The sequence below is a fragment of the Bos indicus x Bos taurus genome, chromosome 24 (assembly GCF_003369695.1).
Source record: "Bos indicus x Bos taurus breed Angus x Brahman F1 hybrid chromosome 24, Bos_hybrid_MaternalHap_v2.0, whole genome shotgun sequence".
Taxonomy (NCBI): domain Eukaryota; kingdom Metazoa; phylum Chordata; class Mammalia; order Artiodactyla; family Bovidae; genus Bos; species Bos indicus x Bos taurus.
In genome coordinates, this window is record NC_040099.1 from 46811333 (window position 1) to 47085798 (window position 274466).

The window sequence follows — 274466 nt, forward strand, 5'->3', positions numbered from 1 at the left end:
AAGGACAGCCCTGGCAACACGCTGGCACTGGTTCAAACATCCCCTATTGAGGACACTTGGCACAAGGGACAACCAGAGACATCTGGATAGGCATCAGTGGGAGAGTAGAGGACACTCAGAATCCCATTAAGTAAGAGGGGCATTCAGAGGACACTCTGATCCCCTTTAGACAGAAAGGTCCTAGTAAATGTCTCTGAGCGTCATTTCCAGGAGTGCTCTCGGTTGCAGGTTATTCAGTAACCTCCTCTTCTAAGCCAGAAGAAACACCTCTGGAATGTATTCTTAAAAATTGGAAATTAAAAAAAAATAAATGTGCTAAAAAGGAGAAAACTTAAACTTTGTCATAACACTGCCTGTTAAGTTGGTGGGATGGAGAAAAATGGCCTGTAAATGGGTCTCTGAATTACAGTGCTGTCTTGCAATTGGATCTTTACTGTCACAAGATGGGAAAATGGACTGAAGTTCCATACGGCCAAGTCTTCATGGTCCTTTACCAAAACCCTGCTCCCTGTGGCCTGGGGAATCAGAAAACACTCCCGACATTTTAGATGATTCCCTGTTAACCTGCCTCAATTTTCAGGGTGAAACCAAGTTTCCCCTTCTTCTCCGGAGCCACCTATTTCTTCAGAGGCACCTACTTCTCCAGATACCTCTGACCAATCCCACACTCCACCTCCCTATGTTCATTTATATCCCATTATCCTAGGAAGGAGAGACTAATCCCTCCAGGGTAACCCGTAGTGGAAATTCCTATTACCCCAAATCAGGAAAAGTACATCCCCCATATGCCCCAGGCAAATGGTGAAGGGACAATCAGAGAATATGTGCCCTTCTCTTTAACCAGTTTAGACCAATGCAAACAGAGGGCGTCCCTCATAGCTCAGTTGGTAAAGAATCTGCCTGCAATGTAGTAGACCAGGGTTCGATTCTTGTGTCGGGAAGATCCTCTGGAGAAGGAAATGACAACCCACTCCAGTATTCTTGCCTGGAGAATCCCATGGACAGAGGAGTTTGGCAGGTTACAGTCCATTGGATTGCAAGAGTCAAACACGACTTCAATCAGAGACTGAGATGGTTTTCTTAAGACCCTAATAAGTTGGTTGAAGGGTTTCAGACGTTGACTCTGGCCTCTCATTTAACTTGGAGGGATATCCAAGTAGTCCTATCTACTTGCTGTACCTCTGAGGAAAAGCAGAGAATTTGGGCAGCAGCAGAGGGGTGCTCTGATTTAGGGGGACTCCAAAATCACTGCAGATGGTGACTGCAGCCATGAAATAAAAAGACGCTTGCTCCTTGAAAGGAAAGTTATGACCAACCTAGACAGCATATGAAAAAGCAGAGACATTACTTTGCCAACAAAGGTCCGTCAAGGCTATGGTTTTTCCAGTAGTCATGTATAGATGTGCAAGTTGGACTATAAAGAAAGCTGAGTGCTGAAGAATTGATGCTTTCCAACTGTGGTGTTGGAGGAGACTCTTGAGAGTCCCTTGGACTGCAAGGAGATCCAACCAGTCCATCCTAAAGGAGATCAGTCCTGAGTGTTCATTGGAAGGACTGGTGCTGAAGCTAAAACTCCAATACTTTGGCCACCTGATGCGAAGAACTGACTCATTTGGAAAGACCCTGATGCTGGGAAAGATTGAAGGCAGGAGGAGAAGGGGACAATAGAGGAAGAGATGGTTGGATGGCATCACCGACTCAATAGACATGAATTTGAGTAAACTCAGGGAGTTGGCGATGGACAGGGAGGCCTGGCGTGCTGCAGTCCCTGGGATCGAAAAGAGTTGGACACGACTGAATGACTGAACTGAACTGAACTGAGAGGGGTGCACTGACCACCTTGCCAGGGACCAACCTGAACATTTTGTTATGGGTGGAGATGACTGCCTCTTCCAGATCAGTAGCCCTGCTGGAGTTATAATTCCCAGGGGGGAACAGAAGCCAGGTAGCACACAATCCAATGTGTATTAGAAGGGATGAGGAAGTATATCAAAAAGCCGGTTAACTGGCTTAATGAAAACATTAAAGGAGTGACCCAAGAAGATAAAGAAAATCCACCCCTCTTTCAGGGGGCCGCTTGAGAGGGCTTTTAGAACATTTGCTAATATTGATTCTTCCACTCCTGAGGGCCAATCCCTACTGGGACAACAGTCCGCCCCAAAATTAGAGGCACAATTAGGCCCACAAAGCCTGATCCCCCAGCTCCTAGAGGTGGCCTTTTGGATACTTAATAACTGAGATCAAGCTGAGGAGGAAGAGAGAAACTGACATGAAAATGGGCAGGCCACAGCTCAAGCTAAACTGAGGCCACAGCTGTCAGCCGTGCCTTGCAACCTCAGGACAACCCAAGGGGTCCCGAGGAAGTTTAGCCATCTGCCTGGAGGTAAAACCAGCAAGGGGGAATGCTTCAAATGTAAGTCAACCAGTCACTGAGCCTGAGAATGTCAAAAAGAACCCCCTGGTCCATGTCCAGTCTGCAGACAAACAGGTCATTGGAAGTGGGACTGCCCTCAGTCCTGAAGGGGAGGGGACAGCTCCCACTGTGGAGATGGCCACACTGGATGACTGGGGCGGTCTGGAGATTCTGGCAGCTCTCCCCACAATGAGATTTTTATCTCTATCGAGGAGCCCTGGGTGATCCTTGACATGGCAGGTAAAAAAAATCAACTTTTAAACTGATACAGGAGCTACTTAGCTCTATCCTGATCTCTCACCTCGGCCTATCTCCTCCAAAAGCCGTGCTGTGACTGGTGTTGATGGAGTCTCCCACGCACACCTGTTGCTTGGCTGGGCCTCATTTGCCAACTTGAATAGCATTTGGTCTCACATGCCTTTTCGGGTGTGCCTGAGTGTTCTACCGCGTACTGGGAAGAGACCCTCTGAGCTCCCTCGGAGACATATTATGACTAGGAGACCCTGAGCAGCTTCTTCTCTCGACTCTGATGAAAACAAATCAGCTGGAGGAACAAGGGCCTATTCCCTGCCAGAGTCTACACACAGCAAACCCTGCAGTTTGGGACAAAGGCATCCCCGAGAAGGCTACAAACGTCCAACCTGTAAAAAGTAGCCTTAAGCAGAAGTTGCTCATCCTGACAAGAGACAGTACCCCATAAAGCTGGAAGCAAAAATGGGTTTGCAATCCCTCACAGATTTAAAACATGGCCTCTTGGTGCCCTGTCAGTTTCCAGGCAGTACCCCTATTCTGCCAATTATTAGGCCAAATGGGGAATGTCGAATGATACAAGACACAGAGCAGTAAATGAGGCAGGGGTCCCTATACATCCCAATCCTTAAATGCAAAAAATTTAAATGTAAAAAATTCCCCTGTTAAACATGGGGCTGAACTTAGTCACAATAGTTTGGACATGGAACCAACCAAAGTGTCCATCGATAGACGAATGGATAAATAAGTTGTGGTATGTATATACAATGGAATATTACTCAACCATAAAAGAGATATGTTTGAGTCGGTTCTAGTAAGGTGGATGAACCTAGAGCCTATTGTACAGAGTGAAGTTAGGAAGAGAAAAACAAATTTTGTATATTAACACGTATATATATATGGAGTCTAGAGAAATGGTACTGATGAACCTATTTGCAGGGCAGGAATAGAGACTCAGACGAAGAGAACAGACTTTGGAAACAGCAGGGGAAGGAGAGGGTGGGATGAATTGAGAGAGTAGCACTGAAACATACACATTACCATATATAAAAATAGAGAGCTAATGAGAAGTTCTTGTATAATACAGGGAGTTCAACCTGATGCTCTGGGGCAACCTAGAGGGGTGGGATGAAGTGGGAGGAAGTTGGGGGAGGTTAAAAAATGAGGAGACATATGTATACTTATGGCTGATTCATGCTGTTGTATGGCAGAAACCAACAGAATATTGTAAAGCAACTATCCTCCAATTCAAAATAAGTTAAAAAAAAATACGGGGCTGAGATTTTACATCTCTTAGAAGTGACTCAAAAACCGAAACTAGTAGCAGTCATTCACTGCCATGGGCACCAAAAGGTAATTCTAAAATTACCCACAGGAACACCAGGGCAGATCGGGAGGCAAAGAAAAGCCCTGATGCCCATACCAGGCAGAACCCAATATTGAGAAAATTCGATAACAGGCCACTTGACTTTAGCAAACAGTGAACAACCAATCCTTGCTATTCAATATGGGTGGGGAAATTGAAAATTGACTCTAGTTTGTTCTCTTGGATGCTACAAGGTATAAAAAATTTTCTAACAGGAGGTTTTCATTTTCTTCTAACCCTTTCCTTTCCAGTCATATTGATTGATGCTATATTTAATCTAGGGCTCCATTGTCTTCTTTACTGTTGTAAACCTGTGTCTAAGACCTTTTGGTCCAAGAAGGAGACCTGGCACCAACAGGTTGAGACCTTCTATTCTAAAATTAGAGAAACATGGTAAACTTTAACCTGGAGATTAACAAAAATATACACCCAAGCAGAATGGCTTCTTGGCAGGGGCAATATCGCTCCCTGTCTGGTCAACAGTTAAAGAAGGCCTCCCAAAGTTAACCTGGTTCCTTCTCTTTCTAGACCCTTTAATGGTTATTGTAGTTTACCTCCTTTTTACCCCTTGTTAGCTTAACCTTTTGGTTAAGTTTGTGGTTTTTAGACTCCAATATTTTCAAGTAAGACTCATGATGGCTCAAGGAATTCAGCCCATTCCAACAGAGAGTGGCCCAGGTCCCTACAATTCCTTGAAACAGTCAGCGAAGGACTTTTACACCTCGAGAGTAGGCTAGGGTCTGTGGCCCCTGTCCAGCAGGAAAAAGTTTCAGAAGAGCCTTTGGCCACTTGCCCCTTAAAAATAAGGGCGTGGAGTCTCTCAGAGGGGAACTGGACAGGTGAGGGCCTGGGATCTTTGCTGCACTGCTACAGTGCTTGCACCTGGACACACCTCTCCTTGCGAAAAAATACAAAGAAACTATATGGGACTAAAAATAACTGCAAGTGAGCAACAAAATACAAAGAAACTATACAGGACTAAAAATAACTGCAAGCCAGAAACAAAATACAAAGAAACTATATGGGACTAAAAATAAATGCATGCACAGAGGGTTGGAGCAAATTCTGGACAAAAGATACAGAGAGACCAAAAAACCCAACTGCCACTTTTGAAAAGCCTGGAACAGAAATAGAGTGTTGGGAACAAAAGCAGGGTACTGAGCACGCCCCCCTGAACTCATCACCACCAGAGGGGTGGGCAAACCACCTAAGCCACCTGCCCAGCCAGAACTCTGGACACACAGCTATCTTCACCCCATATAAGAACAAGCTTGACCTGCTTCAGAGAGACGTCAAGTAAGGGAAGCTGTTGCTTGTTCTTGCTCCCCCTGCTGCAGCACGGGCCCCAATAAACCCTTGCTGAAAGAAAAAATGGAGTTTTGACAATATATGTTTAGAGATGAGTTATCTGTTAGGCAAGGATCTTTCTTGTCATTCTTGAAAACTCTCCTGCATCCTTGCATGCCGAGTTAGAAGCTCTGTGGAAGGTAGTTTGATGTAAGTGAGGCTGTGAACACAGGTTTCAAGGTGTTTGTGTGGGGAGGGACTAGTGGAGAGAAGGGGAGAGGCCTTGATGGATTCACACACACTTTGAAGAATATAGTCAATTTAAAAAAAAAGGTTCATGAATAAATACACTCACAATTCGCCCTATAGAACATAAGCTGTAAGAGAAAGAAGAAGTGGAATAACTTTTCTCCGACTGAAGTTGGACCGTGTTTTTCAATATTTTAGAAATAATATGACTTTAAAGAAAAGAAAAGAATTAATGTCCCTTGAGAAATAAGCGGTAAGCCTTGATTCTGTTTCGTATACATGAGAGGACAAAACTTGGAAACGTCACTAATGTGCACACTTCAGTTCAGTTCAGTGATTCAGTCGTGTCCAACTCTTTGCAACCCCATGGACTGCAGCATGCCAGGCCTCCCTGTCCATCACCAGCTCCCAGAGTTTACTCAAACTCATGTGCATTGAGTCGGTGATGCCATCCAACTATCTCATCCTCTGTCATCCCCTTCTCCTCCCATCTTCAATCTTTCCCAGCATCAGGGTCTTTTCAAATGAGTCAACTCTTGGTATCAGGTGGCCAAAGTATTGGAGTTTCAGCTTCAACATCAGACCTACCAATGAACACCCAGGACTGATCTCCTTTAGGATGGACTGGTTGGATCTCCTTGCAGTCCAAGGGACTCTCAAGACTGTTCTCCAACACCACAGTTCTAAAACATCAATCCTTCGGCGCTCAGCTTTCTTTATAGTTCAATTCCCACGTCCATACAGACTATTGGAAAAATAATAGCCTTGATTAGATGGACCTTTGTTGGCAAAGTCAAGTCTCTGCTTTTTAATATGTTGTCTAGATTGGTCATAACTTTTTTTCCAAGGAGCAAGCGTCTTTTAATTTCATGGCTGGAATCAACATCTGCAGTTATTTTGGAGCCCAAAAACTAAAGTCTGCCTCTCTTCCCACTGTTTCCCCATCTATTTGCCATGAAGTGATGGGACTGGATGCTATGATCTTCGTTTTCTGAATGTTGAGCTTTAAGCCAACTTTTTCACTCTCTTCTTTCACTTTCATCAAGAGCCTCTTTAGTTCTTCTTCACTTTCTGCTATAAGGATGGTGTCATCCACATATATGAGGTTATTGATATTTCTCCTGGCAATCTTGATTCCAGCTTGTGCTTCATCCAGCCCAGCGTTTCTCATGATGTACTCTGCATATAAGTTAAATAAGCACAGTGACAATACAGCCTTGACGTACTCCTTTCCCAATTTGGAACCAGTCTGTTGTTCCATGTCCAATTTAACTGTTGCTTCCTGACCTGCATACAGGTTTCTCAAGAGGCAGGTCAGGTGGTCTGGTATTCCCATCTCTTTCAGAATTTTCCACAGTTTATTGTGATCCACATAGTCAAAGGCTTTGACATAGTCAATAAAGCAGAAATAGATGTTTTCCTGGAACTCCTGCTTTTTCCATGATCCAGCGGATGTTGGCAATTTGATCTCTGGTTCCTCTGCCTTTTCTAAAACCAGCTTGAACATCTGGAAGTTCACAGTTCACGTATTGCTGAAGCCTAGCATGGAGAATTTTGAGCATTATTTTGCTAGCATGTGAGATGAGTGCAGTTGTGCGGTAGTTTGAGCATTCTTTGGCATTGCCTTTCTTTGGGATTGGAATGAAAACTGACCTTTTCTTGACCCATGGCTACTGCTGAGTTTTCCAAATTTGCTGACATATTGAGTGCAGCACTTTCACAGCATCATCTTTCAGGATTTGAAATAGCTCCACTGGAATTCCATCACCTCCACTAGATCTGTTTGCAGTGATGCTTCCTAAGGCCCACTTGATTTCACATTCCAGGATGTCTGGCTCTAGGCGAGTGATCACATTTCGTGATAATCTGAGTCATGAAGATTTTCTTTGTACAGTTCTTCTGTGTATCCTTGCTACCTCTTCTTAATATCTTCTGTTTCTATTAGGTCCATACCATTTCGGTCCTTTATTGAGCCCATCTTTGCATGAAATGTTCCCTTGTTATCTCTAATTTTCTTGAAGAGATTTCTAGTTTTTCCCATTCTATTGTCTTCTTCTGATTCTTTGCACTGATCACTGAAGAATACTTGCTTATCTCTCCTTGCTATTCTTTGGAACTCTGCATTCAAATGGGTATATCTTCCTTTTTCTCCTTTGTTTCTCTTCACACTATTTGTAAGGCCACCTCAGACAGTCATTTTGCTTTTTTTGCATTTCTTTATCTTGGGGATGGTCTTGATCCCTGTCTCCTGTACAATGTCACAAACCTCCATCCATAGTTCATCAGGCACTCTGTCTATAAGATCTGGTCCCTTAAATCTATTTGTCACTTCCACTGTATAATCGTTAGGGATTTGATTTAGGTCATATCTGAATGGTCTAGTGGTTTTCCCTACTTTCTTCAATTTAAATCTGAATTTGGCAATAAGGAGTTCATGATCTGAGCCACAGTCAGCTCCTGATCTTGTTTTTGCTGACTGTATAGATCTTCTCTGTCTTTGACTGCAAAGAATATAATCAATCTGATTTCGGTGTTGACCATCTGGTGATGTCCGTGTGTAGTCTCCTCTTGTGTTGTTGGAAGACAGTGTTTGCTATGACCAGTGCGTTCTCTTGGTAAAACTCTATTAGCCTTGGACATGCTTCATTCTGTACTCCAAGGTCAAATTTGCCTGTTACTCCAGGTGTTTCTTGACTTCCCACTTTTGCATCCCAGTCCACTATAATGAAGACGATATCTTTTTTGGGTGTTAGTTCTAGAAGGTCTTGTAGGTCTTCATAGAACTGTTCAACTTCAGCTTCTTCAGCGTTACTGGTCGGGGCTTAGACTTGGATTAATGTGATATTGAATGATTTGCCTTGGAAACGAACAGAGATCATTCCATTGTTTTTGAGACTGCATCCAAGTACTGCATTTCGGACTCTTTAGTTGATTATGAGGGCTACTCCATTTCTTCTAAGGGATTCTTGCCCCAGATAGTAGATATAATGATCATCTGAGTTAAATTCACCCATTCCAGTCCATTTTAATTCACTGATTCCTAAAATGTTGATGTTCACTCTTGCCATCTCCTGTTTGACCACTTCGAATTTGCCTCGATTCATGGACCTAACATTCCAGATTCCTATGCAATATTGCTCTTTACAGCATCGGACCCTTCTTCCATCACATCTCATCCACAACTGGGTGTTGTTTTTGCTTTGTCTCCATCTTTTCATTCTTTCTCTTTATTTCTCCACTGATCTCCAGTAGCATATTGGGCACCTACCAACCTTTGTGAGAGCCCCATGAACTAATGTGCACACCTGATGCAATTTTCATATTTGGATGATTACTGAAGCAATGTTTCAAAACTCAAGGATAAGAAATTTATTGAATGTTTTATAAAAGGAGAGGAAAATAAAATTTCCTTAGAAAGAGGGCAGTTTTTATTTTCTCTGTAGGTATGAACAGTTTAGGAAGCAATTAATGGATATAGTTTTTAAAATGGTTCTGGCAGTGTGGGCGGGTCACCTGATGCCTTTGCAATCCCTGGAGTTGCAAAAGAAAGGGAGGTTGGAGTGTCTCTCTCTTCCTCGAAGATGTCTATTATTGTTCGGGTTCAAGTCCTATACGAGGTTAAGGGTCACTTTTTCAAAGTCACTTTAATTTCTGGAGAATATTTTCACTGGATATAGAATTAAGTTGACAGCATTTTGTTTCCTTTCAGCACTTTAGAGATGTGTTTCTATAATCATCTGGACTCCTAGGTTGTTTCTATGTCTTTGCCATTGTAAATAATGATGCAATGAACATGGATGTGCAGATATCTCTTCACCTAAGTCATTTCATTTCCTTTGGGTATGTATCCAGAAATGGAATTGTCATATCATATGAGAGTTCTATTTTTAATTTTTCTGAAAATCCCCCATACTGTTTTCCATAGTAGTTATACTAGTTTACTTTCTCACTGAGAGTACTGTTGCCTTTTCTCCACAGCCCCATCTCTTGTATTTTTAATAATAGTCATTCTAATAGGTGTGAGATATGATACTGTGGTTTTGATTTGCATTTCCCTTATGATTAATGAGGTTGAAAACCTTTCTATGTACTTATTGGCCATTTGCATATCTTCTTTAGAAAAATATCTATTTCAAGTCCACTGGCAGATTGTTTGGGGTATTTTTTGTTATTGTATTTTATGAGTTCCTTATATGTTTTTGTATATTAACCCCTTATCAGAATTATGGCAAATATTTTCTTTCGTTCTGTAGGTTTGATAATTTCCTTTGTTGTGCAAAAGCTTTTTAGTTTGATGTAACATTGCCGGGAGAAATATCAATAACCTCAGATATGCAGATGACACCACTCTTATGGCAGAAATCGAAGAGGAACTCAAAAACCTCTTAATGAAAGTGAAAGAGGAGAGTGAAAAAGTTAGCTTAAAGCTCAACATTCAGAAAACGAAGATCATGGCATCTGGTCCCATCACTTTCTGGCAAATAGATGGGGAAACAGTGGAAACAGTGTCAGACTTTGTTTTTAGAGGCTCCAAAATCACTGCAGATGGTGACTGCAGCCATGAAATTAAAAGACGCTTACTCCTTGGAAGGAAAGTTGTGACCAACCTGCTGCTGCTGCTGCTGCTGCTAAGTCGCTTCAGTAGTGTCCGACTCTGTGTGACCCCACAGATGGCAGCCCAGCAGGCTCCCCTGTCCCTGGGATTCTCCAGGCAAGAACACTGGAGTGGGTTGCCATTTCCTTCTCCAATGCATGAAAGTGAAAAGTGAAAGTGAAGTCAGTCAGTCGTCTCCGACTCTTCGCGACCCCATGGACTGCAGCCTACCAGGCTCCTCTGTCCATAGGATTTTCCAGGCAAGAGTACTGGAGTGGGGTGCCATTGACTTCTCCCTGATCAACCTAGACAGCATATTAAAAAGCAGAGACATTACTTTGCCAACAAAGGTCCGTCTAGTCTAGACTGTGGTATTTCCAGTAGTCATGTGTGAATGTGAGAGTTGGACTACAAAGAAAGCTGAGTGCTGAAGAATTGATGCTTTTGAATTGTGGTGTTGGAGAAGACTCTTGAGAGTCCCTTGGACTACAAGGAGATCCAACCAGTCCATCCTAAACGAGATCAGTCCTGGGTGTTCATTGGAAGGACTGATGTTGAAGCTGAAACTCCAATAGTTTGGCCACCTGATACCAAGAGCTGACTCATTCAAAAAGACCTTGATGCTAGGAAAGATTGAGGGCAGGAGGAGAAGGGGGCGACAGAGGATGAGGTGGTTGGATGGCATCACTGACTCAGTGGATATGGGTTTGGGTGGACTCCGGGAGTTGGTGATGGACAAGGAGGGCTGGTGTGCTGCGGTTCACGGGGTTGCAAGGAGTTGGACACAACTGAGCAACTGAACTGAAATGAATCCCACATGTTGATTTTTACTTTGGTCATTTGTGCTTTGGGTGTCATATAGAAAAAAAATTCATTGTCAAGACCAATGTTAAGACCAATGTCAAGACCAATGTTCCCCTTATGTTTTCTTCTGAGAGTTTTATGGTTTCGGGTCTTACACCTAAGTCCTTAGTTCAAGTTAGTTTTTGTGATGCAAAAACGGAATGCAAATAACGCAAGATAGAAATCCAATTTCATTTTTTTGCATAAGAATATCGTTTTCCCAACATCATTTATTGAAGAGACTATCCTTTACTCATTGAATATTCTTGGCTTCCTTGTCAAAAATTAGTTGACCAAAGATGTATTTCTTAATGTGGGCCTCAGAAATATTTGAAAACCAGTGGTCATGTGGAGAAAATTCTTTAGAAAAAAATTATATTACCTTTGGAAATAAGGCAAAAGAGAATATGACATGTCCTGTCAATATCATACCAGAGCAATATTTAAGAATCCCAACTGTTTTTCAAAAGGACTTTTTCTGACGATGGAAATGTTCTATATCTATCCAGTCCAATATATTTGTCATTAGTTACGTATGACCATTGAATACTTGAAATGTCACTAGCCTGACTGAGAAACTAAATGTCTAACTTTAATTTTAGTTAAAATACAAATGTAAATAGCCAACACTAGAGGAATGTTTCTATATCCTTTAGAAAAGAAAATGTCAAGATTTTATTGCCCTGTAGACTATTAACTAGTTTTGTATCTAACCTCGAAATCTTATTTTAACTTTTTTCTCAAAATGCCTATAAATACCCAGTTCATCAAAATGCTCTTTAAACCAGCTTCACCATCTTATTGGCTTCCTCAGTTAGTTAGACAAAAATCTTTGACATATGTCCATTCATATCAAAGAGAATCATATTTTTAACTTTTTGAAAATCATGTCAATAAAACAATGTGGTAAGTTGTAGTGTAAAAGGGTGTATAGTGAAATCAAGGCTTCCCTGGTAGCTCAGCTGGTAAAGAATCCTGCAGTGCAGGAGACCTGGGTTTGCATCCTAACTCTATCCTCTTGGATAACATAAAATGAGTTAACTCAGCTCTTTGAGCCCGTTTCCACAACTGTACATTGGGAGTGTTAATAACTTTCCTCAGGGTATTAGGGGTAAATTAGATAACCACATAAGTCACACAGTACATTGCCTGGTGCCCTGCTTTAAATGTTCAATAAATTACAGCTATTATTACTGATGAGAGAGTGGTGAACAACTTCAAATGGTGCCAAGTTTAAATATAGTAAAGTGTAAAATAATCTGTAATTAAATTTTCTAATGAGGAAGTTGGGCTTCCCTGGTGGTTCAATGGTAGAGAATCCGCCTGCCAATACAGGAGACACGGTTTGATCCCTGGGTTGGGAAGTTCTCTTGAAGAAGGAAACGGCAACCTACTCCAGTCTTCTTGCCTGGGAAATCCCATGGACAGCGGAGCCTGGCAGGCTAGAGTCCATAGTGTCGCAAAAGAGTCAAACATGACTTAGCAACTAAACAGCAACAACCATTAGGAAGTTACAGGCAGGAACTCTGACAGGAACAGTTTCAACAGAGCAGGGACAGAAAGTGTTGAGAAATGAATGGGAGGTGAGGAAGTTAAGAAGATAATTAGTCCTTTAAGAAAGCTTGGAGAGAGGGTCAGAGAGGTGATTCAGTTTAACAATTATAAGATGAGAACTTTTTTAGATTGAGGTGGCTTGAATATTTTTGTATCCTGAGGGGAGAAAATGGATGAAGAAAGCCAAGGAATGAAGAGGAGATGATTTAGAATAAGATTCATAGCAAGAGAGACAGAAGGGAAAGACATTGAAGACACAAGAGTAGTTGAGTACATGAAGAAATTAAGCAGAGGAAAATGTAAAGTCCATGTTTGTCCACTTATAAGAAGTAGGTCTCATGCAGTGGACAGTGGAGGAGAATGGAAAATTTAATGCAGTAAGAACCCGCCTACAGTTGGGAAGATCCCCTGGAGAAGGGGGTGGCTACCCACTCCAGTATTCCTACCTGGAGAATTCCTTGGACTGTAGTCCGTGGGGTCACAAAGAGTGGGACAAGACTGAGCGACTTCCACTTTCCACTTTCACTTGAACCCAATAGTCTCTGACAACCAAAGTCCACAGTAGAGTCTATCAGTCTAAATGGACCAAGTACAGACAATTTCAAAGTAAAGTGAAAATTGGAATTTCCAAACTTTTCCTTTAATTGGGAGGGAGGGGGAGCCTAGAGTAGGCAGGATGCCAAAGTACAGTCTTGGGAACATAAGCATCAGCTCACAAATGCCTGAACATCTGCTGAAATAAAGGACAAATACTATGATGCATAAACCTTAGAGACAGAATTAAGAGAAACAGAGAGTTGCTCCCCCCCAAATTCATCAAAAGATCATTTGAATGCTGAGCAACTTCCACAAAACAACTTCTGAACGCTGGCGGAGGACACCAGGCACCCAGAAAGGTAGCCCATTCTCTTAGAAAGGATATAGGACATCATACAAAAGACAAAAAGGGAGACAAAAGAAGTAGGGATGGAGACCTGTCCTGAGAAGGGAGTCGTGAAGGAGAAGAAGTTTCCACACAATAGGAAACCCTCTCACAGGTGGGTCTGTGGGGAGTTTTAGAATCTCAGAAGGCAACATAACCGGAAAAAAAAAAAAAAAAAAACAACCCACAGAATACATGTCTAACCTCAACTGCAGAAAAGAGAACTTTCCCTCCAAAGGTTCTACCCTAACAAGCTAATGTGCAACCTAGGCAAACTCACAGAACAAAGGATTGGACAAATACCAAAGGAGAGCTAGCCGGCTGTGGACCAGCCCCTCCCCGTCCAGAGGGAGAGAGGCTTGTGACAGCCAGAGCCGAAAGGCAAGGGGCTCCTGCAATATCAGCCTCAGAGATGGACTCTCCTACCAAACTGTGAGCAGGCTCCCAGCTGCTAACCACATCTTTCTGAGACCCTGGATGGTTGACAGCTGCTAGGAGGGTTGCAGCCTGAGATTAGCTCTACAGAGGAGACACACGGCACACCTGAGACAGTGCTCTTGTGACACACCCAGGACACCAAGTGGCCAGGAAGGGGAGGTGATTAAGATGCATGGTCCACCTGGGGCAGTGCACTCACCAAGCACTGGTCACCTGAGCTGATCAGACCTGGGAAGGGCACAAAATGCACACCCAACCCACAGAGACTGAGCTAGAACTGTGTCTGAGTGTCTCTTGTGGAGGTATGGGTCAGCAGTGGCCTGCCACAGGGGCAGGGGCTCTGGGTGCAGCAGACCTGGGTATGGCATAAGCCCTCTTGGAGGAGGTCGCCATTAACCCCACCATAAAATCTCCAGAACTTACACAAGACTGGGGAAACAGACTCTTGGAGAGCACAAACAGAAACTTGTGCACACCAAAACCTAGGAGTAAGGAGCAGTGACCCCACAAGAGACTGACCCAGACTAGCCTGTGAGTGTCCAGGAGTCTCTGGTGGAGGCATGGGTTGGTGATGGCCTGCTGCAGGGTCAGGGGCACTGAGTGCAGCAGTGCATGCATAGGACCTTTTGAAGGACCCTTATCTTCATTACCTGCACCATAGTTTGGCCTCAGGTGAAGCAACACGAAGGGAACACAGCCCTGCCCATCAACAGAAAATTGGGTTAAAGATTTACGAACATAGCCCTGCCCATCAGAACTTTGGTCACCTGATGAAGAATTGACTCATTTGAAAAGACCCTGATGCTGGGAAAGACTGAAGGCAGGAGCAGAAAGGGACGACAGAGGATGAGATGATTGAATGACATCACTGACTCAATGGACATAGATTTGAGTAAACTCTGGGAGTTTACTCAAATGGACAGGGAGGCCTGGCGTGCTGCAGTCCATGGGGTCACAAACAGCTGGACACGACTGAGTGACTTAACTGAAGTCATCAGAACAAGACGCAGTTTCCCCCTCAGTCAGCCTCTCCCACCAGGAAGCTTTCATAAGCCTCTTATCCTTATCCATCAGAGTGCAGACAGAATAAAAACCACAATCACCGACAACTAATCAAACTGATCACATGGACCACAGTCTTCTCTAGCTCAATGCAACTATGAGCCATGCTGTATAGGGCCACCCAAGACAGATGGGTCATGGCGGACAGTTCTGACACTGCTGACCCACTGGAGAAGGGAATGGCAAACCACTTCAGTATTCTTGCCCTGAGAACCCCATGAACAGTATGAAAAGGGAAAAAGGTATGACACTGAAAGATGAACTCCCCAGGTCAGTAGGTGCCCAAATATGCTACTGGTAAAGAGTGGGGAAATAACTCCAGAAAGAATGAACAGACAGAGCCAAAACAAAAACAACACCCAGTTGTGGATGTGACGGGTGATGGAAGTAGTCTGATGCTGTAAAGAGCAATATTGCATAGGAACCTGGAATGTTAGGTCCATGAATCAAGGCAAATTGGAAGTGGTCAAACAGGAGATGGCAAGAGTGAACATCGACATTGTTAGGTAGGTAGCATAGGGAAAAGGAGTCCAAAATGGTGGTGGCTAAAAGACAAGGAAGGTCTGAGGACCAGAATGAAGACTTCAGGCAGAACAAACAGAACAAACAGCACTCCTGTGCTGGGGACCAGCCCCGGCTGATCCAGGGTATTCGAAGCGGGGACGGCGTCGGTGACCTATTTATTTAAATATTTTACCAAAGATATAAAGAGTAATAGGATGAGGATAGCTCAGTGAGGAAATTCAGTGGAGAAAAGAGGCTGAGTACCTTGGTTTACGCGGGAGACCAATAAAACTTCAAGACAAGAAGTTTGCACCACTTACGTAGGCCGCAGGCGTCCTTCCGTTCTCCCGAAGGAGAGGAGACACTGAGGCCTCCCCGGTCGGATCTTAGAAGCCCAGGCATAATTAGCAAGCATGGCGGGTTCCGCGCTCCAGATGGAGACTCAGCCAGAATTTGAGAGAGAGAGCGACATGGGAAGACCAAGTTTCGGTGAATAAGGCCCGCACTTTATTTTCCAAAGTAGTTTTTATACCTTAAGTTATGCATAGAGGATAATGGGGGAAGGGGTAGAGTCCTGCAGCAAGCCAGGCTTTCTTCCTGCAAACTTATCATATGCAAAAGCTTAGGTGATTTGCATCATCTTCTGGCCCGGAGGCCTGTTAACCTTTTAAGACCCCTTCTTCAGAAAACTTATTTTTCTCTAAAGGTGATAAGTCAAGCGCCACCCTCCAAAAGCATTAGATAAAGTTGCATTCCTACAGAGCAAAGGTGTGGTGGGCTATAACAAGAAAAAGAATTAACTCAAGGGTCCCAGGTTACAAACATTAAAGCCACTATTTACACCAATTATATTAATCAATACACTGCCAGGGACACAGCAGGTAAGGGATATGGAGACTTAGCAGCAAACATTGGCCCAACAAGTGAAAATCCCTTCACCAATACAATTTCTAATCAATCTTCTAACTGCTCAAAGGAATCTATATTTAGACAGTTTAGAACATCTCATGCCTCTCACAGTTGGGAGGCTCTGAACAATCACATGTGGCCGGAAAAACCTATTCAGGCAGGCTAGAGGATTTCCAAAGGAGTTTGGAGGTTGAAACACTGTCACACTCAGGAATTATTAACTGGAGCTGTAAGCTAACTCTTTTTTCAGAGAGAGGTAGTGGGGGACAGCCCCCTGTAAAGTCAGAGGTGTAGGTGAAAGCACAAAGCAGAAAGTAGGCAACTCTGGTTTTGGGGGTAGATGCTCGAGAATTTCCAGGGGGACTCCTGAGGCTCGATCCCGCCTTTGCGTATGCCGAGCCTCCTTCCTCATGACCTTTGTCATGGGTGGAGCTCCTCACGCTGGCTCCCGGCAGTGATAGAATTCCAGTTGAGCTATTCCAGATCCTGAAAGATGATGCTGTGGAAAGTGCTGCACTCAATATGCAATATGCACTCAGTATGCAATATGCCGGCTCCGGGCACTCCTGGCTAAGCCCAATTTGCATAGGGTAGGCCCAGGTGGAGGAAAAAACATATAAAAGGAGGAGCCAAAGCGCTTTCTCACGGACTCTCTCCCGCGTGCGTGTGCTCTTTTCTTTCTCTCTGTCTCTCACTCTCTCTCTCTCTCCTGCTATCTTCTAAATAAAATAGAGCTGTAACACTGATTTGCCTAAGAGCTGTAGCACGGTTTGTCCAAGACCCGAGAGCTGTGACGTGCCGAGGGCTTTAATATCTGTTGCTCCAAATCTTTGTTGTGACGAGACAAAGAACCGAGGAACATACACTCGTGTAACAGACATTTTAGGAATCAGTGAACTAAAATGGACTGGAATGGGTGAATTTAACTCAGATGACCATTATATCTACTACTGTGGACAAGAATCCCTTAGAAGAGATGGAGTAGCCATCATAATAAACAAAAGAGTCCAAAATGCAGTACTTAGATGAAGTCTCAAAAATGACAGAATGATCTCTGTTCGTTTCCAAGGAAAACCATTCAATATCACAGTAATCCAAGTCTAAGCCCCGACCAGTAATGCTGAAGAAGCTGAAGTTGAATGGTTCTATGAAGACCTACAAGACCTTCTAGAACTAACACCCCAAAAAGATGTCGTCTTCATTATAGGGGACTGGGATGCAAAAGTAGGAAGTCAAAAGATACCTGGAGTAACAGAAAGATTTGGCCTTGGAGTACAGAATGAAGTAGCTCAAAGGCTAATAAGAGTTTTGCCAAGAGAACGCACTGGTCATATCAAACATCCTCTTCCAACAACACAAGAGACGACCATTCACATGGACATCATCAGATGGTCAATATCAAAATCACATTGATTATATTCTTTGCAGCCAAAGATGGAGAAATTCTATACAGTCAGCAAAAACAAGACGAGGAGCTGACTGTGGCTCAGATCATGAACTCCTTATTGCCAAATTCAGACTGAAATTGAAGAAAATAGGGAAAACCACTACACCATTCAGATGTGACCTAAATCAAATCCCTTACAATTATACAGTAGAAGCGAGAAATAGATTCAAGGGACTAGATCTGATAGACAGAGTGCCTGAAGAACTATGGATGGAGGTTTGTGACATTGTACAGGAGGCAGTGACCAAGACTATCCCCAAGAAAAAGAAATGCAAAAAGGCAAAATGCTAGTTTGATGAGGCCTTACAAATAGTTGAGAAAAGAAGAGAAATGAAAGGCAAAGGAGAAAAGGAACCATATACCCATTTGAATGTGGAGTTCCAAAGAATAGCAAAGAGAGATAAGAAAGCCTTCCTCAGCGATCAATGCAAAGAAATAGAGGAAAACAATAGAATGAGAAAGACTAGAGATCTCTTCAAGAAAATTAGAGATACCAAGAGAACATTTCATGCAAAGATGAGCACAATAAAGGACAGAAATGGTATGGACCTAACAGAAACAGAAGATATTAAGAAGAGGTGGCAAGAATATACACAAGAACTATACAAAAAAGATCTTCATGACCCAGATAACTACGATGGTGATAGTTTACAGTGAAATGTCTCGGATTCGTGATCTCCGAAGAAGATTTAGTTTTGGGACCAGAGACTGGCTTGACCACTCAGGGCTCCTGTGTGGCAGAATTTTTATTACAGTGAAAAGGGACAGAGAAAACTTCTGACATAGACTTCAGAAGGGGGTGGAGAGTGCCCTACACTAATCTTCAGCAAGAGAATTATATATTTTTAAATTAGTTATTACAATAAATCAAAAGAATCTCAAGTTTGTGAAAATTTTACCAGATCCACTCCCACAATTTACATTTTAGGATAACAGGATCAGAACTTAAGAATAGAAAGATCTTATTAGACCAACTTCCATAATTTACATTCTAAGATATCAGGATTAGTCAGAAGGTTTTCAGGTAGGAGAAACTGCCCTCAAGCAGGATATATTGTTGTTGTGTAATCCTTAGTACAGAGTTTAAGTTGAGTTGTTTGTTGTGTAATCATCAGTTCCTGTAATCATCAGGGCTTAAAGAAAAAAACGTTTTATGTGACTAAGACTAAGGAATGTAGAAAAAAAAAAAAAAAGTTTGTCCTTTCCTCCTCCTTGAGAATTCCAGACCCCTATATCCTCCTCGAGAACCCCAGATTCCTGTCTCCTCAGAGACTCCCTGACTTCTTTTCAACCTGCCTAGGAATTCATTCTCTCAATGGTTTGATCACTCACCTAAGGCCAGACATCCTGGAATGCAAACTCAAGTGGGCCTTAGGAAGCATCACTACAAACAAAGCTAGTGGAGGTGATGGAATTCCACTTGAGCTCTTTCAAATCCTGGAAGATGATGCTGTGAAAGTGCTACACTCAATATGCCAGCAAATTTGGAAAACTCAGCAGTGGCCACAGGACTGGAACAGGTCAGTTTTCATTCCAATCCCAAAGAAAAGCAATGCCAAAGAATGCTCAAACAACTGCACACTAATTGCACTCATCTCACATGCTAGCAAAGTAATGCTCAAAATTCTCCAAGCCAGGCTTCAGGTATGTGAACTGTGAACTTCCTGATGTTCAAGCTGGATTTAGAAAAGGCAGAGGAACCAGAGATCAAATTCCCAACATCCGTTCAGTTCAGTCGCTCAGTCATGTCTGACTCTTTGCGACCACATGAATCGCAGCACGCCAGGCTTCCCTGTCCACCAACTCCCGGAGTTCACCCAGACTCACGTCCATCAAGTCAGTGATGCCATCCAGCCATCTCATCCTCTGTCGTCCCCTTCTCCTCCTACCCCCAATCCCTCCCAGCATCAGAGTCTTTTCCAATGAGTCAACTCTTCGCATGAGGTGGCCAAAGTCTGGAGTTTCAGCTTTAGCATAATTCCATTTGCATTTCTTTTCCATGGGGATGGTCTTGATTCCTGTCTCCTGTACAACGTCACGAACCTCATTCCATAGTTCATCAGGCACTCTATCTATCAGATCTAGGCCCTTAAATCTATTTCTCACTTCCACTGTATAATCATAAGGGATTTGATTTAGGTCATACCTGTATGGGAAAAAGCAAGAGAGTTCCAGAAAAACATCTACCTCTGCTTTATTGACCACGCCAAAGCTTTTGACTTTGTGGAGCATAAGAAACTGGAAAATTCTTAAAGAGGTGGGCATACCAGACCACTTGACCTGCCTCCTGAGAAATCTGTATGTAGGTCAAGAAGTAACAGTTAGAACTGGACATGGAACAACACACTGGTTCCAAATCGGCAAAGGAGGACGTCAAGGCTGTATATTGTTACCGTGCTTATTTAACTTATATGCAGAGGACATCATGTGAAATGCCTGGCTGGATGAAACAGAAGCTTTAAGTTGGCTTAAAACTCAACATTCCGAAAACTAAGATTATGGCATCTGGTCCCATCAGTTCATGGCAAATATATGGAGAAACAGTGGAAACAGTGCCAGACTTTATTTTTGGGGGCTCCAAAATCACTGCAGATCACTCCAAAATCATTGCAGCCATGAAATTAAAAGACACTTGCTCCTTGGAAGAAAATCTATGACCAACCTAGACAGCATATTAAAAAGCAGAGACATCGCTTTACCAACAAAGGTCCGTCTAGTCAAAGCTATTTTTCCAGTAGTCATGTATGGATGTGTGAGTTGGACCATAAAGAAAGCTGAGCGCCAAAGAATTGATGATTTTGAACTGTGGTGTTGGAGAAGACTCTTGAGAGTCCCTTGGACTGCAAGGAGATCCAACCAGTCCATCTTAAAGGAAATCAGTCCTGAATATTCATTACAAGGACTGATGCTGAAGCTGAAGCTCCAATACTTTGGCCACCAGATGCGAAGAAACGACTCATTTGAAAAGACCCTGAACCTGGCAGAGATTGAAGGCAGAAGAAGGGGACGAGAGAGGATGAGATGGCTGGATGGCATCACCGACTCAACGGATATGAGTTTGAATAAACTCCGGGAGTTGGTGAAGACAGGGAAGCCTGGCGAGCTTCAGTCCACCGGGTCGCAAAGAGTCGGACACTACCGAGCGTCTGAAATGAACTGAACTGCCAATCATCCCCTTTGTGTCTCTTGATTGGCCAGTGCGGTGCAAAAGCTCCGGATTAACAGGATTATTTTAACGTTGATTGGCATGCGGAAAGAATCCATCTTTGTCCAGTGATTGGCCGGCATGTCTAAACTCTGGCCAATCCTGAAGGGGGCGGGCTGGTTAAGCGTCAGATTTCCCTGAACTGCCTTGGTGGCTGTACTGGTAGGCCTAATAACTGGCTCCTTTTCTTCCTACTCTCGGTTCTTAACGCAGCGTCCTGATGGAGCTATCTTACCAGACCCTCAGGTTCACCCATCAGGCTCGGGAAGCGGTAAGGAAAGCATATACTATCAGAAACTCCTCTCCTCTTCCTGCGGGCCGATTCCTGTGTCCAGTTGCTATGGCGACAGAGGCCGCTGCTCTTGTGGCGCAAGCACAAAGTCTGGGGACTAGGGTTGAAGCGGGGTTGCGGAAAGAAAGTCGGATTTGGGCTCGACTACTGTTTGATGAAAGAGACGGCAGAGTTTGTGACTGAGGAGATGAGGTGTTGAGGGGAAGGCATTATTATCAGGCAGGCTGAGTCTTGATGAGTGAGCGGATTTAGAGTATGGTCAAAATGAAATGGTTGAAACGCAGGATAACACTGACTTGGGAGTTGGAATACGGGGTTCTGGTCCTGATTCACTACTACCAAGGTTGAGACTTTAGGAATTTAATTCCTCTTTCAGGCTTCCGTTCCCGCAGTAGAAAGTAAGGTAATTGGACTATAATCCTTTCACACAAAGATTACATGAATTTTACAATACATAGTGTTACCTATTATCTGTGTCCTTAGCTAACTGGCTCAACAATATTTTCCACAACAAAAAACGTAAATTGAAGCAGTATTATATGCCAGGCATCGAGGATATAACAATACTTCAAGGGGAAAATGATTACAAACATTTTTTTTTTAGTTGAAAAATACTGATATTTAAGCTCCACCTCCAGAGATTCTGATTTACTGGTTTTGGTGTATCCTGTTCATTGATAGTTTTTAAAACCTCAGTTGTGATCTCAATCTCGATTGCAATGTGTAGCCAAGATTATGAACCACCACTCTACTGTTTCCCACCTTTAAAAAGAAGCTAATAATACACAATGAAAGGTAACCCTTTGGCCTTACACTCCCTCTACCTAGCAGTGTCTCTCCAACTTCTGCAGTTTCTTTCCAACTCATGGAAAGGATTGGCTACACTAGCTATTGCCACTTTGTCGCCTCTGGGTTGTGCTTAAGCCCTTCCAACCTGAGCCTGAACCACCGGCATCAAAACATTTGGGGACGGCTTTTAATAAAGCAGATTTCTGCACCTCCCTGAGAATTACAGAATCAGAAGCTCTCTGGGATGAGGATATTGAAACGTGCATCTTAAATTCAGACTCCAGGTTGGAAAACCACTGCCCTAGATAGTCTCACACATCTTCATGACTTCCAATGCCATCTGTATGCCAGCAGCTCCCTTAAACTGACTTTAGACTGGACTTCTTTGCTGAGCCATGTGATATCCTAGAATATGGAACACAGAAAGGATGATAAATCAATTGACTACTTGACAAATCCAGTGGAAAATCAAGTATCTGCATGTTAACTTGTTCAACCGCTAACTCTTAACCTTCCCCTCTAAAACTTGTGGCTTTTCCAGTCTTCCTCTATCTGGGAATGTGAAACCACCATCCACCCAGTGGCTCAAATCAGAATTCTGAGAGTCATCCTTAGCTCCTTCTTCCTGCTAATTCCTGCTTAAGGAAGGCATCAGCAAATCTTACAGGTTCTATTTATATAATGGATCTTTAATAATAAATATTTCTACAGCCTTTATCTGGGTACAAGCCACCATAATCTATCACTTGAACCATTTCAATAGCCTCTTAACCATTCCCCCTGTTGGTTTTACCTCCTTTCAGTCAATTTTTCCTCCAACGATCAGAGTGATCTTAAAATTGTGTCACTCCTTGGCTAGGATCCTTTTAATGGCTTTCCATTATACTCGGGATAAAAGTACCACCTTGACATGATCTACAGAGCATGGTAATGTTGTGGCCCAACTTCCTCTTTGCCTCCCACTGCTCTAGGAACATTCTCTCAAATCTGACATGTTTCTGAACTCTATATAGTTTGTGCCATGTAGGTTATTATTTAATTGTGATTAATTTATGGTATTACCTGTTTCCTGCATGTGATATTGCCTCTCAGGCAGAATTCACGTGACTTGAAGACAGAGGCCCAATCTTGTTTTTTTGTTCTATTCCCAAGATGGCACTGCTGCTGCTGCTAAGTCACTTCAGTCGTGTCCGACTCTGTGCGGCCCCATAGACGGCAGCCCACCAGGCTCCACCGTCCTGGGATTCTCCAGGCAAGAACACTGGAGTGGGTTGCCATTTCCTTCTCCAATGCATGAAAGTGAAAAGTGAAAGTGAAGTCGCTCAGTCATGTCCGACTCTTAGCAACCCCATGGACTGCAGCCCACCAGGCTCCTCCGTCCATGGGATTTTCCAGGCAAGAGTACTGGAGTGGGTTGCCATTGCAAGATGGCACTAGGGAGAGCCATATTTAGGTATGCTTATTGATGTCTTAAACTCCTGGGGTCTAAATGCAAGGAATTTTACTGATTAGGGGCCTGTGGAGGGGATAGATTGAGGTGGGGAAGATAATCAGTGAATTTGATGTATGTCCATAGGAACTTGATCATCTGTGTTATCTACTGTATTGGATTTCAAGAATACTTCCTCTTTATTTGGGTGATTTTTATTGTTTCAAATTTTAAATATATATGTTCTCATATATATATATTTCAATTGCATTTTTGTTTTAAATAATGTAATGTCACACTCAGTTTTAAAAGATTTAATAGTTCTACAGAACTTAAGAAAGTTTCCTGCTCCCTTTCACACCCTCAAGTATTGCTCCCCAGAAGCAACTACTTTTGCCCTTCTTCTTCAAAATAACAAGTTAAAATTTCTGAATTTTGATTTTCCATTGTCAGATGCAAATTCTACTTACTTTGATGGAAAGTGAGCATTTGGCTTTTTTTTATCCTACCTCTTTCCTTCCCCATCCTCTCTCTTTCTCTCTGGCCCATACTTCCCTTCCTCCATTCTCCCAAGATCGTTTTATCACAATTTTTGATTAAATACAAATTCAGTATAATTGTGTATATTAATCCGACCATGAAACCATTATTCACAGCTGAGCCATATGGTAAACTGTGGTTGTATTTTATTTTTTATTTAACTGTGGGATAGGACTCAGTCGTAGCTTCAGTTCAGTCGCTCAGTCGTGTCCGACTCTTTGCAACCCCATGAATCCCAGCACGCCAGGCTTCCCCGTCCATCACCAACTCCCGGAGTTCACCCAGACTCATGTCCATCGAATCAGTGATGCCATCCAGCCATCTCATCCTCTGTCATCCCCTTCTCTTCCTGTCCCCAATCCCTCCCAACATCAGAGTCTTTTCCAACGAGTCAACTGTTCGCATGAGGCGGCCAAAGTCTGGAGTTTCAGCTTTAGCATCATTCCTTCCAAAGAAATCCCAGGGCTGATCCCCTTCAGAATGGACTGGTTGGATCTCCTTGCAGTCCAAGGGACTCTCAAGAGTCTTCTCCAACACCACAGTTCAAAAGCATCAATTCTTCGGCACTCAGCCTTCTTCACAGTCCAACTCTCACATCCATACATGACCACAGGAAAAACCATAGCCTTGACTAGATGGACCTTTGTTGGCAAGTAATGTCTCTGCTTTTGAATATGCTATCTAGGTTGGTCATAACTTTCCTTCCAAGGAGTAAGTGTCTTTTAATTTCATGGCTGCAGTCACCATCTGCAGTGATTTTGGAGCCCCCAAAAATAGTCTGACTAAACTCTGCCTTATTCTTAGGTTTACTTTTCTGTATATTTGATACTACTTTCTTCCTAAATTTTCTGAAGAAACTGTAAACCTCCTCTCCATGTGGTGAAGCTCACCAAGAAAATTTTCAGGTTTTTTTCTTTTCCTTCTTTCCTTTTGTTTAGAAGAGTGACTTAAACAATTTATTTAATCATTTTTGGTTGTGCTGGGTCTTGGTTGCTGTGTGGGTTTTCTCTAAGTTGCAGAGAATGGGGGCTACTCTCTAGCTGCAATATGCAGTCTCCTCATTGTGATGGCTCCTCTTGATGTAGAGCTCAGGCTCGGGGCACTAGGGCTTCAGTAGTTGCTGCTCCCTGGTCACTAGGTGCGGCCCAATGGCGTTGTTGCCCTGAGGCGTGTGGGATTGTCCCCCGACCAGAGATGAGACCCATGTCCTCTGCATTGGCAGGCAGATTCTCAACCGCTGGGCCACCAGGGAAGTTCCTTTTTCCTCCTTCTTGCCTTATATCCCTGTTTTAGCAAAATACACCAACCAGTGGCTGCCAGAGAAAGGGCACATGGGAGGCAAAGTTTTTGAAGTACGTATGCACATACATCCAGACAAAGCAGCAGTGTATGAAGTGGCTTTCCAGGTGAAGAACCTGCCTGCCAGTGCAGGAGATGACTGAAGCGACTTGGCATGCATGCACACTATGCGTGCAACTCTGTCCTTCTCTCACCTTGTTGATGGTGTGGCTGAGACTGATACTCTAGGTTGGAATTGATTTCATGTCATTTGAGGAGGCATTTCTCCATTATTTTTTAGCTTCCAGTGGGGTAGCAACAAGTGTGATGTTATTCATTCTCTGAATCCTTTTAGAATCTTCTCCTTACCATCTCTAGTTTCTGAATTTTCATGAAGATATCACTTGTTGAGAATTCTTTTTCATTCCCAGTGCTGGTATGAAGTTATGGGCCATTTAGATTAGGGAATTCATGCCCTCAATTCTGGAAAATATTCTTGTATTATTTCTTTAGATAATTTCTCTCTCTCTCTTTTTCCCTCTTGCTCTTCCTTTCTTTCTCTCTTGTCCTTCTTCCCTCCCTCCCTTCCTTTCGTTTTCCTGTTTTCCTTTCCTGGAAGTCCTATTCATTGAATGTTTGACTTCCATATGGAATCTGTAACATGCTGGTTTCTGTTTTATTTTACAATGCTTACTCTTGTTTTTTCTTATCAAGAGACCTCGTCAACTTTTTATCTGATTTGGTTGAGTTTTAAATTTCTGCTTTCGTATTTTTATTTCCAGATACTTTCTTATTGTCTCAGTGTTCCGTTTTCATGGCTCCTTTTAACTGTGAAGGTTTTCTCTCCCTCCCTGCCCCACCCCCTTCCCTTTTTGTCTTTTGCTCCTAGTATTTTGTCTGTTTCTGTTGCAGGAAGACGGACCCCTTCCAGGGCCCAAAACTGGGCTCTTGTCTAACACTAGGAAATGAATTGTCCGAGGAGACTCGTGTGCTGACAAAGCAAGAGATTTTATTGGGAAAGGGCACCCGGGTGGAGAGCAGTAGGGTAAGGGAACCCAGGAGAAGTGCACTGCTGCGTGGCTTGCAGTCTCACAGTTTTATGGTGATGGGATTAGTTTCCGGGTGGTCTTTGGCCAATCATTCTAATTCAGAGTCTTTCCTGGTGGCGTACGCATGGTTCAGCCAAGATGGATGCTAGCGAGAGGGATTCTGGGAAGCGGACGGACACACGGTGTCTCCTTTAGACCTTTCCTGAATTCTTCCGGTTGGTGGTGGCTTATTAGTTCCTTATTCCTTATCAGGATCTCCTGTCATAAAACAACTCATGCAAATGGTTACCATGGTGTCTGGCCAGGGTGGGCGGTTTCAATGTGCTTCCCCTAACATTGCCTCTCTAGTTTTTCTTTGCTTTTTTTCCCTGGTGCTCTGTCTTTCATGTAGGTTTTCCTCAGAAATCTAGTGAACCTTGCCTGAGGTAAGACACCTAAAAGCGAATTAGAATCTGTGAGCTTTAGAAGAGGCTCCTCAAATAGGGATGGGTTTTTCTGTTGGATGATCAGGTAGGCAGGAGCTTTTTTATTGGGACATCCACAGAAGCCAGTTTCTGTAGATATTTGCTCTGAGGTTTTCAGTTTCTCCAAGAAATGCTCTTCGCTTTCCTACAGGGAATGAGGGCAAAACAAGCATGCTTCCTATCCCTGTTGGAGTTAAACAGGGAAAGGCAGTTGTTTGGGGGTGGGGGGTTTCTCTTCACTGTTCAGAGCAAAATTTGTACTTACTCTTTCCTTTTTTAAAAAAATTCCTTTACCATCATTTTAATGTGATTTGGGGAGACAGCAGAGAGAAACAATCTCTAGAACAGTTTTTGTTTTACAGATATGTATTGTCTACTGGGCCCAAAGACTCGCACTAGTTGCTTTTGCAGGAGGTGAATTTAAAAAAAATCAACTAATATATGATTCGTATCTAAATGATAGGTTTGTTTTGTTATTGTGGGTTTCAAATCAGGCATTTGTCATACTTGTTTGTATGTTAAAATTTACTTTTAAATACGGTTATTTATTTGCATATGATAGGGGTTGGTGGCTGAGCTTAAGAATGGGAGTTAGATACTTTTCAATTCATATACTGGTTTTTACTTAACACTGAGGTGTAAATATACATTTATTCATCAGCTCCTACAATGAACACTTACTTAGTGACTACTATGTATAAAAACATGGTGTTTTGAGATACCCGTGATGTTTTGGGCGTTGAAACTGCCGATTAGCCTTAGGAAACGCCTCTTGGTTTTCATGATACTACAGTCTCCTAGAGTTCTGTTTTCCTTCTTGGCCTCTTTAATGCTCTTATCTTTCTCTGTCCCTTACAGTTTTGTTCTTTAGGATCTAAACTTGCCCCTTTTGGTCAGCCTTTTCCAAAGTTGACAAAGTGCCCCTCCTTGATGCAAAGAGTAGACATCACCATGCCACCTTTATCCCAGTAAATTATAATTGGATTTTTCCTTGTCATGACCTTTTCCTTTCCCGTCCTTTTCCTTCCCCTGACCCCAGTAGACTATAAGCTCCTTGAGGCAAGAACTCTGGTAAGTTTCTTTTCTAACTGGTAAACTGATAATGTTTCAGAAGGGCTTCTGAGTCTTTAGTGTGCACACTGAACACCTGGGATGTTTTGAACATTCAGGTTGTGATCCAGTAGTTCTGGGTGTGCATCATGACCTCCTGTGTGGTACCGTAATGATCTGTGGGTAGCAAAGATCTGTGAGTGGAGAATTTTCTCCTATTCCATTTTAAATTTAGTGTTTAATTAAAATAAAGCTGTGTCCAATTTGTAAACCTCTGCCACTGTTTTTTTTTTTTCCCCACTTGAAGGTAAGATCCTGGGGGAAAGGAACTCTGAGGAGCAATTGCTTCATTGTTTTTAATTTGACCACAGAATTTAAACCAAACAAACAGTAATTGGTATCAATGCAGAAGAACAGTTTTTAGAAAGCCATAATTGAGCCACACATTCATGTGCAAAATAATCTGATACAAAATTACTTTTATTTATTCTCACTTGTCATTACAGGTACTTTTCAAAAGTTGTGACTTCGCTTGTGCGAAACTTTTATATTAAAAAAATACCTACTATAAGTGTTAACTAATTAATGAGGTGGCAGATTAGGTTTTTAAATGAGTGTTGTTAAATGCCTTAGCTTTTATTAATCACATGGTCCCCTAAAAAAAAAAAAAAAAAAACTAGGGTAATTGAAAATTTAATTACATCAATGTTTTTCTTCAGAGAACTAAGGCTTATTAAACTTTAAATGTTCAAACATTTAAGCATCTATTGAAATACCAATAGCTATAAACAATGCGCAGTTCTAAATACTAATTAAATGAGCTCTAAATCACCATAAGCTAAGCTGAATTTTAAGTAACTCATGTTTTAAGTGCTCTGCTCTGCTCTTACTTACTTAAGGAAGATTAACTACTTCACTGCTGACCACCGGTGTAGCCTTGTGGGGATCTTTAAAAATGCTGTGGCTGATGTTGAACCACATTTTTTCTGTACTTGGACCAAGAAAGGGAGACTGATCAGACAACCTGGAACATTTTGCTAATGTCACATTGATACTCTTGGAGATGTGTTTTTTTTTTCTTTATTCCCCTACTTTTAACCACATAACTGAGAATATACAGATGTGAATTTGTACATTTGGTGTTTTGTGTTAACATCCTTTCTTTCTTTTGTAAAAAAAAACAACTACATTAATTTTAATAGATTTTATTTTTAAGTATAAAAAGTATATATCTCTCCATTCAGATCAGTCTTGTGTACATTTAAAAAAATTTATACAGCTTCCTGCTTTCAAATGTGATACAGCAAATAGTACCAGCAGTTTTGCAGAGATGAGACAGGGAGCTGAATTTGGGAAGACTTCGGTGGTTAGAATGGGGATGGAAGAGGACCAGAGAGGAGGCAGCTTGGCAAACAAATTGCTCCATGCTTCTGAGTTTTGGGCTGAATACTAAGCTGTGCATACACAGAGTGGAAATGTTTGAAGCTGGGGTAAAGCCAATTATCAGGGAACTGTAAGAGGAACAGCTACCCGTGCTCGTGTAACACTGCGATGTTTGAAGTCCAACCAACCTGAGTGGAGACCTCTTGTGGAACAGCAGAGCATTTACTGGAGATTCTAGGAAGGCAGTGCGTGAGGGAAGATTCCCCTGGAGGAGGGCATGGCAACCCACTTCAGTATTCTTGCCTGGAGATTCCCATAGACAGAGGAGCCTGGTGGGCTAGTCCATGGGGTCGCAGAGTCAGACACAACTGAAGAGACTTGGCACAAAACTAGTCTTAGAATAAACATGACTTTACATAACCTCTTTTCTAACAAAGCTTAATAGGATCAGAATTACCTGCAAATAACTGAACGATCTGCTTCTCCCAAACCCTCAACATACTTAAAAGAAGGTAATATAATCTAGAGATTTGCAGGACTGGCATCCAAGGAAAAAACTGCTAGCGGTCATAAAAAACAGGAAAATGTGCCAAAACGACAAAAATCCGTCAACAGAAGACTCAGCAATACAACAAAAGACAGAATTGGCGGATGGGGGGTCTTTAAAAACAGTTGTTATAAATATGTTTAAACATTTACGGAAAACATGATTATAAAAAGGAGAAAAACAAGATATAAGAAAATAGGCAAAATTGTTTCTGGGTCCTCAAGTCTGTTCCATTGGTCTTTTTGTCTATTTCCTATGCCAATGCCACACTGTCTTAGAAATATAGTTGTATCCATTCTTTTATTTTTATTTTTTTCATTTTTTAAGTTATATCCATTCTTTATGGGCTTCCCCAGGTGGCTCAGTGGTAAAGAATCCTCCTGCCAATGCAGGAAACGCAGGATTGATCCCTGGGTTGGAAAGATCCCCTGGAGAAGGAGATGGCAACCCACTCCAATATTCTTGCCTAGGAAATCGCCAGAGGAGCCTGGCAGCCTACAGTCCGTGGGGCCGCAAAAGAGTCAGACACTTGTTTAGTGACTAAACGCCAATCCATTCTTGATATCCTCTAGAGCAAAGACTTCTCACTTGTTCTTTTTTGTCAAATGGTCACACTATTATTGACATGTGTTTACATATTTTAGAATCAACTTGTCAAATTCCACAAAGGTTGCTGAATTTTGATTGAGATGGCATTGAGTTGGAAGAATAAATTTGAGAAGAATTGATGATTTAAAAATAATGAGAATTACAAAGAATTCTCCAATTGAAGAGTATGGTTTCTCTTTTTATTCTGGCTTCCTTAATTTTTTTCAGTAGCAGTTTAGAGTTTTCTGCATAGAAAACTTGCCCATTTTTGTTAGAAATACTTGTAGTTCTTGATACCACTCTAAATGGTTTTCATATCATTGTAAATGGTTTCTTGGTTTTTAAAATTTAATTTTATATTTATTACTAATATGTAGAAATGCAATTGATTTTGTATGTTGATCTTATTTTAGCAATATAAAATAGTGTGCTTAGAGTTCTTTTTTTAAATCAAAGAAGTGTGTTGATTTTTACCAAATACTTTTCTACATTTGTTAAAGTGATTATAATATTTCCCTTTATTTTATAATGTGGTGCATTAACTATGTTGTTTGATTCTCTAATATTAAACAGTCTTATCTCATTCCTGGGATATGCTGAAGTTTGATGTTACATAATGGTGATTCAGTTTGCTAATATTTTGCTTAGACTTTTTCCATCTATATTAATGAGTGAGACTGGCCTATTGTTTTCCTCTTTTGAGTGTCTTTGTCAGGTTTTAGTATGAAAGATATGTTGTCCTCATAAAAATTAAGAAATATTCCCTCTTCTTCATTCAGTAGTAAAAATTATGAAGATTGCCATTGTGTTTTTCATTGAATGGTAGAATTTGCCTTGAAAGAAATCTGAGAATGGATTTCCCGTAGAAAGTGTTTTGCTTTGTTTTTTGTTTGTTTATTGCGTGGTTTTTAACAAATTCAGGTTATTTTCATCAAAACTGTTGGTACTTTAAAATTTCTTTTTGCTGTTGATTTGGTATGTTATGTTTTTTTAGAATTTATTTATCTCATCTAAATTTTCAAATTTATTGGCATAATTGTTCATAATATCCTTTCTTTTTTTTTCATAATATCCTTTCTTAAAAAATTAAATATATATGGAATCTGTAACCATCTTCCCTTTTTATTCTTACATTGGTTTTTTTGTGCCTTCTCTTATTTTTCTTCATTAGTCTTACCAAAGGTTTATCAATTTTGTCAGTCTTTTCAAAGAACCAAGTTTTGTTGATCCTGTCTATGGTCTGTTTGATTTCTGTTTCTCTATTTTTGCGGTCTTAAAATTATTATTTCTTTGCAAATCAAAACAACAGTGAGCTATCACCTCATACCAGCCAGAAGGCTAGCATCAAAAGATCTACAAACAACAAACGCTGGAGAAGGTACGGAGAGAAGGGAACCCTTCTAGTCTGTTGGTGGGAATATAAATTGGTACAGTCACTATGAAGAACAGTATGCTGCTGCTGCTAAGTTGCTTCAGTTGTGTCCGACTCTGTGCGACCCCAGAGATGGCAGCCTACCAGGCTCCCCCGTCCCTGGGATTCTCCAGGCAAGAACACTGGAGTGGGTTGCCATTTCCTTCTCCAGTGCATGAAAGTGAAAGGTGAAAGTGAAGTCGATCAGTCGTGTCCGACTCTTAGCGACCCCATGGACTGCAGCCTCCAGGCTCCTCCATCCATGGGATTTTCCAGGCAAGAGTACTGGAGTGGGGTGCCATTGCCTTCTCCTATGGAGGTTCTTAAAAAACTAAAAACAGAGCTACCATATGACCCTACAATCCCACTCCTGGGCATATATCTATCCAGAGAAAAACATAATCTGAAAGGATACATACACCCCAGTGTTCATTGTAGCACTGTTTATAATAACCAAGATAGGTAAGCAGTCTAAATGTCCATTGAGGGAGGAATGGATGAAGAAGATGTGTTACATATATACAATGGACTATTACTCAGCCATTAAAAAGGATGAAATAATGCCATTTGCAGTAACATGGATGGACCTAAAGAGTGTCATACTGAATGAAGTAAGTCAGACAGAGAAGAAGTGAAGTGAAGTCGCTCAGTCGTGTCCGACTCTTTGTGACCCCATGGACTGTAGCCTACCAGGCTCCTCTGTCCACGGGATTTTCCAGGCAACAGTACTGGAGTGGATTGCCATTTCCTTCCCCAGGGGATCTTCCCGACCCAGGGATTGAAGCCAGGTCTCCCACATTGTAGACAGACGCTTAACTGTCTGAGCCACCAGGGAAGTCAAGTCACACAGAGAAGGAGAAATATCATATGACATCCCTTATATGTGAAATCTAAAAAGAAATGATACAAATGAACTTACAAAACAGAAAGACATTCACAGGTTTAGAAAACAAACTTAGGTTGCTGGGGATGGGAGGGATAGTTAGGGAGTTTGGGATGGACATGTACACACTGCTGTATTTAAAACAGATAACCAACAAAGACCTACCGTATAGCACATGGAAGTCCGGTCAATGTTATGTGGCAATCTGGATGGGAGGGGGATTGAGGTGGGAAGTGGATACATGTATATGTATGACTGAGTCCCTTCGCTATTTACCTGAAACTATCATAACATTGTTAATCAGGTATACCCTAGTACAAAATAAAAAATTCAAAAGAATAAAAAAAGTATAAAAAATGGTTATTTTCTATACTTTCCTTGGCTTTATTATTTTTTATAATTTATTAATATATTTGCTTAATTTTTAATATTTATCTTTTTTCTTTTAACAGATGCATTTAAAGATTTAAATTTTCCTTTAATCACCGCTTTGCCTGCTTCCATATGTTTTAATATGTAGCATTTTAATTTTTCTTTTTTATTCCCTTGTGGCTCAGCTGGAAAAGAATCCACCTGCAATGCAGGAGACCTGGGTTCCATCCCTGTGTTGGGAAGATACCCTGGAGGAGAGAAAGGCTACCCACTCCAGTATTCTGGCCTGGAGAATTCCATGGACTGTATAGTCCATGGGGGCGCAAAGAGTTGGACTCAACTGAACGACTTTTGCTTTTTTCATTCAGTTCCAAATATTTTCTTATATCTATTATGATTTTTCCCTGACTCATAAGTATTTAGAAGTGTATTATTTACATATGGGAGGTCTGCTGATACCTTTTGGACATTGTTTTCTAGTTTAATTGTGCTGTATTTACTAGCAACATTCTACAGGATTTCAGTCCTCTGACATTTGTCGAGAATTGTTTTATGGCTCAACGTATGGTTAAGTTTCTTAATTGTGTTGTTCAAATCTTTTATATGTTACAGATTTTTTTTTCTTTTTGTTCGAAGGCATATAAGTATCTCTCACTGTAATTGTATTTTTTGCCTATTTCTCCTTTTGATTTTGTCAATTTTTGCTTTATTTGATGTTATGTTATTTTGTGGGATGAATGGTATCCCCTTCTCCCAAAATGTTATATGTTTAGGTACCTAAACATATAGAATTGTTATCTTCAGTTAATTTGTGTGTTTGATGTGAGATAGGGGTTAAGTTTATTTTTTTTTCCTATTTGGTTATCCAATTGCTCCAGCATCTTTTAAAAAATTTTTGAATTACTGTGGCAACTTCGTAAAAAATCACATGACCATATATTTGTGGGTTTATTTTTGAACTCTCTGTTCCTTTTGATTGATAGATTTATCTATCTCCAGGTCAGTATCAAACTATCTTAATTATTGTGGCTTAATACTAAGCCTTAAAAACTGGTAGTATAAATTCTCTGACCTAGCTATTTTTCAATGCCATCTTGGTTCTAAATTTCCACATAAATGTCAGAATCAGATTTTCAATTTATATAAACAAGTTCACTGAGCTTTTGATAAGATTGCATTCAATCTATACATCAGTTTTAAGGAGAACATCTTTAAAAATTCATTTTCTCAATTCTTAAATGTTATAACTTTTTAAATATCTCTTAGCCCTATTTTGTCATTTTCAGCATAGAGGTTGCATTATTTTGCTAGGGCTGCCATAACAAAATATCACAGACTGGGTGTCTTAAACAGCAAAAATTTATTTTCTCACAGTTCTGGAGGCTAGATGTCCAAGAAAAAGGTGTTGGCAGGTTTGATTTATCCTGAGGCCTTTCTCCTTGGCTTGCAAGTGGCCACCTTTTTGCTGTGTCTTCAACATGGTATTTCCTATATTAGAGAACCATCTCTGGCATCATTTCACATGTCTAAATTTCCTCTTCTTCCAAGGACACCAGTCAGATTGGATTAGGGCTCACCCTAATGGCCTCATTTTAATTTATTAATCTCCTAAAGGCTCTGTCTTTAAATACAGTCACATTCTGAGTTATTCACGGTTAGGGCTTCAGTATATGAATTTGGGGAGAAGGGGATACCATTCATCCCACAAAAGAAATCTGCAACATCTTTTGTTAAATTTGTTCCTACTTGATTTTTATAGACTATTGTAAATTATATTGATTGAAATAGTTTTCCTCAAGTCTGTGTCTGATACTTCTAATATCTTGAGTTCCATGTGGATCTGTTTCAATTTTCTGTTATTCCTAATATTTTTCATTTATGCTGTTATTCTCTTAGACTGCATGGTAGTGTAGTTGATTTGTTTTTAGAAATAATTTGTGATGAAGGATGATGATATCTTCCTGTAAAGGTAATTTAGGCTTGTTTCTGTCTTGTGCCTGGTGGGAGGAGCTAGCAATTCAGGAATGTCTCAATCCAAATTTAGGGACTGAGATTTTTCTGGGGTTTCCCTAGTAGCTCAGCTACTAAAGAATCCACCTGCAATGTAGGAGACTCCCATTTTATTCCTGATCCGCTGGAGAAGGGATAGGCTACCCACTCCAGTGTTCTTGGGCTTCCCCAGTGGCTCAGCTGGTATAGAATCTGCCTACCATGTGGGAGACCTGGGTTCAATCCCTGGATTGTGAAGATTCCCTGGAGAAGGGAACAGCTACCCGCTCTAGTATTCTGGCCTGGAGAATTTTAGGGACTGACATTTAGGGACTCAATCCAAATTTAGGGACTGAGATTTTTCTGGGCCATACAGAACATGGGCACCTTACCTTATCTTTTGTCCTCATTCCTAGAATGGAATAAGGACTGAATATTCATTGATTTTGCCAGGGTCCCCTATCTTCATGGGTCTTGGTTTAGAACTTTTGCACCTTAGCACTTTGAGGTTGTCAAATATACTACCCAGCTTCTTAGCCTTTTAGAGGCAGGCAGATGTTCTAGAGAAAAGTGGATTCACATGCCACGGTCATGTCTTTGTATTAAATACACACACACACAGAGTTGTGTCTGTGGAATAAAATCCTATCAGTGAAATTGCTATATCAGTTTGTATATGTGTATATTTGACATGTGTGCATCTGAAGAATGCAATTCTGTGGAAATAAATAAAAACCACCCATATTGAGGAAACAGGCTATTTACTGAGTGCTTGCTGTAGTAAGAAAGTCAAATGTCATCACTTGCATTTGGCAGGCAGGGGAGTGGGAAAGCTTTATAGTGAAAAAAAGTGGGAAGATTTTAACATTTTCTGATTGGAGGCTGTTGACCTGGGAAATCTGGAGTTGGGCTACCTGGAAGTGGGGCATCTTATGTGATTGATTTGGAAGTCATATTTGGCTTTCTTGGTTGGTCCTGACTTGGAGGCTAAGAGCAAAAATAGGGAGGCTGGCAGTTGTTGAGCAAATCTCGACCATTCTGGGCCAGTTGCTATGGAGGTTGTGATTTAGTTTCTTGGACAGATTGCTATAGGGTCTGGGATTTGGTTTTCTGAGATGGTTGCTTACAGAGGTTGTGGTTTGGCTTCCTGAGCTTATGTGGGTCTGGCCATTATCCATTTATATATTCAGTTTCTCATCTTAAAAGTGATACCGTAGTACCAAAGGATGTATATAACTTTGCCTTTTAACTTCAGTAGAAGTTGTATCAACTTATCATCTTACTAGTAATGTATGATCAGCTGCTCCAACATAGCAGGCTATTAATTTTTTGAATTTTACTCAACTGATAATGTGGAAATTTGTATTATGTTTCAAATTTGCATTTTTGTAAGATTGAGCATCTCGTCACATAGAGTCGTTTGTGTTTCTTTTTGTGTGAACCATCTTTTCCTATGCTTGTCCATTTTTATAGTAAATTATTGATGTTTTTTCTTTGCTTTGTGGGCACTTATTATATATAAAGGAAATTGGTCTTTTGAATGTTAACTGAGTTGTAAATATCTTTCCCAGTTATTGTTTCTTAACCTTTTTTGTATATTTAGAATTTTTTATGTGGTCAAACCTATCAGCCTTTTTAATTAATGGCTTCTGGGTTTGTGTTCAAAAAGGCCTCATCTACTCAGATTAAAAAAAAAAATCCCATGTTGCATATTTTTATTTATATAAATACAACCTGAAGATAACATTTGTTAATTAAGACTATGTCTTACTGTTTACAAAGGTTAGTTAAGAACAAAGGTATAATGTATCTTAAAATTGTCAGTGAGAATGAGGCTTCTCATCTTCAGAATTCTGAAGTGTTCTCTAGGCAGGGAGGCAGGGGCTTGGTGTGCAGTCTTACAGAAACAACACTTGAAAACTATAGGAGTCCGAGTCCAAAAGTTTCTACAAAGCAGAAGTTGCTGGTCTCCTTAGAAAGTCCCATTCCATAACCCCCACTGCCCTTGTATTTCTCCCCCTGAATTCCACCTCCAAGGCAAGGCCTCAATTTATCGTTGGGAGAATCTGTTCTTGAAATCTTTAATTGTCTTGGCCATCATAGGAGCAATTTTCTTCACAGGTTTCCTGCCGCTTACCACCTGTGGCAAGTGGGTACTGGTAGTGCTTGAGCATGTGTGGGCCAGCTTCTCATGGGTAAGGTTAAGGCTGTTGCTGCTGGAGGGAGTATGGCTGGTTTCTCTAGGGTACAGGGCTGGCTTGATCTTGACTTTTTCAGGGACAGGTGCTTCTCGTGTTTCAAACTGCTGCCTCCTTTGGACGTCAGAAGGTGGCCGGGCGAGAGAGTTGAGTAGGATCATTTTTGCTTGTCGGCCTTTGGGTTTATTGGCGTGTGCAGACTGGATATTCACTGTCAGTGCTCGAAGCCGCTGCTCTTGGGCATCCTGAAGCCGCATGTACATCTCTCGCCATGATTCATGCTCTTGTGGCCTTTCTTTCCTAAAATTTTGGTGACAGTGAATTTTCCATAGTTGATCTGTTTCTTGAACTAGTGTATGATTGTATTTCTCTATGCGATACAGCTGATCAGGTGCACAGCTCTTCAAGATGGGTTCAAGAACTGAATATGGGACTCCTCCCACTTTAAAGATTGAATTGATGTTGTTTTTAAGTACCCAGATGCACTGTTGGCGCAGGGTCATCATTTTGGCAAGATAAGCACACTTAGAGCCAGAAAACACTTGCATCTTAGAATTCATTCTGCATCCAGTAAATCCAACTTCTTCCTCTTTCTGGGGTGAAGACAGTGCTTTTTGCTTTGGTCGGAAGGAGGACATCAATCTAGAGGCAGGAAGTGGATGGTACTTGGCGGAGATCCTGGGTAATGGAAGATCTGGCCACACTGGTGCATCAGTGGGGACCTTTTCCAGCTTGGCCCAGATGTTTCCAGATGGTTGCAGCTTCTCTGATCTGTTTTCATTCACCTCAGGCAGTTCCTGAACCAAGTCCAAGTTTTGACTTGAGTCATTTTTTTTAGGTCCTTTCTCTTCAAGAGCAGTGGCTGAAGTTTTCATAATCTTTTTCGTGTTCTCCCTAGGCTGGTCCTGGTTGAGGAATGAATGAAAAGGCATGGTGGGCGGCTTGGATTCATTATCCATATCTGTCACAACTTCAGGGAGGGAGCCATCTGGCTTTCCATCCAAATGGGGAGGTCTTACTTTCCCTTCTTGAATCTTTCGGTTATTGGTAGCCTTCTCTTTCACCCTGGGTAACAGGCCTCTTGTCCCCTCTGCTATGTCCAAGCGGTTGAGACTTTGCTTGTTTTTGTCCGGTTTGGTTTTCTCTAAGTCTTCCTGCTTTTGCTTTTTAAAGTCTGAAGGGTGCCCGAAGGAAGGTGAAAACTGGATCCTGCGGCGCCTTCTTTCCTCCTCTTTGACACCAGTAGAAGGCGGATTCTCCTTTGCTTTGTCCCTGGGGACAAACGGTGGGCTTTCCTCTCGGGAGGAGGCCAGGACTGATTTTTGGCTGGTCAAAGTAGAAGACTTCTCGTATTCTTTGGTACTCAAAGGGTGTTTGTCCTTGTGGGGAGGCTGGTGCCCCCAGCTTAGACTCCCAGCCTCCCTCCCGTGGGAGGCACAAAGGCGGTGGTCTTGACTGAACCTCAGTCTGGCCCGGGGAGCATAATAGGGTCCTTCTCCAGGTCCCCGCTGTACAACGTAGGTCTCCGAGGGGCGTCTGTGACGGTCCCTGGACATCAGACGAGGACGTGTAGAGGGTGGGGGAGACCGGTTGTAACCACAATATGCCCGCTCTGAGGAATATGCTGGGGAATCTCGGCGACACTGCCTTCTGTCCTCGTCCCTCTCCCGGCCGCGGGACTCATAATAGAGCCTCGTGGGCTCTGAGATGTGTCTGCGTTGCTGCCGTCTGTGCTCGCGACCATGCGAGCGACCGCTGCGGACTGTGAGGTGTGCGCGGCCGTCTCCCTCCATCGCCTCCTCCTCCTGAGGAGCGTCCCTGGGCAGGTTCCTCTCAGGGTTTCAGTCCCCCGAAGCCAGCCTCCTCCACTGCGCCTCTAGGTCCCGGCCAAACTTCCGACGCAATGGCGTTTGCGCCCGCCACTGCCGTCGGGCAGACCCGGCTCTCCGCTAGAACCGCCACGGGGCCGGGCGAGACCGAGGGCACTTCTCGTCTCTCCACGACCTCCTTGGTGTGAGGATGGGGGCGGCTAGGCCCCGCGGCTCCTCAGCAACCTGGTGCCCGGCCGCCGCCGCCGCCGCCCGGCTCTGCCTCGAGCTCCTCCTGGTGCACACGGCGCGCGACCCCGCCTCCCGCGCTCAGGACGCAGCGTGCCCGCGGGAATCGCTACCTGCGCTGCGTCCGGGACGTGAGGAAACCCCAGCGCCCCCTTCCTGCGGGGGCTGCGAGCGGTGCCCACATTACATCACCACCTGCCAGGAACCCCTGGGCCACCTCGCCCAGCTCCCGTCCCCAGAGTAGCAATAGCGACAACCAACCTAGCGCTGGACGCCTGCCATCGAGTAATTCCAGCCTGTAAGAACCAAAGAAGAGTTATATTATCTCCATTTTATGCGTGAGGCTTAGAGAGAAAAAAAAACTTGCCTGTGATCACGAAACAGGAAGAGGTGCAGCCGCACTTTGACGGCAAGTAGTTGAGGTCCAGAGTCACAGCTCTGAATACGTCGAGGACCTGAGTCCTACCGAGAGAAAGGGATTTGCCTAAAATTCGACAGATTAACCCCATGAGGGCAATAATAGTCCCTGTGTCTGATTTTGGAGAAGGAAATGGCAACCCACTCCAGTACTCTTGCCTGGAAAATCCATGGACGGAGGAGCCTGGTAGGCTGCAGTCCATGGGGTCACTAAGAGTCGGAGACGACTGAGTGACTTCACTTTCACTTTTCACTTTCATGCATTGGAGAAGGAAATGGCAACCCACTCCAGTGTTCTTGCCTGGAGAATCCCAGGGATGGGGGAGCCTGGTGGGCTGCCGTCTCTGGGGTTGCACAGAGTTGGACACAACTGAAGCGACTTAGCAGCAGTAGTGTCTGATTTGCCCTCAAGCAATATCTAACAAAGGTATCAATAATTCTGAGAGGAATGAATGCTGTTTGCTCTGAACACCAAACGTCAGCAGTAGGGCCTGAGTTGGATCAGTTCATGGTGGTGCCTTAGACCCAAGTGTGCTCTAGGGAACAAACTCTTATCTTGGAAGGCCGAGATTTATTGTTACTATTATTACTACTAAAAGGAACAACTAAATAGACAACTTAAAATGTCATCATTGATTACATCTTATTTGATTAGATCAGATTTTATTAGATTATTAGATTCTGGCTAGAACTCTAATAAGAACCCACTCATTGGAAAAGACCCTGATGCTGGGAAAGATTGAAGGCAAAAGGAGAAGAGGGCGGCAGAGGATAAGATGATTGGATAGTGTCATTGACTAGGGGACATGAATCTGAGCCAACTCCTGGAGATAGTGAAGGACAGGGAAGCCTGGCATGCTGCAGCCTATGGGGTGACAAAGAGTGGGACATGACTTAGCAACTGAACAACAACAACTTTGGTGTAGATGCCAGGCTCTTCGAAGAGCTTGGTTCCTCTCTTAGATAGCCCAAGACTATCTGATTACCTTTGGTCTCCTCATCGCTCTTGGACTTAAAGAAATTCCAAGTCACTGATGTTATCTTCTTCCCTTTGTAAGCAGAGAAGTGACCTTCTCGCCAACCAGACTTTGGATCTGAAAGCAGGATCCTGTCATTGACAACAGAAAGATTTTTGTGTCTTCGATGAGCCCACGTGGTTGGGATACTAGGGTCAGAAAAGGACCAAGATTCTGTGCCTAATTTCCTCCTTATAGTAACTTTCTCTTTGCATGCTGCAGCCTATGGGGTCGCAAAAAGTGGGACATGTTAGTGACTGAACAACAAGAACTCTTAAGAATGCACCTGGCCTGACCTCTTGCCCAAATCAGAAAAGACCAGTGATTGCTGTCTTTGTTTTTTACATTAAATTTTTTTTTAATCTTTTGAACAATTTTATAAAAATTCATTGTGCACTATGGTTCAGCTTTAAATTTTTTCCTTCATTGTTATAGATAACAATGAGTAATCTATATTTCTCCCATCATTCTAAGTTTTAAAGATTTCCCAGGTCTTCAGTTCAGTTCAGTTCAGTCATTCAGTTGTGCCCAACTCTTTGCGACCCCATGGACTGCCCCACGCCAGGCCTACCTCAGTTCATTTCAGTCACTCAGTCATGTCCAACTCTTTGTGACCCAATGAATCGCAGCACACCAGGCCTCCCTGTCCATCACCAACTCCCGGAGTTCACTCAGACTCACGTCCATCGAGTCAGTGATGCCATCCAGCCATCTCATCCTCTGTCATCCCCTTCTCCTCCTGCCCCCAATCCCTCCCGCATCAAGAGTATTTTCCAATGAGTCAACTCTTCGCATGAGGTGGCCAAAGTACTGGAGTTTCAGCTTTAGCATCATTCCTTCCAAAGAAATCCCAGGGCTGATCTCCTTCAGAATGGGCTGGTTGGATCTCCTTGCAGTCCAAGGGACTCTCAAGAGTCTTCTCCAACACCACAGTTCAAAAGCATCAATTCTTTGGTGCTCAACTTTCTTCACAGTCCAACTCTCACATCCATACATGACCACTGGAAAAACCATAGCCTTGACTAGACGAACCTTTGTTGGCAAAGTAATGTCTCTGCTTTTGAATATGCTATCTAGGTTGGTCATCACTTTCCTTCCAAGGAGCAAGCGTCTTTTAATTTCATGGCTGCAGTCACCATCTGCAGTGATTTCGGAACCCAAAAAAATAAAGTCTGCCACTGTTTCCACTGTTTCCTCATCTGTTTCCCATGAAGTGATGGGACTGAATGCCATGATCTTCGTTTTCTAAATGTGGAGCTTTAAGCCAACTTTTTCACTCTCCACTTTCACTTTCATCAAGAGGCTTTTGAGTTCCTCTTCACTTTCTGCCATAAGGGTGGTGTCATCTGCATATCTGAGGTTATTGATATTACTCCCGGCAATCTTGATTCCAGCTTGTGTTTCTTCCAGTCCAGCGTTTCTCATGATGTACTCTGCATTGAAGTTAAATAAGCAGGGTGACAATATACAGCCTTGACGAACTCCTTTTGCTATTTGGAACCAGTCTGTTGTTCCATGTCCAGTTCTAACTGTTGCTTCCTGACTTGCATATAGGTTTCTCAAGAGGCTGGTCAGGCGGTCTGGTATTCCCATCTCTTTCAGAATGTTCCACAGTTTATTGTGATCCACACAGTCAAAGGCTTTGGCATAGTCAATAAAGCAGAAATAGTTTTTCTGGAACTCTCTTGCTTTTTCCATGATCCAACGGATGTTGGCAATTTGATCTGTGGTTCCTCTGCCTTTTCTAAAACCAGCTTGAACATCACGAAGTTCACGGTTCACGTATTGCTGAAGCCTGGCTTGGAGAATTTTGAGCATTACTTTACTAGCATGTGAGATGAGTGCAATTGTGCGGTAGTTTGAGCATTCTTTGGCATTGCCTTTCTTTGGGACTGGAATGAAAACTGACGTTTTCCAGTCCTGTGGCCACTGCTGAGTTTTCCAAATGTGCTGGCATATTGAGTGCAGCACTTTCACGGCATCATCTTTCAGGATTTGAAAGAGCTCCACTGGAATTGTATCACCTCCACTAGCTTTGTTCATAGTGATGCTTTCTAAGGCCCACTTGACTTCACATTCCAGGATGTCTGGCTCTAGGTCAGTGATCACACCATCGTGATTATCTGGATCATGAAGATCTTTTTTGTATAGTTCTTCTGTGTATTCTTGCCACCTCTTCTTAATATTTTCTGCATCTGTCAAATCCCTACCATTTCTGCACATATTGAGCCCATCTTTGCATGACATGTTCCCTTGGTATCTCTAATTTTCTTGAAGAGATCGCTAGTCTTTCCCATTCTGTTGTTTTCCTCTATTTCTTTGCATTGATCCCTGAGGAAGGCTTTCTTATCTCTTCTTGCTATTCTTTGGAACTCTACATTCAGATGCTTATATCTTTCCTTTTCTCCTTTGCTTTTCGCTTCTCTTCTTTTCACAGCTATTTGTAAGGCCTCCCCAGGCAGCCATTTTGCTTTTTTGCATTTCTTTTCCATGGGGATGGTCTTGATCCCTGTCTCCTGTGCAATGTCATGAACCTCAGTCCATAGTTCATCAGGCGCTCTATCTATCAGATCTAGGCCCTTTAATCTATTTCTCACTTCCAGTGTATAATCAAAAGGGATTTGATTTAGGTCATACCTGAATGGTCTAGTGGTTTTCCCTACTTTCTTCAACTTAAGTCTAAATTTGGTAATAAGGAGTTCATGATCTGAGCCACAGTCAGATCCTGGTCTTGTTTTTGTTGACTGTATAGAGCTTCTCCATCTTTGGCTGCAAAGAGTATAATCAACCTGATTTCGGTGTTGACCATCTGATGATGTCCATGTGTAGAGTCTTCTCTTGTGTTGTTGGAAGAGGGTGTTTGCTATGACCAGTGCATTTTCTTGGCAAAACTCTATTAGTCTTTGCCCTGCTTCATTCCATATTCCAAGGCCAAATTTGCCTGTTACTCCAGGTGTTTCTTGACTTCCTACTTTTGCATTCCAGTCCCCTATAATGAAAAGGACATCTTTTTTGGGTGTTAGTTCTAAAAGGTCTTGCAGGTCTTCATAGAACCATTCAACTTCAGCTTCTTCAGCGTTACTGGTTGGGGCATAGACTTGGATTACTGTGATATTGAATGGTTTGCCTTGGAAACGAACAGAGATCATTCTGTCGTTTTTGAGATTGCATCCAAGTACTGCATTTCAGACTCTTTTGTTGACCAGGATGGCTACTCCATTTCTTCTGAGGGATTCCTGCCTGTAGTAGTAGATATAATGATCATCTGAGTTAAATTCACCCATTCCAGTCCATTTGAGTTCGCTGATTCCTAGAATGTTGACATTCACTCTTGCCATCTCTTGTTTGACCACTTCCAATTTGCCTTGATTCATGGACCTGACATTCCAGGTTCCTATGCAATATTGCTCTTTACAGCATCGGACCTTGCTTCTATCACCAGTCACATCCACAGCTGGGTATTGTTTTTGCTTTGGCTCCATCCCATCGTTCTTTCTGGAGTTATTTCTCCACTGATCTCCAGTAGCATATTGGGCACCTACTGACCTGGAGTGTTCCTCTTTCAATATCCTATCATTTTGCCTTTTCATACTTTAGAATTTGTTAATCTAAGAATTCCTGACAGTTTCGTTTGTTTTCAAGGTTTTCAGTAGTATAAATTGGCAGTTCTAATGGTTACTTACATAATAAGTCAAACTTAAAGAAATAATAGGTAACAAACAGAATAAATAAGTAAAACCAAAGCATTCCCACAACCCACATATACTAGTGTATTACACAATGATGAACCTTGGTATATATCCATATATCTTTCCAGATCCTTTGGCATATGTGTGTATACACATACATGCACAAAAACATATATTCTATCAAAACGAAATTGTACAATACATGTTACTCTTTAACCAACTAGTTCTGTAATCTAGGTCTAAAACAGGGTCATTCATTGTACCTCATTGTATCCCCTAAATATCTCTGAATTTTCACATCTCCCCCTGTCCCTACTTTCTCTATTTCTATTTCATTTATTTAATCTTCTAGTTTTATTGAGATATAATTGACAAGGTATATAACCTAATGATCTAACAATACGTTGTGAAATGATTATTTTAAGTTTAGTGAACATCTAGTATCCTGTGTAGACACAAAATTAAAGAAATAGAAAAAAATTTTTCCTTGTAATAAGAACTCTTGGAATTTGCTTTCTTAACTATATTCATTTATAAGATACAGCAGTATTGATTATATTTGTCATGTTGTACATTATATTCCTAGTACTTATTTACCTTATAACTGGGAGTTTGTACTTTTTGACCACCTTCATCTAATTCCTCTTCCTTCCACCTACCGCCTCTGGTAGCCCCAAATCTGATATTTTTTTTATGAGTTTGTTTGTTTTTGAAGTATAATTCACTTACCACACTATGTTAGTTCCTGTTTTATTACATAGTGATTTGGTATACATTTGATTTATATAATTTCAAAATGATCAACACAATAAGTTAGTTTTGATTTGTCATCATATAAGGATATTATATAGTTATTGACTATTTTCTCCATATTGTACATTTATTTTGCAACCAGAAGTTTGTACCCCTTAATCTCCCTCACCTATTTCTTTCCTACCTCTAACTCCCTTCTGGTAAATCACCTGTTTGGTCTCTGTATTTTTCATTCTGTTTCTGTTTTGTTAATTTGTTTTGTTTTTTAGATTCCACACATATATGAAACCATATGGCATTTATCCTTCTCAGTTGGATTTATTTCCCTTAGCATAATACCTTTTAGGTCCATCCATGTCATTGTAAATGGCAATATTTTATTCTTTCTATGGCTGTGTAATATTCAGTTGTATATATATGCCACATCTTCTTTATCCTTTCATTTATTGTTGGGCAATTAGGTTGCTTCCATATCTTGACTATTGTAAATAATACTTCAGTGAACATAGAGGTGCGTAGATCTTTTCTAATTAGTGTTTTCATATTCTCTGGATAAATACCCAGGAGTAGAATTACTGGATCATACCGTAGACCAACCTAGATAGCATATTGAAAAGCAGAGACATTACTTTGCCAACAAAGGTCTGTCTAGTCAAGGCTATGGTTTTTCCAGTGGCCATGCATGGATGTGAGAGTTGGACTGTGAAGAAAGTTGAGCACCGAAGAATTGATGCTTTTGAACTGTGATGTTGGAGAAGACTCTTGAGAGTCCCTTGGACTGCAAGGAGATCCAACCAGCCCATTCTGAAGGAGATCAGCCCTGGGATTTCTTTGGAAGGAATGATGCTAAAGCTGAAACTCCAGTACTTTGGCCACCTCATGCGAAGAGTTGACTCATTGGAAAAGACTCTTGATGCTGTGAGGGATTGGGGGCAGGAGGAGAAGGGGACGACAGAGGATGAGATGGCTGGATGACATCACCGACTCAATGGACATGAGTTTGAGTGAACTCCGGGAGTCGGTGATGGACAGGGAGGCCTGGCGTGCTGCGATTCATGGGGTCGCAAAGAGTCGGACATGACTGAGTGACTGAACTGAACTGATGGTAGTTCTATTGTTAATTTTTGAGGAATCTCCATACTGTTTTTCATAGTGTCTATACCAATTTATATTCCTATCAATGGTGTTAGAGGATTCTCTTTTCTGCACATCCTCAGCAACACTTGATATTTGTTATTTTTTTTGGTAATAGCCATTGTGACAGGCCTTGCCTGAAAAATCCCATGGACAGAGGAGCCTGATAAGCTGTAGTCCAAAGGGTCACAGAGAGTCTAACACAACTGAGTGACTAAACACACAACATAACACACATTGTGATAGGTATGAGGTGATATCTCATTATGGTTTTGACTTGCATTACCCTAATGATTCGGAGAAGGCAATGGCACCCCACTCCAGTACTCTTGCCTGGAAAATCCCATGGACAGAGGAGCCTGGTAGGCTGCAGTCTATGGGGTAGTGAAGAGTCGGACATGACTGAGCGACTTCACTTTCACTTTTCACTTTTCACCTTCATGCGTTGGAGAAGGAAATGGCAACCCACTCCAGTGTTCTTGCCTGGAGAATCCCAGGGATGGGGGAGCCTGGTGGGCTGCCGTCTATGGGGTCGCACAGAGTCGGACATGACTGAAGCGACTTAGCAGCAACCCTAATGATTAGTGATGAATATCTTTCTATCTGCTTCTTGGCCATCTGTATGTCTCTTGAAAAATATCTATTCAGATTCTCTCCCTCTTTTTTATTTTTATTTTTTCTCTTTTTAATCTGGTTTTTTGATGTTGAGTTCTGAGAGTTCTTTGTATATTTTGGATATTAATCCTTTGTTGGATATACTGTTTGCAAATATATAGTCTCCCATTTAGTATGTGGCCTTTTCATTTTGTTGATTTCCTTTACTGTGCAAGTCTTTTACTTTGATATAATCCTGTTTGTTGATTTTTGCTTTTGTTTCCCTTACCTGAGAAGCATATTCAAAAAATATTACAAAGACAAATGTTAAAGAGCATATTGCTTATGTTTTCTTCTAGAAGTTTTATAGATTCAGGTCTTACATTTAAGTCTTTAACCCATTTTTAATTTATTTTTGATCATGGTGTGAGAGTATTCCAGTTTGATACTTTTGCATGTGCTGTACAGTTTTCCCTGGTGGTTTAGACAGTAAAGCGTCTGCCTACAATGCAGGAGACCCGGGTTCGATCCCTGGGTCGGGAAGATCCCATGGAGAAGGAAATGGCAACCCACTCCAGCATTCTTGCCTGGAAAATCCTGTGGACGGAGGAGCCTGGTAGGCTACAGTCCATGGAGTTGCAAAGAGTCAGACACGACTGAGCGACCTCACTTCACATACAGTTTTCCCAACACCATTTATTAAAGAGGCTGTCTTTTCCACATTGTATATTCTAGCCTCCCTGGTTGTAGATTAACTACCATATATAAGTGTGGCTTCATCTCTGGGTTCTCTATTCTGTTCCATTGATCTGTGTCTGTTTTTGTGCCAGTACTATACTATTTTCATGACTGTAGCTTTGTAGTATAGTTTGAAATCTGGGAGTATGATACCTTCAGCTTTGTTCTTTCTCAAGAGTGTTTTGACTGCTTGTTTTGTGGTTTCATACAGATCTTAGAATTTTTTTTTTTTTTTTTTTTAGATTTTAGAATTTTTTATTCTAGTTTTGTGAAAAATGCCATTGGTATCTCAACAGGGATTACATTGAATTTGTAGATTGCTTTGGTCATTTTCATTTGAATGGTCATTTTAATAATTTTCCTTCTTCCCATCTATGAACATGGTGTATTGTTCTATCTGTTTGTGTTGTCTTCAATTTCTTTAATCGGTGTCATAGTTTTCCAAGTACAGACTTTTTATCTTCTTAGTTAGATTTGTTCCTCAGTATTTTTAATTTTTAATGTGATGATATATGGAATTTTTTCTTAATTTCTCTTTCTGATAATTCATTGTTAGTATACAGAAATGCAACAGATTTGTATATATTAATTTTGTATCCTGCAACTTTACCAAATTAACTGATGAGTTCTAGTAGATTGTGGTGGCATCCTTAGAATTTTTATGTATAGTATTGTGTCATCTGCAAACAGTGATAGTTTAACTTTTTTCTTTCCAGTTGGATTCCTTTTATTCTTTTTTCTCTGATAGTAGTGCCTAGAATTTCCAGTGCTATGTTGAATAGAAGTGGTGAGGGTGGGCATCCTTGTATTGTTCCTGATCTCTGATGAAATGCTTGTAGCTTTTCACCATTGAGTATGATGTAAGTTGTAGGCTTGTCATATATGGCCTTTATTAAATCACTGCAGATGGTAACTGCAGCCATGAAATTAAAAGACACTTACTCCTTGGAAGGAAAGTTATGACCAACCTAGATAGCATATTAAAAAGCAGAGACATTACTTTGCCAACAAAGGTTCGTCTGGTCAAGGCTATGGTTTTTCCTGTGGTCATGTATGGATGTGAGGGTTGGACTGTGAAGAAGGCTGAGCGCTGAAGAATTGATGCTTTTGAACTGTGGTGTTGGAGAAGACTCTTGAGAGTCCCTTGGACTGCAAGGAGATCCAACCTGTCCATTCTGAAGATCAGCCCTGGGATTTCTTTGGAAGGAATGATGCTAAAGCTGAAACTCCAGTACTTTGGCCACCTCATGTGAAGAGTTGACTCGTTGGAAAAGACTCTGATGCTGGGAGGGATTGGGGGCAGGAGGAGAAGGGGACGACAGAGGATGAGATGGCTGGATGGCATCACTGACTCGATGGACGTGAGTCTGAGTGAACTCCGGGAGTTGGTGATGGACAGGGAAGCCTGGCGTGCTGCGATTCATGGGGTCGAGAAGAGTTGGACATGACTGAGCGACTGATCTGATCTGATGCCTTTATTATGTTCCTTTTGTGCCTACTTTGTTGAGAGGTTTTTGTTGATGTTGTTGTTATCATAAATGGATGTTGAATTTTGTCAAAAACTTTTTCTGCATCTGTTGAGATAATTATATGGCTTTTAGTCTTCAATTTTTTAATATGGCATATCACATTGATTGAGTTGCAGATATTGAACCATCCTTGCTTCCCTGGAGATAAATCCCAATTGATTATTGTGTATGATCCTTTTAATGTACTATTGAATTCAGTTTGCTAATATTTTGTTGAGGATTTTTACATCTATGCCCATCAGTGATACTGGCCTGTAATTTTTTGTGTAATGTCTTTGTCTGATTTGGCATCAGGGTAATCCTGGCCTCATATTTGGAAAAATATGTTTGGAAAAATATGTTTGGAAGTGTTTGTCCCTTTGCAGGTTTTTGAAATAGTTGGTGAAGTATCAGTTTACCTATCTTCTAAATGTTTGGTGTAATTCACCTGTATAGCCATCTAGTCATGGACTTTTGTTTGTTGGAAAGTTTTTTGTTTTTATTTGTTACCGATTTGATTTCATTACTGGCAATTGTTCTGTTCATATTTTCTATTTCTTCCTCATTCAGTCTTGAGAGATTGTACATTTTTGTGAATTTATCCATTTCTTCTAGGTTGTCTATTTTATTGGCATATAATTGTAGTAATCTCTTATGATCCTATGTATTTCAGTGGCATTGGTTATAAATTCTCCTATTTCATTTCTGACTTAAATTGATTTGGGCCCTATTTTTTTTTTTTGAGTCTGGCTAAAGGTTTATCAGTTTTGTTTATCTTTTCAAATAACCAGCTCTTAGATTCATTGATCTTTTCTGTTTCATTTTTTAGTCTTTATTTCATTGATTTCTGCCCTGATCTTTATAATTTCATTCCTTTTACTAACTTTGTGGTTTTTTTCTTTCTCTAGTTACTTTAGGTGTGAGGTTAGGTTGTTTGAGAGTTTTCTTGTCTCCTGAAGTAAGCTTGTATTGCTATAAACTTCCCTGTTAGAATTACTTTTTCTTTATCTCATAGATTTTCAGTCGTGCGTTTTTGTTTTCATTTTCTCCATGTTTTTAAAATTTTGCCTTTGATTTTTTTCAACAACTTCTTGGTTGTTTAGTAACATTATTTAGCCTCTACATGTTTGTGTTTTGCATATTTTTTCTTGTATTTGATTTCTAGTCTCATAGTATTGTGATTGGAAAGGATGCTTGATATGATTTCAGTTTTCTTAAATTTACTGAGACTTGTTTTGTGACCTAGCATGTGATCTATCCTCGATAACGTTCCATGTGCACCTGAAGAGAATGTGTATTCTACTGCTTTTGGATGGAATGTTTCGTATAAATGAATGTGATCCATTTGGCCTAATGTGTCTTTTAAGGTCAGTGTTTCCTTATTAATTTTCTCTCTGGATGATCTGCCATTGATGTAAGTGAGGGTTGTTAAAAAGTCCCTTACTATCATTGTAATGCTGTCAGTTTTTCCATTTCTATCTGTTAATGTTTGCTTTATGTATTTACGTGCTCTTATCTGGGGGGCATATATATTTATAATTGTCTTCTTGGATTGATCCCTTGATCATTAGGTAATGTCCTTCTTTGTTACAGTCTTTGTTTTAAAGTCTTTCATCTGATATAAGTATTGCTACCCTGGCTTTTTTTATTTCATTTTAGTCTGCGTGGAATACTCTTTTCAATCCCTTCACTTTCAGTCCATGTGTGTCTTTAGATCTAAAGTGAGTTTCTTGCGGGCAGTGTGTATATGGGTCTTGTTTTTATGTGCATTCAGCCACTCTGTGTATTTTGATTACAACATTTAGTTCATTAGTCCAATTACATTTGGAGTAATTATATATACACTTATTGAAATTTTGTAAATTTTTTTGTGATTGTTATTGTATTTTTTCTTTTGTTCTTCTTTTGCTCTCTTCCCTTGTGATTTGATGACCATCTTTAGTGTTATATTTGAATTCCTTTCTCTTTTTACATGTGTGTGTATTTATTATAGATTTTGGTTTATGGTCATCATGAAGTTTATATATATAGAAATACATATTTTAAGATGCTGGTCTTTTAAGTTCAAATGCATTTTAACAATCCTGCATTTTTACTTTCCAATGTTTATTGCTTTTGACATTTTTTTGGTTTGTTTTTTATTTTTTGTAAATTAATTAATTTATTTTAATTAATTACTTTACAATATTGTGGTGGTTTTTGCCATACATTCACATGAATCAGCCATGGGTTTACGTGTGTCCCCCATCCTGAACTCCCCTCCTGCAACCCCCCCCCATCCCATCCCTCAGTGTCATCACAGTGCACTGACCCTGAGTGCCCTGTCTCATGCATTGATTGACAGCATTTTTATCCCTTCACTACGTAATATGGATAAAGATGAGTTTACCACACCTGTCTTTTTGTTAAGATTTGTGTGTTTATTAACTTTCGGCTGTGCTGGGTCTTTGTTGCTGCATACGGGCTTTCTCTAGTTGCAGCAAGTGGGGGCTGCTTGTCGTCGTGCACGGGCTTCTTGTGTGGTGGCTTCTCTTGTGGATCATCGGCTCTAGGGCACACAGGCTTCTGTACTTGCGGTGCATGGACTCAGGAGTTGTGGTGCACGGGCTTAGTTGCCCCTCACAGCATGTGGAATCTTCCTGAACCAGGGGTTAAACCTATTTCCCCTTCATGGGCAGGCAGATTCTTAACCACTAGACCCCCAGGAAAACTCAACCCTTGTCTTTTAACCTTCCTACTAGTTTTACACATGGTTGGTTCACTGCCTTTATTGTCTATATGCCTTTACCAATGAGGTTTTTCCTTTCATAGTTTTCCTAGTTCTAGTAGCAGTCTTTTCTTTTTCACTTAAAGTAGTCTCTTTAATATTTCTTGTAAAGCTGTTTTGGGAGGGCTGAGCTCCTTTATCTTTTGCTTGTCTATAACCTTTTTGATCATTCTATCAAATTTGAGTGAACACATTGCCTGAGAGAGTATTCTTTTTTTTTTTTTTTTTTACGTCAGTAAGTATTTAATTAAAAAAACAGGTTCCATCTTTAGACAAGGATATATTCAAACTCAAATAGAAGGGATTCTTAGAGCCTTTAATATGCCAATAGGCAGGTTTGCAAAGTTCCCAACTTGCTCATGGAACCTTTCATACCCTTGAGCATCTCTTAGGAATAAATGCTCCACAGAGCAAGTCTTAAGAAACACAGTTTTGAAACTTTGGTGCATTCAGGAGCTTCACTAATTCCTTAGGCTATCAGTCTTAAAATTAACACCAAAAATAACAGTTATAGCCAGTAAGTCTAGGATTACAGATTCAGGAAGGAAGCATATGGGCAATGGGTAGGGAATACACCTGTTCATCATACTCCATCATTTTCACCTCCCCAGCAAAAATATGTTCAGAATCCCCATGTTAACCACTCTTGATGATGGCTGTACAAAACACCTGAACAAGCTAACCAAGACTGCTTGAGGCAAAAACACTGAAATAAAGTTTTCACTTTCCCAAATGGAAAAATGCACACATGTCATATTAACAGTTTATAATTATATACTCAGAAGAGGTAACCTCAGTTATCAGTTAAGAATCTGCATACTGTGTAATTCATTAACATTTATGGAGCTACTTTATATTAAGTTACTAGTAAATAAGTAAAGCTTCTATGGAAAACTTCTCTTTATTTAGGAGTTCTCTTACTTTGGTGGTGGTTTAGTCGCTAAGTCATGTCCAACTCTTGCAACCCCATGGACTATAGCCTGCCAGGCTCCTCTGTCCATGGGATTCTCCAAGCAAAAATATTGGAGTGGGTTGCCATTTCCTTCTCCATGAGAGAGTATTCTTGGTTGTAGGTTTTCCCCTTTCATCTCTGTAAATATATTGTGCCACTCCCTTCTGGCCTGCAAAGTTTTTGCTGAAAAGTCAGTTGATAACCTTATGGGAGTTTCCTTGTACTTAACTTTTTGTTTTTCTCTTGCTATTTTTAATCTCTCTTTTTATCTTTAGTTTTTGCTACTTTTATTACAGTTTGTGTTGGTGTGGTCCTCTTTGGGTTGATCCTGTTTGGGAATCTCTGTGATTCCTGGACCTGATGTCCATTTCTTTACACAGGAAAGTTTTCTGCTGTTATTTCTTCACACTGTTATTACTTCACACTTCACACTGTTATTTCTGCCACACTCTCTTTCTCCTATTTCTGAGACCCTATAATGCAAATGTTAGTACCTTAATGTTTAAGAGTTCTCTTAAACTCTCTTCATTAAATTTTTTTTCTTTTTTTTCTGTTCAACTTGGGTGATTTCTACTACTCTGTTTTCCAGCTCACAGATTCATTCCTCTGTATCATTTAATCTACTATTGATTACTTCTAGTATATTTTAAAATTTCACTTATTGTAGTTTTTATCTTTCTTTGGTTCTTCTTTATGTTTTCTAACCCTTTATTAATAACTTTCAACTTCTTACTCTGCTTACCTAATCTTCTCCTGAGTTCTTTGAGCAGCTTTACAATTATAACGTTGAGGTCTTTATTGGGTTGATTATCTCCACCTCACTCATTTCATCTGGTGTTTTATCATGTTCCTTCATTTGGAACATATTCCTGTGTCACTTCATTTTGCCGAATTTCCTGTTTTTATTTCTGTGTATTTGGTAGGTTGGCTATATTTCCTGACCTTGGAGAAGTGGACTTTTGTAGATGTCCTGTGTTTCCCAGAAGTGCACTTCCCTCTGGTTGCAAGAGCTATATGCTTTAGGATTATCCCCTGTGTGGGCCGTGTGGGTCATTATGTTGTGACAGGCTGACTACTGTGGGTTGTCTGGTAGGCCTGGGTGCTTTATATATAGAGCTTCCCTGGTGGCTCAAATGGTAGAGAGTCTGCCTAGAATGCAGGAGACCCAGGTTTGAACCCTGGGTCAGGAAGATGCCCTGGAGAAGGAAATGGCAACCCTATATGTATAGCAATATAAATAGCTATAAACCATATTGTTTTGTTGCCTGTGCTGAAGCTGCTAGCCACTGGTGGATGAGGCTGGGTCCCAAAGCAGCTGGATACAAAGCCTTGAGTGGTTCTGGGGCTAGTGCTAGTCCATTGATGGGTGGAGCCAGGTCCTAGGATGGGTGGTTGCAGGGCTAGGTGTCTCGAATCCACTAGATGGCCTGCTGGTGTGGGGCCTGTTCCTGACACAGCTATCTGTGGAGTCCAGGGTGTCCGAAAACAGGTATTGCCTTGCTGGTGAGTGGGCCCAGGGACAGGGGTTTCCCAGGGCTAGTGCTAGCCTGCCATGGGTGGGACTGAGGCCCTTGGAGTCCTGGGGCTAGCGCAGGTTCACTGGTGTGAGGGTTCTGGGGACAGGTCCTGGGGCAACCTGTCTAGCTACTTGGCCTGTGGTGTCCCTGTACCCGTGCTTATAGGCTTGTGGGTGAGGCCAGTCTCAGTGCTAACAAGCTGCAGGGAGGACTCTGCAATGGCACTAGTCAGCAACAGTGTCCTTGTGATAGAATGAGCTTCCAATAATGGCTGCTACCAGCGTCCATGTCCACAAGGGGAACTCCCGTATCTTCCTGCCTCTCCAGGAGGCTCTCAGAGATCACCAGGGAGGTCTGACCCAGGCTTCTTTCAAATTATTGCTTCTGCCCTGGATCCCAGCACGTATGGGATTTTGTGTGCACAAAGAAGAAAAAAATAGAGGTGAGGTCTCTATTTTCCACAGTCTTCTGGCTCTTTTGAAAGTAAGCCCCATTGGCCTTCAAACCAAACATTCTAAGGGCTCATCTTCTTGGTGCAGGACTCCCAGGCTAAAGATCATGATGTGGAGCTTGAACCCCTTACTCCTTGTGGAAAACCACAGCAGTTGTAATTATCCCCCCATTTGCGGGCTGCCCACCCATGGATATGGGTCTTGACCATATAGCATCTTCACTCCTCCACCCTGTCTCATTGTGGTTCTTTCTTTTCTATCTTTAGTTATAGAAAACATTTCCTTCTCTTCTTCTGGTCTTATCAATAGCTGCTCTGTAAGCAGTTGTAATTTTGGTGTGCTTATGGGAGGAGGTGGGTGCGGGGTCTTCCTACTCCACCATTTTGGCCATTCTTTATTTTTAATGACACTGACTTGTTCAAGAAGCCGTGTCAATTATCCTGCAGAACATCTCCCTTTCTATAGTTGTCTGATTGTTTCCTCGAGGTTTCACCTGCTGTTTTATGCCTGGTCACACTGTGATGTCGCCTTACCAGGATGGCAGTCTGATCTTTCCATCATGCAGCTATGTTGCAACTAGAAAGTACTCTGTCTGAGCATGAGCTTTTGAAAAGAACATAAACCTCGTGATTCCATAATCTGCTTCTGTGTTTATAACAATGGCATGGCACAGAAAGTCCTCTGTATTTCAATAGGCTTTATACTTCCCTGAAATCCCCAATTTTATAACCAATTCATACTCAGGATTGACTCTACATGCTTCCCTTCATGGAACACTGTTCCTGAGCATAATTGACCGGTTCTGATTTTTTATTAAGTATAATAAATGCCTTTCTTGGATCTGTAGACACCACTTTTGGTAGTTCTAGTGCTTCATCAAGTTGAGCAGCATTTGAAAGTTGGGAAGTTTCCTGGTAGAAACAGGAGGTAATCAGGAAACAAACAAAAAACAAATTAGAACTTATGGGTATATATATTCAAGCTTTTAAGTGAATTTTAGATGCAAAGACTGTAAAAGAGAACTATAATAAAAACATTTGAAAGAAGAAATGTGTCCTTTTTAACTGTTTGTTTTTGAGATGGAAAGCTTAATGCAAAATTTGGATCTTATTACAGAAATTGAAACGAGCTCATGCAAATTAATCTCCATTGCACCCGTAAAAAAGAAATTAAAAGCGCTAATGCTGCTTCTAGTGTATATACAGTAACATTTCCTAAATATCTTCTGGGTCTAAAGCTAGGAATGATATTCAATGCTTCCTTTTCCTCAGGCTACAGTATCATAGGATTCAATTTTGAATCTGATAATGGGGGCACTTTTGTTGCACAATAGCCCACAAAGGAAATGAAGGAAGTAGAAAACAGGCAGATTATTGAAGCAGAGACAAATGAGACGCCTCGGTTAGAGGCTCAGTTTTGGGCTTCCTTTCTTTGGTAGACAGAAATTAATTGAGCATCTAATTGTGTCCATTTCAGGGGCACATTACCTTTTACAGTTTAAATTGACCATTGATGGTGGCCCTATGCTTAGTCTTTTAATCCAGAAGACAGTTTTCTATGTTCATTTGAATGACGTGAGTAGAAGATGTTACAGATCTGACAGACTTTATACTTTTATTTAACAAATTTATAAGATGACATTCTGTGTTTCAAGTAATTACATATCTTAAATAGTTAATACTAGGTATTTGCATAGAGTTTTCTTAGCTCTCTTTTCTGCTCTTAACAAATTCTGAATTTCCATCAAACTTATCTCAAAGAAAAAGTAGTGATTTTATTTTAAGGCCTGGGCACCTCAAGTATAAGCTGTTTCACAATCTGCATAGAAAGAAAGCCATTTTTGAAGCAACCCATGATCAAAGAATTCTAAGTTACTGAGCCACAGCATGTCCTTAAGTCCCCATTATCTGCTGTAGAGAGCAAGTCAACTTGCCAGACTTTGTGATTCCAGCCTAAAACCCTAGAAGTACTCTTGACTGGAGTTGAGACAGCTACCGTTTTCCAGGAATGTAGTAAAACTTTGCGGAGCCACCTCAGACAGGTCGTTTATAGTCTTTCAAGAATATGGTCAACATTGCTCAGATCAGCTCAGGATCTGGAAGTCCCTCCATTCCAAGAGTTAGAGCTTTGCCTTCCTATTCATCTTGGTATACCAGGATTTCACTAAGTCAGTGATTCACTGATTAAGTGACTCTGCAGGGATTCTAAAAGGAATTTGAGGGAAATTATTCTAACAAATCCTTCAGCTCATTTGGTGAGGGCAGCTGTGAAACCCAAGGCTCTCCATATGTGTGTGGATAATTGGATCCCTAGATTTCTCTGCCTTAGTGTATATGTACATGAAAGGCATCTGTATATTCAGTGTATAGGCATGCAAGGTCAGGGGACCAGGGACCAGGAAGTGTAGTGTGGAGGAGGAGACGCCTGTGGGTGCCTTTGTCTGGATCTTTCCCTCCTAGTGAATGGAACACCCAAGGCCAGCATCAGTGTCAGGACATTTCCCACTCCCGTACCTACTGATGCAGAAGAGGGGAGGGACCCTGATATCAGAGTGGCTCATCTGCCAAGGTGATGATGGAATTTCTTAGCATAGAAATTTTTTGATCTGTGAACAGTAGAATCCAGCCTATTGGGTTTCCTTGCTTTGTACTTGCCAAAGTATTAAACAATTCAGAAACCTCCGGATAAAAAGAAAAAAATTGAGTTGCTGTACCCTCATCCCATTCCTTGCAGAAGGCGATGGCACCCCACTCCAGTACTTTTGCCTGGAAAATCCCATGGACGGGGGAACCTGGTAGGCTGCAGTCCATGGGGTTGCGAAGAGTCAGACACGACTGAGCGACTTCCCTTTCACTTTTCACTTTCATGCATTGGAGAAGGAAATGGCAAGCCACTCTAGTGTTCTTGCCTGGAGAATCCCAGAGATGGGGGAGCCTGGTGGGCTACCATCTATGGGGTCACACAGAGTCGAACACTACTGAAGTGACTTAGCAGCAGCATCCCATTCCTTTACCCAGAAGTATCTAAGTTTTTCACCAAAGCACAGAAATACACATCCACACTCTTTCACTCATAGAAAAAGAAAGGGAAAAAAAATTAGATATGTCTTGGGCTTCCCTGGTAGCTCAGACGGTAAATCGTCTGCCTGCAATGCGGGAGACCCCGGTTTGATCCCTGGGTCAAGAAGAGACCCTGAAGAAGGAAATGACAACCCACTCCAGTACTCTTGCCTGGAAAATAGGCTACAGTCCATGAGGTCGCAAAAAGTCAGACACAACTGAGTGACTTTACTTTCACTTTCACTACATATGTCTTAGAATTAGGTAGATCTGCATTTGCTTATATACAGAGGTGTTCAAGACATATTATTGAATGGGGGAAAAAGGCCAAACAGTATACACAAAATGATTCCATTTTTGCAAATTTAAAAGAGTATTTGCAAAAATGGACTCATTGATGTATTGATATATATATTGATATATTCAGAACAATTATATGAGAAATTAGTAATAGTGATTGGGTGGAAAGCTAAACGTTTCTTTTTAAACTTTTTGTATTAATTGAAGTTTTTCTTTGTCCGATTTAAACATTACCTTTATGTTTTAAAAAGTTATTTATTTATTTTTGGCTGCGTTGAGTCCTCGTTGCTGCATGAAGCCTTTCTCCAGTTGAGGCGAGTGGGGACTACTCTTCATTGCGGTGAGAGGGCCTCTCATTTCAGTTTCTCTTGTTGCAGAGCACAGGCTCTAGGGCACGGGCTTCAGTAGTTGTGGTGTCCCACAGTATGTGGGATCTTCCTGGACCAGGGATCAAACCTGTGTGCCCTGCGTTGGCAGGCAGATTCTTAACCACTGTACCACCGGGGAAGTCCAAACACTACCTTTAATTCAAACTTTCTTTCTACTCGGGAGTGGACAGACAGTACGTGGGTGGGGAGAAAAAGCTATGTCTTCAAAATCTTTCCTTGTCAGTGTATATAGATCTACCTTGTCTTTGTATTGTGGTGATCCTTGGTAAGCCTGTATCATGATTTATGTAACCTCTAATGGACATTTTCTGTGTGTGTGTGTGTGTGCGCTCCATCGTGTCCTACTCTATGTGACCCCATGGACTGTAACCTGCCAGGCTCCTCTGCCCGTGGAATTTTCTAGGCAAGAATACCGCAGCAGGTTGTCATTTCCTACTCCAGGGGCTCTTCCTGACCCAGGGATCGAACCTGAGTCTTTTGTATCTCCTGCATTGGCAGGTGGATTCTTTACCACTAGCGTTTTAGATATTTCTAATTTCAGAGGAGAATGTGCATAATGCTTTATTAAATATCCTTGAACATTAATTATTTTGCACATGTGAACCATTCCTATAATATAGTGTAATCTTGCGTGAATGGTGAGGTGTGGAATTGTGAGTTGGTGGGCATGTGTTTCATTTTGCTCTGTAAAAATGTTGTACTAGTTTATATTCCTACCAATTGTATCTGAGTACATATTCTTTCATACCTTGCCTGCTCTGAATATTAGCTGGGTAAAATCTTAAAAATTGCTGCATTAAAATTTTTTGAGATTCTTTTTGAAAGAAGCTAATATTTTTGTCCAGATGCACTGAAGAAATACCAATAATACTTAAGGTGGTTTCTTCAATTTTCTGTGCACGGCAAGCTTTTTGATACAACCAAAAAGAAAACATATGAAGGGAATATCTGCTTAGATGATTTTGTGTGTTCTTTTCTTTCTGGGGACTCTATCTTGTAGTCACGTTGACTCAGCAAGTTTGTTACAGCCAATTCATCAGAACAAGTAAAGGAGCATCGTTGCCACATTCTAAGATATGGCCCGGCTCTGCCATCAGGGCAGTAAGGAGACCCTCATAATCGTGTGGGTGATAAGCAGCCCCCCATTTCCATTTTGAATAACTTCAGAATATTACATGAAATCATTTGTATTTCCAGCCATATCATTTATTTTATATTAGTTACTAAAAAAATTATTCAGATTATTTACATTCATTTTAGCCTTTTTCTCCCTACCTCTCCCTGTTTTTATGTATTTTAAGACAGCTTTGTTGAGCTATAATTCACATACCATGCAACTCACCCATTTTAAATGTACAGTTCTATGGCTTTTAAGGACAGAGGGTGACAGCTAAGGGGTGCAGAGTTTCTTCGGGGAGTAATGAAGATATTTTAAGATTATTATAGTGATTGTGGTATAAATCTGTAAATAAACATGGGCTCTACCCAGGTGAGCACCTTTAGGAAATTCAGGGCTACCAGCCAAAGCCAGAGCAGTGCGTGTCATACTGAGGTGCACAGGCAAAACACCCCGACTGTCTTTTCTCAGCATCTTAGTCATAAGAGAACACGAGCGCGTGTTTAGGAAGGAGCTCGTACTCCCAGAGCGTAGCATGGAGGGACTCTGAACTCTATGAACAAAGTAACTAATAGCTGCTGCTGCTGCTAAGTCGCTTCAGTTGTGTCCGACTCTGTGTGACCCCATAGACGGCAGCCCACTAGGCTCCCCCATCCCTGGGATTCTCCAGGCAAGAACAGTGGAGTGGGTTGCCATTTCCTTCTCCAATGCGTGAAAGTGAAAAGTGAAAGTGAAGTTGCTCAGTCATATCTGACTCTTCGGGACCCCATGGACTGCAGCCTACCAGGCTCCTCCGTCCATGGGATTTTCCAGGCAAGAGTACTGGAATGGGGTGCCATTGCCTTCTCCGAATAGCTGTTGAGTACCCACCAAACACTGACCCTGACGCTGGCAGAAAACCCAGAGTTTCGCAAAACACTGCCCAGGTAGAAATGGTCACAGTCCGTGTCCAGTGCAGTCCCTCTGGGGATGTTTGTGGCTTTCATGGCTCTTTAATTCAGATCCTTTTGTTCTCAAAAACCTTTGCTTACAAATGAAACAGATGAGCTTCAGGTACAGCAGGACTGTGACTTTTCTGGAGTTAAAGGCATAATTCCCTATGAGATACACTTCTCTCGGTGCAGCAGAGTGACTAATTAACTGAGGCCTGGCCAGTAGTTGCTCTGAAATGGTCACTAAAATTGTGAGATTCAGTTTGAGAACCTGTTTTTTACTAATTTGTTACTAATGTGAGGTCAGCCAAGAATTACTGGTAACCATAGTTATTTGATTTTGGCAAATTTGGCACACCATTTTGGGCAAAACAGCAATTTCTCTTTGGTCTCGTGAATGTGCAGGGGTGGGAATGGACATTGATGAGTAAGAGTTAATGCAGGGGGGGAATTGATGGAGGGAAGGTCATTGGCCTGGGAGCCAGAGACCTAGGTTCTGAGTCAAACCCTCAAGTGTGAGTTTGAGAATGTGGACATTTAGAAACATATTCCATTAATCTTGCTTGCAGTTTTAGTTTTTATTTTGCAAGCTTGATTTGAACTGAATTTTATGCTGATCATCTTTATCATGTAAACAGTCCTTCGGAACTACCCAAATTTCATAAAGGACCCCAGTGCTGGGAAAGATCAAGGGCAAGAAGAGAAGGAGAGGACAGAGGATGAAATGGTTGGGTGGCATCACTGACTTAATGGACTTAAGTCTGAGCAAACAGCGGGAGATAGTGAAGGACAAGGAAGCCTGGCGTACTCCAGTCTGGGCTCTCTGAGAGTCAAATAGGATTTAGCCACTAAAGAGCAAAATTCATGAGGTGCTTCCCCTCCTCATACACTAGATGGCACTATAGGTGAGGCAAATCAATTTACCAAAAAAGAGCCTTGGATAACCAAGACTAATTTTGGTAAATTAGAAAAGCTTAGCACTACAGGATACTTCTATTTTCTGGGAAACAGAAGAGTTACCTTGAGAAGCCTTAAGATAGAAACCCTCTAAGACACTGAAATTATGCCCACAGACTAGAAAGCAGTGGGAGCAGATAATTGAATGAAGATATTATGAAATAGCTGCATTATACCTAAGCTCTTACTTTGATATGAACTTTTTTGGGGGAGGGGAGAAATTACATACTGTGAAATAAAAGTAATCACAAGAAATAAACGTAAATTCCATTCACATAATGTTAAAAAATGTGAAAACCTAAACCTAGAGTCTGTTATACAGAGTTAAGAGAAAAACAAATATCAGATATACGTATTAAGTTAGCTACTCAGTCGAGTCCGACTCTGTGATCCCATGGACTGGAGCCCACCAGGCTCCTCTGTCCATGGAATTCTCCGGGCAAGAATACTGGAGTGGGTTGCCATTCCCTTCTCCAGGGGATCTTCCCAACCGAGGGATAGAACCCAGGTCTCCTGCATTGCAGGCAGACTCTTTACCGACTGAGCCACCAGGGAAGCCAAAAATATTTACTCATGATCACATTTTAACGAACTGAAGAGTCTATTACTAAGAGAATAAATAAACATTATGTGATACATTCTTTTTTTAATTTAACTTTTTTTGTGTGTGTTAGTCCCTCAGTCGTGTCCGACTCTTTGCAACCCCACAAACTAACCTGCCAGGCTTCTCTGTCCATGGAATTCTCCAGGCATATATATACAATATGTATATGTACATGATATCTAAATGATATACTCTAGAAGAATAGTACTGATGAACCCATCTACAGGGAAGGAATGGAGACACAGACTAGAGAATGGACTTGTGGACCCAGCTGGGGATGGAGGGGCTAGGAGAAATCGAGAAAGTAACATTGACATCTGTTCATCATCATGTGTGAGATAGACAACTAACAGGAAACTGCTCTATAACACAGAGAGCCCGGCCTGGTGCTCTGTGACGACCTCGAGGGGTGGAATGGGGAGAGAGAGAGGCTTTAGAGAGGGGATATGTATAAAATTATGACTAATTCATATTGATGTACGGCATCAACCACCACAACATTGTAAAGCAATTATCCTCCAATAAAAAAGTTAATTATCCTCCAATAAAAGCAATTCTCTTCCAATAAAAAAGCCCTTCCTCGTTAGTATAGTGGTGAGTATCTGCACCTGTCATGTGGGAGATGGGAGTTTGATTCCCCAACAGGGAGGCTGTATACATAATTCAAAGGACTTCCCTGTAGCTCAAACAGTAAAGAATTTGCCTGTGATGCAGGAGACCAGGGTTCAATCCCTGGGTTGCGAAGATCCTCTGGAGAAGGGAATGGCAATCCACTCCAGTGTTCTTGCCTGGAGAATTCCATGGACAGAGAAACCTGGCGGGTTAGTTTGTGGGGTCGCAAAGAGTCGGACATGACTGAGGGACTAACACACACACAAAAGTTAAAAGAAGAACGTATCACACAATGTTTATTCATTCTCTTAGTAAGAGACTCTTCAGTTCTTTAAAATGTGATCGTGAGTAAATATTTATGGATATTAAAAAATGTGGAAACTATCTACAGTGTATTTTTAAGGATGTATGGTAGGCTTCCCTGATAGCTCAGTTGGTAAAGAATCCTTCTGCAATGCAGGAGACCCTGGTTGGATTCCTGAGTCAGGAAGATCCCCTGGAGAAGGGAAAGGCTACCCACTCCAGTATTCTGGCCTGGAGAATTCCATGGACTGTATAGTCCATGGAGTTGCAAAGAGTTGGACACGACTGAGCGACGTTCACTTTCACGTAGTTGGTAAAACCATAAAGAGAAAGGCAATGCTGAGCATAAAAATTGGGATGGAAGTTACCTCTGGTGGGAGGAGGGGAAACGTCTGAAAGGAACAGTGAGGGCGTTTCTTAGACACAGAACGTGCTCTGGGCTCTAACCAGAGTGAAGCCTGTTGTTATTATTATTATTATTAAAAAGGAATGGATGTTTTATACTCTTCTATATGAATTACATATTTCATAATAACAGATAAAAACATAGCAAAGATTACTGTAATTCCCTTCTTGATTCTTTTTTAATTTTTAATTTTATTTTATTTTTAAACTTTACAATATTGTATTGGTTTTGCCATATATCAAAATGAATCCACCACAGGTATATATGTGTTCCCCATCCTGAACCCTCCTCCCTCCTCCCTCCCCATACGATCCCTCTGGGTCATCCCAGTGCACCAGCCCCAAGCATCCAGTATCGTGCATCGAACCTGGACTGGCGACTCGTTTCATATATGATAAAAATATGGAACGCTTCATGAATTTGCATGTCATCCTTGTGCAGGGGCCATGCTAATCTCTGTATCGTTTCAATTTTAGTATATGTGCTGCCGAAGCGAGCACCCTTCTTGATCTTTATCTTGCCTTTCCAGTTTTTTAACTCCCCCTGATGCTACAGATTTCTTTAAGGACAGAGGGGGAGATGTACCCAGGGTCATTTTTTAAGGATGGCCTGTCATCTGCTTTTAAAACTCTCTTAATGTTATCAGATCTGTCCCTGAGGGCAAATTTGGATTTTAGAAACAGTCAAAGCTGCTAATAAAGTATGTTTTTAAATTTGGTGAGGCCCAATTTCAAACAAGAGGACTCTCCAACAGCTGAGGGGTGATTAAGTTATGATGCTTTCTGTGCAGTCATTAAAACTTTTAATAGCTGGGAAAAATATTTACAAAGTATTTTTATGGAAAAAAAAAACACAGCTTATCAAAACACATGAGAAGCCTATTTTGTAAGAAGATGGAAAGAGTGTAACCAAAATATCTTATTTTTTTTTCTTGTGCATTTATGCATTGGTCCAGTTTTCTACAGGGCCGCGTATTATTTTTGTAAATGTGGGCTAGGAGAGGATGAAGTGAAGTGAAGTCGCTCAGTCGTGTCTGACTCCTTGTGACCCCATGGACTGTAGCCCACCAGGCTCCACCGTCCATGGGATTTTCCAGGCAAGAGTACTGGAGTGGGTTGCCATTGCCTTCTCCAGGGGATCTTCCCGACGACCCAGGGATCAAACTCAGGTCTCCTGCATTGCAGGCAGATGCTTTACCACCTGAGGTAACAGGGATGAATCTACATTGAAGGTGATTTTAAAAGAAGAGTTTCAGAAATGTTTTGAGCAATAGAATAAAAGCATGACCTACTAAGGTGACTACTTTGAAGACTGACTCCGTTTAAATATATTGAGTTGGCCAAAAATTTCCTTCAATTGTAAAATAAAAATAAAAGACGTATTTTTCATTTTCACCAGGAACTTTACTGAACAATGTACTCACCGTTTTCTTCCACTACCTTCTGCCATTTTCCAGACAACTTCATAATTCCATATTCCCAAAACTTTTTCTCTTTTTGAGCAAAGAACTCTTCTGGGTGCTTATTACAGTTCTAGGGAATTGAATTTTTTCCATTAAGCGAATTTTGTAAAGACCAAAATAAATGGAAATCCAAAGGTACAATGTCTGGTGAATACATTGGATGAATCAGAACTTCCCAGCCAAGCTCTAATAGTTTTTGCCTGGTCATGAGAGAAATATGTGCTCTTTTGTTATCTTGATGGAAGATTATGTGTTTTCTGTTGACTGATGCCGGACACTTTTTGTTGAGTGCTGCTTTCAGTTGGTCTAACTGGGAGCAGTACTTGTTGGAATTAATTGTTAGGTTTTTGGCAAGGAGCTCTTAATAAAGGACTCCCTTCCGATCCCACCGTATACACAATAGTACCTTCTTTGGTTGAAGACTGGCCTTTGGTATGGTAGAGGGTGGTTCATTTCACTTGCCCCACCATCTCTTCCATTCTACATTATTGTACAGTATCCACTTTTCATTGCCCGTCACAATCTGTTTTTTAAAATGGACAGTTTTCATTACATTTAAGTAGAGAATCACATGCAGAAATATGGTCAAGAAGGTTTTTTTTCCACTTGACTTACGTGGAACCCAATCATCAAAGTGATTAACGTAACCAAGCTGGTGCAAATCATTTCCAATGCTTGATTTGGATATTTTGAGTATATCAGCTGTCTTCTGTGTGATATAACATTGATAGTTCCCAGTTAATGTCTTGATTTGATCTCTATCAACTTCAACTGGTCTACTTGACTGTGGAGCATCGTCTAGCAAAAAACTCCACAAAGCACTTTTGACATGTTTTTTCACCTTCTCCAAACACTTAAAAAATCTTTTTTTGTGTGTTTCAGTTGAGTATTTACCTTTCTCAAAATAATAAAGCATAAAATGCCAAAAATGTTGCTTTTTACTTCCATCTTCAATATTAAAATGGCTACACAAAAATTCACCAATTTTGATGCTTTTTTAAAAAGTTGCACACTGATATGACTGCTGTTAAAATATAGTCTGAAAATTGTTTCCAATGAAGTTAAAGACAACCGAGTGCTATTTAGATCCATTTTACAGGGAAAAAAAAGAATGAACTTTTTGGCCAACCCAGTATTAGATCTGATATTTTTGTTTAAAAATCAATTCATATTAAAAAAAAGAATTTTTTTTAAAGAGCAGTTTTAGGTTCACAGCAAAATTGAGTGGAAAGTTCAGAGAATTCCCATATATCTCCCACCTCACATGTCCACAACTCCAGCATCATCAATCTCTTGCATCAGATGAATCTACATTGACTCGTCTTTATTACTCAGAGTACATAGTTTGCATTGCATTAAAAGTCACTCTGTGACACCCTATCAATTTTGACAATGTGGCTACCTTGATAGTGTCATGTAGAATAGTTCACTGCTCTGAAAACCTCTGTGTTCTGTCTCCCTCTCTCTCCCCACCACTGATCTTATTGTCTTCATAGTTTTGCTTTTTTTTTCCAGAATGTCACATGGGTGAAATCACACAGTATGAAACTGTTGATATAAACAATCAATAAACAACCTAAAATAGGAATGAAGTGAAAGTGTCAGTTGCTCAGTCAGGTCCGACTCTTTGCGACCCCATGGACTGTAGCCCTCCAGGCTCCTCTGTCCATGGGTTTTTCCAGGCAAGAATGCTGGAGTGGATTGCCATTTCCTTCTCCAGGGGATCCTCCTAACTCAGGGATCGAATCCGGGTCTGCATTGCAGGCAGATTCTACTGTGTGAGCCACCTGGCCCATCCCATAATAAAAGTACAGAAGTTTTATTTGAGCCAAACCAAGGACTATAGCCTGGGAGACACAGATTCAAGAAGCATTTGAATTATGTTCTGCAGGATCAAAATGGGGCAGGCTTTTAAAGGCAAAAACTGGAAGGTTACAACTAGTTATATGAGCTGTTTATCAAGAATTATAACTGGAGCTGGCAAGAAGTAAGTGTGCTTGTGGAGTAAGGATTGGTTGGGGTCCACATGGTTGCAGCTGCTAGCAGTTTGAGGATAGCTAGTGGTGGTGTTGAGTCTGATACTGTTCAGAAATTCAAGTGCTTAGTAATGTAGAACCTGTCTGAAACCACATTCACAGTGGCCACCAGGCTCCATGTTGGATGCTTGAACTACAGTTACTCCATTTTGATTTTTAAAAGCATTCTTTTTTTTAATGGTTAAAGCAGATGTACACTTTATATTTGATAGGCTACAGACTGGCTATTCTAGACAAGCCAGATCATGTGTTAGGCAGAATGACTTCTCCATAACTCAGTATTTGAAAGTTTCTTCCATTGTTACCTTTTCAGATCGGCTTCTTTCACTTAGTAATATGCATGTTTCCTTCATGCCTTAATATATTTTTTAAAAATACTGTCTGATATTCTGTTGTGTAGATGTGGTGCACTTTACTGATTCACATACTGAAATAGGGCATTTTGATTGTTTCTGGCAATTATAAATAAAGCTGCATGGGCAGCTTCAGAGTGAAATTTTGTGTGTAGGTGTGTTTTTAACTCTTTGGAGTAAATACCAAGGAGCATGACAGCTGGGTCATATGGTAAGAGTATGTTTAGTTTTGTAAGAAACCAACAAACTGTCTTCCAAAGCGGCCATACCATTCTGCCTTCCCACCATCGGTGAATGAGAGTTCCCATGGCTTCGAGTCTTCATCAGTATGTGGTGCTGGTAGTGTTTTGGATTTTCACCATTCTGATAGGTGTGCAGTGCTATTTTGTTTTAATTTGCCACTCCTTGATCACGTATGTTGTTGAGCATCTTTTCTGATAGGTGTGCAGTGCTGTCTTGTTTTAATGTGCTACTCCTTGATGACGTATGTTGTTGAGCATCTTTTCATATATTTGTTTAGACTATCCATATATCTTCTTTTGTGAGGTATTTATTCATTTCTTTTGCCTATTTTCAATTGTATTTTTTGTTTTCTTATTGTTGAGTTTTAGGAGCTCTTTGTATATTTTTAATATAGTTCTTTATCCGATGTGTCATTTGTAAATATTTTCTCCCAGTTTAAGTCACTACTTTTTGTGTTAAATATTTTATTACTTCAAGGATTATAATTTTCCTTTAATCTCCTTTTCTCTTAGACTTTTGGGGACATTCACTTTATTTATTTTAGCCTGAATTCAAAGAAAAAAGTTTAACTAAATAACAACAAAATGTGTATAAACTGGATGATAAAATGCAAATTAATTTTTTTTAAAGCAATAATTATCTCTGAATGGCAGAAAACAAATTTTGGTTGAAAAGGTAGTTCAGTTCAGTTCAGTTCAGTCACTCAGTTGTGTCCAACTCTTTGCAACCCCATGAATTGCAGCACGCCAGGCCTCCCTGTCCATCACCAACTCCCGGAGTTCATTCAAACACATGTCCATTGAGTCGGTGATGCCATCCAGCCATCTCATCCTCTGTCGTCCCCTTCTCCTCCTGCCCCCAATCCCTCCCAGCATCAGAGCCTTTTCCAATGAGTCAACTCTTCACATGAGGTGGCCAAAGTACTAGAGTTTCAGCTTTAGCATCATTCCTTCCAAAGAAATCCCAGGGCTGATCTCCTCTAGAATGGACTGGTTGGCTCTCCTTGCAGTCCAAGAGACTCTCAAGAGTCTTCTCCAACACCACAGTTCAAAAGCATCAATTCTTCAGTGCTCAGCTTTCTTCACAGTCCAACTCTCACATCCATACATGACCACTGGAAAAACCAAGCCTTGACTAGATGGACCTCTATTGGCAAAGTAATGTCTCTGCTTTTGAATATGCTATCTAGGTTGGTCATCACTTTCCTTCCAAGGAGTAAGTGTCTTTTAATTTCATGGCTGCAGTCACCATCTACAGTGATTTTGGAGCCCCAGAAAATAAAGTCTGACACTTTCCACTGTTTCCCCATCTATTTGTCATGAAGTGATGGGACCAGATGCCATGATCTTAGTTTTCTGAATGTTGAGCTTTAAGCCAACTATTTCACTCTCCTCTTTCACGTTCATCAAGAGGCTTTTTTAGTTCCTCTTCACTTTCTGCCATAAGGGTGGTGTCATCTGCATATCTGAGGTGATTGATATTTCTCCTGGCAATCTTGAGTCCAGCTTGTGCTTCTTCCAGCCCAGAGTTTCTCATGATGTACCCTGCATGTAAGTTAAATAAGCAGGGTGACAATATACAACCTTGACGTACTCCTTTTCCTATTTGGAAACAGTCTGTTGTTCCATGTGCAGTTCTAACTGTTGCTTCCTGACCTGCATATAAGTTTCTCAAGAGGCCAGTCAGGTGGTCTGGTATTCCCATCTCTTTCAGAATTTTCCACAGTTTATTGTGATCCACACAGTCAAAAGCTTTGGTGTAGTCAATAAAGCAGAAATAGATGTTTTTCTGGAACTCTCTTGCTTTTTCCATGATCCAGTGGATGTTGGCAATTTGATCTGTGGTTCCTCTGCCTTTTCTAAAACCAGCTTGAACATCTGGAAGTTCATGGTTCACATATTGCTGAAGCCTGGCTTGGAGAATTTTGAGCATTACTTTACTAGCATGTGAGATGAGTGCAACTGTGTGGTAGTTTGAGCATTCTTTGGCATTGCCTTTCTTTGGGATTGGAATGAAGGTTTACTATGATTCCTTCACAAGGTCTTAGAAATACAAGTTTCTTTGTTTTCTGTATTTTCTGGCAATCTGAATAAAAACGTATCACCTTAAGCAACAAAACTTTATTTGAATCATTTTGGGTGGATATCTTTATAAAATAGTGTTTTACTTGCCTGCTGCTGCTGCTGCTAAGGTGCTTCAGTCGTGTCCGACTCTGTGGGACCCCAGAGACGGCAGCCCACCAGGCTCTGCCGTCCTTGGGATTCTCCAGGCAAGAACACTGGAGTGGGTTGTCATTTCCTTCTCCAATGCATGAAAAGTGAAAGTGAAGTCGCTCAGTCATGTCCAACTCTATGCGACCCCATAGACAGCAGCCTACCAGGCTCCTCCGTCCATGGGATTCTCCAGGCAAGAGTACTGGAGTGGGTGCCATCGCCTTTTCTGTTTACTTGCCTACATAAACATTATGTTCAAAATATTGAACTTAACTGACTTTGAATCATAAGAGAACAGTGTATTCAAAAAACAAGAATGATATGTTTTGAAAAAGGAACGATCGTAGCATAAGAACAAGGTCTTGGAAGTTAAAAATATTTTTGGCTAAATAAATTCTGTAGAATTATTTAAAGACAAGGCGAAGGAAGTTGCCCAGAAAATAGAAAAAAAAGAGACCAAAAAATGGGACACGTATAGGGGAAAAAAATCTTGTAAAACATGCATATGGGTACTTAAAAATCAAATAGTACTATATTTTATCCCTTTTTAAGTTTCTTTTTCATTGTGATAAAATACGCATTACATAAATTTTACCATTTTAAACTATTTTTTAAAAGGTTTACTTATTTGTTTATTTTTGGTAGTACTGGGTCTTCATTGCTGCCTGTGGGCTTTCTTCAGCTGCAGCAAGTCGGGGCTCCTCTGTGTTGAGGTGTGAAGGCTTCTCAGTGCAGTGGCCTGCCCTGTGCAGACCACAGGTTTCCATAGATGCAGGTCATGGGCTCTAGAGAATAGGCTCAATAGTTGTTGTGCTAAGGCTTAATTGTCCCTCAGCATCTGGGATCCTCTCAGACCAGGAGTCGAACCTGTGTCCCCTGCATTGCCAGGCGGATTCTTAACCACTAGACCACCAGGAAAGCAAAGGTACATGGAGATGTGGTTGAGAATTTGCATGGCTGAAAGTGTCTTTGTTCTATTTAAAAATGTGATCATTTGAAAGGGCATAAGGAAAAAGCAAGAGAGTTCCAGAAAAACATCTATTTCTGCTTTATTGACTATGCCAAAGCCTTTGACTGTGTGGATCACAATAAACTGTGGAAAATTCTGAAAGAGATGGGAATACCAGACCACCTGACCGGCCTCTTGAGAAATCTGTATGCAGGTCAGAAAGGAACAGTTAGAACTGGACATGGAACAACAGACTGTTTCCAAATAGGAAAAGGAGTACGTCAAGGCTGTATATTGTCACCCTGCTTATTTAACTTCAATGCAGAGTACATCATGAGAAACGCTGGACTGGAAGAAACACAAGCTGGACTCAAGATTGCCAGGAGAAATATCAATCACCTCAGATATGCAGATGACACCACCCTTATGCAGAAAGTGAAGAGGAACTAAAAAGCCTCTTGATGAAAGTGAAAGTAGAGAGTGAAAAAGTTGGCTTAAAGCTCAACATTCAGAAAACTAAGATCATGGCATCTGGTCCCATCACTTCATGACAAATAGATGGGGAAACAGTGGAAACAGAGTCAGACTTTATTTTCTGGGGCTCCAAAATCACTGTAGATGGTGACTGCAGCCATGAAATTAAAAGACGCTTACTCCTTGGAAGGAAAGTTATGACCAACCTAGAGAGCATATTCAAAAGCAGAGACATTACTTTGCCAACAAAGGTCCATCTAGTCAAGGCTATGGTTTTTCCAGTGGTCATGCATGGATGTGAGAGTTGGACTGTGAAGAAAGCTGGGCACTGAAGAATTGATGCTTTTGAACTGTGGTGTTGGAGAAGACTCTTGAGAGTCCCTTGGACTGCAAGGAGATCCAACCAGTCCATTCTGAAGGGGATCAGCCCTGGGATTTCTTTGGAAGGAATGATGCTAAAGCTGAAACTCCAGTACTTTGGCCAGCTCATGCGAAGAGTTAAGACTCTGATGCTGGGAGGGACTGGGGACAGGAGGAGAAGGGGACGACAGAGGATGAGATGGCTGGATGGCATCACCGACTAGATGGACGGTGTGTTTGAATGAACTCCGGGAGTTGGTGATGGACAGGGAGGCCTGGTGTGCTGCGATTCATGGGGTCACAAAGAGTCAGACACGACTGAGCGACTGAACTGAACTGAACCTTCTTATTCCTGGTCCTTTGAAGGTAAAGGATCTTTTCTTCTCAGGAAACTTTTAGAATCTTTTTAACTCTGGTGTTCTGAAATTACACAATTTCGTTCATGCCTGCCTTTTTCCATTCACTGGGCTTGCTGTTGTCAAACCAGACATTCTCATGCTTCCATTCTAAAATAAAATGTCTTTTATTATTTCATTGATAAATTATTCCCCTATGCTTTCTCCAATTTATTTTTAAGAACCTCTATTAATGGGGTATAACCTGGATTGATTTTTTTAAGATTTTTTCCCCTATAGTGTCCCATATTTTGGTCTCTCTCTCTCTCTCTCTTTTTTTTTTTTCTATTTTCTGGGAAGTTTTCTTGGCGTTGTCTTTAAACCATTCTACAGAATTTATTTAGACAATAATATTTTTAACTTCCAAGAGCTTGTTCTTATTTTCTGTTCCTTTTTCAAAAGAGTTGGCTTAAGACTAAATATTAAAAAAACTAAGGTCATGGCATCTGGCCACATTACTGCATTGCAGATAGAAGGGGAAAAGGTGGAAGTAGTGAGACATTTCCTCTTCTTGGGTTCCAAAATCACTGGGGACGATGACTGTAGCCATGAAATCAGAAGACGATTGCTTCTTGGCAAGAAAGCCATGACAAACCTAGATAGTGTGTTGAAAAGCAGAGACATTACTCTACCAACAAAGATCCAGATAGTCAAGGCCATGGTTTTCCCAGTGGTCACGTATGGTTGTGAGAACTGGACCATAAAGAAGACAGAATGCTGAAGAATTGAGCCTTCGAACTGTGGTGCTGGAGAAGACTCCTGAAAGTCCCTTGGACAGCAAGGGGATCAAACCAGTCAATCTTAAGGGAGATCAACCCTAAATATTTACTGGGAGGACTGATGCTGAAGCTGAAGCTCCAGTATTTTGGTCATCTGATGTGAACAAACGACTCATTGGGAAAGTACCTGATGCTAGAAAGATTTAGGGCAGAAGGAGAGGAGATTGTCAGTGGATGAGATGGCTGGACGGCATCACTGATGCAATGAACATGAACTTGGGCAAACTCTGGGCGATGGTAAGGCCTGGCATGCTGCAGCCCATGGGGTCGAAAAGAGTCGGACATGACTGGGCGACTGAACAACAACAATGCATGTTCCAATTTTATTACATTAATTTTTAGAAAGTTTGGATGAATGCCTCAAAAGTTTCTATGTGTCATCATTGTGTTTGTGCCTAGATTTTATGATATAATTTGGGCCACTCGGGCCTTTCTTGGTTTTATCCAGTTCTTACCTGTGCTCTCTTTAGATAAAGGTAAACATTTTCAAATAAGGGAAGTATTAGTGAAGGTAAATATTTTATGAATACATTTTAAGAGAATGTAAGATACCAGATATCTTACATGCATACGGATAATGCATATTAATACTATGAATAAAAGTACAGCTTCATTCAGTTTGAATAAGGACATTGTTATTTGGGAATGTCCCCTTTATGGTCCCTGCTACTCAAGAGGAGATTCTAAATGCCCGGGTGGGGTTCTCCTGAGTGGTTTGTTGGAACTTATCTCCACAATTTTTTAAAAATTTATTTTTAATTGAAGGATAATTGATTTACAGTAGTGTGTTGGTTTCTACCAAACATCATCTGCATGTTTGTGAAGGGTCTGGGTGGGATTCTGGGTGAATTTAAGGGTTTCCCTGGTGGCTCAGTGGTAAAGAATCTGCCTGCCAATGCAGGAGATGCAGGTTTGACCCCTGAGTCTCAAATATCCCCTGGAGAAGGAAGTAGCAACCCACTCCAGTATTTTTGCCTGGGAAATCTCATGGATGGAGGAGCCTGGCCAACTACAGTCCATAGGGTTGCAAAAGAGTTTATCTTTTAACATCACTTGCCTTCACCTGGTTCAAATAAATGTGTGTGTATTTGTTCCTTTGCAGTGATAAGCAATAAAATGCCAATTAGTTTGGCAGTAAGAAGTGAACTAGTCAAGTGCAATCCCAATTGAGATCATTGTACCTTCAGTTTACAATTGAGGAGGCAGCTCTGAGAAGAAAATAACAATGGAAAAACAACTTTATATATCCTTAGAGACCCCAACCTGTCTTGCAGCCTTTAAGTTATGCTTCTTGCTTTTGACAGGTTACAATTACCTTCAAGAGTTTACTGCTATAGAAGGAGTGTTGTATTTCATTGTTATCCCATCTGCATTTTCTTTTTTGTTCACAGTGCGAGATGAGGACAGAAGCACGACGAAAAAATCTTCTGATTTTGATTTTGCATTACTTAACACAAGAAGGGTATGTTGCACTACAGATATTTACAGAGATGATTCCTCTCTTTCTCTGACCTCTGCCTTTCCAGATACACACTTTTAAAAGCAATTAATAACTGTATTTTTTTAGAGCAGTTTTCGATTTACTGAAAAACTGAGCAGAGATTTCTGGTATATGGGCGAGAACTCCCATATATCAGCAGTTCCCCACCCTGCCTAGTGACCCTGTTACAGCTTACTTCGATGGGTACGTTTATTGCACTTGGTGAGTTGATATTGATACATTATTATTGAAGTCTGTAGTTTACATCAGAGTTCACTTTGTGTCGTATAGTTCTACGAGTTTTGACAAAGGCATGAAGTCACATATCCACCCTTGTAGTATCATGCAGAACAGCTTCTCTGCTCTAAAAATCTCTTGTGCCCTACCTATCAATGCCCCTACCCCACCTCCAGCAACCCAGACACCTATTTTTATTGTCTCATTTGTCTAGATATTTTTCACATTGTGCGTTAAAAAAAATTGTATTAACAAAGCTACCCAGTTCATGGGATACTTGCCCTTTCCCAATCAGGTTTGAAGATGGTGTAGGCCTTTTAATGAGATTTCTGAAGTCCCATTGCTGGCACACAAAGACAGCTTTCTTACTCCTCAGTTTTCCTTCCTCAAAATAAAGGTTTTGCATTTACCTGGATGACTTGTACTCAACTCTCTTTCCTGAGGAAATTGGGAAGCATTTGTGTTTGGCCACCTACCTCATTTAAAAATGTGTGAGCATTGGAGAAGGAAATGGCAACCCACTCCAGTACTCCTGCCTGGAGAATTCCATGGACAGAGGAGCCTGGCGGGCTACAGTCCATGGGGTCACACAACTGTGCGACTAGGAAAAAAATGTGTGAGCACTTATAATGAAGACTGCTGGTATGCTGGGTCTGGGAGAGGAAGAGAGACAGCAAAGTATCTGAAGGGTCCTCTTTTTAATTTATTTTTTATTTTATTTTGGCTGTTGCACTGCACGGCATGTGGGATCTTAGTTCCCCAACAAGGGATCAAACCCTCGCCCCCTGCATTGGAAACTCAGAGTCTTAACCACTGGTCCACCAGGGAAGTTCCTGAAGACTACTGTTTAGAGTTTCCTTTCCTTTTAAAATTTTCAGCCTGGAAGAAAATATTCAGGTTTCAGGATTAATAGGGCTAAAAACTTTTGAGTTAAAGCAGTGGTTCTCAACCCAGAGAACCACTGAAAAGATATTTGACAACGTCTGGAGTCCTTCTGAGTGGTGTACCGGTATCTAGTGGGAAGAGGCCAGGATGCTGCTGAACGCCCTTCAGGTGCACAGGACAACCCCAAATGTCAATCACACCCTAATGGAGAAACCTTTCCTTAGAGCACAAAGAACCAGCCGGCTGCTTGTATTCTCCCAAAAGACTGAATGAGCATCTCTTCCTCCGATAAATGTTGTAGCTGTCCGTGAAATAGGAGATCTACTGTAGCTGAGAGTCTAGTAACCCTCGTGTTGAGGTAGGAAGGCAAGCTGGAGGGTAGGAGGTGGCTGGGACGGAAGTGAGAGCTGATGCTTGTTTCTCTGATCTGTGCCAGCAGCAGCTGTTTTAAATAAATCTAGCGCCCTCCCAAGGGGAATAACCATTCTAGAGACCTTGAGGACTTTTTCTTTTAAGCTCTAAGGGAAGTAGTATTAGGGTCCCCCTTTTACATTTGAAGAAATTGAGGCTTAGGGGCATCTAGCAACTTGCTGGAAGTCGCCTGGCTCTAAGTGGGGGCACTTTGCAGGCCTGTCTCACCCCCAAAGTCTTTCAGGATCTGATTCCTCTGCTCTGGTGTGGAAGACTTGTTTTTGTTTGAGGATTACCTCAGGAAAATAAAAATGTATGTGTGGCATATTTTTTGAGTTTAAAAAAAAATAGATGGGTTTTAAAAGTCAGAAAATGAAATCTCTGCAACTGTAGTGAAGCATTCTTTTGTTATTGAAAGATTTGAATTTTTATCGTGGAGGTTTTTTTTTTTTTTGGCCAAAATTTCAAAGGCATCCTTTTTGGTGATGGATTATAACACAGCATTTTTGAAAAAATTTTTATCTTATATTGGAGTATAGCCGATTAACAAAGTTGTGATAGTTTTAGGTGAGCATCGAAGGGGACTCAGCCCTATGTTATACATATCTCCAGTCTCCCCAAACTCCTCTCCCCTCCAGGGCACCACATAACACTGAGCAGAGTTCCATGTGCCATACAGTAGTTCCCTGTTGGTTATCCATTTTAAATATAGCAGTGTGTACATGTTCATCCCAAACTCCCAAATTATCCCTCTCCCCCTACCCGCTAGCAGCCATAAGTTTGTCCACTAAGTCGACAACAGCATTTAAAAATTCTTTTTGTTTACTTATTCATTTTTGGCTGCATTGGGTCTTTGTTGCTTTGGGAGGGCTTTCTCTAGTTGTGGCAAGCAGGGGCTCCTCTTTGTTACGATCCGTGGGCTTTTGACGAAAGTGGCTTCTCTTGTTGCAGAGGAGGCTTCAGTCGTTGCAGTACACGGGCCCAGTATTTGTGGTGCACAGGCTTTGTTGCTCCGTGGCACGTGGAATCTTCTGGAAGCAGGGTTCAAACCTGAGTCCCCTGCATTGGCAGGCAGATTCTTATCCCACTGTGCCACCAGGGAAGTCCCAGCAATTTTTTTTATTTTAACAGCACTTTTGAACAAACTTTGTTACTGAGTAATATGATTTCTCCCTGGACTAACCGCATTAGATCTTCAGTGACAAAATGTGGCCTTTCTTATAATACCTTACATCAAAATTTTGGAAATGGCCTTTTTTCTCATGGTAAACATGATGAACATGGTAAACATCACTGCAGATGGTGACTGCAGCCATGAAATTAAAAGACGCTTACTCCTTGGAAGGAAAGTTATGACCAACCTAGACACCATATTAAAAAGCATAGACATTACTTTGCCAACAAAGATCCATCTAGTCAAGGCTATGGTTTTTCCTGTGGTCATGTATGGATGTGAGAGTTGGACTGTGAAGAAAGCTGAGCACCGAAGAATTGATGCTTTAGAACTGTGGTGTTGGAGAAGACTCTTGAGAGTCCCTTGGACTGCAAGGAGATCCAACCAGTCCATCCTAGAGATCAGTTCTGGGTGTTCATTGGAAGGACTGATGTTGAAGCTGAAACTCCAATACTTTGGCCACCTGATGGGAAGAGCTGACTCATTTGAAAAGACCCTGGTGCTGGGAAAGATTGAAGGCAGGAGAAAGGGATGACAGAGGAAGAGATGGTTGGATGGCATCACCAACTAGGTGACGGACATGAGTTTGGGTAAACCCCAGGAGTTGGTGATGGACAGGGAGGCCTGGCATGCTGCAGTTCATGGGGTCGCAAAGGGTCGGACACGACTGAGCAACTGAACTGAACTGAAACATGATGAACTGCGTCATGTTTAACATTAGATCTTCATGTCATTGAAGATCTAATGTCAGTCCAGGGGAGAAGAGCAATTGACGAACCAGGCAGTCTGCATGTGGGCAGTGGGTTGCTCTGCACTTTTCACCGTTCATTGATGGAAAGCGCTTCCAAGGGCAGCATAGTGCCAAGTGTCTGCTCTAAAACCAGGGCTGGCGGGTTGGTGTGGTAGGAAGGGCTTGCAAGGTAGCAACACAGACTCAGGAGCCAGTATTGTTGTTGTTCAGTCGCTAAGTCATGTCCGACTCTTTGTCACCTATGGGCTGCAGCACGCCAGACTTCCCTGTCCTTCACTATCTCTGGAGTTTGCTCAAATTCATGTCCACTGAGTCAGTGATTCTATCCAACCATCTCATCCTCTGTCACTCCCTTCTCCTGATGCCCTCAATCTTTCCCAGCATCAGGGTCTTTTCCAGTGAGTCAGCTGTTCGCATCAGGTGGACAGAATATTGGAGCTTCAGCTTCAGCATCAATCCTTCCAATGAATATTCAGGGTTTATTTCCTTTAGGAATGACTGGATTGACTGGTTTGATCAACTTGTGTCCAACAGACTCTCAAGAACCTTCTCCAGCACCACAATTTGAAAGCATCAGTTCTTCAGTGCTCAGCCTTCTTTATTATCCAACTCTCACATCACAACTGAAAAAACCATGGCTCTGACTATAGGACCTTTGTCAGCAAAGCGATGTCTGCTTTTTAATACTCTGTCTAGGTTTGTCATAACTTTTCTTCCAGGAGCAAGCTTTTTTTAATTTCATGGCTTTAGTCACTGTCCGCAGTGATTTTGGAGCCCAAGAAAATAAAATATGCCACTGTTTCCACTTTTCCCCCATTTATTTGCCATGAAGTGATGGGAGCAGATGACATCATCTTGGTTTTTTGAATGTTGACTTTTAAGCCAGCTTTTTCACTCTCCTCTTTTACCTTCATCAAGAGGTTCTGCCTTGATGGAGGAGCCAATCTGCCTTGGTTCAAATGCCCACTCTACTCTTTGCTAACCAGTGACCTTGGGCAATCTACTTACTTTCTTTGTCCCTCAGTTCCCTTGCTTGTAAAATGGAGTAATGGAAGATAATGAGTGTCAGGCACATGTTTTATTATGAGGATTAAACATATGACTTGCTCAGAGTAGTGCCTGACAACACGTGAGCACATATGAGTCCTTGCTTACTTTTACTGTGGAGGAGGTACGAGCTGGATTTTATTCTTCTGATACACAACCTGGTTCAGCAAAGAACTTAAAGCAGTTAAAAATGTGGGTTTGGCCCACTTTTCATTATCTTTTGATAAAAATCTCAGCTCCATTCAAAAAACTCTGAGCTGAATTACCTTGAGACAGTGTTTTCTAAGCACCTGGAACTCTATAACAGTCATTCTGCAGAATGTTAATTGATATGACTTCAAATGAGCTTTAAGGTCAAGTAAGCTTGGCAAACATTGGGTTCAGTTTAGTTCAGTTCAGTCGCTCAGTCATGTCCAACTCTTTGTGACCCCATGAACAGCAGCCTCCCTGTCCATCACCAACTCCCAGAATTCACCCAAACCCATATCCATTGAGTCGGTGATGCCATCCAACCATCTTATCCTCTGTTGTCCCCTTCTCCTCCTGCCCTCAATCTTTGCCAGCATCAGGGTCTTTTCCAATGAGTCAGCTCTTCGCATGAGGTGGCCAAAGTATTGGAGTTTCAGCTTCAACATCAGACCTAGCAATGAACACCCAGGATTGATCTCCTTTAGGATGGACTGGTTGGATCTCCTTGCAGTTTGCAATCCAAGGGACTCTCAAGAGTCTTTTCCAACACCACAGTTCAAAAGCATCAATTCTTTGGTGCTCAGCTTTCTTTATAGTCCAACTCTCACATACATACATGACCACTGGAAAAACCATAGCCTTGAGTAGATGGACCTTTGTTGACAAAGTAATGTCTCTGCTTTTTAATATACTGTTTAGGTTGGTCATAACTTTCCTTCCAAGGAGTAAGCGTCTTTTAATTTCATGGCTGCAGTCACCATCTGCAGTGATGTTTACCATGTTCATCATGTTTACCATGAGAAAAAAGGCCATTTCCAAAATTTTGATGTAAGGTATTATAAGAAAGGCCACACTTTGTCATTGAAGATCTAATGTGGTCAGTCCAGGGAGAAATCAGTCCAGTGATTTTAGAGCCCAGAAAAATAAAGTCAGCCACTATTTCCATTGTTTCCCTGTCTGTTTGTCATGAAGTGATGGGACCGCATGCCATGATCTTAGTTTTCTGAATGTTGAGCTTTAAGCCAACTTTTTCACTCTCCTCTTTCATCAAGAGGATCTTTAGTTCTTCTTCACTTTCTGCCATAAGGGTGGTGTCATCTTCATATCTGAGGTTATTGATATTTCTGCTGGCAATCTTGATTCCAGCTTGTGCTTCTTCCAGCCCAGCGTTTCTCATGATGTACTCTGCATAGAAGTTAAATAAACAGGGTGACAATATACAGTGTTGACGTACTCCTTTTCCTATTTGGAACCAGTCTGTTGTTCCATGTCCAGTTCGAACTGTTGCTTCCTGACCTGCATACAGGTTTCTCAAGAGGCAGGTCAGGTGGTCTGGTATTCCCATCTCTTTCAGAATTTTCCACAGTTTATTGTGATCCACACAGTCAAAGGCTTTGGCTTAACAGGCTCCTTTATTTCCTGACTTCTCAGATCTTCTAATTTACATACAATGGGAATATATCTGTGCTAAAGTCACAGTATTCTGGGCTTTGCAAACCAATTTGGCCAAGGAACTGATTTTTCCTCAGGCCATCTTTAGGGACTAGTTTTTCATGGAACACCCTGAGAAATGCTGCCTTCACAGATTCACTGACCCTCATAGACCTGAACTCACCTTATAAGGCCCCAACATCAAGAGCTTTGTATTAATAGATGCTTGATAAGTGTTATTTGAGCAGCCATTAAGGAACTTACTAGCAGGTAGATGGGTGAAATAATTGGAAAGAAAGACACAGCAATTCACACAGGTAATTACTGTTTTTTTTTTTTTTTTTGTATTCTAGAAACTGTATCAGGAGAACTGTAAAAACAAAAAGACAAAAGTCACACAGCTATCCTTTCTCCTGCAGGTGCTATTACTGCCTCAAGAATCATCTGTTTACAAAGCATGCATATCCCCTTTCTGCCACGAGATGGCCTCTTGCATCTGTAATTGATAGAAGTTATGCTAAAGTTGATCATTTCCCGAGACCTGCTGGGAAAGGGAGAGATGAATGAATTATCAAGTTGAAAAATGTTTAAGGACATATTAGTGTCACTAAAGTAGACTTGCCTTAAATGAAAAGCTGAGAGGATTGATTTTTGTGTATTAAAATAAATAGAGAAAGCGTTGTAGGGAAGGCCATGTGAGCTGGTCTTGAAAGATGTATAAAATGTGGATAGACAGTTGTGATGGACAAGGACGTTTTAGACAGGGGCACAGAGCAAGCAGGGGCAGGGCATAAGTGAACCACTAGGTGAACAAAGAGCAGAGATCAAATGCATGAGGGAGAGTTAGTGAGAGCCGACGGTGAGGGGTCATGGCTGCCGTTCCTCTAGCTCCGCACGTGCACCTCCTCTGGCCCCAGTGCCTGTTACCAGCCTCTCCGGCATCTCTTCTACTGTGGCTTTCTCCTTACTGCTCACACCTCTTTTTAAAGTCCTGTCACTCTGTTGGTTAAGAATTTCCAGTAGCTCCTCCTACCAACTCTGTTAAATTCAGACCCCGTTCAAGCCCAAACAGTGGAATAGGAGCACATAGACATAGCTCTGCGTACTTCCCTGATGGTCCAGTGGTTAAGACCTTGTGCTCCCCGTGCAGGGGGTACGAGTTCAATCCCTGGTAGGGGAAGTATGATCCCACATTCCCCATGGAATGGCAAAAAAAAAAAAAAAAAATCCTGTTTTCCTGATCAACTAGTTTAGGAAATACGGGGCCTGCCATCATCTATTGTTATCATTTTTAAGCCCAAACTCTCTGATCCTGGAAAGTGTTCAGAATGTGATGTCAGGAAAGCAGTCTTTATATTCAGGCAGTCTCTAATGTATGTTCCCATCTTTTTTTTTTTTAAACAAGTATATGTATGTAAGTATATGTGTATTTAAGTCATTTTAAAAATGTTTGGAAAGAGAGAAAACATTAACATTGTCTCTGAGTAGTGCAATTTTCTTTTGATTTATCTATATTTTATAATTTTTTCTTAAATGAGCATGTATTACATCATACTAAACAAAAAATTATTAATAAAAATGGATTTAGTTTTTTCCTATGTAAAATGGGGATTAAGACAGAGGATAGAAGCCTGATGAGCCATTAAGGAGTATAGAAGCTGACTGACCTGATCAATTCACGTTTGCAAATTCTTTAAATTAAGCAAGGTACTTGAAATAGTCATGGCAACCTCTTTTAAGAAAGTTTAGTCCTCTAACTGATCTGAATCTGGAACACAGAAGGAAGCATGATAAAAAAAAGGAAAGTTTTCTCCTCTATATGTTCCCAGAGTTGAAATCAAAGAGAAAGAACTCTAACTGGAGTCCTCAATCTGAGGTCTTTGGATGAGTTCCTGAAATTATATGCTAATTTGTACGTATTTGCATGTTTTTCAGGAGAGAGTTTTTGGTTTTCAAAGAGGTTGAGGACTCAGATTAAAACCAGAGTTTTTCCACCTCCAGAGGATTGTGAGACAAGGAGCTTGCTTTTATTGCTAAGACCACTTAAGTCAGACAGCCTCTGACTGACCAGGTTAAAATGAGCGAGGGACCCCTGTTGCTGACACTACATGCATACAGAGGAAGCTGGTGGTATAATCTGTGACCAATGAAGAAATTATCAGAAACAATACATCCAAGTAGATGACACTTTCTTATACTAAATTTCCTTAGTGATGTCGATCAACAGATTTTTGGAATCCCCTTCAGAGCACGTGACATATTCTTTTCAGCTACTTCAATGATGGCAAGCCTTGCCTGTTGTGGTTAAACTGGGGTTTTATCACTTGTCAAATGTTACCTGAAATGAATACTAGTAAATAAAGAAGTAAGCAAGTTGGGCAAATAACCATCTTTGGCTAAACATGAATGAAAGTAAATTACAAGATATTTTCTTAGTTGATTTACTTATTTGACTTTTAAGTACTTCCAGTAGCATATTGGGCACCTACCGACCTGGGGAGTTCCTCTATCAGTATCCTGTCATTTTGCCTTTTCATACTGTTCATGGGGTTCTCAAGACAAGAATACTGAAGTGGTTTGCTATTCCCTTCTCCAGTGGACCACATTTTGTCAGAGTGAAAAAGTTGGCTTAAAGCTTAACATTCAGAAAACTAAGATCATGGCATCTGGTCCCATCACTTCATGGGAAATAGATGGGGAAACAGTGGAAGCAGTGTCAGACTTTATTTTTCTGGGCTCCAAAATCACTGCAGATGGTGATTGCAGCCATGAAATTAAAAGACGCTTGCTCCTTGGAAGGAAGTTATGACCAACCTAGATAACATATTGAAAAGCAGAGATATTACTTTGCCAGCAAAGGTCCGTCTAGTCAAGGCTATGGTTTTTCCAGTGGTCATGTATGGGTGTGCGAGTTGGACTATGAAGAAAGCTGAGCACTGAAGAATTGATGCTTTTGAACTGTGGTGTTGGAGAAGACTCTTGAGAGTCCCCTGGACTGCAAGGAAATCCAACCAGTCCATTCTGAAGGAGATCATCCTGGGTGTTCACTGGAAGGAATGATGCTAAAGCTGAAACTCCAGTACTTTGGCCACCTCATGCGAAGAGTTGACTCACTGGAAAAGACTCTGATGCTGGGAGGGATTGGGGGCAGGAGGAGAAGGGGACGACAGAGGATGAGACGGCTGGATGGCATTACTGACTCAATGGACGTGAGTTTCAGTCAACTCTGGGAGTTGGTGATAGACAGGGAGGCCTGGCATGCTGCAATTCATGGGGTTGCAAAGAGTCGGACACGACTGAGCGACGGAACTGAACTTAAGTTCTTCCAAAATGTCTTTTTAATTTTTATTTACGTGTTTACTTGGCCGTGCTCTGTCTTAGTTGTGGCCCCTGGAGGCTTCCATCTGAGTTGAGGCGTGTGGGGTCTTTCGCTGTGGCATGTGCACTCTTAGTTGCAGCGTGTGGGACCTAGTTCCCCGAGCAGGGATCGAACCCACGCCCCCTGCATTGGGAGTGCAGAGTCTTAGCTGCTGGACCACTGCGGAAGTCCCCAAAATGTTTTGAAAGACAGTGTTTGGATATACTTAACCTATGTGGTGGAGCTCTTTACTATACAGGCAAACCTTGTATGTTCTAGTTTTTGTTTAATGTACTCTTTAATATACGCTTACTATTTGTATTGAGTTTCTTTGGACTTTGCCTTTATTCTCTTTACCTAGAGTTAATTTTTTTCTTTCTTTTGTGAAATGTCCAGATATATTGATGCAGCCAATGCTTTGGAGCAAGAAACTAAAATGGGGTTACGACGCTTTCAAGTGTGTGACAACGTTGATCTTGAAACTATTTTGATGGAATATGAGAGCTATTATTTTGTAAAGTTTCAGAAATACCCCAAAATTGTCAAAAAGGCATCAGACACAGGTACGTGGCTATTTTCTAGAAGTAAGGTGCTGTCTCATCTTTAAGTTCTGTGTGTCTTCCTCATTTTATTCCCAGATAGAGGATGTCCTCCACCCTACACTGAAAGAATAGACCAGAAGGATTCTGTAGCCTCTTTTAGATCCAGTGCAGATGATTTAAACATGGTCGTCTGGACACTGATGTCCCTTTTTGTCATGTCGGCATTTGCTTGAGGACTGTATGGTTTAGGGCAATGAAAACAAAACCCCAGCGTGTCGCAGGTACTTTTTAGAAGATCAACATTACTTTCATTTCTTTAGAGATGGAAAGAGCTGTTGGAAGACAGTAAATGACAGAAGACTTTTTTCTTGTTGGGAAGACCTATTATCTATCTTGAAAATAACATGAAAATGAGTATTGGTGAGGCTAATAGCTCATGTATAGATAATGAAATGCTTCTGAAAGCCATCAATCCAGATAATGATCAATATAATGCAAAGACCCAGTATAGGTTAGCAGTCAAGGAGGCTGGCTGGAGGGAAGATCTAAAGTTAGGGCCCTGTGTTTTGTAGTGACATTGACTTAGAAGTCTGTAAGTGGGGGAAGTAATTATAAACCAAGGGAGATCATTGTCCTGTTTACAAGGCACTTGTTAAGCCACAGACTTTAACATTTCATGTAGGGACCAGGAAACCAAAAGGAACGTCAATTAAAAATAGCCAGGGCTGAATCACAGAGCTGGAAGGGGTCCGAGAGAGCAAGAGAGGTTTCATCTGCACTCTCTTCCAGTTCAGTGTTCATAGCTCTACATCCGTGGCTGGTTGATGGATCTGGGTTTTGACAGAAAAAAGCAGAGACTCCTAATCACTGGGCCACAGGACTGTTACTGACATGACTTGATTTTAATGCTAGTTCTAGCTTGGAACCACACTCTCCTGGGATATTGGGCACAGTGTCTTTAGTTTAAGGTAAACGGGCAGGGTTTGACTGAAGTGTTCCATTCTGGTGTCCCAGAAAGTGAAAGCAAAAGTGTTAGTTGCTCAGTTGTGTCCAGTTCTTTACAACCCCATGGACTGTAGCCCATTAGGCTCCTCTGTCCATGGAATTCTCCAGGCAAGAATACTGGAGTGGGTGGCCATTCCCTCCTTCAGGGGTCTTCCTGACCCGAGGATCGAACCCAGGTCTCCTGCACTGCAGGCAGATTCTTTACCGTCTGAGCCATGTCCCAGGGACCACAGCAAAATCGTGTCAAGTTCATGAAAACTTAATGAAATGGTAACTATAAAGCAGCTCACACTGGAGCTGCCACCGAGTCTGTGGTCTCCCAACACGTTTAATATCTTCTGAGGCCTTTGGGGTCTTTGTGTGGAAATGCTTGGGAAGCTTGGGCTTCTTTCTCTTTGCTGGTAATTCCATTCCCCTCTAGATGAGAATAGCTTACAGTTTCTGCATGTAGCACCAATTTTAAGAACAATGTAAAAGGACAAACATACCTGAAAAATCACTTTCTCTTAAAAATTTATATTTCCTTCTCCTCTTGATATTTGTTTTGCCACAGCAGAAAACAGTTTACCTCAAAGAAGTGGAGGGAAGACCAGAAGGTAAAGTAAATGGTAATTCATCTTGACCAACTCAACCCTTAAGAGTTTGTGGGATCCGTTTCCAGAAGATTCTCCGGTACGGCTCCATATCTGCCAAGCAGCAATATCAGATCATGGTCCTGTGACCCTGGGGGGCCAGCCATGGGCTCCCCTTATGTTACAGACAGCCAGGGCGTGGACCACTGTCGGCTCTCTGCTTTTACCACCAAGAATTGCATCCGCTGATGCTTTGTCTTTCTAGACTAGGTGGTATGAAAAGTATGGACCTCAGAGACCAAAAGATCCAGGTTCAGTTCCTGGCTCTGCCACTTACAAGCTTGGAGCAAGAGTCTGACACATAGTGAGTTCCCAGAACATAGTAAGCACCTCCCCAGAAATATTTTTCCTTTTTGAATCGTAAAGGTCATTTCTCTGTGTACCCTAGATCACGTCCTGACAGTCTGGAGGGAGTCAGGTCTTTCCATTCCTCTCCTTTTCTCACACTCACCTTGTATTTCTTTCTCCAGCTTCTCAAATCCCAGTCTCATCTGGGAGTCGTGGTATCTGACTGGAGCCCCTCTGTCTCCTGAGTCTTCTGGGTTGACACTTGCCTCAGTGTCCCCCGCGTTCCCCTCCTCCCACTCCGGGCCACACGCCTGTCAGCAGAGCCTGTTAACAAAGTGCCCAGGACCGCACAGCTGTGGGGCATCAAGGCCTGTGCTCTTTGCTATTACAGGAAAGCCCAGACCTCAGGGGAAAGTGGCAGTGGGCTTCCAGTGGAGACCACACAATCACTCAGGCCGTGAGCAAAGTTTAAAAAAAAAACTTAGGACACAATTAAAAGAAGAAAACTTAGATTGTGATCGTAGGTAACTCACTGGGCCCTCGAGAGCTTCTGGGAGTCCCATGGACTCCCTGCTCTGTGACTCCAAGTCCCTTGTCTGCAGCCTGAGAAGGAAGGGACTTAGCCGCCTCATCTTTTATAAGTGAAGACCTTTGGCGTCATTTAAAGAAGAGCTGTGGAGCCCGAGCCTACTTCACCATGACGGTCACGGGGTCCCTCAGCCTGAGGCTACCTTTGCTTTCGTGCAGTTTTTTCCGAACAGTCTCTTTGTTTTCACCAAAGTGTTCTTCTTTCCTTTATAGTTTCCATAAAGCTAGTCAGACTCCGGTAATAAATGATAACTACTTGTGAACAGAAACAGTGAGGTGTATTTTAAGACGCAGCTTCGGAATGCGTGTGGAAACCTGATTGCTTTTCAGCCGCAGGTTCATCCCTGGGACCTCCTCAGCACTCCGTATCTGGCGGAACGCTCTGGGAGCGACTGTCTGGGAGCGCCTTGCTCCTTTAGCCCTGGAGCAGGGTGGCACGGGGCAGCAGGGGGTTTCTTCAGCTCCTCTCTGGGTAGCTGTTTATACACAGCAACCATTGAGGTTGGGTGGAAAATTGTAAGAAAGATAGCTAGAAAAATGATGCATGGCATTTGTATATAATCTATACTCTAAACAGTTATTGAAATGAGAGGTTGTGTCATGAGAGGAGGCGGTGGACCCTCTAGCCCCGCCTTAGACCTGGGAGGTAGACTGAAGATGGGCAGGGCTGGGCCGGACTGGGTGGGAGGAAAGCCCAGATGGATTTGTGCCTGCAGATCTTTCCAGAACTCTCTTTAAATGCACTGTATGAGGTGTTTGCGATCTCAGATTCAGTTAACAGGATTTCTTCCAAGGTCTTTGTTCCCTGCCCTAGGGTGATGACCGACAGTTGTCAGAATCTTCCCAAGATCAACCAGCAGAGGCCGCGGTCCAAAACCACAGTGGGAAAGCCCGGGGACGCCAGGCCCCTCCACGTGGAGCATCCCAAACAGGTTGGGATGGCTTTGCTTGGCTCCAGTACCATTACAGGTGGCTGAGAAACAGCCCCAAGGAAATAGTCACGTTTACTTGTTCATCGAGGACAGTTTGATTTTGTTCAGTTACAGAATTTCTTCCAGCACTTGGAAGGAGGGCTCCTTCCTTCCCACAAACTTTCGGCTGGTCTGAGTGCTGGGCGACAGGCCTTGAGGGGTGAATCCTAGGCCCAGTCAGAGCAGGAGGGCCTGGTTCCCACAAGGCTCAGTCTTCCTCTTGAGGAAGCTGGAGGTGCCAGCTCTTCCCATCCCACAATGTATCCCTGGGATCCTAAGTGTAGGTTGGGGTGGTCTTGGTGTGGCTGGGCTTCAAGTCTCCTGTTGGGTTTCTCCAAGCCACACATGGTGGGTCGCTAACCCAGACCTCCACACTTGGCTTTCTGTGGGGAGAGATGGGCAAGCAAGAGGAGAGAAAGAGCCCAGCAGGCGAGTGAAACCCATGCTGAGAACCTTTGGTACAGGACAAAACATACCAACCAGGTTTGAAGGAAAGAGAACCAATTGAAATGGTGAAGAGGAAAGGGAAGAATGCATGTCAAAGCTGTCCAGAGGGATAGAAAGTCATTATCTCACAACTCAGTAAGGGTCAGAGGGAATCTCTCATCTTCAAGGGGGTTGTGTGGTCCTGGCCACTGTAGACTGGCTCAGGTGGAAGCAAGGTAAAGCGGGAGGGGGCAGTCTGAATCCCACAGGAAGCTGGCTGCCTGTTGACTGCTGTGTTTCCAAACTCAGCCACCCCTGACCACAAACACCTCTGGTCCCAGGAGAAAAGACAGGCCTGTGAGTGGAGGTGGGTGGAGGCCCAGCCATTTCTTCCACTGTTTGTGGGGCTCAGAGCCTGTGGCTTCCTGGGACAGCTCCTCCCACCCAGCACAAGCAGAGTTTATTTGTCTTGTTGGGTCTGCACAAAAGTGGCGGAATCACACATGGAGGTCCCCATTTGCAGAAGGATTTGGGACGACAGGACAGGCAGCTGCAGCCAGCATCTCAAAATTGCTTTCTGTCGCTGACTTCTCACTTCTCTTCTTCTTTCTCCAGGACGTTGTCAATCACACTCACAAGGAGAATGCTGACTTCGGCTTAAGTATATCTGGAATCAACAAAGGCAGTGGAGAAGAAAACGTCCGTCCACAAAAAGTAAGCGGGACTCATGAAGCAAACATTGAATGGGGAATTTCCCTTTTCTTTCTGAAAATGAAAAATTTTGAGTGTTACATTTCTCAAACAGATAAGGTAGTATGTGATGATCAAAGGTTGGCTATGGGGTGAACTGGGAAGAGATGGGCTGAGGATGAAACCCTGAGGTCCTGGACCAGGTCTCCCTTCTGGATGGGTAGATTTGAATTAGTGGCTCCATCTCCAAAGGGCTCAGTTTCCCATTTATTAATTGTGGGGTTTGGAAGAGATGGCTTGGTTCCTTTCAGCTTAAAAATCCTGTGATTACAGTGATCAACTGTCCTGCATTATTCAAGGAGTTGTGGCCTCACATTCATTCCTTTCTGCCCTGTCAGTGGGAGTTGACTAGCAGTGTCCCTTTCTCCTTGGAGATATGGCTCCAGATTTGAATGTAATTTCATGTGAACCTCAGTTGATATAAGGTTGATCTTGTTCTCGATAGCCATTTCTACTGCTTTCCTAATGAACTTCATGTCCTGATTTGTGCGTAAGAGTCTTTCAAACAGAAGAGACCCAGTTTGGGTAGCTGTAGGCTACAGGCAGGTAAAAATGTGTCACTTGGACATAAAAAGCAGCATCAACACCAGTGTGTTTCTCTTGACTGTAACTTTGAGGACTGAGTTCCATTCAGAGTTACCTTTCTTTCTTCGATCCTATGGGACTGCTGACTCACCTCTAGCCAGCACTTCTCAGGCAAACTAAACTCTGGATGTGTGTGTCTGGAGGGAAATGGGGAGCATCTCCCTGGAAATCAAGGGGAATTGGCTCCTTTTAGGGCCTCAATTATATGGGTGAATGCTGGAGGTGACACATTCCGATCAGTGCCACCCACAGAGAAGCACTTCCCTGCTCACCATTCCTACCTTATCATGTTTTCCAGTCACTTTTGTGCCCAGCAGTGTTGCAGCATTAGTTGCTCTTAGGAACATCTCACGTTGATATGAACGGGTATTTCTAATCAGGTCAAGGAAGGGGCTGTTTAATCCAGCACTTAACCTTTGAAAGAATCTGGCTATAAATTCTGTTTGCAGCAGAAATGCCCTCAGGTTAAGCTTTGGACAGTTTCTGCCTAACGTTTCATGAGCTTAAGAAGGGGTTATAGTCAGGGGCCCATCTCCAAAAACTGGCGCTTCATTGTCATCTCAGAGGTGCCGGATCTCAGAGCCTCCAAAGCTCACGATACCCAAGTCCCTTTGCAGACTTACTAGGTGTATTGTTCTCAAGGCACCAGCTTTGAAGTCAGCCTGCCTAGGTTCAAATCCCATGTCTCACCTTCCTGACTGATTCTTGGGCCAGTTTTTAGATCTCTCCAAGCCTCATTTCTCTCATCTGTGAAATGGAAATAATCAGAGTGTGCACCTCCAATGTCATAAGGAACGGAGAGCACACGATAAACAGTGAGTGTTGGCTACTGTTACTGTCATTTAATTTTGACATGTATCCTTGCTTTTTCCTTCTTTCTATAGAGGGACAGTGGCATCAGAAGGAGGCTGGGTATGGGAGATAGATATCTGGGTTTGAATCCTGGTCTTAAGTTCCTTGTTAGCTGTGGGACCCTGGGTAGAGCATTTCACTTCTCTAGGCTTACCTCCACATCTGTGAAGCGAGGATGCCACTCCCGACTAGCAGAAGTGTTAGAAGAATTGGCAGTAATCCACAGCAGGTACCTCACACACCTGATTTGTGCCCGGCACTCTCCTGAGCGATGAAGGCACAGTACAGTCAGCAGATAGGAACTATCAGTGTTCTTGTGCCAAGGAGTTCTTCCCATGTGTGGAGTATTTTAAAAGAAAGATGATACAGGGGAATTGGACACGTAGAAAACTGGTGGTGCATCAGGAGCTGAAAAATGCTCGGGAATTTTATTCAAGCCAACTTCATTGTGGAAAATTTATTTATAATGTGTTTTTTCTTTTTTTCCTGGAGTGCCCCAACCTGAGGAAATCATCTTGTTCATTATTAGCATAGCTTCCTCTTAAAGCTTTACTTTAAGTTTGCACTGCAGACCATGGTACATAAATGTGTCTTGATTTAATGAAGCCGAGCTATTAAGGACAGTCTCCCCTCCTGTTTTAATGGCCGCTGCAAATAACTATTACTCCCTTTCAGGGCCCAATCATTGACTTCCGAGGGCTGCTCACAGATGCCATCAAAGGAGCAACCAGTGAACTTGGCTTGAACAGCTTCGACTGTAACCCAGACCCCTCAGTAAGTGGCTAGGACGGGACATCCATCTTGCAAACTGCCCAAATCCAGATGAGATTCTGGAGCACAATTTTGAGTCCAGAGGAGCCTTGAGATCCAGTTAAAGGTCACAGCGACCTGCCACCGTTTGTGTCATGGAGCTCTGTGCCCTGTTTTCCTTCCTAAGTGGTGAAGCCATATTGTAACGTGAGGCTTTCTACCCTCATCATTAGGAACGACTCTTGAAACCTCTGAGCGCATTTATTGGCATGAACAGTGAGATGCGAGAATTGGCAGCCGTGGTGAGCCGGGTAAGATCTGATATTCAATTCACAAATTTACGGAGGCAGACTGGGGCTCCAGGAGCATTGTGGGCTGCTGCTTTTATTAATAACAATAAATATGATCATTTATTTATAAAGTGCCCCCACTTGCGAAGGCACTCATATTGTTTAGAGGCACAATAATGCATGATGAATAAATTATAGAATCATAAAATTACAATACAAAAAGCCCACCATCTCACTATAGAGGCCAAGAAAACCCAAAGAGAAAAGGACTTAGAAAGGAAGGGACAGGTGAAAGGTTTTAGAGCTAAGCCAAGATTTAAGGAAAGAAAGCCTCTTAGAGAAGGAGAGAGGACGTCTGTGTTTTGTTTAAACAGTCTAAGCCTAGAAATAGAGATGTCGGGAGTCTGGTTTCATAACTGGAAATTTTCATGAAGAAACAGATTAGTAGGAAAGATCTTACCATCTACAGGACTGATTTTTTTTTCAAGCTTGGTCCCCCAGGACCTAAAGGCAGTGAAATCTAGTGGTTGATGACACACAAGCTTGGGAATAGATTGACCTGGATTTGATTTCTAGATCCTCCTCTTTTTCACTCTGTGACTTGGGGCAAGTTCCTTGGTAACAGAATAGATTCCTGAGTTACAGGAGATTTTTCTAATCTCCAGTGATCTCATATTTAATGAAAGACTGAAACCTAGGCAGGCTCCTTTCTGGATGTTTAAAATGATGCAAAATTTGCACAGCTGCTCCGAGGTCGTTAAGGTCCCCAGGTCTCCATTTAGCCTAGCGGGTGTCCCCTGCATGCCTCTGATGTGTCAGGCACATGCTGGCGGCTGGAAGCACAAAGGTGAACGGTAGCTGGAAAGGATCTGTATCTTCTTAGGGAAGAAGAGATGCAGGAAATAGCCCATGAGAAAGGGTAGAAGAGGGCGGAGGGGAGGCGTTCTGGGCAGAGGTACAGACAAGTGAGTTGTAGCGCCTATGCAGTGTTTCTGGGGATCCAACTGAAACACCATTAGAAACTGCGGGAGAAGGGACTGGAGAGCGAGGCTGGGGTTCCTGCGTGTTAGGGCGCTGTGAACAGTACCTGAGGCTGGGCTCAGTCTATATCAGATGGAGAATCTCTGAAAGGCGTCCATCAGGAGAACGGGATAATCAAATGTGCTTTTAGACAGCTTGTTCTAATGACAGTGTGGAAGGCCATCAGAGAAATGGAGATAGGAAGACCAGCTCAGGAGTTATTGTCAGTGAGAGGATGAGGGGTCAAGCCAGGCTATGGTAATTAGGATGCATAAGAGAGCAGAGAAAAACATTGTTATACCCCCAAATCAAGTCTTGTTACTGTCTTTGCAAATGGATACCGTGACTAGTGGTGATATAGTTGTGGAGTAGAAGTGGCCTGGAATGATTCCACCTGGAATCCTTTCTACAGAACTGTGAGAGGCAGTCATATGGACTCTGCTTGAAAGCCGACAGGGACGGGGAGCTCATCTCCCACTGAGGCAGTTCTATTGAGTTCTGATAACTTTTGACTGAGATTAGGAGGAGCTTCCTACTGGGAAATTATAAACACTACCATGTGGAATTCAGTGTCAGTGCTTGATGATGACAAGAGATACTGCTGTGACTGATGGATGCCTTGAACTCCAGTGAATGCCCATTGTGTGCAAAGCTTTTCCTAAGAAAGTGTGGTAATAATACTGAGTGGCTGGTCCTTTCAAGACGGGGTGGTTCTCCCGAGATTTGGGAAGACTGAGATCTTTGTCATCTCACCCAGGAATGGATCCTACATATCACGCAGTATCAAAATCACCTGCGTAAAGAGTTTCTCTAAGAAACGCTGTCACCCCTTGTGGAGGGACCTGGGAGGATGGGGGACTGAGTGGGGGCATAGCATCTCACCAGCATTTAAAAAATATGTTTTTACGTATTATATAGATTTATTTATTCGGTTGCACCAGGTCTCAGTTTCAGCACACAGGATCTTCATTGCATCATGGGGGATCTTTTGTTGCAGTGTGAGGGCTCAGTAGTTATAACACTTGGGCTTAGTTGGCACTTGGGGTTAGTGGCCTCTTGGCACGTGGAATCTCAGTCCCAGACCAGGGATCAAGCCCACGTCCCCTGCATTGAGAGGGTGATTCTTAACCACTAGACCACCAAGGAAGTCCCTGGTTTTATGTTTTTGAATCATGTGCATATATCACTTTTTTAAAAATAAAATAAATATAAAATTAGTTTCCAGATTGTTCTGTAGTCACTCAGAATGACTGTGGAAGGGAGGTGGGTTTTTTTGTTTTTTTTTTTCTTTTTGCTATAACACTCTAGACAAGTTTGCCCAATACAGTTCCACTGAGAAAAGCCCCTGAGTGACTGTTCCGAGCATCTCGTGAAATTGAAGTTTGGAGACTGCAAATTAGTTATCAGTAAAAGCTACCTTAATTGATAATCCTCCGTGGTTGCTATGGGGCTCTACTCTGTGAGGGGAAACTGTATTTTCACTTGGTTGTTGGCTTCCTTGGATTTTGCAGAAGCAATTGCTCCTGATGGAAGTAGGGAGCAGTCACTAGGGAAAAAGAGAAATTGGTTTCAGAGGAGCATTATCTCTTTTATGTAGCAAATTAGAAAGTGTTGTTGAGATCAAGGAGCAGGAGAGAGTCCAGGCACCACCTAGGAACTATGTTTCAGATTAAAAGCTAATGTAATTTGTAGGCATGTTCTGTAGCTTCTTTGATTACAGTCGTAAATCAGCATGGTTTGGTATTGACTGAAGACGGGTATAGTCCACACTGTTCGGAGATTTTTTCTTTTTGGTAAATTTTATGTTGTATTATTGTTGTTGTTTAGTCGCTAAGTCATGTTCTATTCTTTTGCAACTCCATGGACTGTAGCCTGCCAGGCTCTTCTGTCCATGGGATTTTCCAGGCAAGAATACCGGAGTGGGTTGCTGTTTCTTTCTCCAGGGGATCTTCCTGACCTCAGGGATCGAACTCAGGGATTGAACACACATCTCCTGCACTGGCAGTTAGATTCTTCACTGAGCCACCTGGGAAGCCCTTTATTTTGTGTGTGTATATGTAGTTGGAGAAGGAAATGGCAACCCACTCCAGTATTCTTGCCTAGAGAATTCCATGGACAGAGGAGCCTGGCAGGCTACAGTCCATGGGGTTGCAAAGAGTTGGACACAACTGACTAACACTTTCCCTTTCATATATATATATATATACACATACACACATACATATATATTTTGTATATTTAGCTAATATTTGTATATATACATATTTTGTATACATATACATGTATATGTGCATGCATGCTAAGTCAACTCTTCATGATCCTGTGGACTATATTCTGTCAGACTCCTCTGCCCATGAGATTCTCCAGGCAAGAATACTGGAGTGGGTTGCCATGCCCTCCTCCAGGGGATCTTCCCGACCCAGGGATTGAACCTGCATCTCTTATGTCTCCTTCGGTGGCAGGCAGGAACTTTACCACTAGAGCCACTTGGGAAGCCCATGTATGTATATGTATGTATACAAAGCCTTCTTAAAATGTATATATACATACATATATATATATATAGCATATATATACAAGTAAATGGCAGCCCACTCCAGTATTCTTGCCTGGGAAATTCCACGGACAGAGGAGCCTGGTGGGCTACAATCCATAGGGCCACAAAGAGTCAGACACAAATAAAGCAACACAGCGCACACACATATACATACATACCTATATGTTTAATTTGGCTACACCAGGTCTTCATTGTGGTATGTGGGTTCTAGTTCCCTGACCAGGGATTGAGCAGGGCTCCGCCTGCTTTGGGAGCCCAGAATCTTAACCACTAGACCACCAGAGAAGTCCCTAGGAGATTTTTTTTTTAACCCTAAAAGTACAGTATTATATTATGAATATCTTCAGAGAAAATCACTAAATATTTTCATGGCATCCCTTTGGTGAACTAACTTCAAATTACAATATGTATATACATATATACCTAATACGAAAAGTTTTTTTTATCGTAAGCACTTTATGTCCTATCGCAAGTCAAGTATTCTGCTGCCCCTGTGTTTATTACAGCTGTGAAGGAGAACATTATAGTTTTAACAGAATGATCAAATGTGCATTGCAGGACATTTATCTCCATAATCCGAACATAAAGTGGAATGACATTATTGGACTCGATGCAGCCAAGCAGTTAGTCAAAGAAGCTGTTGTGTATCCTATACGGGTAAGGATGGGAGGCCTCTTGGGAGGCCCAATTTCTGTCCATTATCCATGGGGCAAGCTCACCTATCAGGAAGAGAAAGGGTGATTTTCTGTTCACAAATTGACTCTGTTTTTTTTTAATTTAAATATATTAAAATTTTTTTTACAATATTATATTGATTTCTGCAGTACAACAGTGTGAATCAGCCATAATTATACATACATCCCCTCCCTCCCGAGTTTCCCCTTCTTCCCCCCATGCCATCCCTCCAGGTCATCACAGAGCACCAGACGGCTCCCTGTGCTAAACGGCACTTCTCACCAGCTGTCCTTCTTGCAGCTGATACAGCTGCGTGCGTACGTTGATGCTTCTTTCTCCATTTGTTCCACTCTCCCTCCACCACTGTGTCGACAAGTCCATTCTCTACGTCCTCATCTCCATTCCTTCCCTGCAAACAGATTCTTCAGCACCATTTTTTAGATTCCATTTATGTGCATTAATATCCTATATTTTGTGTTTCTCTTTCTGACTTACTTTACTCTGTATAACAAGCTCTAAGTTCATCTACCTCACTAGAACTGACTCAGATTCATTCTTCTTTACGACTAAGTAATATTCCCTTGTAGGTATACACCACATCTTCTTTACCCATTCATCTGTCGATGGACATGTGGGCTGCTTCCATGTCCTGGCTATTGTCAGTAGTGCTGCTGTGAACACTGGAGTACATGTGTCTTTTTTGATTATGGTTTTTGCATCATACATACCCAGTGGTGGGGTTGCTGGGTCATATGGTAGATTTATTCCTGGTGTTTTAAGGAATCCCCATACTGTTCTCCATAATGGCTATATCCGTTCTCATTTTACATTCCCACCAACAGTGGAGGGTTCCCTTTTCTCCACATCTTCTCCAGCATTTATTGTTTGTAGATTTTTTGATGATGGCCGTTCTGCCTGGTGTAAGGTGATGCCTCATTATACTTTTGATTTGCATGTCTCTAATAATTAGTGATGTTGAGCATCTTTTCATGTGTTTACTGGTCATACATTCACTTTTTGCCTATGTCACAATATTTTGTCAACATGGAAGCACCAAGGCTCTGTCCATTCTAGGCCATTTGAAATCATGTTACATATTGGTTGAAGGCAGGTGTCTCCTCTAAGAGGTAATTTAAGATCTAAGACTCTGTAGTCTATATGATTAGTCAGTTACTATCAGACTATCTCCCTAAATATACTTATTATAGTAAAAATACCTGCCATAGGAGAGAGCATCTGACTGTGTTTGCATGGATTTCCCCCCACCTCACCCCCCGTACTCCCATCATTGGGGGCTTTGCTTTCGGCTGGTTGTAAAGACTAGACAGCCCCTTCCGGGGAACCAGCTGGTAGAGCCATTGAGTTGTGCTCATTGCTTACTGCTGACAAACCTTTGTGCAGAGTGACTCACTAAACAGGAAGAAAAACAGAAAAACGAGACTCCACGTTTGGTTTACACCAGTGGCGGTGAGGTCAGTGTTGTTGTTGTTCGGTCACTAAGTCATGTCTGACTTTGCGACCCCATGGACTGTAGCACGCCAGGCTTCCCTGTCCTTCACCATCTCCTGGAGTTTGCTCAGACTCATGTCCATTGAGTCGATGATGCCATCCAGCCATCCCATCTTCTGCCTCCTCATTCTCCTCCTGCCCTCAATCTTTCCCAGCATCAGGGTCTTTTCCGATGAGTTGGTGCTTCGCATCAGGTAGCCAAAATATTGAAGTTTCAGCTTCTGCATCAGTCCTTCTAATGGATATTCAGGGTTGATTTCCTTTAGGATTGACTGGTTTGATACTAAACAGGAAGAAATACAGAAAGCAAGACTACATGTTAGGTTTACAGCAGTGGCGATGTGGTCAGTGTACCACATGGCTTTTGCTGTGTAACAGACCACCCCAACAGTTAGTGCCTTAGAGCCACAATCATTTCCTTGTTTGCAGCGGTTCTGTGGGTGGGCATTTGGGGCTGGGCTCGGCAGGGCCAGCTTACGCTTTTCCGTGTGACCTTGGTTGGGCTCACTCACATGTTTGGGGTATCAGCCAGTCTGTCTGGAGAAGATGGAGAGCCTGGCAAAGCTGGGGTCACCAGGGCACCTGAGACCTCTCTCTGCCTCTCATCCTCCAGCAGGAGAGCCCAGTCTTGTTCACATGGTGTCATTGAGTTCCCAGACAGAAGCAAGAAAGGGCCCAATTGCTGAGCCTTTCCCATGTCTCTTTTCATATACCTTATATTTTCAAGTCTCTTCTTCTACCTGCTAATGCCCCACTGGCCAAATTCATGAGGCCAAGTCCAGATTCAAGTGGTGGAGAAATATCCTCTGCCTCTTGATGGACAGGAAGGCCTGGTGTGCTGCAATTCATGGGGTCGCAAAAGAGTCAGACACGACTGAGCGACTGAACTGAACTGAACTGAACTGAACTTGATGTAGCAGCTGCAAATAATTAGTGGCCAGTTTTGGTGATCTCCTGCAGTCAGGATTACAAATTTGCTTTCTTGAATAACCTATTTATTCTTACCCCTGAGACCTTGCAGCCCCTGATTTTTGGATGCTTCTATTCAAATGAGACAAAATCAGTCCATTTGGACTGTCTTTCCTTTCTTCCTTCCTGTGTTCAGACACATGGGGGAGGAACTACAGTGGTGGTCAGAGGAAGTAGAAAGGTATTCCCTGCTTCCTCTGAGTAGCTCCATTGTTCAAGTCTTCTTGTGCAAAAGGCTAGAGCATTCATTGAGACTCTCTGGATGTGTTGTCGCCATGGTATTTGAAGTTCCATACAATGTCAAGATTTTGAATTAGTGTCAGGAAGAAGCTAATAGCTAGTTATGATTTTACTGTTTCGTTTCCTTCTCTCTTGTCCTTTACCAACTCCAGATGGTTTGAATTTGAACTAACAGGAGAGATTCACTGAAGTCCATGCGTGTCCTGTTTGGAGTCGGTGTCTCATTATGTATTGTGCATTGCACGTTCTCAGCTTCCAAATCAGGCTTCACCATAACGTTGAACTTTACTCACATACACCTTTCTATATTGGTTTTAAAAAGTTGGCATCTTAAAGAGCGCACCTGCTTCACAACATTCAAAAGACTGCTCGAACTCGGGGGGAAACCGTTACTTGCATGTGAGCAGTGACTACAGCAATGGAGGGGATAGTACATATACATGCCTTTCTTCTCCTTAAAATAACTGCTCTTTTAAAAAGCAAAACATTTCGGCTGTGTATCCTATCAAGAGTGAAAGTCAGATCGAGATAAACTAGATACTCGTGTGTGTGTGTATACAGAGAGGGAGAGAGGCAGTCTTAAAAAAGGAGGGGCTGGCCCAGAGTCGCGTGTGTTTCACCCTAGCTCCCCTAGCTTGCCTGAGCTGAGGGTGTGCAGGCTGCCCTGCAGGTACCAACCTCATTATTGTTCCTTGCTCCCACAGTACCCACAGCTGTTTACAGGAATTCTTTCCCCCTGGAAAGGACTGCTACTCTATGGACCTCCAGGTAAAGGAATCTTTCTTCTGGGATCTTGGTGTGAAGCGAGTGTGCAGAGGATGAGTGGCCCATCTGTCTTCCCTTCGGGACTGGGGCAGCGTGCGCTGTGTACCCCCTCCTGTGCTGCTTGTGTGACTGTCTTGTGTCTGTCAGCAGAGGAATGGAGTTCGAGGGTCGCTCATGTTTTACCCACATGTGTCTCCAGGTACAGGAAAGACTTTACTGGCCAAAGCTGTGGCTACGGAATGCAAAACCACCTTCTTTAATATTTCTGCATCTACCATTGTCAGCAAATGGAGAGGGGACTCAGAAAAGCTTGTTCGGGTAGGGTTTCTTGATTTTGTTTCTTTAGAATTAATTCTGGCAGAAGACAGTGGTACAAAATGATGACAGTGGTCTTATTTGTTCTTAAGCGATTTAAGTGTTCAAATATATCCTGGATCTTAATGACCAAAAGCCCGGGAGGTGGATTGACTACTATGAAGCTGCTAGCGGTGCCCCTATCAGCAAACATGATCTCCCTTCTTTTGGGAATTTGGCCAACAGCCCCTTTTTGATTCATGTGACATAGAAATAGAACCGTGAAAAAAAATTGTCTCTGTAGTGGCCTATTTTTCTTTTATTCAAGAAACATTTATTATTAAGCATGTTCTGTATGTTCAGTTAAGATTTACTGAGAGGCTACTGCGTTATGCTTGTCCTTATACTAGATACTCTAAGGGAGAATCAAGAAACTTAAAACTTACTCTTTCAGATGCTCCAACCAACTTTCCTCCACAGTGCCATAGGCTGTAGGGATTTTTTTTTTTTATTCCCTTAGGAGATTGTCTTTATCTTTATATCATTTCTAAGAGTATATGGTATATATTTTTTAAAATATTTATTTATTTTTAATTGATTGATGACTGGTTTATAATATTGGTTTGATTTCTGTCATACATCCACATGAATTAACCATGAAAGTGAAAGTTGCTCAGTCGTGTCCAACTCTTTGCGACCACATGGACTGTAGCCCACCAGCCTCCTCTGTCCATGGAATTCTCCAGCCAGAATACTGGAGTAGGGTAGCCTTTCCTTTCCCCAGGGGATCTTCCCAACCCAGGAATCGTACCCAGCTCTCCTGCATTGCAGGCAGATTCTTTACAGCTGAGCCACAAGGGAAGCTCAAGAATACTAGAGTGGGTAGCCTATCCCTTCTCCAGTGGATCTTACAACCCAGGAATCAAACTGGGGTCTCCTGCATTGCAGGCAAATTCTTTACCAACTGAGCTATCAGGGAAGCCATAGGTGTACATATGTCTCTTCCCTCTTGAATCTCCATCCCACCTCCCGCCCATTCCCACCCCTCTAGGTTATTATAGAGCCCCAATTTGAGTTCCCTGAGTCATATAGCAAATTCACATTGGCTGTCTATTTACATATGTTAGTGTATATGCATCCTCCTACTCTCTCCATTTGTCTCACCCTCTCCCCCATTTGTCTCACCCTCTCCCTCTTATCTCCCACCCTTGTCCATGAGTCTTTTCTCTATGTCTGCATCTGCATTGCTGTTCTATGAACAGATTCATCAGTACCATCCTTCTAGATGACATATATATGTGTTAATATAGGATTTTTTTTTTCTCTTTCTGACCTACTTCACTGTATAATAGGCTTTAGGTTCATCCACCTCATTAGAACTGACTGACGTGTGTTCCTTTTTATGGCTGAGTAATATTCCATTGTATATATGTACCACAGCTTCTTTATCCATTCATCTGTCAATGGACATCTAGGTTGCTTCCAAGTCTTGGCTATTGTAAGTAGTGCTGCAATTAACATTGGGGTATATGTGTCTTTTTCAGTTTTGATTTCCTCAAGGTAATGCCTAGAAGTGGTATTGCTGGGCCACATGGTGTCTTTATTCCTAGTTTTTAAAGGAATCTCCATACTGTCTTCCATAGTGGCTGTATCAATTTACATTCTCACCAGCAGTGTAGGAGGGTTCCCTTTTCTCCACACCCTCTCCAGCACTTGTTTGTGGATTTTTTGATTCTGGCCATTCTGTCTGGGGTGAAGTGATATCTCATTGTAGTTCTGATTTGCATTTCTCTAATAATGAGTGATGTTGAGCATCTTTTTATACATTTATTACCATCTGTATGTCTTCTTTGGAGAAATATCTGTTTAGGTCTTTTGCCCACTTTTTGATTGGGTTGTTTGTTTTTCTGGTATTGAGTTTATGAGTTGCTTGTATATTTTGGAAATTAATTCTCTGTCAGTTGTTTAATTTGCTATTATTTTCTCCCATTCTGAGGGTTGTCTTTTCACCTTGTTTATAGTTTCTTTTGCTGTGTAAACGCTTTCAAGTTTAATTATGTCCCATTTATTTATTTATTTTTGTTTTTATTTCCATTCTAGGAGGTGGGTCATAAATGATCTTGCTATTATTTATGTTATACAGTGCTCTGCTTATGTTTTCATCTATGAGTTTTATAGTTTTTGGTCTTACATTTTGGTCTTTAATATATTTCAAGTTTATCTTTGTGTATGGTGTTAGGGACTAGATCTGATAGACAGAGTGGCTGATGAACTATGGATGGAGGTTCATGACATTGTACAGGAGACAGGGATCAAGACCATCCCCAAGGAAAAGAAATGCACAAAAGCAAAATGGCTGTCTGAGGAGGCCTGACAAATAGCTGTGAAAAGAAAAGAAATGAAAAGCAAAGGAGAAAAGGAAAGATATACCCATTTGAATGCAGAGTTCCAAAGAATAGCAAGGAGAGATAAGAAAGCCGTTCTCAGTGATCAATGCAAAGAAATAGAGGAAAACAATACAATGGGAAAGACTAGAGACCTCTTCAAGAAAATTAGAGATACCAAGGGAACATTTCATGCAAAGATGGGCTCAATAAAAGACAGAAATGGTATGGACCTAACAGAAACAGAAGATATTAAGAAGAAGTGGCAAGAATACACAGAAGAACTGTACAAAAAAGATCTTCACAACACAGATAATCACAATGGTGTGATCACTCACCTAGAGCCAGACATCCTGGAATGTGAAGTCAAGTGGGCCTTAGAAAGCATCACTACGAACAAAGCTAGTGGAGGTGATGGAATTCCACTTGAGCTATTTCAGATCCTAAAAGATGGTGCTGTGAAAGTGTTGCATTCAATATGTCAGCAAATTTGGAGAACTCAGCAGTGGCCACAGGACTGGAAAAGGTCAGTTTTCATTCCGATCCCAAAGAAAGGCAATGCCAAAGAAAGCTCAAACTACCGCACAATTGCATTCATCTCATATGCTAGTAAAGTAATGCTCAAAATTCTTCAAGCTATGCTTCAACAGTACATGAACTGTGAACTTCCAGATGTTCAAGCTGGTTTTACAAAGGGCAGAGGAACCAGAGATCAAGTTGCCAACATCTGCTGGATCATCAAAAAAGCAGGAGAGTTCCAGAAATTTCTGTTTTATTAACTATGCCAAAGCCTTTGACTGTGTGGATCACAATAAACTGTGGAAAATTCTGAAAGAGATGGGAATACCAGACCACCCGATCTGCCTCTTGAGAAACCTGTATGCAGGTCAGGAAGCAACAGTTAGAATGGGACATGGAACAATAGACTGGTTCCAAATAGGAAAAGGAGTACGTCAAGTCTGTGTATTGTCACCCTGTTTATTTAACTTACATGCAGAGTACATCATGAGAAACTCTGGGTTGGAAGAAGCACAAGCTGGAATCAAGATTGCCAGGAGAAATATCAATAACTTCAGATATGAAGATGACACCACCCTTAGGACAGAAAGTGAAGAAGAACTAAAGAGCCTCTTGATGAAAGTGAAAGAGGAGAGTGAAAAAGTTGGCTTAAAGCTCAACATTCAGAAAATTAAGATCATGGCATCTGGTCCCATCACTTCATGGGAAGTAGATGGGGAAACAATGGCAACAGTGGTTGACTTTATTTTTTTGGGCTCCAAAATCACTGCAGATGGTGATTGCAGCCATGAAATTAAAAGACGCTTACTCCTTGGAAGGAAAGTTATAACCAATCTAGACAGCATATTAAAAAGCAGAGACATTACTTTGTCAACAAAATAGTCAAGGCTATGGTTTTTCCAGTGGTCATGTATGGATGTGTGAGTTGGACTCTAAAGAAAGCTGAGCGCCAAAGAATTGATGCTTTTGGACTGTGGTGTTGGAGAACTCTTGAGAGTCCCTTGGACTGCAAAGGAGATCCAACCAGTCCATCCTAAAGGAGATCAGTCCTAGATGTTCATTGGAAGGACTGATGTTGAAGCTGAAACTCCAATACTTTGGCCACCTGATGCGAAGAGCTGACTCATTGGAAAAGACTCTGATGCTGGGAGGGATTGGGGGCAGGAGGAGAAGGGGATGGCAGAAAATAAGATGGTTGGATGGCCTCACCGAGTCAATGGACATGAGTTTGGGTAAACTCTGGGAGTTGGTGATGGACAGGGAGGCCTGGCATGCTGAGGTTCATGGGGTCGCAAAGAGTCAGACACAACTGAGTGACTGAACTGAACTGATGGTGTTAGGAAGTATTGTAATTTAATTCTTTTGCACATAGTTATCCAGTTCTTCCAGCACAGCTTATTAAAGAGGCTATCTTTTTCCCATTGTATATTCCTCTTTTATGACAACAAAAACATGACGACCCAAAACCTATGGGATGCAGAAAGAGCAGTTCTAAAAGGGAAGTTTATAGCAGTACAACCCTACCTCAAAAAAACAAGAAAAACATTAAATGGATAATCTAACTCTACATCTAAAGCAGCTGGAAAAAGAAGAACCAAAAAGTCCCAAAGTCAGAAGAAGGAAAGAAATCATAAAGATCAGAGCAGAAATAAATGAAAAAAAAAGAGAAAAAACAATAGTAAAGATTAATAAAATTAAAAACTGGTTCTTTGAGAAGATAAACAGCATTGACAAACCATTAGCCAGACTCATCAAGAAAAAGGTGGAGAAAAATCAACAAAAAAGGAGAGGTTACAACAGACAATATAGAAATGCAAAGGATTGTAAGAGACTATTATGATCAACTATATGCTAATAAAATGGACAATTTAGAGGAAATGGACAGATTCTTAGAAAAGTTCAAGCTCCCAAGACTGAAACAGAAAGAAATAGAAAGTCTGAACAAGCTGATTACAAAGTCTGAAGTCAAAACCGTGATCAAAATCTCCCAAAAAACAAAAACTTAGGACCAGATGGCTTCACAGGGGAATTCTATCAAACATTTAGAGAAGAGCTAATCCTTGCCCTACTGAAAGTCTTCCCAAAAATTGCAGAGGAAGGGACACTCACAAACTCATTCTACAAGGCCACAATTACCCTGATACCAAAACCAGACAAAGATATCATGAAAAAAGAAAGTTATAGGCCAATATCAATGATGAATACAGATGCAAAAATCTTCAACAAAATTCTAGCATGCAGAATTTAACAACCCATTAAAAAGATCATATACCATGATCAAGTTGGGTTTATCCCAGGGATGGAAGGATACTTCAATATACACAAATCAATTAATGTGATACACTGTATTAACAAATTGAAAAATAAAAACCCCATGATAATCTCAATAGATGCATAAAAAGCTTTTGACGAAATTCAGCACCCATTTTATGGTAAAAACTCTTCAAAAAATGGGCATAGAAGGAACCTACCTTAACATAATGAAGGCCATATATCACAAACGCACAGCAAACATTCTCAGTGGTGAGTAACTGAAGACGTTCCCTCTGAGGTCAGGATGTCCATTCTCACCACTATTATTCAACATAGCTTTGGAAGCCCAGTTACAGCAATCAGAGAAGAGAAAGAAAGAAAAGAAATCCAGAGTCTAAAGGAAGAAGTAAAACTCTCACTATTTGCTGATTACATGATACTATATATAAAAACCCTAAAAATACTATCAGAAAATTACTAGAACTAATCAGTGAATTTAGTAAAGTTGCAGGATACAGAATCAGTATACAGAAATCACTTGCATTCCTGTATACTAACAATGACAAATCAGAAAGAAATTAAGGAATCAATCCCATTTACCATAGTATATGGTATATTTTATATTATAAAAGTTTATTATACCTTCCAGTCACCTTAAGAAAATACTTGTTTTGATTTACGCCTCAATGTAAGGTGGGTCCTGCTCAGAAATCCTGTTAAACTATTGCACTCTGTTGGGTGACTGATAAGTAATCAATACAAAGTGAATGTAAATATATTTTCTGAAAAAAGATTCCTTTAAAATATTACACTTAAGTTACATTTCCATAGAGAGGCTCATCTTCAAAATATTATGGCTTATTTGAAAGTGATCATAAAATATTTTTAAAAGATTGATTTACTTAAAATACCTAAAATAACCTATTTATTACTTTTTGATTGTCCTCAAGTTACTTCAAAAGTGTATATTTTTATAAACTTTTATCACCCGTATCAGATTGTAATTTTTGGAAATCTATGTTGACATCTTCTGTTTCATTGTTCTTCATCTGGAGTCTAACTCAGTGCCAGATGGGATTTAAATTTAATGCTCCTAAATTTATGGGTTTTGTTTGATTCTAGTTAGCTAGATTTCAATTAGCTTAAATCCAACTAACTAGAATTGTTATCAGCCTGAAGACTTCTTTTTAACATTCCATTTCTATGGGCTGAGGAACAGCAAAACTTACAAGGTGCCCTCAGAATCAGCTTCAAATCAGTGAGCAAAAAACACTGTAAGGTGTTCAGAGAAAAGATTCCATCAGATTCCTTGGACAGGACTCACCTAAGCAGAAGAAAAAATTCAGGTGTTTATGAATATGGATTTTCTTGTTCAGTGTTGAACAGCCAGAAAAGTCATTTAACTAGAATGCTCCATTCTCTGGGAGCGTTTTATTTAACTCCAATTTTCCTCTGCTTCAGGAAGACTTCTGAGAATGAGGAAAGAATTCCACCCTCAATTTCTCCCCTTTCCTTTACCAAACATTTTAAAAGTTGTCTTTAAAACAATATTGATAGTAAAAAGACGCCTGAGCTATCTTTCCAGAGGAAACCATAACAGTTGCTGGTACAGCTTTCCAGAGCATTTATTTATATTTACATTAACCTCAACAACCATATCTCTAGTTTCCCTTCCTTTTAAAATACAAGTAGGAACATAGTACATATGCTCTTCTGTACCTTGTGATTTTTCTTCTCACTTAACAGTGTAACTTGGATATTGCTCTACAGTTTTATAGACAGACCTAACATGGTTTTTATATGTCTGCATGACATTTCATTGCATGGTTGAAAGCAAAATGTGTTTAACCAGCCTTTTCTCAGTGGACATTTACGTTGCTCCCAGTCTCTTGCTATTATGAAGAAAGCTCTCTCTGTTCCTGTCTGCACGTGGTATAGTGTAGGACAGTTTTTTTGAAGTAGAGTCACTGGATCAGAAGGAAGGAAAACCACTGATTGACAAATTCCCTGCCGACAGGGCTGCATCCCTTGCACTCTCGTCAGTGCGTGTGTGTTGGTTTCCACAGCCAGCACCACGTAGCACCCAGATGTAAAAGTCTTTGCCAGTCTGATAGTGAAAGTAATATTTCAGTGCTCAGATTTGCATTTCTTGCATTCTGAATGAATTTGAACATCTTTTTATAGGTTTAGAAGATATTCATATTTCTTTCTGTGAAATACATTTTTATTTTGGATATTAAAAATAATTCAAAAGGAAAACAGAGTCAGCTTGTAGTGCAGGAGATGCAAGAGACCCTGGTTCGATCCCTGGGTGGAGAAAATCCTGGAGAAGGAAAGGGCTACACATCCCAGTATTCTTGCCTGGAAAATTCCTTGGACAGAGGAGCCTGGCGGGCTATGGTCCATAGGGTCACGAAGAGTCGGACATGACCCAACAACTAGGTGTGCACACAATCACGCAACCTGGAAGGAACCTATCGTCTGTGCTTTCTGAAATTCCTCTATTTTCTGAGCTCCTGGAAAGAACCACACCTGGCAAATCTTGGTCATGCTCTCAAGATTCTCATTGTGAAGCTTTCAGATAAAGAAAGCCCCTCAAGACCTTCACCTAAAGCAGAGATGCTTTCCTACCATTTGCTTCTCTTTCTACTCCAATTAAGGAGTTATTTATAGGGAACCCTTTTGTTGCTCCCTTCCCTCCTAATGTTTAGGCCTCTGAGGAGTTGATGCTATTGAGTAGTTGAGTGGTCTCGTTAGCAAATGCACACACCTGTTGGTGCTTACATCTTTCAATGTTTCACCGCCATGCCCCACCCCATTGCATGATTTAACTTCCTCCAAGTACTTCTGAAAAATTTTAGACTAATGCTTCCCGAGTGCTTACCCAGGATTCCTCATGTTCTCTGGCCATGGGAGAGTAGTGGTCCACGTGGAGACATGGGCTTCAAATGTGGTTCTCCTTCCAATGGGATGTTTGGTCTTATTGAACCTGATGGCCTCTCTGCAATTTGGGGAGTCCTTAAAATGTGTATGGTTCCAAAAGAGTCCATTTTTTATTGGGTAGGTTGCTGCTGCTGTAATTATCCTTAGTATCAGGTCTATTTGAACTTTTCTATTTGTGACAGGAAGAGAGATTACCTGCCTCTAATGAGGTGGTCTCTGTTGTCTGTCTAAAGAGCATTTGTGATGAGTGTCCCAGCATTGACACTGTTCTTGGAAGCTCCTTGGGCTGAGCCAGTTGTCCTGGCCACATAAAATAGGATTCTGTGAAAGGAAAACACTAGTGCGTATGAGCATGGAAGGGGCGCTAGCGGTAAAGAACCCATCTGTCCGTGCAGGAGACATAAGAGACGTGGGTTCAATCCCTGGGTTGGGAAGATCCCCTGGAGAAGGGAATGGCGACCCACTCCAGTATTCTTGCCTGGAGAATCCCATGGACAGAGGAGCCTGGCAGGCTATGGTCCATAGCGTTGCAAAGAGTTGGACACAACTGAAGCAACTTAGCACGCACACACATAAACAGGCAGGGACCACACACACAGCAGTGGTGAAGGTGAGGCTGTGCCCATTCAGTGACAGCGAGGCCTGAAAAGACGACTGGCTACTACTACGAAAACCACAGTCTGGCCTCTTCTGAGCCCTTCCCCTCTTCTTTACTCTGTGATGGTTTGCTAGTGCTAATTGACATGGAGAATAAATCCCCTATGCCTATTTAAGAACATCTATTCTTTTCTAAATCTCTAATGCTTTCTCTGATCAACCAGGGAAAAACTGTATATGGTGCTCAAGCGATCAGTTTCAGGGTTTTTTGAAAAAAGGTATAGTTTCTTATACTCCTTTCCTCACCACCACATCTCCCTCTAGAGCTCTTGAGTTTGTTTTTGTACGTCTGTTCTTTTGCTGGTTGTTTTACCGTTCCTGTTCAGTCTATAATATTTTACTCTGGAGTGGAACATTTTATTCAATCGGGAATTGCCTCGAAGTACCTGAGCCTACCAAACAGCAGTGTGGGGGGTCCTGGGGAGTAATTTGGGGAGCAGAAAAGGGCAGAATTCTTCAGCCCTGTTACTCACAACTGGAACTCTATTTTTTTTCTGCAGTTCTTTCTTCCGAGAATAACCTTCTTATTGTCCCTAAATGTTAAGCAAAAAAAATTGTTACATGATTTTATATCTTCTACGGCTTTGTGTCCATATAGAACACGTCATTGGCAGGGGGTCTCAAGGGTTAACTAACTGACTGGAAGTTCAGGAACTGAGTTTTACCTTAAGCTCTCCCACTTATAATTAGTAACCTTGAGCTCACCACTTACTCTCTCTGACTCTCATTTTATCAGCTGATAGATGCAAATAATTGGACCATCCAACCCCATGGGGTAGTGCTAGGGAGAAATAACTAATGATTTTAAGGTTGTTGTGAGCTAAAGTGCAGCATAGATGCTTAATATTACAGCCATCCTAATCTTTTAATCTCTGGGGCCATCTGAGAACTTTAAGTATATGGATTTGAACATGTTGGTTTTCTCCCACCCAGGTGTTATTTGAACTTGCCCGCTATCACGCCCCCTCCACCATCTTCCTGGACGAGCTGGAGTCAGTGATGAGCCAGAGAGGCACGGCTCCTGGGTAACAGACCGGGGGTTTTTTTGGTCCTCACTTTTCCCCTCCTGTAAGTGTGTTTGATGGTCGGAAGCCCATCGACATTTACCAGCAGAATGAGCCTATTAATAAGCCCACAAATTTTCTGCAGACACACGGAAAGGTCTTTAAATTAGATCCTGTTAACTGAATAGCTGATTTAAGTAGTTTTTATAACCGGAGGAAATGTCCTCCTCCCTTCCCCCCTTCCCCACAGAGTGGTTTTCAGGCCCAAAGATCATCTAGCCCCTGATCCCAGGCCGCCATAACCGTTCTGCTAGCTCAAAATAGCTGCCTGTAAGAGCCTCCGCTGGAGCCAGAGGGGCTGCCTGTGGGGAGCGGGGCTGCCCAGGGCCGAGTCTGGAGAGGAGGCCCTTGATAAGGTGTGTGAGGCTGGGGAAGTCACCGCTTCTCTGTGACACCAGACTGCGGCTCAGCCTGACCGATTGTGAACATGTCACACACGTTATCTCTAAAGATTAAGTGTCCACTAGGGTCCCCAGCCAGAAAGCCCACATCTCAGACTGTAATGAGGCTCTCCCTCTGTGTGTGTGTGTGTGAGTGGTGTTTTAAGAGTTATTTTCTTTTGAAACGTTTTACTAATCTTGGTATCCCTGGCTTGAAAAAACAGGTCTCAGGGAAATCTCAACACAGCTGCATTTATTGATAGCCTCCAATGGTCTGTCATCAAGACAAAATTGATAGTAATAAAAAGCAAATAATTATCTTGTTGGAAGTATAACTAGAATTTAATTTATGAAATTTTACTTATGAAGAACCATTTCCCCAGTAGAGAGAAACAGCCATCAAGATGTACCCAGGATGCTCAGGCTGCGACTATTTCTATGGCTTACAGGGTGCTAGTCAGCCCTGGACTGGGTGCTCTGTCCCTCCAAAGGGGCCCGACGGGAGAGGCAGCTGCGGCGGGGCCTAGCGAGGACCCCACTGGAGTGCCCTAATGGCACTCATCTGCACGGCCCCACGCACGCAGCCTGCCTTCCGCAGTGACTCTCACCCTTATATGCAGTCTGTCTGCCTCCGTCCCCAGGGTTCCCCACAGCTGTGACTGAGCTGATTTGGAAACTCTTCCTCTATATTGAGCATGTCAGTTTCCTCCTCTGGAAGTTAAATACTAAAACTGGAGGCTTCAAAGGATCAGGGAACAAGGGCAGGTGCTCTGAAGACTTTGGGGGTCATATTATGTTAAAAGAGTAGTAATTATGTGTTGCTGCTAAGTCACTTCAGTCGTGTCCGACTCTGTGAAACCCCATAGACAGCAGCCCACCAGGCTTCCCTGTCCTTGGGGTTCTCCAGGCAAGAACACTGGAGTGGGTTGCCGTTTCCTTCTCCAATGCATGAAAGCGAAAAGTGAACGTGAAGTCGCTCAGTTGTGTCTGACTCTGTGCAACCCCATGGACTGCCGCCTACCAGGCACCTCCATCCATGGGATTTTCCAGGCAAGAGTACTGGAGTGGGGTGCCATTGCCTTCTCCAAATTATGTGTTAATACTAGATAAATATATAACTCTACCGTGAGACTGGCTTTTCTCTGAGGTAGAAAGGAGCACAGTTCCTAAAAAAACCCAAGAAGCCTAATTTGGACTGCCAGCATGTACATGCAGAGATGAGATGAGACCCTGAGGGTTGTGTTGTGCTAGAAAGGCCTTTTAGTGTCCTTTAACTTGATCTACATGAGAACTTGCTGGAGTCGGCCAGGCTTAGAGCCATTTCGATTGTGCAGGTCCTCTGGTGTACTGAGGATGGCCTCAGGCGTCCTGAGGATGGCCTCAGGCAGTGGGGGTGGTGGGGACACTGGAGGGTGAATTTGCACAGAAAACGGCCTCTAACCCGTTTTCCATGCTGTGCACGGAAAGCCTAGTTTCCCTGTCGTTCTCTCGTCTCTTATTAGAAGAGAAGGAAACAGATTGTGTTGTAGCTCATCTCTCTTCTTGGACAGTTTATATCCATAGATTACACTAAACAATAATGTGTGTAATATACTCTCATGCCTGTTGTATAAATGAAAATGATTATTCTCAATGAAGCTTTTTTTTTTTTAAAGGGTAGATGATACTGCAGGTCGGTACAGCCGGGCTGCCTTTTTTAAATCCACTAGTTCCATGTATTTTCATTATATTCATTTACTTCCTTTCTGGTACTGTTTGAAAAGAGTTCCAACTGCTCATTTCCTCCAGCCTTGGGGTGAGCAGCTCCTGAGGACGTGGCAGGGCAGGGGTTATTGTCCGAGGGGAACTCAGTCTGCAGTCTCCGCGTCCTTACTGTGAGCGGAAGCAAAGACTCTGCCTCCTGGGAGCGCCTCACCTCCTTGTCTTTCTCTAGGGGAGAGCATGAAGGCAGCCTGAGGATGAAGACGGAGCTTCTGGTGCAGATGGACGGGCTGGCTCGTTCCGAGGATCTCGTGTTTGTCTTAGCAGCCTCCAACCTGCCGTGGTAAGAGATCCAGAGAGCACATTCTGAATGCATTTTCAGGAGCCACTGAGCCGGTGCGGATATCATATTGATCGCTTCAGGCAAAGTCTCCTTGTTTGGTTCCAGCCCTGGAAGGTTAAGCTGAAGGCTCTCCTGGACCAAGTCCTCAATCCTTGCTACTTGGATTGTGAAAGAATTTGCCTGAACTGAAGGAACATAGGTCAGGGCTACCACTGACTATTTAAGATGGACATTCTGAGCCAAATTATTTACTGTGTTTAAGCAGGGCTTTGGCAGAGAACCATAAAATACTAAAGTCTCCAGGACTCAAGAATATTCCAGAAATAATATGTTTGGATTTTAACAGTGTTAAATTTAAACTTTTTTTGAGTTATGAGGAAAATCTTTAATATTGTGCAGTAAATATGAAGCTAAATAATTTCTAATTGAAACTATAATCTACTCAGAGAGTCTGTTATTCAAACTATCCCAGAGTGATATAAGAACAATTCTAGAAGTAGAATTGGGAAATAAGAGATGTTGACTAGAGAAAAATAATTTCGACTTGGAGATAATATTTAAAAAAATAATTATAATCCCTTTATAGTTCTCAAGAATATGTTCACATTGTTTTGAGCTACAGGTGAGACAGGAGACAATAAGGAAAGGCTGCTCTTGCTATTTGCAGAGGAGGCCAAGGTCAAGGGAGGTCAATCCACCGAAAGTCAACAGTCGATTTGCAACAGAGCTTCAACTAGCCACACCCTCTCCCTTCCCGTACCTCGTCCATTTCTGTTTCTATATTCAAAGATGCAATGCTTTTGTTTGTACACGCTGATCATCTAGCCTCCTGAAGAAGAAGTCACTGGAGAGAGAGAAGGATGTTCGTGTGGAGTCTGTTATTTTAACTATATTTATAATTTCAACCCAACTTCGCCACTTCTCAAATTTATGACTTTTCTGATGTGCTAAGGTGATCAGCATTTTACATTGTGAGGAGAAAGGTTTTTATACACAGTGTTGAAGTTGAAATCAGAGAGCTATCATTTAGGCATGGAGAATCCTTTAGAGAGAGAATCTCCATTCCTTCACCTGTTTGAAACAGGGTTGATCATCATCTCTTTACTTATGTCCCGGGGGGCCTGTGAGAGCTGGCTGAGGAGGGTGGGTGAAAACTGGACAGCTTCGTGCATGCCGCTGGAAAGGGCTGTGCCTGCCAGGGAGGCGTGGAGAGCCTTCACTCCCAGCGAAACCTAGGGCTTCACTGGGAGGTTACGGTGCTTCCACGGTTTCCCGTGGGCGACCAGTCTTTGGTAAACTCATAAAATGGTTCAGAGAGGAAAAATAAAAAGCTGGCAAGCAGTCACAAATAAAGAAGCTCAGAAGGGCTTTTCTGAAAGAATTACCTCTCATCATGAAAAAAGTGAAGGTCCATCATGTCAAATGGCAAATACGTATGTTTTTAAGCTTGAATTCCTTGACATCACAGATTGCAACCCTACTGCATACCTGGGAACTGTCCTACCCACTCTTGAACGTTGCTGGGTTTAAAAAACTTTTTATGACGAAAAATTCTTGACAAACACTAAAGATGAGAGTACAAAGAACTCAACATTTTCCAGTTTTAGAAACTAGCATCTGGCCCAATTGATTTTAATCTATTTCTACCTTCTCTCTTGTTTTGCTGCAATATCTTAAACTATATCCCAGATTCTCATGTTATTGCTCACATATGTATACTTCAGCTTACATCTTAAAAAATAAGGACATTTTCTTACATTATCACAATGTCATTATCAACCCCAACAAAATTAACAATAATTGCTCAATATCATCTAATACCCAGTTTATATTCAGATTTCCCGTACTATTCCAAAAATATCTTTGTACAGTTGGTTTACTGAACTGGTAACCAAACAAAATTTGCATTTTGTAATTGGCTGTTCTCTTACGTATCTTTTAATCTAGAACACACTCTTTCTTCCCCCACCCCTTCCCCACTTGCTATTGACTTGATTGCTAGAGAGGTTGTCCTACAGAGCCTAAACTTTCTGGATGTGGCTCATTGTATCCTCATGGTACTGTTTAGCTAGTTTTCCTTACCCTTAAAATTACTCTAGACTAAAGGTTGGATTGATTAGATTTGATTCAGGACCAGTGGAATTCTGGGGTGGACATACTTCGTAGGTGATGCTGAGTATATGGCATTGCATCGTATGCAGCCATATATAACACCCTGTCGTCCCACCTTTGGTTATACCAAGGTTGATCCGTGGGCTGAGGTGTGTCAACCAGGTTCCTCCGCTGTGTAGTTCCCATCAGTGGTTGAAGCATCCATTGATATCTTTGCCTGAATCGCTTATTTCACTAGAAGTGTGATTCTGTCATGCCTTCTGATTGATAGCTGGAATTATTCTCTACGATAGAACTTTCCCCCATCCAATAGGGTTATTTGATAACCCTGAAATGTAGTTCATCCTAAAAAAGCAGAATTCTTTCTCTTTAATATTTAGAGTCATGTGTTGTGCCCTGGCAACCTCCAGGTAACTGATGAGTCCTGTCTCCCTGTCTCTTTCTCTCTCTCTCCGATCTCATGCCTTGTTTGGTATAACATCATTTGTTTTTTTTAAAGTTTTATTGATATATAACTCACATACCATACACTTTACCCATTTAATGTGTATAACTCAATGGTTTTAGATATATTTATATTTATGTGGTTGTACAACCATCACTGCAATCAATTTTAGAACATTTTTCTTTACCCCAAAAGAAACCCTATACCCATTAGCAATCATCCCCATCTCCCACTCCCAGCACTAAGCAACCACCTACCTATTTTCTGTTTCTATAGATTTGCCTACTTTTTTACCTATTAATATGAGTGGAATTATTATGGTAACTCTATGTTTGATTGGGCTTCCCGGGTAGCTTACCTGGTAAAGAATCCTCATGCAATGTGAGAGAGACCTAGGTTCGATCCCTGGGTTGAGAAGATCCCCTGGAGGAGGGCATGGCAACCCACTCCAGTATTCTTGTCTGGAGAATCCCATGAACAGAGGAGTCTGGTGGGCTACAGGCCATGGGGTTGCAAAGAGGCTGACACGACTGAGTGACTAAGTACACACATGCATATTTGCTTGAAGAATGACCAATCTGTTTTCAAAAGTGGCTGCACCATTTTATACTCCTACTGCTGCTGCTGCTGCTGCTGCTAAGTTGCGTCAGTCGTGTCCAACTCTGTGTGACCCCATAGATAGCAGCCCACCAGGCTCCCCCACCCCTGGGATTCTCCAGGCAAGAACACTGGAGTGGGTTGTCATTTCCTTCTCCAATACATGAAAGTGAAAAGTGAAAGTGAAGTCGCTCAGTCATGTCCAGCTCCTAACGACCCCATGGACTTCAGTGCACCAGGCTGCCTCCTACCCAGGCAAGAGTACACTCCTACTAGCCATGCACTAAGCTTCCAGTTTCACCACATCCTCATCAACACTTGTTATTGTCATTTTGATTGTAGTCATCCTAGGATGAGAAGTGCCATTTCCTCTCTTTGCTTTGCTTTTCATGGTGACTGATGATAGCATATCGTCTTTGGTGAGATGTCTTTTCAAATCCTTTGTCCATTTTTAAGTTATTGAGTTATAAGATTTGTTTTGTCATGTATCGGATATATGATTTGTAGATATTTTCTCCATTCTTTGGCCACTAGTCTGTCTTCCCTCCCTCCTTCCATCTCTGAATTTTTTTGTTCCTCTCTATCTCTTCATGCCCTTGCTAAACTTCCCATGGCTATCCTATTTCCTAAGCCCCAAGTCTTTCAGAAGACACTGTGACCATTTTTTTGGCACTAGTTCTGTCTATTAGAAATACAGACTTAAAAAAAGTCTAGTAGCCATATTAAAAAATAGCAAAAGAAACAGATAAAATACAATTTTGTTAACATGTTTTATTTAACCCAGTATATCTAAAATATTATTTCCATATATAATCAATATAAAATTATTGTGATATTTTACATTTTTTTCATATGAAATCTTTGAAATCCAGTGTATACTTTACACTTATGGCCTGTTCCAGTTTGGACTAGCCACATTTCAAGTGCCCAATAGCCACATGTGGTTGGTAGCTACTGTACTGGGCAGTGCAAATCCAAGGGTAATTTGTCAGTCCCATACCTCTGTGGTAGAGATTGAGAACTGCCTCCCAATATTTACTTCATCCTTCTAATGTAATAATAGAACCCCAATTTCTGAATTCTGCTTCTTAGTCTTCCCTGCTGTTAGGTGTGGCAAAGCCAAGTTTCTTTGTCATTTTCACAAGATGACCCAGGCTTAATTTTAATATTCTGCTACAGACTTGGAATCAACCATTGATTCACAGAGCCCTGGTTCCCTTCACTGAAAAGTACTGTTTAAAGATCATAGTCCCACAGTTGTGGGTGTTCCTTGCTACTGGATTATCATTGATTTGTAGCCTTTTGATTGAGTAGAGCTAAGAAATAGATACCTAGTGTCGAAAGGGGGCAAATAATGAGTTCGTACTAGTATTTTCCATTCAAATTTAAGATTACAAGGTTTTTAGTTAAATTAGTTGATTTTATATTTGTGTCTTTTCTCTGTGAAAATTTTAGTTCTTAACACTGGTATAATTACTATTCACTTTATCCTAATATTGAAAAGCAGAGACATACTTTGCCAACAAAGATCCGTCTAGTCAAGGCTATGGTTTTTCCAGTGGTCATGTATGGATGTGAGAGTTGGACTGTGAAGAAGGCTGAGCGCTGAAGAATTGATGCTTTTGAACTGTGGCGTTGGAGAAGACTCTTGAGAGTCCCTTGGACTGCAAGGAGATCCAACCAGTCCATTCTGAAGGAGATCAGCCCTGGGATTTCTTTGGAAGGAATGATGCTAAAGCTGAAACTCCAGTACTTTGGCCACCTCATGCGAAGAGTTGACTCACTGGAAAAGACTCTGATGCTGGGAGGGGTTGTGGGCAGGAGGAGAAGGGGACGACAGAGGATGAGATGTCTGGATGGCATCACTGACTCGATGGACGTGAGTCTCAGTGAACTCCGGGAGTTGGTGATGGACAGGGAGGCCTGGCCTGCTGCGATTCATGGGGTCACAAAGAGTCGGATACGACTGAGTGACTGAACTGAACTGAATATGTAGATATATTTTATATTTGTGTCTATAACAGAATTTTCAGTAGTATTACCAGTACTATCATAAAAGTAGTATTTTTATAAAGAAAATGATACGGACCTGACATAACTAAGATGAAGAGCGCCCTGACATTTGGGGCCAGATAACCCTGCTGTGGGGCCTCCTGTGCACTTTGCCATGCGGAGCAGTGTCCTTGGTCTCTCCCCACCAGAGGCTAGTGGCGTCACCCCCAGTTGTGACAAGCAAAGTATGTCCACAGACTTTGTCAGGTGTTTCCGGGGAGCAAAATTATCTCTAGTTGAGACTCACTGGGTTAATGGGAGGAATGACAGACATTAATTGCATAGAGACAAACTGTCACATCCTCCACAAATAAACTCTTGAGTTTTTGTGTTTTTTTTTAAGAAAACCGTAAAATAACTGAACTTGATTTACTTACATGAAAGGTGGCATATTATAGAAATTGTCCTGTATTTTGATTTTTTCCATAACAAAATGTTGGAGATCCTTCCAAATAAGTCCAGAAAGTTCTCCCTCCCATTGTAGCTGCACGTGTTCCATCTTGTTCATATGATAGTTTATCCCACTCACTTACTGATGGGCACTTGGCTATTCCTACTCTTTGCTATTATAAATAACGTTGCAGTGAGGAATGGTACGCACATATATCACTTGGTGTGTTTTTCAGTGTATCTTTGGGGAAGGCTCCTGGAAGTAAAATTGCCAGGTCAGAGGGTTAATGTGCATGAAATTATAATCGAGATTGCCAAACTTCCCTCCATAGAAGTTGTGCATTTTGTATTCCCACCAGTGTCCTGCTTTCATTACTTAACATTATAGTAAGAACATTTCCAATGTCATTAAATAATCCTTGGAAATTGGATTTTGTAATGACTGCCCAAAATTCCCACATGTGAATATACTATAATTTAGTTAATCATTCCTTTCCTGTTGAACATAAATGATGCTCCCAACTTTCTCTATTATAAATAACACTGAAATGAACTTCCTTGAATAAAAATCTTTGACCAAAATCTAGTTATTTCTTGAGGAGAAATTTCTTGCAGTAGGATTGCTGTATCAAAGGGTATAGATTTTTAAAAAGTCCTTTGTTACATATTGCCCAAGTTCTTAAATTAGGAAATAGGATTTTTACCAGACCACCTTACCTGTCTCCTGAGAAACCTGTGTGTGGGTCAAGAGACAACAGTTAGAACAGGATATGGAACAGCAAACTGGTTCAAAACTGGGATATACAGTCAAGGCTGTATATTGTCACCCCGCTTATTTAACTTATATGCAGAGTACATCATGTGAAATTCTGGGCTGGATGAAGCACAAACTAGAATCAAGATTGCTGGGAGAAATATCAATAACTTCATATATGCAGATGATACCACTCTAATGGCAGAAAGTGAAGAGGAACTAAACAGACTCTTGATGAAGGTGAAAGAGAAGAGTGAAGAAGCTGGCTTGAAACTCAGCATTTGAAAAACTAAAATCATGGCATCCAATCCCATCACTTCATGGAAAATAAATGCGGAAAAAGTGTAAACAGTGACAGATTTTCTTTTCTTGGGCTCCACAATCACTGTGGATGGTGACTGTCACCACGAAATTAAAAGACGCTTGCTCCTTAGAAGGAAAGCTATGACAAAGCTAGACAGTGTATTAAAAAGCAGAGACATCACTTTGCCAATGAAGGTCCACCTAGTCAAAGTTATGTTTTTTCCAGTAGTCACATATGAATGTGAGAATTGGACCATAAAGATGGCTGAGTGCCAAAGAATTGATGCTTCCGAACTGTAGTGTTGAAGAAGACTCTTGAGAGTCCCTTGGACTACAAGGAAATCAAACCAGTCTATCCTAAAGGAAATCAACCTTGAATACTCATTGGAAGGACTGATGCTGAAGCTGAAGCTCCAGTACTTTGGCACCTGATGCAAAGAGCTGACTCAGTGTAAAAGACCCTGAAAAGCTTGGAAAGATTGAAGGCAAAAGGAGAAGGGGGCAGCAGAGGACAAAATGGTTAGATAGCATTACCGACTTAAGGATATGAATCTGAGCAAACTCCAGGAGACAGTGAAGAACAGGGAAGCCTGGCGTGCTGCAGTCCACCAGATCGCCAAGAGTTGGACATGACTTAGTGACTGAACAACAACAAAAATTTTTATCAAGAATATTGGGACATACCTTTATTTTGGCTTTAGATGAGGGAATAAACTTATCTGATAAAAGCAGTCTGCCCTTCTTGGGGAAGTAACTGAATCACACCAAAGTATGTAAAAACCCAGTTGTAAAATCCCCAAAGAAATCTTTTCTGGTTGGTTAGTGGTGTTTCTTATCCACAACATCTTCCAGAGTGCTAGGCCATCGTCTACTGCTTGTTAACTTATCACTTTCCTTAGACAAATCCGTTCTGTCTCAAAGGGCCATCATTTTCTCCCTTCTCACAGTGAGATGACGTGCAGCGTCTTTGTTTATTCAGTGCTTCTCCTCCAAGGAGCCCCTTCCTTGAGCTATAGCATCACAGAGAGGAAAAGAAAGAAGCAAGAAATAACAGTTCATCTGTGTTATTTGATGGGTAAATTAGCAATGAGAGGAATAACAAATGTTGCATCTTTAATATTATCACTTAAAGTAATAGCCATGGAAGAAGTGTTTAACAAACACAATTAGGGCTAATTTGACCCGCTTCGACTATTGAGTATTCAAAAACTCAGGCCTGGGAGTCCAGAGGGAAACAAAATACTGAAGAGGGCTATTAAAGTAAATGCGATCTTTAGATGTCTATTTAACTTGATGGTAGTTGGTACAAAGAAGGTACATGTTTGTGTGAAGCATGTTGGAACTCATTTTTTCTTTGTTAAACCCTAGTGAACTTTTTGGCCAACCCAATATTTGCAAAAGGGCTAGACATTTCACTATCCCTCTTAAAAATCATCCACGTGGTATGACCAAATTCTAGATTTTTAAAAGTCCTAAAATGTAGAAGAAAGCATAAGATCTGAAAGGTTTGGAAGGGTTTGTACACTGGGAATGTGCGAAAATGTACCAATGTAAACTGACTTCTTCCCATGTTGGCTCTCTCCTGTCTGGCGTGAGATCTCTACAGAAGTGTACACATGTGATCAAAGAGGTCAGCAGACATAACCCTGGGCTTTCCCCCAATAACTCCATGCATCTGCTGGGCTCCAGGAAGAAACTATGCTCTCTGAGGTCCTACCTTTCAGCCTCATGTCTTGACTGTCATCACCCTCTAGACCAGCATTTCTCCAAGAATGGTTTCCCACAGGGTCAGATCCCCCAAAATGGGATTTCATGGGATCTAATTTAACTCAGAGATACTGAGTTAAACACAGTTCAACTGATTTCCCCATGGCAGGACTTTTAAGTGCCTTCAAGATGCTTTTGTGTGTTCTGACTCTAAGAAAAGCTATGAGAAAGCAGTGCATTCCATATTTATTTGATCCCAGAATCCTTTACCTTAAAGAGCATCTTATAAGATCAATGTTCTATTTGAAAACTTTTTGCAAATAGTGGTTTGCATTAACTCATGCTGATCCGATAATTGCATCTTTCATTGCGATGGCATTCAATCCTACTTGTAGGCATTTAAAATCTTTTGTTTTTAAAAAAGTGACAACAGGCCCAAAATGAAGTCACTCATTCTAAGCCCATGTCATTAAACCAAGACTCAGTCAGTTCAGTTCAGTTGCTGAGTCGTATCTGATTTGTGACCCCATGGATTGCAGTATGCCAGGCTTCCCTGTCCATCACCAACTCCCGGAGTTTGCTCAAACTCATGTCCATCGAGTCAGTGATGCCATCCAACCATCTCTTCCTCTGTCATCCCCTTCTCTTCCTGCCTTCAATCTTTCCCAGCATCAGGGTCTTTTCCAATGTCAGTTCTTCGCATCAGGTGGCCAATACTTTATTGGAGCTTTAGCTTCAGCATCAGTCCTTCCAATGAGTATTCAGGGTTGATTTCCCTTAGGATTGACTGGTTTGATCTCCTTGCAGTCCAAGGGACTCTCAAGAGTCTTCTCCAACACCACAGTTCAAAAGCATCAATTCTTTGGCGCTCAGCCTTCTTTATGGTCCAACTCTCACATCCATACATGACTACTGGAAAAAACCGTAGCTTTGACTAGATGGACCTTTGTTGGCAAAGTAATATCTCTGCTTTTTAATATGGTGTCTAGGTTGGTCATAGCTTTTCTTCTAAGGAGCAAGTGTCTTTGAATTTCATGGCTGCAGTCACCATCTGCAGTGATTTTGGAGCCCAAGAGAATCAAGTCTGTCACTGTTTCCATTGTTTCCCCATTTGTTTGCCATGAAGTGATGGGACCGCATGCCATGATCTTCATTTTCTGAATGTTGAGTTTTAAGCCAACTTTTTCACTCTCTTCTTTCACTTTCACCAAGAGGATCTTTAGTTCATCTTCACTTTCTGCCATAAGGGTGGTGTCTTCTGCATATCTGAGGTTATTAATATTTCTCCCAGCAATCTTGATTCCAGCTTGTGCTTCATCCAGCCCAGCGTTTCTCACGATGTACTCTGCATAGAAGTTAAATAAGCAGGGTGACAATATACAGTCTAGACGTACTCCTTTCCCAATTTGGAAACAGTCCATTGTTCCATGTCCAGTTCTACCTGTTGCTTCTTAACCTGCATACAGATTTCTCAGGAGGCAGGTAAGGTGGTCTGGTATTCCCATCTCTTGAAGAATTTTCCACAGTTTATTCATACATAACCTAATTGTAATTTCAACCTCTTCCAGGAATGTAATCTTAACCAGTCAGTCTGGAATTACCTGGTCAGTACTGGTGAGTTAATCTACCAGGTAGACTCTGCTGTTCCCCAAAGGAAGGTGACCTTCCCTAAAACAGCCCACTCTCTGCTCTTCGCTTTCCTGTTGTATCTCCTCCTGCTTATGAAAGTCTTTCATTTTGTACAGCTTTTCAGCGTTCCTTTCTATTTGCTAGGTGAGATGCTCATGGATCCCTGAGTCACTGAACAAGAAGAGTCGGATCTTTAAATTTACTCATTTGAATTTTGTTTTTTAACAATAGTATGTCCATGTCTCCTAGTGATCAGATTGTTTTGCTTGAAGTTGCTTCTCTCCATACAAAGTTTCACTAACCCATGCAATCCTGTCAAGTTTTTGATTCTCCACATGTGGCTGTTGGGTGATTCTGACACAACCAGGAAGGAAGCGCGAGGAGCAGGATTTGGTGGGTGCAGCCGGGCAGACCCAGGACTGACCCGGCAGGAGGTTACTGCGAGCACCCTTGGTCTTGACCAGGGTGTTTGGTTTCCTCAGACGTAAATTGATTTCAGCCTGGCCTCCTATGGCATTTGCTTTTGCTTCTTAGGGTGCAGGTTGACATGGGAACAATAATTCTAAGACCATACTTTTTAAAATATAAAATTAACGTAACCATTTTACAGAAAATTTGAGAGCTAGGATAAAATCACTCATAATTTCAGCACTGTGATTTAAGTATTATCATCTTTGTATACATCCTAATGGTGGAAGTGTTTTGGTTATTTGTTATCATTTGTTGCCGGTATATCCTTCTGTGGTAATTTTTTTCCCTGAGAGGGAAGTCGTTTTTATAATTTTAGCTGTTTACAAAAAGAGTACATATTCATCATAAAAATCATATTTTATATGCTTTGGTATTGGTTGAAAGTGAACAGTCCCCTATAATTGTACATACAGACACCTCAGACACGTTACATATTATTTTGTTTTACGGCTTTTTTTTTCTTCTTTCACTTAATATATTGTGGACAACTCTGAAAATTCTATTTCAGTATAGAATCCCACTGTGTGAGTGAGCTGTAATTTGTTTTCTAAGTTAATTTTTGAATTTTTTAATTGGAGAATAATTGCTTTATGATGTTGTGTTAGCCTCTGTTGTATAATAGTGTGAATCAGCGATAAGTATGCATACATCCTTTCCCTCTTGGGCCTCCCTCCCACCCCCATCCCACCCCTTTAGGTCGTCATAGAGCACCGAGCTGAGCTCCCTGTGCTATATAGCAGCTACCCACCAGCAATTTATCTTACACTTTTCTTCTTCTTGAGGGTTTTAATACGGCACCAACCCATCGGACCAAGCTTGTTCCACCATGGCTCCCAGCACGGACACTCGAGGTGGGGGACAGTTTTCCCTTTGGTGTTTGGCTGAAGCAGTGGAGGTATTATCAAAACAGCTTTGTGTCCTGATGGACCTCCCTTTGCCAGTCCTTTGTTTGAGGGATTTTCTTGGGGCTTTTGTCTGTGCCTGTCAGCCGTTTGCCCGCAGGTTTCTCTGGCGCCCCATGTGGGAGGTCTGTGGGAGGCAAGGGCACCCCTGGAACACTGCCCTGTCGTTCACCTGGCCCTCAGCCCCCTCACCTCTTCCCAGTGTCTTCCTAGGTTTCGATGCTGCAGGGGTTTTGGTTGCAGAGCGTGGACTAGAGAGGGGTGGTCTTCTCTATCTTGACCGGAAGCAGTCTCCCACTCATATTTTTGATTCCCTCTTTTATCTCTCTATCCATCTGAAATGCGGTTATGTTATAGTCTGTGTCAGTGGAGTCCAGTTCAGTTCTCAGTTTCTTCTGCAGACTCTCCTTCATGGTGGTTCCGCATGTTTCATAATTTTGAATGGTGAGCTTCCATTTAGTGAGGGGGATCTTGTACGCATGCCTCCACAGAAAATTTATGTCTGACTAGGTCAGGCTGTGGGCCACTGTAAGCTGACTTCTCAGCATAGGGTTTCTTCAGCCATGCGTATGGGGGTGAGTAGTGGAGATTTGCAGTAAAGATTCCCCCTCCCCACAAAGCACAAGACAGACAAATTCCCTTCGTTCCTTCCACTTCCAGTGAGGGGATTTTTCTGACCCACCTGTGATAAAGGATGTGCCATCTAGTTTTTGTTTGTGTTTGTTTAATGTGATGGACTTTGTTTCCACCTACCATCTAGAATGGGCCCAAGGCCTTCTATGGTATCCCACATGTGGACTTTAAAATCCAAACTTTTTTGGTAACTAAGAGGCAAACACTCCTGAATCAACCACAGCTTCAGTCTCACTTGCCCAGCCTTGAGTTTTAGCTTCCTCTTCATTTTTAGGGCTTGAGAATTTTGGTGTCACTTCCTTGTGGACTCTTTTGTTGTGTATTCCAAAAAAATATGTCCTAGCAAGCTTTTTAAGGGACTTTATATCAAGAGATGTTTGAATGTCTAGCTCATCGTCTTGTTGGAAAAAGAAGCTTCCCATTTCTTTTCTCAATTATTGATCATATATTTTCTGGCAAGAGTAAGGGGAATATATTTCCTTTGTCGGTATTGTAGTAATTTGAAGTAGTTGCGATCCTTTATTATAAATGAGTGATGCTCTTAACCCCAACATCAGTAGGACATGGATTGAACTGACGGCTCTCCTCCTGGATCCCCTTGTCTAATGCTTGTAAGCTTATCCTCAGAATGAGAAGTACAGTCTCTGGAGATGAGAGACCCTATATGGAGATTCCGTCTTTCACCTTATCTTCAAAAGCATTGCCCAGCCAAGTGAGTTGAATGAATCATTCCCTACAATCATCATTTCCATTATTTTTTTTACTAAAGATGAAAACAAAATGTATTCCTGTGTTGGTTTTCTCTGTTAATTCTAGCTAATGATGATTATAAAGTGCTAGTTTTCAACAAAGCAGATTTACCTTCATAAATAAAGACTGGGCTCTAAGGAAGCCGATCATTTTACTTGAAGCCAGTAACCTTGAACTGAAAGCTTCTTTACTTACCGCAAGCAGTATCTATTGAGTACCTATTGTGAGTATTCTGTGTGATGGAAGGAGGAACCCAAGATACATGGTCCAGAGGCTGGCTATCTGATGGAACAGTGGATAAAACATAAACACAAATAACTAGGAAGTAAGGCTATAGCCAGCCATGTGGCTGGTACAGACAATACACAGGATAAAAGTATGTAAGGAAGAGGCCATTTCTGATGAAAGATACTTAAAAGAAAATGGGGTAGCGGGCACTTGAACTGGGCCTATAAAATGTACCTGGCTCTCGGTAGACAAAAGTGAAAGTTCCCAGTAAAGAAAATGGCCTGAATAGACTCTCCCCTAGAACGGCAAAAGGTAAATTCAGACAAAAGCAGACAAAGGACTTTGGTCCAACTGGGAAATGTAGGTAGGAGGAGTCAGCTCCTGCAGAGCTCAGTGCAGTGGATGAAGTAGCCTTTGAAGCTTTGCTCGGTGGTGGTCATCTGCCAAAGCCCACGACAGTTCTGGAATCTGCTCTTCAAGGATTGTCACGATCTCTTACTTCACGTTGGTTACGGACATTCTGCAAGACTCCGCCTAACAATCTGAAGGTTGCTTTCCTCTTGCCACCTGAGATGGCTTGAAGTTAACGTTTTCATGATGGAATGAGCAAGCTGGAATTGTGTTTAATTTCCAAGTTCTGTTAACTTTGGGATGATCATTTTCCCAGGAACAACACAGTTTAACGGGAGACACAGACCAAGGGCTGAGGAAGGGCCCTGACAGATTGGCACAGGAGCCCAGGTGCTCAGGTCCGAGGTCCTGGCCCATGTAAACTGTCTAGGTGGCCAGTGGGCATTGCCACCTTGTCTCTCGCAGTGGGCACCGGTCCAGTGGTCAGGCTGTGAGGTCTGTGAGCCTTCACTGAGTCACAGTCTCGCTGGTTGCTTTTGACCTTCGAGGTGATGGAACTATGAAATGACCAAGATAAAGGAGATGTGAAAACAGAATAATTTAGGTTTAAAAAAATCAAAGTGTAGCAGCTAAAGGGAGTGTTTTCTGGTTGCCGCAGGTTAAATTTTTTCACATGAATATATTGGCAGAAAGAATGATTTCTGGGTACATTCCATTTGTCCTTTGTTTCCTCCCTTGTATGATTATATTATTATTGATGTCATTAAAAGTGCATTCATCAGGCCCGGCTGTCAGCGACTTGCACTTATTCTGTGCCCACAAGCAGTTTTGAGGTAGATCTCTTGCTTTAGGGCATTAGCTGATCAATGAGACCATCTGTCGTGAGGGATAGTTTTTCCCACCTCCCTCTGCTGCCTCCATTTTCCTGGGGCTTTCGGGGATCTGGTCTTCCTCTCACTAAGGAGTCCCTCCCGCTGGGATGGAGAGACCAGAGGTGCCCCCACCAAACAGCCGTCCTTCCGCAGCCCCTGCACTTTCCGGAGGGACAGCTGGTCCAAGGGGAGGCCTTGGGGGAAATATGGCGACTGCCCACCACCCCAGTGCTGCCGTTTCTCCAGCTTATTCTCTCTTCCTTCTTGGTTTTCAGGGGCTCAGGTCTTGTTTTATCTTTGAAGTTTACAGGGCCCAACATTCCTTCAGTCCAAGGCCCAGGCCTCCCTGTTATTATAGCCTATTATTTACATAGAAAGTGAAAGTGAAAGTCGCTCAGTTGTGTCCAGCTCTTTGCAACCCCATGGACTGGAATTCTCCAGGCCAGAATATGGAGTGGGTAGCTTTTCCCTTCTCCAGGGGATCTTCCCAACCCAGGGATCAAACCCAGGTCTCCCACATTGCAGGAGGATTCTTTACCAGCTGAGCCACAAGGGAGCAATGGCACCCCACTCCAGTACTCTTGCCTGGAGAATCCCATGGACAGAGGAACCTGGTAGGCTGCAGTCCATGGGGTCGCTAAGTCCGGCACGACTGAGCAACTTCACTTTCACTTTTCTCTTTCATGCATTGGAGAAGGCAATGGCAACCCACTCCAGTGTTCTTGCCTGGAGAATCCCAGGGACGGGGGAACCTGGTGGGCTGCCATCTATGGGGTCACACAGAGTTGGACACGACTGAAGTGACTCAGCAGCAGCAGGGAGTTTATCACATTCATTTCTGTGTACTGGAGACTCAGCAGTTGACAATACACTTGCCAGGAGGGGAACGTTGCTGGACTGAATTCCTGAACAAGAGTCTAATGGCTTCTCTTCTCTGTTAGAAGATCTCCCTGACCCCCTCCTTTCGTCGCCCCTCACCCACCCTCCTCCTGCCGCCAATCCAGGCCCAGCTCTCTGCTAACTGTCCAAAATGACTCTGGATTCACTCAGACTTACCAGGTGTTCAGTCCATTTCGTCTTCTTGGAGGCATACTTTCCAGAACCTTCTTACCAGCTCCAAACTGAGTGGCTGTCCTCTGCACCCCGGGCCCCCACGTCATCCCTCTCTCTGTCAGACCTTCTGTTTCTCGGAGCCCGTGTGGCCCTTTGGTTCGGCTCCTCCTTTGGTCCTCCAGTACTTTCCCAATAAAGGGTACATGGGAGGTGATATTTTTTTAGGCTCTGCATGTTGGTTTGATCAAGATAGTACATTGGAAATTATTTCCCTCCAGTCCAGGTTCAATGCACGATATTGGATGCTTGGGGCTGGTGCACTGGGACGACCCAGAGGGATGGTACGGGGAGGGAGGAGGGAGGAGGGTTCAGGATGGGGAACACGTGTATACCTGTGGCAGATTCATGTTGATATATTACAAAACCAATACAATATTGTAAAGTTAAAAAATAAAATATAAAAATTAAAATAAAAAAAAGAATTTTGAAGGCCCACCCTATTTTTTTTTTTAATTATCTCACTTTGCTGATGAGAAATCTTATTCTCCATCCATTGGATGCAACCCATTTTTCCTCTCTGGAACGTTTATGGTCCTCTCTTGGTTCCCAGGGTTCTGAGAGCTCACCTTAACGCGACTTGGGGTCTCTCTGCCGCTCCTGCGCTGGTGTCAGGCCAGTGACTGAGGCACAGGCCGTGGAGCCTCACTGTTTGGGTTCAAGTCCAGGCCTTTCATTCACTCGCTTTGGCTTCAGGCAGCTACTCTTCTCTGCACCTGTTTCCTCATCTTTCATGGAGATGGTCGTGCCTACTTCATAGGGTGGATCTGAAAATTAAATTAATATCTGAAAAGTGCTTGAAACAGTACCTGCCACTTGGTGAGTGCTATTTAAGCATTAGTTTTTATTATTATTTCAAATGTAAAAAATAATCTCCTAGAGGGCTTCTCTGGTAAAGAATCCACCTACAATGCGGGAGACCTGGGTTTGATCCCTGGGTTGGGAAAATCCCCTGGAGAAGGGAAAGGCTACCCACTCCAGTATTCTGGAGAATTCTATGGATTGTATAGACCATGGGGTTGCAAAGAGTCAGACACATCTGAGCGACTTTCACTCTCTCCCTCAGAGGCCTGCAAAGTTCCTTTGACCCTGTGTCTGGAATATAAACGTTGGCCGTGAGAGGGAGGGGGCGCAGTTGTGCAAGTGGCTGAGTCTCTGATGAGATGAGTTGCCACAGGGTGAAGCTGATAAAGCAAATGCGAAAAAGATAGGTAATTGTTATTGCCAGGAAAGCGCCCTGGACTGGATTCTTAGCTCGGAGGAGTAATAGGTAAACAAAAAACATAATCTCTTAAGAAATCTGGTCCTTCCAATTTAGATTCAGATATATTTCCTTTTCAACTTAAAAGGAAATATCATGACATAGATTCAGAATGAGAGTAAGAAAAATGGGAAGATGCTTTGCAAAGTCTTGGTATCTTTAGGACAGAAAATTTGGTGACCATGTTACTCTTTATTAGTGGCTCAGCCAAACCAACACACAGGCATTTCCTAATTTCTTACACTGGAAAATCAAACAGAGATTTCCTTCCCATCTAGAAGATTGAAATTTTAACATACAAAGAGTTCACAAACTTACACTCAGAATGATATGTTTTTAATAAGTACTCAAGGTAACCAGAGCCGCAGTCATTGAGGGAAAGTTCCACTTTACATAATAATTCCAAATAATACATTTGGAATGGAAAATTTTTTAAATCGCCATTTTGCATCGCTCTCATGAAACAATTTATTCAAAGATCATCAACAGATGCTAAAATCACTAGTTGAAATGGCCTGGGGAAAGGGGTCTTCACACGGTGCCAAAGTAGTCTACACAGAACACTTACTCCTTGCAAGGGATCTTATCCAATGCAGAGAGCCGTGGTCAGCAGATAATCTCAGTAACTAAACATCACATCATTAAAGTGAGATACACCAACATGTGGATTCCAATGTAATTAATACGAAAATGTATCATCTATGAGATATACTTGACAGAACTGTTTATCCTGAGTCTGATTAAGTTTTGAGATCTCACTTCCATCTTGGAGGACGGGGGACAGAGGAACCAGTTACCTGATACCACGAGGAAAACATGCGAATCCAGAATGTAGGGCATTGTACAGCTAGCCCTATCTTTTCAAAAAGAGGCCAAAGCAAGGAGACTGCTTTAGATTACAAGAGAACTAAGAGATAGAATCATACGTGGTACATAATCTTTGATTGAATTTTGGTTGAAAAAAACTGTAAAAGATATTTGGAGGATGATTGGAGAGATTTTAATATGGAATAACCATTGGACATGTTATGTAATGATTCTGTTAGTGTCATAATGATATTGTAGTTATATAAAAAGTCCTTTTAGGGGGAAATACACACTGAAGCATTTGGGGGTGGAATTTCATGATGGAATTTACATTGAAATAGTCTAATAAGAATAGATACATAGATATGAAGCAGATACGGCAAAATGTTAACTGTTAAGTCAAGATGGTAGGTATGTGGATATTTGTTGTTTTAGTCTATTTTTCTACTTGCTTGAAATTTTTACCAATATATTAAGAAATGTAAGGAAATGGCCCACAGATGCAAAATTGCACAAACCTGGCCTGATAGCGTTTTGAGAGGAGCAAGGGTCAGTGTTTCAAAGGGCCACATTTGCCCTGGGCACCCAGGAAGGAGCATTCACCTTCACTCACAATGGAGTGAGATTGTCATTTGCTTCAGAATGTATGTGAGTTCCGGAAGAATTAGTGTCCTTCCCAGAGTGCCCACGTTATTATCAGGAATAATGTACTCACTGGCAGGATCAGATTGGAAAACTGATGTTACAACTGCATTGGGAATGCTCACGTTTGGTTGTTGTTAGCTGGATTTATTTCCCCTCAAATTAAGTCACTTAAAAATTCACATGAGTTCTTTGGGGGATTTTTTTTTCTTTCTCCTTTTCTCTTTCTTTTATTCTCCCTCCTTCCTCCTTTCCTCTCTCCCTCCCTTTCTCTCTCTCTTTTTTCTTCTTTTTTAACTATTTCTTTCTCCCAAACAACACGAAGTGGTGGTGCTCTCCCCTCAAGCACAGATGTAGCATCACAGGGAAGATGCAGGATTGTCTAATTTGTTCTTCAGACACAGTTGTGGCTCATGAAGCGCGTTGACCGCCTCAAACCAGTTCCTCTGTTTCGGCCGTGATTCAGGGAGCTGGACTGTGCCATGTTGCGCCGCCTGGAGAAGAGGATTCTGGTGGACCTGCCGAGCCAGGAGGCCCGGGAGGCCATGATCCACCACTGGCTGCCCGCCGTGAGCAGGAGCAGCGCCCTGGAGCTGCGCGCGGACCTGGAGTACAGCCTGCTGAGCCGGGTGAGCCGCTGGGGAGGCCGCCCCGAGACCCTCTTCTCAGCAGGGTCATCTCGTGAGCTGTTCGGAGGCTGGAGTCACCTAGAAAAGATCCAGGCTACCCCCAACAACCCGACAGGCCTCTCCTCCATGAAGGAGTGAGCTCTTTGTCCCTTGCAAGCATTCCAGCAGAAAGAGATGCGATGAAGTGGAAATAGCATAGGGCTTAGACTCAGGGCCTCTGCTTAGACTCAGGGCCTCTGGTCAGATCCTGGCCCTGTCGCTTATATTAGCTGTGTGCCCTCGGGGACATCACGTCCTCTCTGAGCCCCAGCTTCTTCATCTGTAAAATGGGTAACAGGCCACAGAGGGTTACTGTGATGATTAAATGCACATCTTTCACAAACAGTAAAGCTTTAGGTCACCTGTCTGTTATCCCACAGCCACGGGTGTCATTGCTTGAAAGGACTCTTGAATGTGGTGTTCTCTGAGGTTCCTTAGAGACAGGTTATAATCTTATTTACAAGAATAAAAGTGTCCACCGAATTTGATCATCCTGGGATCTGGGCACAAAGGCCCCATTAGGCTGACTTGGGCGGGCCAGTCCTTCACCAGCATCTCCCCACCTTTGCTTGGATGGTATTAGGAAGCCGTTCGTTGCCCAGCTCCTTAGGTTATCCAGCCTCCCTCCCCCCAGACACTGTTTATCCGGGAACCTTTTATATAGTGTCCATGGGTGACAGACACGGAATCCAAACAGGGGCTCTGACACCTGGTCCTGCCTGTGAGGATGTAACCAGCGCCGCGTTCTGCCTGCTGCCTAATGGCTCCGTCTGCGGGTGTTTCAGGAGACCGAAGGCTACTCTGGCTCGGACATTAAGCTAGTCTGCAGGGAAGCAGCTATGCGGCCTGTGAGGAAGATCTTCAACGCCCTTGAAAATCACCAGTCAGGTACGGTGAGGATGACAGCCAAGGGGCTCTGGGAGAGAAAATTGTTTAAAATTTTAGCTTTCGCCAGCAGGTGGCGCCTCGCCTCTGTTCCTCGTGGCTCCCTACACTGCCACTCGTTCTTTGGTGGAAATCTTCCTTCTGCACCCAACTCCTTTCTCCTCTTCTGTTCTGTTTTGGATCAACTTTGCCCCCAGGTGATAAACTCCTTAGGGCTCGGGCTTTTATTTCTCTGGTACACTATGTGGGGCTGGATCTATTTGCGGCACATATAAATATTAAATAATACTTTTTAACGATACATTTAAGTCAGATTTTGTGTATGGGCTTCAGGGGCTGAATTGCACATTAAAGATGTTTTCCCCCAACCTTCTTTAGCCTTGCCTGTTGCTGCATTAACCATTAAGAATGCTGCATTATGCATTGTCTTGAAAGAAGGTCTATTAGCGTTTCAAGAGCATTGATCACCATTAGGTCGATTGTTGAGCCCTTATTCTTGTGTTTCCATCTAGGGAGCAGCAATTTACCTGGGATCCAGCTGGATACAGTGACCACTGCCGACTTTTTGGATGTGCTCGCCCATACCAAGCCTTCAGCAAGAAGTCTGACTCAGAGATACGCAGCCTGGCAAAGTGAGTTCGAGTCAGTGTGAGGTCACATTTACCCTGACTTGGCCTCAAAGAAAACCACAGAGGCCTCCTCATTGATTAGTGTAAGTTTACAGGAAGAACAGAAAATTGGAATAGAAAACAGAAAATTTACCTTGAAGATTGGATTAATTTGGACAACTGTACTACTTTGGAAGTAGATATTTTCATGGTCAATGTCAGCAAAATACTGAAGATTCTAATTACAGGTATGTGTCATGCAGTGGAGACTTTTCTCACAGTGAGACCCCATAAAATTTCAATGAGTAATTTCTTGTAGTGTTCCTCCTTTGTGAACTGGCATTTTTCTTTTGAAGAATGTGTGGTTAGGAAAGTTGTGTTGGGATGCACAGGGTGGTTCTGAGTTGGGGAGCCAATCAGAAGTGGAGCTTGACAGACCATCTGACCAGCGGACAGTTCAAGGGTGGATAAAGGTGAGAGCATGGAAGGGAGCCGAGTTTGCTTCCTTCTTCTGACAATATTCTGAATCTCATCAGCTCTCCCTGATTCTGACTCCAGCCATTCTATCAGCAGAGCCAACTCCTAATAGACTAGCCCCACTCAGGAATGTCACTGGCCCATCTCAGAGTGAAAGTCACTCTTTGCAACCCCATGTAGTCAGTCCATGGAATTCTCCAGGCCTGAATACTGGAGTGAGTTGCCGTTCCCTTCTCCAGGGGATCTTCCCAACCCAGGGATCAAACCCAGGTCCCCCGCATTGCAGGCAGATTTTTACCATCTGAGCGACCAGGGAAGGCCATCTCTGGAGACGAGCTGATAGCAGTGGGGATAAGCAACCACTTTCCCCACCCACCAGTTGCAGCGTTTTGAGTTCTGGCCCCTGTTAACGTCTTCACATCTCACACCCTGTGTGTTCAGCCCTTCTCTTTCCATTGCCACGGCTCCTTGTTGGATCCAAAGCTTAGGGTGGGATATCTGAGCTTCTGGAACAGTCCTCCTTGCTCTTAGGCTCCTCCTTAATCTTCTTATGGGGTTGGAAACAGCTGGAAACATCTCATTTAGAAACCCACAATCTGAGGCATCAGCTTGCAGATCCTGGTACATTTTGAAGGCTTTCACTAAGTAATGCTGTCCCTACCCCCACCTGGAATTTTCCCATGGTGGCCACCTTCTGTCGTCTCCCTTGCCTTCTTTTCTTCATCCCTACAAGTCAGACTCATTCAGAAAACACTTCCAGGAAAAAAAGGACATTTTGGCTAAATAGTCCAAAGGATCTCACCCTTTAAAAAAAAAAAAAACACGTTGGGGTATTGATCATTTTGAATAGAATATTCTCAAATGCCTCTTAAGACATCATTTCATGGAAAATGTAATCAAATTGAAAATATACGCTTATAAAACGACTTTAAAAGAACCAAGAAGACATTTCATCTTAGCAGAAGCGCAGCTGAAACTTCTTCATGGTCACTAGATAGGCCCTGAGCGGCACTGCTGACAGCTGGGATACAGAGGTCTCCAAGTTCAACGGCCTCACTGCTGTACTGCTCAATTTCCAAGAGCTGCCTTCTGTGCTTCTGGGTTGTTTTCTTTGCCCGGCTGTCAGCTGACATTTCTTACAGCTGTTAGGGCGTTCGCTTGTGGCTTTTGCCATCCTTTCTGATTTCATAAAATCTCAAGTGGGTGGAACCTCCACCTGAAAAGCAGGTGCACTGTATGTGTACTTAAGGTGTATTTAAGATACAGGGTACTTGACATGTACTACATGTGTACTTAACATGTCCTAGACGTGTACTTAAGAGTGAACCGGCAAAGGAGTGGAGGAGGGCTCCTGTGGACAGCATGTTTTGTGACAACAGGGCTGGACCCCTCAGCTTACTGCCCGAGAGTTTCTGACTCTGTTCAGGTAAGTGTGGTTTGGCCATCCTTCCCACAAATCCATGTAATCTTCCATTTCCAAAGCCCACCTACATTTCCTTCCTCCATTCCTTTTGAGTATCTCCAAATTCATCTTTGGAGCACTTCTACCTACATTCAATCACATTCTCCTTTCCCCATTCCTTGGAAAATTTGTCTACAAATGACCATGCATGACTGTTCTTAGATCATGCCTTTATTTTAGTGGCTTCTTCATCACTTTTACGGAGAAGGCAATGGCACCCCACTCCAGTCCTCTTGCCTGGAAAATCCCATGGATGGAGGAGCCTGGTAGGCTGCAGTCCATGGAGTTGCTAGGAGTTGGACACTGAGGGACTTCAATTTCACTTTTCACTTTCATGCATTGGAAAAGGAAATGGCAATCCACTCCAGTGTTCTTGCCTGGAGAATCCCAGGGACAGGGGAGCCTGGTGGGCTGCCGTCTGTGGGGTTGCACAGAGTCGGACACGACTGAAGCGACTTAGCAGTAGCAGTCATCACTTTTATACATTATCTAATGACTTCCTGCTTTGGATGAAATGAAATGTAGCTTTTTCATTCCTCTGCCCCATCCATACCACACACATAAGTCTTTCCCTATCATCCTCAAATAGTTTTATTACAGTTTTAGGTTAACTCAATAATCATATTTTTTATGACATTGTTCATTGTACATTGTTCACTGCAGAGGCAAGAATTGGATCAGGTTATATTTCCTTTCTTGATGGGTTTTGTCTGTCTTGGAATTAATAACTGTCTCCTTTTTTTCATTTGCTTAATTTTCTTGGCAACATTCTGAGATTTGTCAGATGCCTATCAGTGTTGAGGGCTTCCCTGATAGCTCAGTTGGTAAAGAATCAGCCTGCAACACAGGAGACCCCGGTTCGATTCCTGGGTTGGGAAGGTCTGCTGGAGAAGGGATAGGCTACCTACTCCAGCGTTCTTGGGCTTTCTTTGTGGCTCAGCTGGTGAAGAATCTACCCGCAAAGAGGGAGACCTGGGTTCGATCCCTGGTTTGGGAAGATCCCCTAGAGAAGGGAAAGGCTACCCACTCCAGTATTCTGGCCTGGAGAATTCCATGAACTGTATAGTCCATGGGCTCGCAAAGAGTCAGACACAAATGAGCAACTTTCACTTTCATCAGCGTTCTCTTCTAAATGGCCAAACACATCAGGTAAACAACTTTAAGCCCATTCCCATGCACTCTGCTCCGGGAGGTAAGGGGAAGGGGACCAGAAGACCAGTGCAGCCTAAGCAGAGATTTACCTAATCCCGTTTTCAGCCCTGCATCTCACGCTGGCCCACCCCCGACCCCATAGTCTCCAAGGCCTTTATGTTCACAGGTCCACTCTCCCAGAGTAAACCTCCTCTCCTGCCTCGCTGAGGGTGCTCATCTGGCTACTTAGGGTGGGGAGGGTTTCTGGGCTTCCAGCCACTATCCCAGCTTTGAACCAATTCCTTGCTTCTCAAACTTGCCCCACACCTCATACCTCTCTGCTCAGTGTCTCCAAGCCTTGAGTCTTTGAGGTTGTCTTACAGGATGAATTCTGGTTTTTTGCTTTGTGCTGATTTTAGCACAAATGCTCCAACCTCTTCACAGATCCTAGATAACTGAACTCTGTCATCTACCGATGTCTCCTCTACCATTTTTGTGGGTTTATTCCAACTTTATTCCTCTCTTGAGTGGGGCTTTGAGAGAGATCAACTAATACACGATTAATCTGCTGTTTAGAGTCTCTGGTTATTTTTTTAAAAGTAGACTAAAGTATGTCTAGAAGACAATGGCACCCCACTCCAGTACTCTTGCCTGGAAAATCCCATGGACGGAGGGGCCTGGTGAGCTGCAGTCCATGGGGTCGCTAGGAGTTGGACACGACTGAGCAACTGCACTTTATTTTTTCACTTTCATGCATTGGAGAAGGAAATGGCAACCCATTCTAGTGTTCTTGCCTGGAGAATCCCAGGGACGGGGGAGCCTGCTGGGCTACCGTCTATGGGGTCGCACAGAGTCGGACACGACTGAAGCAACTTAGCAGCAACAGCAAAGTATGTCTAAGTTTATAGGGCTATAGGAGACTGGCCTGTTAGTCGATGGGAAATTTAACTTAATTCCACCTGGGGCATTTTCTTTTAAAGCAGAGGTCATAACTGAAATGCCTATAGAACTTTGAGCATAGTAACACATGGGTAAAGTAAGGAGAGGTGGGGACTGTGGTGAACTGCAGAGGCCAGAACTGTCCGAAGGACACAGCATCGACCTGGCTCCAACTGAACACGGAAATGCAGACCCTCTGACCTTCCCAGAAAAACCAGTCATGGATTTGCATTTGCCACCTCCTGGTAATTCAGACGCTGGCAGTTCAGGTTCTTCGCCCTTCACCCACGGCACTCATTCTGGCCATCGGGTGCCTTCCCTAGTTATCTAAAGGAACTAGTTATCTAAAGGAACAGCAGCCTCATGCTTCCTGGCTCTGTTCTCCATCAGTTCTTGTCAGTAGCTCCACGGCATGACACAGTTGTGTGTACGGCTGATTGTCTGTCTACCCTACCTGAATGTTAGCACCATGGTTGTGGTACTTTCTGCCACTGCTACTGAATGGATGAAATGACAGACCACAGACTGTCTGAGCACTCTATGTGCTTCAGAGGCTGGACGTTGTGATTACTGTTCCCAAGCCTTTCGCTCACTGCACATCAGCTCTTCTCTGGGAGGACTTACACGACCACCTTGAACTTGCCAGAGCCCCTGGGACTTCTAGGTGCGCTGTTTACATGCTTTATTTCCCATCTAGAGGATTTGTATCTAGGAGTTGGAGCTACAGTCTGCTTGGTCTTCCTTGATGCTTTACTCCCAGTGGGCATTTAAGAAATAACTTTGATTTCCTCAGGCACAGCAGCCATTGAAACAAGCAGGCACTGAGATGTGTATGACATTAAATACTGGAAAAAGATACTGAAATCTGTTTCATTTTAATAGATGCCGTTTGAATTACGATAAATGATTTCTGGTGCTCAGGCACCTCGCCTCTCAAGGAGAGCAGCATTCTTTGAGTAGTAGGTGGTTGGTGTAACACAAAGTTAGCAAAGGCCTTGTGCATTTATTTTGGGCAAAATTTTGTGATTTATGTCAAAGAAAACTGTGATACAAACTTGCTCCATGCAGATAACTGCTAACAGGACAAGGGACTCTGCCACCGAGGCAAGTGTTTTAATGAAACACATTAGTGCAGTTTTAAAAATTCTTTATTATAAGTACCCAAGGACTTGAGTTTCATCCTACATGAACCACCAGTGATCCAAAATCAACTGAACATCATCAACACAGGTGTATTTTGACTTTCCTGTACAATTCACTCCTGTAATTTTTCAATGTGGAATTAGGGTTAGGTGATGACACCTGTCACTCCAGGGGAGTCTGTGACATCCACAGCCATAGGTGTTTGATGGAGCCGTTGCTGAAGGAGGTGGGCAAGCCCCCTTCTTTCGGGGCATCACTATCTGCCCTGAGAGGGGTGGAATGGTGGGTAGGCAGAGTCACTGCAGAACTCGCTGATTCTGGATGGTGAGTGTGAAGTGGGCACAACTGTATCTCCCCCAGGACTTGCCCTTCGCCCATCACACCGAGCACACACCTGGCTCACAGCAGACACGCAATGACCACCTTCCGACAGTGGATGTTCTCTAATGCCCTTTCCAGCCCTAAGATGTCACTTGGTCCCTTTCTGGGGCCAGGACAGGATTACAGTAAAGCTGATACAAACACTTTCCTTGGGGGTCAGTACCACAGGACAGTCCTTGAAATGTAATGGCTGGAAAATAAAGTCCTTTACATACTTCGGTTATTAAATCTCCTCCATGAGGCCCAACGCAGACCAACCTGCTGAGCTGGGAATGTTTCCAGTAATTTCAACACTGTGGACAGGTCGGTTAGAAAGCCCTATTTAACGTTTGTTAAATAAAACGGTAAACTAAGGTTTTAATGGCTTCTAGGGCCACGTGAGAGTGGAGGAAAGTGGAACAGCCACTTCTCCTGGCAGGGCTGGGTGCACACGGTGCCTTACCCTCTCCTGCCACGCACCTGTCAGTCATGTCTACTGCGTGGCTTTAGCTCTAACCTGTCCCCAGAGCATCAGAGCCATTACTTAAATGTCTAATGGGCCTCTTCTATGGACAGCAAGTCTAAAATGAAACTTATTTTCTCCTCCCTACCCACAGCTAAACGTTCTAGCATTAAATTCTTCTGATATTTACAGCTAAGTTTGATTGGTCCGGTGACTGCCTTAGTACCTGTTCTGTGCTGTAGCAGACACAGTCTTGTCTGGTGGGGAGAGGAGACGCGTGAAGGTCCAAGTGTAATCTAACAAGTGCAGCACAGAGGTGGGGACACTTCCTCCATTCTGCGGGCAGGACATCACAGGACAGGGACACAGGATCTTCACACTGCCTTGGGCATCCTCCTGGGCCCCTCCTGGCCAGATCCTTCTCTTATACGCTTGCTTCCTAGCAGGCACTTCACACACAGCAGCGAGCAACACTTGAGAACGCCTGGGCCAAGGAATTGCTGCCCCAGGTGCTGGGGAACAGGCCACAGGTGAACATACCAGCAGCCTCTCTGCTTGCACGCAGGGCTTCCCCTCTTTGCAGCTCTGGTCTGAAGGAGTTCAAATATCGTAGAATGTCTCTTTTTTTAAATTCTCAGGAAGACCTTCCCCACTGAACTGGCTATAGAGATGAATTCTACCAAACTTTCCCAGATGGTTAAATGTGGACACTCCTGTATCTGCATGTCGTCATCGCAGACGTGGGAGACTTAGCATCTGCCTGATTCCATTCAAAGTCCTTAACACGTGGGCAGCGCATTTAACTCTCACAACACGCCTGCGTGGTGGGCACCGTGGTTATCTCTATGGAGAAGGGAGCAGAGGCAGGAGGGGCTAGGGGAGGGGCTAGGGTCCTGGAGGGGCGAGCTGGCAGTGCTGGCCAGGCTCTGCGCCCCTGCCACTGCCCCTCCTTCCCGTCCGGGTGGTGTCCCAGCACTGCTGTCTTTGGCACTCTGCCACATGCGAGGACTAAGTCCAGCATCTGCACAGTAAGAACAGCGAGCGGCCAACGGCCAGGAGGAGGGGAGTGGCCATTTAGCTTTGCCCCCTCCCACCTAAGACCAAGCTGCTCTCTAAACAAGCATCAAAACCCGAAGCTCATCCACACCGCTGTGTGCTTCAGTGCGGGGAGCACCAAGATGATGGGCAATTACGTGCTGATAACCCAAGGCCCAAGAGCCCAGTAAAACAACTGCCGAGGCCCAGGATCCTCCGAGTATGCAAATGCACAGGACAATCATCACCTCCTCAGTCCCCTTCATTGTGGTGGGTTTAACATGAGAAGAATCATCCACGCTACAAGGCGAGATTTCATTTTACAGCCGCGGTAACCAAGTACATAAAAGCCTGAATCTGTCCCAGTAGTTTCTGAAGGATTTTTCCCACAGTGTCAGAGGCAAAAATAATGAAATCTTGCAAATGTACAGTTAATGGGACCCGGGTGGACACTAACCTCAAAAATGCATGGTCTGTAAGACATTAAAGGCTTGATTTTAGTTTCTGCACTGTTCCTGTTAATAACAATGTCTAATTAAAACATCTGTGAAATACTGATAGTTTTAATTTTACATAAAATTTCCAAAACAACTGTTACACAGTATAATAGGTATCTGCAATGAATAGGTTATTAATGGAAATATTATTTTAAATTAAAATCAGGTTCTAAATTTAAATTAGTTATCTCTGGTTAATGAAGAGAAAAAGAAGTCACCCAGGCTGGGAGTAATACAGTAGCTAATCTAGTTTTCAACATCCGTGAAAGCAAATCCACTCCATCACTTGGGCTAAAGGACAATTTATTTTGTTGCTTCTGTTCTGTACTCCACTCGGCACTTCTGACGGATTTCACAGCTGAACTCAGCATTAAAACTACAGCCTAATGCAGCCTGCAGTACAGTACTTTATAACTTAAAAAGATACCATTCAACTTTAGTCAGCCTGAAGCCCACCAATTTACCATTGAGAGGGCAGAGAACGAGGCTCCCTGCAGCAGACTCCCCCCCAGCCCCACTAACTTGATGAATATTTTAAAAGGAACATGCAATCTCAGTTTTCCCTTTTTTTGGATCTCATCTTCTTTTACAAAATAAAAGGGATTATTAGCCCGGCTGAGTGGCTGGCTGCAATTCAATACCTCTCTTTCTAATGACTGCACAATAAAAGAGGGTTGAACGGTGAGCAGGGCTGAGGGGTCTGCGTCTGTCTAGGCCGGCACTGAGTGTGTTGAGGGATTCATTCCAGTCGATGAAAAGCTGCGTTTCAAGTTCCTTCAGATTCATGTAACGGTTCACAGCAGATGCTGCAGAATGTGGTCCACGGCATGCGGGAAGCTCTCACAGGTTAAGTAAGGAGCTGGGTTAATTTTGTCTTCGTCTGCTGCTCGATATTTCCCTGAAATGAAAGTAAAGCCCGTGAACAAAGGCTACTGTCAGGATGCCAGAGTAATCGCGGCCTGTGAGCACACAGGCCAGCCTGACAGTGCCGAGAGAACCGGGGGCTCCACAACCCCCAAAGCACCTTTCATCCAGGCTTCAGGATGCCACGAGGCAACCCAAAGCCAGATGTGTTCAGCATTTCCCAGGCCCTCTGGTCTCTCAGCAACGGATGCCGGATCCCAGGCACTGGGTCACCTGGCAGTTAAGGGTGCCCTCAAATCTCCTCACCTGGTGAAATTTCCTCCCCCACCAGCCCTAAAGATACGGACGGGGATTAAATCAGTGCTTTTACATGAGAGCCCAGACCGCACAGGATAGAGGCCTTGTCAGCTCACGGGTGACTGGAAACTGCATGAGCTGCTGCCCAACAGGAACCCTGTGAGCAGGCAAATGAGCGCACCGGGGGCAGGGAGAGACGGATGGTCACGGTGCTCACATGCAGGCTGGCCGGCCAGGCTGCCCAGCAGGGCACTGAGGAGTTCAAGACCCACAGATGAACAGCCCAGCACAGCAGAGGAACTGGTCACACGGGGACACAGAGCTGATCTGACAAATGGTCATCAGGCCATGCATGACCCCCATTTAGACACCCTTAATGTGTCCCAGTGCTCTTCAGAAAGAACCCCAAATGTCTGTTGTTGCCTACCAGGCCCTCAGTCACCCAGCTCAGCACTCCTCACATGGTGGGCATTCTGTAGCACTGGTTAAATGAAAGAAAGAAGGAAGGAAAGAAGGGACGGAGGGAAGCGGGGAGGAACACTGCTTCAGTCAAGGCCTTGGGGATGAGGCCGACTGCCCTGTAGCCTCAGTGCAGCCTCTGCACGTGCCCTTTCTGCAAGCTCTCTCATCCCCCTTTCTGTGAGCTCTCTTTATTCTTGTGCAATTTCCCGTATTCTCTGCCTAAATCTGGGTTTCCAAACAATAGGCTCACCATTTTCTACAATACAATCCCTTTTGTTTTCTACAACTACCTACAAGGTTTTGTCCAGCAAACATGAAGCCTGAAAATCCCCAGCCCACAACTTGGTGCTGTGGTGGTGACATTGCTCCTGTCCTGTCTTGCTGACTTGTGAATTCCTTCAGGAAAGGAGCCAGCATCAAATGCACAAAGGTAACTCCTCAGCATCCTCAAGGCACCTGTCCACGGTACGGTCCACACAGCAAACTCTACTGCTTATTTCTTCTTAAGCTTAAATCCCATTGAGTATAAACCTTAGCAAGGTTTCTGCTTGGTCTCACAGGTAAGTTAATGACTACTTTTTACTATACCCCCCACTTCTTGGATCTAGTTGTTTAAGGACCGATGTGTGAAAGTCAGGGTTCTTAGCCATGGAGAGAAGGGCTTGCAGCATGCTTCTGCTTAGTCTGGCCCTGGGGTTTCTACAAACTAACACAGTGGCTTGCGTATGCGTGCAAGTTCTAGCAACCTGCACTGTGTGTGGCACGCGGCAGGCGCTCAACAACGCTGGCAGAGTGAAGGGAGCAGGCCACCGCCACTCAGGCCTGACGCAGCACGGCAGTCTGTACTCTCCTGGATGAACAAATGTAAATGGAGGCAGAATGCAGGAAGCCATGTTGACAACATTGGACAAAGGGTGATCCCATCTTTCCTAGGTCATTGTTTTACATGCTAAACAGAATTGGATTCTGGTCAGGGCTAGTCATGGAGAAGGCAATGGCACCCCACTCCAGTACTCTTGCCTGGAAAATCCCATGGACAGAGGAGCCTGGTGGGCTGCAGTCCAAGGGGTCGCTAAGAGTCGGACACGACTGAGCGACTTCACTTTCACTTTTCTCTTTCATGCACTGGAGAAGGAAATGGCAACCCACTCCAGCGTTCTTGCCTGGAGAATCCCAGGGACAGCGGAGCCTGGTGGGCTGCCCTCTATGGGGTTGCAGAGAAGTATAGACATGAAGCGACTTAGCAGCAGCAGCAGCATCAGGGGGGCTAGTCAAAAGTCTTTACAAATGTATATTGAGCGTTTAACATGTGTTACTGAGAAACAAATTGCTCAAGACAATCACTGCGTAAGTTAAAATTTCCATGGTGATTTTCAACACTGAGAAACCAAGCACTTGTCCACTGCATTCAGTTCAAAACCATCAGTGGAATCGGCAGCTCTGTACACTTTCAGAACAGTGGTCTTACTTGGGATTTTTTTTTTCTGACCAAAGATGAACAGTACAAATGGGTCTGTTTTCATGAGCTGAACTTAGCTACATAACTAAGTTAGACATTTTAGATGTGACTGTGTAGAGCTGCTGGCTTCTCTAAGATTGACCGGCTGCCTGTGTGATGGGCTGACCACAGCCAATGGCTAGTCAGAAAAGAAGGCAGAACCTTGGAGACCCGCTAGGGGGAGCTGGGCCCACAAGACACTGGCACAGGAGCAGTTTTCATACTTGGTGTAAATCCTTAATTATGTGAGCTAAGAAAGGAAATGTTTATGGGAACGCTAGAAATAGTTATCTGTGGATTTCCTCAATGATCGGATCATAAAATGGTGAATGTCAGGAATCTGAAAATTCAGACACAAGGCAAGATGATGAGTGTGCCTGTTTTTCTTGACTCCCTGATAGGTCCCGTTGTCCTCTTTTTCGCGTCCATCAAAGCAGAGTGATGTTCCAGGGAAAATGGTGATCATTTTGAATGAGAAATGTGCAAAAACACTGTTAGTTCTAAGGCGACGAGTCACTATGTGCAAGGCTCCCCCGGGACCTCCTGCACGAGCAGACTGTCCCTCTTGGTCTACACCATGCGTGTTCAGTTGCACAGTTGGGTCTGACTCTTTGCGACCGCATGGACTGTAGCCCACCAGGCTCCTCTGTCCATGGGATTCTCCAGGCAAGAATACTGGAGTGTGTTGCCACTTCCTAATCCAGGGGATCTTCCCGAACCAAGGATCAAACCTGAGTCTCTTGCGTCTCCTGCATTAGCAAGCAGATTCTTTACCACTAGTGCCACCTGGGAAGCCAGGGCCTGACAAGTACTTCTTATTCAATTATAGCAGCATCTCCTGTTTTCTTGTTTCTGTTTTTAAATTCAAAATAGCTTTCATGCAACCACATTTTCTTGAACAAACACCATAGTCATGAGTAAATATACGTTTTTCTAAAAATTTCCTGGTGGCAGGTCTTCTATGACTGTTTAAATTCTCCCTTTTCTGGACAACCTGTACAAAGCCAGGCATATGAACTCACAGAGCCATTTACAGAGCCTTCTGCTGTTACCGTTCGGTCACTACATCATGTCTGACTCTCCCCATGGACTGTACCCCGCCAGGCTCCTCTGTCCATGGGATTTTCTAGGCAAGAATACTAGAGTGGGTTGCCATTTCCTTCTCCAGGGATTTCTGCATCTCCTGCATAGGCAGGCAGATTCTTAACTGCTGGGCCACCAGGGAAGCCCACAGAACCCCTTATCTGCTATTTAACTGATAAGAGTCTGATGCCAATTCTTGGACCGGACCCTGGCTGTCATCCTCAAACACGTGCTATTAGTTCCAAGCTCAGCAGGTACCCTCTGGCGGCAGGTGTGGGGGAGACCTTTTCATTTTACCTGGAAAGGCTGATCAAGTTCTCAGCGCAACAGCACATGCCCACACACAGCTCTCATGCCTTGTCACTCCTTACCTTGAGAGGATTTTATTCATCACACTCCACACTGGAAAATGGCACAGAGCTACAAGGGACCAGTCCAGCCCCATCATCTATAAACAGTCCAAAGAGGTGAAGGGCTCTGACAGAATCTCAGAGTCAGTGTAGAGCTAAGACTGAGACCCAAGACACCTAACTGGTCTGCTGTCCTCATGATACCGTAGTAGCTGTGGCTTCCCCATTAAATTCTTTCTCTTTCCTTAAATTTATTTGAGGGACCACACCCAGTTTACTTAATTTTGGTATAGGAAATTGTTACTAAAACAGTACAGGAAAGGCAAGAAAAAAGTTTTTTTATGTGTGTTTTTAAAACAACATTAACACAAAGTATCACTTAGCTAGTCAGTCCCCAAAGAGGTCAAAGTCATCATTTTATACCTGGTTCAAAAGGAAAGGATATTTTTACAGAGCCCCATGATCAATGGTTTTTTGGTCAGCCAGTGGTTTGTATATCCAGAAAATCATATAAATGCTAACTGTCTTGTGTATGACTATCTCTGAGGAAGTGTGAAAACACCTCTGAACTCTGATCTGAACTTCCTAGCTTTGCACAGTACGGGCCCTCTCACGTCGTCTCTCTTCCCTGCAATCCTAAGCCCACTTTATTTTTGCTTTGTGGTGGAAAGAGAATTAACGTACCCAGTGGGCTTTGCCATTTTATCAAAGACTGTTCTTTAAGAATGGTGTATTTTACCATTCTGTTTCAGAAAAAGCTTGTACAGAAGATACGTACCTGTCTTGACTAAGATGCCCCGCATGCCGGCATTCTGAGCCCCACCAACATCATCTCTGCAGTCCTAGAAAAGTGTGAGGAAGCGTTTAGTCCAGTGTCTTCAGTGAGCTCGCCAACAAACCAACCTACCAGTGATTTATTAGGCTGGAATGGCCAACTGCAATCCCATGCTTTTTCTTAAAACGAGAGTGAGGGAGGTATAAAAAAGGATAAACCCAGGTGTGATAGTCTAAGGGAGCATACTAACTGGAAAGGGAAGCATCACGGAGGTAGAGGTAAAAAGCAAGAGTAGCAACCCCAGTAACCAAACATAGAAAGTGCAGTTACAGCGCTGCATGTTTTGCACATGTACATCTATTTCTTTTTTTTAAATATTTTTTATTGTTATTTATTCATTTGCACCAGGTCTTAGTTGCAGCATGTGGGGTTTAGTTCACCGACAAGGGATCAAATCTCGGTCTCTTGCATTGGGAGCACAGAGTCCCAACCACTGGACCACCAGGGAAGGTCCCATCTATCTCCTTTTAAAATAGATCATGGAAAAAAGGAATTTTATCATTTGGCAGCTCTTAAGGCAAATGATCCAACTGCAGGGCAGTGAGTGAACTAGGTTCAGAAGACAGCTCTCATGCTGCCTACGTAAGACATTATCCTTACTTTTCATCCAACTGTCAGTAACAGGAGGAATCAAGTCAGACCGTATACTTAAACAGATTTTGAGATTGTCTTCACACTTAGGAATAACAGACCAGTTTAAAAGGGAAGCTCTTGTTTTCAATTTTTACTCAAGATAGGGGTGAATATACTCAGTTAACTGTGATAAATGCAAGGCAATAAAAATCCAAGAAATGGAAGAAACATCAATAAAATCAATCCTGCCATCTCATGTCTATAAGAATTTATTCAGATCATGCCCAAAGAAAAACTTTTCCGTTAAAATCATTCATGTAATTTAACAACCACCCTTGGAAATGAGTCTCAGAATTTCTCTCAAAATCTTCACTCAAGGTCGAACTTAAAACCTTTTCTGTTGCATCTAAACCTGCCTTGTTGAAGCAGGCAAGATGGGGGAGAGGGAAAGGCTGAAGGAGAGGGGAAAAGTAGACATGGAAAGAGAGGGAAAAGCCACCCTCTCTCAGACAACACCCCTCCAGGCAGCTGAACTCTGCTATCACGTGCCCTTTCCACCTTCCATGCTGTCCCAATAGCAGTGTCTCCAGGGACAAAGAATTCCGCAATCTCCAGGCTAGGGTAACCACTTTCTTGAACACACATTTGCCTAGAAAAGTCAGCTAAAGGCCTGCCAGAGGGAAAAGTTGTTACTGAAAAGACAGTTTTTCAAAGCAGTCCTGAGTTCAGTGACAGCCTACTGGGTTTGGTTCAGGAACCTAGAAGTAGGAGACGGCAGTCAGGAAGATTGCGATCCATGAGCACTCGCACAGTTCAAGACAGCAGGGGATCTACAGTTTCTTCTGGAGGGAGTCCGGCCTCGAGTTCTACTTCCAGCCATGCCACTCATCAGCTCTGGGACATCCGGCATGAGGGCTACCTCTCTGGGCTAAGGTTTCTCAGCTGATAAACTGAGGAGGTTCGGACCAGACAATCCTGATGGTCCCTTCCAGCCTAAGGCATTATTATTTAAAATTGAAATATAATCCTTGCCACCTACTACTGACCACAAGATAGTGTGCTTTCCAGTACTTTTCCCCTCACAGCACAGATAGAAAATAATGTTTTCCCAGTAAGTTCAGTCGCTCAGTCGTTTCCGACTCTTTGTGACCCTACGGATTGCAGCACGCCAGGCTTCCCTGTCCATCACCAACTCCCGGAGCTTACTCAAACGCATGTCCATCGAGTCGGTGATGCCATCCAACCATCGCATCCTCTGTCGTCCCCTTCTCCTCCCGCCTTCAATCTTTCCCAGCATCAGGGTCTTTTCAAATGAATCAGTTCTTTGCATCAGGTGGCCAGAGTATTGGAGCTTCAGCATCAGTCCTTCCAATGAATATTCAGTACTGATCTCCTTTAGGATGGACTGGTTGGATCTCCTTGAAGTCCAAAGGACTCTCAAGAGGCTTCTCCGACACCACAGTTCAAAAGCATCAATTGTTCGGTGTTCAGCTTTCTTTATAGTCCAACTTTGACATCCATACGTGACTCCTGGAAAAATCATAGCTTTGACTAGATGGATCTTTGTTGGCAAAGTAATGTCTCTGCTTTTTAATATGCTGTCTAAGTTTGTCATAGCTTTTCTTCCAAGGAGCAAGCGTCTTTTAATTTCATGGCTGCAGTCACCATCTGCAGTGATTTTGGAGCACAAGAAAATAAAGTCTGACACTGTTTCCACTGTTTCCCCATCTGTTTGCCACAAAGTGATGGGACCGGATACCATGATCTTAGTTTTCTGAATGTTGAGCTTTAAACCAACTTTTTCACTCTCCTCTTTTACTTTCATCAAGAGGCTCTTTAGTTCTTCACTTTCTGCCACAAGGGTGGTGTCATCTGCATATCTGAGGTTATTGATATTTCTCGCAGCAATCTTGATTCTAGCTTCTGCTTCATCCAGCCTGGCATTTTGCATGATGTACTCTGCATGGAAGTTAAATAAGCAGGGTGACAATATACAGCCTTGATGTACTCCTTTTCCCATTTGGGACCAGTGTGTTGTTCCATGTCCGGTTCTAACTGTTGCTTCTTGACCTGCGTACAGATTTCTCAGGACGCAGGTCAGGTGCTCTGGTATTCCCATCTCTTTCAGAATTTTCCACAGTTTGTTGTGATTCACACAGTCAAAGCCTTTGGTGTGGTCAATAAAGCAGATGTTTTTCTGGAACTCTCTTGCTTTTTGGATGATCCAATGGATGTTGGCAATTTGATCTCTGGTTCCTCTGCCTTTTCTAAATCCAGCTTGAACATCTGGACATTCACGGTTCACGTACTGCTGAAGCCTGGCTTGGAGAATTTTGAGCATTACTTTGCTAGTGTGTGAGATGAGTGCAGTTGTGCAGCAGTTTGAACATTCTTTGGTATTGCCTTTCTTACCAGGGTAGACTGACAACGTGCTCACAGCCAAAGGTCACTGGCTAGGGCATCTGGTCACCAGAGCCAGCCCTGCCACTCAAAGGCCTGAGGCAATCGATATCTTTAGCTATCTCTGGCAAATTGGGAAGTTTTTCCATAAAGTATGTACTAGCAAAAAAAAAAAAAAAAAATCAATAGTGAGAGAATTCTTTAGGTACAGGTGGTCTCTGCATTAAGGAATAGTAAAAAACAAATCTAAGTTATCTTCAAAAGGACATATAAAGCATTTAATTGTCTTGTATCTGATGGTCTTTTGAATTGTATATATCTCATCACACTGTGAAGACTGTCAGAAATAATCAACAGTTCAGTTCTTTAGAATACCAGTGAACAACTACTGGAAAGCCTGCTTTATGGGTGGCCTCTTATTACCACCTGACAAACACCAATAACGGGTCCGCTCGTGTTTCAAAGCACTGCTTTGAAGCTGGCTCCTCCCAGCAGGACAGGTGAGCCCAGGGCGTTTCCTGGGCTCTTCTACTTACATCTCCAATCATAACGGTCTCCTCAGGTTCACAGCCAGTGCCCCGCAATGCCTCCAAAAAGAACGTTTTCTCTGGTTTCCCCACGACCGTGGCTTTGGTATCGGTGGCGTACTCTAAAGCAGTCACAAATGGTCCAGGCCCCAGGGCTAAGCCATCCTTCCTCTTGTAATACCTAGCTTTGTGGATTGCTATCAGAGGTGCTCCATCCAGGAGTAACCTAGAGAGTCAGAGACAATGGAAATTGGCTAAAAGCAATGCTTTTTTATGAGTGGAAAAGAATGTCAGACTTACAAAGTAGTTTTATTCACTCACAGAGACAAATAGTTTCGTATTAACTTTTAATGACTTGCTGTCTTCTAATGAATTTGCTAGGAACTGCTGGGAATTGCACTCAGATACACTGAAGAAAGGTGATGGATTATTAAATTTGGGATTGCTTCAACCTTTTACCTTTAGTGGTTTCAGACGCTTTACCCAAATCATCAGGGAAAGAGAATTAAGAGAAGTAAAGCTAAATAAGGCACTCGAGGGAAGAAGCTTAACTTAATGAGACAAGTTGTTTCAACCTCCCTAATGGTAAGTAGGAGGCTCCTGAGCCTTTTACAGTGGCTCAACTGCTGTGCAGTGACACGTTTAGCCAACTCCTAAAACACCTGGCTGCCTCTTTTCTCTACTCCAAAATGTGAGATTCTAATTCAGAAATTTCATAGAGCATTTTACAAATATTTTCTGCTTGTATCATCCCCTCTTCATTTTACCCTTTGACTGCTTCTGCTGTTACTTTGAAAATCGGGCCGTTTTCATTGAAGGACAAAGCAGTAAGGCTTAAGGGGAAATGTCAAGCCCCTTCCTTTTTCCTGATGTAGGACCAACGGAAAGGGCACGAAGAGTTTTCTTGTTAGAGAACCAAACTGCATATAGGTAAGGATCCTCATTAGTGACTCAGGCATAACATAATAAAAGAAATCCCTCAAACCCCATCAACCCCATCCAAAAATAATCTGCCATCCATCTCAACACTGCAGCCTACATATAGGCACACAGCAAAGAGTCACACAGCTATTATCATCTCATCATATACGGAACATGATAGTCTTCTCAAGCTGCTTTTAACCAATGGAATAAATGATCTCACTAGCTTAATTTACTTTAAGTCATCTACTTAGTTAAAATATTTAGTATGTCCATTGAGGCAGAATTCATCACATCTTACCCTTCACAATTATGAGTAATTAAGCGCTCAACTATGAAACTGCTAAATGATTCTTGTCAGTGGGCATGGAAATGCCTTCCTGTGGGAGATGCAGGATTCAGACATTTATGATTAAATATTTTATTAAGTAAAAACCAATACTGGCCTATTACAGGGTCTTATTGTTAGTTACTACGAACTGCTCACAGCACAGAATGGATCCTTCAAATTTATTCTCTAATATTAATACAAATTTATTTCTTAAGCAGATCTTAAAATCCAACAGTTAGGAAACCTGATAAGGCCACTATGCTGGCCCTAAAGAACCACAGCTGATCGAAAGGAGAGAATAATGAGTGATTTATCTATCTCCCCTCTTGTCATCCTGCCCCCAATCCCATTTATTTGCTACTCTACCACGGAACTGGAATTCTTTATGCAACAGACCTCAAAATTGCTTTTCACTTACACAGCTAAACTAAAAACTCATTTGATTTAGCTTTGTTAATATTTTATTATATATTAACTGGGTATAAGACTTATCAGCTTGATTGATGTGTGTACTTAATTCCCAGGCAGTGCTTTAGTGCCTTCCCTGGAAGGGCTGAAACTGTGGGTTCCTCTGCATTTCTCTAAATGGGAACTAGTTCCACATGGGCCTGGAGAATAGGCATCTCTCAGCGAAGTGGCTCCTGCTTCTGTCATTGTTCTCTGTATAGCAGAAGATTTAGAGCCAAGGCATGTTCAGGATAGATTGAAAGGTAAATTATTTTCTAGGACACAGATTAAAAGTTTTTTTTTTAATAATTAACACTTCCAAAAATATGAGAAAATAGACACCATACAACTTAGAGGTGTTTGTACATTTCCTGCTGCTGCTGCTGCTGCTAAGTCACTTCAGTTGTGTCTGACTCTGTGCGACCCCATAGACAGCAGCCCAACAGGCTCCCCCGTCCCTGGGATTCTCCAGGCAAGAACACTGGAGTGGGTTGCCATTGCCTTCTCCAATGCATGAGAGTGAGAAGCGAAAGTGAAGTCGCTCAGTCGTGTCCGACTCTTAGCGACCCCATGGACTGCAGCCTACCAGGCTCCTCCGTCCATGGGATTTTCCAGGCAAGAGTACTGGAGTGGGGTGCCATTGCCTTCTCCGGTACATTTCCTAGGCAGGGCAATTGATTTCTTTGTTATCAGAAGTAACGTATCAGCAAGAAATCTGAGGATTTCTATCTCTATTTGACTATAAGTCCATTGAGGTACAAGAAACAAGAAAAAAAGGCATCAAGAAGGCCTCAAGCAGAAATCCTTGGCTATAAATTCCATGTAGGCAAAGGGAAAAAAACTATAAAAAAGACCTAGCCAGGGAGCACATTATTGAAAGGGATGGTAAAGAACACCAAGTCCAGCACACCCCGTTTTACAAGATCATCCGGCAATGCCAGCTGAGACCAAGGAGAGCAGGAACCCAGAACTCCAGAAAACCACTTTTCTAGGGGAAAAAAAAAAAAAACAACACAAGATCAACTTTTTACCATTTCTGCTGAAAATGGAACATGTGGAAATGAAATTACATGGCAGCTTAAGCAACTGCCAGAAGCTTCCCACTTGCCCAACATCAAACTACTGAGTCCTTTCCTTCCCACTCCCCAAACGACTCTCCCCCAGTCTTTCTCAACTTAGCAAATTCACCCCATTGCTCAAGCCAGAAACCTAGCAGTCATCCCTGATTTCTTACTTTCCCTCACCCTTCCATATCCCTTTATAAGCACATCCAATAACTTACGAGTCCAAAAGAAAAATAAAAACGTCTCCAGTCTTACTTTCTCTGCTGAACCTCTGCAATAGTCAACTCGTCTTCCTGCTTTCTGCTGTTGCCCTATTATACCAACCCATCGTACAGGCAATAGCAGGAGTTTTAAAAGTACAGGCGAGATCATGTATGTCCTTGCTCAGCTTAAAAACCTTTCAATAACCTCTTACTGCAAAGGGTATAAAAGCCAAAGTCCTCTCTGCAGCCGGTGAGGCCTGGCCTCATCTGGCCACCGTTTACATCTCCATCTCAAGACACCTTCCCTATTGCTGACTACACACCAAGAAGGTCAGACTCCTTCCTGCTTCAGCCCTACACACAGTGTTCCCTCCTCCTGAAGCACTGCCCCATACTTTGCACACAGCTTTCTTCTGCTCACCTGTCAGATCTCAGCTTGAAGTCAGCACACAGAAGCCACCATCGCCAATCTCCCTACAAAGTGGACTTCCTCCTCACAGTTCAGCTCCATCTCATCTTTTTTCCTTTCTATCAACTTTCCAAGAGTCCCTTGGACTGCAAGGAGATCCAACCCGTCCATTCTGAAGGAGATCAGCCCTGGGATTTCTTTGGAAGGAATGATGCTAAAGCTGAAACTCCAGTACTTTGGCCACCTCATGCGAAGAGCTGACTCATTGGAAAAGACTCTGATGCTGGGAGGGATTGGGGGCAGGAGGAGAAGGGGACAACAGAGGATGAGATGGCTGGATGGCATCACCGACTCGGACATGAGTCTCAGTGAACTCCGGGAGTTGGTGATGGACAGGGAGGCCTGGTGTGCTGCGATTCATGGGGTCGCAAAGAGTCGGACACAACTGAGTGACTGATCTGATCTGATCCGATCAACTTTCCATAGTTTATAATTCTTACTCAGCTGTGTGTGGTTTGTCTTCCTCGCTACCATATAGTCTCCACTATGCCCATCAGTCTTGCTCATCACTGTATTTCTTACTTCAAAAAAAAAAAAAAAAATCCAAAGCGAAATAAAAAACAAGCCATGGGGTACTTCCTTGGGGGCTCAGTGGTAAGGAATCCACCTGCCAATGCAGGAGATGTGAGTTCGATCCCTGGGCTGGGAGGATCCCACATGTCACAGAGCAACTAAGCCCAAAGGCCACAACTACTGAGTCTGGGCTCTAGAGTCCAGCAACCGCAACTACCGAGCACACACACCACAGCTACTGAAGCCCACGCGCTCTCGAGCCTGTGCACTACAACAAGAGAAGCCACCATGATAAAAAGCCCGCACAGCTAGAAAGTAGCTCCCACTGGCCCCAACTAGAAAAGCGCCCACGCAAAGCAAAGAAGACCTAGCACAGCCGAAAAATTAAATAAATAAATAAAATTATATTAAAAAAAGCCCAAACAAACTCTGGGACCTTTCACTAGACACTTACTGAACAAATTCATTAATGGATGAAGCACTATATGCCTCAGTATCCTGATCCTGATCTATAACATGTAGAATAATGCTTACCTTTTTGGGGAATAAAGATGATATATGCAAACTTTTTCATAATATTTGACAGTAATGATAATGATTTTTATTCATAAATATGGGAAGGGTAGTGTCTGTGCTACTTAAAATAGGTAACAGCAAATCACTTCACATTTGTGGGTCTCAGTTTCTTATCAAATGAAGGAACTGAATCAGATTAGGTCTTGCAGCCTCAACACTGACATTTTTTACTGAAAAATGCTTTATTGTGAGAGGAGGCTGTCTTATCCCTGTTGGATGTGTGGCAGCATCTATGGCCGCTACCCACTAGATGTACTCTTTTCCCCCAGTTGTGACAACCAACAATGTCTCCAAACAATGGCAAATGTCCCCCTGGGAGCAAAAATGTCCAGAGTTGAGAACAACAACTAGATGATGCCCAAATCTTCACCTTCATGGACTTCCCTGGTAGTCCAGTGGTTACAAGTCTGCCTGCCAACGCAGGGGACATGGGTTTGATCCCTGGTCTGGGAAGACTCCGCCTGCGGTGGGGCAGCTAAGCCTGTGCCCAACTACAGAGCCCGTTCCCTGGAGCCCATGCTCTGCAACGAGAGAAACCACGGCAATGAGAAGCCTGCGCACCACAGCCTGAAAGCACCCCCACTTGCCACAACCAGAGAAGCCAGCATGCAGCATCAAAGACCCCGCACACACCTCTCAAAAAAACCAGAACAACAACAAAAAACCTTGACATTCAATACAATTAAAACGAACACCAATCAATCTAACAACACAAACTACTAAAAGTTCAAATCAAAACAACAGCAAATCATTAAATATATCAAGAGAGAATCCCATCAACACTTAATTGAAACCCCCAGAATATCTCCAGTGTCATATTAACACAGCAATTTTCTCACTTATAGTAGGCTACCCACTATCACCACTTCTGTTTGGTATTGTAGTTGGGGTCCCAGAGAGTATAATAAAGAAAAACAAATGAAAATACAAAGACTGGTAGGGGAGAAGTAAAATTGTCATTATTTGTGGTTGACACAATTATCTATGTAGAAAATTCAATTCAAAAGATTTTACAAATAAATTATTAGAATTAGCAAGTGAATGTAAGAAGGTCAATGAATAAACACAAGGTTAACATACAAAATCTCAATCATATTTCTCCATATTAGCAATGAACAATTAAAAACAAAATTAACAAAATACTACTTACAATCACATCAAACAGGAAATAGAAAGATTAACTTAACAAAATAACTAACCCATACTCTAGAAAATGTACTCTAGAAAAAAAAAAAAAACCCATACTGCTGAAAAATGTAAAAATAAAATCTAAATAAATGGAGATATATTCCATTTTCATACACTGGCAGCACACTATTATTCAGTAAGTTCTACCCAAATCTGTAGATTTAATAATGAAGGACCAATCAAACTCCTAGTGAGCCTTTTTGGTAGAAACAGACAAGTTGATTCCAAAATTCACATGGAAAGGATGTAGAATCTTAAAAAGGACTGAGTTAAAGAATGTATACTACCAGACATTAAGATTTATTATAAAGCTGTAGTATCCAAGACAGTGTGGAACTGCACAAATGTGAAACAGAGCCACACTTACATAGTCACTTGATTTATGTCAAAGCACTAAAATGTCACTGCAATTCTGTGAGGCTCTTGAAAGAATGGATCTGACGCAGTAAATGTTACAGAAACAACAGGATATCTGTAAAGAAAAAAGTGAAATTTACTTCACACAATTCATAAAAATCCATTCAAAACAAGCCCTAGACCTAACTGCTAACGGTAGAACAATAAAGCTTGCAGAAGAAAACATACGGAGAGTATCTTCATGACCCTGAGGTGGGTTAAGCACAACAGAAGAAAATACCGACAAATTAGACTCCATCAAAATTAAAAATGTCCTGTTCTCATACTATTAAGAGAATGCAAACCACCGACAGAAATAAGATATCTGTAGGACATATATCCAACCAAAGACTTGTATACACAACACACACAGGACTCCAACAAACCTCTAAGAAAACTACAAGCTTCAGAAAGGAGAAAACATTTGAATGGGGAGATCACAAAACAAGTTACCCAATGGCCAGTAAGTATGTGAAAAGGCTTCAGCAACATTACTCACTAGGGAAATACAAATTAAAACCCAGTAAGATACCACTATACACACCAGAAAGAATAGCCATAGTGACACAGACTAAGGAGAGACTGGTGGAACTCTGGTTCATAGCTAGTGGGAACGTATGACTCCATAAAATCACTGTGTAAAATTACTTAGCAATATTGACTAAAGCTAAGCAGGCACTTATCTATTATCCAGTAATTTCCCAGATAAAGACCCCAAAGAAATAAATGGGTATGTCCCCAAAAAACATGTAGACGAATGTTCATAGAAGCTTTCTTAAGAGCCAAAAATGGAAAAATCCAAATGTCCGTTATTGATCGAATAAATTGTGGAATTGCCATACAACAGACTACAATACCACAAGAAAAATAAAGAACAAACAAAACAAAAACACAGTACTGCTACATGCAACAGCCTGGATAAATCTGAAAAGCAGACCAAAATAAAAAAAATGCTACAACTGTATGATTTCAATCATATGAAGATTGAAAACTTGCAATATTGACAGAAGTCAGAGTAACGGTTTCCCTGAGGACGGTGTGGTACTGACTAGCATAGAGAACCTTTTAGGGTGCTGGAAATGTTTTGTATCTTCATCAGAGTGGGGGTTATGCTGCTGTATCTATGTGTCAATTTTTACTGAGTTGTACACTGACAATCTGTATAATTTACTGTATAGATTATACATCAAATTTTAAAAGATCAGTAATACTGTATTTATGTAGTTTACTCACCTAAACCTTTCGCTTACGAGTGGCAAGAGTTGCCTTGATCATAAAAGAATCTCCCAGTTAATTAAAAAATGAGTAGTAACTGACATTAAACTCAATTCGGTATTCCGTGATCTTCAAATTGGCATATAAAGTTGTTCTTCTGCATGTACTAATGGAACGCTTTAAATAACTCAAGTTCTTAAGTCTTCAACAATTTCTTATCTCCGGAGTGTTTTATTTTTATAGTCTGGACTTTAATTAAAAAGACTGCATAGCAGTCAGCTCTTTCAAAATGGAAAAAGCCCAAAGAAATATTTCTAATTTAAGCCCTGCTGCCACACTGTTCTAGAATTCCTTATGCCAGGGCTCTCAGAAAAGATTCAGGAGTTGTGGTACAAAGGCAGCAGAAACTGGTTTCTGTTGAGTTTTTTCCCCTCCCCTTCTCCTCCTCCCTTTCTAAGGAACTGAATATATTAAATATAAAACTTTTTATTTTTCTTAATGAGAAGGGGAAAGGAAAGCAATCCAACATTCAACAGAAACCATTTATGGGGATAAGAATTTCTTCCCAAAACACAGGAGAAACTGGTTTCTGCATACCTCTAAGACTTCAGAAGGATTCTCATACCTTGTAACAATTATAGGAAAGAAGTCATTAACAAAGTGTCCAAAACATAAAACTTTTTTTTTAAGCAGCCTTCATCTCTGCATTTAAATATGAAAGCTATGATGTCGCTTTAGTTGTAACAACATTTTAATAAGCTCCTAGAGAAGCCGGAGAACAGCTGCTCTTAATTTAGAAAATATTTTTTTCTGTGAACTTTTCTTAGGTTAAGCAATTCCATGTAGTTTTTTCCCAAAATTCCTGGGATCTCACAACTATACTTCTGAGAAAACATGTTATGGAAACATAACCATTGCTTAACAAACATGTTCAGAAGTTTTTTTTAAAATTTAACTCATAAAACCTGGAAATAACCAACAATCAGAAATGCACGACACTTTTTAAAGTGGAAAATGCTCTGGGAATCAAGTATGTTTTAGAAGAATATTTAAGCATATAGAAAAACTTAAAAGGCAAGTAACCACACAGCATATATACATTCTCAGTTTTGGCTATATATATGTTCCTGGAAACAAACTAGTCGTATGTTAAAATATTAATTGTCGATCAAACTAGTCATATGTTAAAATATTAATTGTCGATCTCTTAGGTGGAGAATCATGGGTAATTCTGTTTATTCACATTTCTTTTTTGAGCATTTCAAAATTTCCACAATGATGTATTACTTATTTTTGGGCTTGTTAATGCTAAGTTCATTTAGATTAAGTGATCTGCTTACCCAGGTAGCATTTCTCCTAATAGATAACATCAAATTTAATTAAAATTGGTCCATTACTAAAATGCTCAAGCTTTTTTCCCCTAATACATCAGAAGATAAAAAAAGACCTTCCTACAAGGTGGTATAAGACAACTGAGAAAATGAATGAACTAGACCTACAGGTATTCATATTGATGAATTATACATTGTTTCTAGAGAAGAAAGCAAACTGATGAATATATAAAGTATAAAACATGCAAGATAATATTATATATTGTCCAGAAATACTTATGTATGTGTTACAAGTATAAAGAAATGCAATAATAAACACAAAATTCACAATCCGGATTACTTTTGGGCTTTGGCTAACAAAATTGAGGAGGGATACATATGGGATAGCAAACATGTTGATAACTTATATTTCTTAAATTGGTTGATAGACATATGGGTATTTATTATATTATACTTTATACCTTTTCAGTTCAGTTCAGTCACTCAGTCATGTCTGACTCTTTGCGACCCCATGAATCGCAGCACTCCAGGCCTCCCTGTCCATCACCAACTCTCGGAGTTCACCCAGATTCACATCCATCTAGTCAATAATGCCATCCAGCCATCTTATCCTCTGTCGTCCCCTTCTCCTCCTGCCCCCAGTCCCTCCCAGCATCAGGGTATTTTCCAATGAGTCAACTCTTTGCATGAGGTGGCCAAAGTATTGGAGTTTCAGCCTCAGCATTAGTCCTTCCAATGAACACCCAGGACTGGTCTCCTTTAGAATGGACTGGTTGGATATCTTTGCAGTCCAAGGGACTCTCAAGAGTCTTTTCCAACGCCACATTCAAAAGCATCAATTCTTTGGTGCTCAGTTTTCTTCACAGTCCAACTCTCACATCCATACATGACCACAGGAAAAACCATAGCCTTGACTAGACGGACCTTTGTTGGCAAAGTAATATCTCTGCTTTTTAATATGCTATCTAGGTTGGTTATAACTTTCCTTCCAAGGAGTAAGCGTCTTTTAATTTCATGGCTGTATACCTTTTAGTACTAGGCAAAAGGAAAAAAGACATCAGTGGCTTTTAGGATTTGAATGTCTCATAGACTCCAAACCCAAATCACCTCTATTCCCTACTGGTGGTTCCTATCCTTCCCTAAAATCAATCCTTTAAAATTCAGTGCTCTCAATTTTATTCAGACATTTTAGACATATTTGTGTAACATGGAAGGCTGATGTATTTGCCTATGGGTAATATGCCTCTAAAGCTAGTATTCAATGCAACAGGATTTAAAATCCAATGTATATTCTCATTATAAACCTGAATAGTAATTTAACTAATTGGTGGTTCATCTGAGATGTCTATATTTGCCACTCACAATCCAAACAGCTGTAGTCATTGGTTGGAAGGCATAGTCTCTGTGGAGACATCAATATGCAAAGAAGGGCAAGACCTAAAATCCTTCTGTTAACTTTCCAACCAGCTGTTAAGTGCATTTGTGAAATTAGAGTTGACTTATAAGTGCACTATAATGCTTTAAAATGTAGTGTTTAAAAAAATCAATATGGTTAGGGAAGTGTACTAATTAAGACAGCATCCGAGCAATTACAAAGTCAGTATTATGTCAACATACATTTTTATTACCCTGAGTCTAGTATTTATCTAAGACAGAGACCTCCCAACTTCCTATTAAATATGTCCTTCCCAAATTACCAGCTAAAATCAATCAATACCTTTTCCTTGAATTCTGTGGTTCAAGAACTGAATAAAATGTAGTAGGGGGTAAACTCGGAAGGAAGAAATAATAGCAGATTCTCCATTTCAAATGAAAACTGCTTTTGGTATAGTTACAAACCTTACTTAAGGAGCAGGTGAGATAATCCCCTTGTACCTCTATCCCCAAAGAAGCTAGAACAGAAAACTGAAGTAGGTGAAGGAAAGAAATTTTAATACTCAAGTTATCTGGCATAGTAGTGGATCTCTGGGAAATAATGTCTGAGCAATTATAAAAGTGAATTTGTTTTTATTTAAATGAAGGCTTGACTATCACAGACACTGAGAGTCACAGACAAAAGTGCATTCAGTAGTGTTATTTCCGGCCACACAGACTGTACATGAGGACAGCCATCTTCAAGATCAAATAATGTGCCCAGATGTGTGAACCTTGTAACAAGTTTTAACATTCTGATTCTAGGACATATATTTACATCAAGAAGTGAATTCTACATCAAGTATAAGTTAGAGTGATTCTTGAACACCTTTGCACTGGTAAGAAAATGATGTTAAATTCCAAAAATTTACTAAGCTGTTAAAGAAATCTTTTTTAAGTTAAAGTACATCTATGCAATGTGTAGGACTACTTAACTTGTCATAAATTTAAAGGCAAATCACACTGCTTAATATCCAACAAGTAAAAGGCAAGATAAAAAATGAAAAGTTTATAAAAATGAAAAATTCAAGGGGAAAAATTAAATCAGTCTCACTCTAGAGCAGATGTGCAAATAAATTTTGATTCAATTTATTTTAGGAAGTAGAACCAGTATGCAGCTTGCCTTTTGGAAACAGCAGTGAGAAGGTCCTACAGGTAAAACACACACACGCAAGAGAAGATTTATAACATTTTACCTGGTTCTCCAATTTCTACCAACAGCCACTGGAACACCTCCACTTAGAGGCCCACAGTTCAAAGGACCTCACCCTAAACGCATCACCTCCTGAGCCCACACAGAACACATTCTCCATTACACACACTTAGACATCTCGATGTCCTCCCTGACTCACTGTTCTACTTCACCCCTGACCCAACTGTCCATCAAGTCGTGTTGACACTACCAGAACTTAATTTTCTTCTTCCCTACTGCCCCAAATCCCAGATCATCCAACCATTATCACTCATCAAATACTTTCTTTGAAAGTATGGTCAAACCTGACAACTTTTTTTGGTAGCCTGGATTCTCACTGGAGGGAGAATCACATTTACTATTATGGGTGAGTCAGCCTGGATATTATTTTCCTTCAGAGATCACAGTTAGTGAAGAGTCACAGGAGTGACAATAAGAGATAAAACTCTGAGCTTAAGAGCTGCAATTTGACTGTGAATTTCTGCCCCAGAATATTGATCCTATAAACCAGAAAAACCGCAGTGATAACTGCGTTTTAACATATTGATAATTAAAAAAAAAACTAAGACAGTAATAAATATTATTTAACATTGATCTTGAAGTGATCTTTAAGATATTTGTTCTCATGTACAATCTAGGTGGCCGAAAGTAAAACATGTATAACCTTACATGACAAAGACTTGAGAAGAAGGGGGTCTTGCCTGGTGGCTCAGTTGTAAAGAATTTGTCTTCCAATGCAGGAGACACAGGTTCGATCTGTGACGGGGAAGATCCCACATGCCTCAGAGCAACTAAGCCCGTGCACCAGAGCCCAGGAGCCCCAACTACTGAAGTCCACATGCCACAGAGCCTGTGCTCCACGAGAGAAGCACCTCAATGAGAAGCCCTCTCACCAGAACCAGAGGGTAGCCCCTGCTCACCACAACTAGAGAAAGCTCACACAGCAATGAAGACCCAGCACAGCCAAAAATAAATAAATATATGAATAAAATTATTTAAAGAAAAGAAAAAGAAGAGAAGAAGTGAGTATATGATCACATGAAAAATAAATAGCTAAAGACTCACCGGAAGGCTTGATTTAGAATTTGATAATGAAAATGTTCTGGTGCCAGTCCTATGACCACAGCATTAGGATCGCTTGTCTGTATTCCTGAAAATGTGAAGAAAAAATTACTGAAAAATGCAATTAACAGTAATGTCACAGTTTATAATAAAGCAGTTTTAGGCAACCAAGTCCGAATTTTTGTTGTAGCAATAATCTGAAGTTTAAGAGATTATCCTGCCCAGTATACTTTGGAAGTATGAGCTATACTTAAAAGAAAAAAAAAGATCTCCTAGTAGTTTTGTATATTACTTTTGCAGTCTTACAGCTATTGAGTAACTAGAAGATCTGAACTAAAACTTGTAACCTGATGTTCTCAAACAAGTAACAATTTGTAACTTCAAAAAGCTTTACTCATTAAAATCATCAAGAACAGCCACAGTTCTCTATGAGCTATCAGATCAATAGCAACTGATGAGGGACTGGAAAGCTAAGAGGCAAAGAAAATTAGACTTTCTGAGCCACATAGCTGAGGCACACACAGTCGTGATAAACACAGGATGCACTGTAGATCCTACAGCTTTCTACACGACACCTAATCCACATTTAGTTCCACAAATATCCTTCTATAATGAAAACATCTTTTAAGGCCTTGGTACCTGATGACAAGACCTTAGATACAAGAACCAAACGAGGGTATTCACCATCACAGTTATTAAAACTCTGATTGAAGGGTCTGTGCATTATTCATATGCCGATTCCTATTTGCCTCTCTTATTGCCTGCCTTTAAGCATTCTCATTATCAATTCTACCAAAATGTGAGGAGAAGTAGTAGAAAGAGCAGATAGTCAAGATTTTCAATTCCCTCCTAACTGGCAGCCACGAGTACTGAGTAATTGGTTACAGCTTGTTGAAGGGTGAAAATAAAATCAATGGCTATAGTGAAAAGCTGAAGTTTTTGTATACTTTTTATTTTCTCCATCTACCACTAGCTAAGATATTCAATATTAGCCAAGATATTTCCATTCCCTTCAAAAACCCATCGACTCTGGGTATTTCCATGTTGCAAGTTCAGTCTTACACTAAATAACAAAGATTTCTTCCAGACCAGGGATTCTGCTTAGATGTGCCAACTCTAGCTCACTGCTGCACAACCAGAATCTTTCTTCAAATAAAGTAAAAGGTCTGGATAAAAGACTGTTTTGCAGTACTTCAGCTGGCCCAGAAACATAAATATACTAATTACAGAGTGTATGTGTCATTATTTTTGGCAGCCCAGTTTCTGAATATCATTTTCATAGCCGGGGAATCCACTAGCTCATAAGGCTTGGTGAGGAGCAGATCTCACCCTCTCTTGAAAACACTGCCTACTTGTATTTCCAGCCTCTCTGCAGCTATGGGTACTGGCTTGAGACAGAGGTTCTGCCAATCAAAAGCGCCCACCCCAGGCTCTTCAGTGGAAGCTAGGAACGTAAAGCAACTGGGAGAATGCCACTGGAAATTCTGAGGCAGGAGGGCAAACTGGAACTTCCAGTCTCCAGTGCCGCTGGGGTCAACAAGCCAGCTGCAGAGGGCAGTGTGCAGAGGCACACTGGGGACACCCAATCAGCTCTGCACGCGAGGGGCTGCATACTGCTCCTGGGGCACAACCCCGGAGGCCTACCCCAGCCCCCACTGGGTGGTTAGTTCTACAGGCCACCCAAACAGTCTTTTTTGTTGTTGCAGACACATAAATGATGTTAAAAAATGGAAAGACTAGCTCATAATGAGTCCTGATGTATCTATCACCCAGCTTTAGCAGTCACCAACATTTTGCCTTTTCATACTGTTCATGGGGTTCTCAAGGCAAGAATACTGAAGTGGTTTGCCATTCCCTTCTCCAGTGGACCACATTCTGTCAGACCTCTCCACCATGACCCGCCCGTCTTGGGTGGCCCCACAGGGCATGGCTAAGTTTCACTGAGTTAGACAAGGCTGTGGTCCTAGTGTGATTAGATTGACTAGTTTTCTGTGATTATGGTTTCAGTGTGTCTGCCCTCTGATGTGGAGAAGGCAATGGCACCCCACTCCAGTACTCTTGCCTGGAAAATTCCATGGATGGAGGGGCCTGGTGGGCTGCAGTCCATGGGGTCGCTAGGAGTCAGACACGACTGAGCGACTTCACTTTCACTTTTCACTTTCATGCACTGGAGAAGGAAATGGCAACCCACTCCAGTGTTCTTGCCTGGAGAATCCCAGGGACAGGGGAGCCTGGTGGACTGCCATCTGTGGGGTTGCACAGAGTTGGACACAACTGAAGAGACTTAGCAGCAGCAGCAGCTCTCTGATGCCCTCTTGCAACAGTACTTTGGCTACCTCACGCGAAGAGTTGACTCATTGGAAAAGACTCTGATGCTGGGAGGGGTTGTGGGCAGGAGGAGAAGGGGACGACAGAGGATGAGATGGCTGGATGGCATCACCGACTCGATGGACATGAGTTTAAGTGAACTCCAGGAGATGGTGATGGACAGGGAGGCCTGGCGTCCTATGATTCATGGGGTTGCAAAGAGTTGGACACAACTGAGCGACTGAACTGAACTGAACATTTTGCCAATTATATCTATGATTCTCTCCATTTTCTAAAGTCTTTGAAAAGTAAACCCCAGATATCCATCATCTCACCCCTTCATATTTCAGTATATATCTTTAACTGATAAAGACCTAAAAAAAAAAAAAAACACTTTAATATTATACCATCAAAGTTAACGATAGTATTTTTTATTCATTTATTTTTGGCTGCACTGGGTCTTCATTGCTGTGTGTAGGCCTTTCTGTAGTTGTAGAGAGCAGGGCTTCTCTCCAGTTGTGCTATGTTCTTATTGAGGTGGCTTCTCTTGAGAAGCACGGGCTCTGGGGCGCATGGGCTTCACTAGTTGCTGTCCCGGGATCGAGAGCACAGGCTCAACAGCTGTGGCCCATGGGCTTAGTTGCTCCATGGCATGTGGGATCTACCTGAATCAGGGATCGAACCTGTGTATCCTGAATTGGCGGGCAGAGTCTTTACCACTGAGCCACTAGGGAAGCCCAGTTATAATTCTTATTAATCACTCAATACCTAGTCCACATTTGAATCTCTCCAAATGTCTCAAAAACGTCTTTTTATATCTGATATGTAATTTGACACCCAAAAAGGTCCACATATAGTATTTCATTATTATCCTTTACTTCGCATTCTACAGCAACAGTCTTCTGTCAGTCTTATCTACTAAAGCACCTATATCTTGGAAAAAGTCCTACTTTCTGGATTCGACTGGTTGCTTATGATTATCATTTAATTTGTTCCTTTACTCTTATTATTTCATACAAACCAGTAACTGGATCTAGAGATTTTGTAAGTTCACATTCAATTACTAAGCAAGGTTATCTCATAGGCGATGCTCTATTATATCACATCACGAAGCACAAGGGATCTGGCTGTTCATCTAGTGATGCTAAGACTGATCAGCTGGTTCAAGTGGTGTCAGCATGATCCCTCCATTCTGAACCTCATCAATTCTTCACCTACTGTGTTTAAAATCTGTTGACACTGTTGCCTATTTCACTGGGGTTTGGCAAATGTGATTTTCTAACTCTGCCACTCTTTCTGCATTTACTAGCTAGAACTCTTCTATAAAGAACTTACTCTCATCAAATGTTTAGTTACTCTAAAATACAGTTAAAATAGGAAAGGTAGGATAAATCCTTGTTTCATTTGCCAATTTTCAGAATGAGTTACTGCCCTGCTGCTGCTGCTGGTAAGTCACTTCAGTCGTGTCCAACTCTGTGTGACCCCATAGACGGCAGCCGACCAGGCTCCCCCGTCCCTGGGATTCTCCAGGCAAGAACACTGGAGTGAGTTGCCATTTCCTTCTCCAGTACATGAAAGTGAAAAGTGAAAGTGAAGTCGCTCAGTCGTGTCCGACCCTCAGCAATCCTATGGACTGCAGCCTACCAGGCTCCTCCGTCCATGGGATTTTCCAGGCAGGAGTACTGGTGTGGGGTGCCATTGCATTCTCCGGAGTTACTGCCCTAACAACCTCCAATAGTGACCAATGAGTTTTGTGGGGTTGAGTATCATTTTAATCATTTTGTATATAAGATGTGTTGCAATCTATTACAATCATTATTCTTTTTGATTCTCAAATTATCCCTTCAAATTGGCTTCAGTGTCCTTTAGCCATGACTTTATTAGTTTTCAATAATTTCCTTGCTAAAAATTAAGTTATCCCAGCCTCATACAATCCCTGCGGATCCAGAATCTCTCATTTCTTCACAGAACTAAAGTAGGAAATCAGAGTAGCACTACAGTTTGACCACAGGGTTTCATTGCTTCTACGCCTTTTTAGATCTAGATGGTACGTATTTTTAAAAAGAACAAGGGAGTTGATCATAATATTTTTAATTCAAAATTAACACACACCTTATTTGATTTTTATATTTGTATTTTTTTTCACTTACACTTAAAGTCTGGAGTACTAATAATACTAGCATAACTACCACTTTATCCTGTAATGCATCTATAATTATAAAATAACATCAACACTACTAATAAACACTAAGACTACTAACGCAGTTTTAGGTTTCTTTGCAGTTCTTTTATCCTTCAATTTATGCCCTATGAATGAACTATCAGAATACTGTATTTTAAAGTCATGTAAAGTAATTCTTTGAGTGGTTATGTCATCAACTTTATATACAGTTCATTTGTTTTGATCTGTTTTTGGTTTTTAGGGATTGGCTTGTTTTTAACTTTTTGTCTTTTAAATATGTAAAATATTCACCTGGTTCCAATATCAAAACTAGATAATAACATACTTTTATTTAAAGAGATCACATCTCCTCCTTCTGCCCTCCCCCTTTAACCATTTTTACTAGTTTTTCACTTATCTTCCTTCAGCTTCCTTTCACAAATATAAGACAAATACTTTTATAGCCATAGCCATTTCCCTCTCATTTTCTTACACAGAAAATGTGTAAGCTTTTCTATACCTTACTGAGACAGAATTCGTCATCACTTGCCTTTCAGCCATAAAGCGTTCCTCCCGTTTTGTGGACATATCCTAGTTTTAATCAGTCTCTTCCAGTGAACATATGGGTTGTTCCCAGTCTTGTAAGGTCATAATGAGGTCCAAATAAGGTCATAATGAACAACCTTATTCATAAGCCCTTACACATATTTGCCACCACATCTTGCAGATGCAGTCCTACAAAAGGCCGTACTGCTTCACATGCAATTTTGAGAGCTACTGCCAACTTCCTCTCCACAGGAGTTGTGCCATTTTATATTCCATCAGATCTTTTAATAAATTTATTTTCATTTAATTCAGCCAAAGCTGATTCCCGTTTCTTGCAAATAATAATTCTGACTGATAACACAGTTATATTTCCTGATAGTATAAGTTTTGAGGTTCTGCATTTATCCATGCATAGGTTTCCAGATTATTATTTACAAAGCTATAACATGGCTTTATAATTATGAATTTATAATTTATACTTATTTTGTCAATATTGTGTACTTCACTCTATCATCTATAAAAAGAAGCAATGTGGCAAAGCTTCATAACACTAGGATATTTTTCCAGAGTTTTTAGGCTTTTTCCAAGAGAAAAGTTTTATTTTTCCTTGATTGAAAATATTTCATGGTCATTGCAAAAGCTTCACACTATATAGAATGACATCTATCTTTAAACATGTTATTTATCTAGTCAAATTAATACAGTGGCTCCAGGAATGAGGACAGCAATGCTCAGAGAAATCTTGACTTGTGCTTTTTCAAACTGTGGGCCATGATCCGTCAGTAGATTGTGAAACTAATCTGGATGGCTCTTAGCAGCATGAAAATTACACAAGTAAACCAAACAGAAAATGGGCTTCCCTGGTGGCTCAGATGGTAAAGAATTTGCCTGAAATGCAAGAGACCTGGGTTCGATCCCTGGGTTGCGAAGATCCCCTAGAGAAGGGAATGGATACCAATTCCAGTATTCTTGTCTGGAGAATTTCATGGACAAAGGAGGCTGGCAGGCTAGTCCATGTGGTTGCAGAGTCCTGAGTGACTAACACTTTCACTTTTCAAACCAAATAGAAAACAGAGTACATGTCACACAGTAAGAGTAAGTATTATTTAACATGTACAAGTACACATACATATGTCCTGAATTTCTATGCAATGGGTTTCACTTACTGTGGATGGCAGTCAAAAAGGGTTTGAGAAACACCATATCTGTTGACTATTTCAGTAAGAGGAAATCTGAATAAATGCTTCCAAACATCCAGTTTTAAGAGTGACTTATAAGCAGATATCAAGAACTAATTTTTAAATCTTTCCAAATGCCTCCTACCTTTAAAATCAGGTAGAGCCCGATCATCAACCAGCAGCATGGGTCGGACTTGCTTCTGCTCTACCAAGTTTCTGGCTGCAGTCAGAGACGTGAATATTTCATCTTCAGAGATATCAAACTCCAGTTTTTTCAATCTTTCCAAGAGGTCTTGCTTGCTCTCTTTGGTCGTATTGGTCACAAACCTAACCATTACAGAAGTAGCACGTAACCTGGAAAAGCATAATTCAGGTGTCAACAGGCAGCTTTTACATTCTAGCACCATAAAACCTAATTTGGTAGCACTTGCCAAAGGTCAAAAAATGAAAGGTAAGTCACTGAGTGTTTTTATGGCCAATAGGTTTTATAACCTATACAAAACTGCTTACAGCTTATCCATACCCTGTGGGCCGCTTTATCTACAAAGGCTATAAAGGCTACCTTTTTAAGGGCCTTCTATACTTTTAACTGAATTTCACTACCAGGTTTTAAGCAAAGAAGTGAAAACAAAGACCCAAAGCTGAGTAACCACTGTACTCACAGAATGAGGTGAAAGTTATCTTGAGATTATCTACCTAGTGTAACCTTCTGAAGGAGAGAAAACTCAGGCCTACAGGATTAATGACAGGGCTCAGCTATACACAGCTGGGCAGCTATAGGGCTGAGACAAATACTCTGGCCTGCATTCTGGACAGGGTCTGACCCCCTATGCTAAGAGACAGAGGACACCTCAAGAGTTCTTTCTTCTGAGCCAATTAGACACTGGCTAAGCCCTAATGTGATACTAAGTTTACAAAGAGAAACTACTTGGAGAAAGAAACATGTCATTTTTATAGATATACTAGAATGTGCTTTCTCCTTTAACTATGTACATATGGGATTTTGTATGTAAAATTTCATACAAAATTTCATAATCTGCTTTTGATTTCATACTCTACTTCTTGGAACCTAAACTGGCAATCAGGTATCAGAGAAAGAATTCATAATAGTCCAGATTTAATAAAAAAAAACACAATATTTTCCTGGTCCTACACAATGATGTGGTCCCTCACCTCGAGCCAGACATCCTGGAGTGTGAAGTCAAGTGGGCCTCAGGAAGCAATACTACAAACAAAGCTAGTGGAGGTGATGGAATTCCAGCTGAGCTATTTCAAATCCTAAAATATGATACTGTTAAAGTGCTGCTTTCAGTATTTCAGCAAATTTGGAAAACTCAGCAGTGGCCACAGGACTGGAAAAGGTCAGTTTTCATTCCAATCCCAAAGAAGGGCAATGGCCAAAGAATGTTCAACTACCACACAATTGTGCTCATTTCACATGCTAGCAAGGTAATGCTCAAAATCCTTCAAGCTAGGCTTCAACAGTACGTGAACTGAGAACTTTATACAGATGTATAAACTGTATTCAGAAAAAGCAGAGGAACCAGGGGTCAAATTGCCAACATTTGCTGGATCACAGAGAAAGCAAAAACATCTACCTCTGCTTCACTAACTACACTAAAGCCTTTGAATATGTGGATCACAACAAACTGTGGAACATTCTTAAAGAGATGGGAATACCAGACCACGTGACCTGCTTCTTGAGAAATCTGTATGCAGGTCAGGAAGCACCAGTTTTTTTAAAAAAGAAGCAACATTTAGAACCAGACACGGAACAACGGACTGGTTCAAAATTGGGAAAGGAGTATGACAAGGCTATATATTGTCACCCTGCTTATTTAATTTGTACATCATGCGAAATGCTGGGCTGGATAAATCACAAGCTGGACTCAAGAGTGCCAGGAGAAATATCAACAATCTCACATATGCAGATGATACTACCCTAATGGCAGAAAGTGAAGAGGAACTAAAATGCTGCTTGATGAGGGTGAAAGAGGAAAGTCAAAAAGATAGCTTGAAACTCAATATTTGAAAAAATAAGATCATGGAATCTGGTCCCATCACTTCATGGCAAATAGATGGGGGAAAAGCGGCAACAGTGGCAGATTTTCTTTTCTTGGGCTCCAAAATCACTGCAGATGGTGACTGTAGCCATGAAATTAAAAGATGCTTGCTTCTTGGGAGAAAAGCAATGACAAACCTAGACAGCATACTAAAAAGCAGAGACATCGCTTTGCCGACAAAGGTCCATATAGTGAAAGCTATGATATTTTCCAGTAGTCATGTATGGATGTGAGAGTTGGACCCTAAAGAAAGCTGAATGTCAAAGAGTTGATGTTTTAGAATTTTGGTGCTGGAGAAGACTCCTGAAAGTCCCTTGGATAGCAAGGAGATCAAACCAGTCAATCCTATAAGAAATCAATCCTGAATATTCATTGAAGCACTAATACTAAAGCTGAAGTTCCAATACTTTGGCCACCTGATGTGAAGAGCTGACTCACCAGAAAAGACCCTGATGCTGAGAAAGACTGAGGGCAGGGGGAGAAGCGGGCAACAGAGGATAAGATGGTTGAATGGCATCACAGACTCAATGGACATGAATTTGAGCACACTCCGGGAGATAGTGAAGGACAGGTATGCTGCAGTCCATGGGATTTGCAAGGAGTCAGAGACGACTTACCGAATGAACAACAACAGTGTTTTAATCTAAAACTAATTTTAATTTACCTACAATTAAAAATTTTATATTAATACCCTGTTGGGCTTCCCAGGTGGCACAGTGGTAAAGAATCCATCTGCCAATGTCTCTTGCCTTTAAGATGCAAGAGACGTGGGTCCCATCCTTGGGTTGGGAAGATCCCCTGGAGTAGGAAATGGCAAGCCAGTCTTGTATTCTTGCCTGGGAAATTCCATGGACAGAGGAGCCTGGCGGGCTACAGTCTATGAGGATGCAAAGAGCTGGACATGACTGAGCACTCACACGTGCCATGTACACCTTATATTTTATGCCTGCCCCGAACAGATACAAGGCATAAAAGCACTGTCCATAATTTAAAATAAGCTAGAAAATATAACAAAAGAGATTTTTAAGCTTTTACTCAAAGAGCATTCAATACCTTTATATGATTAAATATTTCATTATAATCATGATTATCTCTATAATACCTGTGTGGTAGCCTTGCCTAAAAACACACTAAATTTGTTTTAGGTGCTTAAAATCTCTCAAAAGAAATTGAATACTTTAATATAACTATCATCTGAAAAATGAATAAGTGTAAGTACTGAAATGATCATATTATTTCTAACAACAATTAAAAAAAAAACCTTTCTTTTTGCTGGTCGCTTAACTTCCCTAAAGCTATTTGTTTCCATAGAAACCAAAACTGGCAGTGACAGTATATGATCTCTCTGGGGTGGAGACCCGCCTGTGCCAGTGAGAGGACAATTTGTAGGCTCTGGCCCCTCCCGAATGGCAGGCTCACAGGTTACAGATGTACTTAGAGACGTCATTCATTATTTACCAGAAATTAGATTTTTCTATCAATCCAGAGCAGAAAGCTCATTTGTGAAGCTGTACAAGCACTTGTCCAACAGGACAGCAAACTGATAAACAGGTATCCTTTTCCCTAGAAATCCTGAGAAAGACCATGGCAAGGAGTCAAGAGAAAGTCCCACTCTCCAACTCATTTAATTTGGGCCTTAAACAACATGTTGCTGTCCGCCTGTAAAAGAACACCATGACTCCCAGCTACATCAATAGCTTCCAACTGATGCCTACCACATCTAACATCTTTTCACACTTGCTGAAGCCCCACATGGAGAGAATACCAAGTCGGTGTTGCTCTCTTGCCACAACATCTGGCACTGGTACTAGTCATGAGATTCCCTGAATAAGAGCAGACCAAGAATGCTGTAAGGTGTAAAATGATAAAGCACTACATGCTAAGTATTGCTGACTTTAAAACCTCCTTCAAATTATTTTAAGGTAAGATGCTAAATAACATTACTAGTTGTGTCATGCATGCGTGCTCAGTCGTGTCCAGCTCTGTCCGACCCCATGGACTGCAGCCCACCAGGCTCCTCGGTCCACGGAAGGTTCCAGGCAAGAATACTGGAGTGCGTTACCATTTCCTCCTGCAGGGGATCGACTCAGGGATCAAACCCTCATCTCCTGTGTCTCCTGTGCCAGCAGGTGGATTCTTTATCACTGAGCCACCGAGGAAGTCCCAGTTCTACTGTCCTGAGGAGTATTTTTTCCAGGATACTCAGAAACAAATATTCACGTTCACTTTAACAAGCTTTTCTATAATATGCATTTTTTAAATCTAGACTTTAGGTAATCGATGCATCAGAAATATAAGACAATCTTCAACCTTCAAAAGCATTAAATTTAGTTAATGGAGATAATTCTAAAATTTCAAGTCCCTTAATTAAATTTTATTTGAGTAGCTGCACACTCAGCGCTAGGTCTTAACTGAAAGAGCAGAACTAGGCCTTTGTGTATGTGTGTGTTTCATTTTGTGATTCCAGGATTCATCTGCAATTTTTCCAGTGCTACTTATTCCACATTTTCGAATCTCGAGCTTTCATTCCCAAATTTACATTACTTAGAAAAAAGACACACATGAAGAGCAAAAACACAGACCAAAAGGCCAAACCTAACAAAAGGCTTGGAGAACAATGTGTGGAAGACACAACAATGCATACATTTTCCAGCTAAGCCCAAGGCAGTTTCTGTATCTGCGGTAAATCAGTGAAATGCCATCTTAAGGCCATCCATTCAGCTAATGATCTGCCTTGGCAAAATGGCACTTACAAACATATTTGTCAGCTGAACGTGGAGGATAGCTTGCCTTTTAAGAGCTTCCTGTGCGCCTGGCACAGCTGCATCTTCAATGTGAAGTGTGCCACTGAGATCGACCAAAACAGCTTTTAATGCACGGCGTGTTGCCATCCTTCATTCCCTAGGAGAGAGCAAATGAAATTAAAAATACAGTTTAGGAAACAATGGACAATTAAAACCTGGTAAGACTTCAAAATATCACTCGTATCTAGAAAGATACTGCTTAATGTTAAGTTGCTTCTCTTGTAGCAAAGAAATGTTTTTTAAAAATAAAAAATCCAAATTTCACCCATAAATTTGTCTTTTTTTAAGTCTTAGGGGAAATGTTAAAAGAGGGGTTACATTTACTTCAGATTTTTTGAAATAATTCTTCACAGACCAATTCATTCATCTATTTTTATGTGTGAGAAAATGTACTCTGAAGAATGGGTGGATGGAAGGAAGCCCTAAATCACTTGCAAAATCTTTTTCCGCTCTGGCTATGTACCATGAAAATGTTCTAATCGCCAGTCTTCACCCTTATATCCTGAAGTGGCATATACGGCCAAAGAGCTACTAGTATTTGTAGATCAGTGAGGAGGCTGCGACCAGCGCACTTAAGTGTGGGCGGCTGCGACCCACGCACTAAGCACAGCCGAGAGGAGCTACCCCATGTCCAAGGTCAGGGGCAAAAGCCGGGAGGACCCCATGCCCGAAGGGTGGCAGCCAAGAGGAGTTACCGCACGTCTGAGGTCAGGGGCAGTGGCCAGGAGGACCAACCCCACGCCCCCACACCCCCACGCCCGAGGCCAGGGGAGGCAGCTGGGAGGACCAACCCCACGTCCAAGGAGCGGTGGCTGCGTGGGCGCAGGAGGGCCTAGAGGAGCTATCCCACATTGAAGGTCAGGAAGGGCGGCGGTGAGGAGATACCCCTCGTCCAAGGTAAGGAGCAGTGGCTGCGCTTTGCTGGAGCAGCTGTGAAGAGATACCCCACGCCCAAGGTAAGAGAAACCCAAGTAAGCTGGTAGGTGTTGCAAGAGGACATCAGAGGGTAGACACACTGAGGCCATACTCACAGGTAGTCAATCTAATCACACTAGGACCACAGCCTTGTCTAACTCAATGAAACTAAGCCATGCCCGTGGGGCAGCCCAAGACAGGCGGGTCATGGTGGAGAGATCTGATAGAATGTGGTCCACTGGAGAAGGGAATGGCAAACCACTTCAGTATTCTTGCCTTGAGAACCCCATGAACAGTATGAAAAGGCAAAATGATGGGATACTGAAAGAGAAACTCCCCAGGTCAGTAGGTGCCCAATATGCTACTGGAGATCAGTGGAGAAATAACTCCAGAAAGAATGAAGGGATGGAGCCAAAGCAAAAACAATACCCAGCTGTGGATGTGACTGGTGATAGAAGCAAGGTCCAATGCTGTAAAGAGCAATATTGCATAGGAACCTGGAATGTCAGGTCCATGAATCAAGGCAAATTGGAAGTGGTCAAACAAGAGATGGCAAGAGTGAATGTCAACATTCTAGGAATCAGCGAACTCAAATGGACTGGAATGGGTGAATTTAACTCAGATGACCATTATATCTACTACTGCGGACAGGAATCCCTCAGAAGAAATGGAGTAGCCATCATGGTAAACAAAAGAGTCCATAATACAGTACTTGGATGCAATCTCAAAGACGACAGAATGATCTCTGTTCATTTCCAAGGAAAACCATTCAATATCACAGTAATCCAAGTCTACGCCCCAACCAGTAACGCTAAAGCTGAAGTTGAATGGTTCTATGAAGACCTACAAGACCTTTTAGAACTAACACCCCAAAAAGATGTCCTTTTCATTATAGGGGACTGGAATGCAAAAGTAGGAAGTCAAGAAACACCTGGAGTAACAGGCAAATTTGGCCTTGGAATACAGAATGAAGCAGGGCAAAGACTAATAAGAGTTTTGCCAAGAAAATGCACTGGTTATAGCAAACACCCTCTTCCAACAACACAAGAGAAGACTCTACACATGGATATCACCAGATGGTCAACACCGAAATCAGATTATGTTCTTTGCAGCCAAAGATGGAAAAGCTCTACACAGTCAATAAAAACAAGACCGGGAGCTGACTGTGGCTCAGATCATGAACTCCTTATTACCAAATTCAGACTTAAATTGAAGAAAGTAGGGAAAACCACTAGACCATTCAGGTATGACCTAAATCAAATCCCTTATGATTATACAGTGGAAGTGAGAAATAGATTTAAGGGCCTAGATCTGATAGATAGACTGCCTGATGAACTTGTACAGGAGACAGGGATCAAGACCATCCTCATGGAAAAGAAATGCAAAAAGGCAAAATGGCTGTCTGGGGAGGCCTTACAAATAGCTGTGAAAACAAGAGAAGCGAAAAGCAAGAGAAAAGGAAAGATATAAGCATCTGAATGCAGAGTTCCAAAGAATAGCAAGAAGAGATAAGAAAGCCTTCCTCAGCGATCAATGCAAAGAAATAGAAGAAAACAAGAGAATGGGAAAGCATAGAGATCTCTTCAAGAAAATTAGAGATACCAAGGGAACATTTCCTGCAAAGATAGGCTCAATAAAGAACAGAAATGTTATGGACCTAACAGAAGCAGAAGATATTAAGAGGTGGCAAGAATACACAGAACTGTACAAAAAAAGATCTTCACGACCCAGATACTCAGGATGATGTAATCACTGTCCTAGAGCCAGACATCCTGGAATGTGAGGTCAAGTGGGCCTTAGAAAGCATCACTACGAACAAAGCTAATGGAAGTGATGGAATTCCAGTTGAGCTATTTCAAATCCTGAAAGATGATGCTGTGAAAGTGCTGCACTCAATATGCCAGCAAATTTGGAAAACTCAGCAGTGGCCACAGGACTGGAAAAGGTCAGTTTTCATTCCAATCCCAAAGAAAGGCAATGCCAAAGAATGCTCAAACTACCGCACAATTGCACTCATCTCACATGCTAATAAAGTAATGCTCAAAATTCTCCAAGCCAGGCTTCAGCAATACGTGAACCGTGAACTTCCTGATGTTCAAGCTGGTTTTAGAAAAGGCAGAGGAACCACAGATCAAATTACCAAAATCCACTGGATCATGGAAAAAGCAAGAGAGTTCCAGAAAAACACCTATTTCTGCTTTATTGACTATGCCAAAGCCTTTGACTGTATGGATCACAATAAACTGTGGAAAATTCTGAAAGAGATGGGAATACCAGACCACCTGACCTGCCTCTTGAGAAATCTGTACGTAGGTCAGGAAGCAACAGTTAGAACTGGACATGGAACAACAGACTGGTTCCAAATAGGGAAAGGAGTACGTCAAGGCTGTACATTGTCACCCTGCTTATTTAACTTCTATGCAGAGTACATCATGAGAAACGCTGGACTGAAGAAGCACAAGCTGGAATCAAGATTGCCAGGAGAAATATCAATAACCTCAGATATGCAGATGACACCACCCTTATGGCAGGAAGTGAAGAGGAATTAAAAAATTTGATGAAAGTGAAAGAGGAGAGTGAAAAAGTTGGCTTAAAGCTCAACATTCAGAAAACAAAGATCACAGCACCTGGTCCCATCACTTCATGGAAAATAGATGGGGAAACAGTGGAAACAGTGGCAGACTTTATTTTTCTGGGCTCCAAAATCACTGCAGATGGTGACTGCAGCCATGAAATTAAAAGACGCTTACTCCTTGGAAGGAAAGTTATGGCCAACCTAGATAGCATATTCAAAAGCAGAGACATTACTTTGCCAACAAAGGTCCGTCTAGTCAAGGCTATGATTTTTCCTGTGGTCATGTATGGATGTGACAGTTGGACTGTGAAGAAGGGTGAGCGCCGAAGAATTGATGCTTTTGAACTGTGGTGTTGGAGAAGATTCTTGAGAGTCCCTTGGACTGCAAGGAGATCCAACCAGTCCACTCTGAAGGAGATCAGCGCTGGGATTTCTTTGGAAGGAATGATGCGAAAGCTGAAACTCCAGTACTTTGGCCACCTCATACGAAGAGTTGACTCCTTGGAAAAGACTCTGATGCTGGGAGGGATTGGGGGCAGGAGAAGGGGAAGACAGACGATGAGATTGCTGGATGCCATCACTGACTCGATGGACGTGAGTCTGAGTGAACTCCGGGAGTTGGTGATGGACAGGGAGGCCTGGCGTGCTGTGATTCATGGGGTCGCAAAGAGTTGGACACGACTGAGCAACTGAACTGAACTGAGGAGGATATTTCAAGTAATACAGTAATTTTAGTCAGGAAATATTTTCCTTATGCTATAATGTCCAATTTCCCTTTTGCATATATCTCCTTTAAAGTATGTTTATTATGAGTTATATCATATAGACAGTGAAATATAACGGGAATACAAAGTTTAAGTATAAAGATAACGGTTCAAAGATAATAAGGGAGTGGTAGGAATTGTATGGAATCTAAAGACAAAAGGATAGGACTGCCTGCATTTTTAGTTTTTTAAACTTTTTTTCCTTTTGTTTTTATAATAAAATATTTCAGACATACAAAAGGTATCAAGAATAATACAATCCCTTTTATCCATCATTCAAGTTCAGAAACAGAACATCATCGGCAGAGTGGAGCCCTCTGTGTACCCCTCTAATCTGAGTCCACATCTTTCCTGCCCCAAGGTTATTACTTTCCTTATTTTGAAGTGCTGACAGCTTAGTATTACTGTTCTTCTTTGTACACTTCATGACTTGCTTTACCATTCCACATTGCTTGTGAGATGTAGCCATGTTAACACAGGTAGATATAGGTCATTTTCACTGCTGTATGGTATTATTCTATTGTGTGAAAGCACAATTTATCTTTCTCTTCTCCTGACCATGAAGGCTGAGGCAGCTCTGCACGTATTATAGTGAAGGGTGCCTCTGTGAACATCCTTGTGCATGTCTCCTGGTGGCCACGTGCGTGGACATTTCTGAGGTCTTGCTGGGTCTGAGGGTGTGTGCTCATTTCACCCTCCCGGGATGTTGCCAAGCTGCCCCATTCCTTGTGTCTTCAAACGGCTCATGTGTACTGAACACTTACTGTGTCTGGCCCTGAAGAGACAGCAGAGCTGGAAGAGCCATTTTCTTTAAAGTGAGAAGCAGATGGGAAAGAGGGAAAGAACCCAGGGATGATACAGGTAGTGAAGGAAGAGCTCTCAGGTGGTTGACTGCATCCCTGGGACACAGGTGGATGGGGGCAGACCTCTCTCTCCTAGCTGGCTCCCTCCGAGATGCACTGTGAGAGCTTGGGTCACCAGGCCTGGGTGTTGGTCCTGGGTCTGCCTCAAATTGACTGTGTGACTTTGGCCACGTGCCTTCTCTGGTCCTGAGTTTCTCCTCAATATGTGGGGCAGGGAGGCAAGAGGAAGCCTCAGTCTTTACTGCCTCCAGCCGGGCAATGTGGGATGAAGGTATCAGTGTAACACGCGCACAGCCCTCTACCCCAATTTCGTCTTCTTTAGCCTGCTAACCCCTGCTGGGTCTGTCTCCCAAGCTGCCAGGAGTACGCCAGGCTGTCCAGCATTACCCTGTAAGCGTTGGTCCCCCGTAGGGGGAGTGCTGTCAGCAGGCGGAGGGATGGCAAAGATGACTCCTCAATTCCCTCCAGCTTCTAGGTATTAGCTCCTTAGCTCCTCTTATTTCCCAGACCCCTCCTACTCCATGTCAGCCATCTCTGCACACAGGAATAAACATAAAAAAGAAACCCCGAGTGAGCCCAGAACTGCAGTCCATTGCTGGCCAGTGGCAGCCGCTGATCAAGGAGCACTGAGGACTGCCACTGGGCAAACTGGAGAAAAGTGCATTTCCCACTTGGTCAGCTGTCAGCATGTCCGGACCCAAGACGGACGCAGAGGCAGGAAGGCGCAGAGACAGTGTGCAGGCTGGGCCCAGGGACCCGTCAGCCAGGACGGCTCCAGGCCCTCCCTGTTCCTTCCCAAACCTGATCAGGGCTTCCCTCAGGGAGCTGGAACCTGGGTCCCAAGTGAGGGAGATGCAGAAGGCAGGGAAAGCAGCACCAGCGGTAACGGTGAGGTAGGTCCATGGTTTGGGAGTAGCTGCCTACCCTTGGGCAAGAGTATTCATCATCCCAAGCCTCTACTTCCTCATCTATATAAGGCGAAACACACTTGTGAAGACCCTGCAGGGCTGAGAGGGTTCACTGAGTTAAGGAAAATGCCTGGCAGTGATGAGCATAGAGTAGGAACATAATCTATGTGTCCTGTTCTTTCCCACTCATCTGTCTAACAGGTACTTCCCTCTACCTGCCCCCCTACCCCACGCCATGCATGGCCTGGGGTCTCAGACCAGGAAAGGTAAGAAGCGAGAAGTGACTGGGAATAATTCAAAGAGAAAGAAAGAACAGCTCCCATTTACCCAATGCTATAGGTGATCTGCATAGATATGGGAGAAGGCATGGCACCCCACTCCAGTACTCTTGCCTGGAAAATCCCATGGACGGGGGAGCCTGGTAGGCTGCAGTCCATAGGGTCGCTGGGAGTTGGACACGACTGAGCGACTTCACTTTCACTTTTCACTTTCATGCATTGGAGGAGGAAAAGGCAACCCACTCCAGTGTTCTTGCCTGGAGAATCCCAGGGACGGTGGGGCCTGGTGGGCTGCCGTCTATGGGGTCACACAGAGTTGGACACGACTGAAGCGACTTAGCAGCAGCAGCAGCATAGGTGATCTGCACTCTGCTAAACACTCTGTAGTCTTTACTACGTCACTGAAAGTTCTCAGCAATCCCAGAGGAAGAAATTGAGACTCTGAGAAGTTACTAACTTGCTCAAGCTTAGTTTTGACTTTGAATCATGTTAATAGTTAATGTATTCAAATGTAAATTAAGCCGGCCCTAAAATGGAACTCAAACAAACTGCAGACAACTTCTGTAGAGTGCTGACTCGAGCCCTACCATAGGATATACTCCAAGGACAAAAGAACTGCAAGAAGATCTTGAACTGAATTCAGCAGGCTTGTTGTTGGTAATGGGAGTGGTATGAGTTCCAAAATAATTCCATGTGTGTTGTAGGACTGAGTAAATCAGCACATACTGTTGATGTTTAGAAAAAAATCAGGGTTCTCAAATGGAAGAAAAGAGCTATAAATATGGAATGGGAGGACAGGAAGAACCCTGTTGTGTGGTTTAGAATTAGAGGTGTCATTATGAATTCGTGATTTAAAAACATTTATGTATTTCTTAGCACTCTCCACTAAAAGGAACAAGAAGCAACAGGACTCCCACAGTTATGACCACAGCTAATATGCACTAAACAAAGCAGGGCTGGGGCGGCCGAAATACGGGTAAGTCTGGAAGATAATGTTTTACCAGATCACAGGGGACAAAAAGGACAGGGGAAGCAGGGGATTCAACTGACCAAACCTGGGGCAACGTGAGCACCGAAAAGAAAAAGGTAACAGAAATGAGGAACAATAATACAGCCACTGGGTGAAAAGTTGTTAACCCTTGAACAATGCAGGGGCTAATTTACGCATAACTTACAATTCACCCTCCACATCCAGGGTTCCTCCACATCCTTGGATTCAACCAACCAACAACTGTCTAGCACCGTAACATCTACTACTGAAAAATATCCAATTATATGGACCCACGCAGTTCAAACCCACACTGTTCAAGGATGTTTAATCACTCAGGCTCAAATAATCACCCACAAATTAAGGTTCTCCATTAACTACGAATGAGATACTTTCCACATACTTTTACAGTGGGAAAAATGGCCAAATAATCCCTTAACCAAATGATTAAATTAACACCCTTAATAATGGGGGAAACTGACATTACATGCTTCCTGGGAAGACTTTTGTAGTAGTCCTGCCTTTGCAGAATTTCTGCCAAAAATGTGTAACACAAATCAATCATGGCAATTCCAAATTCTATAAAACTGGCTTGAACTTTTCAAAAAAAAATCAATATCATAAAAGACAAAGAAGAGGCTGGGGAACTGTTTCAAATTAAAGATATGTGGAGAGACATGACAAATAAGTGCAATGCATGAGAGAGACATAAAACAAATAGACCAAAATATTAACAATTAGTAAATTGTGGTGAAAGGTATATGGCTTTCATTGTACCATTTTTTACAAATTTTCAACTTCTGGAGGAAAACAAATTTTAAAAAGATCTCTTTTAAAAATGGGCTGAAGGCACAAGAAAATGTTTTCATATCTAATAATAATCGTAATATAAAAATGAAACTTGTATGTTTAGCCAGCCCCTAGTTTAAGATTAGAAAGAACACCGCTAATACTGCCGCACCTCCTATATGAGCCCCTTTAGTTACATTCCCTTCCTACCTCCCAGAAGCAATTAACATAATGAATTTTGTGATAATCATTTTCTTGCTTTTCTTAATATTTTTACTTGTCACACAGCTTTAATTTAATGTCTTTTAACTCTATAAAAGTGAGATCATAATTTTGTGGCTTTCACATTTTGCTCAACATTGTATTTCTGAAATTGATCCACATTGATGCCTGTCATTTTCCATCAAAACAAACACCAAATCTCCCCATTGGGATTCTGACTAGAACTGCACTGGATCTATAGAGCAGTATTGAGAGAACCAAAATCCCTACTATATTGAGCCATGGAACTTCTTTAAGATGATAAAAGAGTATTTACAAAAGCATTGGAGAAGGAAATGGCAACCCACTCCAGTGTTCTTGCCTGGAGAATCCCAGGGACGGCGGAGCCTGGTGGGCTGCCGTCTATGGGGTTACACAGAGTCGGACACGAGTGAAGTGACTTAGCAGTAGCAGTATAGATAGCCAACATTAGACTTATCAGTAATATATTTGTAAGTTTAGAACTTATACTTCATACTATAAAATCAGATATCAGTAATAAACTGAAAACAATGCGACAGGGAAAGACACAAGGATGTTACTACCACCACTTCTATTTAACATTGCGAATGATACCTCAGCTAATGCAGTACAAGAAAAAGGTATAAGGATTGGAAAGAAGAAGCAAAACTAACGTTATTCATGATGAGTTGATTGTATATACAAAAATTCAGGAGTCTAAAACAAAGTAAAAAAGTGTAGCAACTAATATTGGAAAATCACTATGTCACAATTAGAAAACTAATTTAAAAAAAGGTATCACTTACAGTAGTGTCAGAAAATACAGTTACCAGAAAGTCTAACGAGTCACTTCCATGGCAAAACTATAAAACCTCAATGAAAGACACAAAGAAGACTTAAATATATAGACAGATCTTTTAAAGGACCCGATATTATGTAAGCTTCCCTTTTTAATGACCAGGAGATTTAAAGCAATTCCAATCAAAATCCCACAAAGGGTTCTGTGGAACTCGATAAGCTGATTCTAAAACACACACCAGTACAAATAGCCAAGATACTTCAGCCCAGATTGAAGAGAAAGAAGATGGGAGCCTTGCTTTTCCTAACATCCAGACAATTCATCAGGTCTTGTAACTAATTAAGATGTTGTGGTATTAACAAATGAAGAGAAAAACTGATCAATGGAATAGAGAACCAAAAAAAAGACCCTTTTTGAGTCCTAACCCCAACCAGTGTGGAATCTTGATATATGACAGAGATAGTGTTTCAGATCAGTGAAGAAAGAAAAATGACTACCTATAGCAGAAAAAAATGAAATTAGACTTCCATATCATACTACATGTGCCTCCCAAGTGGCTCAGTAGTAAAGAATACACCTGCCAATGCAGGAGATGTGGCTAGAGACTCGGGTTTGAGCCCTGGGTTGGGAAGATCCCGTGAAGAAGGAAATGGCAACCCAATTCGGTATTCTTGCCTGGAAAATCCCATTGACAGAGAAGACTGAAGGGCTACAGTCCATGAGATCACAAAGAGTACGACACAACTTAGCAACTGGGCATGCATACATCATACTACAGACACATTTTTCTGTGTTTAAAGATTAAACAACCACATGTTTAAGGGGAAACTGTAAAACTTTTAGATAGGAGAGTGTCTTCATGATCTGAGGGTAGGAATGGCTTTAAGATATAAAAAGCATAAAGGAATAAAGGAAAAGACAGATATTTCAACAGTACTGTGAAAAGAGAAAGAGAATAGAAATATATAGAGTGAAAAATAGATTTGCAACACATGTCAGAAAGGATCAGAGTCCAGGAAATATAAGCTATAAATATTAAGAAAAAGATAAACACTTAATAGAAAAATGGCATAAGATCTCAATATACCCTTTACACAACAGCAAATCTGAAACGAATTATACAATGAAAGTGACAAATAGATTCAAGGGATTAGATCTGATAGGCAGAGTGCCTGAATAACTATGGACGGAGGTTCATGGCAGGAGGCAAGGATCAAGACCATCCCCAAGAAAAAGAAATGCAAAAAGGCAAAATGGTTGTCTGATGAGGCCTTACAAATAGCTATGAATAGAAGAGAAGCGAAAGGCAAAGGAGAAAAGGAAAGATATACCCATTTGAATGCAGAGTTCCAAAGAATAGCAAGGAGAGATAAGAAAGCCTTTCTCAGCGATCAATACAAAGAAATAGAGGAAAACAATAGAATGGCAGTCTAGAGATCTCTTCAAGAAAATTAGAGATACCAAGGGAACATTTCATGGAAAGATGAGCACAATAAAGGACAGAAATGGTATGGACCTAACAGAAGCAGAAGATATTAAGAAGAGGTGGCAAGAATACACAGAACTGTACAAAAAAGTTCTTCATGACCCAGATAAGCACAATGGTGTGATCACCAGCCTAGAGCCAGACATCCTAGAATGTGAAGTCAAGTGGGCCTTAGGAAGCATCACTACGAACAAAGCTAGTGGAGGTGATGGAATTCCAGAGCTATTTTAAATCCTAAAAGATGATGCTGTGAAAGTGCTGCACTCAATATGCCAGCAAATTTGGAAAACTCAACAGTGGCCACAGGACTGGAAAAGGTCAGTTTTCATTCCAATCCCAAAGAAAGGCAATGTCAAAGAATGCTCAAACTACCGCACAATTGCACTCATCTCACATGCTAGCAAAGTAATGCTCAAAATTCTCCAAGCCAGGCTTCAACAGTACATGAACCGTGAACTTCCAGATGTTCAAGCTGGATTTAGAAAAGGCAGAGGAACCAGAGATCAAATTGACAACATCCGTTGGATCATCAAAAAAGCAAGAGTTCCAGAAAAACATCTATTTCTTCTTTATTGACTACACCAAAGCCTTTGACTGTGTGGACCACAAGAAACTCTGGAAAACTCTTTAAGAGATGGGAATACCAGACCACCCGATCTGCCTCCTGAGAAATGTGTATGCAGGTCAGGAAGCAACAGTTAGAACTGGACATGGAACAGACTGGTTCCAAATAGGGAAAGAAGTACGTCAAGGCTATATATTGTCACCCTGTTTATTTAACTTCTATGCAGAGTACATCATGAGAAACGCTGGGCTGGAAGAAGCACAAGCTGGAATCAAGATTGCCGGGAGAAATATCAATAACTTCAGATATGCAGATGACACCACCCTTGTGGCAGAAAGCAAAGAACTAAAGAGCTTCTTGATAAAAGTGAAAGAGTGAAAAAGTTGGCTTAAAATTCAACATTCAGAAAACGAAGATCATGGCATCTGGTCCCATCACTTTGTGGCAAACAGATGGGGAAACAGTGGAAGACTTTATTTTCTTCGGCTCCAAGATCACTGCAGATGGTGACTGCAGCCATGAAATTAAAAGACGCTTGCTCCTTGGATGCAAAGTTATGACCAACCTAGACAGCATATTAAAAAGGAGAGACATAACTTTGCCAACAAAGGTCCATCTAGTCAAAGCTTTGGTTTTTCCAGTAGTCATGCATGGATGTGAGAGTTGGACTATAAAGAAAGCTGAGCACCAAAGAACTGATGCATTTGAACTGTGGTGTTGGAGAAGACTTTTGAGAGTCCCTTGGACTGCAAGGAGATCCAACCAGTCCATCCTAACAGAAATCAGTCCTGAATATTCATTGGAAGGACTGACGCTGAAGCTGAAACTTCAATACTTTGGCCACCTCATGCAAAGAACTGACTCATTTGAAAAGACCCTGATGATGGGAAAGATTGAAGGCAGGAGGAGAAGGGGATGACAGAGGATGAGATGATTGGATGGTATCACTGACTTAATGGACATGAGTTTGAGTAAACTCCGGGAGTTGGTGATGGACAGGGAAACCTGGCGTGCTGCAGTCCATGGGGCCACAAAGAGTCCGCCATGACTGAGCAAATGAACTGAACTGAACTGAATAATCATCAACGTATCCTTTACAAAAGAGCACATAAACACATGAAGATTTTCAAAAAAACTCATTGGTAACCAAGGATATGCAAATTTAAAGCAGAATGAGATTACTGCAACAACAAAAAAAATAGGCAAAATTTAAGTCAGAAAACATCAAAGGTTTTCCAAAGCAACTCCCTTATACTGCTAAGTGAGAGAATTGGTTCCTAAACACTCATTTAGGAACCAATTTGGCATCACCATACTCTATGACCCAGCAGTTCCACTCCCAGGTATTAAATCCTAGAGATTTTTTCATACTCTACCTTTAGATACAAACAAAAATGTCCAAAGCAGCACTGTGTGTAATAACCAGGTACTGGAAACAATACAAATGTCTATCAACAGCAGAATGGACAAATAAATTGTGGTGTATTCAAACACAGAATGCAAAAGGAGGTGGAAATGAATGACTACAATTACATCATCCTGGGTAAGGAGCAAGTCACAAAAGAATACATGCCGTATTACAGCATACACAGGTGACAAAACCACAAGGAGGAGGGAATGATTAAGGCAAGGGTGGCTGACAGGCAGTGATTCCTGCAGGGGCTGGGCAGGAGAGCACACCAGGAGGCGCACAAGGGTGCCTCCAAGGTCTTCTTGACCTAGACAGTGAGTACACAGTGTTTTTAATTATTTAAAACTGACATGTTCTTCGTACTCTTGTGTAGATGACATATTTCACAACAAAAACTAGTCTTGCTATGTTTTAGTCATTTCTCATACATTTCATAATCATAAAAAACTAAATTTTCCCAATTAATGTACATCAGTATAACAGCCCTCATCAAGTATTTTGATTTTAAAATAAACCTCTGGTTCCATCTGTCTTTCATAATGAATCTGCAAGGGGAGGGGTGGTTAAGGGGGAAGAGTGCAGAGGCAATAAAAGATATTATGAGCTCTGGTTAATCAAGATTCCACTGCAAAATCCTTTCTAACAGTCCTCATCAGTTTAGTTCCGTTGCTCAGTCCTGTCCAACTCTTATGTTATTCTATTTCTGATCTTTATTGTGACCTTGAAACGGAGCATTACATCAATAATAGCACCAACTATAAACCTGCCTGAGAGGGGAAGCAGCTTGTTAGGCAAAAGACTAGATTGTTCCAAGTGACTCTATTTAGACGTGTGACAGTTAAAGGATTCTTCAAAATACACTGCGTCACTAAAGGTAAGGCTATAGTAAATCAACCCTGAATATTCATTGGAAGGACTATCGCTGAAGCTCCAATACTTTGGCCACCTGGAGCAAAGAGCTGAATCACTGGAAAAGACCCTTAGGCTGGGAAAGATTGAAGACAAAAGGAGAAGCGGGTGGCAGAGGATGAGATGGTTAGATAGCATCACCAACTCAATGGACATGAATTTGAGAAAACACTGGGAGGACAGAGGAGCCTGGCATGCTATACAGTCCATGGGGTCAGAGTTCTACACGACTTAGCGACTGAACAACAAATCCGAACTACAGGTAAATACCTGATAAACTGCAAGATATTAGTATCACTCCAGAAAACTGCAAAGGCTTCAAAGGTGGTCCTTGTTTCTTCATATAAAGTCCATGTCCCACCATCTCTCATGGCTTGAACAAGTTATGTGAGAGATACTTTACAAGAATCATAATCAATTGATACTGGTACATATTCAATGAAAAGAAAAAAATTCTCTCTCATCCCCAAAAGAACTCTTCAAGATACTTCAGAGAATATCTCCCCCTGAATATCCCTGGGGCTTCTCAATCCAAGTCCTTGTTATCCTCCAGAAGCTACTCTTCATCCTGCGACCCTTATGCGTGAATGGGAGCACCATCAACGTAGATGTAACCACCAGACTGTCCCTGGCCTTCTTCCCAATCAGTCAAGGGCCAAATCATATCATGGCTACCTCCTGTACAGTCTTAAATCCACTCACTTCCTTTCATTGTTATCCAAATTATCTTGGCTTTTGAAATCAGCACCTCTCATCTAGAATATACCAACAACTTTATGTCCTCTTTGCTTGGAATCATCTTCCTATTTCTAGCTCTTATAACTGGAACGAGTCCATGAACAGGGCTCTTTCTGCATTAACTTAACCACGACCCCCTCCTCCTTCTCCTGAGGACAGGTCACGCACCGTCCGCCAGCGCGAGGTTCAGCGCCTGGCAAACGCCAGACAGACGGGAAGGGACGCGGGCTTCGAAATACAGTTCAGGGGTAAGTTCCAAGGAACGACCAACACCCCAGAGCCGCCGCTCACCCAGCGCTAGCAGGGCGGAAGCGCTGCTGGCCCGCTCGGCGCACGCGCGGCAGTGCCGCGCCGAAGGCCGTCCCCGCCGAGAAGGCTGGGCGAGCCTCACCCAGCGAGCGCGCGGGTTGGTGTAGAAGCCAGGAGGGTGGGGGCCTAGAGATGCCACCGCTTATGTCCTCAGCTTCCTCACAAAGAAAGGAAGCCCCCAGACGGGCGGGCACTTGCCCGTTCCACAGCGGCTCCTCACCGGGCTCGCAGAGCCGTTCTCAGCAAAGGCGAAGGCCCGGCTAGCGGAGAAACCAGGACGGCCGCGTCCCTCCACAGCGTCCTTGCCGGGGGAGCCCAGAGCGCCGGGAAGTGGCCTGACGACGCCGGAAACAGGACCTGGGCTGCGCCGGAAGTCCCGCCTCTCCGCAAACGTCTCCGCCCCGTCCGCCCTGGGTTACTTTCGCAGGTAACCGTTTAGCTCCTGTGCGAGCTAACCGGTCTAGTGCTACCTCGTTACCTTGTAACAGAATAAGTGGTTATCGAGACCTAATCCCTTTAAGTGGGGGCCCTGCTGGGCTTGAATAAAGCAGGAAAAACAAAAACTTATGCTTTTGTCCAGTAGGCAATTTCTCGTTCCACAGCAGTGTTGTCAAACCAAGTTATTATTACCTTTCTTTGCGCCATGGTCGCTTACTCTGCCACGTCAGTGAGACAGCCTTCACAACAGGCCAAAAAGAGCTGTTGGGGGAAGGGCTCGTGACTTTACTTGGAATGCCAGCAAACTGAGAAGGTGGCTGACTGGGGTCCCAAAGAACTGTTTTACCATTTTACTCTGAAAGGAGAGGGGGCGTGGGCTGTTGTGAACTTACTGGTGCCTCGGGAGACCCCAAAAGGGGATGCGATAATCCTTTGTTGTTTCAGTCAGGTCATCAGTTCAGTTCAGTTCAACCGCTCAGTCGTGTCCGACTCTTTGCGACCCCACGAACCGCAGCACGCCAGGCCTCCCTGTCCATCACCAACTCCCAGAATCTACCCAAACCCATGTCCATCGAGTTGGTGATGCCATCCAGCCATCTCATCCTCTGTCGTCCCCTTTTCCTCCTGCCCCCAATCCCTCCCAGCATCAGGGTCTTTTCCATGGAGTCAGATCTTCGCATGAGGTGGCCAAAGTACTGAAGTTTTCATCTTCAGCATCAGTCCTTCCAATGAACGCCCAGGACTGATCTCCTTTAGGATGGACTGGTTGGATCTCCTTGCAGTCCAAGGGACTCTCAAGAGTCTTCTCCAACACCACAGTTCAAAAGCATCAATTCTTCGGCGCTCAGCTTTCTTCACAGTCCAACTCTCACATCAGGTCGTCATGTTCCTGTAAACCTCCAACTTGAGACAAATGTTATTCTCTGTTATGCAACTTTTTATCTCTATATACCTTGAAATGGCAAGCCTGGGAGGCGGAAGCTTTGAAAATGGGCTATATATTTCAGGCTGTGGGCAACAATCCTTTACAAAGGTTCAGAGTCAACATGACTAAGCACAGACAACAGAGCACAAAGGTTAAAGATTAAAGGAACAGATCCAACATGGAGTTAGCTTTTTTCCCCTTACACTTCTCACCCATTCTGAAGGACTTATCTCGGAAGTCATCTCCTTGATACTGCCCTTGAAACACCCAGTCTCTGAAGCAGTTTCCTGCTTTACTACTTGAATAGCATCTGGCACTCATTGCTGTCTTTTATTAACCACTATCACTGACAGAAGTGTCCCTCTTTTCCAGCATAAACTTACTCCAAAACTTTATGCTGGCAAGTTTCCTGCCCTGCCTCTCTAAGGAACAGATGGGACAGGTCTTGCCTGTTATCCCTAGGGGAGCAATATCTTGGGATATGTAGAACCACTTCACTCACTGCTTCCTTTCCATACACATTGGGAGTCTCCACTCATCTCCCTTTGATCTAACTAAACCCCTTGAGTGCAGAGATGGGCATCCTAGGCATTCTATATGAAAACGACTAAATGAAAAGCCTTTAAGAGCAGTCTGACATCAATTTACACATATGAAACCCCTTGACAAAACTGCTGCTCTACACTTGACTGGGGACTCATTTACTGCTAGAACACCCACATCCCCTCTGTCCACTGCTGCAGTCAGCCGTGTTGTAAGCCATAACCCTTTCTGATCCTTGGACTAGGGACCCTTTGCTTTTCTTCCTCACTGGGACTGCAGGTTGCTTTCATCTTATATTTGTTAAGTCAGTTTTCTGCTGGAGGGCCAGTAGAAGGAAATGTAAACTATTCCTAGTTTCCCCTTCAGAACTAGGAACTGTGTGTGTTTGATCAAATTAAAACACCACCAAAGGATTTTAAGTAGGTAATATTAAGGCATGTATTTTTCAAAACACTTAACTCTGGCTGCAATATGGAACAGATGGGAGAGGTGACGAAATGTATGTGAGACTGGATAAGAATCTATTGCAGGGCTACAAGAGAGATGCTTAAACTGTGTGGAAACAAAGCAAACCAATTCAAGATCTTTAGGAGGTAAGAGTCAGAAATTGGTGGAAGATTAGATTAAGGGTAAGGGAGAGGAAGGCATCAAGATAATTACTAGGTTCCTGCTGCTGCTGCTGCTAAGTCACTTCAGTCGTGTCCGACTCTGTGCGACCCCAGAAACGGCAGCCCACCAGGCTCCCCCATCCCTGGGATTCTCCAGGCAAGAACACTGGAGTGGGTTGCCATTTCCTTCTCCAATGCATGAAAGTGAAAAGTGAAAGGGAAGTCGCTCAGTCGTGTCCGACTCTTCGCCACCCCATGGACTGCAGCCCACCAGGCTCCTCAGTCCATGGGATTCTCCAGGCAAGAGTACTAGGTTCCTGGGTTTGGGCAATTGGGTGGTATGGTGTCTTTCACTGAGATGTGGAATAATAGACCATGACTAATGGCTTCCTCTTCACAAAAGATTCAAATGACCTTGCCTGCCAAAGGGCAAGACCAGTAAAAATGGGATGGGACCTCAAAAGAAAAAAATGGGACAAAACCCCAGAGAAGTGGAGATGGAAATAAGACCGTACCAGAACTAGAACAAAAGGAGTAGAATTCCTAAACTTAAATTCATCATGAGTCTCTAACTTACCTTGATCATGAGTGTCTGTGGACATTGTCCAGTATGTGTCCCAGGTCCTTGCACAAAATGTTTTCACAATATCTGACATCTAATGACCAATCAAGAGGCCAAGGAAAATTTTAGCAAAAAAGATTTCCATTATGCTTGGTATTAAAATTTTATTATTGGTAATGACTTTGGTTACAAGTCAGTAAGAAAGTAACTTATTTCACACACAAAAAACATTTCAGAACATCTTTTTTATCTAGGATCAAAGGTTAGTGACCTGGTAAAGATGACTCTCGCTCGTTCTCTCTCTCTCTCTCTCTCTCTCTCTATATATATATATATTTATAAAATCTGTAACAGACATCTGGTCTGAAACAATTATTGACCAATTTTACAGATGAAGCAACCAAAACAACTGAGGTCTTAGGAAGTTTATTTAAGCCATATGATAAATAGTTCTAGCTGGCATACTAGCAATATCCTGCCTCCTATTTTACTCAAATATACTGCCTTGTCTCAGGTCACTTCATGAGTACATACATATATACACACAAGTGATTACAAACATCTACAGGGCACAAATCACCATGCCTACTCTACAAAAAGCAGGGTTTTTTCTCAATACTTCATATTTTTGAAAGTTTAGGGTTTGGTGGAAGAACCTTAGGAAGCTTGTTAAGAGTAGACGCTGAACAGTGGGCCTATGGGTCTCATTCCTGCTTCAACTGATATACAGAAATGGACCTGCTCCCATCTGTTTTATTTCTGGCTGTGCTGGGTGTTCGTTACAGCCTGTGGGCTCTTCATTGTGGCACATGGGCTTAGGTGCCCTGAAGCCTGTGGGATCTTAGTTCCCCGGCTGAGGATCAAACCTGTGTCCCCTACATTGCAAGGCAGATTCTTAACTACTGGACCACCAGGGAAGTCTGCCATCTGTTTAAGATACTAGAGGATTACACTTCTAAATTATTCTTTTGGAAATCCAGTTCTGCTGTTAACAATCGAAGTTTGAAAACCATTTGCTTAAGGAATAGGCTATGAATTTGAGTATGTACAGACTACAGTAAAGATCCTTCATCCCAGGTCATAGGCATATAGACACAGGGTCAGAATACACAAGACCATTGACACTACAGGTATTTGGAGTCCAAAATAATCACAGATTGTTAACTCTAAGAATGGTTAAGTGGGAAGATGTTGGTAGGCAGGCAGGCGCTTAAGTTACTGTCTACTAAAACAAGACTCTATCGTTACTGAATTGCAACTTCCCTGGGGAAACCAGGGTTAGCCTGTGAAAGTTTACAGACCTCTTTTCAGGCACAGTAGAGCTAGAACTGTGTAAGAGGACTTTAGGGAGAAAACTTTTTTCTTTCCATCTTTTTAAGACTTATTATTTGGCGGTGGTGGTCTTTGTTGCTGTGAGCAGGCTTTCTCTAGGTGCACAGTGGGAATGACTCCCTAGTTGTGGTGTGCTGGTTTCTTTTTGCAGTAGCTTCTCTTGTTGCAGAGAACAGGTTCTAGGCCAGCAGGCTTCAGTAATTTCAGCACGCGGAGTCTACAGCACAGGCTTAGTCCCTGTGGCACATAGACTTAGTTACTCCATGGCACGTAGGATCCAACCATACCTGGGATCAAACCTGTGTCCCTTGCATTGGAAGGCAGATTCTTAAGCACTGGACCACCAGGGAAGCTCCTAGAGAGGAAATACTTTGATGCCCATGTTGCACAGAACCACTTCACTACAGAATACTCGAATCCTGCCCTGCTGTAACTGCTCTCCATTGAAAGGTGAACTTGGACAGTATCTCAACATTAAATGAGTATAAAAGTGTGTTGTAACATCTTCACTAAAATGCTATTAGGCCAAGGTCTCTTCTATTTATTTTTTGCTTTTAAAGTTTTACTTTTTTATTTTTTAACTTTGCAGTATTGTATTGGTTTTGCCATGTATCAATATGAATCCGCCACAGGTATACACGTGTTCCCCATTCTGAACCCTCCTCCCTCCTCCCTCCCTGTACCATCCCTCTGAGTCGTCCCAGTGCACCAGTCCCAAGCATCCAGTATCTTTCATTGAACCTGGACTGGTGACTCGTTTCATATATGATATTATTCATGTTTCAATGCCATTCTCCCAAATCTTCCCACCCTCTCCCTCTCCCACAGAGTCCACAAGACTGTTCTATACATCAGTGTCTCTTTTGTTGTCTTGTATACAGCGTTATTGTTACCATCTTTCTAAATTCCATATATATGCATTAATATACCGTATTGGTGTTTTTCTTTCTGGTTAACTTCACTCTGTATAATAGGCTCCAGTTTCATCCACCTCATTAGAACTGATTCAAATGTATTCTTTTTAATGGCTGAGTAATACTCCATTGTGTATATGTACCACAGCTTTCTTATCCATTCATCTGCTGATGGACATCTAGGTTGCTTCCATGTCCTGGCTATTATAAACAGTGCTGCAATGAACATTGGGGTACACATGTCTCTTTCAAGTCTGGTTTCCTCAGTGTGTATGCCCAGCAATCGGATTGCTGGGGAGAAGGCAATGGCAACCCACTCCAGTACTCTTGCCTGGCAAATCTCACGGACGGAGGAGCCTGGTAGGCTGCAGTCCATGGGGTCGCTAGGTGTCAGACACGACTGAGCGACTTCACTTTCACTTTTCACTTTCATGCATTGGCGAAGGGAATGGCAACCCACTCCAGTGTTCTTGCCTGGAGAATCTCAGGGATGGGGGAGCCTGGTGGGCTGCCGTTTCTGGGGTCGCACAGAGTCGGACACGACTGAAGCGACTTAGCAGCAAGGCAGTTCTATTTCCAGTTTTTAAAGGAATCTCCACACTGTTCTCCATAGTGGCTGTACTAGTTTGCATTCCCACTAATAGTGTAAGAGGGTTCCCTTTTCTCCACACCCTCTCCAGCATTTATTGCTTGTAGATTTTTGGATCACAGCCATTCTGACTGGCGTGAAATGGTACCTCATAGTGGTTTTGATTTGCATTTCTCTGATAATGAGTGATGTTGAGCATCTTTTCATGTGTTTGTTAGCCATCTGTATGTCTTCTTCGGAGAAATGTCTATTTAGTTCTTTGGCCCATTTTTTGATTGGGTCATTTTTCTGGAATTGAGCTGTAGGAGTTGCTTGCATATTTTTGAGATTAGTTGTTTGTCAGTTACTTCATTTGCTATTATTTTCTCCCATTCTGAAGGCTGTCTTTTCACCTTGCTTATAGTTTCCTTTGTTGTGCAGAAGCTTTTAAGTTTAATTAGGTCCCATTTGTTCATTTTTGCTTTTATTTCCAATATTCTGGGAGGTAGGTCATAGAGAATCCTGCTGTGATGTATGTCAGAGAGTGTTTTGCCTATGTTCTCCTCTAGGAATTTTATAGTTTCTGGTCTTACGTTTAGATCTTTAATCCATTTTGAGTTTATTTTTGTGTATGGCGTTAGAAAGTGTTCTAGTTTCATTCTTTTACACATGGTTGACCAGTTTTCCCAGCACCACTTGTTAAAAGAGATTGTCTTTAATCCATTGTATATTCTTGCCTCCTTTGTCAAAGGTAAGGTGTCCATAGGTGTGTGGATTTATCTCTGGGCATTCTATTTTGTTCCATTGATCTATATTTCTGTCTTTGTGCCAGTACCATACTGTCTTGATGACTGTGGCTTTGTAGTAGAGCTTGAAGTCAGGCAGGTTGATTCCTCCAGTTCCATTCTTCTTTCTCAAGATTGCTTTGGCTATTTGAGGTTTTTTGTATTTCCATACAAATTGTGAAATTATTTGTTCTAGCTCTGTGAAGAATACCATTGGTAGCTTGATAGGGATTGCACTGAATCTATAAATTGCTTTGGGTAGTATACTCATTTTCACTATATTGATTCTTCCAATCCATGAACATGGTATATTTCTCCATCTATTAGTGTCCTCTTTGATTTCTTTCACCAGTGTTTTATAGTTTTCTATACATAGGCCTTTAGTTTCTTTAGGTAGCTATTCTTTCTCTTTAAAATTCTATTGCCTGTGGAGAAGCAGGAGTGCCCTCAGTTAACTGCTTCTTTTGAATCTGTTCAAAAGCTTAAATTCAAATTCATGTGTCAGATTCTTAAATTGCCTTTAAGGGCAAAATATGTTAGTTACTCCCATTAGCCAACAAATCAACTAAGGATCCCTAATAAACTTCTTTGGTTCAGCTGTAAGGCCCCCCTGCTCAGAGATCTTCCATCTCCAGCTCAGGCATGGCCAACAGGCATCTAATACCTGCCCTTAAGTCATAGAATCAGAGTTGTTCATGAGTTGTCCTGATATATGTCAGCAATGCTGTTAATTCATTGAAGAAAAAAGAAACTCATTAAATCTGTGTTCAATGATTTTAGAGCAAAGAACATATAGAGTAAGTATTATACACAAAATAAGATTAACACTGACAGGTATATACTAAGGTACAAAAACAAGTGTTTGACTTGGAAATTGAATTTTATTTACAAATGTTCTCTTTTAAACACAGATGCCGTTCCACCCCTTTTAAAGCATTATTAACTAATTTCCAGAAAAACCATTTACATTATCTTAATCTTTCTGCATAAAACGGTATTATGGGATAAACAAATATGGGATGGTCTAAGACTTAAAAACAAAACAAAAGACAATTTATCCACCATGAATGCTCTAGTGTCTGACAGAATGAAGAATCACCAATCACACCCCTTAATGTGCTACTCCAAGAAACCTGATAATTTAGGGAGGTAAATGCTTAACAATAAAGTCTTCTTACATAGTGTGGTTTAATGGTGATTGTTTAGGATTGCTCTTGCAGGCTACTATTTATGCTGATTTTAAAAAATAAGTCATCATTGTTAAAAAGGGCATAGACTTTTCTATACAGATTTTTCTTTAACCTTTGGAAATATGTAGATACTGATCTGGTCTCATCATTCAGGCCAATTAATAAAATAACAAATGCATGAATAAAACTTAAAATGAAACTTAAAAACACAATCAACATGTGACTATCCAACCTAAGAAAATTAGAACTCTCCCCAAAATCAGAGTATTGGTCCTCAATAGTTACTATAGATTTGAATTTTTCATAGCTGAGACAGTATACAGACAGAATACTTAACCAACGAGTTCAAAATAAAACAATCCAAATTATCTAACATTTTATATTTTAAAAATCCTTTAAATTTTATCTAGGAGGATAATTGTTCTCACATCATAACTAAGTTACAAGAACTTTGAAAAAAAATTCATCCCTGAGAAGTCAAAGAGAGAAATCTCTAAAAACACAGAAGTGACAGTCCTGCACCCTTTTAACAATCTTTTCCATAGCATGAACTTTTATCAGCAGTCAGCAATCCAATGTATTCCAATCCTCGACAGTTATGGCCTCTGATGATACGATCTTTTTACAATAAAACTGTAAGTACAACATTTTTTAAAAATCAGATAAATAGGGACTCTGGTTTTATTGTCAGGTTTACATTTTTGTCAAGTCCAAGGAGAGCCAGCTAAGATATGTATACTTCAATAAAGACTGAAGTAATAACTTCTGCTGGCAGCTCTTCTTCGGAGTCTCCGTTTCCCCCACTGATCTTCACCCAAACAGTAAAAGTAATACAATTGCAATTGAGTTTACTATTATCAATGGCACTGCAAAGAAAAAACAAATTTAATTATTAAACAAATCAGAAAAGAACTAAGTCAGGAAGGTAGAAATACAGTATGTCATCAGAATCACATTGCAAATCCTTATCACATAGCAACATTCAAACATGCATTGGATCATAAAATCCAAACCTTATTTGAAAGAGGGCTTGTGTGACTGGGTAAGGGTCACAACTGTCACAACTAGATCAATACAAAGTAATCTGGGGATAGTGCTGAAGCAGCTCTGGGAACACAAGCAAACTGGACCCAGGCAGAAGTAGACCCACATGGTTGCCAGCGATATCTGACATTAGAAAAACAGTGCAAAGAAGATTCTGTAGCTTCATCACTAAATGAAGAATGAACTTATTTATCATTCTACCCAAAGCTGTGATGAAAGCAGCTAATAGACAGACAGAGGTAGAGGTAGTAAGAGACTCTAATTTTAATAGTTTCAAATAAAAGGTTTTGAACTCCCGAGTTGTTCTAAAATATTTTCTAATAAAATAACAGACATGGGACCTGTATTTTTCTCTTGAAAGTCTTACAGGACTCTAGATAACTTTTCTACTTAGAAGCAAAAAGAATTTCTAAAAGGCAAGAACACTAATGTCTTTCAATCCCAAGTGGTGACATACAGGTAGCAAAGAAACATCACATCACTGAGCATTCCATCTGCATCAGTTGGCTTAAATAGAGAAGGCAAGAGAGGAAAAAAACTAGTAACTTTTTAAGCACTAAAGCCAAGTCAAACAGAAAAAAGTTTCCACTACAAAAATTGTTGGGAAGCCCAGTACAAAATAGCCGGTTGGAGGAAGTCCTTGGGAAAATGGTGAAGGGCCAGAAATACCCCAGCTTGATGTACCCGGGCAGAAAAACATCTCCTGCCTTTGGTTATGCCCGGCACCAAGATTTAATAATAAATATTAAGGATGTTGCTTGAGAAAACGGGTTATGGGATAAGCTCATGGGTCACTTAGAGCACGCTGTCCTTGAAATATTTTTACTGATTAGGTGTTAACCCCATACCCACTCTGCTGACTGTATACTCTAAGCTCTTTGTTAATACTTCTATAAAAAGGCTTGACTGCAGAAATAAACTTGTCAGTCCTTGCAAGAGACTGTCCAAGTGTCCTTCTTTCAGGTTCGTTGCTTCCAAGTCCCGGGGAGAAAATCTCCACCAAAAATGACATTCACACTCGGAAGTTTTGCTACTTAAACCACAAAATTAAAATGAAAGAGTGTTCTACTAGTTTTGCTTCTTACCTCTCATCACGGTTCTTACAGATCGAATAAGGTTCATTAGCTGAGATTTAATTCCTGGCTCTTCTCCGAATCCTCCAATTCCCTGGTCTGTTCCCCAGCCAACTGCATAACATAAAGATGATAAGCTGTGTTAAAATTTATTAAGCACTTGCCTTGCTCCCTCATTAGTCACCTTCTAAAACGTAACTTTGAGTCTCTGTTAAAGACATAAAATATAGTCATATGATTTAAAAATTTTAGCGTGTATTTTTTACTTTTGATAAGCAGCACATTTAATTTCCCTTTTAATTTTATAAAATAAACTATAGCCTAGTAAATTATTCCATGGCACTGAATTCAGTAAAGATGACTGTTGTGACAACCTAACTGTTATCTTTCTCCTTTTTTAAACAAAGCATTTTTCAGGTCAGAACTGAAAACCAAAGCATATTGTCAAGTTGAATAATAAATTAGTTCAACTCAGAATTCATAAAAACCAATGTAATTATTAGTATAAAGGTGTTGCATCTAAGTTTCACTATGTGTTCACCTGGGGAAATATTAATACAAACCTGTCCATAGCTTGGATAGGTCTTCATAGCATGGCAACAGAGGTATATATTTTTAACTTGACCATTCCTCTTCATTTCTCAATTTTGAGGTGAGGAATTTAGCCTACTATCTAATCCCACTTATTTTTAGTAAATGGGTCTTCTACCTTCTTCTGTCATTTTCCTGATAATATAAATCATTACTTCTTTACCTTTATTTGTTCATCTTTTTTTTTATTGCCTTACACATTCTTCTAGAGGCTCACACATCCTCATTTCTGCAATGTCCTTCTCTTGTCCTTATTTCAGGTCCACTTTTCATATCTCTTATGACTAGGTATTTTTTTAATCTCCTATGACTACAGGGCTTAATTAATTCCTGACACACTAACCATTTAACCTGAAGATGGAGAAAAAGTTTTTATTTTATATATGAAAGAACCAAGTATCAGCTAACAAGATTTCATATTGCTTAATCAACTTTTACTTGGTTGAAATAAAGGTTAAATAATGGTTGCTTTTTTGGTTACATCAATACTGAGATATGCTACGGTGTAAAACTAATATAAAATTCAAGTTCACAACAGAATAGGTATGTTTTGACTCCCACTCACCCTTCAAGACCTAGCTCACCTGTGTTCATAGCCTTCCTAGTCCACGGAGGTGTTACTCGTTTCAAGCTCCCAGAGCTCAACCTCCATCACAATGGTTAATATCACAGCCTCTACCATCTTTGGCCAGACTCTCAATAGATGCCTCTGCAATTTCACCTCAACCTCTTTCTCCCTTAAAGGGTTAGATCTTTCTAGCTCACAATGTGTGATGATTTCCATCATCTACTGAGTGAAGTCAGAAGCTCCTTAAATTAAAATGCTAGCCCTGTATCATACCACAACCCTCCAAGTATTGCTATTCACACTCAATTCCGATTAACTGCTATACATGTTAAAGGCAGCTTCTGAATCCAGGTCTCAGTTCAGTTCAGTCACGTCTGACTCTTTGTGACCCCATGAACCGCAGCACGCCAGGCCTCCCTGTCCATCACCAACTCCCGGAGTTCACCCAAACCCATGTCCATCAAGCCAGTGATGCCATCCAACCATCTCATCCTCTGTCGTCCCCTTCTCCTCCCTCCTTCAATCTTTCCCAGCATCAGGGTCTTTTCAAATGAGTCAGTTCTTTGCATTAGGTGTCCAAAGTGTTGGAATTTCAGCTTCAGCATCAGTCCTTCCAATGAATATTCAGGACTGATCTCCTTTAGGATGGACTGGTTGGATCTCCTTGCAGTCCAAGGGACTCTCAAGTCTTCTCCAACACCACAGTTCAAAAGCATCAATTCTTCAGCACTCAGCCTTCTTTATAGTCCAACTCTCACATCCATACATGACCACTGGAAAAACCATAGCCTTGACTAGATGGACCTTTGTTGGGAAAGTAATCCAGGTCTGTCTGACTTTAAAGTCAAGGCCTTTCCTAATTCCCCTCTATGTCATAATAAACCTTGTTTTACCCAAACAGTAACTATTGATTGTAAGTCATATTATAAATTCCTGGAACTAAATTTAGTCTTTCTTTACCTTTCCCTTCTCCCCAACCCCAGAGCAAGTACTTAATATACATTTGTGGAATTAAACTGAATTTATAGCAAACCGAGTTAACTTTGGATAAACAAAGGTATGGTAAACCCTAGGATCATAGATAAAACTTTCAAAGAACCATGTTTCTTTATTTTTAAGACACACAAAGCATAACACAAACCATTCATTCATTGTAGCTTTGAGGGAGGGAGGAAGAAATCCTCCAATATTAAATGCATAGATTTCTCCAAGTTAAAAACAATCTCAAACCTGCATTTTGCTTGCTTCTTACTTCTGGATCTCTGGCAAGAAAATATATTTATGCTGTTTCTCCAACATTTACTTTTACTATATAACAAGTTCTACTATAATTTCTTTGTCCCACATATTTTCTAGGTATTTTTCTTTCTCTTTTCTAGGTAGCTCAAATCAGAATTCTCCACTATATGGCAATTCTCTGTCATCTAAGTTCAAAGGTGTAGTACCAGCCTTTAACTACTTACAATGTGGTGAAAATTATTTCATAATAGTGTCTTGAAAAGACATAAAACACAAAATGGCTACCACCACCAGTTGTATTATTTTCCAAACCAGTTTAGTCTTACTCATATGAACCTACTTAACAACTCTGCACAGTAAGAAAGCAGCCTGGTTTCAGTTAAACATAATGTTACTGTAAGGAAGAATGTCTCCTTGACCCTCTTAGGGTCCTTGGTTATGTCTGAAAATTAAACTGACAAAGACATTAACAGGAGAAAAGCATACAAAGTTTATTAAGGTTTTACATGTACCTGGGAGTCTTCAGGAGAAAATGAAGACCTGAAAAAGTGAGCAGAACAGGAAACTTCTACCTTTTAGACAAGGGAATAAATTTGTGAAGAATTAACAAGAAAAGGCATTTGGGCTATGGATAATGTCATAAAGTAATACAGTCTGTCTGGCCCTCAGTTCCCTGTCTCTGGTGCTAAGAATGTCTCCCTTCCTTCTGGTATGGGGAGGATACCTTTCACATGAGAAACTTATTTCCTGCTTTCAGGAAAGAAGGGGCAGTGAGGGGGGAGGGTGGGGTGATCGCTCTGCTTCTGGTGTTTTCTCTAAACTCCTTCAGCTTGAGATGTTCAACACGCCACAGTGACTTACTTGGGGGTAGCATGTCCTGAACCCCATCAGTGGACACACACTTTTAAGTTAAGACTTCTCCTGAAATCTAATATGTCCAACTCTTTGCGACCCCATGGACTGTAGCTCCTCTGTCCATGGAATTTTCTAGACAAGAATGCTGGAGTGGGTTGCCATTTCCAGGGGACTTTCCCGACCCAGGAATCCAACCCACATCTCCTGTGCCTCCTGCACTGGCAGGTGGATTCTCTTACCACTGAGCTTACAAGAAGAGTAATAAGAAAGAAGTCCTCAGGCAAGAGAAGTTAATCCGAACAACAACAGAAAAAGATAAACGGAACAATAACTGACTTAGCAGAGAAAACTGAAATCTAAACCTCCAGGGAGCACACAATAAAAAACTGAGGCGAATCTTGCTGAGAATCCTGAAAACTTGAGAGAAACTTCAAAATGCCAGTGAGGGTGATGCGGTTTTGGAAACACAGGAGGACTAACTGAAAGTCCCCACAGGAGAAGTTAGCGCCGCTCATCCCCACCTCCCTTTCCTTAGACTGAACTGATGGGAAGAGTTTCTCTCTTTCTTACCCCCTCAGGAGACGGGTTTACTCTCAGTGGAGACTGAAGCAGGGAACCTCCAGACCTGGGGTCTCGGGAAGGTGGACTGAATTAATTAATTAAGGTCTACAAACCTAAGTGTCAGATTCCTGCTCGCTTTCCCTGCTTGTGTATCACATAAGTCTGGAACGTAAGAATACTTACATTCTGCAGACAGGAAGCTGCACAATTACTCAGGAAGTTGGTCAATTAGTGACTTCAGTTAGTGACATACAGGGGGATTTAATGAAACGGCGAATTTAACTCAGACGCCCACTGGTGAGTAACTCCCAACCATATACACAGAGCTTCCAAAGAGCCTCTCAGGGTTTACTCTTTAGAATGAACTGACAGTCAAGAGGGAACAATTCTGAACATGGTAGGATAGAGTCAAGCCAGAAAAGAAGGCTCTGAGGAAGAGAGAATGCAAGAAGTTCATTTTTTTAAAAAAACGAACATCCTTAGAGAAAAACAATTGTAGCTACAAAACTCAGAGAACGAGATACCCTGAAAAAGGGAACGTAAAAAAGGAGCACTGTTCTCGCTCTATCAGCATAAAAAGTTCAAGAGGCTGACACACCAAGTTGAAGACACCTACAAGACAAGAAAAGCATTAAAAAAGGAATATCAATATGTCAAAATAACTGGAGTTTCAGAAAGAGCAAAGAAAAAACAGGAAAAAATTACCTAATGAGGTGGCCAAAAAGCACACGGAAAGATGTTCAACATCACTAATTATCAGAGAAAATGAAGTCAAAACTACAACGAGGTATTAACTGACACCAGTCAGAATGGCTATCATCAAAAAATCTACAACAATAAATGCTGGAGAGGGTGTGAAGAAAAGGGAAGCCTCTTACACTGTTGGTGGGAATGTAAACTGATACAGTCACTATACCACTATGGAGAACAGTGTGGAGGTTCCTTAAAACTAAAAATAGAACTACCATATGATCCAGCAATCCCACTCCTAGGCATATACCCAGAGAAAAACATTATTCAAAAAGATACATGCACCCCAATGTTCAACAGCCAGGACACGGAAGCAACATAAATGTCCATCAACAGAGGAATGGACAAAGATGACGCAGTGCATATATACAATGGAATACTATTCAGCCATAAGAACAAAATAATGCCATTTGCAGCAACAAGGACGGACCTAGAGACTGTTTGTCATACTGAGTGAAGTCAGAAAGACATATCATTATGATATCATTTATATGTGGAGTCAAAAAAAAAGAGGGGGTACAAAATCACTGCAGATGGTGACTGCAGCCATGGAATTAAAAGACGCTTACTCCTTGGAAGGAAAGTTATGACCAACCTAGAGAGCATATTCAAAAGCAGAGACATTACTTTGCCAGCAAAGGTCCGTCTAGTCAAGGCTATGGTTTTTCCAGTGGTCATGTATGGATATGAGAGTTGGACTGTGAAGAAGGCTGAGCGCTGAAGAATTGATGCTTTTGAACTGTGGCGTTGGAGAAGACTCTTGAGAGTCCCTTGGACTGCAAGGAGATCCAACCAGTCCATTCTGAAGGAGATCAGCCCTGGGATTTCTTTGGAAGGAATGATGCTAAAGCTGAAACTCCAGTACTTTGGCCACCTCATGCAAAGAGTTGACTCCTTGGAAAAGACTCTGATGCTGGGAGGGATTGGGGGCAGGAGGAGAAGGGGACGTCAGAGGATGAGATGGCTGGGTGGCATCACTGACTCGATGGATATGAGTCTGAGTGAACTCCGGGAGTTGGTGATGGACAGGGAGGCCTGGCATGCTGCAATTCATGGGGTCGCAAAGAGTCGGACACAACTTAGCGACTGAACTGAACTGAACAAATGAACTTATTTACAAAAGTACAGTCATGGATGTAAAAAACAAATTTATCATTACCAAGGGATGGGGGAGCGATAATCTGGGAAATATGAGGATTAATATATATACACTACTATATATATAAAAAAAAGATAATAAGAACCTGCTGTATAGCACAGGAAACTCTACTCAACACTCTATAATGGCCTAATGGGAAAAGAATCTTAAAAAAAAAAAAAAGGATATAATGGATTCACTTTGCTGTACACCTGAAACTACCACAAATGCTGTAAATCAACTAAACTTTGTGGATCGTGCACATAATGAGGAGTGATCCCAGAAAAAATATATCTTCCAACTGCTTTAATAGATTTTCTTGGCAGAAAAAAGAAGTTTCTCTGTTTGTTGTATATTCTTATGACAATTTCCGGTGACTCTGAATGTTTGTTTTTTAAATAATAGTCACTAGTTATAGTGGTTTCATTGAAAAGAGGGTCCAGTGAAGGTTCTCACATCAACATTTTGGAAGTGCTCTCCATTAATAATTGTATTTCCAAATAATCTGTTTAAAAGTGGGCAGAGGAACTGAAGAGTCCAAAGACATAAAAACGGCCAAAAAGTACATGAAAATGGATTCAACATCACTATTCATCAGAGAAATGCAAGTCAGAGCACAATGAAATATCACCTCACACTTGTTAGAACAGCAATTACCAAAAAATACAAGAGACAATAAATGCTGGCAAGGATGTGGAAAAAGGGAACCTTTGTGCACTGTCCACAGGAATGTAAATTTGTACAGCTGCTATGGAAAGTAGGATGACGGTTCCTCAAAAAATTTCAAAAAGAAATACATTTAGTAACCCCATTTCTGGGTATTTATCCAAAAGAGATGAAATCATTATCTTGAAGAGATATTTGCATTCCTATGTTCATTCCAGCACTATTCACAATTGCCGAGACATGAAAACAATCTAAGTGTTCACTGACGAATGAATGAATAAAGAAAATGTAATGTACGTATCGGAGAACGCAATGGCACTCACTCCAGTACTCTTGCCTGGAAAATCCCATGGATGGAGGAGCCTGGGAGGCTGCAGTCCATGGGTTCACTGAGGGTCGGACACGACTGAGCGACTTCACTTTCACTTTTCACTTTCACTTTTCACTTTCACGCACTGGAGAAGGAAATGGTAACCCACTCCAGTGTTCTTGCCTGGAGAATCCCAGGGACAGGGGAGCCCGGTGGGCTGCCATCTATGGGGTCGCACAGAGCCAGACACGACTGAAGCGACTTAGCAGCAGCAGCAGCCGCAGCAATGTACCTATACAATGAAATATTATTCAGCCACAAATAAGGAAAACTTGACATATGTGACAACAAAGATGGAGCCTGAGGACACTATGCTAACTGAAATAACTCAGAGGAAGACTACTACCGTACTATCTCACCTATATGTGGGATCTAAAACCATTGAACTCATAGAAAGAGACAGTAGTATGGCGGTTGCCAGGAGCTGAGTGGTGGAGGAAATCAGGAGATATTGGTCAAAAGGTACTCTCAGTTATTAGATGAGCAAATTTTGGGGATCTACCGTACAGCATGGTGACCACAGTTAACAACACTGCATTGTTTACTTGAAAGCTGCTCTGAAAGTAAATCTTAAATGTTCTCACTGAAACAATAGCTACAATAAAATGATAATTATGTAAGGTGAAGGATATGTTAACCAACCTTACTGTGGTAAGCATTCTGCAATATATATGTGTACCAAATCATCACAAATATGTCTTACACTTACACAATGTTATATGTCAATTAAATCTCAAAGCTGGGGGAAAAAAGAATGATGTATTAACATTTATAAATGGCTAATTCCCACTTAATAGCTTCATCTGTCTCCTGGCCTGCAAAAGCTTGCTATGTATTTTTAATATGGCCCTTTCAGAAAAAAAAATGTTTTCTTCCAGCTTTATTTTTACCTTTCCCACTTAGATCTACAACATTCTTGCAATTGACTTTTGTGTTTAGCATGAAGCAGAGGGTCAAGATTCATTTACTTCTTTTTGAATATCCAGTTAACCCAGAATCATTTATCGAAGGACCTTCCTATCACACTCTGCTGTTACCTTTATTAAATTAAGTGTCCATATAAATATGTGTCTATATTTGGATTCTCCACTCTGCTCCATTGTTCTATTCTCCAAAAAACTTTTATTAAATTTCCTTCTCCTTAATTAGCCAGAATCAGCTTCTGCTGCTTGCAACCAAGAACCCTGACATGAATAAATAATTTCAGGACTCAATCCTTGAACCTCCCTGAGAAAGAGCCTTCATTCCAACAGTTTGAAATTACCAGCCAACACTAAAAATCCCCATGTGTAAATCCTGCCCAAACCTCCCTTCTGGGCGCCAGACCTGTATACACAAATGCCTACATGACATCTCTCTCCACTTAGAAGTCTGAAAGGTAACCAAAAATACACTACTTCCTATTCCTATTCTAGGACTTAGCTTTAAATGCTATTTCCTTAGGAACCAACACTGTCCTAATCCAACCAGGAGGTTACATTCCCATGGTTCTTACCTAGTTCTCTTCCTTCAAAGCATTTATCCTAGACTCAACTATCTGTATAATTATTTATCTGTTCTACTGCTCTGAGAACAAAGACACTGGGTCATGCTCGCTGCTACATCTTTCCACGTTGCTCACAGTGATTGGCCTATTTGTTGTAAGGAATGGAGAAAAACTTTCTGCCACCAACTCTAGGAACCTCCTGCTTCTCCAGCTAACTTTTCCTCCTTTTTCAATAAAGAAAGTATCCCACCTCCCATTTATGCCATCTCCTCCATGTGTACCTTAGGTCCCATCTCCACCCACCTTCTCAGAATCCTTCAGCTATCAATCACCTCATTTCTCTCCTGTATCTTTTATTTTTCTCTCATTACTGTCTCTTTCCTGTTAGCCATTCTTTTTTCTAACCTTTAATTATGAAAGTTTTAAAACATATTTATCACTCAGATTTAATAACTGCTGATTTTTTAAACATTTTATTTTATATTGGAGTATAGTTGATTTACAATGTGTAATAATTGTTGACTTGGGGGACTTCTCTCATGGCTCAGTGGTTAAGAATCCGTCTGCCAATGCAGGAGACACAGGTTCAATCCCTGATCTGGAAAGCACCCATGTGCCATGGAGCAACTAAGCCCAGTTGCCGCAACTATTGCGCCTGTGCTCTTGAGCCTGGGAGCCATAACTACTGAAGCCCACGCCTCTAGAGCCCGTGCTTTGCAACAACAGAACCCACCGCACTGAGAAGCCTGCACACCCCAACTAGAGAAAGCCCTCGCAGCAACCAAGACCTAGCATAGCCCAAATTAAATAAATAACTAATTTTTTAAATTATTGACTTTTTTTTTTTGCCTTATGTGCTTCATTTTTTTCTCTGCTTGATTTCTTTAAAAATAAATTGCTGGTACTATAATATTTCACTCCTGAATATTTCAGTATGCATCTTTATCACACTAACAAGATGTCCAGTGATTCCTTAATATCATCTAGTATCTAGTCCATACTAGAATCTTCAAAATGTTTTTTACAGTCGATGTGTGAAGTAGAAGTCAACCAAGGTCCACATGCTGCATATGAATACCTTCTTAATCTCTTCTTTTTTATATTTGTATATTTGCTTCAGTGTTCACTTTCTCCCCACGTTTTTCATGGCACTGACTTACAAAAGAACCTGACTAGTTCTCACTGTTGCTGCTGCTGCTAAGTTGCTTCAGTCGTGTCCAACTCTGTGTGACCCCATAGACGGCAGCCCACCAGGCTCCCCCGTCCCTGGGATTCCCCAGGCAAGAACACTGGAGTGGGCTGCCATTTCCTTCTCCAAGGAGTGAAAGTGAAAAGTGAAAGTGAAGTTGCTCAGTCGTGTCCTACTCTCAGTGACCCCATGGACTGCAGCCCACCAGGCTCCTCTGTCCATGGGATTTTCCAGGCGAGAGTACTGGAGTGGGGTGCCATTGCCTTCTCCCTCACTGTTGCTGCTGACACCTAAAAACAAAACCACCACAAAACATATCCCCGTATCCCCTTCCAGCTACCATTTCTTCATTTCCTGCAACTTAGTGTAAAGCAGGGATGAGAACAGTACCTGTCTCACAGGGTTCTTGTAAGGGTTACACAAGTTAGTATGTGTAAAGCACTGGATACAGATTCTGGCACAAGGTTAGTGTTCAGCATTAGGTATCATTATTGTTATTATATCCATTCAACTTGTATTATACTCACAATATCTACTTGCCCTATTTGAAATGGTGCTTTCCACATCCACTCTTCTACACTTCTGAACTGTTCTCCATAAAGTAACCAGAAAGATCTTGCAAATAACACAAATCTGGTCACATCACTGCCCTGCTTAGGACCTTTCCAATTTTCACACCAGCTTTTTACCCCTCACTTCCTGACCCTTCACCTAATGTTTACTGATACATTACACGTTTCCGGTTAGACATACTTCCTCTAAGATTTCCAAGACTCACAAGTTAGTATGTCCCAACACATCTCTTTTGTAACATTCTGCATACTTGTTATTGGCACTTCTTCAGTTTTTACTTAGAGTAACTTCCATTAGAAGGGTAGGATAACTGTTGTAACCTCAGCTCCTATTACATGGGCCCGGCACATATTTGTGCTCAATAAATCTCTCCTGAAGGAATAAATGAAACGAATCAACCTTGCTCATGGGTTTGAGTTTCAGTGATCTACACTGACACGTTCCGCACGCTGTGACAAATGATGTACCATCATGCAGTATCCTGCCGTAATTGTGCCTTAGACAGAAAAAAAGCAGCCTGCCCAAGTGGCATGGAGCTCGCTGGATTGCGAGATCCCGGTAGGCATAATTTGTCTTCCCTGTACGCTCAGATTCTAGGCTGGTGCATCACAGGCACCCGATAAACTGTGCTGAATAAACTTTTCTTGGAATGCGCGTGGCTGGATGTTGTGATAATCCCAACAGGCTTCCTTTCCTCTTATCTCCAAAGCCCAGGAACCCCTATGACTCTCCATCAGTTCCTTCTTCAAACTACCCACGCTCCAAAATGAGCCACGCCCCTCCCTCTTTCACTGAAAACCCACACCTCAGATTTTTGACAATTAAAAGCAGCCATGGAAACGTGTACTAAATTCCTAGCCTAAACTAGTCGCAGGCAAGGGCGTCCCCGTCTCTACTCATCTCCGCTTCCCGACCCCCCAGGGCTGGCACCCAGCGGGCGTCTGTGGAACAATCTTCACTCTCCTGTGAGACGAGAGTGGCTCGGCTTCCCCACCCAAGGAAGGGCCCCAAAGAGGCGAGCCCTTGGCCGCCCGTCCGTCCGTCCCTGCCCAGGTGGTCCCCTCACGCGGCCCTACTCGGGTCCGCGATCCCCGAGCTCCGCCGCCGCCCCCTCAGTGCGGCCCACCGGCCCCACTCACTGTTCTTGAGGAAACGCTCCTCGTGAAGCACGGCGATGGCATTGACGCAGAGAAGGGCCGCCTGCAGCAGCGAGTACAACGTAAAAGCCATGGCCACCCACCCCAAGGCCCAACTGACTCCTCTCCCTCGGCGGCAGGGGACGTGGCGCCGCCACGTCCGGCGCTTCCTACGGCAGCTAGCGAGGCCCAAAACGCGCCCTGAGAGGCTCCGCCCCGTCTGGCTAAGACCCGCCCTACGCTCACCTCTGCAGGGCGTGTCTGCTGAGCTGTGTAGACCCGCGCTGTCCAATGCGGCAGCTTGAAAGTGACTACTGAACATTTGAATAGTGTCTGGCCCTAACGGAAATGTTGTAAATGTAAAATACACAGAACGAAAACAGAACGTAAAATCTCCCGATAATTTAAAAGTATTGATTACATGTTGAAATGTTTTGATTATATTAGGTAAATAAAATGCAAACATTAATTTTTATTGTTTATTTCTATTTTTTAAAATGTGGCAATGAGGTTATTGATAATGACATGGAGGCTTGTCCAATACTTCAATTGGACAGCGCTGTACTAGATGCTCCCAAGTGTTGTATGAGATGTTAAAGCTGCTGCTAAGTCGCTTCAGTCGTGTCCGACTCTGTGCAACCCCATAGACGGCAGCCCATCAGGCTCCACCGTCCCTGGGATTCTGCAGGCAAGAACGCTGGAGTGGGTTGCCATTTCCTTCTCCAGTGCATGAAAGAGAAAAGTGAAAGTGAAGTCGCTCAGTCGTGTCCTACTCCTAGCGACCCCATGGACTGCAGCCCATCAGGCCCCTCTGTTCATGGGATTTTCCAGGCAAGGGTACTGGAGTGGGGTGCCATTGCCTTCTCTGTGAGATGTTAATAGGTAATTCCTATTTTACAGATGAAAAAGGCAAATAAAAGTTTTTATAAAAATTTAACTGAAATAATATGGGTTGAGTTGCACCCCACAGGCCTCCAAGGACTGTGCTTGCCCGAGTTCAAGACCAAACCCAGGAGTCAGAAACAGAAATAATGATGTAATGGATGAGGGGGCAGGAACAGGAATACTTACTGTCAAAAGCAAGGCCCTGGAGTGACACCCCAAGGTGGGCAAGATATGGCAGCAATCTTCATTCCTGGGGAATGGTGGGGTTGGCGGGTAGGGATGGGGGGATTACCAATTACAGAGTAATTGGCTGTCACCTTGGCTGATTGGTTACCAGGATTACCAGGGAAACCAGCAGAGGGGCATGCCCTTCACTGCTCCTTCAACAAGAACAATCACTGGCTGGGATTGGGGCAAGTGTGTGGGTGGGTCAGTCCTGAGTGTAGGGTGTAGGTGAAGCAGGTCCTGGTGGAGCAGGTGGTTACAGAGAGAAAGAGAACAGCCATCTTGGGGGGGTCTGACCTTACAACAGGTCTTAAAATTACTGGATGAGAAACATTCTCTCCTTGATCAAACTCAACCTTGGCCTGTAAAAACTACAGATTCTCAACACAAATGATTTCATCCAATCCCCTAGCCACATATTAAAAGACTTAGTTTCTAACAGCTCAATCCATAATAATTAACCCTTATTATTGTTTAGTTGCTAAGTTGTGTCCAACTCTTTTGTGACCCCATGGACTGTAGCCTACCAGGCTCCTCTGTCCATGGGATTTCCCAGGCAAGAATACTAGAGTGGTTGCCATTTCCTTCTTCAGGGGATCTTCCCAAATCAGGGATCAAACCTGCGTCTCCTGCATTGATAAGCGTGGCCACAACGGAAGTCCCTAGCCCCCCCTTAAAGTGCCTGCCTGAGAAAGTTCAAGGCTCCCCCCAAAATTTGCTGTTTGTTCTAGCCCACACCTGAAAATAGGCACCTGACCACACCTTCTTAGAGTGCTTATGAAAGTGGATTTATGATTGTGAGTCCTTCCTCTGCCCCTTTGAGATATATATGTATCTCCTACTGTTGAAGGGTGTCTTACTCAAGGACCTAAAAGCCATTCCTTTAAAATGTAATCACCAGGATTTCCCAAGTAGTCCAGTGGTTAAGAATCCACCTGCCAGTGTAGGGCACACCAGTCAATCCCTGGTCAGGGAAGATTCCACGGGCCATGCAACAGCTAAGTCTGTACTTCACAACTACTGAGCTCCTGTGCCTAGAATCCTCGATCCGCAGCAAGCGAAGCCATCCCAGTGAGAAGGCGGCACACCGAAGCAATGAGTAGCCCCTGCTCACTGCAACTAAAGAGAGCCTGTGCACAGCAATGAGGACCCAGTGCAGCCAAAACTAACTACCTAAATAAAGGTAAAAAAAATAAGAAAATGACCTTTAAAAAATAAAATTAAATGAAAAATAAAATAAAATGCAATCACTAGGAACGATAGGCCGTCTATCTCCTGGTCTCTGTATGAAGGAAGAATTCTAATTTTGATCATTTTAGCTAATAGACACAGCTGGCCTAATAAGCATTCACACTGACTGCCAGAGTCGGACACAACTGAAGTGACTCAGCACACAGCGCACACATGCAAAGTAATCATTTCCTGAACTTCTCGGTTTCCCCTTTAAAAAGGGAAAAGCAGCACATTAGGCCCAGAAAGGATTTTGGAAGCCTGTGTGTTGCAGCTGCTGGAAGAGATTCTAGCCAAAACCACGAATAATTAGTCAAACTCCCAAGAAGAAATTAAGCTTAAATGGGCCAACCAGTTAGTGCCTACAGGGAAGAAGAGATATATCGTTTCTCACAGATACACATAAGCACTATCTCCAAAACCGGCCTTAAGTGCAAATCAGGTAGGGACAAACACAGGAAGATAAAGTAAAGGGAATAAAAGAAACAACAGGATGCCAACAAATCCTCCAGTTTTTCAAGGTCCACAAAGCTGTAGACACTAATGATAGAGACAGAAGGTGGTTTTTGTAAGGGGAGAGTGACCACTCCAAGTTTTCTATCCTGGGCTGGGTAGCAGGAGGGGAACATGCGGGCCTTGTCTGGAAGCTTTGGTTAAGTGGTGACTCACAGTTTTGTTTTTTGTTTTGTTTTTTTACTAGATTATTGGTTACTGAAGAGAAGGGAAAGAGAGATGACTGGAAGTTAGGGATGGATGAAGTGGAGGTGAGAGAAAAGCATCTCACAGTCACCCCCCTCTGTCTCCACCACTGGGTTACAACTCACATGATCTAATTCTTTTATTGTCAAAAGAATCAGGTTAACCTCTCTGGGCCTCTGTTATATCACCTATAAAATTAGGCGATTATGATCTCTAGGGCTCCTTCAGTCCCCAAAATCTCTAGATCTAGCAAAAGCAGCTTAAAATACAGTGTACAGTATTTGTACCAGGTTATCTGATTCATCACTTTTCAAATATCCAGGCTGGTAGACTAAGCTGATAACAGCAGATTATATTCTTAAAAAGAATTGTTCCTCTGATCTCCTTACTTCCAAAAACATTCAAATTCTTGGATTTTTAAAATGTGTTTATAAAATAGTTGTCTCGGCACTGCCCTCAGCGGTCCCGTAGATGCATCTCTTGCTTTAATAATGTTTGGATGGAATAGACCCAGGAACCCCCACCCCCTCACCCTTACACCAGCCTCCCACCACCCTCCAACCTTTTTTTAGTCACAACCCTCAGAATCAGCCACTCAACTCTCCCCGATCACCAAGACCAGTGAACATCATTTTTCGAGCGTAGCTTCTCATTAGTGATCAACCATAAGCTCCCAGAATCGTCAGAATTATTCCACTGAGGTGGAGGCCACCGTCATCTGCCTGGTCAACACATGTCTGCTGGCCTCCTACACCTACCTCTCGCTGGGCTTCTATACTGACCACAGTGATGTGGCTCTGGAGGACATGGGCCACTTCTGTGAACTGGCTGAGGAGAAGAAGCAAGAGAGGGTCCAGCATCTCTTGAAAATGCAAAATCAACATTGCAGCTGCACCCTTTTCCAGGACATGCAGAAGCCGTCTCAAGATGAGTCAGGAAAACCCGGGATGCTATGGAAGCCACCCTTCTCAAGGAGAAGAACCTGACCCAGCCCTTCTGGATCTGCATGGCCTGGGTTCTGCCCTCACAGACCCCTACCTCTGTGACTTCCTGGAGAGACACTTCCCAGAAGATGGGAGAACACCTGACCAATCTCTGCAGGATGGCTGGTCCCCAGGCTGGGTTGGGCGAATATCTCTTCAAAAAGCTCACCCTCAAGCATGACTAGGAGCCTCTGGAGCCCAGTGGCCTTTGAGGAACCCCCCTAATGTCAGGGCTTCACCCCTTCTCTGTGCCTTTTGTTGTTGTTGTTCAATTGCTAAATCATGTCTAACTCTTTGCGACTCCATGAAATGCAGCCTGCCAGGCTTCCCTGTCCTTCACTCTCTCCTGGAGTTTGCTCAAGTTCATGTCCATTGAGTTGGTGATGCCATCCAGGCATCTCATCCTCTGTCACCCCCTTCTTCTCATGCCCTTAAATCTTCCCCAACTTACTTTTTCCAGTAAGTCAGCTCTTTGCATCAGGTGGCTAAAGTATTGGAGCTTCAAGTTCAGCATCAGTCCTTCCAATGAATATTCAGGACTGATTCCCTTTAGGATTGACTAGTTTGGTCTCCTTGTTGTCCAAGGGACTCTCAAGAGTCTTCCCCAGCACCACAATTTGAAAGCATTAATTCTTTGACATTCAGCCTTCTTTATGGTCCAACTCTCACATTTGTAAATGACTACTGGAAAAACCGTAACTTTGACTATATTGACTTTTGTTGGCAAAGTGATGTCTCTGTGTTTTAGTATGCTGTCTAGGTTTGTCATAGCTTTTCTTCCAAGGAGCAAGCGTTTTCTAATTTCATGGCTGCAATCACTGTCTGCAGTGATTTTGGAGTCCAAGAAAATAAAATCTGTCACTGTTTCTACTTTTTCCACTTCTATTTGCCATAAAGTAATGGGACCAGATGCCATGATCTTAGTTTTTTTAATATTGAGTTTCAAGCCGGCTTTTTCACTCCTCTTTAACCCTTATCAAGAGGCTGTTTGGTTTCTCTTCACTTTCTGCTATTAAGAGTGGTATCATCTGCATATCTGAGGTTGATATTTCTTCTGGCAGTCTTGATTCCAGCTTGTGACTCATCCAGCCCAGGATTTTGCATGATGTATTCAATGGCACCCCACTGCAGTACTTTTGCCTAGAAAATCCCATGGACAGAGGAGCCTGGTAGGCTGCAGTCCATGGGGTTGCTAGAGTCAGACACAACTGAGCAACTTCACTTTCACTTTTCACTTTCATGCATTGGAGAAGGAAATGGCAACCCACTCCAGTGTTCTTGCCTGGAGAATCCCAGGGACGGGGAGGCCTGGTGGGCTGCCATCTATGGGGTCTCACAGAGTTGGACACAACTGAGGCGACTTAGCAGCAGCAGCAACTCTGCATAGAGGGCTTCCCAGGTGACTCAGTGAGTAAAAAATCTGCCTGCAATGCAGTAGATGCAGGGGACATGGGTTCAATTCCAGCATCAGGAAGATCTTCTGGAGGAGGGCATGGAAATCCACTCCAGTAGTTTTGCTTGGAGAATCTTGTGACAGAGGAGCTTGGCAGGCTACAGTCCGTAGGGTTGCAAAGACTCAGACAAGACTGAAGCATCTGAGCACGCACACTCTTCAAAGAAGTTAAATAAGCAGAGTGACAATATGCAGCCTTGACATACTCCTTTCCCAATTTTGAACTCATCTGTTGTTCCATGTCCGGTTCTAACTGTTGCTTCTTCTTCTTCTTTTTTTTTTTTTAAACTGGTGCTTCTTGATCTGCATACAGGTTTCTCAGGAGACAGTAAGGTGCTCTGGTATTCCCATCTCTTTAAGAATTTTCCACAGTTTGTTGTGATCCACATAGTCAAAGGCTTTGACATAGTCAATGAAGCAGAAGTAGATGCTTTTCTGGAATTCCCTTGCTTTTTCTATGATCCAACGGATGTTGGCAATTTGATCTCTGGTCCCTCTGCCTTTCCTAAATTCAATTTGTACATCTGGAAGTTCTTGGTTCACATACTATTGAAGCCTAGCTGAAAGATTTTGAAGATTACCTTGCTAGCATGTGAAATGAGCAAAATCATGTGGTAGCTTGAACATTCTTTGGCATTGCCCTTCTTTGGGATTGGAATGAAAACTGACCTTTTCCAGTCCTATGGCCACTGCTAAGTTTTCCAAATTTGCTTAAATACTGAATGCAGCACTTTAACAGTATTGTATTTTAGGATTTGAAATAGCTCAGCTGGAGTTGTGAAATTCCATCATCTCCACTACCTTTGTTTCCAGTAATACTTCCTAAGTCCCACTTGGCTTCACACTCCAGGATGTTTGGCTCTAGGTGAGTGACCACACCATCATGGTTATCTGGTTCATGAAGACCATTTTTTGTGTAGTTTTTCTGTGTATTCTTGGCACCTCTTCTTAATCTCTTCTGCTTCTGTTAGGTCCTTACTATTTCTGTTTTTTATTGTACCCATCTTTGCATGAAATGCTCTCATGATATGATTTTCTTGAAAAGATCTTTAGTGTTTTCCATTCTATCATTCTTCTCTGTTTCTTTGCATTGTTCATTTAAGAAGGCTTTCTTATATTTTAACCAACCTGGAGCCCGTGCCCAAGCCTTGGACCAAATGGAAACAATAAAGATTTTGTAGCCAAAAATTAAAGTTGTCTCAGTAAAAGAAAAATATATCTCCAAATTAAAAACTGGGTAAAACACATAAAGTATTCTATAAGCAGCTGGAAAAATAATGTCTGGTTATTGCTCATCTAAAATTAAAGCTTCCTGTTTGGTGCTCGGTTTATGTCTATATGACGTTTTCATGCATTCACATTAGATACCTTATTGGACTATACTGTTGAGGATGAAACTATTTTTCCAGGCTTAGACACAGATGTCTCCTTATCATTTGTTTCTTCAAGTTTTGCTTTGCTTTTTTTCTCTTCAGACTGTTAGATGGCAAGCTTTGGCATCTTGGATCATCTTTCTACAGACTTTCCTTGTAACTAATAATAGGGAGTTAATATTTTTATTCCTTTGACAAGAGTCAAAGAATGGTTGCCTTCAATAAAGATTCTTTAGGCAAGAGACAGCAATGGTTAAGATTATGTCTAGGGTAATATGTTTAGCCCCTAATTAGATGCGGGAAACAGCATAGATGCAGAATTCAAACTTATCTTTTAGAGTATCAAGATATCTTAACTTATCTTTTAAAGTTAAAGTGACCCAGGATGGACCCAGTCCTTGGACTCGTGAGAGACTGCATTCATGAACTCGAATTTTTACCCTTCCGTGCATCAGTGCCTTTGCCTTCCCATTCTGCTGGTCCTTGACTTTGAGTTCAGCTGTGTCTTGCTTTGGTGAATAGAATGAGATGGAGGTAATGCTGATCCAACTCTGCCCCTAGACCTCACAAGGCCTTATATATTTCTCCTTTCCTTCTTGCACTTCTGACACTGCCATGAAAAAATAATTCCTGAGTTAGTCCACTAGTTCTGCGAGAAGAGCCACTTGGAGCAGAACCGAATCATTCTAGTCAAGGCCAGCCTAGATCAGCAAACCCTCATCCAACTAGAGATCCATGAGAATAAATGATAATCATTTTTAAGTTACTAAATGCTGGGGTTGTTCATTCCACAGTATTTTTGAAGGAAGAGATCTCTATCTACTCCCTTGGTGATCTAATTTATTCTAATAGCTTGAAAACATTTATATACTCTGCAGATCCTCAAATTTGTATCTCCTACGAAGAACTCACCCATGAATTCTCAGTCATTATTTCCAGCTGACTGCCACTTAGATGTCTTATACATATCTCAAATTTACCCCAAAGTGAACTTCTGATTTCCCTCTGAAACCTATTTATCTTGCACCACATTTCAGTTAATGGCAACTCCATTCTTCTAGCTTTTTCTCTCATACTCTGTAGCAGTCCACTGGCACATTCTTTTGACTTGAACGTCAACATACAGTATATTCAAATCTGACTACTTAGACTTTCTCTACCACCAAAACTCTGATCCAACTCACCATCATTTCTTGGATGGAGTAGTGCCATAGCTCTTAACTGGTATCTGTGTTTTTACCTTTGCTTCTCTACAGTTTATTCTTCCCAGAGTTGCCCAAGTACTTCTTCTAAAACCAATCAAGAAAAGCAATTTCTCTGTTGAGAAAATGGGGTCATCTGTCCTGTGAAACTTTCCACATTCTGGATTTTGCTGATTGTCCTGGATGACTTAAATGCTATGAACAGTACCCGAATCACCAGTAAAAAATAAAAACACTTACTGATTGAAGAAAATAGTTAACATTTAAACTGACTAAAACCTTTTATTAACTCAATAAAAAATATTAGGTGTGTGATGAAGAAAATTTCATGAGTCAGATCTTAGAATAATTCAATAAATGTGTTAGCTACCCTTTTTCTATGCCTATTTTTAAATTTCAGCATATCTATTTCTGCATTCATTAAAAAAGAGCTCATTAAGATAAGGGTTAGATATGTTATTTATTAAATATTTAGAGTCACCATAAAGAATAAAAGTGGATTATTGGTTTGTAACATTTTTATCCTAATATATTTTAATAGACATATCTATTTTATTGTTTATGTCTGAGATATGAATCAATGATGATTGAGGTATGTTTGCTTTTAATCCTGCTATTTATAATGGCTACCTTGAATTTAAATGGGTTTATGGCAGCAGAATTCACCCAAATGGATTCTATTTGAGGTAAGCATTGGACTAAAATAGGAAAATCCCACAAGATGAGCCTCATTCATGTTTATGGATTCAAACAAGCTATTCCTGGTATGAGACTCAAATTAAACCATTTGCAAGGTGAAAGCTTGTACATTATGAAGGATTTCTGGAAATAGGGCTCTTGGAAATAGAAAGTTTCTTTAAAAAATGAAGACAAGTCACTGTATCTATTTTTAAAGGAAATTAATCCTGAATGGCTATGTACAGTTAAAAAACTTGAAGTAAATAACAGCAGAATAAAAAGACTAGAGAAACTAGTTACTCAAATGCATATCTTTCCTTCCCTTACTTATTCATTTGTTCATTCTTTTTCTCAAGGAGGATTTGTTGAATTTCTAAAAGGTGCTTTACATTGTACAAGGGGTTGGGTAAGATGCAGTTAGGCTAATCATAAATAGTCATCAGACATCTTGCTCTGATGAAAATTATCAACTAGTAATAAAAATGAGCCATAGAATGCATGGAATTAGAAAGCATTAAATGCTTACTGCCTAAAATAAAGAAAGTGAGAATAAAAGATAGATTTGAACAATGTTTTCCAAACTTAGCAGATCATAGAATCACCTGGGAGCTTTTAAATATATGTGCTTAAATACTAGCTCAAGATGGCATATCATGTACACGTATTTCTTCTGCCTATTTCCTAAACGCCATTAAATTATAAAGGAATGAAAGGGTGAGATACATTTTTAACACTAAAGATGTAGAAGAACATAAGAAATTCAAACAATCTCTGGAAGATGAAACAACAGAAGAAAGCATATCAATGAATGACATTCAGTAGATAAAGCTGTAGCCAAGAATTAACCATGAAAGGGTTGCATGGATGTAGAAGTCATTGTCTTGAAGAATTTCATGAGAGCTCCTGATTCAGAGGTATACCAGAGATCCAGAAGGAAAATTGGAGCTGAAAACATGTGAGTTGACTGATGATATGTTTATGAAATAGTTAACTTTCCCAGCCCTGACTCCCAAACTACGTGGACAATATAGTGAACAGTCTGCATTTGCCCCTGGGCAAGACTGAAAGTACTTTCCTCTTAGGAAATTAAACTGTCTGAGGAGAGCCAAGTCTTCTAATGTGCACACTGCTGCACTAAGACAGGGCCATTCTTATTTTGAAATTGGGGAGGCTGTTAGCTTGACAACTTATTTCCTACTAGCTGGGTCTAAGCTGCTGATTACATAAGTTTCAACATACATAGAGCTTTCAGTTAGATATTTCTCCCCACATCATTATACAAATAGTCATTCAAGTTCATTATTATTAAATATAAACAAGCAAGCAGGACACATGATGAAAATCAGCAACATGGAGAGGAAAGAGAAAGATGAAAACTGACTTCAGGAGAAAAGAGAGCTAATTCAGGGGGATAAAGGCCACTTAGTGATAATGAAAGTGATTTAAAATGCATTTAAAGAGAGTTCCCTGCCTCCCCCTCCTCGTACACAGAAATTTTTATACAAGAGGAACTATCAAAGAAAAAGAAAGAATTCTTAACGTTAAAACATAATAGTTCTCCAAAAGGGGAAGATAAAGTTGGAAGAACATTCAAGAATATAGAAAAAAACATAGAGACAGAAAATATGAGAGAAAGAAAGAAAACACAGGAAAAGTGAGTTTCATAAGGACAGAAATGCAGGACAGGAAGTTGCCGGGGACCAGCCCCGGCTGATCCAGGGTATTCGAAGGAGAGACGGCATAGGCGAGGATCAGGATACAATAGCTTCAATTAGATATTAATTAAAGATATAAAGAGTAATAGAATAAGGATAGCTCAGTAGGAAAATTCAGTGGAGAAAAGAGGCTGAGTAGCTTGGTTTACGCGGGAGACCAATAAAACTTCAAGACAAGAAGTTTGCACCACTTACGTAGGCCGCAGGCGTCCTTCCGTTCTCCCGAAGGAGAGGAGACACTGAGGCCTCCCCGGTCGGATTTTAGAAGCCCAGGCATAATTAGTAAGCATGGTGGGTTCCGCGCTCCAGGTGGAGACTCAACCAGAGTGAGAGAGAGAGCGACATGGGGAGACCAGTATTTCGAGAATCTGATCCCAATTCTTTATTTTCCAGAGTCTGTTTTTATACACTAAGATGTTATACAAAAGTCACGTGGGGACAGCAGTCCTGACTTTTATTAAAGTCAGGTGCTTCACACAAATGTATACAGAGGTCTTAGGGGTGTTACATCATCTTCTGGCCAGGGGGGCCTGCTGACAATTTACGACCCTCTCCTTGTGACAGCGGTCAGTCAATCAGGACACTTATTTCTCCAGGGCTGATTATTCTCAAAACAGACGCCACCCAAGTAAAGTTACATTCCTACAGGGTGAGGGTGTAGTGGGTTTTAGTTAAGGAAAGAATTTACTTAGCCTAAGGTCTAACGTGATTAATATCAAAGGTTAATTCTATATATTCATTAATGTGTGTAAGGGCAGGGGATATGGAGACTTAGCAACAAACGTTGGCTCAACAAATGAAAAACCCTTCACCAACACAATTTCTAATTAGCCCACTATACTTATAGTTTTCTAACTTCTCTAAAGAACCTGTTTTTAGAGGGTTTAAAGCATCTCGTGCCTCTCACGGTTGGGAGGCTGTGAGCAATCACATGTGGCCGGAGGAGCCTGTCAGGCAGGCTAGAGAACCTTCAGAGGAGTTTGTAGGTTAAAACACTCTTGTCACACCCAAGAGTTTTATTGACTGGAGCTCTAGGTTAACTCCTTCTCCGAAAGAGGTGGTGGGGGACAGCCCCCTGTAAAGTCAGAGATGTAGGAAAGAGCACAAAGTAGTAAAGTAGGCAGGCTCTGGTTATGGGGGTAGACGCTCGAGGATTTCCAGGGGGACTCCTGAGGCTCGATCCCGCCTTTGCGTATGTCGAGCCTCCTTCCTCATGACCTTTGCCATGGGCGGAGTACCTCACTCTGGCCCCCAACAGGAAGTAATAAGAAAAATTAAAATTTTCAAAGATGAAAAGTACATGAGTGTTCAAAGGGAGAAGACTTATGGGATACTTCGTAGTTTGAATGCTTAAGACAAACCTGGACCAACCATCATGAAATTTCAAAGCTTATTAAATCATAAAATTTAAATCCTATTAAAAGAAGGTTCTAAAACATTCAAGAGAGGGAGAATGTTATCTATAAATAAACAAGAAACTGATTAGCAGTAAATGTAGAAGACAATCATGTGCTTCTTTCAAGGTATTGAAAGAACATAATTTAGAGCCTAATATTCTATAGACAATCAAATTATCTATTAATGATGAGGGAAAAATAAAGATTTTAAACGCAAAGGCAAAACTAACATTTTCTAAACAAAAATATTTAAACAAGAAACTTTTAAATGTACAAAAAACTCAAAGCTTTTGCCTAGTCATTTGACAACAATTTATTGAGTATCTATTTTGGCATTATTTTAGGCAATAGACACACAATGATGAACATGACCTTTTGAAACCTTTTCCTCAAGAAACTGATATATAGACAAGTTTCTAGAATTCTCTTGGAAAAAGTTATTTGAGGATGTACTCTGGCAATAGATTGGTGAAAAGCAAAAGGCTATAAGAATTGACCAAATTAAACCAAGCAGTCAACAGAAAAAAACCTAAGATGAGAGACACACGTGTATGTGTGTGCATGCAGGTGCTCTCAGTCAAGTCCAACTCTGCAACTCCACGTACTGTAGCCCGCCAGGCTCTTCTGTGCATGGAGTTTTCCAGGTAAGAATACTGGAGTGGGTTGTTGCCATTTTCTTCTCCAGTATGCCCTAGTCCTAAAAAGCATTGATAAATTCTAAAGATAAATTCCATACAATAGATAAAATGAGAATCAACTGGAAAATAGAGTTGATTGGTATGGTATAGATCATTAGCGTTCAGCAACACCCAGTTTGATCCTTCCTATTCCAGTTGAGCTATTTCAAATCCTGAAAGATGATGCTGTGAAAGTGCTGCACTCAATATGCCAGCAAATTTGGAAAACTCAGCAGTGACCACAGGACTGGAAAAGGTCAGTTTTCATTCCAGTCTCAAAGAAAGACAATGCCAAAGAATGCTCAAACTACCACACAATTGTACTCATCTCACATGCTAGTAAAGTAATGCTCAAAATTCTTCAAGCGATGCTTCAACAATATGTGAACCATGAACTTCCAGATGTTCAAGCTGGTTTTAGAAAAGGCAGAAGAACCAGAGATCAAATTGCCAGCATCCGCTGGATCATCGAAAAAGCAAGAGAGTTCCAGAAAAACATTTATATCTGCTTTATTGACTATGCCAAAGCCTTTGACTGTGTGGATCACAATAAACTGTGAAAAATTCTGGAAGAGATGGGAATATCAGACCACCTGACCTGCCTCTTGAGAAAACTATATGCCGGTCAGGAAGCAACAGTTAGAACTGGGCATGGAACAACAGACTGGTTCCAAATAGGAAAAGGAGTACGTCAAGGCTGTATATTGTCACCCTGTTTATTTAACTTCAATGCAGAGTACATCATGAGAAACGCTGGGCTGGAAGAAGCACAAGCTGGAATCAAGACTGCCGGGAGAAATATCAATAACTTCAGATATGCAGATGACACCGCCCTTAGAGTAGAAAGTGAAGAGGAACTAAAAAGCCTCTTGATGAAAGTGAAAGTGGAGAGTGAAAAAGTTGGCTTGAAGCTCAACATTCAGAAAACGAAGATCATGGCATCTGGTCCCATCACTTCATGGGAAATAGATGGGGAAACAGTGTCAGACTTTATTTTTTGGGGCTCCAAAATCACTGCAGATGGTGACTGCAGTCATGAAATTAAAAGACGCTTACTCCTTGGAAGAAAAGTTATGACAAACCTAGATAGCATATTGAAAAGCAGAGACATTACTTTGCCAGCAAAGGTCCGTCTAGTCAAGGCTATGGTTTTTCCAGTGGTCGTGTATGGATGTGAGACTTGGACTGTGAAGAAGGCTGAGCACCGAAGAATTGATGTTTTTGAACTGTGGTGTTGGAGAAGACTCTTGAGAGTCCCTTGGACTGCAAGAAGATCCAACCAGTCCATTCTAAAGGAGATCAGCCCTGGGATTTCTTTGGAAGGAATGATGCTAAAGCTGAAACTCCAGTCCTTTGGCCACCTCATGAGAAGAGTTGACTCCTTGGAAAAGACTCTGATGCTGGGAGGGATTGGGGGCAGGAGGAGAAGGGGACGACAGAGGATGAGATGGCTGGATGGCATCACTGACTCGATGGATGTGAGTCTGGGTGAACTCCGGGAGTTGGTGATGGACAGGGAGGCCTGGCATGGTGGGATTCATGGGGTCGCAAAGAGTCGGACACGACTGAGGGACTGAACTGATGGCAACACACTCCAGTATTCTTGACTAGGGAATCCCATGGACAGAGTCTGAGCCTGGTGGGCTGCAGTCCATGAGGTTGCAAAGAGTCGGACACAAATTAGCAACTGAGTACAGGTATACAACATGTCTACATGTCTCAATGTTCCCTACGGTTAGGTAAGACTGTGTAATTGAGTTCTAGCCAATGGAACTGAATTTCATTTTCAGGTCAAGGCAGTTAATAAATAGTGGATTTTCTGTTTAATATTTAGTCCCCTTTGGTCACTGGATGGATGGAATGAAACCAGTGGAGAGCTCCGAAGATCTCAGGGTTGTTAGAGTTACAGCAACTTTCTCTTGACCCACTGTGGACTGTGATATGATCAAGAAATGAAGTTTTATAGTATTAACCCACCAATTGAGTGAGATTTCAGTTTTATTTGTTAGTGCAGCATTTCTTAATCTAGCCTAACTAAAAATATAGTGAAGAGAAGAGGAGGAAAAGGAAGAAGAGGAGGAAGAGGAGGAAGAGGAGGAGGGAGAAAAAGGAAGAAAGAAGGAAAGAAAGAAAGAAAAGGCACCCTTTTGTTTCAATGAGAAATATAGTCAGTCAGTCAGTCAGTTGAGTCGCTCAGTTGTGTCCAACTCTTTGTGACCCCATGGACTGCAGCACACCAGAAATACAATCAGGACCCAGCAAAATAAAATGCAGACCAACAAATTCATAATGTCAAGTTGAATGTGGCCATCTGTAGGGACAGTAGCTGAGTTCCCAGGAGCAAATAAATCTACAATGAATTAAAAAGGAGTTGGCAGTGACAGGAAGGAGAAGGCAGGCAGAGGCTTGAGGAAAAGGCAGAGTTCAAGAACTGTGGTGCGTGCTCAATCGCTTGAGTTGTGTCTGACTCTTTGCAACCCTGTGGACTGTAGCCCACCAGGTTCCTCTGTCTATGGGATTCTCCAGGCAAGAATACTGGAGTGGGTTGCCATTCCATCCTCCTGGGGAGCTTCCTGACCTAGGGATCGAAACTGCAACTCCTGTGTCTCAGGCATTGAAGGCAGATTCTTACCCACTGAGCCACCAGAGAAGCCCTCAAGAACTGTGGTAGGTTCATTTGTTCTTAAGTCCACGGCCCTGAACAAACTACCTTCAAAGTCATTTGTTGGCATTGGTGGAGTAAACCTACTTTAGATCTGGACGAAACTACATAACAGATGGAAGTTTGCAAGTCAAGAAGCATTTGTCTGTATAATATAAGCAAAGGACAGACAGAGACTGTGAAAAGAAAAAGTGGGGAGGGAGAAAGAAGTGGTAATAAAGAATGGAGTATGGCTCAGAGAGAAGATATCTAGGTTGGCCACTTTTCTGTATGCTGAGTCTTCCACAAGTGTTGATAGTTCTCTACAAACCTGTATACAAGATTAGATAATTTAAGACATCCAATTCTTTTAGGAAACACTTATGGAGCAGCTGTGTTTATCCAGCCAAGAGGAATGCATTGTAGGACCAGGACAATTTGTTCCTACCCCTTTAGGGCAGGAGTTTATAGTCTCATTGGGTACACATAAGATAGAGAGAGTAATAAGAAACCCAAAGCAGCACATAAGAAAGGCCAAGTGACTGGTGCAGAAAACTAACTACCCTTCAAGCTTTTAGAGGAAGGAGAAAATCTGAAGATTTAGAACCAGAGCTGGGGTGGGCTTTAGCAGCTGAATCTTATGGATTAGACAGAGTTTAGGCAAGAAGAAAGGAAGGAAGAAGGGTTTTTCAAGTGGAGAAATGGTGTCAGCAAAGGCAAGAAGGTTGAAATTGGGGACCAGTGTAGGAAAAGAGTCCAGCTACAAGATGGCAAATGTAGGTTGAGTCCAAATGACAGTCATACCTCAGAGATATTGTGGGTTTGATTCCAGATCATGGCAATAAACACAAAATTTTTTGGTTTCCTAGTGCATATAAAAGTTATGCTTATACCATACTGTGGTCTATTAAGTATGTAATAGGATTATGTCTAAAAAATGTGTATTTATTTTTGTTTAGTCACTAAGTCCTGTCAAACTCTTTTGTGACACTATGGACTATACACTGCCAGGCTTCTCTGTCCGTGGAATATGCCTTAATTAAAAAATGCTCTATTGCTTAAAAATGCCAACCATCATTTGAGTCTTCAGCAAAACAGAATCTTTTTTCTGGTAGAAGGTTTTGCATTAGTGTTGATGACTCCTGACTGTTCAGGGTGGTGGCTGCTGAAGGTTGGGAAGGCTACAGCAATTTCTCAAAATAAGACAGCAATGAAGATTGCCATACTGATTCTCTTCCTTTCCTGAATGATTTCTCTGTAGTATGCATTTTACCCATAGTATAACTTTTTTCAAAATTGGAGTCAATCCTCCAGATCCTACTGCTGGTTTATCAACCAGGCTTATGTCACATTCTAAATCCTTTCTTGTCATTTCAACAATCTTATACAGCATCTTCATCAGAAGTAGTTTTCATCTCAAGGAACCACTTTCTTTCCTCATCCATAGAAGCAGCTTTTCATCCGTGAAAGCCTTATCATGAGATGCCAGCCATTCAGTGATGTCTTCAGGCTCTACTTCTAACTCTAGTTCTCTTGCTATTTCTACCACACCTGCAGTTACTTCCTCCATTAAAATCTTGAACCCCTCAAAGTCATTCATAAAGGTTGGAGTCAATTTATTCTAAATTCCTGTGAATGTTGGTATTTTGACTTCTTTCCTGAAAATACAAATGTTCTTAATGACATTTAGAATGATGAGTCCTTTCCAGAGATTTTCAATTTACTTCGCCCAGATCCATTGGAGGAACCATGACTGATGCACCTATAGTCTTATGAAATATAATAATAAGATTTGAAAGTGGAAATGACTTCTTGATCTGTAGGCTCCAAAATGGATGTTGTATTAGCAGGCATGAAAACAATGTTAATCTTGTACATCTCCATCAGAGCTCTTGGATGATCAGGTCATTGACAATGACCAGTAATATTTTGAATTTTTTTTTCTGAGCAGTAGGTCTCAATAGTGATACCGTTCAAATAGTCAGTAAACCATGTTGTGAAGCTATATGCTGTCATCCAGGCTTTATTGTTCCATTTATAGAGCACAGGTAGAGTAGATTTAACATAATTCTTAAGAGCCCTAGGATTTTCAGAACACTAAATAAGCATTGGCTTCAACAGGGCTTCCCAGGTGGCTCAGAGGTTAAAGCATCTGCCTGCAATGCGGGAGACCTGGGTTCAATCCGTAGGTCAGGAAGATCCCCTGGAGAAGGAAATGGCAACCCACTCCAGTATTCTTGCCTGGAGAATCCCACGGACCGAGGAGCCTGGTGGGCTACAGTCCACAGGGTTGCAAAGAGTTGGACACAACTGAGCGACTTCACTTTCACTTTCAACAGGGCTTCCCAGGTGGCTCTAGTAGTAAAGAACCTGCCTGCCAATGCAGGAGATTTAAGATTCAATCCCTGGGTCAGGAAGATCCACTGGAGGAGGGCGTGACAGTCCACTTCAGTATTCTTGCCTGGAGAATCCCATGGACAGAGGAACCTGGTGGGCAACAGTCCACAGGATTGCAAAGAGCTAGACAAGACTGAAGCTACTTAGTACGCACACATGCCTTGACTTCAACTTCAAGTCACCAGCTTCAATAGCCCCTTACCAGAGATTCAGCCTGTCCTTTGAAGCTCTGAAGCCAGGGATTGACCTCTCTAACTTTGAAAGTCCTAGATGGCATCTTATTCCAATAGAAGACTGTTTCATTTACACTGAATATCTGTTGTTCAGTGTAGCCTTTTGCATTAGTTATCATAGGTAGATCTTTTAGATAATTTGCTTCAGCTTCTACATCAGCACTTGCTGTTTCACATTGCACTTTGATGTTATAATTTCTTTCCTTAAACTTCAAACCAACCTTTGCTATCTTCAAACTTTTCTTCTGAAGCTTCTCCTCTTTCAGGCTTCATAGAACTGAAGAGAGTTAGGAACTTGCTGTAGGTCAGGTTTTGGCTTAAGGGAATGTTGTGGCTGGCTTGATCCTCTATTCAGACCGCTAAAACTTTCTCCATATCAGTAATAAGTCTGTTTTGGTTTCTTATAATTCATGTGTTCACTGGAGTGGCAATTTGAATTTCCTTCCAGAACTTTTCCTTTGTATTTACAGTGTGGCTAACTGCCTGGCACAAGAAGCCTAACTTCCAGCCTGTCTCCACTTTCGCATGCCTTCCTCAATAAACTTCATCGCTGGCTTTTGATTTTAAAATGAGAGATGTGCAACGCTTCCTTTTACTTTAGAGGACATTATAGGCTTATTAATTGGCTTCATTTCAATGTTGCTGTGTCTCAGGGAATAGAAAGGCCCAAGGAGAGGGAGAGAGTTGGGGAAATGACTAGTCAGAGGAGCAGTCAGAAGACTTGCAACATTCATCTATTTAATTTGCCTTCTTATACAGCATGTTTGTGGCACCTCAAAATGATTAGTTTTTAAGTCTTCAGATATCTGAGACTATGATATCAAATCATTTTGGTTCTGGAGTAGCTACAAGGATCCATTAGCTTAGGCTTTTGAGAATTAAGAATAAAAATTTCTGTTGCAGAAGATGGAACACCCGTCTGTTGTGGCCAAGATTTTTCCTTCTTTGTTACTTAATGTTAAAGGAAGGAAACCTCTTAGGAGTTCTGAGAACTAATTAATATCTCCCAAGGGATTTTTCCTATGTCTGTGGTTATTTACATAGCTTATTAAAGAAAAGAGCTCTTTTTCCAAACATTACCTTATTAACCTTTGTTAAATCAACCTCATATAGTCAGGAAAGATAGGGTTGGGGGAAGGGAAACCAAAGTATATCAAGAAGGATGCCTGCAGACGTTAGAAACAATTTGAACCTGTTACACCAAATGGAATATTTTTCCTTTTTCTAAGTAATAGGAAAACCACATGGTTTTCTCCTAACACACTTTCCTTGAGTGGGGAACACAGAACATGTCTTTCCTCTTACATCTTTAGACATAAATGTAGATAAAATGAGGACTATGAAGAAGCAACACAGGTACTGGGTTAAGCACTTGTTTGTAGGTTTTACTTGCAGAGGTCTAGTCAACTAACTTCATGCAATTGGACTTTTTCTGAAAATATCTATTGGGTTGGCCAAAAAGTTTGTTCAGGTTTTTCATACACTGTTATGGAAAACTCAAACAAACTTTTTGGCCAACCCAATATGTTTCTGAAAACAGGACTCTTGACTGTGCATCCAGGCCTCACAAGGACCCAGGAGTGCCACACACCTGAGTTCACACAGACATGGATGGAACTTGGAAAGTGATCTAGATACTGACTTTCAAGCCCGAGAGTGGGTCTGTAGTTCCCTCTTTTCATGATAGGCTGTTATGTTGTTAAAAGGTAAACTGAGGCACATTAAAATTTGTTGTTTCAAGAGTTTATTTGATCAGACATTGATTTGAATAGGGCAGTGTCAAAGCTCGGAGAAAGAAATGGCAACCCACTCCAGTATTCTTGCCTAGACAATCCTGTGGACAGAGGAGGCTGATGGGCTACAGTCCATGGGGTTGCACAGAGTTGGACACGACTGAAGTGACTTAGCAGCAACATCAGCAGCAGTGTCAAAGCTAGCTGGTTAGGAGCACTCCAGACAAGGCCCAAGTTTTTTTTACAGAGAAGATGCTGAAGCAGAACAAAGCAATTATTTGATTGGCTATAGTTTAAGCCTTATTTGGAGGAAGCCTAGTTGGCCATTTGTGATTGGCTGTTCTTAAGTTTCACTCTCTTGGACCCAGGTGCATTGACTCTGGCTTAGGTTTGCTTTGCTTACATAGGCTATTAAGCTGTCAGAGCCACACCTGTCTACTTGCCACCTCATTTAATTACTATAAGGTTGACTTTAGGAGCTTCCGTGGTGGCTCAGTGGTAGAGAATCTGTTTGCCAATGCAGGAGACACAGGTTCAATCCCTGATCCAGGAAGATCTCACATGCTTCGGAGCAACTAAGCCCATGTGCCACAACTATTAAGCCTGTGCTCTAGAGCCAGGGAGTCACAACTACTGAACCCCTGCACACTAGAGCCCGTGCTCCTCAATAAGAGAAGTCACTACAATGAGAAGCCTCTGTACTGCAACTAGAGAGTAGCCCCCAATCACCGCAACTAGAGAAAAGCCCACCTGGCAACGAAGACCCAGCACAGCCAGAGATAAATAAATAAAATTATTAAAAAAAAAAAAAAAGAATTGACTTTGGTTTTTGCTGCCTCTGCTGCTCCTGCCTCTCACAGCCACCTTCTCTCAACTCTGTTTTTTCTTTGCCTTATTGCTTCTGATTACTCAAAGTCTCTGCTTCCTTTTGGCTGATGCTTATTAATTACTCTTACTGCTCCATGACTTCTCCTTATTGTTTTTCTCTCTGTAAGTATTTTGGCTTCTGTCCCTTGCTATGAGCCACTCACTCTGTGTGCCTTCAATCTGGATTCTGTGAAGCCAAATGCAAGTCCAAGGTCATGGGCACAGGCAGAAGTTGAGATCTGATTTATTTATGGCTGCTCTGGGTCTTCGTTGCTGCACATGGTCTTTCTCTAGTTGCGGCAAATGGAAGCTACTCTTCCTGGGGGTGTGTGGGCTTCTCATTGTGGTGGCTTCTTCTGTTGCAGAGCATGGGCTCTAGGCATGCAGGCTCAGTAGTTGTGGGACACGGCATGTGGAATCTTCCTGGACCAGGGCTTGAACCAGTGTCCCCTGCATTGGCAGGTGGATTCTTAACCACTGGACCACCAGGGAAGTCTGAGAAGTTGAGATTTGAATTGGATGAAGGGAAACATCATCCTCTGAGACTGAAGGGAAAGGATGAGGTAGATACTTCTGTAGGTAAGAACAGGAAGTTGAGAGAGGTCATATCTGATAACTTATGTCTGCTTACTGGAGTATGATCACCGTCTGCTGAGAGGAAGAGGGTTTGCATCAACAGCTTATAAAGCAGTGGAGAGCTGGACTAGCTTTAGAGGGCGATGGGAGAGGAACTGGCCAGATACAAGTGAAAACATTGAGAAGTGGAGCTGAGAGCTGAGATTCTGAGAGTAGGCAGGTCAAATCTGCCATGCCTCTGGATTGTGTGATTTCTTCTTGATTGCATGATTTCTGCCTTGCCCAACCCCTCCACTCTCTGAGTAGAAATGTTGGGGGCAGGTGAGAGGAGAGCTCAGGAGATGAACCACTTGGGCTGAGAGAGAAGAAAGGGTTAGGAAGAGGCTGAGAAGTTGGGAAGTCAGGGACTAGAAGCCTTGAAGAAGCTGATACAAATATAGAAAGAAAGAAGGTAGTTGAGGTTACAAAGTAGGACATTTGAATGATGAGAACCAGATTTCAGAGGCGATGCCAATAGTGTGGCACGTGCCATCAGTTGACTCTGGTCACAACTTCTTTGCTGCTCCTCTTTCTACTCTGAATCTGAGCTGGCCTTTGGACTTAACTTTGATCAGTAGAACGTGGAAGTGATAAGTGCAAGTTCTGGAACCTAGGTCACAATAGGCCTTATGACTTCTGCCTTTTCCTTCTTGGAACACTTGCCTTAGGACTGCAGTAGAATGAAAAAGCCCAGGATGAGAGACCATGCATGGAATGAAAGGCCCTGACAGCTCAGCTGTCTCAGCCCATCCTTACCTGTTGTACCTGTCTGCAGCCACAGGAGTGAGCCCAGGGGAGAGCAGTAGCTGAACTGGTCGATCAGCCTACAGACTCACAAAACACGACAAACCATTGTTTTAAGCCACTAAGTTTTAGAGTGATTTATTCTATCAGTGGTTAGCTGATACTCTCTAGGGCTGCCATAGTAGGGTGTTACTTCCTCTGCCTAGAACATTCTTCCTCCATCCTTGCATTCCAGTCCCTTGCAGTCACTCTTCATTTGCCCAACTTCTTATTTTTTAAGGCTCAGTTCAGTGTCATCTCCTGCCAAAGTGTACCAATAAGGATGCAAGTGAGACATTAGAAGTGCCTTCTCAGTCTCAGATAGTCTAGGTCAGATGTGCCTTATGGTCTCAAGATATCCTGTGTGTCCACCACAGCACCTCTACCGCGTTTTATGTCCCTGTGTGTGTGCTCAGCCGTGTCCAACCCTCAGCGACCCCATGGACTGCAGCCCACCAGGCTCCTCCGTCCATGGGATTTTGCAGGCAAGAGTACTGGAGTAGGGTGCCAGTGCCTTCTCCGGAAACACCTAGGGAGCTTATAGCAATTCTGATACCCCGGCTGCACTCCAGGCTAATCAAGTTAGTCTCTGGTGGTGAAAACTTCCCAGGTGATTCCAATGTATGGTGAACATTGGGAACCACTGACCTGGGCATACAGCTAAAAATAAACATCTTGATGACTACAAATAAATGTAACCCAATAAGATATGGATCATTGCCATCATCCCAGAAGTTCTGTCTTATCTTTTCCCAATTAATCCTTACCTTCACTCTCCCAGAGATGATCACTGTTGTGATTTTCACACTGTATGGATTGGTTGAAACCATTCTAAACTGTCAAATAATTATAGCATATAACCCACTCCAGTGTTCTTGCCTGGAGAATCCCAGGGACGGCGGGGCCTGGTGGGCTGCTGTCTGTGGGGTCGCACAGAGTCGGACAAGACTGAAGTGACTTAGCAGCAGCAGCAGCAGCATACTATTATGTAGGACTTCTTTCACTCAGAAAAATGCTTTTGAGATTTACCCATGTTATTGCATATACCATTGATTCACTTATTTATAACTCTAATATTTCATCATACAAATATACCACAATTTTAAAATTCATTTTTCTGTTGATGGATACTTGGGCTGTTTTCAGTTCTTGGTTATTATGAATAAAGTTGCTATGAACACTCTTGTACCAGTCTTTGTGTATGTATATTTTCATTTCTTTTGGATGAATGAGTGGAAGTGCTGTGTCATAGGGTAGTTTTATAAGAAACTGCCAGAAAGCTTCCCTGGTGGTCAGCAGTTAAGAATCCACTGGCCAATGAGAGACATGTGGGTTTGATCCCTGGTCCTGAAGATCCTACACACTGTAGGGCGACTAAGCCCCAGCACAGCAGCTACCGAAGCCTGTCAGCCTGGAGCCTGTGCTCTGAAACAAAAGAAGTCCCCGCGATGAGAAACCTTCACACGGTAACAAAGAATAGCCCCCTCACTGCAACTAGAAAAAGCCCAGCAAGGAAGACCCAGCACAGGCAAAGATAAACAAGTAAATGAACAAATAAAAGAAAAACTGCCAGACGTTTTCCTAAAGAGTTTACATCATTTCATATTCACATCAACAATATATGAGTGTTCTAGCTGCTCCACAACTTTGTTAACGTTTGATGTTGTCAGTCTTTAAAAATTTTAGTCATTCTGCTAAATGTGTAGTGGTATCTTGTCATTTTAATTTGCATATCTTGATGGTTAATGGTGTTGATCACTTCTTCATATGTTTATTCATGATTAGTATATTTCTTTTGTGAAATGTCTGTTCAGTTCCTTTGCTTAACTGAATTTGGTTGCTTTTTATTTTTATTAAGTGGAAGGAATTATTTATATATCCTAAATCTAAGTTATTTTTTAGATATATGTTTTCAAATATTTTCTCTGTGACTTGCATGTTCATCTTATTGGTGTTATGATGGGCAGAAGTTTTAAATTTTGATGAAGTGCAATTTATCAGGGTTGTTTTTTTATTTGTTGTTGTTGTGGTTATTTGGTCTTTTGGTGGTTACTGCTTCCTATGTCTAAGAAATATTTGCCTGGCTCCTATTAATAAAGATATACTCCTGTTTTGCTCTGAAATGCTTATGATTTCAGGTCATTCACCTGTCTCGTATTACATTTTGTGTATGGTATAAAGTAGAGGTCAAAGTTCACTTTTTTTAAAATTTCCAGATACATAATTGTTCTAGCACTATTTTGTTGAAAAGACTTTTTTCCCTGTTGTGTTGACACCTTTGTCAAAAATCCAAAGACCATGAAAGGTTGGCCTGTTTTTGTGATCTCTATTCAGTTACACTGGTGTTTTTGCCAGTTCTGCCATACATTGTTATGACTGCTATAGTATAGTAAGTTTTGAAATTAGATAATATAAATTCCTGAAATCTTGATTTTCTTTTTCAAAATTGCTTAGGCATCCTAGGTCTTTTGCATTTGTATTTATTTATACAGTCATCTTGCCAGTTTCTCCCAAAAGTCCTTCTGGGAATTTGATTGAAATCATATTGAGTTTATAAACACTTTGGGGGATAAAATTGACATTTTAATAATAATGAATCTTCCAAACCACATACATAGTATATTTTCAAAGCATTTAAAGTTAAAAAAATTTTTCTCAGCAATGTTTTGAGGTTTTCAGTGTAAAGGCTTTGCATATCTTTTGATATAGTTATTCTTAAGTTTTTTTAATATGAAGTGAAATTCACTTAATATGAAATTGACTGTTTTAAAGTGATGTTTTGGTGATATTTAGTACACTCACAATTTTGTGAACAAATACTTTCTATTTGGTTCCCACTTTCATTACTCAAAAGAAAACCCTGCATCTATTAAGCAGTCTCTACCAATTCTCCCTTCCCCATGGCCCTGGAAACTACCAATCCATTTTTTGCTGCTATGGTTTGCCTATTTCAGGTATTTCATATAAATGGAATCCTGCTTTCTGTGACCTTTAATGCCTGGCCTCTTTCATTTTGCATGTTTTCAAGGCTCATCCATGTTGTAGCACGTGTCAGTATTTCATTTCTTCTTACAGCTGAATAATATTTCATTGTATGTACACACCCCATTTTGTTTATCCATGCACATGTTGGTGGGCATTTGGGTTGTTTCTACAGTTTGACTATTGTAAATAGTGCTGCTATTTACCACACTTGTATACAAATATTTCGTTGTTTTCAATACCTTTGGGTTTACACCTAGAAGTGGAACTGCTGAGTGATATGGTAATTATATGTTTAATTTTTTGAGGAACTGCCCAACTGTTTTCACAGTGGCTGTATGTGAGATGAATTTTGAGGTGAAATGAGTTGAAGTGAGTTCACTGCGGGTTTGACTTGCCTGTCCCTGGTGACTCATGATGCTGTGTGTCTCTTCGTGTGTTTGGTGGGTGTCTGTATATCTTTTCTGGAGAAATGTCTATTCCAATCTTTTTCTCATTTCTTATTTGGGTTATTTATCTTTTTATTATCTAGTTGTAAGAGTTGTTTTTTTTTTTTTTTCCTGCTCCGTGAGGCTTGTGGGGCCTCATTTCCCTGACCAGGGATTGAACCTGGGCCTCAGCAATGAAAGCGCCTAACCATTGGACCACCAGGGAGTTCCCAAGAGTTCTTTACATATTCTGGATAATCCCTTGTCAGGTACAAGATTTGCAGACATTTTCTCTAAGCTCTTTTAGCTTTTTTGATGGTATCATCTATAGCACCAAAGTTTGTAATTTTCATGAAGTCCAATTTACCTATTTTTCTTTTGTCTCTTCTGCTTTAAGTATTATAATTAAGGAACCATTGCCTAACCCAAGGTCACTAGGATTTATTTCTGTATTTTCATTTTTATTGTTCTAGCTCTGTGACAGACTATACTTCAAGTAGCAGTGTCTTAGAGAGTTTATCTTTCTAGAAACATATAATACCTAAGTCAAAAAAATCATGCTAACTGGTGGGATTTCAGCTTCAAGTGAAGTTGGTGAGGGGAGATATTTTTGTTTACAAGCGGTCTCCAGCACCCTTCAGATTATGTCAGTCAGGGGGCTCCCAATTCACCCATGCACAGGGCGTCTTGCTTGGCTCACTCAGTAGCAAGCAGCGGAGTTTAGTGGTTAAAAGCAGAGGTTAATGTCACAATGGTGAAAGGTTCAAATTTCTAATTTTCCACTTACCAGCTGAGTGACTTAACTCCTTCCAGTTTCAATTAAATAGTTAAGAACTGTAGTCTCTGCCTCAGAGGGTTATTGAGAGGATTAAATGAAATAATGCTTTAAGACACTTAGTACAATGTTCTGCTTACTGTCATCACTCCTTGAAAGTTGGCTGCTTTTATTATTACTGGCTGCCAAGTAATTGGGTGATAGTGCCATATAAGTAGAGGGATGAGAAAGCAACTACATATAAAATCACAGTTTCACCAATGATGGTTTAGTATTGAATTCAAAGAGTATTTAACCATGTTTTTAAAGCACATGATTTGGGGGAAATGTTGATTCTTTATAAAGTCAATCTCTAGAGGGCCATAAAAGCTATTTTAATCACTACAACTAATTACAAGGAAGTATAAATCAATAAACTTTGCTAAATGGTCTAAAATATAATAAAGAAAGCCATCATTAACAATCATGCAGGAAGCCACTGTCCTTAATAGTGAGATGATATAAAAGTTGGATGAGAAGAATGAATTTTATTATTTGAAAACTCCAGACATTACCAACGCTTTCAGGGAAGTTCTTAATTTAGGACCGAGTTGTGAATTTTCAGAATGATTATTTACTTTAGGTAACTTGATTTTATTACCTCTAAATTACATGTATACTGGGCCTGGTCTGGAAATTTGCAGAAAATATTTTCAGCTCTTATTGTTCTTCCCATCCCTTCTCAGCTCTAAACCAGCCCTCTTTCTATTCCCCCTCCCAAAGCCATAATACTGCTTCAGAGCCTGGAGTCAAGAAGCACTTGCAAAGCTTTAGCTCTCTTCTAGTCTTGTGTGGTGGCCCAAGTCTGGAGTCTCAGGGCTACCATCTGATCCCAAGCTTACCTTGCTGCCCTCTGAATAGGAGAACCAGTGTCCATATGGGTTCCTGAGCCAAATCTCTCTCCGCCTGGCCCATCCCAGCCTCAAGGAGTGAGCTTGCTCCTCACCACACTATTTGTTCTCAGTGGTGTTTTTCCCTGAGGCTGAAATCTGCCCATGAAGGCCAGGTCAGCAGCAGGGGCCTGTTATCATGGGTAATGATGATCAACAGCCTCCTGCTTCAGAGACGCCTGTGCTATGGAGCTCTATTCCCTTGTGGGGTCCTGGCTAGGTATCTGGTCATGGCTTTACTTGCCTTTCCAACAATGTACCTTCCCAACCCAGTTTCTGTGCTACTGTGGGGAGCAGATCAAGTTCAGGTCCAGCCCCTGCCCCCATCTTTGTTATTGTTCAGTCGCTAAGTCATGTCTGACTCTTGATCCCATGGACTGCAACACACCAGGCTCCTCTGTCCTTCACTATCAATTTGAGTTTGCTCATATTCATGTCCATTGAGTCAGTGATGCTATCCAACCATCTCACCCTCTGCTGCCCCTTCTCCTTTTGTCTTCAGTCTTTCCCAGCATCAGGGCCCCCTCATCTTTACCAGTCTATATTGCAGTCAGGGATACCAGACAGGTTGTAATCCTGCTCAGCTGTGATGATGGAGCCAAGAGATTGAGTAGGAAAAGCTGTCCATGGTCATAAGAACTGGATTTGAGACTTTACTCAGCAACTAAATAGACTTCAAAACCCTGTGACTTCCTTTAGCTAAATCAATGGGCTAATGAGAAGGTAAAATGATGTAACCAGAATAAATACATATTGGAAAGTTGTCACACAAACAGGAAGTTGTGTTACTATTGGCTGATCAGAGCTCCCAAATAGAGAAAAGGGTTTTGTAATCAGTTAGAGTTAACAGAACATCTAAAATAGCAGTGGTTAAACAAGATAAAACCTCATTTCTCTCCAATACAAAAGAAGCTTGGAAGTGGACACTCCAGAGTTGGAATGGGGGCTCAGTAGCTGTCAGGGACCCAGGCTTCTATTATCCTTCTGTGCCACACTAGCATATACCTTCTGTCTCAAAAATCACTTTCATGGTCCAAGAAGACTTCCGAGGCTTCCTCCACATTACATACATCAGGAAAGAGAGACACTGCCTAACTAATCAAACTCTTTTGAGGGGACCCTCTTGAAAGTTCCACATATTTCTACCTCCACCATCTTGGCCACATCTGACAGCATGTAAGCTGGGAAAGGCAGTATTTTATCAAGGTGTATTGCTGTCTGAGAGTAGTCTGTTGGAGAGCAACCAGCAATTTGCCACAGAGAGGCATCTGAAACCAAATGAAATGTCAAAATTCTTTGAGTTTAAAGTAGTAACAGTGAAATGAGCGGCTCTTATGAGTGGCCCAAAGAAAACAAATGAGATTCACTCAACTTGTTCAGCAAAGAATGTTTGGTATAGCTACTGCACGCCATAGACTATTCTCAGCACTAGGGAGATGGTAGCGAGCTGAAACAAACCTTCCCTGCCCTTATATAGTTTACGGTGTGTACCTCCCCAGAAAGAGTATATAATTGCAAACTGTGACATAGTTGTGTATGGGGAATCTTGTAAGATGGTCACACTTGAGCTTTGTGCACTCAACTTGTAGAGCGAGACAAAGGAGCTCTCTTCATCCGGCCTGAAATTGGCTGAAGTACCTGCAGTGCGGGAGACCCAGGTTTGATTCCTGGGTGGGGAAGATCCCCTGGAGAAGAGCATGGCTACCTACTCCAGTATTCTTGTCTGGGGAATTCCATGAACAGAGGAGGCTGGCAGGCTGCAATCCATGGGATCGCAAAAAGTCGGACATGACTGAGCAACTAACACTTTCACTTTTACCCCAATGAATGACATGGTTACCTGTCCTTAGAATGGCTATGGTTTTCCTCTTCTCTGACCTTCCTCACTGCTGACCAAGGCTGCTTTAAACTCTTACCCATAAATGAAAGTGTTCCTCTCTTCTCATTTATATCCCCTGTAGCTAGGAGAGAATTCTTGTCTATTTTCCAAAGAGCTGAGGCTATACTTCTTGCACAATTTAAGGAAATTGGGATATGATGTCCCATTCTCCTTGCCTGTGGCAAATAGATGAGCAATTCTCAGGCATTCTGAGGATCAAAAGCATCAGTCTGAACTGTCTGGTCTATCCCAATAGAATGGGCTGGGACTTCTGCTTTGATTTGCTATTGCCTTTTCTGATCTTATAATTTCATTTGGAATTAAAACAGAACTTTCATTTGCAATGCTCATATTCTACATTTGCTAATATGTGGGCTAACCTTGGAATGATAAAATAGTTGAAATAAAGAATACAGTGTCTTTTGGCTGTCATTTCATGGAGCCAAGGATTTTATTTGTCCTTCTGGAGGGTAGCTTTATTTTTAGCTCCATGTGGTATTCTAGATGGATGTTCTGTCTGTTTCCACAAGGCAGCTCAGATAACACAATCACATCAAGTTTTAGGGACAAATTCTTTTTGTTCCAACTTAGAAGCATCAAGCATTGCTAGGATACGGCGCTAGAACAGAGAGGAGGCATTTACTCTGCTCAACGAGAAAATAAATGGGTTATTGATGTTTCCATATTATATGCTGGATTTCCTTCTGAAGATTTTCGTGCGTAACTTCAGAGTTGCATGGAGGACTGATAAGCACCAGTGTTTGTGAGGAAAAGACTCAGTCTGATTGAAAAGAAAACAAAAAACCTTGAAAGATGGGGGGACTCTGAGGCCACGAGAAAAAGGAACAGGAGTCTCCAGCACTCAAGGAAAGCCGCAGAGCTGGGCTTCCATGGAACCTGGAATTTAGCTGGAGATCCACAAGGCACTAATGTAGTTTCAGCATTCTAGCAGCAGAGGTCAATGGTCTCCCACTCTGAGCTTGACCATTAACTCAATTCAGGGCTATGCCATGAATAACTTGTCTAGGCTCTCAGACATATTTTAATTTATCTGGTTCTAATTTTTCTTTTGCTGCAAGATCATTTGCTGGTATTTTAGCACTAATAACTCTGAGACAAATAAAGCTGCAACTGGAAAGAAAAAAATGACATTTCAGTCTTGCTTGCGTGCGTGCTAAGTCACTTCAGTTGTATCCGACTCTTTGAGACCCTATATACTGTGGCCCACCTTGTTTACATGGCTGCTTAAGAAAAAGACTTTAAATTCATCTGCAAGTCTTTAGTTATTGCTCCTCTGGAGCTTCTGCTCTTACTCTGAAAAGTTATCTGGTCCCTTAGTTTCTGCAGAAGATGACCTCTGCTGTCCCCTGGTGGCTGGTCATGAAGACAGGTCTGTGCCTTTCCTGGTAATTTTCTGTCACCTCCGGTGTTATTGGCTTAGAGTACAAAGCTAAGGATGCTAGGCTTCCATCCCTAAGTGTAATCTAGAGCCTCTGTAGGAGACAATTCTCCATCAGCTTGACTGACCAGCTTCTCTCCTCGTGCCAAGCATGGGTGCCAGTTTCAGAAATGTGTGTCATGTCCGAAAGGCTGTGTGAGCCCCACGCCCAGGCTCCTGGAAGAACAACCTCCTCTTGGCGGTCCGATGCAGCATCTTCATGTTGTTTTTTGCTAGTGTCATTGGGGACCTGTCCTCAGACCCCAGGACTTTGTTTATATCCCTTCTCTGATCCAGCTTCCCGTCCTTCATGGGCTGGGAAGAAAATCACTAATGAGTTTCCCTCCTTTGGTTTCTTAATGCAGCAGATAAGGATAAGAAAATTTATCTCAAAGGTGGGCTAATTGTGAAGCTTGTGTTGATAGTTCATGATAATGAAGACGGTGGGGGATAAGCATTAAATATCATGGCAATGCGTTTTAAACTTCATCTGAAGTCTGTCAAGGGATGCCATTGGTGAGATGCCTCTTCAGTTAGGATGGTCTTTAGCAATTCCAGGGCAGGAGAGCATCCACTCTCACATCCACTAGACTTCCATTCAACTCAGAATTTAGAAATCCTGGCTCCAGGGGGTCACCATTTTGGCCTATCTCTTTCATCTGAGAGGCAGAATTTTTGGCATAAAATTATCTCACGGACTTTGATTCAACATCACAGTAAGGAGAAAGGCACACTACCGACTCCCTCACCAATACTGTTAGAAGACATAGTCAAAATTTATAACCTTTCCTTATCCATACAAAGATACCATCATGATGGGGAGGACTCCAGCTGCTGACAATGGCCAAAGGCAAACTTAGACTTTAATAACCATTTCTGAAGGAATTCCATTTCCAAAAATAATGTACTCAAACATTTTAAGCCAAAATAACTCTAAAAAGTATTAGTGTTGCCCCTAAGCAGATGTTTATAATTACATGAACACAACTTTTACTTCATAGTTTTTTTATTATAGACTTTTTATCCACATGAATGTTAAAGAAACTACAACAGAGTTAAATACCATTTTTGATAACATGATTATATTCTTAATTACACTCAATATTAGACTGTAAAATATTTCCAGAGGAATACAATCTTCATTCATACAGCAGGCAAAGTACCAGAGAGGAAGGGGCCACACACAAGTCTGTCCAGTTTGCTAGGAAAAGCAGGTTCATACAGCCGATACCATCCTAGCTGCTGAAACATGATCCCCGCTCCTAGGACAGGTCTCGTGTTGTCTTTTCTCCAAGAATCACTTCTTCAGATGCAAAAGGCAGTCTTGTAGAGCTGCTCTCTCCAATTGTGCAGCCCTGAGATCCCCCGGGACTGTCCATGGGTTTCCCACCCCAGTTGGCTAACAGCACTCCCACGCTCTGGGTTCGGTTGGCCTTTAAAAACACAGACTCGAACTTTGGTTCCACCAAAAGATGCGACAAGCATTGACTGCTCTGGTTGGCTCCCCCCTCCCCCCGCGAGTGAACGGCTGCTACGGTCTATTTTACATGGTTGTCCACGCTGCTTTGAGGTCACTTGTCCTTGGGTTCTCCCGAACCTGACTTTCTATCTCATTCCCAAGCCCTTTCCATTTGCAGTCTCTGTGCGGGTCCCAAGTGCTCAGGGGCAGGCTGTATCTTACAAGAGCACAAGAGGAAGTGGTTCTGTGCGCCTGGGATAAGACAAAAAGCACAGAATGACAACCTCAGTATGATACAATCAGATAATTTTAAAACATTTAAAGTAATATCCAGTATATCCTTAAAAGCAGACATCTTTAGTACAGTTTAGATAAAAATGTTTAAACAAGTGACCATGAAAGCATCATCCTTTCCCCACGTGTTTGCCTGCTACCTTAGATTATACATCTCTGCTGACACTGGGCCGAACTAGAACTATTACATCAGAGCCTGTCATTTTGCTACCCTTACTTCACAGTAAGGTCATTTTGTTGGGTTCCAGAGACTCCGATTTGTTGTGAGCAAACATTAAGACAGGCAGCCTGTGGTAAAGGGGCAGACAGAGTTACAGGCACTGGTGCCCTGCTGGCTTTGGCTGGATGGTCCAAGTAGTATCTGTTTTTCTTGTTCTGGGTGTTAGGGCAGCTCTAGAGGTGTGACTGGAGGTTTTGCCATTCAACATCAATGGGACCACTGGATCGGTTTATTAACCGTGTATTTATAACTGATAATGTAAGATGTGAATTAAGTCATGATTTCAGGTTACAAGTCAGAGAAGAGTGGATGAAGTGTGGGCAACCTGGGTCAGATCCTGCCGCTTGTTAGCAGTGAGGCCACACAACCGACTCATCTCTGCATTTCAGTATGCTCAGCTGTAGAATGAAGAGAGTAGCAGTACTTCTCTCAATAGGTTGGTGTGAAGATAAAATAGTTGACATAAAGCACTTAGTCACAACCGAGCTACTGAGCACGCACGTGTGCACACACACACACACACACACATACACACAGAGAAATATGGTAGCACACTCTCATTCTCAATGGAGACTCTTGTTTGACATCAAAGGAGAGAAATAGACATGCTACCCAGCCCTAACCCTTTATTTTTGATTGTTACAAAAGGAAAACACAAAGTGTTCAATTACAATTTCTCCAAACCCTTTTAAGGCCTTTTTCTTGCCATTTTTTAATAGCAGTTATCCCAGAAGTGCAGTAAAAATGATAGGAGTTTACTAAAGAGCTAGATGTTGTTAGCATAGGGAAAAAAATCATATTTTCAAACTCTCTAGAAGGATGTAAAGAGGCAATCAGTGATGAAGAAAAATGCAGAAAGAAGGCCAAAAGTAGGTGGGTTATACCCTTGGGTATTATCTAGGGTTTTGAACAGACTTTAATAAAAACAGCTCGTTTGTGGGAAAGAGAGAATTTGGCAGAAGACTGGCATTCAAGAGGGACAGTCAACATTTACAACTGATGGAGGTTTTGATTAGGTTTGGCCATCCACATTTCATAGATAAGAAGGAGCCTCAAAGATAGTAAATGAAATTCCTTAAGATGACATAGGGTAGTAGTGTCAGATTTAGAAGCCAGACTCTTTCAAAACCAGCCCAATGATCCTGGAAAGACAGAGAAGGGGCTTAGTGTTAAACAGACCTGTATTGAATCCTGGCTTTGTCACTTTCTAGCTAAGTGACCTCACTGAACCTCTGTGATCTCATGTATGAAATGGAGACAGTAATAGGATCAACCATAAAGAGTTGTAAAGATCAAAAGAGAGAATGTGGCAGAGAATTTGACCAAGTATCTGGCATGGTTAGTGCTCAGTGAATGCCAGTTATTATTATTTCCAGCTTGTTCAGCAAGTTTCTGTATGACTATGAATGAGCCATACCTATGATTCACTTTTTTCTTGTAAAAAATGATCCTGTTCTCTGTGAAAGACACAAGTGTTTCACTGAGTCACAGGGATGACATTTGTATAATGTTAAACGGAGTTTGGGAAAAAAGAATGTAAAGTAATATTGAATTGGTGTTAACATCATGACATTTTTATTTGTGGTGTAGATTTCACACACATTACACTGTAACATCTGTGTAGGAACTGGGGCGCATTAATGACTGAAGGTAAGAAAGACCATCAGGAATAATTCCGGTGTTAAAAACAGTTCCAGATGAAAGGATAATTTGCACAACATGTTGCAATATTTTTCAAATCACTTCCATTGTACTTGTGAGCTCATGATAAAGCGAATGCACAGAACAGTACAATGTCTAACCAACAAGGGCTTGTTTTAGGAGGTAGTTGAAAATAAATAACCTACAGTTTACACAGCTGGCAGCTAAACAAATAGAATTCATTGCCCCAAAGGGAGCTATGCCTAGGTTGAAGAAAGGTTTCGATGAATCCGTGGGTAATGGATCTGTAAGGAGTTATCAAGGGAAAATTAAGAGTTATTCAGTGTATACACCTAAATTTTGAGGTTGGTCTTGTTAAAAACACAATTTGGCTCTTCTAATGGAACTGCATAGTTAGTCCCTTGGTATGGGTGGACTTTTATTTTAATTTGACATGGAATCTCTGGTGTCCTAATGCAGGACAAACAAGATTTGTAGGGCAGTGATATGTGGCAGTACTTGCTCAGCTTATTAAGTGGACTGCCTGTGGTTTTGAAAAGCTTCCTCCTCCTAATAGTCACACTGGAATCCACTGGGTGGCAAGAACACAGCACACTACCTTAAGGTCACTCTTGCGTAAGACATTAATGCATCAGTCCCTAATTTGGAAACCTGTGGTCACTCAGCAAGACAGAATTTGTCTCTCTCCCTTGGTGTAATGATTTTTATTTTGTCATCTCTCCTGGGGTAATTCCTTGCAGGCTTGGCATGTTGAGAATCAAATACTGCCTCTAACAATATGGTTGTGATTCTCTGCTTGGCTGATTTAGCTCAGCATTTAAGTAACCACTAATCTTCTGAAAGCACCAGGGTCTACTTAGAGAAATCCCTGTTGTCTGCAAGGATGGAAACAAAACCAGCATGGAGGAAGCATTACTTACTAAACACAAATCAATCTTTTTTTTTCCCACCTCGCTGTACACTATGCCACCATCAAAGGCGTGGTTTCTGGGTGGTAGGTCTTCATTTTGTAGGTGGAGAGCAGCTCATGTGCGACAAGTAGAGAAGATGAATTGGGGAAGTGGACGGGTAAAAAGAGTTTATTGAAGTCCCTAAGTATAAATCAAACTACAGTCTAATGGATGTATCACAAAGGTGGAGTGAAAAAAGCCAGATACAAGAGAATGTTCCCTATAATGTCCTTTGCTAAAGTTCAAAAACAAGCAAACCCAGTCTTCTGGGGTCAGGGGAGTGACTGGAAAGAGGCACAAGGTGTTAGAACCCAAGCGAGTTCACTGAGCTTTGAGTTCTTGACTTCACGACTTGTAGAACTCGGTGATTTGTAGCCTTTGGTGACTGTGCTATACTTCAGTGAAAAGGTTACTTTAAAAGCACATTCCAGTATTTACTCTTTGATTTGAAAGAAAAGTAGTTTGATATTTTCAAGCTTTTATATATATGGGCTTATCAGTATTCCTTTGGATGATTCTTGCTCTGATTACCTTGATACCCTGCATTAAGATTTATTAGACTTAATGTCCTAAAATTATTTATTTCACACTGCTGGGACAAACCTGGTCTATAAAAGTGAGAAAGAAAGCACTCAAATCAACTTCAGACTTAAGACAAATACCTGAATGTACAGAATGAAGCCAAACTCACAGGTGCATTTGTGTAAGTGTATGACTTCATGGAGACGGAAACAGAATGACAATATCTGAGTGTCTCAAAACAGAATGACTTATTATCCAAGCAACTCTGTTGCTAAACATCTGCTCACAGAAGTCACTGTATAAGGACTAAGTTGCTACTGCTGCTAAGTCACTTCAGTCGTGTCCAACTCTGTGCGACCCCATAGATGGCAGCCCACCAGGCTCCCCCGTCCCTGGGATTCTCCAGGCAAGAACACTGGAGTGGGTTTCCATTTCCTTCTCCAATGCAGGAAAGTGAAAAGTGAAAGTGAAGTCGCTCAGTCGTGTCCAACTTTTAGCGACCCCATGGACTGCAGCCTACCAGGCTCCTCCATCCATGGGATACTGCACTTAAAGTCAGGAAGCCTAGAATCTCTTCCTGGTTTTGCAACAGAGACATAAAACATCATATCTTTCTTCACCGTATCTCGAGTCCCTGTGCATAAAATTAAGGGAAAGCATATGAATGAGAGATTGTCTTGGAAAGAATTTTGAGCTCCTAATGAAATGTGACATACGTACAATTGTTTAAGACACATACTGAAGATTATCACTAATAAGGGGCTTCCCAGACAGTGCTAGTGGTAAAGAACCCACCTGCCAATGCAGGAGATGTAAGAGACGTGGGTTCGATTCCTGGGTCGGGAAGATCCCCTGGAGGAGGGCATGGCAACCCACTCCAGTATTTCTGCCTGGAGAATCCCCTGGACAGAACAGCCTGGTGTGCTACAGTCCACAAGGTCACAAACAGTCAGACCTGACTGAAGCCTCTTAGCATGCATGCATGCATCACTAATAAAGATGATGGCAAGAAGTAGAACTGTCATGCGTGCATAGTAGAGGAAGCTTGTGATAGGCAGAAGAGAAACATGAAGGAAAGAAAAGGAACCACGAACCTGCATTGTATAGAATTATTTTTCTTTTTTGCCAATAAATTCTATTGAATTGAAAATAGGTTCCAGAGGGAAGGAGTGGGTAGAATCATTCAGATGGGAATGAATAAAATTGATAAATGACCACAATCCTAGTTGGCCACGAGCACGCACAAACACCACTTCTGACATCTGAGTTTTTCACTGATTTAGCTGTTCTAGCTGCTAGGTCATTTTAACGTATTTCTACAAAAACAACAGTGTCCTAGCTTTGCATTCTTTCAGTTCTAATAATTATATATATCTTCTTCTATATCATAAAAAGTTGTTTTTGAAATGTTTAGGTATATTCTGAGTATTTTGAACTGTGGTGTTGGAGAAGACTCTTGAGAGTCCCTTGGACTGCAAGGAGATTCAACAAGTCCACCCTAAAGGAGATTAGTCCTGCGTGTTCATAGCAAGGACTGATGTTGAAGCTGAAACTCCAATACTTTGGCCACCTGATGCGAAGATCTGACTCATTGGAAAAGACCCTGATGCTGGGAAAGATTGAGGGCATGGGGAGAAGGGGACGACAGAGGATGAGATGGTTGGATGGCTTCACCGACTCAATGGACATGAGTTTGGGTAAACTCCGGGAGTTGGTGATGGACAGGGAGGCCTGGCGTGCTGCAGTTCATGGGGTCACAAAGAGTCGGACACGACTGAGCGATTGAACTGAACTGAACTGAATACGGTCATTGAACTTTAACTGTCTTCTTTCCCCTAGGTGTCCAGAATTCTTGTCTTTTAAATTGTTGCCAGATATGTGACATTGGATCCGGCTTCATCTGTAGAGAAACAAGGACTGTTTTATAAAAGAATGAATGGCTAAACGTGCAGAAGAAGTTCTCGAAGGTCTATGTCGCCTGCGGTTATTCACAGCACCATCTGCCAGTAACTCACTGAAAGCTGGATTTCAGCAAGAATTTGAGCAAAGAAGAAGAAACATAATAAGCACGGCTTTAGACATTCTGATTTCCTTCAGCATACCGGGAATCGGGGTGTTAGGAGGAACCAGAAGGAGCAGAAAACCTCAAAACAGAATGAAGATCACATGTGCAAGACTGACTTGAGAATTTCCTTAGCTTTAGAAAATTTCTGCAGAATTTGTAAGATGCACTTAGCTTTTTATTAAGGAAGTCCCAGGCCCAGAATGAAGTTCAGCAGTGTATCAGCTTAAACACAGGATGCAGCACCACCCAGCCCCCGGTGCCAGGGGGCTACCATCAAGTACATCAGTGAGGAACACAAGCAAGCAACTCAGAGAGTTTTCTCTGGTGAGCTCACCTTTTAGCTTTTGCTGAGATGGGCACCAAGCTTTTCTTTCCTGATCAAGCTCGCTGCATAGGGAATCTGTAAGATAAAAACAAGCAAAACTCTCCAGGTGAGCTAAACTTGGAGACAGATGTGTAATGGAGACCCTTACCCTTCATTGTGCCTAGCGATTTGAATGTCAGTGGATCTGCCCTGAGGAGAAAAGGTCTCCATCCTCCCCAGCAGTGTGGCGCTTCTGGGATACAGCATTCCTAAGGCCCATTAGAAAGCATTTGAGGACAGAACAGATGATCACACTAGACTGTTGCTACAGCTAGTCTCTGAGGTTCCTATGTGACATTTGACTTAAGAAGTTAAAAAAAAAACTTGCATTTAATAATATGGTATTCTTACATCCAAGGTCACAAACAAGAATGTGATTACAAGCTAGTGCAATGTAACTTTTCATTTAACTACAGCGATCAAATATCTCATTATAAATCACAAATAAGATTAACTAACTAAATGCAAACTATTACTCTGGGTAATTTCCCAGTAACTACTAAGAAGCATCAGAAATAATTGCACTGAATGGAAATATGACCCTTGAGAATTCTACCTGAAACTTGAAAAATACTTTTCAATACCGGGGCTTTGAATGAAAGTCCATCTCACTTGATATGCTAGAAAATTCAAACAACTGAAACTGGACTACATGTATAATATTATTTAGATTTGCCTCTCCATTAAATCTAGTTATGTTACTTACCTTCATTATTACAAGATTAAATTCAGAATTCTAGTGATATAAGTCTATTTTACATTTAAAGAAACACTCAGCCCTCTAGAATGTAATATGAACTATGGCTGATATGAGGTAAAAGCAGCGAAGGAAATAAAATTATAGCCACTCAATTAAGCAATATTTTGTGTCTTGTTTGAGACATTCCTCACATTCCCAGTATATTTATGTTTTGTTCTCCTGAGCTACCGGTGCATAAATATGAACCTTTATTAACGGGAAGGAGCTACAAATCTACAGTGATGCTAGTGACTAAATTAACTGCATCAGTTGGCCATAATAACCAGTTTGTCAAATCAAACAGTCTTTTTGATGAAAAAGAAAGAGAAAACGAAAATAACTGTCTCAGTGTCTAGATACACAACTACAACATGGATGTATACGATAGAGTGATATCCGATAAAGGGCAGAATAGCAGCACCGATGTTGCTTCATACAGGACCATAACACGTTCAGCGTCCTAACCTCACATTTTAGGACAAGAGCTAAGGTCAGCTAGATAACTATGACAAGAACAGTTACACAGGGACCTACTCTAGGTACCTCGTCTTTTCACTCTGTGTTATGCTATACCTGCTATTAACAGAGACATACTTGAACCTTGATTTTCCACTATGTTGTATGAAACAATATGCCCCAAATCCACGGATCACCTCTCTCTTTACATGAATGCTATCACAGAGCCTTGAATGGAATTCTATTATTTAGGATAACAAGTGGCAAAGATGTAAACCTTGGGGTATAGAGAATTACCTAATAACATGCATTTGGGTCACTCTTGCGTTTACAAAGCATTCTCAACATCAAGATTAGATGCCACAAAGATTTAGTAAGTATCTTCTGTACCAGGCACTACACGAGATAAGTTAATATCACCATGAGCCATCTCATCAAAGCCAGTACACTACTCACCCTAACCTAAACAAAACTGCCTGAAGGGCACTGCCTTAACATCTAAGTCAGAATGCCTTTCTCTTTCTCTTTTTTTTTTCAGAAACAGCAATGCAGCATCTCATTAAGATGGGAAGCAGATAAGGAAATTCTTTAAGAGGACTCAGGGAAAAAAAGGACATTTCCAAATAAGCACATTTGATCCTCAAATCTCCAGATTTAAATTTAGATCTGTGTGAAGAATTGTTCATCTCACACTGTGAGCTGAGAATTATTAATTCCAAGTCCTAAATCATGAATGATAAATAAAGAATATATTAGCACATGGCCCAGTTGCTCATGGAAACTATCCTATTTCATTGATTCTAAGATACTCTCTTCCCCCTCACATTTTAACATTTCTGAAATTGGCTGTACTATGATTGATGGCATCTTAGAATAATAGTTAGGCGCTTCCTTTTCTTACAATACATCAAGTAATGGGCACTTTTATGATTGGTGGTGTATCAGGTTCTGTCTTCCCTAACTTGGGAAGCTCATGACCTTAGAGACTCCATTTAAGATAACTACGCCATGTAAACCCCATATATTAGAATTCATAAAAGCTTTCTTTTCATCTTGATCAGCTTGGAAATCACCAAGATTGGCATGGACAAAAACCTCTGAAAATTATTATGTAACTTGTAAATTACCTAGTTGGCTCTAGAGTATCAAAAGTATTGAGATTTTGCCAAAAGGATAATTTCCTAGTTTGTGCCAAGAGAGAGTTAGCCTGAGCTCAGACATTAAAGTGGATCTACATCTCAAAAAGAGAAAGATGTGAAAAAGGATATATAACTTAGAAACAAGTGACTGCATTGTCAAAATGCAAGGCAATGGATCAATACTTGGAAGAGGACCCACTTTAGTCAAAGCCTATCTCTTGGAGAATCTTAAGGCAGCTTCCACAGATGTTCAGACTTAGATAAACTCCTCTGATGTGTTACACATTTAGTCACAAAATCAAAATCCTCTAGGGACCCAGGGATATTTTCTAAAAATAAAGTGTTTGATCAACCTTTTAAAAATATGTAAAACATATTTTAAAAAACTTTCCAGGTTCAGAGAGTACAAATCTGGGCAAGTTCCCATCCTAGTTAATCCCAGAGCACCTCCAAGAAAAGACCGTATATCTCTAAGAGCTGTGTCCTTGCTGAAGAGGGAACACTTCTACAGCAATGGTAAAAACCTGTCACTGCTCCTTTCCCTGCAAGGAAGCACAGCGCTCAGACCATCAGAGAGTTGTAAACTGCTTTTTTACAAGTCCACAGTGAACGAAACATTAGTACTAAATCTAGTGGACTAACATGATGTTAATTGAGGCTTTGAATGAAGAACTTTAAGACCGGTTCCCCTTGCCTGTGTGTGACTGCAGCGTTCTGGAAAAACAGTAGAGGGCACCTAAAGACCAGCACATTTTAAAAGCATTTTTTTTTTTCTTAATCTATGCGCCCCTTGGTAGCGCTCCAGCAAGTTCAAAGGATGTGAATCTGAGTCCAGTCATTTATTGTGTGTTTTCTGTTGCAGCTTCACAATGTTCTTCAAGAACTATGACTAATGTCTTCAATAACTACGGCTTCAAATATGATATGCCTTGAATAAACCTAATGGTAGTAGCCTCTACACATATGTACTTGCTTAAAAAAAGTGTTGCCAAATTAGCAATGGAAAAAAAAAGTTATCAAGACATTATAGTAATCTCAGCTCATGTTGTAAATTATATTATATCCTAATCCTTGGAAAAACTTTAATCAAAAGGTTACATACTCTTATAGATGTAGAAAGAAACTTATGCTTACCAGGGGCTAAAAATGGGGAGGGATAAATTGGGAGATTGGGATTGATATATACACACTACTATATATAAAATGGATAAGGATAATAAGGATAAGGATAATAAGGATAAGGATCCTAATAAGGATAACTAAAAATGCTTTTTCCTATTGTACAGCACAGGGAGCTCTACTTAGTACTCTGTAATGGCCTATATGGGAAAAGAATCTAAGAAAGAGTGGATATATGTATATGTGTAACTGATTCACTTTGCAGTACAGCTGAAACTAACACAATATTGTAAATCAACCATACACTAGCAAAAATCTTTAAAACAATGTCATACACTTAGTAAAATACCTTTATCTCCTTCTTTAAATTTTTTTAAAAACTACATATAACATTGTAATAGTTTTTTCACTTTCTTCTTAATCCTAAAGGATGATGGTTTTGGTTTACAAATTGAATACTTTTCCCCTAGAATCGTAATTCACTTGTGAATGAGAAATCTTTTGCTCTTGATTATATTTAATGTAATAAACATCTTCATGAACTTGCTAATTCTAAAAACGTTTTTGATTCATACCGAGAGGAACATATTTGTTTGTATGAATAAATCTAGTTTGGTAACAAAAACATTTTAAGCATTTGAAAACCCAAGGCAGAGGTGGAGGACTATAATATAAACTGTGTTAAGAACTGTAAAACTCTAATTTTAAGCTATTTGTAAAAAAAAAAAAAAAAATTAGCTTGTGGCCCAGTTATGTTAAATAAACTGCATATGCTTTAAACCTCACATTGAAATAAATGCACATTCATTTATAAATGTACAAAGAGAATCAATCATTTGAATCTATAGTCACCACAACTTTGCATTTAACAAACTGGTAAAGGAAGCAACAGTATAGAAGTTACAGTCAGCAGAGAATCTAAAATGTAGGCACCAAAGAAATTCATAAGTTTTCTTTCTATGGCAATGATACCCAAGATGCTTTCAATATAATCTTGAATAAGAACACTGTGTAACAGCATAGGATAAATGCATTGTGGGTCTATGGGAATTGTTACAAAATATGATGGTTTTAATATATTTGAATTTTCTATGACTACAGGATACAGTAGGTTTTCATCTCATTTAAAGGAAAAGAAGCCTATTCTGCAGGTAAATGACTATTCTGTAACATATGCTCTATACACTTTAAATATAGAATAATTTAAGCATATTGAATTAAAAATTTTGGTGAATTGTTCTGTTCTCAAGGAACAAAGTATGTATCCATATTTAGTGATGAATTAGAGCACTAAACCAAAAATACTGAGAAAGTCAATAATTGTGATACCTAGCAACTTGATTTAGATATAATTCTAAAGACATTTTTCTCCAGGTACTCTAGCAAATACAAGCTGAATAAGGGACAGGATGTTTCCTTTCAAGAAATCTTGAGTCCACTGCCTCAATTCTAAAGCAGACGGTATAGTGTGAACACAAGTCCTTCTTGCACAAATGTGCCTTTAGCCAATAGTCCCACTAACAGAGGTACTACTTTGGGAAAGAGCACGCCATTAAATTGATTTTTCATACTGGCATAGCATTTTATGATTTACATCTGCATTTCATGCTTATTAAGCACTTGTGCCTTATCATATACCTATTAAGATACTAGGTTGGCCTTTCAATGGGTCCCTTTGGTTTAGAAACTGATACAATGAATGAGTGAATGAATGAATAGGATGAATCTTGAACTCAAGTTTGCAGACCTTAAAGCTTATATCTGTTAGTCACAAAGATAGTGCAGTAAATACATAAGCTCCTGGTAATTCACTAGAGGGCCTTCCCAGGTGGTACAGTGGTAAAGAATTCGCTACCAATGCAGGAGATGCAAGAGACGCAGGTTTGAACCCTGGGTGGGGAAGATCTCTTTGAGTAGGAAATGGCCACCCGCTCCAGTATTCTGCTGGAAAATTCCATGAACAGAGCAGCCTGGCGGGCTACCATCCAGAGTCGAACACAACTGAGCACGCATGCACAATTCACTAGTAAGGCTTCTTTTAGTAGTTTTGGTAGTAGTTACCCAGCACAAAAAAATATTTGGGGAAATCAGGACCAAGCCAGGAAAATCTGGAAAAGAATTAAGAGGATGGCTACATAAGATTATCAGAGTCAGGGGCATCCATGGATGGTGATTAATTCAGCAATGTCTACTGATAGCTATTTGATATTAGACACCATGCTTGGTGTTGAAGGCAACATGAAGACCCAGAAATTTCAGGATAGGGGACACAAAAGGAGGGGAAGAAACAGTAGGAATAAATCATGCCTATTTCACCAGTTTTCATGTTGGCAGTGTGGATGTGCTTTTGTGGATTTCAGGAATTACATGGTACCTACAAGGGTCGGGGGAGAAGGCAATGGCACCCCACTCCAGTACTCTTGCCTAGAAAATCCCATGGATGGAGGAACCTGATGGGCTGCAGCCCATGGGGTTGCGAAGAGTCGGACATGACTGAGCGACTTCCCTCGCACTTTTCACTTTCATGCATTGGAGAAGGAAATAGCAACCCCCTCCAGTGTTCTTGCCTGGAGAATCCCAGGGACAGAGGAGCCTGGTGGGCTGCCATCTATGGGGTTGCACAGAGTTGGACACGACTGAAGCGACTTAGCAGCAGCACAAGGGTCGGGGGGAAACGTTCCAACTCCTCCCAAAGAATTTAATTTGAAATCAGGAAAATTTACTATCTAGAGGGATATGAATTAATAACACTTATCTAGATAAATGACTACATGATGATAGAATATTTTGCAATACAATATAATAATTATATTTTGTAATACTAGTTTGTACCATCCCACATGCCAAATATCTCAAAAGACATGAGATATTTTTCTCTTTATTAATACTGTCTGCTTATCACATGGATGCAATGCCACGTCCTCTTTTACTAAAGAAACCAAATGTCAAAGAAAATTAAGACACTAAAGTTATATAACTGACCTTAATAACTAGCACTAAAATAATTATTTAGTTTCCTTTCCTAATGCCCATTTTGCTATGTTCATCACTACCCAGGAGTCACACATTTTTGGTTGTATGTATGGCAATTTTTGTTTTAAGAGTCTGAAAATCATATCCTATGTAAAATAAGTAAAGTCTTAAAATTTTATATCCTCATACCTCTGATTCTATCTTTATATTCTTTCTTTGGGCAAATTAAGCAATACATAAATTCACAGCAAGTAATAAGCAGCTCTTATTATCTAGGTATCAAAAGCTAAGAACAGTAGATACTTTTCTTTTTTTAACTCCTGTGGGGGATTAGTGGCCAACTGATTAAGAAAATGTTTCTCTTCCGCAATGAATTTAGGTGCAAATAAAACTAACACGAACAAAACCAAAACAAGAAGAAAGATCCTATTTAAGAGGATCTTAAGTTGAGGTGGTTTTCAGAACTGAGAGTCGTTAACCAGCACTTGAGATCCAGGAAAACCTCAGATGGAGGGTTAGAGTTAGCAGCACTTTTAATAGAGCCCTCAGAATGGGGGAAAACGTCGTGAAATACAAGGATGCTTTCAAAATGACTCTCGGCAATCTCCATTAAAGCAAGCACGATTTTCTCCCATGCAGGAAGGAAACATCAATAACCATCTTTCTTAAATAATCTTGACAGAGAGCTAGATGCCTGGCTCTCTAGACAAGACAGGCGAGTCTGCGTAGACAAACATTTCATGGCAGAAGGATAGCGGGGACCAGCTCAGAAACGCCAAACAACCCAAATTATAACAACCATGCTGTGAATAACATTAAGAATCAGTGTCATGTCTTTACCCAAATGATTAAAAATATCTTACAAAAACTGAGCAGAAATTATTTCCCCATTGTACTCATGAAAATGAGGAAGCTTGGGAGATGACTTTCAAAGCACTAATAAATAATACCAGCTGTGTCTGCATGGGGATAAAGGGCGAGGAAAACAGAAAAAGAAAAAACAACTCAAAAAAGAAAAACAAAAACAAAAAACTCACACCACTAATTAGTAGATGTTCCCCTGTTTCCCTGTTTCTGTGTCAATAGAGCTTAGTCCATGTCCACTTTCAGACACGATTAGGATAGAGTGAGTAACATCCTTCATTTGGAAATAATTCATTTCTTTTCATCATCCTTCAAGGGAATTTAACTGATGAATTGTGTTTACACTAAGTTCTATTGACAGCAGTGGGCCCGGCTCAGGTCTCGGTGGTGGAAGGAGGGGGAAGACAAAGACAGTGGCCCTTCCCTGGGTCTCTGGCACAGCCCGGCGCTGTGCTCAGAGGTTTGCACCGTGGAAGACGATGCGGGTACCTCTGGTTCACTCTCAGAGACGATGCACACATCTGTCCATTAACACATGGTAGGTAGTTACATTTAGAGGAAACATACTGACACATCTGTTTACCCTGCATCTAAGTAAATCTCTTGGCAATTAGCATCTAAACCAGCGGAGGGGTAAGTGGACCAAAGGATTTCAAGGCATAAAACAGGAACAGCTTCATACGTATCAGGTGGTTTTGAAAACAAACCCATCACCTTGAATTCATTTTTAAGTAGAAATGCATCTTACAATTTGTAACTGTTGCACCATTTCTTCTCTGTAGGCTAGTTCCCTTTTCATTTGATCCTGGAAATTATCTGAAAGGGGCGAGAAACAGAGAAAGAAATTAATTAAAGTGCAAAATCTACTTTTGGTATATTTAGCATATTGACGGTATAGTAGACTACTGATGGTCCCACAGAAACACTCCCCCCCTTTAAAAAAATTTTTTTTTAACTGGAGGATAATTGCTTTACAATGTGTTGATTTCTGCTGTACAACAATGTGAATCAGCCATAAAAAAAAATATATATCCCTTTCCTCTTGAACTTCCCTCCAAACCCTACTCCCCACCAGCCCACCCGTCTAGGTCATCAGAGAGCACCTGGGTGAGCTCTCTGTGCTATGGTTATTTGAAGACATATTTTCTCCAAGACTGTGGTTTAATCAGAATAAATAGTAAATTCTGAGAGTGTATTAGTCACTCAGTCATGTCCAACTCTTTGCGACCCCATGTAGCCTGCCAGGCTCTTCTGTCCATGGGATTCTGGTGGGACTGCTGGGCTACAGTCCATAGAGCTGCAAAGAGTTGGACATGACTGAAGCAACTTACCATGCACACACATATGCCTCAATCAGAGAAGGAAGGAAGGCTCTTTAAGAGATATTGTGCAAAATATCTTTGCCATTCTACATATTGATCATTTTTATTGTATTTCCAGAAAGGAATGATTTCTTAATGTGTATCTTGCTGTTTCATCTTTTCCATGTGCTCTTTTTAAAATGGGGACTTGGCTAACTTCAGCTTTTTCAGCTTGAATTGAGAAATTGACCTGATCTCATATGAATCTGTGGTGGATGGCCAGGGCAGGACCTTGAAGAAACCAGAAACTGTCATCATCTTTTCTTCCCTTCCTTTCATCTCGGCAGCCAGCTGGTGTGAGTCCTGTATATTCCACCTCCATCCTCTCCTCTCTTTGCCATCGTTACCTCCCAAATGCAGACACCTCTTGCCTGAAGAATTTCCCAACCAACCATCTGGCCTCCACCTCCTTCCTCTTCAAATCCCTTTCACTCTCCTGCTTAAAAGTTCGTGATGGTTTCCCACCACTTTCAAGGTGATAAACCCTTTACCATTCATGAGATTCTGGATACTTAGAAACTAAAAACACTGTTCTTTTTATTTTTTGACTTCTATCAAGGACACTTGCTCCTTGGAAGAAAGAAAAGCTATGACAAACCTAGAGAGCATATTAAAAAGCAGAGATATCACATTTGCTGACAAAGGTCTATCTAGTCAAAGCTATGGTTTTTCCAGTAGTCATGTATATGGATGTGAGAGTTGGACCATAAAGGAAGCTCAGCACCAAAGAACTGATGCTTTTGAACTATGGTACTGGAGAAGACTCTTGAGAGTCCCTTGGACAGCAAAGAGATCAAACCAGTCAATCCTAAAGGAAATTAGTCCTGAATATTCATTGGAAGTACTGATGCTAAAGCTGAAACTCCAATACTTTGGCCACCTGAAGAGCTGACTCACTGGAAAAGACCCTGATGCTGGCAAAGACTGAAGGCAGGAAGAGAAGTGTGTGACAGAGGATGAGACGGTTGGCATCATTGATTCAATGCATATGAGTTTGAGCAAACTCTGGGAGATAGTGAAGGACAGGAAAGCCTAGCATGCTGCAGGCCACGGGGTTGCAAAGAGTCACACTGGACTGAGCGACTGAACAACAAATCTTTCTATAATATTTGAATTCCTTCCCCAACCTCAAGCACGTATTTTTAATAATTTTTAAGAGATTTTAATTATTTTAATTTTAAGGGACTTTAAAAAAAATAGAGCAGTTTTAGGTTCTCAACAAAATTAAGAAGAAGCTACAGAGATTTGCTATACATATGCCCCCCACTACCAACATCACTCACCAGAACTGACCACCAAGAACGAACCTACACTGACATGCCGTTATCACCCGAAGTCCATAGTTTACCTTAGGATTCACTCTTGGTGTTTTGTACAGTCTGTGCATTTGGACGAGTCTATAGCAACGTGTCTCTGTCGTCACATATTGGGCAGAATATTCTCACTGCCCTGAAATCCTCCGTGCTCTGCTTATTCACTGCTCCCGTCCACCCCATCTCTAGCAGACTTGATCTTTTTATTGTCTCCACAGTCTTGCCTTTTATAACATATATTTTTTAAAAGATCCATTTCCTATTCTCTTCTCAGAACTTGATGGGAAAGTCGCTGTAATAGAGGTAAGTCTGTAGTACTGTGCGAGGGTTAAAGGAGGAGCCCCGATTCCCTTGGAGGGTGAACGCAAGGAAAGGGGGGAGGAGATGTGATCAGCACTCTGCAGTAAGACGCGGAGGCTGAGTGGGGAACAGCAAGTACCCAGCTGACTACAGCACAGCGGGTGGAGGAAGCTCCCTGCGTCCCATCACCCGCCAAACCATGCTCCAGTCTTCACACACGCACTGTACTCCCGTGTGATGTGTGGCCTTGCCCTTAGAGCAAACCTCTCCAATTTCTTCAAGCTTGAATGTTATGTCTCCCAGAATGTTATCTGATTCTCCTGCCCTCTCCTTCCAGGATCAGTCACCCTTCTCTTCTACTCCTCCACTACTGTACGCATACCTCTGTTAATGCATCCACAGTTCATACTATGATTAGCTGTTATACATGTGTCTTTGAGTGCGACAGTGAGGGCAGGAAGATATATTTTAGACACTTCTAAAATTTCCAAAGCCCACCACAGTGCTTGACACACGGCAGGGGCTGGTTAATGGATGAGGAATGAAAAGAGCACTGAAATATCCACCAGAAGGTCTGGATCTGCCTTGAATGACAGTTACCCGACTCTGGAGGCTCAGACCCTTATCCGAACAAACAAGGGGATGGAGTAATGTGCTCTGTAAGGCCCTTTCCTGCTCTACTGCTTTAAGATTTGATGACAAGGTAAATCGACTTGGTTGGGCTTCAGACACCAGTTCTCTTTCCTGTGCTGGTAGATGAGGAGTGGGTAATTTTGACATGCACTGATAACAATTAGGAGTATGAGGGGCTGGCATCCACCTGCCACCTAGGATGCACTGGAGGTGGGTCAAAGCCCATAGACTGGGCACAAGGCAATCGGAACCAACATTCCACTAGCATCCTTAGCCCTGTGCCTGGGCCAGACACCTTCAGAAGATCAGTGTTCTTTCCAGAGGCCAGAGTACATCCCAAGCAGGCATCCATCTGTGAAGACGAGACCTACCCTCTGAGCCTTGGCAGCTTCCTCTGTCCCTCTCGAGCTCCGCAGTGCCTCTGATCAGGGTGGGAACTGAGAGGGGTGGGAACAAAGCCTGCCTGAAGCTGGCTGTGCCACCTCCCTGGAATCCCAGGAGAGTCTGATTTTGGAGGAGGGCAATTTAGAGTGGAATGATGGTAACTAGCCCTTACTTAATTCATGCTCATGGCTCTCTGATGGCATACAATACAATTCTTTAAATTAAAATGAAAAAAAAAAAGCCATTAAAGTGATAGAAAAATGGTGAATATTTTTATAGAAGTGGAGTGAGGAAAGGTGTCAAAGACAAAAAGCAAGCCAGAAAGACTGATAGATTTGATTAGATAAAAATTTAAAGCTTTGATGTGACAACAAACGTGAACACAAAACACCAAAGTCAACATTTTAAAATGAATTGAAGCAAAAAAAAATTTGCAAGATGATACAGAATTAATACTTTAGTATGTAAAGAGTTCACACAAACCATAAGAAAATGAACACATCAAAAGAAATATGAGGAAAGACTATGGCATTCACAACACATACAAAGGGATGGCAGATACAGGCGAAGTGTTCAATATCCCCAGCAATGAAAGAAAAGGAAGTAATATGAGGAACCACTTTTTCCATTTAAGTTACCAAAGATCTAAAGAAAAGATGATACATGGTGTTTCAAGGATGGGAATATGAATTCAACCTTTGGGGAAAGCAACATAAAATTTTGCATCAAGAGCTTTGAAAAGATCATATCTTTGACACAGCAATTCTTTTAGGAGTTTATCCTAAGAAAATGATCATGGATTTGTGCAAAGATTTAGTAACAATGATGTCTAAAACTTGGATAAACTTTAATGTCCAATATAAGACCACATTTATAGACTGCTGGGTGGTCAAGAAAAGAAGTTCATGTTAAGTGGGAAAAAGGAAGGTTAAAAAAATAGTGTGTGTAATATTTTATTTTGTTTAAAAAATGATTTAATATGCATTAGAAAGGCTGAAACTCCAAAATGTTGACATTGGTTTTCTCTAGGTGACAAGATTATGGGTGATTTTTATTTTCTTTCTTTTATATTTCTGCATACTTAAACTTTTCTACTGCTGCTGCTAAGTCGCTTCAGTCGTGTCTGACTCTGTGCGACCCCATAGACAGCAGCCCACCAGGCTCCTCTGTCCATGGGATTCTCCAGGCAAGAACACTGGAGTGGGTTGCCATTTCCTCCTCCAATGCATGAAAGTGAAAAGTCAAAGTGAAGTCGCTCAGTCGTGTCCGACTCCTAGCGACCCCATGGACTGCAGCCCACTGGGCTCCTCCGTCCATGGGATTTTCCAGGCAAGAGTACTGGAGTGGGGTGCCATTGCCTTCTCCAAACTTTTCTACAACAAGCATAAATTGGGAGATATAAAGATCGCTAACTGGCAAAAGAAAAAAACTAAAAGGTTTGCTATGTTCCAAGGCGGTGAAGGCACAATTTAATTGGAGATGAAAAAATCAGTAAGCTTATCTCTCTAATGAGAATTACTGAGAGCCCAAGTATTTTGGAAGATGACAGCATAAACAGAGGTGGCAGCAAAAGCACCGGCAGTCTGCCAGCCAAACACAGCAGCGACACCTGTGTTCCGCAAACATGGACAGTCTGAAAAGCCAAAGCGTCTTTCAAATGGCAACAAGAAGTATCCAGCCTACATTCCTGGCACTAGAAATAAGACGAGGACTCATACAGTAGATCTAATTCCCCCAGTAGAGCCTACGTATCAAGCAATAAGCTTTGGGGGCTTTTTCATTTACACAGTATTCATTTTGTTGTCACTGCTTTTAAACGATAATAGAGACTTTTGATCCGTACCATGTATTAGAAACTCCCTTCCCTCCTTTTCCAGAGGACACTATACAAAGAGCAAGCAAAGAAGAATTCTATGATTCTACTGGTCATAGAATGAATCTAGTAACAGTCACAGGTGAAAGATGGGATGACCATAATCAGACAGATGAAATATAGTTGGGTCTTTTAAGAAGTAATCTTAAAAGGAACTTGGAAAACAGATTTTTAAATAAAAATCTAAAACAATGACATGATTAACACCTACCAGTTAAGTTTTTCACAAAGCCTCAGTCATTAGGCCTCCCTTGTTGTAAACCACTGGCCTTTCTACTTGGTTCTCTCAGTGCCATGAATTTGTCGTCATATCTGCAAATCCAAGGACTCAATTCATGAGTCCTCACTAATCTCCTTTATCAGTGATCCAATTTCATCTTCATCATGAGCTTTAATCTCTTTGAATATGACACCAAAACCTACATCAACCATTGACTGAGAGTACACTCTATGCCCACAATTTGCTGGGTGGGCAGCAACAAAGACTATCCTGAACATATTTACAACACTGTCAGGTGGAGGGTGAAAGAATCAGCGAGGAGTTAACACAAAACGCCAGTGGAACTAGGACTTCAGCAAAGCGTGCGTACTGCAAGAGTGGGAAGGCTTCCTCGAGGTGGCGGGACTTGAGCTATGTTCCAAATGAGGAGGAGCACCTAGACGAGGAACTAGAGAAACAAGGGGTGCAGAGGTGGAAAATGAGGGGTGAGGGCTGTCCATGGGGTAACGAGCTGAACAGGGGGAGAAGGAGAAATAAGCAGGGTGAGTGGGGCGATTACAGAGGGTTTTAGAAGCCAGTCAGGAGTCAGATTAGTTGCAATATGATCAGCAACAGAGAATCACTATAGTGCATGGAATATGTGGCACCAAAGGTAGATTTTTAGGAAGGCTGGGCTAGTGGCAGCAAGCAGAAAGAGCTGGAGTGGGGAAGGGAGGTAAGGACCCAGGGTTACACCCTGCAGCAGAGACATGAGAGAGAGAGAGTAAGGGCCTTCTCCACTGGTGACTTCATCTAGCAGCCTTTTGCAGGTCCCAGATCAGGGCTAGGCTCTGAGATCACACTGATGGCTAGTGGCAAGAGAGTAAAATGACTGAAAAACGACAGCAAATGCTGTAATAGAGGAAGGTGCCGGGTGCTGGAGGAGAAGGGAGGAAGGAGAGATTCACTAGGGAAGGCAGATACAGTGTCAGGACAAAGTGACTACCAGATCTGCAGCTGCAACAGTGATCAGATTGGTCCTTAGTGGGAAAGTCCCGTGGCATGCTGGGGGCTGCTGCTGCTGCTAAGTCACTTCAGTCGTGTCCCACTCTGTGCGACCCCATAGACGGCAGCCCACCAGGCTTCCCCGTCCCTGGGATTCTCCAGGCAAGAACACTGGAGTGGGTTGCCATTTCCTTCTCCAATGCATGAAAGTGAAAAGTGAAAGTGAAGTCGCTCAGTCGTGTCTGACCCTCAGAGACCCCATGGACTGCAACCTTCCAGGCTCCTCCGTCCGTGGGATTTTCTAGGCAAGAGTACTGGAGTGGGGTGCCATTGCCATCTCCGATGCTGGGGGCAGGGCCTGTCTAATTACACACAGGATGTCACTGCAGGATGTGGGACCAGCTGTTCCACTGTCAGCTCAACGACCTTGACAGAGGTGAAGCTCCCCTTCATCCATTTCCTCCAACTCTTATTTCTACCCGATTCTAGACTACATTTCTCCCACCTTCCCTTAGGATCCCCTCCTGACTTCTCTTTGCTTATCTGCTCAGTTGGACAACTAAATAGAATTGTCTTGTGTCAAAACCAGTTTCGCTGCCTGTCCCATCCTCTATAACTACCGCCCGATAAAGCTCTAGAAGTTCTGCTTTCTAGTATCAGCTGCTTTACAATAAAGCCCCTGTAGGAACATAAGTATTATACTTAAAATGGTAATAGTAACAACGACTCACATTACTACGGATCAGTCACTATGCTGAACACTTTATACATTTTAATCCTCTCTGCAGTGCCACAAAGTGGGCAGTAGTATGGCTCTACAGCTGAAAAGGCGGTCGGGTAAAAATCTGTCTAAGGTTATTCTGCGGGGAGGTCAGCGTCCAAACCTGGAGACCCGGCTACCAACCACCGTGCTCTGTATTCTAGAAACACTTTTCAAGAACTCAATGCTAATGAATAATCTCCTCTTCTTCCTCCTGCTTCCTCATCACCATCACTGTCACTGATGATGCTATCAAGCACTTATCCTGCGCTAGGGATGTTCTCCGACTTCAACGTGGATCCTCTCATGTAGTCCTCATCTTTGTATGAGACGAGGATTATCTGGCCCATGTTACAGTTTCCAAGGTCCTACAACCAGGAAGTGGCAGAGCCACAAAGTAGCTCAGGGGATTTTTGAGCCTGGAATCGTAAGTTACAGGTGACAACTTAGCCTAAGTCCCCCTAAGCGTTCTAAGGGAATTAGATTTGAAGTGTCCTGACTGAATCCACCTCCTAGTAAAACGCTCCGGTTGGGTTTCCTCTCTGCTTCCTTCTGGTGTGGCTTTAGTAGTTCCGTCCTCCCCTTTCCACCTGAGCGAAGCTAAATCTGTCTGCCAGCCTCATGGCCTCTCATGTTTAGTTAACAAGCACATAATGGGCATTTGCTATTTTCACTGGTGTGAAATTAACTGCCTCTTTGTGGTGGGTCTAAACCACGCATTATTCAAACTTGGGTACCCACACCACTTCCTTGGTCAGTGGAGTACACTGCAGATAAAAAAGAGTAAAACTTTTCTGTTGTTTTTTAATCTAAGTGTTTCATACACATGGCAACATAGAGGAGTCATCTTAATTTACAACAAAAGGATGAATGAGGGGTCTGAATGGAAACTGGGATCCCAACTTTAAAAAAAACAGAAACATCTGCATGTTTATGATAACTAGTAAGAAATGTACAAATTACTTAATTTCTTAAAATGATTTTGTTTTTCCCTGGCTGCGCCATGGCATGTAGGATCTTAGTTCTCTGACCAGGGATTGAACTCATGTCCCGTGCAGTGGAAGTACAGAGTCTTAACCACTGTACTGCCAGGGAAGTCCCAATTCCTTAAAACAGTTGATCAACTTTTATTAGTGGTAAAAATTATGGCTATCCTGGCTTCATAGGGAGTTAGGTAGACACTCCAGGGACTCACTGGGGTCTGGATCCAGTCTGCTGGATCCGCAAACTCAAACATTAGCTTAGAGGGGACACAAATCATTCAGTGTCTGCTCACTGCTACAAGGATCTGTACAGTTTATCTGAAGGTACGGTTTTAGAAATTAGGGAATCCTGGTTTATTTGGAAGCACCTGTTTTTTAAGGTCTCAAAGATATTTTTACTATGTTCCTCTTTTTCTTAGCACTACAAATGTCATGATGATCCTAATACACTATCAAGAGCTATTGGTCATTCTCCTCCCTTTGATCTTATTCTAAGCCATAGGAAGCATTCTTCAAATCCAAAATACATATCATCATGAGCTCCAAACCTCCCTTGTGGATACTGACAGAGCCCAAACTTGGCCAACTCTGCTGTTCCTTGTGGCCGGTACTCTCTTCCACCATGAGCCCTCTTCATTTTTATCCCTGCTAAACATTCTGGTGCAACTTAGTCTGACATGTTACCAGGAACCCAGTACTGTTCAAAACTGCTACCCAAGAGGGCAAGTCTCTCAGTTGTGCTGACGACCACATTTGAGGAGCTCTGGTAGGCCTTTGTGTTCCTACTATTAAAATTGCCACCATTACTGAAAAGTCTTTTTCCAGATATTTGCCTGTGACTCTTACCCAGGAATTATCAACATGAGTTTTCTGATTTCTGGTTTAATAAACAAAGGGTACTGACATGCTCAAAGTGTCTCAGAAAAAAATTAAATGTATTTAATTTAAAATGTGTTTACATATTACTTTATTTCCCACTTTCCTTTCTCTGGAGAAAGGAATATGACTAAATGAAACTTCAAAAAGTTTGAAAAACACTACTGTGATGTACTGGGTCATGGATGAACTTTGTGGCCAACCCAGTACTTATCTAAGAGTGATTCAGAACATGACTGGAGAATTTCAGAAATCCAGACACCCATCTTAGGTCTTTCTGAAATTCTAGGACTCTGGGAGCAGAATCAAGGTTTTATGCCATAATTTCTTTTGCCAATAAATCTGGAATGAAATTTTAATGCTAAATATGGATGGAGAATCCCAAACTACTAAAATTATACTAATTTTAATTAATAAAATATAAGTATAGTGGATTGTTAAATTTTAAATCTTCGTATTTCAAGTACCAGGCAGCTCTCTAGCACTATCTGAGAAAAGGAATTAACTGTTCTTTTTCCTACCTTAGAGAAAAAAATACTTGAGTAGTTCGTTTTAAAAATATTAATATATCTATTTAAATATACCTATACATATAAGGGTATATTTGCATACATGTTTTAAATGTATACTATATATATGCACAAACACATACCTACCAATACAATTAATAAAAAAAAAGTTCTTATAAGAAATTTTATCTGTAAGCTGATAAAATAAATAACAGGATAAAATCTCCAAATACTAAAGACATCACGTGTACTTACACAGACTAATAAAAATGTTATCAAGTATCATAATGCAATGAAATAAAAGTGATTTCTTACTGAATACTGGGAAAGATGTATTTCCTTTTAACACTTGGAATTCTTGTTCGAGTCGTCTCCGTAAATCTATTTGTTCAAATAAAACCTTCTGAAGTTCTTCTAATAAAGAAAAAAAGAAGAGTCATTTTTACTAATCTTTACAAATAACTCTCCAGAGAACTGTTACATATGGCAATTTATTATTATAAGACAAAATATTTTACTAGTTTAAAAAGTGTTGCATAGACATAGGATAGATTTTGTGCAGAAATCCATGAATATAAATCAATGTAATATATTATTTTAAAGTATTATATTACAGTGTCATGTATTGATTGATATGTATGCATTAATCTCAATTATATCCACCCAATGGTCCATATATTATTCATATGTTGCTTGTCAAGCTTAAAATATGGTGTAGAGCAAATATATCCTCCTAGTATCTCTTTAGTTTTATAAAGCAAAGAGAAGTTCTACAGAATTAAAACTTTTCTTTACCTTTCCCCATATTTTCTACATCCTTTTTGAGTGAATGAGGTGAATTCGTCTCCTGTGTGTGTTCACCTTGTAAAAACGGAGGAAAAAATATTAGTTTTGTGTAGACTATTTTCTGCAAGTTTGTACTTTCACGTTCTATCTATCTACAAAAGAGTGTATTTAATATAACTTCAAAGTGGAAATCCTCAGAGCCAAATGTTGTCCTCATTTGCTCGTGTATCCTTCCCCTAAACTACGGCAGGGCGGGGTTTGTGGGGGGAGTGACAGATATGAGGTCAGAGCCCACCTACACCACAATAGTGGCTCCATGAAAGCAGACTCTCCATGTCACCCTCTCCCGTCCCCCATCACCACCCAGTCTTTACAACGATGCTAACTGTTAGAACAGCAAAAGAGGAGGTTGAATAGTCGACATTTCTGGTAGAAATCTGATCAGAGTTCCTCTGTTTCTAGAAGTGAAGAAGCTTGCTGTTAATTTGAAGGCCCCCAAGACCAGAAGAAGCGCCTTCAGTCTTCTTGGGTCACCAAAATGGGCAATGAAGAAGAAGTGGGAGGTGTCTTTAGCTGTCCCTGGGAGAGAATATATGAGCCTGGTGTGTGTGTGTGCGCGCGTGCTAAGTGGCTTCAGTCGTGTCCAACTCTCTGTGACCCTGTGGACTATAGCCCACTAGGCTACTCTGTCCATGGGGATTCTCTAGGCAAGAATGCTGGAGTGGGTTGCCACGACTTCCTCCAGGGGATCTTCCCAACCCAGGGATCAAACCCGTGTCTCTTACATGTCCTGCACTGGCAGGCAGGTTCTTTACCACTGGTGCCACCTCGGAAGCCCCCACTCCTTGAAATTGCATGGACTGTGTAGCCCACCAGGCTCCTCTGTCCATGGAATTCTCTAGGCAAGAATACTGGAGTGGGTAGCCTTTCCCTTCTCCAGGGGATCTTCCCAACCTAGGGATTGAACCAAATTGCAGGCAGATTCTTTACCCTCTGAGCCACCAGGGAAGCGGTTTCCTAATAATTGATAGGTTGTTTAAGAGGAAATCAACCTAAGTGAGAGGTGTGAAATAAGTCATGTTACTTTCTAACAATCACATGCTTACTGATGATAATTTCTTAACCATGATAATTTCTTAGCTACTTGTCTTCAACCATACAAACTATATTATGGATAGAGCTTAGATTGTTGTTCTTAACTATTTTGCAGGGGCTAACTAGAATGATAGCGAGACAAGAAAGTGTATTGCTAAGTCATAAATTGAGTCTATATAATTCAGAAAACATAAGCAAAGAAATGTAATCATTCAACTATCAGAATTTTTAAAAAATCTCAACTTGCTATAGGCAATTATCCAAATAATTTAATTAAGCTTTCCATTTTCCTCTAAAGAGAGGTGGCAGTCCAGCAAACGTGCTCTGAGGAGGTTTCTTGAATCCCCTTGTCTCTCCCTTGGGTTCGCTCTCCTGTGTCCTTGGTGCTGTTTCCTTGCAGCCTTCTGCACCTAGTAGGCAGCGTACTATTTGGAAGCAGGTGCTCTGTCTTTCTGTATGGCCAGTGCCTAGTGCAGGGCCGGTCACATGCTAGGTACTCAATAAAGTCTTTCCAGCTGTCACTGAAAGGGACCCTGGGCAGTCATGAATTCTAAATTATAGCACAGACCAGATGGACCATTTCAGTTCTTTTCTCATTGTTTTTTAATTTTCCCTGCTCAGCAAGAAATAGAATGGAAGTGGTCCTGGGCACCTGCAGGAATACTGGAGAACTTCACTGTGAAGGTAAAAATTTCTGCAAAGAGAAGAGCAGAATTTCTTCCCAAAGCAGCAGCCTATAGTATCAAGGACAGACAGAGAAATCTTCAACATGATATTATAACCAGCGATGCTATAGCTTACCTGATGACTGTCAGGAGTATGTGTGTGCAGATGAGCATGTGTGCATATGTAAATACAAATACACAAATGTTCACAAGCATGTGCATAGTTACGGGAAGGCACGTCCCCTGGCTCCCCATTGTTAATAATATCCAGGGCATACCTGAATTCCTTAATGGAAGCCATTTTCTGTACCATCTAGATCATATTTGCACAAACTCATTCTCACTCTTATCTTGGACATTACCTCTCTTACAGACTTTTGAATATTAATACTTTGGCTTTCTTCTCCATATGGTAAAATGATGAGAAAATATCTGCGAAGCATTTTACATACACATCTCAACATAATTCCTATAAATCACTATTATCTAAAAGAAAGTCTTCCCTGGTGGCTCAACTGGTAAAGAATCTGTCTGCAGTGCAGGAGACCCAGGTTTGATCCCTGAGTCAGGAAGATCCCCTGGAGAAGGAAATGGCAATCCATTCCAGTATTCTTGCCTGGAGAATCCCATGGACAGAGGAAGCCTGGTGGGCTACAGTCCACCAGGTCACAAAGAGTTGGACATGACTGAGCAACTAACACTAAAAGAAGAGTAACATGAAAGTTGACCACAAATCATACGGACATAAATCAAGAATGCGTGCGTGCGTGCTAAGTTGGTTCAGTCATGTCTGACTCTTTGTAACCCTATGGACTGTTGCTCACCAGGCTCCTCTGTCCATGGAAATCTCCAGGCAAGAAAACTGGAGTGAGCTGCAACGTTCTCCTCCAGGGGAACTTCCCCACTGTGGGACTGAACCCACGGCTCTTACATTTCCTGTACTGGCCACTAGTGCCACCTGGGAAGCCCCATAAACCAAGAAAAATGGTTTAAAAATGAAGATAAATTCATATTATGTGCCGCTTTGCCTATGTTTACTTTAGAGTCAGCTAACCAGTTAAACTCATAGATGTTTCATATTTACATACTGAGGTTGAACAAGAAATGAAATGAGCGCGCACACATTTCTGTACCTATCTACAGAACACAGTGAGATTTCATCATTCTACAACTTCCCCAACCACTCAACACATGATTTAAATGAGATAGTTTCTGAATAAGCAACTCCAGAATCCATTTGCTTATCAGTTTCTTTTTGATCTATTAATGTATTTTGTGGACTATTTACCTTATATTACATTTCAACTAGATAATTAATTTCAAAAATTAATATATGATATGTAAAATGTATATCTTTTCCACTTCACAGTAAGTTTACATATCTATGAAGCATTAAACAAATTGGTAGTAAATGAAAACTAAATAAGTAACAGGCAAATCTACTGGTAACATTTATAATAAACTTTCATCCATTTTGTGGAGGTTTTAATAACATTTTACATCAGTGTCTATTTTAAACAGATATTTTGCTACAGCTTCTCAGGAAAATCTGCCAATTTTGAGTTCAGAAGGTTCAAATGTCTCACTTACAAAGAGTTTTTAAAAGTGGGTCAGTGTCAGGTAAATAAGAGGCACAGAAGCGTCAGCTGCCTTTTGTGCGTCCTTTACTGGACCGTTGCCTTTTGTATATTACTAATCTGTGAAAACCAGATTCTTAATGGTGGTTAAAAATGACCTCTGGGAGCCTGGATATGTTTGTTCACTACTACTGCTAATGTTTTCCATCTGGTTAAAAGAAAAGCAAGCAGTCTAATACTAGATTAAATAAATGAGATTTAGTTGACGATGAGCTTCCCATTTTTATACCTATTCCATCAGGTTGAATGCATTTTACTTTTCCAAAATTAATGAATGGGTTTGGAGACATCCCAAAACTAAAATGCTTACTATCTTCCCATTATATTCCCCCTTAAAAAAGTTTAAAAAGTTACACAAAGGCCAGGGTGGAGGGGGGCATGAGATCTTAATTATAAAGAAAATGGTTGAAAATAGCTTAAAGTTGGAGAATGATGGATAATTCAGGCATAAAATCCATCCTGTGGATGGACGCGATGAAGAGCCGCGGCTCTAGATGAGTCTACACAAACGCACATTCGTGGCATTGCCTGTGAAGCCTGTTCGCCCCAGGAGGGTAGAGACAGTGCAATTGCACATCAGAGAAACTCCACTTCTGCTGACTGCAGCGGAGCCCAGAGAGCCTGGAGCCACATGGTTCCTGCTTCCCTGGTCTCTCCAGGGTCCTCTGGGACCAGGCAGTCCCACACTTCCACCCGACCCTTGGTTCTGCCCTCACTCACACAGCCATCAGAAATTGGAAATACAAGAGAGATGGATGTGAGAATTTGCCATGCCAAAGCAAGCATGAGCAGTAAATAGCAGATGAAGGGGGAACTGGAGTATCCAAAGAGGGGAAAAAACCTTAAAAAAGCCAATAGATTGACCAGGGCTACATTTCAAGGCATAATGGTAATGACTTTCTGTTAAACACCATGGCACACCTCTGCTTACAGACCCTGCATGTGGTCTACACTGCACGATCCACTCCAGGTTCTCCAGTGACCCTGTCCCATCCAGCTCCACGAACCTGAATTTCTCTGTCACTAAACACAAACCCTTCCCCAAGGCAGCCTTTTGTTTCCTACATCTGCTGGCTCTGTTTTAGGTGGTTTCTCTTCCCTAAGCTGCACCCCCACTAGTCCATCCAATATCAGAAGTCCCCAAGTGGCAGTGACTCTTTCCTACGCTAGTTTGGTCTTCCACAGCTAGAAAATCTGCTTTCTGAAGGCAGAGGAATCCTGCCCTACAGGTAACCCCCCAATGCCTCTGCTCTAGGGAAGGGTACAGGTACATTCCACAAAAGCCTGTAATTCATTTAATCCAATCTCGTTTCTGAAAGAAATACAAATTAATGTTACTGTAAAACTCCAATTATCATAATGTTTTTCAAGCACTAACTCATTCCTACAGACCAAAAAAGCATATTTTGATCCATTGTACAGTCTAAGCTTTATTCTCTATTTTCAGTTAACTGGAGAAGTTTGTGATTATTTCAATTTCTGTTTCTATCTGACATTTGGAAAATTTCTTCCAGGGACAAACAAAACTATAGCACTGAATATTAACCAAGACATGAAAATGCTAATGCACATCCATGTCTGCTGTGGTCTCCAACTGCAAAAAAAAAATAATAATAATCTTACATTTTTTTAGAGCTCATTTAATTTGAAGAGCCAAATGAGTAGGTCAGATAACCTGTTCTGCTTGTTGGTGGCTGTGAGATGGGAGGAAAAGTTGATTAAAAAGATATTGTGTTCTCAAGCTAAACTTAAATTCAATAAATAAGATCATTTAAGTCTTGTATCCTGCATGTGTACAGGGCATCTAAGTACACAGGGTACAATGTAAAATGCCTGACATTTGGATGGAGAATAAAACTGTTGGCGTTTCCAAATCCCTCCTATGGAAATACATCCTCCTTCCTTCTCCTTTCAACCCCTCTTTCCTACTCCTTATCTTGGCTGTCTCCCTTTTAAAGTCTCCTTTGAGCCTGCAAACAGCACTCAGTGGCATTACACCAGCCAGCAGCCCCAGGGGTTAGCAAGTTGCTTGTCTTTGAAAGGTCCTCTCTGTTCCCCCAGGATGGCTGTTGACAACTGATGAAAAACATTTGGAGAAAATACATTTCAGAAAATGCACACTGAAGGGTAAATTTAGTCAATGAAACTATTTCGGTTTGGGGCTGTGTCTATACATGAGATACACATGCATTCTAACATTTGGATGAGGAATAAAAAATTTCATCCACATGTGTTTGTCATTCATGGGGACTCATGTGCTACTACATGTGTTCTGGTGCAGGGGAGCAGACCCTGGAAGAGAAGGCAAGATGTGTATGCAAAGCTTCTTGTCTGCACACAGTTCCCAGGGCACTGTCATGCTCTCTGGGCTGGGCTGAGGTCCCGCCCTCTGCCTCCCGGCAGCCCCAGCACAGGCCTGGCATCTGTTGATTGAGAGACTCTTCTTATGTATGTTTTACTTGCGAAGAAACACTGAATTTTCATAATTAATCTTAGTTTTATAATCTGACGTTAAGACTTCTGGAAGTTAATTTTTTGTTTCCCTAACAATCTATCTTAGAGGTACAATTTGGATGGGGTCAAAGTTAATCTACAATTTATATAACTGGTACTTTGAACAATAATCAAGATTTAGCACAATGTATGGTTTAGAGAGGTTTTTAAGAACATTTTGCATTAAGGTATTAAAAAATCAATTACACAGAAAGCAAGGTTAAGTAATTTTCTCCTCTATCAGTGGGACGTGGACTTGTGTTAATTTCTTGGTGTTAAAGTCTACATTAAACTCCTCCCCTGTGACTTTTGGCACTGTAGTGAGGTCACAGAACAGAAGAGAAAAGAAAATCAATACCACTGGAGAGGGTATGCTACAAAATGAGCTAACTAAATATTAATTCCATTAACCAAAAAGAATGAACAAGAGCAAGATTAATATCGGTGGGTTTATAGTTTGTGATCAAAATTTATCGTGAGTTGCATACACATTGCTTCTTGAATCAACATATCAAATTTTTTTGATTAATGAATTGTGAGTTCATTTAGAATTCTCTTGAGTTCTAGAACTTGTCAATTAATGCTATTTTTAATTTTTTTTCTGAAGAGTTTTAAATTGTCCTTCTCTGTCTCCTTGAGTTTCATATATCTTATTAAAAGCCACAAAAAGAAAATGTTTCCATAAGTAAAAAGAAATTTACATCTGAAATATGAGGATTAGTTCATTTCAAATACATATATTTAAATACCTCAAGTCATTGTTCATAAAAATATTGTAGTAATTTAGAGGTGTATAAACTGAGACCAAAGTAGTCAAAGGCTTACCCAAAGTCATCTAGTAGGTAAGAGAATTAAAACTCAGATCTACCAATCTATACTTTTTAGAAATTTTCTTCTTCTTTCATTAAGAAAAAAAATCATAAGCGTGTTTTAAAATAGAATGGAATAATAAATCAGAGTGCCTCATCCGCTATATATTCATGAGAAGTGTAACTGCTTCTTACTATTCTCAGGAATCTGTCCATAGCATATTAAGTACACTAGAGAATCATACCAGTGAAAATCAAATTGATTTTAAAACTTCTATACATATAACAAGATGCAGCCATGCTGAGAGTCCAATGGTGCTGGCGTTTCTACACAATGAAAGGGATTGAAATCGAGGATGACTCCACTTCACGTGATTTCCTTGAATTGCAATAGCTTTCCGCTGTCTCACCGGCTTACCCCACTGCATTCAATTTCAAATCACTTAACTTCACTGAAGTTATTCAAAAAGGATATGCAAAACTTGACTCTGGGATTGCAAGCAAAATGCTGTCATTTATACTTTTGAGTAGGTAATATTTTGACCAAACTGGCATCCCCCTAATCTTATATTACTTGGCTTTAAAGCCATGGGTCTTATTTTAAAGAGCCCTATAGATAAAGGTTTTGGATTCTGGGTGATTTTGGCTGCTTAAAACTTTGTTTGGTCCCTCTAATTACAAAGAAGTATAATATCTGCTATGAGTAAGGTTAATGACCACTAACAGGAAGGATTTTAAAAAATCTTTAAAAAATGTAATTTCTTTGAAATTGCTGAAAAGTAACAGTTACCAGGGGCTTCCGTGGTGGCTCAGCTGGTAAAGAATCCAACTGCAATGCAGGAGACCCAGGTTTGATCCCTTGGTTGGAAAGATCCCCTGGAGAAGAGAATGGCTACCTACTCCAGTATTCTTGCCTGGAGAATTCCATGGACAGAGAAGCCTGGTGGGCTACAGTCCATGGGGTTGCAAAGAGTCAGACACGATTGAGCAACTAACACTCACTTTCACTCAACAGTTACCAAGAGGGCTGAAAGGTGGAACAAAGGCCAAACTTAATTAAAATGGTGAACTAAAAAAACAAACTAGAACTAAATATTGTTGCTAAACTGAATCTGTATTAGGGACATATTGAAGCAAGTCTTTATCTTTATGTTTAGAAAAAGGTCAGAAATTTCCTGATGAACTATAATTATGATGTCATGGGAGTGAAAAATTCATGTAAAAATAAAAAATTGCATACTGACTTGTTAGGTAGTTTAAAAAGACATTTCATTATTCTATGTTATACTGTATATGCACAGAAATAAAATACTGATATTATCCAATAATGATGATTGAATTACACACTGGCTAAAGAGACATATGGCTATATAAATCTTATGGGATGTTACATTGTTTTAGATTACTACAGTATTCATACTGTCTTACAGCTCATACATTTCCTCTTTTTTATTGAAAGTAACTTGAGAGCAGGGACTGGTATTGATTCTACCTCTGAATCTCTAGAGCCTGGAGAAATAGCTAGCATACAGTAGGTGTTAAAAGACACTTGCTCCTTGGAAGAAAAGTTATGACCAACCCAGACAGCTTATTAAAAAGCAGAGACATTACTTTGCCAACAAAGGTCCGTCTAGTCAAAGCTATGGTACTTCTAGCAGTCACGTATGGATGTGAGAGTTGGACTATAAAGAAAGCTGAGTGACGAACAATTGATGCTTTGAGCTGTGGTGTTGGAGAAGACTCCTGAGAGTCCCTTGGACTGCAAGGAGAGCCAACCAGTCCATCCTAAAGGAAATCAGTCCTGAATATTCATTGGAAGGACTGATGCTACAGCTGAAACGCCAATACTTTGGCCACCTAATGAGAAGAACTGACTCATCTGAAAAGACTTTGATGCTGGGAAAGATTGAAGTTGGGAAGAGAAGGGGATGACAGAGGATGAGATGGTTGGATGGCATCACTGACTCAATGCACCCGAGTGTGAGTAAGCTCTGGGAGTTGGTGATGGGCAGGGAAGTCTGGCGTGCTGCAGTCCATGGGGTCACAGAGAGTCGGACATGACTGAGCGACTGAACTGAACAGCAGGTGTTCTGAAATATTTGGGGAGTAATTGAGTAAATAAACAAGTGAATGCTATCACATACATGTGGAAGTTAACAGTCGTTACATGGGGAAAAATAACTCCATTCACCAGCAAGGCGTTCTGGATAAAGCAGTCTATTGCTACCACTCCAAAGCAATTCATCACAAGACTTCATAATTTTTTTGGTTCATCTGGATTTTTGACACTTTGCTAAATTAATGGATTCTTGGAGTTTGATCTTAAGTAAGTACCTTAATACCAAAACAGGCCAACTGGGGCCTCCCAAGTGGCTCAGTGGTAAAGAATCCGCCTGCCAGTGCAGGAGATGCAAGAGAAAGATCCCTTGGAGGAGGAAATGGCAACCCACTCCAGTGTATCTTGCCTGAACAATATTATGGACAGAGGAGCGTGGTGAGCTGCAGTCCATACGGTTGCAGAGTTGGACATGACTGAGCAAATGAGCATGTACACACAGGTCAACTGAGTGACCATTTTGGGATTTTCTCCAATGTGCATTCCATTGTGAAGACCATGAGTTGATCTGCCCTACAAGGACGGACAGCCAAAAGTACTGCAAGTCCTACAAAAGCCCAAACTCCCTAACACTTTCGGCAAAGGAACCATGAGGATGAAATTCTCATGACTCCAGGATAAATTTTAAAAAATATATTCTTCCCCCAAACATTTGTTTATTTCAATAATATATTTTCATCCCTTTCATGTCCCACCTGTCTCCCATTCAATATAGGATAATAATAATACGATATAACCTACTACCTACATGCTTCCCTGAATAATGTGAGAATGAAATTGTAATATGGAAAATCGATGTGGAACAAGTTTCTCTGGGAATCTGTATCAAATTAATTATTGTGAGGGAGGGACTCGTGATAGATCAATAGTATGACTAGGTGTTATTACCAATATAACTATTGACTGTGTGCCCTGAGTTCCAGGCACTGAGGAATTTTATGTGAACACAGATCCTGACTATACTTTTACTTCCTTCCTTTTGGCATTCGTATTTCCATCTGAACGTCAAACAACAGTCTAGTCTGTGGTTTTGATCCACTCTTGCTATCATCCTTGGTTCTAATGCCTATCTTAGGGTTTACTGAACTTACTAAGTATGGGGGAACCAAACCCCTTCCAAGGCCAGGAGGAACTCATATTCAAATAGAACCAGTCCAGTCATGAAAATTGGAGGAAGACAAAGAAGAGAAATTCAGTTTTTAACAAATCTACAGAGACTATTCACGTATATAGAATCAAGAAGAGGTAATTCAGTAAAGAAATCAATATGTTCTAACACATTTAGATTTTTAATGGGTATACACATTTGTTGAAATGTTGATTTAAAATTTTTATAAGAATTATGAATACTAGCTATTAAGTACAAGGTAAGAAATTAAAGTTCCAAAAAGATGGTTTCAGATTGTGAAACTTGGATCTTCTCATTAAATCTATGAAAACTATTTTAACAATTTAAACATCAAATTATACCACAATTTTGTACAAATTATTGACACCTCTTTAAAAACTATGTACATTTTAGATCTTTTATAGAACATTTATAAAATTTTATTTTTATTTTCTTTAAAATTTGCACCCAGAGTTAGAGCTTAGACCCAAAGAGACTTCTAGTGAGTCATGCTTTAGCAAAATGAAGTCTGATGTGAATTATTCCCTAAATGTGTTATTTTATATTAAATACATATATAGTATAATTTGAACTTTAAAATCACCAATAGCCAACTCCAAAATTAAAACCTCCAAACTTAAAATTAAGCATATACATTACAAAGTACTAATTTTAACAAGCCACACGAAATTAAAACTTGTCTTAAGTAAATGAAAAGTGGGATCCCTATCCTGTCTCTGAGTGGGTTATACATTATTTTGAAAGTGTAAGTCATTGCTATATGCAAGTTTTCTTATTTTATTAGACTTCGAGCATCATGGGGATGCTCAAAGACAGGGTTGTATATAAAATAAAATAAAAACGGATAAAAATTCCCCCGAAATTAACTTGACAATGCCACTAGAATGTGACACTGCTTTTAAACTCTTTCCGAGCTGTGTCTATTTTGGTTAGAGAGGAATGGGAATTCTCACTGGTTGTACAACACCGACCTAGCAAAGGTCTCCATCCACGTCAGCTGTTGAAACAGCTCGATTAATTTGTATTCACTAGGATACATATAGACTCCCATCGGTGGTTTCCAGGCATGGGAGAAATTGGGCTACTTTTAAATTTATTTTTAGCTATACAGAGCTGCTAAATATCATTTGATCTGAGGTTGAGGAATGTTTCCAAAATTGTTTTT

At 41.7% G+C, this 274466-nt stretch overlaps 4 protein-coding genes, 1 non-coding gene and 2 pseudogenes across 11 annotated transcripts in view; 2 read left to right on the forward strand and 5 right to left on the reverse strand.

The window, feature by feature from the left end:
- Positions 1–21167: 21167 nt before the first annotated feature.
- On the forward strand, positions 21168–132239 carry KATNAL2 (katanin catalytic subunit A1 like 2). Of its 3 annotated transcripts, none has more exons than XM_027526032.1 (16): positions 21168–21313; positions 74233–74303; positions 84201–84367; positions 85905–85947; positions 87674–87791; positions 88872–88970; positions 91119–91217; positions 91427–91504; positions 95619–95717; positions 99158–99221; positions 99418–99536; positions 109202–109293; positions 111646–111756; positions 130239–130401; positions 131226–131328; positions 131838–132239. In XM_027526032.1, exons 1-16 carry the CDS (start codon positions 21263–21265, stop codon positions 131975–131977), a joined length of 1617 nt encoding a protein of 538 aa, XP_027381833.1. In that variant the 5' UTR covers positions 21168–21262; the 3' UTR covers positions 131978–132239. The 3 variants fall into 3 exon arrangements, with proteins under 3 accessions (XP_027381833.1, XP_027381834.1, XP_027381835.1); XM_027526033.1 differs by having other exon boundaries at positions 85908–85947; XM_027526034.1 differs by lacking the exon at positions 74233–74303 and having other exon boundaries at positions 21219–21313.
- On the reverse strand, positions 37157–39097 carry LOC113882580 (annotated as a pseudogene).
- LOC113883061 lies at positions 63974–64077 on the reverse strand. The gene has a single exon (XR_003508547.1). It is a non-coding gene; the product is annotated as a U6 spliceosomal RNA (small nuclear RNA).
- A 4833-nt stretch (positions 132240–137072) lies between the features above and the next one.
- Positions 137073–186584, reverse strand: HDHD2 (haloacid dehalogenase like hydrolase domain containing 2). Of its 5 annotated transcripts, none has more exons than XM_027526303.1 (7): positions 186449–186584; positions 171696–171806; positions 166988–167196; positions 160654–160738; positions 148339–148555; positions 144773–144836; positions 137073–140338 (listed from the first exon to the last, which is right to left on the reverse strand). In XM_027526303.1, the coding sequence occupies exons 2-7, from the start codon at positions 171794–171796 to the stop codon at positions 140235–140237; spliced, it is 780 nt and encodes a 259-aa protein (XP_027382104.1). In that variant the 5' UTR covers positions 171797–171806; positions 186449–186584; the 3' UTR covers positions 137073–140234. The 5 variants fall into 5 exon arrangements, with proteins under 5 accessions (XP_027382104.1, XP_027382107.1, XP_027382108.1 ...); XM_027526306.1 differs by having other exon boundaries at positions 186211–186584; XM_027526307.1 differs by having other exon boundaries at positions 171659–171806; positions 186449–186582.
- Positions 186585–193764: 7180 nt separating this feature from the next.
- IER3IP1 (immediate early response 3 interacting protein 1) lies at positions 193765–207538 on the reverse strand. Its single transcript, XM_027526309.1, has 3 exons — positions 207336–207538; positions 196223–196324; positions 193765–194959 (listed from the first exon to the last, which is right to left on the reverse strand). Exons 1-3 carry the CDS (start codon positions 207424–207426, stop codon positions 194904–194906), a joined length of 249 nt encoding a protein of 82 aa, XP_027382110.1. The 5' UTR covers positions 207427–207538; the 3' UTR covers positions 193765–194903.
- Positions 207539–209431: 1893 nt separating this feature from the next.
- Positions 209432–211539, forward strand: LOC113882817 (annotated as a pseudogene).
- A 27003-nt stretch (positions 211540–238542) lies between these two features.
- The window catches only part of SKOR2 (SKI family transcriptional corepressor 2), a 41642-nt gene continuing 5718 nt past the window's right edge, over positions 238543–274466 (reverse strand). The window contains exons 4-8 of the mRNA XM_027526042.1: positions 263367–263432; positions 262887–262985; positions 253124–253191; positions 245056–245121; positions 238543–239260 (exon numbers count right to left, since the gene is read on the reverse strand). Of these exons, the coding sequence (XP_027381843.1) occupies positions 245059–245121; positions 253124–253191; positions 262887–262985; positions 263367–263432 (296 nt within the window). The 3' untranslated portion in view covers positions 238543–239260; positions 245056–245058. The remainder of the gene's footprint in view (positions 239261–245055; positions 245122–253123; positions 253192–262886; positions 262986–263366; positions 263433–274466) is intronic.

Coding starts and splice junctions, on each gene's coding strand:
- KATNAL2 (XM_027526032.1), top strand. CDS start 21,263: ATGGAGCTATCTTACCAGACCCTCAGGTTCACCCATCAGGCTCGGGAA. Junction 84,368..85,904: donor CAAAAAGGCATCAGACACAG/GTACGTGGCTAT, acceptor GTTTTGCCACAG/CAGAAAACAGTTTACCTCAA. Junction 87,792..88,871: donor ACGTGGAGCATCCCAAACAG/GTTGGGATGGCT, acceptor TTCTTTCTCCAG/GACGTTGTCAATCACACTCA.
- IER3IP1 (XM_027526309.1), bottom strand. CDS start 207,426: ATGGCTTTTACGTTGTACTCGCTGCTGCAGGCGGCCCTTCTCTGCGTC. Junction 196,325..207,335: donor GGAGCGTTTCCTCAAGAACA/GTGAGTGGGGCC, acceptor TATGTTATGCAG/TTGGCTGGGGAACAGACCAG. Junction 194,960..196,222: donor TGTAAGAACCGTGATGAGAG/GTAAGAAGCAAA, acceptor TTTTCTTTGCAG/TGCCATTGATAATAGTAAAC.
- HDHD2 (XM_027526303.1), bottom strand. CDS start 171,796: ATGGCAACACGCCGTGCATTAAAAGCTGTTTTGGTCGATCTCAGTGGC. Junction 167,197..171,695: donor GCACAGGAAGCTCTTAAAAG/GCAAGCTATCCT, acceptor ATGCTTTTCCAG/GTTACGTGCTACTTCTGTAA. Junction 144,837..148,338: donor AGACCGTTATGATTGGAGAT/GTAAGTAGAAGA, acceptor ACACTTTTCTAG/GACTGCAGAGATGATGTTGG.